The sequence below is a fragment of the Heterodontus francisci genome, chromosome 10 (assembly GCF_036365525.1).
Source record: "Heterodontus francisci isolate sHetFra1 chromosome 10, sHetFra1.hap1, whole genome shotgun sequence".
NCBI classification, from domain to species: Eukaryota; Metazoa; Chordata; class Chondrichthyes; order Heterodontiformes; family Heterodontidae; genus Heterodontus; species Heterodontus francisci.
In genome coordinates, this window is record NC_090380.1 from 15,469,471 (window position 1) to 15,714,857 (window position 245,387).

At 45.0% G+C, this 245,387-nt stretch overlaps 4 protein-coding genes across 9 annotated transcripts; 2 read left to right on the forward strand and 2 right to left on the reverse strand.

Moving 5' to 3' along the window:
- The first annotated feature begins 31,103 nt into the window (after positions 1 to 31,103).
- On the forward strand, positions 31,104 to 73,572 carry LOC137374088 (potassium-transporting ATPase subunit beta-like). Its single transcript, XM_068039844.1, has 7 exons — positions 31,104 to 31,215; positions 46,888 to 47,016; positions 66,247 to 66,351; positions 68,319 to 68,515; positions 69,082 to 69,138; positions 73,221 to 73,316; positions 73,411 to 73,572. Exons 1-7 carry the CDS (start codon positions 31,104 to 31,106, stop codon positions 73,570 to 73,572), a joined length of 858 nt encoding a protein of 285 aa, XP_067895945.1.
- Positions 73,573 to 78,892: 5,320 nt separating this feature from the next.
- On the forward strand, positions 78,893 to 127,930 carry grk1a (G protein-coupled receptor kinase 1 a). The gene is made up of 7 exons (XM_068039845.1): positions 78,893 to 79,597; positions 104,097 to 104,224; positions 110,585 to 110,742; positions 114,581 to 114,664; positions 118,492 to 118,616; positions 121,538 to 121,739; positions 127,635 to 127,930. Exons 1-7 carry the CDS (start codon positions 78,893 to 78,895, stop codon positions 127,928 to 127,930), a joined length of 1,698 nt encoding a protein of 565 aa, XP_067895946.1.
- Positions 127,931 to 135,214: 7,284 nt separating this feature from the next.
- Positions 135,215 to 184,785, reverse strand: LOC137374305 (lysosome-associated membrane glycoprotein 1-like). The gene is made up of 9 exons (XM_068040144.1): positions 184,636 to 184,785; positions 171,581 to 171,699; positions 160,533 to 160,743; positions 154,872 to 155,033; positions 154,562 to 154,764; positions 147,282 to 147,404; positions 146,149 to 146,221; positions 138,612 to 138,782; positions 135,215 to 137,447 (listed from the first exon to the last, which is right to left on the reverse strand). The coding sequence occupies exons 1-9, from the start codon at positions 184,682 to 184,684 to the stop codon at positions 137,308 to 137,310; spliced, it is 1,251 nt and encodes a 416-aa protein (XP_067896245.1). The 5' UTR covers positions 184,685 to 184,785; the 3' UTR covers positions 135,215 to 137,307.
- A 1,916-nt stretch (positions 184,786 to 186,701) lies between these two features.
- Positions 186,702 to 238,426, reverse strand: LOC137374304 (uncharacterized). 6 transcript variants are annotated; one of them, XM_068040139.1, is made up of 13 exons: positions 238,365 to 238,411; positions 235,118 to 235,178; positions 223,069 to 223,358; positions 221,112 to 221,178; positions 219,596 to 219,886; positions 214,648 to 214,668; positions 211,622 to 211,873; positions 208,292 to 208,339; positions 204,300 to 204,371; positions 202,337 to 202,402; positions 198,819 to 199,055; positions 192,342 to 192,758; positions 186,702 to 189,239 (listed from the first exon to the last, which is right to left on the reverse strand). In XM_068040139.1, the coding sequence occupies exons 4-13, from the start codon at positions 221,140 to 221,142 to the stop codon at positions 188,353 to 188,355; spliced, it is 2,322 nt and encodes a 773-aa protein (XP_067896240.1). In that variant the 5' UTR covers positions 221,143 to 221,178; positions 223,069 to 223,358; positions 235,118 to 235,178; positions 238,365 to 238,411; the 3' UTR covers positions 186,702 to 188,352. The 6 variants fall into 6 exon arrangements, with proteins under 6 accessions (XP_067896240.1, XP_067896241.1, XP_067896242.1 ...); XM_068040140.1 differs by lacking the exons at positions 223,069 to 223,358; positions 235,118 to 235,178 and adding an exon at positions 232,986 to 233,099 and having other exon boundaries at positions 238,365 to 238,424; XM_068040141.1 differs by lacking the exon at positions 223,069 to 223,358.
- Between the last annotated feature and the right edge of the window lie 6,961 nt (positions 238,427 to 245,387).

A 245,387-nucleotide genomic window follows, 5' to 3' on the forward strand; every position in this document is an offset into this window, starting at 1 on the left:
CTGGGTGTTGGTGTTGTGTACACCAGGGGTCAGTGCTGGGAGTGGGAGTGGTGTACACCAGGAGTCAGTGCTGGGAGTGTTGTGCACCCGAAGTCTGTGCTGGGAGTGGGAGTGGTGTATACCAGGGGTCAGTGCTGGGAGTGGGTGTGGCGTACACCAGGAGTCAGTGCTGGGAGTGTTGTACACCCGAAGTCTGTGCTGGGAGTGGGAGTGGTGTACACCAGGAGTCAGTGCTGGGAGCGGTGTACACCAGGAGTCAGTGCTGGGGGAGGTGTACACCAGGAGACAGTGCTGAGAGTGGGAGTGGTGTACACCAGGAGACAGTGCTGGGAGTGGGGGTGGTGTACACCAGGAGTCAGTGCTGGGAGTGGTATACACCAGAAGTCACTGCTGGGTGTCGGTGTGGTGTACACCAGGGGTCAGTGCTGGGAGTGGGAGTGGTGTACACCAGGAGTCAGTGCTGGGAGTGGGAGTGGCGTACACCAGGAGTCAGCTTTGGGAATGGTGTACACCACGAATCAGAGCTGGGAGTGGGAGTGGTGTACTCCAGGAGTCAGTGCTGGGATTGGTGTGCACCAGGAGTCAGTGCTGGGAGTGGGAGTGGTGTACGCCAGGAGTCAGTGCTGGGAATGGTGTGCACCAGGAGTCAGTGCTGGGAGTGGTGTACAGCAGGAGTCAGTGCTGGGAGTGGGAGTGGTGTACAGCAGGAGTCACTGCTGGGTGTCGATGTGGTGTACACCAGGAGTCAGTGCTGGGAGTGGTGTCCACCAATGGTCAGTGCTGGGAGTGAGAGTGGTGCACACCAGGAGTCATTGCTGGGAATGGGAGTGGTGTACTCCAGGAGTCAGTGCTGGGATTGGTGTATACCAGGAGTCAATGCTGGGATTGGGAGTGGCGTACTCCAGGAGTCCGTGCTGGGAATGGTGTACACCAGGAGTCAATGCTGGGAGTGGGAGTGGCGTACTCCAGGAGTCAGTGCTGGGAATGGTGTACACCAGGACTCATTGCTGGGAGTGGTGCACTCCAGGAGTCATTGCTGGGAGTGGGAATGGTGTACACTAGGAGTCAGTGCTGGGAGTGGTGTACACCAGGAGTCAGTGCTGGGAGTGGGAGAGGCCTACACCAGGAGTAAGTTCTGGGAGTGGTGTACACCAGATGTTAGTGCTGGGAGGGGGAGTGATGTACACCAGGAGTCAGTGCTGGGAGTGGTGTACGCCAGGAGTCAGTTCTGGGAGTGGTGTACACCAGAAGTCAGTGCTGGGAGTGGGAGTGGTGTACACCAGGAGTCAGTGCTGGGAGTTATGAACACCAGAAGTCAGTGCCAGGAGTGGGAGTGGTGTACACCAGGAGTATGTGCTGGGAGTGGTGTACACCAGAAGTCAGTGCTGGGAGTGGGGGTGGTGTACACTAGGAGTCATTGCTGGGAGTGGTATGCACCAGAAGTCAGTGCTGGGTGTCGGTGTGGTGTACACCAGGGGTCAGTGCTGGGGGTGGGAGTGGTGTACACCAGGAGTCAGTGCTGGGAGTGGGAGTGGTGTACACCAGGGGTCAGTGCTGGGAGTGGTGTACACTAGGAGTCAGTGCTGTGATTGGAGAGGCCTACAGCAGGAGTATGTTCTGGGAGTGGTGTACACCAGAAGTTAGTGCTGGAAGGGGGAGTGGTGTACACCAGGAGTCAGTGCTGGGAGTGGTGTACGCCAGGAGTCAGTGCCAGGAGTGGGATTGGTGTACACCAGGAGTCTGTGCTGGGAGTGGTATACACCAGAAGTCAGTGCTGGAAGTGGGGGTGGTGTACACCAGGAGTCAGTGCTGGGAGTGGTATACACCAGAAGTCAGTGCTGGGTGTTGGTGTTGTGTACACCAGGGGTCAGTGCTGGGAGTGGGAGTGGTGTACACCAGGAGTCAGTGCTGGGAGTGTTGTGCACCCGAAGTCTGTGCTGGGAGTGGGAGTGGTGTATACCAGGGGTCAGTGCTGGGAGTGGGTGTGGCGTACACCAGGAGTCAGTGCTGGGAGTGTTGTACACCCGAAGTCTGTGCTGGGAGTGGGAGTGGTGTACACCAGGAGTCAGTGCTGGGAGCGGTGTACACCAGGAGTCAGTGCTGGGGGAGGTGTACACCAGGAGACAGTGCTGAGAGTGGGAGTGGTGTACACCAGGAGACAGTGCTGGGAGTGGGGGTGGTGTACACCAGGAGTCAGTGCTGGGAGTGGTATACACCAGAAGTCACTGCTGGGTGTCGGTGTGGTGTACACCAGGGGTCAGTGCTGGGAGTGGGAGTGGTGTACACCAGGAGTCAGTGCTGGGAGTGGGAGTGGCGTACACCAGGAGTCAGCTTTGGGAATGGTGTACACCACGAATCAGAGCTGGGAGTGGGAGTGGTGTACTCCAGGAGTCAGTGCTGGGATTGGTGTGCACCAGGAGTCAGTGCTGGGAGTGGGAGTGGTGTACGCCAGGAGTCAGTGCTGGGAATGGTGTGCACCAGGAGTCAGTGCTTGGAGTGGTGTACAGCAGGAGTCAGTGCTGGGAGTGGGAGTGGTGTACAGCAGGAGTCACTGCTGGGTGTCGATGTGGTGTACACCAGGAGTCAGTGCTGGGAGTGGTGTCCACCAATGGTCAGTGCTGGGAGTGAGAGTGGTGCACACCAGGAGTCATTGCTGGGAATGGGAGTGGTGTACTCCAGGAGTCAGTGCTGGGATTGGTGTATACCAGGAGTCAATGCTGGGATTGGGAGTGGCGTACTCCAGGAGTCCGTGCTGGGAATGGTGTACACCAGGAGTCAGTGCTGGGAGTGCGAGTGGTGTACTCCAGGAGTCAGTGCTGGCATTGGTGTATACCAGGAGTCAATGCTGGGAGTGGGAGTGGCGTACTCCAGGAGTCAGTGCTGGGAATGGTGTACACCAGGACTCATTGCTGGGAGTGGTGCACTCCAGGAGTCATTGCTGGGAGTGGGAATGGTGTACACTAGGAGTCAGTGCTGGGAGTGGTGTACACCAGGAGTCAGTGCTGGGAGTGGGAGAGGCCTACACCAGGAGTAAGTTCTGGGAGTGGTGTACACCAGATGTTAGTGCTGGGAGGGGGAGTGATGTACACCAGGAGTCAGTGCTGGGAGTGGTGTACGCCAGGAGTCAGTTCTGGGAGTGGTGTACACCAGAAGTCAGTGCTGGGAGTGGGAGTGGTGTACACCAGAAGTCAGTGCTGGGAGTGGGAGTGGTGTACACCAGGAGTCAGTGCTGGGATTGGAGCTACTTTGGGAGTGATGAACACAGGCTTCAGGGCCTGTGTCCATTTCTGTTCTCATTATAATTCATTGACTTGATCTTTATTTGAGGGGACACACTAAAAGAAAATTGATTTATTTTGTCAAGGGATGTGGGCATCGCTGGCTCGGCCAACAATTATTGCCCATCCCTAATTGCCCTTGAGAAGATGCCTTCTTGAACAGCTGCAGTCCACAGTGGGTAGGTACACCCACAGTGCTGTTAGGAAGCAAGTTGCAGGATTTTGACCCAGCGACTGTGAAGGAACGGCGATATAGTTCCTAGTCAGGATGGTGTGTGGCTTGGAGGGGAACTTGCAGGTGTTGGTGTTCCCATGCATCTACTGCTCTTGTCCCTCTTGTTGGTAGAGGTCTTGGGTTTGGAATGTTCTGTCTCAGGAGCCTTAGTGCATTGCTGCAGTGCATCTTGTCGATGGTACACACTGCTGCCACTGTGCGTCGGTGGTGGAGGGAGTGAATGTTTGTAGATGGGATGCCAATCAAGTGGGCTGCTTTGTCCTGGATGGTGTAGAGCTTCTTGAGTGTTGTTGGAGCTGCACCCATCCAGGCAAGTGGAGAGTATTCCATCACACTCCTGTCTTGTGCCTTGTAGATGGTGGACAGGATTTGGGGAGTCAGGAGGTGAATTACTCACCGCAGGATTCCTAGCCCCTGACCTGCTCTTGTAGCCACGGTATTTATATGGCTACTCCAGTTCAGTCTCTGGTTAATGGTTGCCCCCCCAGGATGTTAGCGGTGTGGGATTTCGCAATGGTTATGCTGTTGTATGTCATGGGATGGTGCTCAAATTCTCTCTTGTTGGAGATGGTCATTGCCTGGCACTTATGTGGTTCCTTTATGGAAAGAAATCTGCTCTGCTTCGCTGGTCTGGCCTACATGTGACTCCAGATGCACAGCAAAGTAGTTGACTCTTAAATGCCCTCTGAATTGGCCTAGCAAGCCACTCAGTTGTATCAAACTGTGACAATATCTAACAAGAGGAATGAAATCGAATGGACCACCCGGCATCAACCTAGGCACTGGAAGCGACAAGGGCAAACCTGCAAAGTCCTCCTTACTAACATCTTGGGGCTTGTGCTAAAGTTGGGAGAGCTGTCACAGACTAGTCAAGCAACAGCCTGACATAGTCATACTCACGGAATCATACCTAACAGACAATGTCCCAGACACCACCATCACCCTCCCAGAGGTGGCGGCACAGTGACCAGACCCATCCTTTGCAACACCGGGGACAGATAGAACCTCAGCACGTATTGACACTTGGTGTTTGCGTACTGGGGATCTACGCACAGCTTGATGCAGCTGCACACGAAGGTGGTCAGGATGAGGGTGACGTTGGGTATATCTTTCCCTTATCAAGAGGTTTGAACGTCGTGTACCTCCGGACCCGGTCCATTTTGCATCTCCAGATAAAGTGGAAATGGTTCGGGTGACCGCCACGGCGCAGGAGTGGGATATGGACCAGACCTGCACCACATACAGGAACAATGTGAGTGCCTCGCACCTGATGATCTGATTCTTACCCACAATGGAGAGAGATCACTGCTCCCACACACTCAATTTATGGTGTACCCTGGCTACTCGCTCCTCCCAGGTTTTGGTGCACGTCCCGGCTCTTCCGAATCATATCCCCAGCACCTTCAGGTAGTCTGACCTGACGGTGAAGGGGACAAAGGATCGGTCAGCCCAGTTCCCAAAGAACATGGCCTCACTCTTGCCGTGGTTGACTTTGGCTCCCAAGGCCAGTTCGAACTGGTCGCAGTCTGCGCACAGACAGCGGATCCGAGCAGAAGACGGCGACGTCATCCATGTACAGGGAGGTATTAACCTGAGTGCCTCCGCTGCCTGGGATTGTCACCCCTCTTATGCTCGCATCCTTCCTAATAGACTCAGCAAAGGGTTCAATACAGCAAACAAACAAGACCGGGGAGAGAGGACAGCCCTGTCTGACTCCAGATTTGATCGGGAAACTTTCCGATTCCCACCCATTGATTGAGACTGCGCTACTGATGTTTGTATAGAGCAGTTTGATCCAATTGCAGATTCCCTCCCCAAACCCCATTTTGGAAAGCACGTCCATCATGTAAGTGTGCGATATCCTGTCAAAAGCCTTGTCCTGGTCCAGGCTGATGAGACAGGTGTCCACCCCCTTGCACGTACTCAGATGATCATATCCCTGAGTAGCGCAAGACTATCAGAGATCTTCCTGCCGGGTACAGTACAGGTCTGATCGGGGTGAATCACCAACTCCAGAGCAGACTTGACCCGACTGGCAATGACTTTGGACAGAATCTTGTAGTCAACATTAAGCTGTGAGATGGGCCGCCAATTTCTGATTTCTGCCCTCTCCCCCTTCCGCTTGTAGATGAGGGTGATGATGCCTTTCCTCATGGATTCTGACATGCATACTCTCGTATACTTCCAGCAGGCCGAATACAAATCAACTGGTAAGCCATCGCTTCTGGGAGCTTTACTCGTCTCGAAGGACCTGATGGTGTTTGTCAGCTTGTTCAGAGTTAGTGGTTTGTCCAGTCTCTCCCGCATGCTGTCATCTAAGACCTCTGTGATAGATGACAGGAAGGACTGGCTGTGGCTCTGCTGTCTGTGGGCTTCACGTCATACAGCCCAGCATAAAAGGATTTGCTGATCCTTAGTATGTCAGACTGCGAAGACGTTACCGAGCCATCTTCTTCCTTCAGGCTGCTGATAACAGAGCTCTCTCTGTGTACCTTTTGTAAGAAGTAACGTGAGCACGTCTCATCCTGCTCGATGGAGCGGACTCTGGACCGGAAGATGATCTTGGAGGCCTCCTTGGCAAAGACCGAGGCCTGCTGGCTCTTCACCTCTTGGAGATCCTCTTTGACCTCGACCCCCATCGACTGCAGCCGGAGCAGATATTGCATACTTTTCTGGAGTCGGGACATTTCCCTCTGTCTCTCTCTCGCCCTCTGAACACGTTTGAAGATAAAGAACCTCTTGATGTTCTCCTTGATCGCTTCCCACCAGTGAACAGAAGGCTCAAAGAGGGGTTTCACGGTTCTCCAACCTTTGTAATCCCTCTTGAGTTCCTCAACGTTCTCTGGGGTTAGCAGTGTAGCATTGAGCTTCCATGTCCCCCTGCCAACCGGCTGGTCATCCTGTAATGGACAGTCAGCCAGTAAGAGGCGGTGGTCAGAGAAGAACACCGGCTTGACATTGGTGGATCTGACCGTGACAGCACGGACACAAACAGGAAGTCAATCCTGGAACGGGCAGACCTGTCCGATCTTGACCAGGTGTATCTACACCGAGCTCCGTCTACAGGTTTACTTAAGACGTCGTGCAGTTTGGCATCTTTTACTTTTTCCATTAGGAATCTGGACGTAGTGTCCAGTTTGCTGTTGTCCCTGCTTGATTCTCCAGCTGAAGTCACCGCCTAGAATGACCGGCCTGGACGTCGCCAGCAGCAGCAGTCAATTGCTGCATTGAACCGGAGCGGAGCATTGTTGTTCATTACATCTGCTGCGAGGAGGCGACCACCCACCACCTCCTTAACAGGGCTAAGCGATTCCACAACCAACGAATCAGACGTAAGCTCTGCTGTCCTGCCACATCCAGTTGTGAATGGTCATGGAGAAGTAAACAACTAACAAGAGGAGGAGGCTCCACAAACATCCCCATCCTCAATGATGGGGGAGCCCAGCACATCAGTACAAAAGAAAAGGTTGAAGCATTTACATCCATCTTCAGCCAGAAGTGCAGAGTGGATGATCCATCTCGGCCTCCTCCTGAGGTCCCAGCCTCACAGATGCCAGTCTTCAGCCTATTCAGTTCACTCCATGTGATATCAAGAAACGACTGAAGGCACTGGATACTGCAAAGGCTATGGGCCCTGACATAATTCTGGCTGTAGTATGAAGACTTATCCTCCAGAACTTGCCGCACCCCTAGCCGAGCTCTTCCAGTACAGCTACAACACTGGCACCGGTAGTGTAGAAAATTGCCCAGGTATGTCCTGTGCACAAAAAGCAGGACAAATCCAACCCAACTAATTACTGCCCCATCAGTCTACTCCTGATCATCAGCAAAGTGATGGAAGGTGTCGTCGACAGTGCTATCAAGCGGCACTTGCTCAGCAATAACCTGCACATTGACACACAGTTTGGGTTCTGCCAGGGCCACTCAGCTCCTGACCTCATTACAGCCTTGGTCCAAACATGGACAAAAGAGCTGGACTCCAGAGGTGAGGTGAGAGTGACTGCCCTTGACATCAAGGCAGCATTTGTCCGAGAATGGCATCAAGGAGCACTAGCAAAACTGGAGTCAACGGGAATCAGGGGGGAAACTCTCTGCTGGTTGGAGTCATACCTAGCACAAAGGAAGATGGCTGTGGTTGTTGGAGGTCAATCATCTGAGCTCCAGGACATCACTGCAGGAAATCCTCAGGGTAGTGTCCTAGGCCCAACCATCTTCAGCTGCTTCATCAATAACTTTTCCTCCATCATAAGGTCAGAAGTGGGGATGTTTGCTGATGACTGCACAATGTTCAGCACCATTCGTGACTCCTCAGATACTGAAACAGTCCATGTCCATATGCAGCAAGATCTGGAGAACATTCAGTCTTGGGCTGATAACTGGCAAGTAACATTTGTGCCACACAAATGCCAGGCAATGACCATCTCCAACAAGAGAGAATCTAACCATCTCCCCTCGACATTCAATGGCTATACCATGGTTGAATACCCCACTATCAACATCCTGGGAGTTACCATTGACCAGAAACTGAACTGGACCAGCCACATAAATGCTGTGGCTACAATAACAGGTCAGAGGCTGGGAATTCTGTGGCAAGTAGCTCCGCAAAGCCTGTCCACCATCTACAAGGCACAAGTCAGGAGTGTGATGGAATACTCTGCACTTGCCTGGATGAGTGCAGCTCCAACAACACTCAAGAAGCACAACACCATCCAAGACAAAGCAACCCGCTTGATTGGCACCCCATCCACAAACTTTCATTTCCTCCACCACTGACGCACAGTGGCAGCAGTGTGTACCATCTACAAGATGCACTGCAGCAATGCACCAAGGCTCCTTCGACAGCACCTTCCAAACCTGCGACCTCTACCAACTAGAAGGAAAAGGGCAGCTGATGCATGGGAACACCACCACCTGCAAGTTCCCCTCCAAGTCACACACCACCCTGACTTGGAACTATATCGCCATTCCTTCACTGTCGCTGGGTCAAAATCCTGGAACTCCCTTCCTAACAGCACTGTGGGTGTACCTGCACACCAAGGGCTGCAGCTCACCACCACCTTCTCGAGGGCAATTAGGGTTGGGAAATAAATGTTGGCCTGGCCAGTGACACCCATATCCCACAAACGAGTGAAAAAACACACCAATAATATTGGAGCCAATGGTCAGGGCCAGGGGATTTTTTTTTTTGGAGGTTTGATGTTCTTGTGTATGTGAAAGTTGTGTCCCAATTCTACAAACATATAAGGTTTAGGCAGCTGTCTCTTGCTCTTTACTTTCTGGCTTGCATTTTTCCTTCCAGCTCCCATCTCTCTTTCATAGGAACATAGGAACAGGAGTAGGCCGTTCAGCCCATCGAGCCAGCCCCATCATTCAATCTGATCATGGCTGATCATCCATTTCAATGCCTTTTTCCCACACTATCCTCATATCTCTTTATGTCAGTTGTATTTAGAAATCTGTCAATCTCAATGACTGAGCTTCCACAGCCCTTTGCAGTAGAGAATTCCAAAGATTCACAACCCTCTGAGTAAAGAAATTTCTCCTTATCTCTGTCCTAAGTGGCTTCCCCCTTATTTTGAAATCATGTCCCTTGGTTCTAAACTTCCCAACCAGGGGAAACATCTTAGCTGCATCTACCCTGTCTATCCCTTTCAGTATTTTGTAAGTTTCAATGAGATCACCTCTCATTCTTCAAAACTCTAGAGAATACAGGCCCAGTTTCCCCAAACTGTCTTAATAGGACAGTTCCACCATCCCAGGAACAAGTCTGGTGAACATTTGTTGCACTCCCTCTATGGCAATAAGGTAAGGGGACCAAAACTGTACACAGTACTCCAGGTGCGGTTTAACCAAGGTTCTATACAATTGAAGCAAGACTTCACTACTCCTGTACTCAAATCCTCTTGTGATAAAGGCTAACATACCATTAGCCTTCTTAATTGCTTGCTGCACCTGCATGTTAGCTTTCAGTGACTTATTGACAAGGACACCCAGGTCCTTTTGTACATCTACCCTTTCTAATCTCTTACCATTTAAGAGAAACTCTGCACATCTATTCCTCCTACCAAAGTGGATAACCTCACATTTTTTCCACATTATCTTCCATCTGCCACGTTCTTGCCCACTCACTAAGTCTGTCCAAATCCCCTTGAAGCCGCTTTGCATCTTCCTCACAACACACATTCCCACCTAGTTTTGTGTCATCCACGAACTTGGAAATACTACATTTGGTCCCCACATCCAAATCATTGATATATATTGTGAACAGCTGGGGCCCAAGCACTGATCCCTGAGGTACCCCACTAGTCACAGTCTGCCAACGCAAGAATGACCCGTTTATTCCGACTCTATGTTTTCTGCCTGTTAACCAATCCTTAATCCATGCCAGTATATTACCTCCTATCCCATGTGCTTTAATTTTGCTAACCAACCTCCTGTGGGGCACTTTATCAAAATCCTTCTAAAAATCCAAGTATACCACGTCCACCGACTCCCCTTTATCAATTGTTAGTAACATCCTCAAAAAATCCGAACAGGTTTGTCAAACATGATTTCCCATTCATAAATCCATGTTGACTATGCCCAATCAAATCATTATTATCCAAGTGTCTATTTATCACATCCTTTAGAATAGATTCTAGCATTTTTCCAACAATTGATGTCAGGCTAACTGGTCTGTAATTCCCTGTTTTCTCTCTCCCTCCCTTCTTAAATAGTGGAGTGACATTTGCTACCTTCCAATTTGCAGGAACCGCTCCAGAATCTATAGAATTTTGGAAGATGATCACCAATGCATCCACTATCTCCATCGCTACCTCTTTCAACATTCTGGGATGTAGAACATCAGGTCCTGTGGACTTAACAACCTTCAGCCCCATTAATTTCTCTAATACAACCTTCTTACTAATACTAATTTCCTTCAATTCCTCATTCCCCTTAATCCCTTGGATCTCTAATTATGGGAGATTTCTTGTATCTTCCTCAGTGAAGACAGACACAAAGTAATCATTTAGCTTCTCTGCCATTTCTCTATTCCCCATTATAAATTCTCCTGACTCTGCCTGTAAAGGACCCACATTCGTCTTAGCCAAATATTTCCTTCTTACGTATCTATAGAAGCTTTTACAGTCCGTTTTTATATTTTTTTGCTGGCTTACATTCATATTCTATTCTCCCTTTCTTTATCAGTTTCTTCGTCCTCCTTTGCTGTATTCTAAAATCCTCCCAATCCTCAGGTTTACTACTATTTCTGGCAACTTTATAGACCTTTTCTTTTAATCTTATACAATCCTTAACTTCCTTTGTTATTCACGGTTGACTGCATTTACTTTTGGGGTTTTTGTGCCTTGAAGGAATGTATAGTTGCTGTAAACTACGTAATAATTCTCTAAAGACTATCCATTGCCTATGTACTGTCATACCTTTTAATGTATTTTCCCAATCCACCTCAGCCAATTTGTGCCTCATATGTTCATAATTTCCTTTGCTCACATTTAACACCCTAGCTTCAGATTGAACTACCTCACTTTCAAACATAATGTAAAATTCTATCATATTATGGTCACTCATCCCTAAAGGTTCTTTTACAACAAGATTATTAATTAGCCCTTTCTCATTACATAATATTAGATCTAAAATAGCCTGTTGTCTAGTCAGTTCCTCAACATACTGCTCTAAAAAACCATCCCTAACATACTCCACAAACTCGTCCTCCACAGCATTCATACTGTTTCTAAAAAATTTTTTGCACTTGCTCTTTCACCTGCAAATTCCACTTTTCCTTACTCCAGTAGTGGTGCTACCAGGCCAGTCTTGGTGATGGACATTGAAGTCCCCCACCCAGAGTACATTCTGTGCCCTTGCTACCCTCAGTGCTTCCTCCAAGTGCTGTTCAACATGGAGGAGTACTGACTCATCAGCTGAGGGAGGGCGGTAGGTGGTAATCAGCAGGAGGTTTCCTTGCCCATTTTTGACCTAATTCCATGAGACTTCATGGGGTCCGGAGTCGATGTTGAGGACTCCCAGGGCAACTCCCTCCCTACTGTATACCACTGTGCCGCCACCTCTGCTGGGGTCTGTCCTGCCGGTGGGACAGGACTTACCCGGGGATGGTGATGGCAGTGTCTGGGACATTGTCTGTAAGGCATGATTCTGTGAGTATGACTATGTCAGGCTGTTGCTTGACTAGTCTGTGGGACAGCTCTCCCAACTTTGGCACAAGCTCCCAGATGTTAGTAAGGAGGACTTTGCAGGATCAACAGGGCTGGGTTTGCCGTTGTCGTTTCCGGTGCCGGGACATCTGCCTAGTTTCATTCCTTTTCTTAGGCTTTGTAGTGGTTAGATACAACTGAGTGGCTTGCTTGGCCATTTCAGAGGGCATGTAAGAGTCAAGCACATTGCTGTGGGTCTGGAGTCACATCTAGGCCAGACCAGGTAAGGACAGCAGATTTCCTTCTCTAAAGGATAGTAGTAACTAGATGAATTTTTACGACCATCGACAATGGTTTCATTTCCATCATTAGACTAGTTTTAAATTCCAGATTTTATTAATTGAATTCAAATTCCACCTTCTGCTGTGGTGGCAATACCCTGGGTCTCTGGGTTACTAGTCCAGTGACAATACTACTACGCCACCTTTCACTACTCCAGGAGGTCCCAAAGTGCTTTACAGCCAATGCATTACTTTTGAAGTATAGTCACTGTTGTAATGTAGGAAACACAGCCAGATTCTACACAGCAAGATCCCACAAACAGCAATGAGATAAATGACCAGTTGTGTTAGTTGAGGGATAAATATTGATCCGGACCTCAAAGAGAACTCCTCAATTCTTCAAAATGATGCCACAGGATCTTTTACATCCACCTGAGAGGGCCTCCGTTTAATGTCTCATCTGAAAGGCGGCAGCTCTGATAGTGCAGTATTCCACTGGAGTGTCTGGAATGTGTCTGTGAAATGAGACTTGAATCCACAAGCTTCTGACTCAAACGCAAGAGTGGAACCAACTGAGTCATGGCTGATATGCACCCCCTTTCTTCATCCTCAATAAACTGTATGGTTTGAATGTAGTTTGGTCCAGTCCTTCATCTGAACTTGGGAACAAAAATCAGGAGAGAATCAAGTGAAGTGTGTTATAGAGAGATACAGCACTGAAACAGGCCCTTTGGCCCACCAAGTCTGTGCCAACCAACAACCACCCATTTATACTAGTCCTACATTAATCCCATATTCTCACCACCTAACTACACTAGGGGCAATTTACAATGGTCAATTTATCTATCAACCTGCAAGTCTTGGTTGTGGGAGGAAACCAGAGCACCCAGCAGAAACCCACGCGGTCACAAGGAGAACAGGCAATACCCAGAACTGAACCCGGGTCGCTGGAGCTGTGAGGCTACGGTGCTAACCACGGTGTTAAAACCTGCACTGACCCCACAGCACTTGCGTAACACCTCTGTTCAACATGGTTACGGTGACCTTTACAGGGTCAGACAAAGAGGAAAGGGTTTGCAGAGCATTGTTCATCCATTAACTGTTTATCACTGGATCACTTTGTATCATGATGTTTTAATGAGCAGGCTGGGGTTTATAAAATCATATGTTGCTGTAATCTATAAAAGTCAACAATGGTTTTAGCTACATAGCTTTGATAATCATATCAAATCTATCCTTTGCCACACGAGATTGGAAGTTTTATTCTATGGTCACATGCATTATTTGCTAACCATTTATTATTAAGTTACTTTAAGGAACAAAAACATTATCTGAAAGTAAGGTGACTTCAGAACCAATGTCAGTTGTTAGGACATTAATGAGATAATTCACTGCAGCCACTCAACTCACTTGAGCCACACAAGAACGGAAATGCTTTTCCTGAAAGAGAACTCAATCCTTCGTAATAGGACTGCGTTGCACAGGAGCTGAATGCCCTTTCCTTTCACCTCCAGATAACTCCCTGCTCTTCTTTGAAATCGTACCAGGAGACCTTTTACGTCCACCCGAGAGGGCAAACAAGACTTCAGTTTAACATCTCATCCAAAAAACGGCACCTCCGACAGTGCAGCACCCCCTCGGTAAGGCACTGGAGCGTTGGCCTGGATTTTGTGGTCAACTATCTGGAGTGGGATTTAGAGGCATAAGCCAGAATTTTACGCCACCCCAGCGAGACGGATGGTGGTGGTGGTGAGGGTGGGGGTGGGGAGTGGCGTAAAATTGAGCGGGAGGCTCCGGGAAGCCTTCCCGGCCTGCTCCCGCCTCCGCCCCACTTTACGTGGGCCAGGGGAAGGGGCAAGAAAAGGGCCGCCCCACCCCACCAATCCAGGCCCTTAAGTGGCCACTTAACGGCCACTTAAGGGCCTTCGCCCACCTCCACGGGTATTTTACCCGTGGCAAGTGGGCATCCGGGAGATGTGAAAGGCCGCCCAGTGATACTTGGTGGCCTCTCAGAGCACCAGGCCGGAGGGGGGGCCCTGACAATCAGGCACAGGGTGCCCTGCTTCCCCAACCAGCCCCAGGACCCGAGACGCCCCCCCTCTTCCCCCAAAACAACCACCCTTGCTTCGCCGGGGCGCGACCGATTTCCCCAGCGAGGGAACCTTGACTTACCTGCACTCCTGGCTCCAAGTCTTCAGCTGGGCTGTAGTACCAGCAGTGGCCACCACTCCCGGTAGCGCTGCTGGGACTAAGAGCTGCTAGCCTTATGATTGGCCGGCAGATCAATGAGGCAGGACTTCCTCCCTCAAGCGGGTGGAAGTCCCGCCTCGGAACAATTAATGCCTGGGGACCCATAAAATGCGGGAGGGTTCCCCAGGCAAGGCAGAAGCGGGTTCACGACCGACTTTTACGTCGGTGACCAGCTCCCGTCCACCCGGGGTAAAATCCAGCCCATAGAGTCATAGAGCTATACAACACAGAAACAGGCCCTTCGGCCCACCGTGTCCTCGCCGGCCATCAAGCACCTATCTATTCTAATCCCATTTTCCAGCAGTTGGCCCATAGCCTGTATGCTATGGCATTTCAAGTGCTCATCTAAATACTTCTTAAATGTTGTGATGGTTCCTGCCTCAACCACCCCTTCAGGCAGTGTGTTTCAGATTCCAACCACCCTCTGGGTGAAAACGTTTTTCTTCAAATCCCCTCTAAACCTCCTGCTCCTTACCTTAAATCTATGCCCCCTGGTTATTGACACCTCTGCTAAGGGAAAAAGTTTCTTCCTATCTACGCCCCTCATTATTTTGTGTACCTCAATCAGGTCGCCCCTCAGCCTTCTCTGCTCTAAGGAGAACAACCCTAGCCTATCCAGTCTCCCTTCATAGCTGAAATGCTCCAGCCCAGGCAAAATCCTGGTGACTCTCCTCTGCACCCTCTCCAGTGCAATCACATCCTTCCAAAGTGTGGTGACCAGAATTGTACACAGTACTCCAGCTGTGGCCTAACTAGCGTTTTATACAGCTCCATCATAACCTCCCTGCTCTTGCCTTTATTAGCCAAGGCATAGAATACAAGTACCCCATATGCCTTCCTAACCGCCTTATCTACCTGTGCTGCTGCCTTCAGTGATCTATGGACAAGTGCACCAAGGTCCCTCTGACTCTCTGTACATCCTAGGGTCCTACCATCCATTGTATATTCCCTTGTCTTGTTAGTCGTTCCAAAATGCATCATCTCACACTTCTCAGGATTAAATTCCATTTGCCACTGCTCAGCCCATCTATATCATCCCGTAATCTAAAGCTTTCCTCTCACTATTTACGACACCAACAATTTTCGTGCCATCTGCAAACTAACTGATCATACCTCCTATATTCACGTCTAAATCATTAATGTACACTACAAACAGCAAGGGTCCCAGCACCGATCCCTTCGGTACACCACTGGTCACAGGCCTCCATTCGTAAAAACAACCCTCGACCATCACCCTCTGCCTCCTGCCACGAAGCCAATTTTGGATCCAATTTGCCAAATTGTCCTGGATCCCATGGGCTCTTACCTTCTTAACCAATCTCCCATGTGGGACCTTATCAAAAGCCTTACTGAAGTCCATGTAGACTACATTAATTGCTTTACCCTCATCTACACACCTAGTCACCTCCTTGAAAAATTCAATCAAGTTTGTTAGAAATGATCTCTCCTGGGAAAGCCATGCTGAATATCCTTGATCAATCCCTGCCTCTCCAAGTGGAGATTAATCCGATCCCTCAGAATTTTTTCCAATAGTTTCCCAACCACTGATGTTAGACTCATTGGCCTGTAATTACCTGGTTTATCTCTGCTACTCTTCTTGAATAATGGTACCACATTCACTGTCCTCCAATCCTCTGGTACCTCTCCTGTGGCTAGAGAGGATTTGAAAATTTGTGTTAGAGCCCCTGCTATCTCCTCCCTTGCCTCACATACATCTCATCTGGGCCTGAGGATTTAACCACTTTTAAGCCCACTAAAACCGCTAATACCTCCTCCCTTTCAATGCTAATATGTTCAAGTATATCACAATCCCCCTCCCTGATCTCTACACCTACATCGTCCTTTTCAATAGTGAACACAGATGAAAAGTAATCATTTAAAACCTCACCTATGTTCTCCGGCTCCACACACAGATTGCCACTTTGGTCCCGAATGGACCCTACTCTTTCCTGGTTATCCTCTTGCCCTTAATATACTTATAAAATGCCTTGGTATTTTCCTTTATCTTGCTCGCCAGTGTTTTTCATGTCCCCTCTTTGCTCTCCTAATTACTTTTTAAAGTACCCCCCCACTACACTTTCTATACTCCTCTCGGGCCTCTGCTGTTTTTCAGCCCATTTGAAGCTGGCTCAGACAGATGGGATGAAATCTTCTCTCTGCACTGGTGCAAAAGGCCCAGTATAAAGTCAGTTTGGCCTGAGTGTCTTGTGGCTAGTACCCACAGAATGAATCTAGCTATCATGCAACAACCTTTTGTACAAATGGGCCATCGCACTGGTACTGAGCAGCTGCAAACTTCATATAGTTACAGTTTTGAGGAAGTTGGGTTGAAGGACAACCCAGGTCACTGACCTGAAACGTTAACTCTGCTTCGCTCTCCACCGATGCTGCCAGACCTGCTGAGTATTTGCAGCATTTCTTGTTTTTATTTCAGATTTCCAGCATCTGCAGTATTTTGCTTTTAATTTACCAAAGGAGATTCACTCTATTTGGGATTGTACTGTGCTACCTCTCGGAGGGTGAGGGTGCTCAGAATATGCTTTGCTTTCATAAGCAGACAAATCACAAAAATATAAGTTTGAAAATATGAATGTAAATAATTTATTAAAAACTAAAATTTGCTGCCACACTTTTGGACTGTCATTATTTTCTGTGGAGCAGTAGTCAAACTTTGAACTCAGATTACATTGTACTTAATCATACATTACACAATAGACTGTACAGTCTATTCCATCTCTCCATGTACAGTCTATTCCATCTCTCTGTACACTATACTACATCCCTCTCTGTACAATTGAATCCTTCAAGACTGAGACAAATAGAGTTTTGTTAAAAAGAATATCAAGGAATATGGTGTAAAGGACAAATTATCCATGATCTAGTTAAATGTTGAGCCTGGTAGAATAGTTCATTCCTGTTCTGCTGTATTTTGTTTTCCTGCTGCCATTTGTTCATAATTATTAAGTGTTTGGCTCTGCCCCAGTACAATGTCTAGCACCAGTGGTCTCCTGTTAGGAATCCTTCAGCTTTGAAGATGACAAAGATCTGCAGAGTTACCAAGTACACTAGGATGCCCAAGGTGTCCTCCATGTCCTCCTGCCAGCTCCCGCCTGAATGCATCAGCCGAGGTGCAGTTGGCTGGCATAAACTGGTGAAGCCTCCTGTTACGATCAGGTAAGCAATATCTAAGGGTCTTTTGCTATCTTTACTTGGTCTTACTGTGACAGGGTTTAATTTTAAACACACTGTGTTTTGAGCTTCCCCTTTGTGAATCCTTGTTCACAGTTTCCAATTTCAGGCAAATAACTGAGAACAAACAGGCTTTCTTTGGTTTAAAGCAGAAAGAGGAAATTTATTAAAACCTTAAAAACTTTAACTTTAATGTGGTTCACGCCTATGGATATACGACGCGCTCACGCTAGCATGCACATGCGATATAATCATGCAGATAGGAATAGAAAAGAACAGAAGAAAAGATAAGTAGAACAGTTTGAGGCATTATCTTGTTACTGTTTCTCAAGTTTGCTGTAGTCCTTGATTGAACATACGGTCTTGCGGATCATTGGGGCCCAGTGTTAGTCTTAAACCTTGTTCATGTAGGAAATCATTCTCTCTTTTAGTTTCATGTGTTTTCACAAGATTCAGTTCCATGGGAAGAGACGAAGGCAGGCAGACAGGAGAAGCTGTAATTCTTGCTTCAGTTCGAGGAGAGGTCTTTACTCCATTAGCACACGGCTTTGTCTCAGTTCAAAACCCTTTGATGGAAGTTCAAATTCAAAACAAACTCCCAGGTTGCCCTGCAGGTTAGTCATGTGACTAGTTCCTTATATGGAACAGTCTCTTCACATCCTTGGTTGGAGTTTCAAATTTCTCTGCAACAGCCAGTTAGCCATGTGACTAAAACTGGTCTGACGACTTCTATGTATTGGGGAAGCAACAGCCGGGTCCCCATTGTTTCAATATTGTCTGTTACCATGGAAATGTCTTTCCAGTCAGGGCTTTTAATGTTCATGTGACGAAATAATGTGTGCCTCAGTCTTGGCAGGTGGGGGTTTGCCTGACACTCCTCTTTCCAAAGGAAAACCCGATAGCGTTACCAGAATTGAATGTTTGATTATGTTGGCTAGTTCTTCAGTTCTTCATTCATAGTATGACACTCTGAAAGAAAGAAAATAATTTGCATTTATAGCATTTTTCACAACCTCCATACATCCCAAAGCGCTTCATTGCCAGTAAGGTGCAGGCACCAATGATTTGTCGGGAAGCACAGCAGCCAATTTGTGCACAGCAGGGCCCCACAAGCACCAAATGTGATAAAAAGACCAGACAATCTGTTTTTAATAGCAGTGCTTGAGCAATAAATATTGCCCAAGACCAATATTCCCTCCAAGATGTGTGCATGTTTGGATACACAGCAACCCAGACCACTCACAAGATGTCCTATTTAAGATAACGCATATGCACGGCCACGCAAAGATATTGAAAGGTACCGCGCATTGAAATGAACAGGCCACACCCAACAAAAAGGCAACATTGCCTCAGACACCAGGAACTCTCCCTTGTTCTTCTTCAAACTGATGGGATCTTTCATGTACATCTGACAGGCCCTCAGTTTGGCATTTCATCCAGAGGACAACATCTCCAACAGTGCAGTGCTGCATCAGTTCTGTACTAGCCTGGATTTGGTGCTGGAGTGGGACTTGAATCCATAACCTGATGACCCAGAGGTGAGTGTGACCCACTGAGCCACAGCTGACACTTAGAAACAAAGAAGCATAGAAAATAGGAGCACGAGTAGGCCATTTGGCCCTTCGAGTCTGCACCGCCATTCAATAGATCATGGCTGATCGTCCAAACTCAGTACCCTGTTCCCACTTTCTCCACATATCCCTTGATTCTTTTAGCCCTCAGAACTATATCTAACTCTTTCTTAAATGTATTTAACGATTTGGCCTCAATTGCTTTCCGTGATAGAGAATTACACAGGTTCACCACTCTCTGGGTGAAGAAATCTCTCCTCATCTCAGTCCTAAATGGCTTACCCCTTATCCTTAGACTGTGATCCCTGGTCCTGGACTCCCCCGCCATCGGGAACATCCTTCCTGCATCTAGTCTGTCCAGTCCTGTTAGAATTTTGTAGGGTTCTATGAGATCCCCTCTCATTCTTCTAAACTCTAGCAAATACAAGCCTAATCGACCCAATCTCTCTTCATACATCAGTCCTGTCATCCCAGGAATCAGTCTGGTGAACCTTCGCTGCACTCCCTCCACAGCAAGAACATCCTTCCTCAGACAAGGAGACCAAAACTGCACACAATACTCCAAATGTGGTCTCACCAAGGCCTTGTATAATTGCAGCAAGACATCCTTGCTGTTGTACTCGAATCCTCTCGCTATGAAGGCCAACATTCCATTTGCCTTTTTTAAATTTTTATTTAGAGATACAGCACTGAAACAGGCCCTTCGGCCAACTGAGTCTGTGCTGACCAACAACCACCCATTTATACTAACCCCACAGTAATCCCATATGCCCTACCACCTACCTACACTAGGGGCAATTTATAACAGCCAATTTACCTATCACCTGCAAGTCTTTGGCGGTGGAAGGAAACCAGAGCACCCGGAGGAAACCCACGCAGACACAGGGAGAACTTGCAAACTCCACACAGACAGTACCCAGAATTGAACCCGGGTCCCTGGAGCTGTGAGGCTGCAGTGCTAACCACTGTGACACTGTGCCTTCTCAACTGCCTGATGCACCTGCATGCTTACTTTCAGCGACCGATGCACAAGGACACCCAGGTCTCGCTGCACTTCCCCCTTTCCCAATCTATCACCGTTCAGACAATAATCTGCCTTTCTGTTTTTGCCACCAAAGTGGATAACCTCACATTTAGCCACATTGTAGTGCAACTGCCACCCACTCACTCAACCTGTCCAAATCACACTGGAGCCTCTTTGCATCCTTCTCACAGCTCACACTCCCACCCAGCTTTGTGTCATCTGCAAACTTGAATATATTACATTTAATTCCCTCATCTAAATCATGAATATATATTGTGAATAGCTGGGGTCCGAGCACTGATCCCTGCGGTACCCCACTAGTCACTGCCTGCCACTCGGAAAAATACTCGTTTATTCCTACTCTTTGTTTCCTGTCTGCCAACCAGTTCTCTATCCATGTCAGTACCTTACCCCCAATCCCATGTGCTTTAATTTTGCACAATAATCTCTTATGTGGGACCTTTTCGAAAGTTTTCTGAAAGTCCAAATACACCACATCCACTGGTTCTGCTTTATCTATTCTACTAGTTACATCCTCAAAAGATTCCAGTAGATTTGACAAGCATGATTTCCCTTTCATAAATCCATGTTGACTTTGTCCGATCATGTCATTGTTTTCCAAGTGCTCTGCTATTACATCTTTTACAATGGACTCTAGCATTTTCCCCACTACTGATGTCAGGCTAACTGGTCTGTAATTCCCTGTTTTCTCTCTATTTCCTTTTTTAAATAGTGAGGTTACATTAGCTACCCTCCAATCCGTTGGAACTGTTCCAGAGTCTATAGAATTTTGAAAAATGACCAGCAATGCATCTACTATTGTTAGGGCCACTTCCTTAAGTACTCTGGGATTATCAGGCCCTGGGGATTTATCGGCCTTCAATCCCATCAATTTCCTTAACACCATTTCCCTACTAATACTGATTTCCTACAGTTCCTCCTTCTCACTAGACCCTATTTTTCCCAACATTTCTGGGAGGTAATTTGTGTCCTCCTTTGTGAAGACAGAACCAAAGTATGTATTTAATTGGTCTGCCATTTCTTTGTTCCCAATTATAAATTCCCCCGTTTTTGACTGTAAGGGACCCACATTTGTCTTCACTAATCTTTTTCTCTTCACACATCTATAGAAGCTTTTACAGTCAGTTTTTAGTTCTCTGCAAGCTTACTCTCATACTCCATTTTCCCCTTCTTAATCAACCCCTTTGTCCTCCTTTGCTGAATTCTAAACTGCTCCCAATCCTCAGGTTTGCTGCTTGTTCTGGCCATTTTATATTTCTTCTCCTTGGATCTAATACTATCCCTAATTTCTTTTGTTAGCCACAGTTGAGCCACCCTTCCTGTTTTATTTTTGCACCAGACAGGAATGAACAATTGTAATTCATCCATGCGCTCTTTAAATGCTAAAAGATGTTTCAGAGTGTAGCTTAGAGTGGAGGATCATACAGCTACAATGTGTGACTCTTTAGTGCATGGGATAGGACATCTGCCTTGGAACACGTGACATCTACAGCCCAGAGGCTGTAATAGCTGTCTTTGCATCTCTTTGCTGCTCTTGTACAGTCTTAAACCTTAATGTCACCTCCTGCTTGGACAGGTTGGTTGTAAACCTTGTCTGAATGGAGTGAGCCATTGATTGAGGCAATACAACTGATGCCAGGGGGTCTCCTCACTCCTCAGTCAGCTGATGCTGGGACATGAAAGCTGAGAGAATGGGCAGGCCTGACCACACGATGGGTGATGTTTTTGTGTCCCTTGATTCAACAGTTCGCACCACACCACAGTGATTTCACATGTGCCAGAAAGAGAGTAGGGCACTTGCTACAGGACCTCAGGCTGAGATTCCTACCAAACCCAGCTCCCTCTCATGGACACACAGCTCAGGCCAGAGCAAGAGGTGGGGGGGGGGGGGGGGGGTTGCATCAAGAAGAAGCATGGAATTGTGCAGTTCAGTACCACTCACTGGAAGGGGAATGACCAAGGTAGCAGGACCTGTTGCAAACTCGCAGCAAATCAGGCAGCATCTGTAAAGGAAGGCCTATCCTTTCACCTGATGAAGGCTAGACCTACAACAGTTTCCTTCTTCCACAGATGCTGCCTGTCTTGCTGAGTGCTTCCAGCATTTCCTATTGTTTCAGATTTCCAATGCCTGCGATATTTTGCAGGTATAGGAACTGGATACAGAGACATGCCACATGTGATGGTTTCAGTTGTGTGGCTGTGCAGAGGACTGGTACAGAGGGTATGGGAGCTGAGTGCTCATGGACTGAACTCCCAAGGCTATGGTTGAATTAAACTCAGTAAATCTGGTCATGTGTGGACTGACACCAGTAAACATGACTGAGAAAATTGAAAGATTGTCGTAAAAACCCATCCGATTTACTAATGTCCTCCAGGGAAGGGAACCTGCAATCCCTATCTGGTATGGCCTACACATGACTCCTGTGCAACACTGTGTGGTTGGCTCAGTATTCCTGGGGTAAGGAGGGATGGGCATTAAATACCCTCCTCCCCAGTGTCACCCACCTCTCAAGACACATTTGTTAAGAAAGGTGGGGGTGCAACTGCTGAGATGGGTGGTTTATTTCAGGACATAGTTTTGCCCATTCATATATTCTGTCTATGCCCCTTGACAACTTACTGCTCCCATCACATCAAATTTAAATGTACATTGCAAATATAACCTGTAATGGCAAGTGTAGTGAAGCACTTCATGTACTGTATTGGAAGAACAGATCTATATTGCACTTTATGTAATGTCAAATTTGAACTATTATGTAATGTACTTTTATACATTTTATGAATATAGTACATTTTTTCAAAAAAAACTTTCTGCTCCCATCCACACAACTTACTGTGCCTTTCAGTATTACCCACAAATTTGGAATGCAATTCTGTATTCCCCCAACCATGGCAAAAAGCTGGAGGCCGCAGTAGAACTCAACTGGGAAACACCACTTGTCGCATCCTGCTCGTCAGAGACTGTTCTTTTTAACCCTACTCTCTATCTTCTACCTCTCACCAATTGCTAAACCATAAATGGGTTTTCACCAACTCCCACCTGACCTGTCTGATTTACCCTTGGTGCTCGACACATCTGCAAATGGGAAAGGTGAGCAGGAAGGCCTCGCCCCATTGTGCCTACATTAATAAGGTTGCCAACCAATCCAATGGGAGCATCAGGTTCTGTCTTAGACCTGAATGGAGGACTCAACAGGACTAAAAGTATATGGAGATGAGGTGGAACTGATCTCCAGTCAATTTAGCATTCATTATGCCCCATCTGTGAGTAATGGGAGGAAAATCATCCCCAAGGTCTCAGTGACTAAGCTCATGTCTGCAGCCACCATTGGAATTAATCCATTTCTCCATTGAGGCATTCAGCAGTGCATGAATTCCCACACCTGATTGGGAGAATGGCAAATCAGAGGCATTGGTTAATTCTAAAGTGTTTCGTTGAAGTTTAAATGCAGTAACCCCTTTCTGGTTGGCTTGTTTTCACAGAGAGCAGGATACCGGACAGTCAGAGGAAGCTCCAGAAAAGCTCCCTTTCTTTTCCTCTGCTTTCTACTGGGCAAAGTGGTGCCATTATCTACACCAGCACTGTGGCTGTAGGTCTCTACAGTGTACCACCCAGAGGTAAGGAAATAGATCTACACACTGAACCACCCAGAGCTGTGGCAATAGCAAAGTGATGGAAGGGATCATTGACAGTGCTATCAAGCGGCACTTGCTTAGCAATACACTGCTCACTGGCGCTCAGTTTAGGATCTGCCAGGAACACTCAGCTCCTGACCTCATTACAGCCTTGGTCCAAACATGGAGAAAGAGCTGAACTCCACAGGTGAGGTGAGAGTGACTGCCCTTAACATCAAGGCAGCACTTGACTGAGTATGGCATCAAGGAGCCCTAGCAAAACAGGAGTCAATGGGAATCAGGGAAAAATCTCCACTGGTTGGAGTCATACCTAGCACAATCATCTCAGTCCCAGGACATCACTGCAGGAGTTCCTCACGGTGGTGTCCAAGGCCCAACCATCTTCAGCTGTTTCATCAATGACCTTCCCTCCATCATAAGGTCAGAAGCGGGGATGTTTGCTGATGATTGCACAATGTTCAGCACCATTCACGACTCCTCAGATAATGAAGCAGCCCGTGTCCATATGCAGCAAGACCTGGACAACATTCAGGCTTGGGCTAATAAGTGGCAAGTAACATTCGTGCCACACAAGTGCCAGGCAATGACCATCTCAAGCAAGAGAGAATCTAACCATCTCCCCTTGACATTCAATGGCATTACCATCACTGAAACCCCACTATCAACATCCTGGGGGTCACCATTGACCCGAAACTGAACTGGACCAGCCACATAAATGCTGTGGCTACAAGAGCAGATCAGAGGCTGGGAATTCTGCAATGAGTAACTCACTTCCTGTCTCCCCAGTGTCTGTCCATCATCTACATCGCACAAGTCAGGAGTGTGATGGAATACTCTCCACTTGCCTGGATGGGTACAGCTTAACATCTGTCTTAGGAAAATGTTAGAAGCTATTTTTAAAGATGTTATAGCAGGGCATTTAGAAGAATTTAAGGTAATCAGGCAGAGTCAACATGATTTAGTGAAAGGGAAATCATGTTTAACCAATTTATTAGAGGGAGTTACATGTGCTGTGGATAAAGGGGAATTGGTGGATGTATTGTACTTAGATTTCCAGAAAGCATTTGATAAGGTGCCACATCAAAGGTTATTGCGGAAAATAAAAGCTCATGGTGTAGGGGATAGCATATTGGCATGGATAGAAGATTGGCTAGCGAACAGGAAACAGAGAGTAGGCATAAATGGGTCCTTTTCTGGTTGGCAAGATGTAATGTGTGTCACAGGGATCAGTGCTGAGGCCTCAACTTTTTACAATTTATATAAATGACTTAGATGAAGAGACCGAAGGGTACGGTTGCTAAATTTGCTGATGACACACAGATAGGTAGGAAAGTAACTTGTGAAGAGGCCATAACGAGACTACAAAAATCTGGCAAATGGAGCCTAATGTGGGAAAGTGTGAAATTGTCCACTTTGGCAGGAAGAAGAAAAAAGAAGCATATATCTAACTGGTGAAAGATTGCAGAGCTCTGAGATGCAGAGCGATCTGGATGTCCTAGTGCAAGAATCGCAAAAGGTTAGTATGCAGGTACAGCATGTAATTAGGAAAGCTAATAGAATGTTATCATTTATCTTGAGGGGAATTGAATACAAAAGTAGGGAGGTTATGCTTCAGTTATACAGGGCATTGGTGAGACCACATCTGGAGTACTGTGTACTGTATTGGTCTCCTTATTTAAGGAAGGATGTAAAGGTATTGGAGGCAGTACAGAGAAGATTTACTAGACTAATACCTGGAATGGGCGGGCTGTCTTACGAGGAAAGATTGGACAGGCTAGGCTTGTATCTGCTGGAATTTGAAGAGTTAGAGGCAACTTGATTGAAACATAAAAGATCCTGAGGGGGTCTTGACAGGGTGGATGTGGAAAGAATGTTTCCTCTTGTGGGAGAATCTAGAACTAGGGGTTGCTGTTTAAAAATAAGGGGTGGCCCAATTAAGACAGAGATGAGGAGAAATTTTTTCTCTCAGAGGGTCGTGAGTCTTTGAAATGCTCTTCCTCAAAAGGCGGTGGAAGCAGAGTGTTTGAATATTTTGAAGGCCGAGGTAGATAGATTCTTGATAAGCAAGGGGGTGAAAGGATATCAGGGGTATGTGGAAATGTGGAGTAATCAGTTCAGACGTGAACTTATTGAATGGAGGAGCAGGCTTGAAGGGCTGAGTGGCCTACTCTTGCTCCTAATTCGTATGTTCGTATATCCAACACTCAAGAAGCTCAGCATCATCCAGGACAAAGCAGTCTGCTTGACTGGCACACCACCCACCACCTTAAACATTCACTCGCTCCACCACTGACGCACAATGGCAGCAGTGTGTACCACCTGCAAGATGCACAGCGGCAACTCACCAAGGCTCCTTAGACAGCACTTTCCAAACCCATAACTTCTACCACCTAGAAGGACAAGGGCAGCAGATGCATGGGAACACCACCACCTGCATGTTCCCCTCCAAACCACACACCATCCCAACTTGGAACTATATCACCGTTCCTTCACTGTCGCTGGGTCAAAATCCTGGAACTCCCTTCCTAACAGCACTGTGGGTGTACCTGCACCCCAAGGACTGCAGCGGTTTAAGAAGGTAGCTCACTACCACCATCTCAAGGGCAATTAGGGATGAGCAATAAATGCTGTCCTGGCCAGTGCCATTCAGATCCCCCGAACAAATAATAATAAAGGTCTACATACTGTTCACCCAGCACTGTGACAATAGGTCTAGACAGTGTCCCACCCAATACTGTGGCAATAGGTCTAGACAGTGTCCCACCCAATACTGTGACAATAGGTCTAGACAGTGTCCCACCCAATACTGCGACAATAGGTCTACACACTGTTCACCCAGCACTGTGACAATAGGTCCAGACAGTGTCCCACCCAATACTGTGACAATAGGTCTAGACAGTGTCCTACTCAATACTGTGACAATAGGTCTAGACAGTGTCCTACTCAATACTGTGACAATAGGTCTAGACAGTGTCCCACCGAATACTGTGACAATAGGTCTAGACAGTGTCCCACCCAATACTGTGGCAATAGGTCGAGACAGTGTCCCACCCAATACTGTGACAATAGGTCTAGACAGTGTCCTACTCAATACTGTGACAATAGGTCTAGACAGTGTCCTACTCAATACTGTGACAATAGGTCTAGACAGTGTCCCACCGAATACTGTGACAATAGGTCTAGACAGTGTCCCACCCAATACTGCGACAATAGGTCTACACACTGTTCACCCAGCACTGTGACAATCGGTCTAGACAGTGTCCCACCCAATACTGTGACAATAGGTCCAGACAGTGTCCCACCCAATACTGTGACAATAGGTCTAGACAGTGTCCCACCGAATACTGTGACAATAGGTCTAGACAGTGTCCCACCCAATACTGTGGCAATAGGTCGAGACAGTGTCCCACCCAATACTGTGACAATAGGTCTAGACAGTGTCCTACTCAATACTGTGACAATAGGTCTAGACAGTGTCCTACTCAATACTGTGACAATAGGTCTAGACAGTGTCCCACCGAATACTGTGACAATAGGTCTAGACAGTGTCCCACCCAATACTGCGACAATAGGTCTACACACTGTTCACCCAGCACTGTGACAATCGGTCTAGACAGTGTCCCACCCAATACTGTGACAATAGGTCCAGACAGTGTCCCACCCAATACTGTGACAATAGGTCTAGACACTGTCCTACTCAATACTGTGACAATAGGTCTAGACAGTGTCCTACTCAATACTGTGACAATAGGTCTAGACAGTGTCCCACCGAATACTGTGACAATAGGTCCAGACAGTGTCCCACCCAATACTGCGACAATAGGTCTACACACTGTTCACCCAGCACTGTGACAATAGGTCCAGACAGTGTCCCACCCAATACTGTGACAATAGGTCTAGACAGTGTCCCACCCAATACTGTGACAATAGGTGCAGACAGTGTCCCACCCAATACTGTGGCAATAGGTCCAGACAGTGTCCCACCCAATACTGTGACAATAGGTCCAGACAGTGTCCCACCGAATACTGTGACAATAGGTCTAGACAGTGTCCTACCCAATACTGTGACAATAGGTCTAGACAGTGTCCCACCCAATACTGTGACAATAGGTCTAGACAGTGTCCCACCGAATACTGTGACAATAGGTCTAGACAGTGTCCCACCCAATACTGTGGCAATAGGTCTCGACAGTGTCCCACCCAATACTGTGACAATAGGTCTAGACAGTGTCCTACTCAATACTGTGACAATAGGTCTTGACAGTGTCCTACTCAATACTGTGGCAATAGGTCAAGACAGTGTCCCACCCAATACTGTGACAATAGGTCTAGACAGTGTCCCACCCAATACTGTGACAATAGGTCGAGACAATGTCCCACCCAATACTGTGACAATAGGTCTAGACAGTGTCCCACCCAATACTGTGACAATAGGTCTAGACAGTGTCCCACCCAATACTGTGACAATAGGTCTAGACAGTGTCCCACCCAATACTGTGACAATAGGTCTAGACAGTGTCCCACCCAATACTGTGACAATAGGTCTAGACAGTGTCGTACCCAATACTGTGGCAATAGGTCGAGACAGTGTCCCACCCAATACTGTGACAATAGGTCTAGACAGTGTCCTACTCAATACTGTGACAATAGGTCTAGACAGTGTCCCACCGAATACTGTGGCAATAGGTCTAGACAGTGTCCCACCCAATACTGTGACAATAGGTCTAGACAGTGTCCCACTGAATACTGTGACAATAGGTCTAGACAGTGTCCTACCCAATACTGTGACAATAGGTCTAGATAGTGTCCCACCCAATACTGTGACAATAGGTCTAGACAGTGTCGCACCCAATACTGTGGCAATAGTTCTAGACAGTGTCCCACCCAATACTGTGACATTAGGTCTAGACAGTGTCCCACCCAATACTGTAACATTAGGTCTAGACAGTGTCCCACTGAATACTGTGACAATAGGTCGAGACAGTGTCCCACCCAATACTGTGACAATAGGTCTAGACAGTGTCCCACTGAATACTGTGACAATAGGTCGAGACAGTGTCCCACCCAATACTGTGACAATAGGTCTAGACAGTGTCCTACTCAATACTGTGACAATAGGTCTAGACAGTATCCCACCGAATACTGTGGCAATAGGTCTCGACAGTGTCCTACCCAATACTGTGACAATAGGTCTAGACAGTGTCCCACCGAATACTGTGGCAATAGGTCTAGACAGTGTCCTACCCAATACTGTGACAATAGGTCTAGACAGTGTCCCACCCAATACTGTGACAATAGGTCTAGACAGTGTCGCACCCAATACTGTGGCAATAGTTCTAGACAGTGTCCCACCCAATACTGTGACATTAGGTCTAGACAGTGTCCCACCCAATACTGTGACAATAGGTCTAGACAGTGTCCCACCCAATACTGTGACAATAGGTCGAGACAGTGTCCCACCCAATACTGTGACAATAGGTCCAGACAGTGTCCCACCCAATACTGTGACAATAGGTCTAGACAGTGTCCCACCCAATACTGTGACAATAGGTCTAGACAGTGTCCCACCCAATACTGTGACATTAGGTCTAGACAGTGTCCCACCCAATACTGTGACAATAGCTCTAGACAGTGTCCCACCCAATACTGTGACAATAGGTCTAGACAGTGTCCCACCCTATACTGTGACAATAGTTCTAGACAGTGTCCCACCCAATACTGTGACAATAGGTCTAGACAGTGTCCCACCCAATACTGTGACATTAGGTCTAGACAGTGTCCCACCCAATACTGTGACAATAGTTCTAGACAGTGTCCCACCCAATACTGTGACAATAGGTCTAGACAGTGTCGTACCCAATACTGTGACAATAGGTCTAGACAGTGTCCCACCCAATACTGTGACAATAGTTCTAGACAGTGTCCCACCCAATACTGTGACAATAGGTCTAGACAGTGTCCCACCCAATACTGTGACAATAGTTCTAGACAGTGTCCCACCCAATACTGTGACAATAGGTCTAGACAGTGTCCCACCCAATACTGTGACATTAGCTCTAGACAGTGTCCCACCCAATACTGTGACATTAGGTCTAGACAGTGTCCCACCCAATACTGTGACAATAGGTCTAGACAGTGTCCTACCCAATACTGTGACAATAGGTCTAGACAGTGTCCCACCTAACACTGTGGCAGTAGGTCTAGACAGTGTCCCACCCAATACTGTGACATTAGGTCTAGACAGTGTCCCACCCAATACTGTGACATTAGGTCTAGACAGTGTCCCACCCAATACTGTGACAATAGGTCTAGACAGTGTCCTACCCAATACTGTGACAATAGGTCTAGACAGTCTCCCACCTAACACTGTGGCAGTAGGTCTAGACAGTGTCCCACCCAATACTGTGACATTAGGTCTAGACAGTGTCCCACCCAATACTGTGACATTAGGTCTAGACAGTGTCCCACCCAATACTGTGACAATAGGTCTAGACAGTGTCCCACCCAATACTGTGACAATAGGTCTAGACAGTGTCCCACCCAATACTGTGACAATAGGTCTAGACAGTGTCCCACCCAATACTGTGACAATAGGTCTAGACAGTGTCCTACCCAATACTGTGACAATAGGTCTAGACAGTGTCCCACCCAATACTGTGACAATAGGTCTAGACAGTGTCCCACCCAATACTGTGACAATAGGTCTAGACAGTGTCCTATCCAATACTGTGACAATAGGTCTAGACAGTGTCCCACCTAACACTGTGGCAGTAGGTCTATGCACTGTTCTGTGCACAGCTGAGGAAATAAGACTATATTGTTCCATCCAGACCTGTGTCATTAGGTTTATACACTGTCCCACCCAGTTCCTTTTGAGGGTGTTTTTGCTTCCAGAAGGGCAACAGAGAGCAATCAGTTGGCTCTCTGCTAACCACAGGCCTGTGACTGGGTCCTATCTGGTGTGAAGTCACAGCTCTGTGTTTGGACTCTCACTGGGTTAGTCAGGTTACATTGAAGGGCTTTGTGTGAGAGTTTGGTGAAGATATGGCTTTAGGCCGAGTACCAACCTGACTGCTGCCTCATGTCGTAAACTGTCAAGTGCCTGTTACCTCCGCAATGTCCTTGATTTGTGAGAATGAAACATAATCAGGCCAGCCAATGATTTTGGTTTACATTAAAATCATCAAGCCTGATAAAGTTATCACCTACTGTATTATGAACTCAACAAGCAGTTGGAAAGTTGCTTCATGTGAGCACAGTTTAGTTATTAATTCATTTGTACTTATCTAAACTGTGCTGATATCTTTGGAATGCTATTAATTCCTGTCCTTAACGCAATTGGTTAAAGGTGTGCGACACCACGTCATCGCTATAAAAGGATTGCTCATTGCCCCCACCCCCACCTTCTTCTCTAATTCTGTAACACACTTGACATTCCCCCATTTGGAACTGTAACACATTGGGAAAAATGGCTACCTTCAATGAAAAGAAGACTTGCAATCAGCGGATGGAAGACTTTAAACGTTTTGTTTGGAATCCAGAAACAAAAGAGCTTATGGGACGAACACTTGGAAACTGGGGTATGTGAGACCGCGGCACAACACATGGGGCCTGATGACAGCTGGCAACAAGGAGTAGCAAATACATCAAGAGTGTGGAGTACAAGACATTGGTTAGCTTACAGTTAGAGTACTGTGGTCACCCCATTATAGAAAGGACATTAAACCTATCGAGAGTGTACAGCCTGGAATCACCAGCATGATGCGAGGGAAGGGCAACTATCATTATCAGCAGAGAATTGAGATACTGTAACTGCTTCTGGGATAGTGAGATTAGTTTGGGAATCATACAGGGAAACGGGGAGAGAGTGGGGCAGTGGGATTAGTTTTGGATTGATACAGGGTTATGGGGAGACAGTGGGGCAGTGGGATGAGTTTTGGATTGATACAGGGCAATGGGGAGACAGTGGGGCAGTGGGATTAGTTTGGGATTGATACAGGGCTATGGGGAGAGAGTGGGGCAGTGGGATTAGTTTGGGATTGATACAGGGCTATGGGGAGAGAGTGGGGCAGTGGGATTAGTTTGGGATTGATACAGGACGATCGGGAGAGAGTCGGGCAGTGGGATTAGTTTTGGATTGATACAGGGCTATGGGGAGAGAGTGGGGCAGTGGGATTAGCTTTGGATTGATACAGGGTTATGGGGAGAGAGTGGGGCAGTGCGATTAGCTTTGGATTGATACAGGGTTATGGGGAGAGAGTGGGGCAGTGCAATTAGTTTTGGGATTGATACAGGGCTATGGGGAAGGAGCAGGGCAGTGGGATAAATTTTGGGATTAATACAGGGCTATCGGGAAGCAGCAGGGCAGTGGGATAAGTTTTGGGATTGACAGAGGGCTATGGGGAAGGAGTGGGGCAGTGGGATTAGTTTTGGGTGTTTAATACAGGGCTATGGGGAAGGAGCGGGGCAGTGGGATTAGTTTTGGGATTGATACAGAGCTATGGAAAGGAGTGTGGCAGTGGGATTAGTTTTGGGATTACTGTGGGGCATGGGGAAGGAGCGGGGCAGTGGGATTAGTTTTGGGATTGATACAGAGCTATGGAAAGGAGTGTGGCAGTGGGATTAGTTTTGGGATTACTGTGGGGCATGGGGAAGGAGCGGGGCAGTGGGATAAGTTTTGGGATTGATAGAGGGCTATGGGGAAGAAGTGGGGCAGTGGGATTAGTTTTGGGTGTTTAATACAGGGCTATGGGGAAGGAGCGGGGCAGTGGGATTAGTTTTGGGATTGATACAGAGCTATGGAAAGGAGTGTGGCAGTGGGATTAGTTTTGGGATTACTGTGGGGCATGGGGAAGGAGCGGGGCAGTGGGATTAGTTTTGGAATTGATACAGGGCTCTGGGGAGAGAGCGGGGCAGTGGGATTAGTTTTGGGATTCATACAGGGCAATGGGGAGAGAGCGGGGCAGTGGGATTAGTTTTGGATTGATACAGGGCTATGGGGAGAGAGCGGGGCAGTGGGATTAGTTTTGGATTGATACAGGGCTATGGGGAGAGAGTGGGGCAGTGGGATTAGTTTTGGGATTCATACAGGGCAATGGGGAGAGAGCGGGGCAGTGGGATTAGTTTTGGGATTCATACAGGGCAATGGGGAGAGAGCGGGGCAGTGGGATTAGTTTTGGGATTCATACAGGGCAATGGGGAGAGAGCGGGGCAGTGGGATTAGTTTTGGGATTCATACAGGGCAATGGGGAGAGAGCGGGGCAGTGGGATTAGTTTTGGGATTGATACAGGGCAATGGGGAGAGAGCGGGGCAGTGGGATTAGTTTTGGATTGATACAGGGCTATGGGGAGAGAGCGGGGCAGTGGGATTAGTTTTGGATTGATACAGGGCTATGGGGAGAGAGCGGGGCAGTGGGATTAGTTTTGGATTGATACAGGGCTATGGGGAGAGAGCAGGGCAGTGGGATTAGTTTTGGATTGATACAGGGCTATGGGGAGAGAGCAGGGCAGTGGGATTAGTTTTGGATTGATACAGGGCTATGGGGAGAGAGTGGGGCAGTGGGATTAGTTTTGGATTGATACAGGGCTATGGGGAGAGAGTGGGGCAGTGGAATTAGTTTTGGATTGATACAGGGCTATGGGGAGAGAGTGGGGCAGTGGGATTAGTTTTGGATTGATACAGGGCTATGGGGTTGCTCTAACAGATTCGGCATATGTACAGTGGACGGAATCATGCTGTAACTGTCAATGATTTAATTAACAATCTATTATAATTGCTGAACGTTCAGCGAAATCCACTTTTGTCTGAAAGCCTTTCAGATAAGGTAGCCTTCCAATTAATTCTGCACAGCAAGAAATTTGACAAAAATTAATTTCAAATCTTTGGTAATAAGTTGTGATTTTTAGTAACAGCATCCAACAGTGTATCTATTAACTGTGCAGATAATTTCTATGAAGATACTGCAAGTAATATAACAAAACATTGTAAGTATGATGAATAAGGGCTAATTCTGTAACCCAAAGTCTTATCGAGCAAGACTGCTCGCCTTATATTTCCAGAGAAATGTTCATTTTCTGCAGCAGTGTAGAACTACCCTTTATCTTTTTTTCTAATCTGATGTAGTTATGGCCCAGAGTTTGCAGTCAGCAGTGATGGAACAGCATTCAGCACTGACCTCCAAGATAGCTGCCCACAAAGACTCTGTGGGACCGACTCCCTCCATTGCAATGTCAATTTGATTCTGGCGCCATCTATAGGTGATTTCTGGTTGTCCAGCAAGCAGGTTGAACAGCCAATCAGATTGAAGAATTCTTAGACAGCAAACCAGAAAATAAAAAGCACAGATTATCGACCATTTTTTAATCATTTTACAGAGAGCAAACTAAAGCTTGGGACATATACATGGGATTATGGTAGAAGCAGAAATATCATGAACAAACTTTAAACAAAATAAAAGTTAACTATTATTATTTTAAAAATCATTTGAATGGCTATCATGAAATGGAGGGAATGATACTCCAGACATCTAAAATTAGTGTTTCAGGGCCAGAGCCGATGTTCGACAGTAACTGTGACTTAGTATGTCTTTAAAAACTCAGTTACACCTCATTCAACAAGGCCTATCCCTTTCAAAAGCAAAATACTAGGGAGGCTGGAAATCTGAAATAGAAACAGAAAATGCTGGAAGTACTCAGCAGGTCTGGCAGCATCTATGGAAACAGAAACAGAGTTAACGTTTCAGGTTTGTGACCTTTCATCAGAACTGGTACAATTTATTTTTATTTAGAGATACAGCACTGAAACAGGCCCTTCAGCGCACCGAGTCTGTGCCGACCAACAACCACCCATTTATACTACCCCTACAGTAATCCCATATGCCCTACCACCTACCTACACTAGGGGCAATTTATAATAGCCAATTTACCTATCACCTGCAAGTCTTTGGCATGTGGGAGGAAACCGGAGCACCCGGAGGAAAACCACGCAGACACAGGGAGAACTTGCAAACTCCACACAGACAGTACCCAGAATTGAACCCGGCTCCCTGGAGCTGTGAGGCTGCGGTGCTAACCACTGCGCCACTGTGCCGCCCAATGTTAGAGATGTAATAGGTATTAAGCAGGTAAAAGGGGGAAGGGTGGGGAAAAGAATAAAAGAGAAGGTCTGTGATTGGGTGGAGGGCAGGAGAGATTAAATGACAGAAGGTTTCATGGTACAAGGCCAAAGGGAGTGGTAATGGGACAAGTAAAGAAACAAAAGATGTGTCTGGAGGAGGTGTGAATGGCACAATGATGAATAGCTGCCATCCGAAAGCAGAGAAAGGGAGACAGGAATAAGAGATAAAAGCCAAAACCAGCAAACAGAAAGGAAACAAAATGGGGGCAAGGTTATGATCTAAAATTGTCAAAATCAATGCTGAGTCCTGAAGGCTGTAAAGTGCCTAATTGAAGGATGAGGTGCTGTTCCTCGAGCTTACGTTGAGCTTTATTGGAACACTGCAGGAAGCTGAAGACAAAAAGATTTCAGAAACATTGTCAATGTTTTTTACAGTGAGAACAATGGGTAAAAAATGAAAGTTCACGTCAAATGACTGACTCTGTACTGAAAAGACTGTGACAGCAAGCCCTGTGGAGGAGCAGGTTATCACAGACAGCAACTCCACCATTTCCACATGTGACAACACATGTGTGGATGGGAGAAGCAGGTGTCACTTTTACACAGTAATGACAATGAATGCAACCACAAATTCCAGGGCATGATACATAGCAGGAATTTTGTACAGTTAGATTTAGAAGAGCAATGAAAACAATGTCTTAGACATCGCAATCACCATCCCCAGGTATGTCCTGTCCCACCAGCAGGACAGACCCAGCAGAGATGGCAGCATAGTGGTATACAGTAGGGAGGGAGTTGCCCTGGCAGTCCTCAACATCGACTCCGGAGGCATCAGGTCAAACATGGGCAAGGAAACGTCCTGCTGATTACCACCTACTTGGCCCCCCCCCCACCACCTCGGCTGTTGAATCAGTACTCCTCCAACAACACTTAGAGTAAGGACTGAGGGTGGCAAAGGTGCAGAACATACTCTGGCTGGGGGGCATCAATATCCATCACCAAGAGTTGCACAGTAGCACCACAACTGGCCGAGTCCTAAAGGGCATAGCTGCTAGACAGAGTCTGTGGCAGGTGTGAGGGAACTAACAAGAGGGAAAACCATACTTGAGCTTGTCCTCACCAACCTGTCTGCCACAGATGCATCTGTCCATGACAGTATTGGTAGGAGTGACCACCACACAGTCCTTGTGGAGACAAAGACCAGTATTCACATTGAGGATACCCTGCATTGTGTTGTGTGGCACTTCTTCTTTGGCCCCCTTGTCTCAAGAGACAATGGGTAAGCGCCTAGAGGTGGTCAGTGGTTTGTGAAGCAGCGCCTGGAGTGGCTATAAAGGCCAATTCTAGAGTGACAGGCTCTTCCACAGGCGCTGCAGATAAAATTAGTTGCTGGGGCTGTCACACAGTTGGCTCTCTCCTTGCGCTTCTGTTTTTTTTCCTGCCAACTGCTAAGTCTCTTCGACTCGCCACACTTTAGCCCCGCCATTATGGCTGCCCGCCAGCTCTGGCGATCACTGGCAACTGACTCCCACGACTTGTGATCAATGTCACAGGACTTCATGTCGTGTTTGCAGATGTCATTAAGGCGGAGACATGGACGGCCGGTGGGTCTGATACCAGTGGCGAGCTCGCTGTACAATGTGTCCTTGGGGATCCTGCCATCTTCCATGCGGCTCACATGGCCAAGCCATCTCAAGCGCCACTGGCTCAGTAGGGTGTATATGCTGGGGATGTTGGCTGTCTCGAGGACTTCTGCGTTGGAGATACGGTCCTGCCACCTGATGCCAAGGATCCTCCGGAGGCAGCGAAGATGGAATGAATTGAGACGTCGCTCTTGGCTGACGTATGTTGTCCAGGCCTCGCTGCCGTAGAGCAAGGTACTGAGGACACAGGCTTGATACACTTGGACCTTTGTGTTCCATGTCAGTGTGCCATTTTCCCATACCCTCTTGGCCAGTCTGGACATAGCAGCAGACACCTTTCCCATGCGCTTGTTGATTTCTGCATCGAGAGACAGGTTACTCGTGATAGTTGAGCCTAGGTAGGTGAACTCTTGAACCACTTCCAGAACGTTGGTGGTGATATTGATAGATGGAGCATTTCTGACATCCTGTCCCATGATGTCCATTTTCTTGAGGCTGATGGGTAGGCCAAATTCATTGCAGGCAGCCGCAGTCCTGTCGATGTGTCCCTGCAGACACTCTTCTGTGTGGGATGTTAATGCAGCATCGTCAGCAAAGAGGAGTTCCCTGATGAGGACTTTCCGTACTTTGATCTTTGCTCTAAGACGGGCAAGGTTGAACAACCTGCCATCTGATCTTGTGTGGAGGAAAGCTCCTTCTTCTGAAGACTTGAACGCATGTGAGAGCAGCATGGAGAAGAAAATCCCAAACAGTGTAGGTGTGAGAACGCAGCCCTGTTTCACGCCATTCAGGATAGGAAGGGGTCTGATGAGGCACCGCTATGCTGAATTGTGCCTTTCATATTGTCATAGAATGAGGTGATGATATTTAGTAGCTTTGGTGGACATCCGATCTTTTCTAGTAGTCTGAAGAGACCACGTCTGCTGACGAGGTCAAAGGCTTTGGTGAGATCAATGAAGGCAACATAGAGGGGCATCTGTTGTTCACGGCATTTCTCATGTAGTTGGCGAGGGGAGAACAGCATGTCAATGGTGGATCTCTCTGCTCGAACGCTACACTGTGCCTCAGGGTAGACACGCTCAGCCAGCTTCTGGAGTCTGTTTAAAACGACTCGAGCGAAGACTTTCCCCACTATGCTGAGCAGGGAGATTCCACAGTATTAGTTTAGTTTAGAGATACAGCACTGAAACAGGCCCTTCGGCCCACCGAGTCTGTGCCAACCATCAACCACCCATTTATACTAATCCTACACTAATTCCATATTCCTAACACATCCCCACCTGTCCCTATATTTCCCTACCACCTACCTATACTAGGGGCAATTTATAATGGCCAATTTACCTATCAACCTGCAAGTCTTTGGCATGTGGGAGGAAACCGGAGCACCCGGAGGAAACCCACGCAGACACGGGGAGAACTTGCAAACTCCACACAGGCAGTACCCAGAATTGAACCCGGGTCGCTGGAGCTGTGAGGCTGCGGTGCTAACCACTGCGCCACTGTGTATTTGTTGCAGTCACTGCAGTCACCCTTGTTCTTATAGAGGGTGATGATATTGGCATCGCGCATGTCCTGGGGTACTGCTCCCTCGTCCCAGCACAGGCAAAGCAGTTCATAGAGTGCTGACAGGATAGCAGGCTTGGCACTCTTGATTATTTCAGGGGTAATGCCGTCCTTTCCATGGGCTTTTTCACTGGCTAGAGAATCAATGGCATCACTGAGTTCCGATTTTGTTGGCTGTTCGTCCAGCTCATCCATGATTGGCAGAGACTGGGCTGCATTGAGGGCTGTCTCAGTGACAACATTTTCCCTGGAGTACAGTTCTAGGTAGTGCTCCACCCAGCGGTCCATTTGCTTGCGTTGGTCAGTGATTGTGTTCCCTGATTTAGATTTGAGGGGGGCAATCTTCTTGATGGTTGGCCCAAAAGCTCTCTTGATGCCATCATACATTCCTCTGATGTTTCCGGTGTCGGAGGCCAGCTGAATATGACTTCATAGGTGTTGCCAGTAGTCATTTGCGCAGCGCCTGGCTGTTCTTTGTGCAGTGCTTCTGGCTGCTTTCAGTGCTACGGATGTTAACTCGCTGGGGGCTTTCTTGTAGTTCAGCAGTGCAATGTGCTTAGCGGCTATGACAGGTTCCAGCTCTTCAAAGTGAGATTGAAACCAGTCTGCATTCTGCTTCACACGTTTGCCAAAGGTGTTCGTCGCTGAGTCATGGATGGTGTCTCTGATGTGGGCCCACTTTGTCTCTGCATCTCCTGCAGGAGTGTTTTGAAGGGCTTTTTCAAGTGAATTTAGAAACTTATGTAACAGCTGCGGATATGAAATTCTGTTAGTGTTGATGCGCGGGTGGCCCTTCTGCTTGGAGTGATGTAGCTTCTTTGGTTTGAGTCTAACTTTGCTGCACACCAGGAAGTGGGCAGTGTCGCAGTCTGCACTGTGGAAGCTGCGTGTGATTTGGACACTGTTTGAAGAGGCTCGTCTTGTGACAATGAGGTCCAACTGATGCCAATGGCATGATCTTGGGTGTCTCCATGAAACCTGGTGACAGGGTTTAGTGTGAAAGAACGAGTTTGTGATGCATAGGTTGTGATAGGTACACAACTCAAGCAGTCTCTGTCCATTCTCATTCATCCTTCCAATGCCATAGCACCCAAGGCAGGAGGGCCATGAGTCATGGTCGGCACCAACCCTGGCATTAAAGTCCCCCAGCAGGAACAAATGTTCAGTATTAGGACTGCTACTAATGATATTATGGAGTTCCTCATAGAATTGCTCTTTAACTTCAGGTGGGGAGCAGAGTGTTGAAGCATAGACGCTGAGTAGCTGTACTGGGCCAGAGGTGGTGAGCAGTCGGATGGACAGTATGCGTTCCAAGCCATTTGAAAGTGGCTCTGTCATGCTGAGCAAGGAGTTTCTGATAGCGAAGCCCACTCCATGCTGTCTTGGTTCTTCAGGATCCCTACCCTGTCAGAAGAAGGTGTAGTCTTGCTCTCTTAGAGATCTGCTCGCAGGGAGGCGTGTCTCCTGAAGTGCTGCAATGTCCACATTGGAGTTTACTGAGCTTATTGTTAATGATGGTGGTCTTCCGAGAGTCGTTTATTTGTGTAAGGTCTTCCGACAGGCCAGGACACAGAGTTCTGACATTCCAGCTTGCAAAACGAAGGGCTGGTACCTTCTTCCTTTTTTTGTCGTGCTGTTTGGTGCTGTGTTACAGTCCACTTGTCGGGCAATGACCCTGAGCTCCAAGCACCCATTGAAGCAGGTGGACTGTGATGGGACAGAACCTTTCTGACCGGGGGGTACCGGTTTGAGGTGGGTAGTAGCTGTCCAATGAGATGTGACGACCTCTCCCACCAGCAAAGGCAACCCGTGGCGCCCGATCTCTAGGCCAATTGAGCTGGACTGAAAACCTGTAACTGCTGCCTTCCGTGTTGTTTTGGTCGCTGTGCGGCGACTATGGAGTGACCTCTCCATGGCACATGCCTGGGCAGAATGTATGGAGCTTGTGAGTTGCCCAAGCGTCAAAAGCCTCCTCTCGGCCTTCCTGGTGGGGTCCAAAGGGGTGCAGAGCACGACGTTTGGCATCGTTATGGCTGCAGGAACTGCCGGAAACATGCCAAAAATGACATATGACCACCTTCGGGGTTCCGCTCTGGATTTTCTGTTAGGGTTTACTCCCTTCGCCTTGGTTTCTCCCGAGATGCCCACAAGGCAGTGGCGTTGTTAGCTCCCATCCCTGAGCAGGGGCCCTAACAAGTAAACTATGCGATTTCATGGAGGGAGAGGGAAGGGGGGGAACGGGGGTGGGGGGGGGGAAGGGGGTGCGAGGGAGGAAGGGGTGTGGGGGGGGGTAGCGGGGAAGGGGGAGGGGTTGCGAGGGGGGAGGGAGTCCGAGGGGGAAGGGGGTGCAGGGGAGGAGGGGGGGGAAGGGGGAAGTGGGTGGATGGTGGTGCGAGGACGGCTTCCTCGATGTCAGCGTCCTCCAGGCTGATGCTACGCTCATGGTCGCCATCCAGAGGTTTAGGGCCCATTCTTTCCACTGGCAATGGCAACCCTCTTGTATCTTACTCAAGTGGCTATTCTCCTCATTGGGACTAGACAGCAAGTGCTGGCAAGCTATTCAACTTTGGAGAGGGAACCACAGCCCATTTGGATCCCACACTCACCGAGCATCCATATATTCATTTCTTTCAGCAATGGGATTTCTGGAGTTTCTTACTGTCCCCAGTCTGTGGGCACTCAACTTATTTTAGCTGCCCCAGCTTGTCCCTGAAATCAGTTAATTCAGGTAATTCACAGGTCCCTGGCAGCTCTGAGTGCTGGGCCTGCCTGCACACCCTCTCCCCAGGTTTCGGATGGACCCTCAGGGCGGCAAGGGACCGGCTTTCCTCGCTAGGTGGCGGATTGTGAGCCAGGATCCCGACACTGGCCGCAGTGCGTTTCCTAAGCCCTAAACCTCTGGATGTGTGGCACTATCACCGTGCTAAATGGGATAGATTTCAAACAGATCTGGCAATGCAAACTGGGCATCCATGAGGTGCTGTGGGCCATCAGCAGCAGCAGAATTGTAATCAACCACAATCTATAACCTCATGGCCTGGCATATCCCCCACTCTACCATTACCGTCAAGCCAGGAGACCAACCCTGGTTCACTGAAGAGTGCAGGAGGGCATGCCAGGAGCAGCACCAGGCATACCTCAAAATGAGGTGCCAACACGGTGAAGCTACAACACAGGACTACTTCTGTGCCAAACTGCTTAAGCAGCATGTGACAGACAAAGCTAAGCGATCCCACAACCAATGGATCAGATCTGAGCTCTGCAGTCCTGCCACATCCAGCTGTGAATGGTGGTGGACAATTAAACAACTAACTGGAGGAGGTGGTTCCACAAATATCCCCATCCTCAATGATGGGGGAGCCCAGCACATCAGTGCGAAAGATAAGGCTGAAGCATTTTCAACAATCTTCACCCACAAGTGCCAAGTTGATGATCCATCACGGCCTCCTGCTGAAGTCCCCAGCATCACAGATGCCAGACTTCAGCCAATTCGATTCACTTCACATAATATCAAGAAGCAACTGAAGGCATTGGATACTGCAAAGGCTATGGGCCCTGACAACATCCCAGCAATTGCACTGAAGACCTGTGCTCCAGAACTTGCTGCGCCCCTAGCCAAACTGTTCCAGTACTGCTACAGCCATGTCATCTACCTGGCAATGTGTAAAATTGCCCAGGTATGACTTGTACACAAAAAGCAGGACAACTCCAACCCAGCCAATTTTTTTTTTAATTCACTCATGGGATGTGGGCGTCGCTGGCCAGGCCAGCATTTATTGCCCATCCCTAATTGCCCTTGAGAAGGTGGTGGTGAGCTGCCTTCTTGAACTGCTGCAGTCCATGTGAGGTAGGTACACCCACAGTGCTGTTGGGAAGGGAGTTCCATGATTTTGACCCAACGACAGTGAAGGAACGGCAATATAGTTCCAAGTCAGGATGGTGTGTGACTTGGAGGGGAACTTGCAGGTGGTGGTGTTCCCATGTATTTGCTGCCCTTGTTCTCCCAGTTGGTAGAGGTTGTGGGTTTGGAAGGTGCTGTCTAAGGAGCCTTGGTGCATTGCTGCAGTGCATGTTGTAGATGGTACACACTGCTGCCACTGTGCGTCAGTGGTGGACGGAGTGAATGTTTGTAGATAGGGTGCCAATCAAGTGGGCTGCTTTGTCCTGGATGGTGTCGAGCTTCTTGAGTGTTGTTGGAGCTGCACCCATCCAGGCAAGTGCAGAGAATTCCATCACACTCCTGACTTGTGCCTTGTAGATGGTGGACAGGCTTTGGGGAGTCAGGAGGTGAGTTACTCGCCTCAGGATTCCTAGCCTCTGACTTGCTCTTGTAGCGACGGTATTTATATGGCAACTCCAGTTCAGTTTTCGGTCAATGGTAGCCCCTAGGATGTTGATAGTTGGGGATTCAGCGATGGTAATGCCGTTGAATGTCAAGGGGAGATGGTTAGATTCTCTTTTGTTGGAGATGGTCATTGCCTGGTACTTGTGTGGTGCGAATGTTACTTGCCACTTATCAGCCCAAGCCTGGATATTGTCCAGGTCTTGCTGCATTTCTACACAGACTGCTTCAGTATCTGAGGAGTTGCGAATGGTGCTGAACATTGTGCAATCATCAGCGAACATCCCCACTTCTGACCTTATGATTGAAGGAAGGTCATTGATGAAACAGCTGAAGATGGTTGGGCCTAGGACACCACCCTGAGGAACTCCTGCAATGATGTCCTGGAGCTCAGATTTAGTTTAGTTTCGTTTAGTTTTAGTTTAGAGATACAGCATTGAAACAGGCCCTTCGGCCCACCGAGTCTGTGCCGACCATCAACCACCCATTTATACTAATCCTACACTAGTTCCATATTCCTTCCACATCCCCACCTGTCCCTATATTACCCTACCACCTACCTATACTAGGGGCAATTGTTAATGGCCAATTTACCTATCAACCTGCAAGTCTTTGGCATGTGGGAGGAAACCAGAGCACCCGGAGGAAACCCACGCAGACACAGGGAGAACTTGCAAACTCCACACAGGCAGTACCCAGAATTGAACCCGGGTTGCTGGAGCTGTGAGGCTGCGGTGCTAACCACTGCGCCACTGTGCCGCCCCACTTGCCTGGATGATTGACCTCCAACAACCACAACCATCTTCCTTTGCGCTCGGTATGACTCCAACCAGCGGAGGGTTTTCCCCCTGATTCCCATTGACCTGAGCTTTGCTAGGGCTCCTTGATGCCAAACTTGGTCAAATGCTGCCTTGATGTCAAGGGCAGTCACTCTCACCTCACCTCTTGAGTTCAGCTCTTTTGACCATGTTTGAACCAAGGCTGTAATGAGGTCAGGAGCTGAGTGGCCCTGGCGGAACCCAAACTGAGCATCACTGAGCAGGTTGTTGCAAAGCAAGTGCCGCTTGATGGCACTGTTGATGACACCTTCCATCACTTTACTGATGATTGAGAGTAGGCTAATGGGGCAGTAGTTGGCCGGGTTGGATTTGTCCTGCTTTTTGTGTACAGGACATACCTGGGCAATTTTCCACATTGCAGGGCAGATGCCAGTGTTGTAGCTGTACTGGAACAGCTTGGCTAGGGGCGCAGCAAGTTCTGGAGCACAGGTCTTCGGTACTATTGCTGGAATATTGTCAGGGCCCATAGCTTTTGCAGTATCCAGTGCCTTCAGTCGTTTCTTGATATCACGTGGAGTGAATCGAATTGGCTGAAGTTTGGCATCTGTGATGCTGGGGACTTCAGGAGGAGGCCGAGATGGATCATCAAGTTGGCACTTCTGGCTGAAGATTGTTGCAAATGCTTCAGCCTTATCTTTCGCACTGATGTGCTGGGCTCCCGCATCATTGAGAATGAGGGTATTTGTGGAGCCACCTCCTCCAGTTAGTTGTTTAATTGTCCACCACCATTCACGGCTGAATGTGGCAGGACTGCAGAGCTTAGATCTGATCCGTTGGTTATGGGATCGCTTAGCTCTGTCTATCGCATGCTGCTTACGCAGTTTATGAGGTTGACACCTCATTTTGAGGTATGCCTGGTGCTGATCCTGGCATGCCCTCCTGCACTCTTCATTGAACCAGGGTTGGTCTCCTGGCTTGATGGTAATGGTAGAGTGGGGGATATGCCGGGTCATGAGGTTACAGATTGTGGTTGAGTACAATTCTGCTGCTGCTGATGGCCCAGAGCACCTCATAGATGCCCAGTTTTGCATTGCTAGATCCGTTCGAAATCTGTCCCATTCAGCACGGTGATCGTGCCACACAACAGGAGGGACAGTATCCTCAATGTGAAGGAGGGACTTCGTCTCCACAAGGACTGTGCAGTGGTTACTCTTACCAATACTGTCATGGACAGAAGCATCCGCAGCAGGCAGATTGGTGAGGACGAGGTAGAGTATGTTCTTCCCTCATGTTGGTTCCCCCACCACCTGCTGCAGACCCAGTCTAGCAGCTATGTCCTTTAGGATTCGGCCAGCTCGGTCAGTAGTGGTGCTACCGAGCCACTCTTGGTGATGGACATTGAAGTCCCCCACCCAGACTACATTTTGTGCCCTTGCCACCCACAGTGCTTCCTCCAAGTGGTGTTCAACATGGAGGAGTACTGAGTCATCAGCTGAGGGAGGGCGGTAGGTGGTAATCAGTAGGAGATTACCTTGTTCATATTTAACCTGATGCCATGAGACTTCATGAGGTCCTGAGTCGATGTTGAGGACTCCCAGGGCAACTCCCTCCCTACTGTATACCACTGTGCCACCACCTCTGCTGGGTCTGTCCTGCCGGTGGGACAGGACATACCCGGGGATGGTGATGGCAGTGTCTGGGACATTGTCTGTTAGGTATGATTCCGTGAGTATGACTATGTCAGGCTGTTGCTTGACTAGTCTGTATGACAGCTCTCCCAACTTTGGCACAAGCCCCCAGATGTTAGTAAGGAGGACTTTGCAGAGTCGACAGGGCTGGATTTGCTGTTGTCGTTTCCGGTGCCTAGGTCGATGCCGGGTGGTCCGTCCGGCTTCATTCCTTTTTATAGACTTCGTAGCGGTCAGGTACAACTGAGTGGCTTGCTAGGCCATTTCAGAGGGCATGTAAGAGTTAACCACATTGCTGTGGGTCTGGAGTCACATGTAGGCCAGACCAGGTAAGGACAGCAGATTTCCTTCCCTGAAGGACATTAGTGAACCAGATGGGTTTTTATAACAATCGACAATGGTTTCATGGCCATCATTAGACTAGTTTTTAATTCCAGATTTTTATTAAGTTCAAATTCCACCTTCTGCTGTGGTGGGATTCGAACCCATGTCCCCAGAGGAATACCCTGGGTCTCTGGGTTACTAGTCCAGTGATAATACCACTACGCCACCGCCTACCCCATCAGCCTACTCTCAACATCAGTAAAGTGATGGAAGGTGTCATTGATAGTGCTATCAAGCGGCACTTGCTTAGCAATAACCTGCTCAGTGACGCTCCGTTTGGGTTCCACCAGGGCCACTCAGCTCCTGACCTCATTACAGCCTTGGTTCAAACATGGACAAAAGAGCTGAACTCCACAGGAGAGGTGAAAGTGACTGCCCTTGACATCAAGGCAGCATTTGACTGAGTATGGCATCAAGGAGCCCTAGCAAAATTGAAGTCAATGGGAATCAGGGGACAAAACTCTCCACTGGTTGGAGTCGTACCTAGCGCAAAGGAAGATGGTTGTGGTTGTTGGAGGTCAATCATCTGAGCTCCAGGACATCACTGCAGGAGTACCTCAGGGTAGTGTCCAAGGCCCAACCATCTTCAGCTGCTTCATCAATGACCTTCCTTCAATCATAAGGTCAGAAATGGGGATGTTCACTGATGATTGCACAATGTTCAACACCATTTGCGACTCCTCAGATACTGAAGCAGTCCGGGCAGAAATGCAGCAAGACCTGGCCAATATCCAGGCTTGGACTGATAAGTGGCAAGTAACATTTGTGCCACATAAGTGCCAGGCAATGACCATCTTAAACAAGAGAGGATTTAACCATCTCCCCTTGACATTCAATGGCATTACCATCGCTGAATCCCCCACTATCAACATCCTGGGGTTCCAATTGACCAGAAACTGATCTGGAGTAGCCATATAAATACTGTGGCCGCAGGAGCAGGTCAGAGGCTAGGAATTCTGCGGCGAGTAACTCACCTCCTGACTCCCCAAAGCCTGTCCACCATCCACAAGGCAGAAGTCAGGAGTGTGATGGAATACTCTCCACCTGCCTGGATGGGTGCAGCTCCAACAACACTCAAAAGGCTTGACACCATCCAGGACAAAGCGGCCCGCTTGATTGGCACCCCATCCACAAATATTCACTCCTTCCACCACTGACGCACAGTGGCAGCAGTGTGTACCATCTATAGGATGCACTGCAGCAATGCACTAAGGCTTACAGCACCTTCCAAACTCACGACCTTTACTTCTGAGAAGGACAAGAGCAGCAGATGCATGGGAACTCCACCACCTGCAAGTTCCCCTCCAAGTCACACACCATCCTGACTTGGAACTATATCACCACCGCTCCTCCACTGTCACTGGATCAAAATCCTGGAACTCCCTTCCTAACAGCACTGTGGGTGTACCTTCACCACATGGGCTGGAATGGTTCAAGAAGGCAGCTCACCACCACCTTCTCAAGGGCAATTAGGGATGGGTAATAAATGCTGTCCTTGCCAGTGGTGCCCACATCCCATGAACGAATAAAAAAAAATAGAATTTCAACTGAATGTTTTTAGAGTTTAAACAAAGGTAGATAAGCAGATGAGGGATAAAGGAATAGAGGGTCAAGCTGATAGAGTTGGATGAGAGAGAATGGGAGTAAGCTCGACAGGAGCTGTCATGGACTGTTTTCACTGAATGGACTGTTTCTGTGCTGCATATTCTATGTAACAATTCATTGCTTCTCTCCCAGTTCTCATCAGCCTGTACTATGCGGCCTTCTACATTGTGATTTGTGCATTGTTCGCTCTGGCCCTGTTTGTGCTGATGTACACGACAGACCCATACACACCAACCTATCAAGACCAACTCAAATCACCAGGTAAGGCCCTAAAATTCATATATGAAATGGCCACTGTATTTTTCTGTATGATTCTCAGCACCATGAAATAGTCAGTGTGTCTCACTCTGTGATTCTCAGCCCTGTGAAACGGTCAATGTGTTTCACTCTGTGATTCGCCTGTTATGACCGAGGCAGGTGTAATGCACTGTTAATTCAGTCCCACTACTCCACAGGTCACTTGTTAGCAAAGTTTCCCACCTACTGGAAAAATAGCCAAATTAATCACTTTATTTATCTCCAGAATAAAACACACCAAACCAGGTTTCTGTAAACAACAAAGTTAACTATTTATTAATAAACCAAGTTTTAAACGATAATGGGATGAATCTATATGTATGAAAAGACTTTATAACTCCTTAATCTCCGTAACCCTCATGCACACACATACATTCAATTACCAATGGTTTACCGGGGAAAATGGTTATTGATTTTATGAGAGTTTCTTAGGGATAATAAAAAATAACTGGGTTGTATCTTCCGGTAGTATTTTCCTGGATCAGTGAGGTGTCCCAGAGCTGAATAGTCAGATGCCACTCGATGTCTCTCCAGGTGAAATTAATGAACAGTCTATGATGGGCAGGTGTTCAAGGTGGTATGTCTGCAGCAGACGTCACACAGATATTTCATTAACAGGTTGTAGCAACAGCGCTGTTTAAATTTTAAAGTAGCAGTCTAACAGTAGAAACTTCCTTGAGAGTTCAGGAACTTCCAAAAAACACAAAAGGCAACAGGACTTACTCTTAAAGTAGAGATTTTTCGGAGACTGGAGACTACCTTCGACAATGGAGCTTCCTCTCAGCCTCTCTCCATAGAACATAGCAATTACAGAACTTGCTCTTCAGACATGAATTCTTGAATGGAGGCAACAGCAACTTTGCCGCACCCAAAACACAGGCTTTCTTTCTCCAAGCAGTGTCACTCCACAGAGTGCAGCCATTTCTCTTTTCTCTGGGTCTTTTCTCTCTCCAGGGGTTTTTTCCTCTCTTCAGGCAGAGCACAGCCCCAACTCAAATGTAAAATGCCTTTTTTTTTTACAAGAGAGACAAGCATTCCTGGTCTGCAAACCCAGGTTTCCAGCAGCAACTCCTTCAAAGTTCTTTTAACTTCATGAAGAAATTAGAATTTTATTTGAAACAGGAATTATTTTTTAAGAGAGAGAATTTTCTGTGCTGTATTCGTGGCCAGTTTCCAGCAGTAACTCTCTCAGCTGCGGACAACCCCCTGGTTTCTTCTTTCACTGTCAAAATGGAACTGAAAGCTTTCTCAATAGGAGTCATAATACTATCGTAAAAATTTCTGGTTGCTTGGATACAAATTGCCCTGCAGCCTGGACTCTTCAAACACTAAACCACTGCAGTTATTGTCCACAGAGTTTTTTCAGTCTTAAAGGCACACAGACCTCCTAGTTAAAAAAAAACAAAAGTGCTTATTGCACTCCAGTCAGTGTGTCTCACTGTGAGCTCATCAGCAATGTGAAATGGTCAGCGTGTCTCACTCTGTGATTCTTCTAATATTCTGTTCACTATTAACTTAGTAAAGAATGTATTTATATAGATATGAGTCTGAGGGTTAGAATAACAGGTGCTTATTTGCACACATCTTTCAACTAAGTCTTCCACTATAACTCTTCGACAAGGTTCTGTACAGATTACATTAAATCACTTCCTGTGATGATGCTCACAATCTCACTACATAATCTGCCCAGTAAGAACCCTATATTCCATTATATTACATCTCCTCCCAAGTCTCTGACTTCTCTTTTCAGATTGATAATTGCTGTGGCATTTTCATAAGTCTGCCATAATGCATTCTTCTTTCTTTCGAAGCAGTTTGAGGTTTTGAGTCTTTCATTCCTCCTTCTGACTCTACTGTGCTTGAGTAGAACTGTTGGATGACGAGTTCTTCATTCAGGTTGTCCTCTGGGTTACTTGATCATTGCAGCATCACTGGTTCATCAAACGTTTGAGATGATTGGTCCTCTTGTAATTGCTCCTTCTTTGATATCACCACCTTCTATTTCTTATCATCCCTTGGTCAGTTTGGACAATGTATGATTGTGGATCTGGTGATTTGTCTATCACTTCTCCATAGCAATTTTAGTCTCTAACCCAAACTGATTCCCCAGGTTGAATGTCTGGCAAGTTTCTGGTTCTGTGATGTCTGTCATAATTGTCTGACTGATTCGACCACTCGCTATCCTCTCTCTCCCTCACTTTCTCCAAGTCTTCTGCATTTACTTGTGGTTTGAGTGTTCTTGGGAGTGTAGGAAGCGAGGTCTTCAACCTTCTTCCCATTAACAATTCACATGGGGCTAAACCATTCTAAAGTGCTGTCGATCGATAACGTCAAAGTGCTAGTAGAAGATCTTCATTCTTTTTCAACAATGCCTTCACAGTCCGTACACCACTCTCTGCTTCACCATTAGCACACGGGTACCTCGGCAAACTAGCGACATGGACAAAGCCACATACGTCTGTAAACTCTCTGAAGCATTCATTTGCAAATGGAAGCCCATTGTCAGACATCACAATATCTGGAATTCCATGTGTAGCAAAAACTTCTCTCAAGCCTGTGATTACAGCTTCTGAACTTTGACCTTGTAGTTGTTTAACTTCAAACCACCTTGAATAATAATCGACAACTATTAGGAACATTTCACTCATGTTTAAAAAGATCTATTCCCAAACGCTCCCATGGTCTGGATGGAAAAGAAGAGTGGCTCTTTCATCTCCTGTTGATTGATAGTATATGTGATACATCTCGATATTATCTCCAATTTTTTTCAATATACCAGGCCACCATACTGAATATCTCGCCCTGGCTCTACACTGCGTAATTCCCAAATATTCTTGGTGTAATCTCTCCAAGATCTCTAATCTCAGTGCTCTAGGGATAACTAATCTGTCATCATAGATCAGTAAATCATCAACTATGCTTAAATGACCCCTCAATTCATGATATTGTCTTTGAACAAGGTGATGTAGTATATACTCCCGCCAACCATTCAAGCTGTAAGCGTCCAATTTGGTAAAAATTGATCTCTTCCCTTGCTTTGCCAAACTCTCATCTACTGATGACATTGGATGTATTTCTCTTTCCACTGCCTTATTCAGTTACATAGGAACATAGGAAGATAGGACTTAGGAGCAGGAATAGGCCTTTCGGCCCTTCGAGCCTGCTGTACCATTCGATAAGATCATGGCTGATCTAGTCGTGGTCTCAACTCCACTTTCCTGTCTTTCCCCCATAACCCTTGACTATCAAACATCTATCTAACTCAGCCTTGAATAAATTCAATGACCCAGACTCCACTGCTTTCTGGGGAGGAGAATTGCACAGACTAATGATCCTTTGAGAAAAAAAAACTCCTTATCTCAGTCTTAAAAGGGAGACCTCATACTTAAACTGTGTCCCCAAGTTCTAGTCCCCCCACAAGAGGAAGCATTCTCCTGGTATCCACGCTCTCAAGTCCCCTCAGGATCTTATATTTTTCAATAAGATCAACTCTCTTTCTCCTAAACTCCAAGGAGTATAGGCCCAACCTGTTCAACCTTTCTTCATAAAATAAGCCTTTCATCCCCGGAATTAGTCGGTCGACTGAACCTTCTATGAACTGCTTCCGATGCAATTATATCCTTTTTCAATAAGGAGACCAAAACTATACACAGGACTCCAGATGTGGTCTCATCAGGGTCCTATGCAGCTGCAGTAAAACATCCTTACATTTATACTCGATTCCCCTTGCAATAAATACCAACATTCCATTTGCTTTCCTAATCACTTGCTGTACCTGCATACTAACCTTTTGTGATTTATGTACCAGGACACCCAGATCCCTCTGTACCAGTGAGTTCTGCAATCTCTCTCCATTTAAATAGTATACAGCTTTTCTATTCTTCCTGCCAAAGTGGAGAAGTTCACATTTTCCCACATTATACTCCATGTGCCAAATGTTTGCCCACTCACAACTTATCTGTATCCTTTTGTAGACTCATTACCTCGTCTTGACAACTTACTTTCCTTCCTATCTTGGTGTCATTGATAAATTTAGCTACCGTACATTCTGTCCCTTCATCCAAGTCATTGATATAGATTGTAAATAGTTGAGGCTCCAGTACTGATCCCGGTGGCATTCCACTAATTATAGTTTGCCAACCCAAAAAAGACCCATTTATCCTTACTGTCTGCTTCCTGTTAGCGAACCAGTTCTCTATCCATGCTAATATGCACCATGTGCTCTTATCTTGTGCATGTGGCACCTTATCAAATGCCTTTTGGAAATTGTGTGAGGTCAACACAAATTCGAATGGACCTATTAGGTTTCTTCACTGGAACCATACCCGAGCACCATCCTGTGGGTTTTGTTACAGCTGAAATGACTCCTTGTTTTTCCATTAATTCAATCACTTTTTTAACTTTCTCTAGGAGTGGGATGTGGAACTTTCCTAGGTGTGTACAAACACACAGGCTCGGTTTCCTTTCTCAGGGTGATTTAGTATGCCATGTTTAACTTCCCCAATCCTCTGAATAATTTGGAAATTCAGTCCCAAAATCTCTGGGGTGCTCTTCTTTACATTTGAACTCTTCTACTCTACGTATTAGCTGTAGGTCTATGCAAGGCTTTCTGCTTAGGAGTGAACAACTTTGATTTTTAGTCACATGTAAAGTCTCAGGAATTTCTTTTTTCCAGTAACTCACTGATGTTTTTAACTCCCCGATTACCTTCAACTCAATGTCTCCAGGTCCATACAGCCTTTTACCTGTTGGTTTGAGTGTTTTCTTTTTCAGCCACAGTTCTATGTCTGATAGAACTGAAACTGCTGCCCTAATATATCCACTTTAAAGTTGGTCTTTTTCCCTTCCACAAGAATTTCTGCCAACTAGCAATTAGGAACATAGGAACAGGAGTAGGCCATTCAGCCCATCGAGCCTGCCCCACTATTCAATACGATCATGGCTGATCATCCACTTCAATGCCTTTTTCCCACACGATTCCTCATATCCCTTTATGTCATTCTCACTGGTTCACTGGATCTCTCCTAAAAAGGGTATTTCCACACTTTGGACATCCTGTACTTCATTAGCTTTTTGCTCTGTTGGGGTTTTACCTTAGTTGTCTGCAGCACTAGTGATTTTTACTGCATCACACTGAATGGAAGCATCCCTTCTTCCTACACAAGAAACACTCCTCTTCTCTGTCTGGGCAGTTTTTTCTGCTAGTGCCTCTCAGGGCCACACCTGCTACAATTGGTTGCTGCTGTTTCTAGATGCCTTTCCCGCCTTTCTGGCCTTTTGCCGCCATTGTTCTCCTTCATTTTTCCAACATATTCAATTGAGTCTGATATTCTCAAGATCAGGCTCTCTCTGGCCCTTGAACCATGGGTCAGTTAAACTTCCTAACCTCCGCTTGTCTGCTCAATTGAACGGCTTTCGATAATGTTAAATCATCCCTCGACTGTAGCTGATCCGAACGGGCATCGTCTAATACCCAGACTACAATCCTGTCCCTAATCAGCTCTTCCTGTAAGCTGCCGTATTTGCAATCCTCCCTGATTATATATAAATGGTGAATAAATGAATCAATACACTCCCCTTTCTGCTGGGTACGCTTATTAAATTTGGAGCGCTCCACGATAACATTTTCTCATCTTTAAAGTAAGTCTCGAGGGCCTTGAAATTTCCTCATATGTAGCCCTCTTTTCAACTATGCCTTGGGTGATGAGGATGTCGTCTGCACACTCCCCCATAGCCGATGCAGAACGGTACCTTTCAAACTTCCGAATCCATTCGGTTCGGTCCAGCTACACTCTTGAAGTTTTCTGGTAGAGGCAAAGATTTTTCCTTTTTTGCTTTCTTCTTTGATTTTTCCGTTGTTACAGTCACTCTTCCCCTGCCACCATATAATATTCTGGTATTTATTGATTTAGGACAGAATATATAAATATGAGTCTGAGGGCTAAAGCAACAGGAGTTAATTAGCAGATGTGTTGCACCTAAGATTGGCGACTACAACTCTTCCACAAGGTTCTGTACAGATTACATTACATCAATTCCTGTGATAATGCTCACAGTCTAATTACAGATACTGCCCAGTAACAACCCTATATTACATTCAAAGTGACTCCTGACAACGCCGATCATGCGCAAAGCGATCACGGATGTCATCAATACGAGTGGACATTTGCCAGCCTGCCAGTATTAATGTGCGCATCACATCACCACGCAATGATGTCATCACCCCTCAATAGCCGTCTCCATTTACCCCGCTCCCTCCCAACATCCTGGCTTCAGTTACGGCTTCACCCTGCTCGATCTCCACCACACCGCTGCCTTCCCTCAGCCACTCACTCCCCCCGCCCCCCACCTCAGCTACTCTCTCTCGCCCCACTGGCCCATCTCCCCCAGTGGCCGCTCGCTCCAGGCCTCCCCGCTTCCCACCTCTCAGCCAGTCGTTCCCATCTTTGATGCTTTCTTCCCACCCCCCACCCCCCCGGTCACATCTCCCCCCCCCCCCACCACCCTCAGCTGCTCCCTCCGGACCTCACCACTGCTCCCCCAACTCCCCTCGGCCGATCATTCCCCACTCCTCACTTCCCAGCTCCCCCCACCCTGCTCTCCAGCCACTCGCTTCCCCCTTTCCCCACCTTCCATCTCCAGGCAGCGCCGTTTCCCTCCCCTCGGCCACTCGCTCCTATGTTGCCCTATCACCCCTCACGGCCCGCCTTACTTCTTCGGGCGGCACAGTGGGGAATGATCGAACATGGGAGCGAGTGGCCGAGAAGAGGGAAGCAGCGTGGCCTGGAGCGAGCAACTGGGGGTGGGGGGAGTGTTGGGAGCGTGGAGCAAGCAGCTGGAGGCGGGAGAGAGTGGCGAGGACAGAGTCAGTGGCGAAGTGAAGGCAGCAAGGAACGAGCGGTGAGAAGACAGGCACAGGAGGGAGGGACTAAGAGAAGCACAATAGCAGGATGGAGCAGGGGACTGTTGGGGCTGGGATAGAGGCAGTAATGACAGCTATTGAGGCGATTTTCGAGTTGAATTTGTTTTTTGTGATAAATTGAGTAGCGTCATCTTGAATCCAGGCAGCTGCCTAGGATGTCACAGACAGTGATGTTTCAGTGGAAGAGGCTGCACTTCCAGAGGTGCTAGTACTGCGCCACCTAGTGGTTGTGTTGTCAGCAAACCCAGCCTATTACATTATACTGCAATTCTCAGCAATGTGAAACGGTCAGTGTGTCTCACTCTGCGATTCTCCGCAATGTGAAACAGTCAGTGTGTCTCACTCTGTGATTCCCCGCGATGTGAAACGGTCAGTGTGTCTCACTCTGCGATTCTCCGCGATGTGAAACGGTCAGTGTGTCTCACTCTGCGATTCTCCGTGATGTGAAACGGTCAGTGTGTCTCACTCTGTGATTCCCCGCGATGTGAAACGGTCAGTGTGTCTCACTCTGCGATTCTCCGCGATGTGAAACGTTCAGTCTGTCTCACTCTGTGATTCTCCGCAGTTCGAATTGGTCAATGTGTCCGCCTTGCCCACTGAAGACATGTCGTATTCATAACTTTACCCATAGACTATATTCAGCGTAGAATCTTCTGGAATTAAATTTTCATTTTCTTTGAACCACAGTGGACATTTATTGCCGCCAAAGATCAGCTGATCGGCCTGTCTATTCAAGAACTGACTGTCTGAAATTACCAAAGAATACCTTCCAGTCTCAGAGGTGTCATCAACGCCCATCCTAAAACCCTCAGGAAACGTACCTGAATTGAATCACAGAATCACACAATTGTTAAGGCACAGAAGGAGGCCATTGGCCCACCGTGTGTGCACCAGTTCTCCGAAAGAGCAATTCACCTAATTCCATTTCCCCGCCTTCATATAGCAGTCTAATTCCCTTTTGAATGCCTCAGTTGAACCTGCCTCCACCACACTGTCAGGTAGTGCATTTGAGACCTTAACCACTCGCTATGTGAAAAAGTTTTTCCTCATATCACTATTGGTTCTTTTACCCTTTACTTTAAATCTGTGCCCTCTCATCCTTGGTCCTTTCACGAGTGGCAACAGTTTCTCTCCATCTACTCTGTCCAGACCCCTCATGATTTTGAATACCTCTATCAAAATCACCTCTCAGCCTTCTCTTCTCAAAGTGTCATGCTAGGCCCCAACCTGCCAAGAATGAGGCACATCAATTTTGTCATGAACATTGATTTTTAACTGTTGCTGGAGCGAAGAAATGACTTGTTAATCAGATCAGCCGTGGCTGGAAAAAAACGTTTACATACTAGCAGACATCGAAGATGAGGAAGTGCATTCCAGGGCCTGCTAAGGAGGATAAAATCCACCAGGGCCAGGAGTAGTTAGACCAGTTGGTCACATGACTACCTGGCTGTTCCAGGGTTTTCTTTTGAACTAGCCACAGAGAGTTTGAACTCAGAGTGTCTGTTTGCTCCTGGACTGAGAAGATCTCTTTCCTGTCTGCTCCCATCTCTCTTTCTCACAAGCCTCTGAATCCACTGAAGACACATGAACCCCAAGAGAGAAAAGTCTCCTACAGCGAACAAGGTTTAAGAATACTAGGCCCCAACGAAAAGCAAGATCTACCTACAATCAAAGACCCTACAGTGAGCTTGAAAAACTGTACCAACAACTCCTCAGATATTGCCTCAAACCTTTCCACTTAATTTTTCTTCTGCTCTTTTCTGTCTTTATTTGCATGTGTGTATCGTGTATGCATGCTAGTGTGGGGCACAGCATGTATTAGTAGGCGTTAACCGAATTAGAGTTGAAGTTTGAGTTTAATAAATTTCAACTTTTCTTCTTTAAACGTAGGCAAACCTGTTTGTGCTGGTTTCTTTGTCTTATAATTGGAAAGCAGTGAACAAGGATTCACCAAGGGGGAGCTCAAAACACAGTGTGTTTAAAATTAAAACGATGTTACAATAAGACCAGGTGAAGGCTGAAAGGGAACCCTAGACCTATTTCTCCACCTGGTCAGAACAGAAATTTGGGTGTTAGTGCACAGAATTTTATCAACAGACAAACGAGAGAAATTGGAAGTGGAAATCCAAATTGTTCCCAATCAAAAAAGAGCAAGATTTCAATACAGGTTTTTTTGTGGTTGTGTGTGATTGAATACTAACATGTCTGCAAGTGAAGCTAGTAGCTCTCCAAGCCAGGGTGAAATAATTTGGGACAAGTTAAAAGCACTGTCTATGGAGGAGTTGTGGAAAATGGCTGAGCAGTGTGGGATCACTGTACGTGGCAAGGCTAGGAAGTGTGAACTCCTAAGGCTAGTGGCCAACCATTTTTCCCTTGAATCTGAAGAAGCAGAAGCAGTGTTAGAAGCAGACTCCGACAGGGTATCGTTAGCAAAGATACAGTTGGAACAGAAGAAAATTGAATTTGAGGAAAGAGAGAGGGAGAAAGAGAGAGTCTTCCAGATGGAATATGAAGAGAAAGAAAGAGAGGAGAGAGACAGCTAGACAGGAGAAGGAATGAGAGGTAGAGGAGAGAGAGAGGTAGAGGAGAGAGAGAGAGAGGTAGAGGGGAGAGAGAGAGAGAGAGAGAGAGAGAGTGAGAGGTAGAGGGGGGAGAGAGAGAGAGAGAGAGAGAGAGAGAGGTAGAGGGGAGAGAGAGAGAGAGAGAGAGAGGTAGAGGGGAGAGAGAGAGAGAGAGAGAGAGAGAGGTAGAGGGGAGAGAGAGAGTGAGAGAGAGAGAGAGAGAGAGAGAGGTAGAGGAGAGAGAGAGAGAGAGAGGTAGAGGAGAGAGAGAGAGGTAGAGGAGAGAGAGAGAGAGAGAGAGAGAGGTAGAGGAGAGAGAGAGAGGTAGAGGAGAGAGAGAGAGAGAGAGAGAGAGAGATAGAGAAGAGAGAGAGATAGAGGAGAGAGAGAGATAGAGGAGAGAGAGAGATAGAGGAGAGAGAGAGAGAGAGATAGAGAAGAGAGAGAGATAGAGGAGAGAGAGATAGAGATAGAGAGAATATTCCAGAAAGAATGCGAAGAGAGCTGAAGCTGCTTGAGTTAACTACAGGGCAACAGAGTAACCCCAGTGAAAGGATGGCCAGTATGGAAGAGCACAATTCAGGGCTGGGTCCAAAATTGTTAAAACTATCTCAACTAATTCCAAGATTCAATGAGGAGGATGTAGAAGATTTTGTGTCCTTTGAGAAACTGGCAAGGCAGCTGAAATGGCCAGCTGAGACCTGGCCTCTTTTACTACAAAGCAAGCTAACTGGAAAAGCCCATGAGGTTTATTCCCTGTTGCCAAATGAGAGTTCATCAAATTATGAACTGACCAATAATGCTACCCTCGGGGCACATGAATTAGTACCCAACGCCTATCGCCAGCAGTTTAGAACCTTCAAGAAGCAAGCTAATCAAACTTATCTGGAGTTTGAAAGAAGTAAGCAGCTGGCTTTTGACCAGTGGCTGAGGGCTCTTAAAGTACAGTTCAGCTGTCTGAATCTCAGAGAACTAATTCTGTTAGAGGAATTTAAAAACTCTCTCCCACTCTCCATAAAGACCCATGTAGAGGAGCAGCTGGTTCACAAAGCCCAGCAAGTGTCCTTTCTGGCTAATGAGTTTGCTTTAATTTATAAGTTGGTCTCCCAGGGAAGAACCTTTCCTAATCACCACCGCAAATCCAAAAATGACAAAGGGTGGGAAGGTGATAGGAGCCCAAGCAGCCCTGGGAGCAAAAGAAAAGCAGGAGAGAGAGGGGGTCCTCCTCTAGCCAAAAAAGAAGGTGCGATGAGCAGGAGCGAGACCCAGAGACATGTGTGCTTCCATTGTAATAAAGCAGGGCATTTAAAAGCTGACTGCTGGAAGCCAAAAGGAAAACCTGTAAGGTTAATCAGGGCACACTGGCTCACTGAAGACAGGAACCTGATGGAAAGCACAGCAGAATAAGCTGTGGCTTTAACTGCAGTAAGACACTTACCTTCCGGGAGATGAGTGGACCTGCAGGAAGAACACAGAGCAGATAAATAGAGCCTGAGGATCGCGGCCTAGATCACTTACCTGCCGGGAGGGCAGTGGAGAGGAGCAGACCTGCGGGAAGAACACGGAGCAAGGAGTGGATAAATAGAGCCCGAGGATCATAACCTACAGCACTTACCTTGCGGGAGAGGAGTGGAGAGGAGTCCAGGCACACCAGAGTTTGAAAACAAAGTGAGCAGTGATGTCACAGAAAAGCTGCAAGGTGATTGTTTGGTGAGTAACTGCTGTTAGGGAATAACTCTAAATAGCTGAGTTAGTACACCTATGTGTAAAGTGCGTGTGTAAATAGCTGAATAATAAGGAACAAGTGAGTAACTTTTTTTTGAGTAAGGTTTATTTTAACTAGTGATCTGTATTGATTTTTAGTAGGATTTATCAGTAGCTTCAAAAGTAAAAGGTAAAGACTTTAGATTGTAGTGGGTAGTGTTTGGAGTAGAACTAGGCCCATAGCCTAATTAATATATTTTAATTAAAGGGAGTAACTAAGTGATCTAAAGATAAGTCACGGCAGGAGAGCTCACACCCGTCATATGCTCCTCCTGCGCTATGTGGGAAATCAGGGATGCTTCCAGTGTCCCTGACTACCATGTGTGCAGGAAGTGTATCCATCTGCAGCTACTGGCTACTGCATTACGGAGCTGGAGCTGCTGGTGGATTCACTGTGCAGCATCCACGATACTGAGATCATTGTGGATAGCATGTTTAGTGAGGTGGTCACACCGCAGGCAAATGCTACAAAGGCAGAAAGGGATTGGGTGACTACCAGGCAGAGTAGAGGAAGGCTGGAGGTGCAGGAGTCCCCTGTGACCATCCCCCTTTCTAACAGATATACCACTTTGGATATTGTTGGGGGAGATGGCACAGGAGAAAGCAGTAAGAGCCAAGTTCATGACACCATAGGTGGCTCTGCTGCACAGGAGGGGAGGAAGAAGGGTGGCAGTGCTATAGTGATAGGGGATTCAATCATAAGGGGAACAGACAGGAGTTTCTGCGGCCGCAAAAGAGACTCCAGGATGGTATGTTGCCTCCCTGGTGCTTGGGTCAAGGATGTCTCTGAGCAGCTGCAGGGCATTCTGAGGGTGAGCAGCCAGTTGTCATGGTACATATCAGTACCAACGATATAGGCAAAAAAAGGGATGAGGCCCTCAAGCTGAATATAAGGAGTTAGGACGTAAATTAAAAAGTAAGACCTCAAAGTAGTAATCTCAGGATTACTACCAGTGCCACGTGCTAGCGAGAACAGGAATAGCAGGATATATCAGATGAATACGTGGCTGGAGAAATGGTGTCGTGGGGAGGGATTCAGATTCCTGGGACATTGGGACCGGTTCTGGGGAAGGTGGGACCAGTACAAGCTGGACGGGTTACATCTGGGCAGGACCGGGACCAAATTCCTTGGGAAAATGTTTGCTAGTGCTGTCGGGGAGGGTTTAAACTACAATGGCGGGGTGATGGGAATCTGAGCAGGAAGACAGAGGAGGGGGAAACAAGGATAGAAATGAAAGACAGAAAGGTAAGAAGCAAAAGTAGAAGGCCGAGAAAACAAGGGCGAGAACCAAATGGGGCCATAGTGCAAAATAAAGCTAAGATGACTAACAATGTTAAAAAGACAAGTCTAAAGGCATTGTGTCTTAATGCCTGGAGCATTCGCAAAAAGGTAGATGAATTAACAGCGTAAATAGATATAAACGGTTATGATATAGTTACGATTACAGAGACATGGCTGCGGGGTGACCAAGGATTGGAACTGAACATTCAGGGGTATTCAATACTTAGGAAGGACAGGCAAAAAGGGAAAGGAGGAGGGGTAGCATTGTTAGTAAAAGAGGAAATCAATACAATAGTGAGGAAGGATATTGGCTCGGAAAATCATGATGTGGAATCTGTGTAGGTGGAGCTAAGAAATGCCAAGGGGCAGAATACGTTGGTGGGGGTCGTCTATAGGCCCCCAAACAGTAGTGGAGATGTAAGGGATGACATTAAACAGGAAAATAAAGATGCATGCAATAAGGGTACAACTGTAATCATGGGTGCCTTTAATCTACATATAGATTGGTCAAACCAAATTAGCAATAATACTGTGGAGGAGGATTTCCTGGAGTGACGGTTTTTTAGACCAATACATTGAGCAACCAACTAGAGAACAGGCTATCTTAGATTGGGTATTGTGCAATAAGAAAGGATTAATCAACAATCTTGTTGTGCGGGGTCCCTTGGGGAGGAGCGACCATAACATGATAGAATTCTTCATGAAGATGGAGAGTGAAGTGGTTGAATCCGAAACTAAGGTCCTGAATTTAAATAAAGGAAACTACGAAGGTATGAGGTGCGAGTTGGTTATGGTAGATTGGGGATCTTTACTAAAAGGGTTGACCGTGGATAGGCAATTGATAATATTTAAAGAAAATGTGCATGAATTACAACAATTCCTGTCTGGTGCAAAAATAAAACTGGAAAGGTGGCTCAACCGTGTCTTACAAAAGAAATTAGGGATAGTATTAGATCCAAAGAGGAGGTATATAAAATTGCCAGAAAAAGCAGCAAGTCTGAGGATTGGGAGCAGTTTAGAATTCAAAGGAGGACAAAGGTTGATTAAGCAGGGGAAAATAGAGTCTGAGAGTAAACTTGCGGGGAACATAAAAACTGACTGTAAAAGCTTCTATAAATATGTGAAGAGAAAAAGATTAGTGAAGACAAATGTAGGTCCCTTACAGTCAGAAATAGGGGAAATTATTATGGGGAACAAAGAAATGACAGAACAATTAAACACATACTTTGGTTCTGTCTTCACAAAGGAGGACACAAATAACCTCCCAGAAATGTTAGGGAACCAAGGGTCTAATGAGAGGGAGGAACTGAAGGAAATCAGTATTAGTAAAAAAGATAGTGCTAGGGAAATTAATGTGGTTAAAGGCTGACAAATCCCCAGTGCCTGATAATCTACATCCCAGAGTACTAAAGGAAGTGGCCCTGGAAATAGTGGATGCATTGGTGGTCATCTTCCAGAATTCTATGGACTCTGGAGCAGTTCCTACAGATTGGAGGGTGGCAAATGTAACCCCACTACTTACAAAATGAGGGAGAGAAAAAACAGGGAATTACAGACCACTTAGCCTTACATCAGTAATGGGGAAAATGCTAGAATCTATTATAAAGGATGTGATAGCAGAACACCTGGAAAACATAAACAGGATTGGAAAAAGTCAGCATGGGTTTATGAAAGGGAAATCATGCTTAACAAATCTACTGGAGTTTTTTGAGGATGTAACTAGTCGAATAGATAAGGGAGAACCAGTGGATGTGGTGTATTTGGATTTTCAGAAGGCTTTTGAAAAGGTCCCACATAAGAGGTTAGTTTGCAAAATTAAAGCACATGGGATTGGGGGTAATATACTGGCATGGATAGAGAATTGGTTGACAGACAGGAAACAGAGAGTAGGAATAAATGGGTCTTCTTCCGGGTGGCAGGCAGTAGCTAGTGGGGTACCACAGGCATCAGTGCTTAGGCCCCAGCTATTCACAATATAGATTAATGACTTGGGTGAGGGAACTAAATGTAACATTTCCAAGTTTGCAGATGACACAAAGCTGGGGGGGTAATGTGAGCTGTGAGGAGGATGCAAAGAGGCTCCAATGTGATTTGGACAAGTTGGGTGAGTGGGCAAATGCATGGCAGATGCAGTATAATGTGGATAAATGTGAGGTTATCCATTTTGGTTGTAAAAACAGAAAGGCAGATTATCTGAATGGTGATAGATTGGGAAAGGGGGAGGTGCAAAGAGACCTGGGTGTCCTTGTACACCAGTCGCTGAAAGCAAGCATTCAGGTGCAGCACGCAGTTAGGAAGGCGAAGGGTATGTTGACCTTCATTCCAAGAGGATTTGAGTACAGGAGCAAGGATGTCTTACTGCAGTTATACAGGACATTGGTGAGAACACATCTGGAGTATTGTGTGCAGTTTTAGTCTCCTTATCGGAGGAAGGATGTTTTTGCCATGGAGGGAGTGCAAAGATTTACTAGGCTGATTCCTGGGATGGCAGGACTGACGTATGAGGAGAGATTGGGTCGACTTGGCCTAAATTCACTAGAGTTTAGAAGAATGAGAGGGGATCTCATAGAAACCTATAAAATTCTAACAGGACTAGACAGGCTAGATGCAGGGAGGATGTTCCCAGTGGCTGGGGAGTCCAGAACCAGGGAACACAGTCTCAGGATATGGGATATCCATTTATAACCGAGATGAGGAGAAATTTCTTCACTCAGAGGGTGGTGAACCTGTGGAATTCTCTACCGTGGAGTGCAGTGGAGGCCAAGTCATTAAATATATTCAAGAAGGAGATAGATATATTTCTTAATGTCAAAGGGATCAAGGGATATGGGGAGAAAGCGGGAACAGAGTACTGAATTAGATGATCAGCCATGATCATTTTTGAATGGCGGAGCAGGCCCAAAGGGCCTACTCTATTTTCTGTGTTTCTATGTATGAGTGAGACCCAGGAAGCTTACAGCTGCAAGTGCAGGAAAAGCTAATCGGATTCCTGAAAGTTATCAGGGTTTTGTGTTTGAAGGGAAAGTAACCCCATACCCCTCGAGAGGGGCAAGCAAGCCCATAGCAATTCTCAGGGACACAGGGGCCACTAGATCCCTTTTACTGGGAAAAGGCCTGACCTTTCCCCCAGAGAGTGCAGTGAACACCAGAATGGTGGTGAATGGTGCTGGAGGGCAGTGTATGTCTGTATCTGTGCACTGGGTGCACCTGGAGTGCAACCTAGTTTCAGGACCGGTGACCGTAGGGATTGTCCCTAGTTTACCTGTGGACGGGGTTGACCTGCTCCTAGGTAATGATCTGGCGGGGGTGAAGATGGTAGCACCACCACCCCCCCCCCCCGCCCCGCAGTAGTGAAAGAAAGACTGCAGAAAGTCAGAGAGACAGACCCCTGTAGTTTCCCTGAATGTGTAGTGGATCAGGCCATGATCAAACCAGCTCCCCCGGAGGAGACTGCATTGGCACTGCAGGCAGATGACCAGGAGGTCTGCCTGTCCTAGAGTTTCTTTGGAAATTTAGGAGACCCAGAGAATGAATTAAATGGATTTTCCCTAGCTGAGGCTCAGCGAGCCGAGCCGACCCAGTATTGCGAGAGTTAGCATAGGCTGCCCAGTCTGAAAGTGAAGCAGAGGGAGTCCCTGATTGCTACTATTTAAAGAATGAGGTACTGATGGGGAAATGGAGTTCTTCTCACAGACCTGAGAGCAAGGAGTGGACAGTAGTTCACCAGTTAGTGGTGCCGCAGAGGTACCGGGGAGAAATATTAAGAAGGGCCCACGAGACTACAGTGGCTGTACATGCCGGTATACGAAAGACCGAAGCCCACATAAGACAGCACTTTGACTGGCCAAAACGCCGAAAAGATGTGGTGGAGTACTGGAGTTGCCCCATGTGCCAGGTTGAGGGGAAACCCCAACCTACAGTGAAGCCTGCACCCCTAAGTCCTGTACCGGTGTTAGGAGGACCCTCCAGCAGAGTGCTGGTGGACTGTAAGGGACCCCTGCCGAGAACAAAAAGGGACAGGCAGGCACAAGGCTGGCAAAAGGTTAGACAGGGAAGAGGATAAAGTGACCAAGAGGGCAGGTTAAAGGATGTCCAGGAGGAATCTCGGAAGAAAACCCCTACTATCCCATCAGCCAACCCCGGAAAATGTGAAAAGTTAGACCCCACATCCTCCTAAATGCAGACACAAGAAGCACCCCACCAGAGTTGTTAACAGCATTTTCTGGAACCTGCAGAGGCAAAGAAAGACCTCTAGGGGGCAGAGAAACTGTGAGGGTGATGCCTCACCTAGTCAAAGTGCTCAGGGGAGTGCAGTAGAGTCTGCACAAATACCTGCAGGCAGGAGTGTCCACTGGGCCAAAGGGGAGATTAGCAAAGAATCCTCTCCCACAGTCATAAAAAAGAAAACCACCCATCCCTCTAAAGTCAAAAGACTTTGCATGACTCATCAATGCACTGAAAGAGAGTTCAGGGTGGACCTGCACACTACTGACTCTCCTCCGAAAAAAAATTCCAGCTTAGGGCTAATTCAATCTAAACTGCCCCCCGCCCCTTTTCAGACCTCAACAAGAACAAAGACCCTAGGCAGCCATGGAAATGGGCAAACGGAAGAGAAACGTCCCCAAAAAAGAACCAGATGCTTATTGGAATGCCAAAAAAGGGGCGATTTTAATACGGATTTGTGAATGAATGAGAGAAATGTGTGGTTTTTTTCTGTCGACCCTTTTTATGAAATGCGCTTTTCTCAAATCGCATTTAATTCTGTTGGGTGTGGAGGTGTCATGCCAGGACCCGCCTGCCAAGACTGAGGCACATCAATTTTGTCATGAACATTGATCTTTAACTGTTGTTGGAGCGAGGAAATTATTTGTTAAACAGATCAGCCATGGCTGGAAGAAAACATTTACATACGAACAGACATCAAAGGTGAGGATGCACATTCCAGGGACTGCTAAGGAGGATGCAATCCACAAGGGCCAGGACTGGTTACACCAGCTGGTCACATGACTTACTGGCTGTTCCAAGGTTTTCTTTTGAATTGACCACAGAGAGTTTGAAGGCAGAAAGACTGTTTGCTCCTGGACTGAGAAGATCTCTCCTGTCTGCTCCCATCTCTTTCTCACAAACCTCTGAATCCACTGAAGACACATGAACCCCAAGAGAGAAAAGTCTCCTACAGCGAACAAGCTTTAAGAATACTGGGCCCCAACAAAAAGCAAGATCTACCTACAATCAAGGAGTATACAGTGAGTTCGAAGAACCGTACCAAAAACTCTTCAGATATTGCCTCAAACCTTTTCACTTCATTTTTCTCCTCTTTTCTGTCTCTATTTGCATATGTGTATCATGTATGCATGCTATCATGGGTCGTGTCATATATCCATAGGCATTAATCAAATTAGAGTTTAAATTTAAGTTTAATAAATTTCAACTTTTCTTCTTTAAACCTAAGAAAGCCTGTTTGTTCTGGTTTCTTTGCCTTATAATTGGAAAGTGGTGAACAAGGATTCACCAGGGGGGAGCTAAAAACACAGTGTGTTTAAAATTACACCCTGTTACTGTAAGACCAGGTGAAGGCTGAGAGGGAACCCTAGACCTCTTTCTCACCTGGTCTTAACACTAAGGAAAACAGTCCTAACTTCTCCAATCTATCTTCATAACCTAAGTTCCCCATCCTTGGAACCATTCTCATGAATCGAGAGTGCTTCTATTTTTATAAATATTTTTTTTTAAGGACTCATATTTAAATAGTGAAAATGGATTCATTTGGAAGCCTGAAGAAATGCTGAACTTTGTTTTTTTTCACTGGGATCATTGAAAGGACACGTGACTGAAAACCCTTACTGGAAGAATCAAGGAGTGCTAAAAACAACCTTTGCTGGAAATCATGTGTTTTAAGCTCAATAAACAACAGAAACCTTGGTGACCTGGGAAGATGTTTACAGAGAAACCACATATCAAGGTTTATGGAGGTCAAGAGGTTGACTTTCTGTTTTGGGGTTTGAATTGTTTTCAGTTCAGTTGGGGTGCAAACTGTTTTGAAGACAGTTGGTTTTACCTTCCAAGGAAAATGAAACCCCAAGCTCATTTTGCCTGCACCCCTCCAGGAGACCATGATAAGTAAAGTGTGTCAGCTCCTCTTTCCTTCTGTCTTTGGAAAAACCCTGCTTTTCAAATGTGACCTGTGGAGAAGTGGAACTAGAAAAGACAGTGTACTCCTCCCACCTCGATCATAAGAATTGATACAATGTTCTACACATCTATATAGTGGTCTATTCATCTATAGTGTTCTGCACATCTACATACTTTTACTGGTCGATGTGATCTACTGTTCTACACATCGATATCGTTTTTTGCATACTCCAGTAGTGTTTTATACATTTGTCTATATCATGATATCTTGTTCTTATAGGTAAAATGATTTGCATTAAGAATGTTTTAGAAAGGTTGCACAGTCAAATACTTAAAATGAGCCAGTGGAAAGAAAGTGGTAGACATTTTTAACCTGATTTTCCCAGTAAAAATGACATTCATTTATGAAATGAATGCTTCACTGTGAAAAGATCCCTCCCTTCCATAGATTCTTTTCTCCCTTCACGGATGGTGCCTTATTAACAGCTGCAGTAAATTTGCATTGTACCCCATTTAATTGTTGTCTGTTTTAGGTGTGACAATACGACCGCAACCAAAAGGTTTGATGATCTCCTTTAATATCTCAAATCCAAAGTCCTGGCAGAGTTATGTCAACGCCCTTGAACATTTTCTTTCAGGTAGGGACAAATGCACAGGAGCTCTTCTGTACTTCGATACAAGACCAGACAAATGCAACATGGGATATAAGCAATTCAAAGCTTGGATTGATGTAGTTTTCGGTTAATTTTAGGGCCTACATGACAAACCAGGCCTATACCTCTTCAGTTTCCCTTCATTGCATTCTGAGAGTAGCTTTAACGCTCAGACCATTACTAACACATTGGCAATCATTCACTCATTCCTGTCCTACCAGAGGACAGATAAAGAACAACCTCACTAATCAATCCTGCTTCCTCCATCCAGCCCGAGTTCTTTTTCTTCGTTCTTCCCCACATCAGACATGCTGCCCCTCCTTCAGCTCCCAACCATCATCCAATCAAGTAGTCTATGTGGAACTTTTTCTTTATCCCTATCCAATTCCAGCTCCTTTTGGATATCTCCCGCTCTGACTGGGACTGGGACAATTTCCTGGTTCATGTCAGGTGCACCTCTGATCAAATTTGGTTTGCAGACAGACTCATTGATATCGTGACAGCTCATTTGCATAATCATTCACAAGCCCCAGTACAAATTCAAATTCAAAGGGGTGACACCAGTAATAGGAGAGGAGAATTGCATGGAAGTGAAATGTAAAGGAATTGGAACAATTAAAGGGAAGAGGTATGATGAAGGTGTGAGGACAAAAATTCAGAAAGCTGCTGGAGAGGTCTAAGAGGCTTCAGAAACCACGACCGCAGCTGGAGAGGGGGTTGGTATGAGCTCTGGCTGCAGCTCCTGGTAGGTACGTTGCAGTCCTCCTGTCTTGTGTTGATTGTACTTGGAGTGGTACCTCATGCAATAACTATCAAATAGGGGAGTGTGTGTTGGGCTGCTCCATCAGATGACAGCAGGCTCAAGCCTGCACCTCGGGCCCTCTGCCTCTTCATTTCCCCCCACCTCTTAGTCCTTTGCCTCTTCGGCCTCGGTAAAGTTTGCTGACGACTTTCAGACCCCCTATTGTGATGGTCTTCTTGACCTGGCCCCATTTCTTTGAATTTAAGTTAGATGCAATCTCCCCTGTCACCACTAGTAGCCACCCCAGAGCCCATCTAGATTTACATCTAGTGGTGCAAATAATTATGCAAATGATGACACAGGAGAATTGGGTACGATTAGTCTATGACCCGTCCTAAACCAGTTTGAACTTTTTGTTGTCCTTTGATGATATCTTGGAGTAAGATTGACAATGACTGAACCAGGACTCATAACTGGAGCAGCTGATGGGAACTCCTCAAAACAGGGTTCAACATTCTCAGGGTTTTACAACCTTCTACAAAAACCAGCCTGGAGAGTTCCCTGTAGAATCAGGAGCAAGAACAGCATCCTGGCAGGTAGCTGGTTGGTTAGGGAATAGGTGAAGCACCTCAACTTTACTGAGGGGCTGTAACATAGAATCATACAGCACAGTAGAAGGCTGTTCAGCCCATTGTGACTGTGCTTGCTGTTAGAAGGAACAGTCCAATTAGTGCCACTCCCCTATTCTTCCCTCATAGCACTGCAAATTTCTCCTTTTTATGTATTTATCCAATTTCCTTTTGAAAGTTTCTATTGAAGCTGCTTTCACTGCCCTTTCAGCTAAATCTACTACCTTAGAATGAATTGTCAGCTCCCAAACCTGGACACTGGCTGGGATGAACTGGAATCTAAGGGAAAATTCCTGGGTATACCACTTCTTACCCTCTAGATTGACCTATCTCCATTGCTCTTCTTTGAAGCTAAATGCCACACTCTCACCATACTTTCTTTGTCGCTAAAACACTCTCAGCTTTCTGTAAAACACTCTCAGATACCAAATAAAACATCCTGACCTCAGTCTGCTTTGGTTTCAAATGGTAGAAGAAGATTTGTTCAATGTGTCACCTACCCTCTGAATGTCTCGTGCATTGTGGAATCTGTTACCACCAAATCTTCTTGTCTAGCCCTGACTCCTCTCTTTCCCTATTAGCATATAACAAGTCTGTCCAGGCTAAAACCAACCACAACTGTACCAAAGGGAACTACACCATGCAGTCAGGATATGGCCCCAATTCAAAGTTTGCTTGCCAGTTCAATCGGGAGATGCTGAAGAACTGCTCTGGGCTGGATGATCCCACTTTTGGATACAAAGCTGGTCAACCCTGCATCCTAATCCGAATGAACAGGGTATGTCTTGTTGGAAATAAAGAATGTGCATTTCTATAACATCTTACAGAACCTCAGGATGTCCCAAAGTGCTTCACACCCAATAACGTACTTTTGAAGTGTAGTCATTGTTGTAATGTAGGAAATGCAGCAGCCAGTTTGGGCACAGAAAGCTTCCACAAACAGTGCTGAGATAAATGAGCAATTTGTTTTGGGTACTGTTGGTAAAGGAATAAGTTTTGGCCAGGACACCAGGAAAAACTCCCCTGTTCTTATTAGAAGTACTGCCATGGGATCTTTTACATCCACCCGAGAGGGCAGACAGAGCCTTGGTTTAATATCTCACGTGAAAGACAGCACCTGACAGTGCAGTACTCCCTCGGTCAGCCTGGATATGGGCTCAGGTCTCTGGAGTGGGAGCTGAACTCACAACTTTCGACACAGAAGGTAGAGTGCTACCAGCTGAGCCACAGCTTAATGGTGTCAAGATTAAGTAGCTGGATCATAAGCAATTTTATATAATCAGTTATAATATGAAGCACATGAACAACAAACTCCGCCTAACCAGTTTATTATTGGAATTTCAGATTATCAATTACTTGCCTGGAGAAGGAACCACCCCAAATGTAACATGTGGTGTTCTGGTGAGTGCCATAGACAGGGAACCTCCCCCTGTCCAGGGTTATGTCTTTGATAAGTAAGTTTATATGGCTGGGAATTTTCTGGGAGCTGCTCCCACTTTACAGCCCAGACTTCACTGTAAGTACAGCAGAAGTCCCACGTACATATGCAGGCGATGTTCCCACCACTTACACCTGCAGAACTTAAAGAAAATTTGGCCCAAGGCTAAAGGGGTTTATCGATAAATGAAAGCATTTTGCTAAACCCACTAGTGCTGACAACAGAAAATCACACTTGCCAGTGTCCAAACTTTATTGCCTAGAATTTCTGTAGCTGTTCTTCCAGTCTCCTCTGTCGGAGTGAACAGTCCCAGCCTGTTCCTGATAGCTGTACCTATTCAGTTCTGTTATCATCTTTGTAAATCTTTCCTGTACCTTTCCAGTGCACCTCTATCCTTCTTATAATATGAAGACCAGGACTGTTCACAGTACTTAAGTGTGGTCTAACCAAGGTTCTGTACACGTTTACCATAACTTCTCTGCTTTTCAATTCTATTCTTCTAGAAATGTACCCCAGTGCTTTATTTAGTTTTTTTATGGCTTTGTTAATCTGCATTGCTACATTGAATGATTTGTGAATCTGTACCCTTAGATCTGTTTGTTTCCCTCCCCCACTCAAATTCTTATTTTCCAAGGAGTCGGTGGCCTCCTTATTCCTCCGACCAAAATGCATCATTTCATACTTGTCTATATTGAAATTCACTTACCATTTACATGCCCTTCTGCAAGTTTATTAATGTCTTGTATCTTGTCACAATCTTCCCCAGCATGAACTATAACCCCCAATTTGGTGTCATCCACAGATTCTGAAATTGTATTTCCGATTCCCCAAGTCCAAATCGCTTATGTAAATAATGAACAACACAATTCCCAGCTCCGATCCTTGTGGAAAACCACGTGCCACCTTTCACCAGTCTGAATAACTACCTTTAACCCCTACTCTCTGCTTTCTGTTTTGTAGCCAGATTCTTTTGGGCCTCCTTATCTCGAGAGACAATGGATACGCGCCTGGAGGTGGTCAGTGGTTTGTGAAGCAGAGCCAGATTGCTCTCCATTCTACTACCTGCCCCCTGATTCCACATATTCTGACCTTAGTCATGAGTCTACCCAAGGCCTTTTGAAGGTTTATGTATATTACGTCCACTGCATTACACTTATCTGCTCTTTCTGTTACTTCTTCAAAGAATTCAATAAGGTTGGTCGAGCATGGCCTTTCCTTTTGGGATCCATTATGACTATTCTTTCTTATGTTTTCAGTTTCTAGATCCTTTTCGATTACATCTTTGAGTAAGAATTCCGTTATCTTTCCCACCACTGATGTTAAGCTAATTGGTCTATAGTTCCCTGGACTTGTTCTATCTCCCCTTTTAAATATAGGAATAGCATTATCTGTCTGCCAGTCCTCTGGCATTATTCCCTTTTTTATTGAATGAAAGCTGTCTGCACACTGTGATTGCCCACATTATAACTGTCTCCATGCAGAGGGTGCACAGTTGGACTAATATGATCATTAGGGAGCGAGCCTGATGTATTTTTGATTCTGTAAAAGTCAAGTTGGCCCTTGTGAGTTTGTCCAACTCGCCCCACATCCCTCCGATATTTTCTCAGAATGTTCCTTGCTCACTTACACTAGTTATACTCATTAAACAACTCATTAAGTACTTGTTGAGGTCTCACAAGAACAAGTGTTATGTTGTGATTAGTGAATTTGCTGCTGTAATTACACAAGGTTAGCATTGCGGAAGTAAAGTCCCCAACTGTTCTAGTGATCTTGGACCTATTATTTAGACATTTGCTACAGCTCAAAGCAATTTTTTTACTCCAAGAACTTGCCTTCAATAATTTCCTTGACCTCATCTATAAAGAGCTTCAGGCTGTAGGCTACAGTCCTACACTGTTTCCTGTCAATTGCCACTTCGGACTCTATCTCCCAGTAATCATGCCACTATAAAAGACTGTAAAAGTTTCTATAGGTATGTGAAGAGAAAAAGATTAGTGAAGACTAATGTAGGTCCCTGACAGTCAGAAACAGGGGAATTTATTATGGGGAACAAAGAAATGGCTGACCAACTAAATGCATACTTTGGTTCTGTCTTCACAAAGGAGGACACAAATATCACACCAGAAATGTTGTGGAACACAGGGTTTCGAGAGAGAGAGGAACTGAAGGAAATCAGTATTAGTAGAGAAATGGTGTTGGGGAAATTGATGGGATCGAAGGCTGATAAATCCCCAGGGCCCGATGGTCTGCATCCCAGAGTACTTAAGGAAGTGGCCCTAGAAATAATGGATGCATTGGTGGTCATCTTCCAAAATTCTATAGACTCTGGAACAGTTCCTACAGATTGGAGGGTAGCTAATGTAACCTCACTATTTAAAAAGGGAGGTAGAGAGAAAGCAGGGAATTATAGACCAGTCAGCCTGACATCGATAGTGGGGAAACTTCTCGAGTTATCAAAGATTTTATAGCAGAGCATTTAGAGAACAGTGGTAGAATCGGACAGAGTCAGCATAGATTTACAAAAGGGAAATCATGCTTGACAAATCTACTAGAATTCTTCAAGGATGTAACTAGTAGAGTTGATGAGGGGGAGCCAGTGGATGTGGTTTATTTGGACTTTCAGAAGGCTTTCGATCAAGTCCCACATATAAGAGATTAGCGTATAAAATTAAAGCACATGGGATTGGGGGTAGTGTATTGCGATGGATAGAAAATTGGTTGGCAGACAGGAAACAAAGAGTAGGGATAAATGGGTCTTTTTCCGAATGGCAGGCAGTGACTAGTGGGGTACCGCAGGGATCGGTGCTAGGACCCCAGCTATTCACAATATATATTAATGATTTAGATGAGGGAACTAAATGTAATATCTCCAAATTTGCAGATGACACAAAACTGGGTGGGTGGTGAGTTGTGAGGACGATGCAAAGAGGCTTCAGGGTGGTTTGGACAAGTTGAGTGATTGGGCTAATGCTTGGCAGATGCAATAGAATGTGGATAAATGTGAGGTTATCCAATTTAGTAGCAAAAACAGGAAGACAGATTATTATCTGAATAGCTACAAACTGAGAGAGGCGACTATGCAACGAGACCTGGGTGTTCTCGTACACCAGTCGCTGAAGGTAAACATGCAGGTGCAACAGGCGGTAAAAAAGGCAAATGGTATGTTGGCCTTCATAGCGAGAGGATTCGAGTACAGAAGCAGGGATGTCTTGCTGCAATTATACAGGGCCTTGGTGAGGCCACACGTAGAATACTGTGTGCAGTTTTGGTCTCCTTATCTAAGGAAGGATGTTCTTGCTATAGACAGAGTGCAGCGAAGGTTTACCAGACTGATTCCTGGGATGGCGGGACTGACATATGAGGAGAGATTAAGTCGGTTAGGATTATATTTGCTGGAGTTCAAAACAGTGAAAGGGGATCTCATAGAAACCTATAAAATTCTAACAGGACTTGACAGGGTAGATTCAGGAAAGATGTTCCCGATGGTGGGGGAGTCCAGAACCAGGGGTCATCGTCTAAGGATACGGGGTAAACCTTTCAGGAATGAGATGAGGAGAAATTTCTTCATCCAGAGAGTGATGAGCCTGTGGAATTCACTACCACAGAAAGCAGTTGAGGCCAGAACATTGTATGTTTTCAAGAAGGAATTAGATATAGCTGTTGGGTCTAAAGGGATCAAAGGATATGGGGGGAAAGCGGGAACAGGTTACTGAGTTGGATGATCAGCCATGATCATAATGAATGGCGGAGCAGGCTCGAAGGGCCGAATGGCCTACTCCTTCTCCTATTTTCTATGTTTCTATGCACTTTATGTGGCCATGTGACCAATTTATAGCTCAGGACCTACTGTTTATATCAAAGAACGCTGGCCCAATTTCTATTGCATACCACAGGGGAAATACCACCCATTTATATACTGTTTGGACACGTTCTAATCAATCCAATATCTCAAATAAGCTTTGTCCCTTTTCAAATCGTAATCAATCTATTTGCAGTGAAAAGCAGAGAATTGAAATCATGTTAATCAAATGTTAATTAACTGCAGCACGCTTATCCAGAAAGCATTGGACATGTGGTATTTTACCCTGAAAATGGCACCTTTGACCTGTCATATTTTCCTTTCTATGGTAAAGAACCACAGGTAAGGAGCCTTATTCTATTTAAGGAAGTTCTATATTTGCCGCTCTCCTGTTCTTTGCCTGCAGACTACTGAAACAATCCCTGTCTTTTTACAGCCAACCTACATCAATCCTTTAGTTGCAGTGAAATTCCTGAGTCTGAAAAGGAACAGAGACTTTGAAATTCAGTGCCAGATTAACGGACCAGGAATCATCAATGACAACCCCTATGAAAAATTCGAAGGAAGGGTGATTTTCAAACTGGATATCAAAAAATGACCACGAGCCTAGGCGGGAGTTTCATGTAACCGTTCATGTGGTTTCTGTATATTTATATCACTGGCTGTGCTACACAGGATTATAGACAAGGTTATAGATGATGTTCTTTAGTGTAGTATGCTTTCATTTCTGTCTATAGTTAAATATTCTTCAACGTTAGCTCTATGCTAAGATATGCAAATATATTACATATATATGAATGTTCACTTGCCAAGTATATATTAAAAGTGATGAGTGGGTCACACGTGTATGAGGCACTGTCATGGATTTTTCAAAGTTGAATGTCACCTAACCCCTTCTTCATCCCCTTGTCATCTTCCTCCTCCTCCCTTCTTCCCTCTCTACTATGTGCCTCCATCCACCTACCTCCACCTCCCTTTTACATCCTCCTCGTTCACCTCTCTCATACTCTTCCATCCCCAATGTACCTCCATCTCTCATTTTCCCATCTCCTTCTCCATCATCCTCCATGTCCCCCAATCCCACCTCCATCACCCTCCCATTGACCTATTCCTCCTCCCCCTTCCTCTGTCTGAGTCCAGTTGTGCCCTGCTCTCTAATCCTGCTCGACCTGAATACTATACTTGGGTTTGACTGTCCATGTGCACTGCCACGGTCTGTTATATCATTTGTAAAAATACAGTCTTGGATCCTAAATATATTACATTATTATGTCTGCTTCATATAATCACTGATACTTATATATCCTATTAAACTGACAATCTATTTTAACAATCACACACTTGCAAAGAATTATCAACTCTATCTCATATCATGTCTATTGCTGTGGGTTTTAAAGTCATTGTTTGTTGAATCAGAGCAATAACCGCACAGTAGTTGGTCATTCGGCATATCTTGCATGTACTGATGGAATCTCCTTAACTGTTTTTGCAAAAACAGCTTGCATTTGGATAGTGTTTTCAATGTAGAAAAACTCTGTTCACATGTCCTTTTCTATTCTTCCTTTTCAAATATATATCCAGGCCCATTTGAAATGATGTTGAATCTGTCTCAGTATCCTGCTGCAGCTTCCAATGACCTTGTATGTGTTTAACAGTGAGGGCAATTACATCACTGGGGAAAGTGAGGAATGACAGAAATCTAACATGCACCATCAAACTGAGGGACAATTAATATCTTAACAGTTCCTTTCCAATATCCCAGCTCCTGTTGATGGCAAACATCAATAACCTATAATCAATACATCCAATAAATGGTCAGTCAGACAATGAACAAAGTCCTTTGCATCTGCCTGTAACTGTTCTCACCTGTTCACCCAACAAAAATGAAAAGCACAGGGGTACAGCTGGACGAACTGACCCATGTGCAGAAAGTTAGTGCAGTGTGCACAGCTGAAGTAATACTGTGTGCAGAGAGGATACAATTTCAGAAATACACCAAAATACTTCTTCACATTGTCCATGTGCATATTCTGCTCCTCATTTTCTCACACTTTAATCATTCTCACACTTCAGTTCATTCTTACATTTTAGTTCATCCTTACACTAATTTATTTTCATAGCAAAGGCCTGACATCCCACCTGTTGTACTGAAGACCTGTGCTCCAGAACTTGCCACACCCCTCATCAAGCTGTTCCAGTACAGCTACAACACTGGCATTGACCCAACAATGTGGAAAATTGCCCAGCTATGTCCTGTTCACAAAAAGCAGGACAAATCTAACCTGGCCAATTACTGCCCTGTCAATCTACTCTCAATCATCAACAAAGTGATGGAAGTTATTGTCAACAGTGCTAACAAGTGGCACTTAGCAACAACCTGCTCATCGATGCACAATTTGGGTTTCACTAGGGCCACTCAGCTCCTGACCACATTACATCCTTGGTCCAAACACAAACAAAAAAGAGCTGAACTCCACAGGTGAGGTGAGAATGACTGCCCTTGACATCAAGGCAGCATTTGACTGAGTATGGCATCAAGGAGCCCTAGCAAAACTGGAGTCAATGGGAATCAGGGGGAAAACTCTCCACTGGCTGGAGTCATAACTGGCACAAAGGAAGATGCTTGCGGTTGTTGGAGGTCACTCGGACATGGGGAAATCAAAGACCACATGCGGTATGGCCCCTCCTAACCAGTCCTTGGAGCTAGTCCTGAAGTCCTAGAGGGCCAACAGTGATGGAAAGGAGATATTGGCAGAATGCAGTAGACCTTTATTGCACATAAAAACAGACTGAAGCAGTGCATCTTTAACAATGCTCTCACTCATGAACCCCAAGTGCAGCTAGTGGCTTCTTTTCAATTTTTTGCGCATGTTCCCCCCAGGTGCTGCCCCCTGCCCTTGCAGCTGAGATGGAGGCAGGCTTCTGACCTTGCTGTCTCATGGCTTGGGATGTCTGGTTGCCTGATGCCTGGAGGGCCTGGCATGTTGAGGGGCTCCTGCACAGGTGAAGGACCATCCTCGGTGGTCGCAGATACTTGAGGTCCTGGTGTCACTGGCAGAGTGTCTGGGGAGCCACTGTCCACAGCAAGAGTGCCCTGAGAGGAGCCCTCAGGTGCAGAAGGCATGCCTCCTCCCTCACAGGGCACGTTTTTAACCTCCCTGCTGATCTGAGTAGTCCGAGGGCCTGGCAGTGAAGCCAGGTGCCTCGTCCGCCTCTCGCCCAGCCATTGATGCACAAGGCTCATGGACTTGGTGATGGTGTGCAGGTCTGTGTACAACTCTGTCATTCGCTGCTATCAGCCTAGCTCTCTATGATGGGGGCACACCAATGCCTGCTGCATGCGGCCACTCAGGAGTGACCTCATAACAGTCACCACTGACAGAAGGCTGCCCGTTGCTGGGGTGCTGCCCTGCCTTTGACAGGATATGCTGCTGCCTGACCCCATTGCTACTGAATAGGTGGACAATCCCTTTCCGCCAACCTGATTCCCAGTCATTGCCACTTGTAAGCCCCTAAGGGAAGTGTGGTGTGGAGTGCTCACCTTGGCTGAACGAGCAAGGTAATTCACTCACTAGCGGCGCTGCAGCCAGGTTTTACAGATGACCCCACTGCTGTTGACCTCCTCTGTGACCTCCGTCCAGTCTTGCTTAATCAGGCAGCTCGGTGTCTCCTCCCATCCCTGGGGAAAAGGACCTCCCGCCTTTCCTGAACAACCTAGAGGAGAGGCTGCGGGGAGGCATCGCTGAACTGACGGGCCACCCGGGATCTTCCAACTATCATGCGGGCAGACACATTTCCTTCCTCAGGCCTTCACTGGGGTATCTGATGGGAGCAGGGCCCTCCAAGGAAGCAGGTTAGTTTGGAAGCAGCAGGCTTACTCCAGGTACCAGCAAGTAGGGATTCTTCAAGGGTGTTCAAAGGCAGCAGTGAGTAGGAGGGCTGCAGTGGCATTGAGAGAACACTGGCAGCATTTAAATATGGCGCCAGCACCTCTTGTGGTGTCACTTGACACCATTCCACCACCTCAGCATCTGCCTCCATTGCCTGACTAGTTGACCCTCTGCCTGCTGGCAGTTAATTGGCCGGCTGCCACACAGTCGCTGTCCTCAGTAGCGGGAACGTCACCCACCTCCGGTCCCGGTGGTGGGTCCTTGGGCCTACTTGCAAAATCCTGGCCACTATTTCATTCCCACACTAATTTGTTCTCAAACTTACTTCAGTCTCACACTAGTTAATTCCTGGACTAGTTCATTCCTACTCCAGTTCAGTCCCACACTTTAGTTTACACCCACTTCAACCAACTGACTTTCTAAATTTTACATTAAAAACATTAAAATAAATATTTATGGTGTTCAGCACTTCGAGCCAGGTAGTCATTGGACCTTAAAATTATTGAAATGGTTTGGCTCTGTACTATTACCCTTCGCTCTGGAAGTGGTTCAAAAGTTCACCTACCTAGGCTCAACTATCACCAGTAACCTGTCTCTAGATGCAGAAATCAACAAGCGCATGGGAAAGGCTTCCACTGCTATGTCCAGACTGGCCAAGAGAGTGTGGGAAAATGGCGCACTGACACGGAACACAAAAGTCCGAGTGTATCAAGCCTGTGTCCTCAGTACCTTGCTCTAGGGCAGCGAGGCCTGGACAACGTATGCCAGCCAAGAGCGACGTCTCAATTCATTCCATCTTTACTGCCTCTGGAGAATACTTGGCATCAGGTGGCAAGACCGTATCTCCAACACAGAAGTCCTCGAGGCGGCCAACATCCCCAGCTTGTACACGCTACTGAGTCAGCGGCGCTTGAGATGGCTTGGCCATGTGAGCCGCATGGAAGATGGCAGGATCCCCAAGGACACATTGTACAGCGAGCTCGCCACTGGTATCAGACCCACCGGCCGTCCATGTCTCCGTTATAAAGACGTCTGCAAACGCGACATGAAATCCTGTGACATTGATCACAAGTCGTGGGAGTCAGTTGCCAGCGTTCGCCAGAGCTGGCGGGCAGCCATAATGTGTGGCGAGTTGAAGAGACTTCGTAGTTGGCAGGAAAAAAGACAGAGGCGAAAGGGGAGAGCCAACTGTGCAACAGCCCCGACAAACAAATTTCTCTGCAGCACCTGTGGAAGAGCCTGTCACTCTAGAATTGGCCTTTATAGCCACTCCAGGCGCTGCTTCACAAACCACTGACCACCTCCAGACGCGTATCCATTGTCTCTCGAGATAAGGAGGCCCAAAAGAAGTAGATCAGGAATGCACTGCAAAAAAGGGTCTCGGATCAATTCAGAAGGAAAATTAATTCATAAAAATAGGCAACACACTGGGCACGGGCAGCTGGTGAGAGAGTGGGATTAGAATGGGTTGGATATTAAAGGGTTATGGCAGGAGAGTGGAATTAGACTGCTTGGGGTATTAAAGGGTACGGGGAGTGAGCAGAAGAGAAGGATTTTTCAGGAAGGGAAACTAAAGATTGAAACAAAGATAACATTAGAGAGTGACACAGATAGAACAAAGATATAAAAGGAAATACACAGAGATGTCAAGACGAAAGGAATTATTTGGTGTGGGTATTACTTATAAGTGGATAATGTCTTTATTTAAGATGTTGACTCAGGATTATTTCAGTTGCTGCTATTCGCCCATTATAATAAAGACGGACAAGCAGTTGGATGAGATTAAGATTAAGGGAGCTGAGAAAGTGTAATATCAGTCACACGTTGACACTATCAGTTCGGTCAGTCATGTCAGTACCACGGATGCTCATCATATTTCCTTGGTTACCTCTATTTGATCGGATGCTGAGCAGACTGTAGTGTTTCAGAGCTTCAGCATCTCAGGTATTTTCCTGCTCTGTGATTTTAGTACCGTCTGTCTCATGTTTTTGCTTTGGCTGAAGTGAATTAGCAACAAAAGATATCAGGATGGATTTGGGGAGTCTGGAGACAGTGGTGGCCAACTCTGCCTATATCTCTGCTCGGGGCAGTTTTGATGGGAACGCCAATCTCCAGATGATCAGAGATAAAAAATATCGAGCCAAACTCAAACTGCCTCACATCACACAGAGTGAAAGTCTTAAGGAACAGATTGATGTGGAGTTTGAAAGCATCTGTGTCAGGCAGCCCATTGGGAAGAGGCTATTCCATCAATACTTAGACACAGTCGCAGCATACAAACCAGCCTACGAGCTCTGGCGGGCCATTGAAGACTACGACACAGCAGAAGATGAAGACCGGCTTCAGAAAGCTCAAAATATTATCAGCAGGCTCTTGAAGTCAGGGGCTGAGCTTTTCTGCAGTTATTTGGAAGAGAAGAGCATCTTGAGGGTCAAGGAAGACTTTGAGAATGTCAGGGAGGACCTATTCAGGGAGTGCAAAGAGGCCACCATGAACTTCTTAAAGGACGGCAGACCCTTTCAGGGTTATAAAGAGAGCATGTATTTCATGAGATTCTTGCAGTGGAAGTGGCTGGAGGCTCAGCCGACTGGAGAGGACTGGTTCCTGGACTTTAGGGTCTTGGGTAAGGGAGGGTTTGGGGAGGTGTCTGCTTGTCAGATGAAGGCGACTGGGAAGTTATATGCCTGCAAAAAGCTGAACAAGAAAAGACTGAAGAAAAGACAAGGAAATAAAGTAAGATTGACTAGATTGAAATTAGAAACTTACTGTAATAAAAGGAGTGAAATTAAATAAATTCAGATCCTTCACAAGATGTGGGTTAGGATAATTGGATAAGGGGTCACTATAACCTGCTGAAAGGATCATCTTAATAACCTTGCTGTGAACCTGACCTGGGACCAGATTAACCAGTACCCAGGTCTTAACAACACCTGCCAGATTCTGATCGCTACGCAGTAGTTAGACCAATCGATCGTTTAAAATAAAATACACAAAGCCCACATTTAATCAGGGGAAATTAGGAAGATTATTGATAAAGTTGATCAATGAAAGTACAAATGATAATTTCAGGGTCATACGTAATTGTTAGAATGACACTTAACCCCAAATTAATATTGTGAAGTAGATGTCCAATAAAAGGGTTGAATGACAAAAACAGTAAAACAAAAATCACTTAAAAAATAAGATAATGTATATGGAAGACAGAACCTGCCCCAGAGTAGACAGAGAGAGTGAGAGACTATTTCCTCTGGTGGGAAGTTCAGAACAAGGGGCCATGACCTTAAAATTAGAGCTAGGTGTTAGGGCTGATGTCAGGAAGCACTTCATCACACGAAGGGTGGTAGAAATCTGGAACTCTCGCCCCCAAGAAGTTATGGAGGCTGGGCTCAATTGAAAATGTCAAAACTGATTTCCGTTAGGCAAGGTTACTAAGGGTTACAGAACCAAGGCAGGTAGATGGAGTTAAGATACAGATTAGCATGACCTAATTGAATGGTGGAATAGGCTCGAGGGGCTGAATGACCTACTTCTGTTCCTGCATTCCTACGTTTGCTCCATTTGAGTATATTTGATCACTGAGCAAAATCCTTCCCGACTCCTTGATGACACTTGGGGGACTATTCGGATTGTCAGCTACCCATCCCGGCAGTGAGGGGGCCCCCATGTGATTTTGAGACGCCAGCCATATGGAAATTTGGCAGCTGAGCTGCAGGATGTCAAATAGACATCCCGCTGCAACTTGAGGCCGATCAGGCTGATGTAGCAGCCGAGCTAAACTACAGTGGGTGGGGGGGGGGGGGGGGGAAGACGGGGTCGTGATTGCATAGGGTGGACTGTTACCCAAAATATTTTTGTGGGCCCCAGAAAGAACACCAGCTCTTACCATAAGTGGGCCTGTTCGGTTGCATCACCATGGAGCTAGCCAGAGTGAGCACTGTGCCAAATGGCAATCAGCATTCTATTAACATCATTGGGCCTAGAATTCCATATTGACAGGGCCCTTTCATCTAAAACAGCCAGCGGTTTGGATGCCCAGCAGTAAACCCCTTTTGAAATGGTGCCATCTGCATCGCTGAACCCATTGTGTGGCCTTTACAATCCCATTAACACCTTGGAATGTTAGGGATTCTTAATATGAATGGCCTTTTCAGTGGGTCTTGTGTGGAAGAATGGGATGCAGAGGCTGCAGTCAGTTTCCCCCGTAAAGGCAGCAGTGACCCACGACCTACACCTTTATGTGGATCAAAAGCAGAAAGTGCTGGAAATACTTAGCAGGTCTGGCAGCATCTGTGGAGAGAGAAGCAGAGTTAACGTCATCAGAACGACCTGTAACGTTAACTCTGTTTCTTTCACCACAGAAGCTGCCTGACCTATGGAGTATTTCCGGCACTTTCTGTTTTCGTTTCAGATTTCCAGTATCCACAGTATTTTGCCTTTATGTGGAAACCTGCTCAATGTCACAGTGGCAACTTCTGAGATTTATCTGTTTGCGTTGTGAACACCATTGCGTGTTTACTTGATCCTTACATCGTTACACATCATATAATGTACTTTTATGGTCCACTGTGTCTCAGTTGGTTGGGATGTTCTGATATGACAGCATATAAATGTGAGTTCCTTCTCTCTATTGAACCTAAATTAATTGTCAAATCACTGCTCGAATCCCAGGAACTCTGTCCTCGATCCTCACGGCCCATTTGTCTATTTTGGTTCAGGTTTGTGCTCATTATATTAGGACTGATAATGTTCAACCAGACTTCTTACAAAATGTAGTCAGAATCAGCAAGTATTATTGATGGGAGTTGTTACTAAATACAAAGGAAAATAATGTACCAAACAAAGGGAAAAAAGTGATTGCATTTATATAGCACCTTTCACACCGTCAGGTCATCCCAAAGCACTTCACCACCAATTAATTACTTTTCAAGTGTAGTCACTGTTGTAATCTAGGAAATATTGCAGCCCATTTGCGCGCAGCAAGCTCCCACAAACAGCGATGTGATAATGACCAGATAACCTGTTTCTGTGATGTAGGTTGAGGGATAAACATTGGCCAGGACACCAGGGAGAACTGCTATGTCCTTTGAAATACCACCATGGGATCCACCTGACAGGGAAAATGGGGCTTCGTTTTAACATTTCATCAAAAACCCAGCACCTCTGACAATAGAGCATTCCTCACTACTGCTTTGGGAGTGTCAGCCTGGATTTGATAACAAAGGTTCTGGCACGGGACTTGAAGCCAGAACTTTCAGACTGAGAGAGGAGAGTGCTACCATTCAGACAAGGCTCAAACAAGCAGCCCACTGCAGTGCCAAATGTAGATTATTAGGCCTAGTAATTGGATAGTGCCAGCCTACCAGTGTGAACTGGGCCCAGAGGATCGATTTTTGTGCTACAGCAGGTAGACCAGAGAACAACCCAATATTGGGCTTGGGGCCTCATTTGCGTGAGATGTAGATTCCTGTTGGGTGTCTCCAGGCAGTTCACTGGCGAATGGAATTTGAATAGGGTGCTGAGAGGGAAGAGTGATCAGGAATGGTCGAGGGGGAGGGAGCAGAGCTGGCAACAGCTTTCAACATTGCAGAGGGCTGGGACGAGCACTGCTGCTTCTCATGGCTCCACGTTCGGGTGAGTATTATCTTTTTGGCAGCAGTCCCTTTAAGGAGCTCTGCTAATCCATAGGCCCAGCTTTGCTGAGCACAGCAGCAGTTCTGGTGTTGGGTGGAGGAGCTAAATCGGGTCAGACCCTCTAGGGTTACACTGGAGTTGCCGGGAATTACAGATTAATATCCCAGCCTCCTGCTGAAAACAGAAGAAATATCACAGGGAAATTGATAAAAAAGTGTATATTTTTGCATTTTCTTTGAAGCTTTTTGCTCCTTAACTATAAAAAAAATTGGAGATGGATGAAAAAAGAATCATCCAATCAGTTAATGATTGCCTTCCAATTGGACGGTGGAGTGTCACAAGGATAGACATGTCGGTCAACCAATGGCGGGAGATTGCGGGGGCGATGCAGTTGGCGGTCAAGTAATGAAACATCCCGAAATATGTCCAACCAGAGTTGGTAATCCTAAACCTGAAATCCATGTTAGGCCCCCCTCTTCATTTGCATAGACAAAGGCCCTAGCTCTTGTTTCAGGCATGGGCCCAGAACCCTCTTTATCTGCCTTCATTATGTCCAGGTCTTTCTGGAGTGGAATGTGCATACACATGCCAACCACCATATTAGAACATTAGCGCCCCTTTTTGTGCCTGCCCAAACAATTAGGCCCAGTGTTGAAAGTTGGTTCAGTAAGCTTGTAGGCCGCTGCTCTTTCCGTAGTGTCGCACCTAACAGGATCCAGAACTCTGAACTCACTCTAAATGCAATCTCTGCGCTGTGCCAATTTTGGCCTTTTGAGCATCCCCAATTTTAATCGTTCCAACTTTGGCAGTAAAGGCCCTAAACTCTGGAACTCCCTCCCTAAACCTCTCCACTCCTTTACCTCTCCTCCTTTAAGACACTTCCTAAAAACCTATCACTTTGGACAAGCTTTTGGCCACCTGCCCTAGCATCACCTTATGTGGTCCCTGTCCAATTTTGTTCAATAATGCTCCTGTGAAGCATCTTAGAATATTTTAGTATATTAAAGGTGCTGTATAAATACAAGTTGTTGACCTGCTGTAATTGGAGCACATCCTTTCACCGAAATCCTAGTCAGAAGGTTATTTGTGTCATGGACAATGTCCCATATGTGAGAAAGAGTCCGCACAAACTCATAAAGCAAAGTTTGAATCCACAATCATACAGCTTATATATCCAGGATTAGGTCCTCAGATTTTAGTTTGTATTTTCCCAGCTCAATAAGGTTACGTCTGAACTGCCATTGGCCCACAGTTGCCATCTCAAGCACCTTACTTCCTGCCTCAAAGGCCAGGCACCCAATCCTATTCATCACTTTAATTACCCTTGATGGTGTTCTCTCCAAGCTCAGATACCCCTCCACTGTTAACACTGCCAGAAATGCCCACAGTACTCCAGCAGGGGCCAGGTGATCTATTACTTGATGCCCGGTTACTCTTGGGGTAAATCTAGGCTGGGCTGATCGCCCGTCTGTTATACAACTGCCCGATTTTCATTCCGTTGAAAGCACCCACTACAATCACAGCACAACCTCTCTGTTCCTCTCTCTCTGTCTCACCCTCTCTGAGTTTCTTTTTGACTCTCTTTGGTTCTCACCTTGTCTCTGTCTCTGCCTATTTGTCTGCCTCCATTTTTCTGTTCCTTTCTGTTTCTTTCTGCCTTTCTTAGTCTCTCACTTTGTCTCTCTCTCTCCCTCTCCATCGTTCTCTCACTCTATTCTGCCTCCCTTTCCATATGTGGTCATATACCACACACTCTCCTCTGGATCTTGTCATATACCACATCCATTTCCTTTGCATCTCATCATATACCTCATCCATTTCCTCTGCGTCTCACTATATATCACACCTACCTCCCCTGGGTTTGATCATATACCACACCAACCTCCTCTGGATCTGGTCATATACCACATGCAGAGGAAATGGATCTCATCATATATCACATCCATCTCCTCTGGGTCTTGTCATATACCAAAATTCACTTCCTTTACTCAGTTTATGTTCCACCCACACCCCACATTCTGGTTCTTTATTATATTCTTCCCTTAAAAGTGACAGGAGTTTGGAAAGTGGTGAATTTTCCTACAGACAACAGGATATTTCTATTTTCCAGCACTCAGGTTTCCTGGATGTGAACCAGGGTATAAACAGCAATTTTAGTCTCAGCACCAATCCTCCAGGACAGAGTTACATCTCATCAGCTCATCTCAGAAAGCTTATGATGGTCACAAAAAACTTAATACTTTAGAAAGCCTAGAGGAGTACAGAAAGTGCAGGGGTGAAGTAAAATAGCAAATTAGGGAAGCAAAGAGAGGACATGAAAAATTATTGGCAGGTAAAATCAAGGAAAACCCAAAGATGTTTTATCAGTACATTAAGAGCATGAGGATAACTAAGGAAAGGGTAGGGCCTATCAGAGATGGACAAGGGAACTTATGCGTGGATGTAGAAGATGTGGGCAGGGTTCTTAATGGGTACTTTGTCTCTGTCTTCACAAAGGAGAGGGATGATGTAGACATTGTAGTTAAAGAGGAGGAGTGTGAAATATTAGCTATGATAAGTATAAAGAGAGGGGAAGTACAAGAGGGTCTGACATCCTTGAAAGTGGATAAATCACCAGGGCTGGATGGATTGTATCCCAGATTGTTAAAGGAAGCCAGGGAGGAAATAGCAGATGCGTTGAGGATCATCTTCAAATCCTCACTGGATACAGGCATGGTAGCAGAGGATTGGAGGTCTGCAAACATTGTATTATTGTTTAAAAAGGGTGCGAAATGATAGACCAAATAATTATAGGCCAGTCAGTCTGACCTCGGTGGTGGGTAAATTATTAGAATCAATTCTGAGAGACAGATAAACTGCCACTCAGAAAGGCAGGGATTAATCAGGGATTGTCAGCATGGATTTGTTAAGGGAAGGTTGTATCTTACTGACTTGATTGAGTTTTTTGAGGAAGTAACAAGGAGGATTGATGAGGGTAGTGCAGTGGATGTGGTCTACATGGATTTTAGTAAGGCATTTGACAAGGTTCCGCATGGAAGACTAGTCAGAAAAATAAAAGCCCATGGGATACAGGGGAATGTAGCAAGTTGGATCCAAAATTGGCTCAGTGACAGGAAACAAAGAGTAATGGTCGATGGATGTTTTTGTGAATGGAAAGCGGTTTCCAGTGGCGTTCCACAGGGCTCAGTGTTGGGTCCCTTGCTGTTTGTGATATATATTAATGATTTGGACTTAAATGTGGAAGGTATGATTGGGAAATTTGCTGATGACACAAAAATTGGCCGTGTAGTTGATAGTGAAGAGGATAGCTGTAGACTCCAGAATGATATCAATGGTTTGGTTGAGTGGGTGGAAAAGTGGTCAATTGAATTCAATCCAGAGAAGTGTGAGGTAATGCATTTGAGGACAGCAAACAAAGCGAGAGAATACACAATAAACAGGAGTATATTGAGAGGTGTAGAAGAAGTGAGAGACCTTGGAGTGCATGTTCACAGGTCCCTGAAGGTGGCAGGACAGGTCGATAAAGTGGTGAAGAAGGCATATAGAATGCTTACCTTTATTGGCAGAGGTATAGAATTCAAAGCAGGGATGTAAGGCCGGAACTGTATAAAACACTGGTTAAGCCACAGCTAGAGTACTGCGTACAGTTCTGGTCACCACATTACAGGAAGGACATTATTGCTCTGGAGAGAGTAGAGGAGATTTCGAAGAATGTTGCCAGGGTTCGAAAGTTGCATATATGAGGAAACATTGGATAGGCTAGGGTTGTTTTCCTTAGAACAGAGGAGGCTGAGGGGTGAATTAATTGAGGTGTACAAAACTATGCGGGGCCGAGATAGAATAGACAGGAAGGACCTGTTTCCCCAAGCGGAGAGGTGGGATTGGATTGGGTAGCTAGTTTTTTTGGCCGGCACAGACACGATGGGCTGAATGACCTCTTTCTGTGCCGTAACTTCTCTATGGCTCCATGTAGGATGAGAGTAAAAAATGGATAAGGTGCAAGAGCAGGAACAGGGAAAGAGAAAAATCTGAACTGGACACAGAGTCTGACAGTGCAGCTGCGAATGGTGCAGGAGGAGTAAGCTGGTGTTGGAGGAAGGAATGATACTCACAGGTAATGGGAGATGGGGGAGATCACTAAGGAAGGGCTGGACTAGTCTTGGGGAATGTATTGGATCAAGTGGAGAATTTCACCACGGGGGAGAATGACGGGAATAGTGATCCTAATGTCATAATGTTTAGATTAGTTATGGAGAAAAACAAGAAGAAATCTAGAATAAAATGATTTAACTGGAGGAGGGCTAATTTCACCAAATTGAAGAGGGATCTGACCTGGGTAATTTGATGTCAAAGACTGGCAGGCAGAAAGTAATGGAGCTGCTACTGCTGCTTGTAGTTACTCCTATCACGAGATCAGTTGTCACAGTATGTCACACTCATCTATGGGCAATGGGCAGCTTTTAATGAGGGGATGGTTCAGGTACAGTCTAGGTACATTCCTACAAGAAGGAAAGGGAGGGCAAACAACATCAGAACTCCCTGGATGATGAAGGGGGTGGAGAAGATGAAGCAGAAAAAGGGGGTGTATGACAAATGTCAGCGATAATACAAGGGAGATTCAGGCTGAATATAAGAAGTACAATGGAGGAACGAAAAAGGAAATAAGAGGGACAAAGAGAACAGTTTGGTGGTTAACATGAAAGGGAATCCAAGGTCTTCTAGAGGTATATTAACAGAAAAGTGGCTGACAAAAGGAGCAGTGGAGCCAATTAGGGAACAGAAGAGAGATCTGTTGGTGGAGGCAGAAGTCATGGCTGAGGTATTAAATGAATACTTTGCATGAGTATTTACCAAGGCAGAGAATTTTCCAAAGCTACGGTAAACAAGGTGGTTTGTCGGGATACTCGATGAGGTATTAGAAAAGCTGGTAGTAGTTTACATAACAAGTCACCCCATCTAGATGAGATGCATCCAAGTTTGCTGAGGGAAGTAAGGGTGGAAATTGCAGAGGTGCTGACCACAATCTTCCAATTCTCGTTAGATACAGGGTGGTGCCAAAGGACTGGAGGAATGCAAATATTACACCCTTGTTCAAAAAAGGGGAGAAAGGTAAACCTGACAATCACACGTCAGGTAGTTTAATGTTCGTGATGGGAAAGCTTTTAGAAACAATAATCTAGGACTAAGTGTCTGCAGCTCGAGGAACTTCGGCTCAGAGTTCATGAGCTGGAGTCTTAGCTTCGGACATTGCGATGCATCAGGGAGGGAGAAACTTGCCTGACACTTTGATCCAGAAGACTGTCGCATCCTATAGGATCAGGTTTTCCGATTTGGTCAGTGGCCAGGGACAGGAGCGCATGTCTACAAGTGAGGCAGGTATGGGGACCCAGTAGGTAGCAATGGAGGAGCCTCAGCCCTTGCAATTGTCCAAAAGGTTCATGGTTCTTGCAGCTTGGGTGGTCAAGAGCAGAGACTTTGGGGTGGATGAGTAAACTGTGGTGCATGGGGCCATTCAAGTGGGGGAAATAAAAAAGAATGTAGTTATAGTAGGGGACAGTATAGTTAGGAGGATAGATACTGTTCTCTGCAGCAGAGAGGGCGAGTCCCGAAGACTGTGTTGTCTGCCCAGTGCCAGGGTTAGGGAAATCTCCTCGAGAGTGGAGAGGAAATTGGAGTGTGAGAAGAAGGACCCAGTTGTCGTAGTCCATGTGGCTATTAACAACATAGTTAAGGTTAAGAAACAGGTTCTGCTGAGGGAGTATGAGCAGATAGGGGCTAAATTAAAAAGCAGCACCACAAAGGTAATAATCTCTGGATTACTACCTGAGCCACAAGCAAATTGGCAGTGGGTAAATAAGGTCAGAGAGTTGAATGTATGTCTCAAAGACTGGTTTGGGAGAGGTGGGTATCGATTCATGGGGCACTGGCACCAGTACAGGGGAAAGAGGGAGTTATTCTGTTGGGATGGCCTGCACCTGAACCACACTGGGACCAGTGTCCTGGTGAGTCATATAACTAGGCTTCTGAGAGGGCTTTAAACTAAATAATGGTGGTGGGGGGTGGGGGGGTGCGGAGAAGGGTTCATGTGAGGGGCGATTTAGAAAGTTAAAGAGAAAGGACAAGGCAATCGTGCAGATTAGTGAGACAGGTAATGGCAACCCAAGTGTGACAGGAAGGGACAGAGCATGCAAGCATAAGCATGCACTAGCAAATAGGGGAAGGAGGGTTCAGGTGAAAGGAGATTTAGAAATCCACAGATAAAAGTTGAGGCAATAGAAAAGTATATCGATGTGGGTGAAAACAAGCTGAGTGGGACAGAGAGTTTAATAGTAATAGTGCAGAGAGTAAGTCCATGCAGGGAATATTGGATAAATAGACAGTAAACAAACAGTGGGAAACATTTAAAGAAACAATTCAAAATGTTCAACTAAAATACATTCCATTGAAAAACAAAAACTCAGCAAGGAAGATCCATCCGTGGCTCACTCAGGAGGTTAAGAAGAGGTCTATAATGTTGCAAAGCATAGTGGTAAGTCTGAGGATTGGGAGCGTTTTAGAAACCAGCAAGGAGACACCAAAAAGTTGTTAAAAAGGGAAAAATAGAATATGAGACTACGCTAGCCAGGAATATAAAAGCAGATTGGAAGAGCTTTTACAAATATATAAAAAGGAAGAGAGTAGCTAAAGTAAATGTTGGTCCCTTAAACAGGAGAAATTATCATAGAGAATGAGGAAATGGCAGAGATATTGAACACATATTTTGTGTCTGTCTTCACAGTGGAAGACACAAGTTACATACCAGAAATAGAGGGTAACCTAGTGGCTAATAAGAGTGAGGAAATTAAGGTACTGGAGAAACTCAAGGGGCTAAAATCCCCAAAAATCCCCAGGACCAGCTGGCCTACATCCTAGGCTTCGAAAAGAGATAGCTGCAGAGATAGTGGATGCACTGGCTATGATTTTCCAAAATTCTCTAGATTCGAGAATGGTCCCAGCAGATTGGAAGTTAGCAAATGTAACACTGCTATTCAAGAAAGGAGGGAGAGAGAAAATAGGGAACTACAGGAACTTCAGCCATTGGGAAAGTGTTGAAATCTATCGTTAATGAAGTACTAACAATGCATTGAGAAAAGCAGATTATGATTTTAGAACAGGGTTTTACAAAAGGGAAATCCTGTTTGATAAATTTATTACAGTTTTTTTGAGGATATAACTAGTAGGGTAGATGAAGTATACATGGATTTCCAAAAGGCATTTGATAAAGTGTCACACAAAAAGTTAATACACAAGATAAGGGCGCATGGAGTTGGGGGTGATATATTAGCATGGGCGAGGATTGGTTAATGTAAAGGAAGCAGAGAGTAGGGCTAAACGGGGCATTTTCAAGTTGGCAGGCTGTGACTATTGGCGTGCCGCAAGGATCGGTGCTGGGACCTCAGCTATTTACAATCTATATTAATAACAGAAAAAGAGACTGAAAGTAATGTATCTAAGTTTGCTGATGATACAAAGCTAGGTGGGAATGCAGGCTGTGAGGAGGACACAAAGAGGGTGCGAAGAGTTATAGACAGATTAAGTGAGTGGGCAGCAAGGTGACAGTTTGGCCCCAGCTGCTACATTATGTCCAATTCTGGGCACCATACTTTAGGAAGGCTGTGAAGTCTTTGGAGAAGATTCAGAAGAGATTTACCAGAATGGTTCCAGGGATAAAGGGACTTCAGTTATGTGGATAGATTGGAGAAGCTGGCTGTTCTGCTTGGAGAAGAATAAAAGGAGATTTGATAGAAGTGTTCAAAATCATGAGGGGTCTGGACAGAGTAGATAGGGAGAAACTGTTCTCATTGGCAGAACGGTCAAGAACCAGAGGACACCGATTTAAAGTGACTGGCAAAAGAATCAAAGGCGACATGAGGAAAAACTTGTTCGGATCTGGAATGCACAGCCTGAGAATGTGGTGGAGGCAGATTAAATCGTGGCTTTTAAAAGGGAATTGTATAATTATCTGGAGAGGAAAAAAATTGCAGGACTATGGGGAAAGGGCGGGATATTGGGACTAGTTGAGATGCTCTTGTAGAGAGCTGGCCTGGACATGATGGACCGAATAGCCTCCTTCTGCACTGTCACCATTTTATGATTCTATTCTATGATTCTATCCCTTTTCCCCTCTTGTGCATATCTGGCTTTCTACTAAATACATTTATACTCATCTACTCATCAACTAGTCCTTGTGGGGATGAGTTCCATCTTCTCACCATTCTCTGAGTAAAGAGGTGTCTCTTAAATTCCCTATTGGATTTATTAATGATTATCTTACATTAATGACCTCCAGTTTGGACTCAGCAACAAGTGGGAACGTTTTCTCTATGCCCACCATGTCAAACCTTTAAAGGCCTCAAACAAGTCACCCCTCAGCCTTCTCTATTATAGAAAAAAGAGCCCCAACCTGTTCAGCCGTTCCTGATAAGTATCTCTTTTCAGTTCTGGTATCATCCTTGTGAAACGTTTTACACCTTCTTCACTGCCTCTATATTCTTTGTATATTATGATGACCGGAATTGTGCACAATACTCCAAGTGTGGTCTAACCAAGGTTTGATAGAAACTGACATAACTTCTCTGTTCTTCAATCATATACCTCTAGAAATGAATCCCAGTGCTTGGTGTGTGCTTTTTATGACTTTATTAATCTAAAATATTACTTCTACTAATTTGTGAATGTGTACCCCTAGATCAGTTTGCTCCTCTTACCCATTCAGGTCTTATTTTCCAAAAGGTATGTGGCCTTCTTATTCTTCCTATCAAAATATATCACCTTACCCCTATCTGTAGTGAATTTCATTTGCCAATTACACACCCATTCTGCACCTTTATTAATGTCATCTTATATTTTGTCGCATTCTTCCTTTGTGTTAACTATACCCCTGAATTTGGTGTTGTCTGCAAATTCTGAAATTGCACTTGCGATTCCTGAGTCCAAATCATTTATGTAGCTGGTGAACAACAGTGTCCCAACACTGATCCTTGTGGAACACCCATTCCCATCATTTGCCAATCTGAGTAATGACCTTTAACCCGTACTCTCTGCTTTCTGTTTTGTAGCCAGCTTGCTATCCATACTTGTCTCCCGACTCCATGTGCTCTGATCGTAGTCATGAGTCTATTATGCAGTATCTTATTGAAGGCTGTTTGGAAATCCAAATATATTATATTTACTACATTACCCTTGTCTACTCTTTCACAAACCATTTCTTAAAACTCTATCCCCTGCCTTCCCCACCCTCACCTCCAACAGCAAGTGCAAGGAGTGCACGGATTGTTTTTGTCACAAAGATTGAAACCATGCATTCAGCTGCCTCTGCTTCTTCCCTTCCTTTCCCTCGAATACTAGGCCAAGTTTCCCTGCTCCCCTCGCCCTGAACCCATGTCCTTCTGTAGATTCTATCCCATCTCCATTGCTCTCTCCGAGCTCATTGTGTCCATTAGACCCACCTCTTGTTTGCTCAATCCTACACCAACCACCAGTTGACAATCAACTTCCCCTTCTCATCCCCATGTTAGCTTTTTTTAAAAATTATTTTGTGGGATGTGGGTGTCGCTGGCAAGGTCAGCATTTGTTGCCCATCCCTAATTGCCCTTGACAACAAAGTGGCTTGCTAGGCGATTTCAGAGGGTAGTTAAGAGTCAACCACATTGCTGGGAGTCTGAAGTCACACCTTTTGAGTCTCCCTGGTAAATATTGAGGCAAAATAACTAGTTAGTGAGTTATTTTCGGCAAAAGGTAAAAACTAATACTAAAAAGGTACTGTGCTAATAAGAAGCGCTGGTTTGAAAGTCTGGATTTAGCATGAAATTTTCAGGCTAACTGATGATTATTCTGATTTGACCGTGCCTGCAGGTGCTGAAACCAACACCTGTAGGTTTAGCACTCAAACACTGATTAGACACAATTTTCCTGGAGCTGTATATATAGCCTGCTCTCACCAACTTCCACTGAAAGCATGGAGTGTACTGGATGGGAGTGGAAAGATGTTGCAGGAACATAGAGAGAGGACATCCAGGTCCTCTGACACAGCACTGGAGGTCCTGTGGAGGAGGAGAAATGTCCTCTACCCGCAGGGGAAAGGAGGCCACAGAGGCAGCTGATGCATGTGGGAGGAGAATGCCAAGGAGGTCACATTAGGAGCTCTCATTAGGAGCTCTGACCCCAGGACATGGCTCCAGTGCTGCAAGATATTGAATGACTTGATGCGAGTGGTCAAGGTAAGATACCATCTCACCAACACACTTCTCAATAACTGCACCAGAGCATCACAACCTGAACACAGTTCATCGATTCAACTTTACACCGATATTCCCTCCTACCACTATTACGTCCTTCATAGACACTACACACACCTCAGACACATCTCACGGGCTCTTCAACTATGTGAGGCATCACACACGCATAACACAGCAGTCAATGCACTCATTCACAATCACCAGTCTTTCTCTTCCAGGACAAGGTCAGCCACGTCTGCATGAGATCAGTTCCCCTGGATAAGGCTGTACTGGCCATGACCAGGAGGGTAGTGGGAGACGCTGTGGCCAAAGGCAGAGCACAACCCGTATCACCCCTAGACATATGTGGCCACTCCGGATTCCTTACATATCCACAACTGTTCCTTCTCCCTCGTCCCCCAAAGCTATCCTCACTCCCAAGCTCCCTATGGTCTCGTCACACACATCCTCCTACAGTGGCCAGACAAGCTGCACCCTAAGCCTTCCACTTTTATCATTGCAGGCTCCCAGGAGCAAGATGCACTTTGCATCCCCTGGAGCTGTTCATCCCCTGGGTGGCACAGTGGCGCAGTGGTTAGCACCGCAGCCTCACAGCTCCAGCGACCCGGGTTCGATTCTGGGTACTGCCTGTGCTGAGTTTGCAAGTTCTCCCTGTGTCTGTGTGGGTTTTCGCCGGGTGCACCAGTTTCCTCCCACCTCCAAAGACTTGCAGGTTGATAGGTAAATTGGCCATTGTACATTGTCCCTAGTGTAGATAGGAGAATGGTGGGGACATGATCGAGAATATGGGGTTAATGTAGGATTAGTATAAATGGGTGGTTGTTGGTCGGCACAGACTCGGTGGGCCGAAGGGCCTGTTTCAGTGCTGTATCTCTAAATAAATAAATAAATAAATGAGAAACAATTACCTCAACCTCCCCCCACCACTGGAGAAAGAGTAGGAGGAGAGCAAGGAAGAAAGCACCGGGTCAATGGATAACACTGTTGCAGGCACCAGCTCAGAGACTGGCAACATGTGTAATGTAGAAGCTGGGTTAGATGAGGGATCCTCGCAGTGGGACACACTGAGCACTATGGCAGCCTGCAGCAGACCACGAGGCGGTCTGAGGCCCTGAGGTAGTGGTGTGGGAATCATGGAGCAGAAAACTACTTATCTTTCTCCAGTATTTCTGGTCCCTTCCCCACTCCACTACTGCCCTTGCCAGTGCCTGTCAGTCAGGTGGCCCAGACTGCTGAAGCCCATGCTGAGATGGTGCAGTCTAAGACAGGGCCATGATGGCCCGCAACAACTCAAGGGCATCCCAGGAAGACAGATGAACCTCCCTCTTCAGATTCTAGCAGCAAGCCACCTTGCCTGTGACTGTCACCTCATAGGAGAACCAGATTATGCAACAGCACTTCTTTAGATTAGATTAGAGATACAGCACTGAAACAGGCCCTTCGGCCCACCGAGTCTGTGCCGAACATCAACCACCCATTTATACTAATCCTACACTAATCCCATATTCCTACCAAACATCCCTACCTGTCCCTATATTTCCCTACCACCTACCTATACTAGTGACAATTTATAATGGCCAATTTACCTATCACCCTGCAAGTCTTTTGGCTTGTGGGAGGAAACCGGAGCACCCGGAGAAAACCCACGCAGACACAGGGAGAACTTGCAAACTCCACACAGGCAGTACCCGGAATCGAACCCGGGTCCCTGGAGCTGTGAGGCTGCGGTGCTAACCACTGCGCCACTGTGCCGCCCTAATAGATGGGCAGTAAGGGAAAGCACCAAGGTGAGTTGTTTAATATTTGTAAGTGCTGTTGGTTGTTTGTTTTTGACATTAGTGAAGAGTGATGATGGTAATTGGGTACTGGTGGAATTGGTGGTCTTTCGTATTCTGATCTTCATGGCAAAGGGCTCGAAAGGATTGAGTGAAGATGATGGACTTCCTGATGGATCCAAAGTCATGGAAAGCAACAGTGTTCTGGAGTCTGATGGTGGAGCAGGTCTCTCAAAAGCTCTCTTCAGTGCAAACCATCTACCTGGAAACCTGAGGTGCTTCCTCTGGTCCCCCTCCTGTTTCTCCTCCTCTTCCTCTTCCTTCTCCTCCTCTTCCTGCTCCTCCCCCGCCTCTTGTGGCTCCTTTTGTACAATTGCTGGTGGTAATGGCTGGTCTCTCATCATAGCTAGATTCTGGCATTTGCAGCAAATCACCATGAAACTGGACACCTTTTTGACTGAGTACTGCAGGGCACCCCCACCCCCCCAAACAGTCAAGACATCTAAACTTCAGCATGAGGACCCCAGCCCTCTGCTCAATGATATTCCTGCCAGCCTAGTGGCTCTCATTGTATGAGTGCTCAGCTGATGTCTGGGTGTTTCTCAGGGTAGTCATGAGCCATGGCATCAGAGGATATCCCTCGTCACGGACTAGCCAGCCATGTACATTGTGTTGAGGCTGAAAGATCTGTGGGATAGATGACTGTCTCATTATAAACACATGGTGGCAGCTTCCTGGTTAGCAGTCATTGACCTGCATGATACATTGCCATTGGTTGCAGACAAGCTGTATATTGAGCAAATGGAATCCCTGCCTATTTCTGAAAATCTCTAGGTTTAAACGAGGGACTCGTATGGCCACGTGTGTACAGTCAATGGCTCCATGGACCATGGGGAATTTCGCAATCCTGTTGAATCTTAGAGCTCTCTGCCTCTGGTCTTCTTAGTAATAGTCATCCCTCAGAGCGTATAGAGCCACAGAGACCTCCTTTATGCAGACATGCACTATGGATTGTGATATGTGACTTATATCACCTCTGTGGCAGTCTAAGTTTCCAGTAGCATAAAAATTAAGCACTACTGTGAGCTTGACTGCCACAGGCAATACAGTCCTGGCTGTGCTGCCAAGTCTGAATCTTCCTTCAATGAGGCTACAGATCTCTATAATCACCTTTTTGGAAAAGCTCAGCCTCTTCATACACTGGCCTTTGGATCATGTGAATATAGGAGTACTTCCGCCTGGAGACCCTGGGTGGTTAGAGCCTCATGCTGATAGCCTTCTTCGCCCTCCTGTCCCTCTTCTCCCTCACTCCTACAGCAGCTGGTGCTGCACTGCCTGGCCTCATCTCCTCTTCCAATTCCTCATGCAGAGCAAGAGCTCCCCTAGCAAGATACCCATGACCCAAGCACTCCCTTTCGCCTGGTGACTCCTATAAAGTGTCCAATAAGGTAGAGCTGCACACCGCTTACTCTTTTTAGACACTGTCCTGAGAGAATTTTTAAGATAAATGTTGATAGAGTGCTGGTGAAGGCTTGATAAAGTCTCCCGATGTATCTCAAAATACCTCTTCAAACACAGTGTAGTGTGTCAATCTGTCAACAAGTGAACAGTGAAAGCTGAGTATGGTTTTAAGTAGCGCTCGCAATCTTCAGTAAATCTTCAGTAACATCTTCCTTACTGCTGTTGACAGCAGAAGATAGGCCATCAACCAACCTTAAGAAAGAAACAGAATCCATATTGTTACGACCTCAGTTGAGACCGTTACCTTTGAAACAAGAGATATGAACTCCCCAGAAAAGGATTACATGACAAGAAGTCGCATTTTAAGATTTTTACTATAACAACTAAACTATAAATCAACATTAAACAGTACTTAATAGGTAGCTAATACATTAAATTACAGGGAAAGGTATCTCCCAATTAACTCAATAACACACTCGAAAACCCCACACATTTATACGTTACACAGTATTCTCACTGAACCATAGAACCATAGAAAAACTGTGACACAGAAGGAGTCCATTCAGACCATCGTGAATGCGCTAGCTGAAAAAACTAGCCTCCCAAACCAATCCCACCTTCCAGCACCTGGTCTGTAGCCTTGCCGGTTACAGCACTTCAGGTGCATGTCCAGGTACCTTTTAAATGAGTTGACGGTTTCTGCCTCCACCACCGATCCGGGCAGTGAATTCCAGACATCACCCACCACCCTCTGGGTGAAAACGTTTTTCCTCATATCCCCTCCAATCCTTTTACCAATCACCTTTAATCTGTGCCCCCTGCTAATTGATCTCTCTGCTAAGGGAAACAGGTCCTTCCTGTCTACTCTATCTAGGCCCTTCATAATTTTGTACACCTCAATTAATTTACCCCTCAGCCTCCTCTGTTCTAACGAAAACAACCCTCGCCTATCCAATCTTTCCTCATAGCTGCAACTTGCAAACCCTGGCAACATTCTTGTAAATCTCCTCTTACAGTTGTACATAACGTTGGTTAGGCCGCATTTGGAGTATTGTGTGCAGTTCTGGTCGCCACACTACAAGAAAAATGTGATTAAGCTAGCGAGGGTGCAGAAAAGATTCACAAGGATGTTGCCTTGTTTGAAGGGCTTGAGTTATAAAGAGAGATTGGGTAAGCTGGGTCTGTTTTCCCTGGAGCAAAGGAGGCTGAGAGGGGACATGATAGAGGTATATAAAATTATGAGAGGCATAGATAGGGTAGATAGCCAGAGTCTGTTTCCCATAGTAGGGGTGACTAAAACTGAATAGATTTAAGGTGAGAGGGAGGAGGTTTAAAGGGGATCAAAGGGGTAAATTTTTCACACAAAGAATAGTGGGAATCTGGAATGAGCTGCCTGAGGTGGTGGAGGCAGGAACAGTCGTGACATTTAAGAGGCATCTGGACAGGTACTTGAATAAGCAACACATAGAGAGATATAGAATTAATGCAGGCAGGTGGGATTAGTATAGATAGTCATTATGGTCGGCATGGACGCGGTGGGCCGAAGGGCCTGTTTCTATGCTGTACGACTCTATGACTCTATGACTCTACTCTCTCCACAGCAATTGTGGTCCTTCCTGTAATGGTGATCAGAACTGTATGCAATACTCCAGCTGTGGCTTAACCAGTGTTTTATACAGTTCCAGCATTACATCCCTGCTTTTGTATTCTATACCTCAGCCAATAAAGGAAAGCATTCCATATGCCTTCTTCACCACTCTATCTGTCCTGCCACCTTCAGGGATCTGTGGACATGCACTCCAAGGTCTCTCACTTCTTCTACCCCTCTCAATATCCTCCCATTTATTGTGTATTCCCTCTCTTTATTTGCCCTCCCCAAATGCATTACCTCACATTTATCTGGATTGAATTCCATTTGCCACTTTTCCACCCACTCAACCAAACCATTGATATCATTCTGGAGTCTACAGCTATCCTCTTCACTATCAACTACATGGCCAATTTTTGTATCATCAGCAAATTTCCCAATCATGCCTCCCACATTTAAGTCCAAATCATTAATATATATCACAAACAGCAAGGGACCCAACACTGAGCCCTGTGGAACGCCACTGGAAACAGCTTTCCATTCACAAAAACATCCATTGACTACTACCCTTTGTTTCCTGTCACTGAGCCTATTTTGGATCAAACCTGCCACATTCCCCTGTATCCCATGGGCTTTCATTTTACTGATTAGTCTGCCATGCGGGACCAAATGCCTTACTAAAATCCATGTAGACCACATCCACTGTACTACCCTCATCAATCCTCCTTGTTACTTCCTCAAAAAACTCAATCAAGTTAGTAAGACATGACCTTCCCTTAACAAATCCATGCTGACAATCCCTGATTAATCCGTGCCTTTCTAAGTGGCAGTTTATCCTGTCTCTCAGAATTGATTCTAATAATTTGCCCACCACGGAGGTCAGACTGACCGACCTATAATTATTTGGCCTATCCCTCACACCCTTTTTAAACGATAATACAATGTTCGCAGACCTCCAATCGTCTGGTACCTCGCCGGTATCCAGTAAGGATTTGAAGATGATCCTCAACGCATCTGCTATTTCCTCCCTGGCTTCCTTTAACAACCTGGCGATCCATCCAGCCCTGGCGATTTATCCACTTTCAAGGACATCATACCCTCTAGTACTTCTTCTCTCATTATGCTCATCGTATTTAATACGGCACCGTGGCGCAGTATTTAGCACCGCAGCCTCACAGCTCCAGTGACCCGGGTTTGGTTCTGGGTACTGCCTGTGTGGAGTTTGCAAGTTCTCCCTGTGACCATGTGGGTTTCCACTGGGTGCTCTGGTTTCCTCCCACATGCCAAAGACTTGTGGGCAAATTGGCCATTGTAAATTGTCCCTAGTGTAGGTAGGTGGCAGGAGAATTGTGGGGATGTAGTAGGAATATGGGATTAATGCAGGATTAGTATAAATGGGTGGTTGATGGTCAGCACAGACTCAGTGGGCCGAAGGGCCTGGTTCAGTGCTGTATGACTCTAATATCTCATACTCCTCCTCTTTTACTACAATGTCTGCATCAGCCCTCTCCTTTGTGAAGACAGAGACAAAAAACTCATTAAGAACCCTGCCCACATCTTCTGCATGCACGTGTAAGTTCCCTTGTATATCTCTGATAGGTCCTACCCTTTCCTTAGTTATCTTCTTGCTCTTAATGTACCGATAAAACATCTTTGGATTTTCCTTGATTTTACCTCCCAATATTTTTTCATGTCCTCTGTTTGATTTTCTAATTTCCTTTTTTTACTTCACCCCTGCACTTTCTTTACTTCTCTAGGCTTTCAAAAATATTAAGTTTTTTGTGATCGTCATAAGCTTTCTTTTTCTACTTTAACATATCCTGTAAGCTTCTAGATAACCAGAGAGCTCTAAATTTGACCCTACCACCCTTTATCTTCATGGGGACATGCCTACACTGTGCCTGTAGAATCTCACTTTTGAATGCCTCCCACTGATTTTCCTTCCAGTCCACTTTTCCCAGATCACCTCTCAGTTTCGTAAAATTTGCCTTCCCCCAAATTAGAACTTTAACCCATTGTCCTTTAGGTGTTACAGTCTTGCACCCTGCTTTCAAAAGGGCCTTTGATCTGGGTTCCTTGTTTTCATGGTAACCAAGACCTCTGGCTTGTCTCTAGGCAGACTTGGAACAAAGTCACATGTCTCCTCCGAATGTCCAAATTAGACAGCCTTAAAGATCAGTTTTTTTAAAACATAACCACACTACAAAGTGCAGCCTTCATAACAATATGGGGTGAGATAAAGAATAAGAAGTGATTGATCATGTTAATAGAAGTATACCACAGACCACAGATGCTGTTTCGGCTCAAGACTCCATCCTGGCCACCTTAGAGGCTCTTTAGCACCTAAAGTATTTGGTGAAATTTCCCCCTCAATATTTTGGTCATTTTGCTGTCTTTACCTGTGAGTTTATCACGTGTATCCCATAGTGACCCTATCCTTATACTGATCTTCCTTTTGTTAATTATGTGACGTGGAATACTTAAATATTTCTTTTTATATTCCTTGATAATTTAATTTCTCTTCGCTTTCCTAATTATTTTCTTGGCATCTTTCTTACCTTTTTAGTATTCCCTTTTGGCATACTTTCATTTATTTTCTCTGTATTCAGTGTATGCCTTTTTCTTTCATTTCAATGTTACCATTGTCCCTTTATTCATCCACGTGGTCTCATCATTGGCTAATTTGGTTTTGTTTTTTGAGGAATATATTTCTCCTGAATTCCATTGATCACCATTTTAAATTACCCAGTGCTATTATATCTCTTTATTTGTCAAAGTTATTTTCCAGTTTAATTTCCCTTGCTCTCATACTCTCAATTCGCTTTCTCCAATGCGTTGCATTGGTCTTTGTCTTACTGATATCCCTCTCAATCATTATCTTAAATCTTATTGTGATTTGATTGCTATTGTCTAGATGTTCTCCTACCATTCCCTCCCTTATCTGTTCTGGTTCACTTCCCAACACTAAATGCAGCAGTGATTCCTCTCTTGTTGGGCTTTTCTTACATACCACATAAGGAAGAAGTCCTGTGTATACTGTAAAAACTCCATTCCCTTTGTCCCTTTCCCTAGCTCTTCTTGCCAGTTTATTTGGGGCTGTTTGAAATCTCCCATAATTATTATTCAATGTCTTTTACTCACTTCATAGATGTGTTCACATATTTCCCCCTCCAGTTCCCTTCCATTATTAATCTATAGTATACTCCAATTAACGTGATCAATCCCTTCTTATCCTTTGTTTCAATCCACATGAACATAGGAACATAGGAAATATGAACAGGAGTAGGCCATTCGGCCCCTCAAACCTGCTCTGCCATTCAACTAGATCATGTCTGATCGTCTACCTCAACGCAATTGACTGCACTATCCCCATATCCCTTGATATCTTTAATATCTAGAAATCTATCGAGCTCTATCTTGAACATACTCAATGACTGAGCCTCCACAGCCCTCTAGGGTAGAGAATTCCACAGATTCCACCCCCCTGCCTCGAGTGAAGAAATTCCTCCTCATCTCAGTCCTAAATGGCCTATCCCTTATTCTGAGACTGTGTCCCCTGGTTCTAAACTCCAGCCAGGGGAAACATCCTTCCTGCATCAACCCTGTCGAGTCCTGGATTCTGTTTCTTTCTCCATGTTGGTTAGGTCCTTCTTTCTGCTGTGGAGGCGAAGTCGAGGTGTCGGAGGGAGCGCACAAACCTCCAAACTACTCATCTTCCTGACCCTTCAAGCACCACCTACCCCTCATCTGGCAAGTCTGCAGATCACGCATTGGACTTATCAGCCATCTCAGAACCCATCAAACCACAATGAAAGCAAGTCATCCTCCATCCTGAGGGATTGCCTAAGAAGAGGCTTCTGTTATGTTATCTCTACTTAGTACAGCTAGCCTTCCCTTCCTTCCTTCCCTATACTTTCTAAATACATTATATCCTGTAATATTTAACTGCCAGTCCCGTTCTTTATGCAATCACATTCAGTTATTAGAACATTACAGCGCAGTACAGGCCCTTCGGCCCTCGATGTTGCGCTGACCTGTGAAACCATCTGACCTACACTATTCCATTTTCATCCATCTTGACTACATCTGGTTCCTCTCTATGGGTTATTTCCTCTAGTTCCCTATTTTGTTTTGGATGCTGTGCACATTGCTGTAAAGGCAATTTAATTTTTTAATCAGTTGTTCCCCTTATTTTTAACAAACATTTTTATACTTCTGTTCTATAACTTCACCTGTTGCCTTATTGTTTATGTTACCTTTGTTTCTTATCTTGGTCTGACCTTTACTAATCCCAATTCTCCTAATTCTTTTCACTTCAGACATGTAATTTCTGCCAGATCCCTCTCTCCATTTTATTAGTTTAAAGTCCTGTCAATAGCTTTGTCTTTCCTTGCTGCTGGGGCACTGGTCCCACTCCAGTTCAGGGGAGGCCTATCCCGGTGGTACAGCTCCTTCCTGTCCCAGTACAGGTGCCTGTGTCCTATGGAATGAAATCCCTCTTTCTTACACCAATCTTTCAACCGCACATTCACCTTCCTAATCTCTATGCCAATTAACAAATGGTTGTAATCTTGAGTTTACCTTTTTTAAAAATTTAATTTCTAACTTCTGAAATTCCCTTAGCAGGACCTTCTCCCTTTACTCCCCTGTCATTGATCCCAACATGGACCATGCCAATTGGATCTTCCTCAGCCCTCCCCACTTTCCAAGTTCCTCTCCAGTTGCTCTGAGATATCCTTAACCTTTGCACCAGGTAGGCAACACATATCCATGGATTCTTTGTTGTGAGGTAGATGGGATGTTGTGATGGTCCTGAATCACTGTATACAGATGGTTGTGGAGGGAGTGGGGGGATATTGGATGATGTATCTCATGATCTCAGAGATTGGTGGAAGTTGATGGTTACCTCATGCCCACTGTGCACAGAATGTACATGGGTTGTTGCCTACTGTACCATGGTTACTGTGTACAGATGGTGAGAAGGATCTTGGATGATGTGTATAGAATGCTCAATGTGAATAAAAGGTAGATGTGATGTACCTCAGTTAATTTGTACAGAAGATAGGGAGATGTTGTGATGTACTACATGGTCACTGGATACAGAACATATGCAGGATATTGGATGATGTAGAAAGTACAGAGGAGATCTAAAAAAGGGGATCAGAGAGACAAAGAGAGTGTATGAGAATAGATTAGAGGAATATAAAAGGAATCCAAAAGTCTTTAACACACACATAAATAGTAAAATGGTCATCAAAGGAAGGATGGGGTCAATTCAGGACCAAAAAGCAGGCAGATGGTATGGCTGAGGTACTAAATGAGTACTTTGCATCTGTCTTCACTAGAGAAGAGAATGCTGCCAATGTAGCAGTAAAGGACGAGGCAGTTGTGATATTGGATAGGATAAAATCGATAAAGAGAAGGTATTTAAGAGGCTGACAATCCCCACAGTAGAAAAATCATCCAGTCTGGAGGGGATGCATTCGAGTACCACATTGTAGACTTTGTTGGCAAAATTAAAAGCCATAGGATTAAAGGGACAGTGGCAGCATGGATACAAAATTGGCTAAGGGATGAAAAGCAAAGGGTAGTGGTGAACAGTTGTTCAGACTGTCTCAATTGAAAAGCACAGTCAGTGTATAGGAGCTGTTCAAAATTATGAAGGGACTGGACAGGGTTTTTAGAAACTTTCTAGAGTTTGAGGGGTTTATTTCACCCACCCATCCCTCTCCTGCAGCAGATTGTGCTGCTTTTCCTGGCCTCATGTCCTCCTGCCATTCTTTGTCTAGACCAAGGGGGATTCCCCCACCCCAACCAGATATCCAAGAACAAACACTTCCTTTCTCCTGCAGATTCCTCTAAGGTGTCCAATAATGTACAGTAGCTTAGTACTCACATTTTAGGTGAAGTCCTCAGAGAATTTCTGGAATACATGTTGCTGGAGTATTGGTGAAGTCTTGACCCAGAAAGGCTCCTAATGTGTTTCAAAGGTCCTCTTCACAGCTCCAGCAGAAAAAAACATGGAATGATCAGTATCCAGTTAAGTAGCACTTGAAGTCCACATTACCGCCATGTTTACTCCCAATCAATTGCTTGCTGTTAGGAGAAGGCATTAGGATAAGTGCTAGCCACTAAAATACCTTGCAGCCTCCTTATTAAATGTTAGTAGGCATTTTAAGCGGCAATCAGCTCCTAAGGGCCTTTCCAAGCACAGGCGTCAACTCCTTTACCAAGATGGCGTCTTGCGCTAAGCACAGGCTAAACCAACACCTCAGCTCAAGAATCCCAACTTGGCCACTTTGGAGGCTCTTTAATGCCTGAAAGAGCTATTGAAAATCACCCTTGAGGGTCTAGAACGTGGGGACATAGGCATAGGATTAAACATAAGAGAATGCAGACAGTAGGAAGTGCTTGTGTTGCTTTGACTGCTCCTCTCCGGTTTCCTGACAAGTGTGGGACCGGAAACCCATGAACTAATCAGGCTGGTCTTCATTTTCCAGGGTGCTATGGTGGAGAAGAGGATCCTTGCCAGGGTGCACACTCGATTCATTGTCTCCCTAGCTTATGCTTTTCAAACCAAAGCGGAGCTGTGCTTGGTGATGACCATCATGAATGGAGGAGATTTGAGGTAACCAGTGGCTCTACAATAAATAGTTCTCAAAAAGATTTTGCAAAGACACTGAGTTTTCATCGCCTTAAATCGGGGCAATTCATTTCTCCAGTCACCACATCAGGTGTTTCATCTGGCTTTTTGACCCAAATTCAATTTCTTCCCCCTCCATCCTGAGTTTCCAAACAAGGTTTGACCTTGCCCTGTCTGCAAAACTGGAGAAAATGCTTCCTTCACATTGAAAATATTTGCACAGGAAGAGAGAGGGAACAACTTTCACATCCTCAGAGTGTCCCAAAGCTTTGCAACCGATTAATGTTCTGTAAACAGAGTACACAGCAAGGTTCCATAAATAGCCAATGCGTTGAATGAGCAGGTAATCTGTTTTGGTGATGTGGGTTGAAGGGTGAACGTTGGCCAGGATACCAGGAGATCTTCATGCTCCTCTTTGAAAAATTATGGGATGGGCTCTCTGCACCTGAGCAGGCAGAGGGACCTCGCTTTAATGTCACATCCAAAAGCGATAATAGTGACTTGCATTTAGTGCTTTCCACACTCCATTGAGCAACATAATCTCTGGGAGAATTCCTGCTCCACCAGTAGAGGTTCAATGGAGACCCTGATTGTGGAACACTTGCTCATAATTGGAAGCTGTTACAAATGAACAGCATTTAAAAAGGAAACAAACAGGGGAGAGGGAAAACACACAACTACCCTACTTACAGGAAAAGATAGAGAAAGATCTGGAGGTGACGAAAGGGCAGAAGTGGTGAATGCAGGAAACAAAAGGAGATACAATGAGAGAAATCAAAGATACACATGACACAAAGGGGGTGAAAGTCAACCTGGGAGGAGTGTTTAACAGGTGGACAATTCACTGCCTCCCATTTTGTGCTCAAATTTCACCTGCAGAGAACCGTTCACAGGTGATCAGTAAATGGACAGGGAAGCATGAGAAAGGGGCAAAGTGGAGCAGGTTCCAGTGGCCCTGGAGTCCAGTGGAAGAACGCAAGGACAGAAATTTGGTATGTGTAAAATGCACAATATGAAATAGACTGCCCATTATACACCCACCGGATTCTCATTTCCACTGACTTTAAATATCGGGCCTCTGATGGGTAACTGATCCAATGTCACCTGTTTTATGTTCCCGCTGAAGCTCATTGTTCCCATGGCAGGTGGAGAGCACAGCAACCTACCAGGGTTCCCACTTCACACACTGACCCATTTCCCCTACATCATCAAGACTTGTGATACAGGAAAACAGAATGTGAAACACTGACAGCAAAACATGAGCAAGAATTGTAACTACAGGGAGTAAGATTCATTGACAGGAGTTGATTGAGAATCCAGAGATTGATGGGAAAACTTGAGCTAATTTGTACAACTAATGGGAAGACTTGAATTTACTGACAGCCCTATGACATCAATATGTCTCCAATAACTTCATTCAATAGTAGCAGAAAGAATAAAGAAGGAAAATGTGGTGGATGTGATTTACGTGGACTATCAAAAAGCCTTGAACATAGTAAGGCATCCCAAGGCACTTCACAGGAGCATTATCAGACACATACTGTGGTGAACTCTGAAAAATACACAGACATAAATAAACTTCCAGTTGCAAATGTAAACGGCAAATTAATTTCCATATCGAAAAGTGTAAGGTAGTGCATTTTGGTTGGAGGAATAAGGAGGCTCCTACTCTTTGAGAATGAAAAGGAGTAGAGCATCACAAACAATTTAAAGATAATGTTGTAGGTTAACAAATCCATAAAAAGTGTTAAGAAAGCACTTGGTTAATTTCTAGAGGAATAGAATTGTTCTGCATATCCTACACAGAAAGGAAGTGCCTGAAATGGCTGGAGAAAAGAGGAAATTAGTGCATAACATCAAAGAGAAAGATACAATACATCAGTCACATCATTAGAGCAGAAGGTAGACAGAGACAATTATTGGAAGGAAAGATCAATGGAAAATGTAAGAAGGGGAAGTAGAGAAGAAAATGGATGACAAATATAACTGACTGGATGCAGTTGACCTATGCAGAATGTGTAAGGAGAGCACAGGATGGACAGTGGTGGAGATTCATGACAGTCAACGTTCTGGGAAGAAGATGATACCAACAAATGAACAGAGAATTGAAAAATAAAGAAGTTGTGTTAAAACAGTATAGAACCTTAGTTAGAAAACACCGATTACTGTGCACAATTCTGGTCTCCATGTTACAAAAAGGATATAGAGGCACTGGAGAAAGTGCAAAAAGGATTTACAAGGATGATATCAGAACTGGGAGATTATAAATATCAGAAAGACTTACCAGGCTGGGGCTCTTTTCTCTAGAAAAGGAAAGACTAAGTGGTGACTGGGTAGAGGTCTTTAAATGAAGGAGTTCAATAGGGTAAATATAGACAAGATATTTCCACTTGTGGGGGAACCAAAACTAGGGGCCATAAAGAAGGAAGGAAATCTGCTGTCTTTACCTGTTTTTTTTAATTCTTTCATGGGATGTGGGCGTCGCAGGCCAGGCCAGCATTTATTGCCCATCCCTAATTGCCCTTGAACTGAGTGGCTTGCTAGGCCATTTCGAGGGCATGTAACAGTCAACCACATTGCTGTGGATCTGGAGTCACATGTAGGCCAGACCAGGTAAGGACAGCATATTTCCTTCCCTAAAAGGACATTAGTGAACCAGATGGGTTTTTACAACAATCGACAATGGTTTCATGGCCATCGTTAGACTAGCTTTAAATTCCAGATTTATTAATTGAATTCAAATTCCACCTTCTGCTGTGGTGGGATTCGAGCCCATGTCCCCAGAGCAATACCTGGGTCTCTGGGTTACTAGTCCAGTGACAATACCAGTACGCCACCGCCTCCCCTGAGGTTTGGCCTGTATGTGTCTCCAGACCCACACCAATGTGGGTGACTCTTAATTGTCCTCTGAAATCACCTAGAAAGCCATTCAGAAACTGCTACAGAAATTTCAAACAAGAATAAAACCAGATAGACCACCTTGCATTGACTTAAGCACCGGAAATGACAATGGCAAACCCTGCTCTGTCGACCCTGCAAAGTCCTCTCATGGTTATCTGGGGACTTGTACCAAAATTGGGAGAGTTGTCCCACAGACTAGTCAAGCAACGACCTGACATAGTCATACTCAGTGCATCATACCTTACAGCCCATGTCTCAGACTCCTCCATCACCATCCCTGGGTATGTCCTGTCCCACCTGCAGGACAGACCAACTAAAGGTGGTGACATAGTGGTATGCAGTCGAGAGGGAGTTACCCTGAGAGTCCTCGACATTGACTCTGGACCACATGAAGTCTCATGGCATCAAGTCAAACATGGGCAAGGATCTCAGGAAGAGGCCAAGATGGATCATCCGCTCGGCATTTCTAGCTGAAGATTGTTGCAAATGCTTCAGCCTTGTCTTTTGCACTGATGTGCTGGGCTCCCCCATCATTGAGGATGGGGATGTTTGTAGAGCTTCTTACTCCCGTTAGTTGTTTAATTGTCCACCACCATTCATGACTGGATGTGGCAGGATGGCACAGCTTTGATATGATCCGTTGGTCATGGGATCACTTAGCCCTGTCTATTGCATGCTGTCTACACTGTTTGGCATGCAAGTAGTCGTATTTTGTAGCTTCACCAGGTTGACACCTCATTTTGAGGTATACCTGGTGCTGCTCCTGGCATGCCCTCCTGCACTCTTCATTGTACCAGGGTTGTTCTCCTGGCTTGATGGTAATGGTAGAGTGGGGGATATGCCGGGCTATGAGGTTACAGATTGTGGTTGAATGCAATTCTGCTGCTGCTGCTGATGGCCCACAGAGCCTCATGGATGCCTAGTTTTGAGTTACTAGATCTGTTCTGAATCTATCCCATTTAGCACGGTGGTAATACCACACAACATGAAGGTGGAGGTCACTCCTATCAATACTGTCATGGACAGATGCAACTGCGACAGATAGATTGGTGAGGACGAGGTCAAGTAGGTTTTTCCCTCTTGTTGGTTCCCTCACCACCTGCCACAGACCCAGTCTGGCAGCTATGTCCTTCAGGAATCGGCCAGCAGTGGTGCTACCGTGTCACCCTTGGCGATGGACATTGAAGTCCCCCACCCAGAGTACATTCAGAGCCTTGCCACCCTCAATGCTTCTTCCAAGTGGTGTTCAGCATGGAGGAGTACTGATTCATCAGCTGAGGGAGGGTGATAGGTGGGATTCCTTGCCCATGTTTGACCTGATGCCATGAGACTTCATGGGGTCCAGAATCAATGTCGAGGGCAACTCCGTCTTGACTTTATACTACTGTTGTGTCACCACCTGCAGGTGGGACAGGACATACCCAGGAATGGTGATGGAGGAGTCTGAGAAATGGGCTGTAATGTATGATGCACTGAGTACGACTATGTCGGGCTGTTGCTTGACTAGTCTGTGGGACAATTCTCCCAATTTTGGAAAGTCTTCAGCCAATCCGATTCATTCCACTTGAGATCAAGAAACAGCTGAGTGTACTGGATACTGCAAAGGCTATGGGGCCCAATAACATCCCAGCTCTCGAACCAAAGACTTGTGCTCTAGAACTAGCCGTGCCCCTAACCAAGCTGTTCCAGCATGGCTACAACACTGGCATTTACACGGCAACGTGGAAAATTACCCTGGTATGTCCTGTGCACAAAAAGCAGGACAAATCCAACCCGGCCAATTACCACCCCATTGGTCTACTTTTGATCATCAGTATAATGACGAAAGGTATCGTCGACAGTGCTATCAAGCGGCACATACACAGCAATAACCTGCTCACTGGCACTCAGTTTGGGTTCCACCAGGTTCACTCGATTCCAGTCCACATCACAGACTCAGTCCAAACATGGACAAAAGAGCTGAATTCCAGATGTGAGTCGAAAGTGACTGTCCTTGACATCAAGGCAGCATTTGATCAAGTGTGGTATCAAGGAGTCCTAGCAAAATTGGAGTCAGTGGGAATCGGGGAAATCTCTCCACTGGTTGGAGTCATACCTAGCACAAAGGAATATGGTTGTGGTTGTTGGAGGTCAATCATCTCAGTCCCAGGACATCACTGTAGGAGTTCCTCAGGGTAGTGTCCTAGGCCCAACCATCTTCAGCTGCTTCACCGATAATCTTCCCTCCATCATAAGGTCAGAAGTGGGGATGTTCACTGATGATTGCACAACGTTCAGCACCATTTGTGACTCCTCAGATACTGAAGCAGCCCATGCCCGCAGGCAGCAAGACCCGGACAACGTTCAGGCTTGGGCTGATATGCGACAAGGAACATTCACACCACACATGTTCCAGGCAATGTCCACCTCCAACAAGAGAGAATTAAACCATCTCCCCTTGACATTCAATGGCATTACCATCGCTGAATCCCCCACCAGCAACATCCTGGGGAGCCATTGACCAGAAGTTTTACTGGACCAGCCATATAAATACCGTTGCTACAAGAGCAGGTCAGAGGCTAGGAATCCTGCAGTGAGTAACTCACCTCCTGACTCCCAAAGCCTGTCCACCATCTACAAGGCACAAGTCAGGAGTGTGATAGAATACTCCCCACTTGTCTGGATGGGTGCAGCTCCAACAACACTCAAGAAGCTCGACACCATCCAGGACAAAGCAGCCCACTTGATTGACACCCCATCTACAAACATTCACTCCCTCCACCACCAATGTGCAGTGGCAGCAGTGTGTACCATCTACAAGATCTACTGCAACAACTCACCAAGGCTCCTTAGACAGCACCTTCCAAACACGCGACCTCGACCACCTAGAAGAGCAAGGGTAGCAGATGCATGGGAACACCACCACCTGCAAGTTCCCCTCCAAGCCACACACCATTATGACTTGGAACTATATCGCCGTTTCATCACTGTTGCTAGGTCAAAATCCTGGAACTCCCTTCCTAACAGCCCTGTGGGTGTACCTACCCCACATGGACTGCAGCGGTTCAAGAAGGCAGCTCACCACCTCCTTCTCAAGGGCAATTAGGGATGGGCAATAAATGCTGGCCTAGCCAATGACACCCACATCCCATGAATATATAAAAGAAGCACAGAATGTGGTTATAATGTAGAATTCGCTACTACAAGGAGTAGTTGCGGCGAATATGGATTTAAGGGGAAGCTAAATAAGCATATGAGGGAGAAAGGAATAGCAGGTTATGTTGATCTGGTGAGCTGAAGAGGGATGAGAGGAGGCTGATGTGAAGCATAAACACCAGTATAGACCAGCTGGGCCGAATGGCCTGTTTCTGTGCTGTAAATTCTATGTAATCCAATGAGTTACTTTTGAATATTCTTATGTCAAACTATTCCCTGTGGTGAGGTTACTTCCCTTCCTCTCTCCAGGTACCACATTTACAATGTTGATGAGAACAATCCAGGTTTCAATGAGGAAAGAGCATGTTTCTATACAGCTCAAATTGTATGTGGCATGGAGCACCTTCACCAATCGAGGATCATCTATCGTGATCTGAAACCAGAGAATGTCCTTCTCGATAATGAGGGTGAGCTGGATGTTAGTTGAATCCGCAGACAATTTCTTGGGGCAAGTTACTGCATCTCTTAAATCAAATCAAAATACTGCAGATGCTGGAAATCTGAAACAAAATCAAAAAGTGCTGGAAATACGCAGCAGGTCAGGCAGCATCCGTGGAGAGAGAAGCAGAGTTTGTTTCAGGTCTGTGACCTTTCATCAGAACAGGCAAACTAGAAAAGAATTCGGTTTTAAGCAAGTGAAGGGGAGTGGAGTGGGGGAAGAGAACAAAGGGGAAGGTGTTTGATAGGGCAGAGGGAGATTAAATAACAAAGCTGTCCTGGGACAAAGGCAAAGCATGTGTTAATGCTTGTGGTGAAAGACAAAGCATTAGACCAAAGAGACTGTTAATAGTGGAATAATGAGCGGTGGTTAAAAAATAAAATATTTTAAAAAGGCCAGTCATTCTCTGAAATGATAGCATTCAATGTTCAATCTGCAATGCCGTAGAGTGCCTAATCGAAAGATCAAGTGCTGCACCTCGAGCTTGTGTTGATTTTCACTGGGAAGCTGCATGACTGGCCTTTTTTTCATCTTTTATTTTTTAACAACCGCTCATTATTCCACTATTAACACTCTCTCTGGACTAATGCTTTGTCTTTCACCACAAGCATTAACACACACTTTGCCCTTGTCCCAGGACAGCTTTGTTATTTAATCTCCCTCTGCCCTATCAAACACCTTCCTCTTTGTTCACTCCCCTCCCCTCCCCTTCCCTTCACTTGCTTAAAACCTAATTCTTTTCTACCCTTTGCCAGTTCTGATAAAAGGTCTGAAACGTTACCTCTGCTTCTCTCTCCACAGGCACTGCCAGACCTGCTGAGCATTTCCAGCACTTTTTGTTTTTGTTACTGCATCTCTCGTTTGATTGGCCCTTGCTGGTGTGGGAAACCATTCCTATTGGAGAGTGTGCTTGAACTTTGACCCCTATTGCAGTAGCATTGAGGGTCACTGTAGATGATTTGAGTGGAGATTCAGCTCTGTGTTTTCCTCCCTGTGGAGGGAGAATCCCTAGCGATGGGGCAGAAGGGGAAGGGGAGTGTAGTATACGGATATCAAAGGGTTAATCTTGAGAGAATGTAAAGATGACCACCCACTAGGATGAGGTAAGAGATCATGTGTGAGAGACTCGAGAATGGTTACAGCATGCCTTTTGAAGGAGACACACAGGCTAATCTGGGGTGTATATAGTTACTATATGACAAACATTAATGTTTGAATAGTACAGTCTAAGAACCTCTCTGGCCAGACTCTATACAGTGGCAGCATAAAGAACCAAGTATATAACAGGGAGGGCAGAAGAGTAGCGGTAAACATTTAGGCTGTTTACTTTCTCTCAACACATTTGTTATATGTTCATGCTGAGTTTACTCCATCCAGTTCTTTGCAGACTCACAAATTGAGTCAAAAACCTCGATTTTCTGAAATTTGTCAACCTGGGGTTAAATTGGTTTAAAAGTCTGGAGTTTTACTTAGCTGTCCCACCGGGAACAAGGACGGGGGGAGTTGCCAAGTCACGGGGGACCCGGAGGTCGGAATTCCCCTGCACGTTGTGAACTCCACAGTGCACATGATGTCATCGTCCGCTTGGAAGCCATCCTGATTGATAGGTTCAGCTTCCAGTCTGACTGGGTTCTGGTGGGTGAAGGCCACAGGCCAAAGTAAGTCTGCACTGGGGTGGGGGCAATCTCTGCGGGGGCAGGGGTGGGGTGATGGATCAGAGCGGGGTCAATCCTGGGGGGAGGGGTGATCAGCGGTCGAGCCCGGGTGGGGAGGCAATCCCAGGGCAACTAGCAATCCCAGTGTCCCTGAGGCTGGGGAATGGAAAACGTGGGATTGGGGGAATTGGAGGCCTGAGGGGGGAGGTCGGAGGCTGGGGGGAGGGAGTGGAATCAGAGGCCTGTGGGTGGTGGGATCAGAGGCATTGAGGGGGGGGGGAGGTCAAAGGCCAGGGGGGAGGGGGTTTGGAAGCCTCAGGGTGTGTGGGAGTGGTGGATCAAATGCCTCATGGGAAGGTCTGTGAGGATGGGGGTGGGGTGTGCTACCTGATTGTGGGGGTTTCCCATGCAGGCACGCTGGATCCAGGAGGTTTCTATAAAGGCATTTCTTTCCTGGATCCGAAAGCAGTCCTCACCTGGGTTTAGCTACCAGATTTTCCAAGTCTTGTGAAACCTGGTCATTGAATAGCAATGAGGCTCACAGCCTCATTATCATATTTAAAGTGCCAACATACCTCCTTGGTCACCTGCCCCTCATTCTAGTTCAGTTAAAACTGGCAATGGAAGGGTTGGAGGCGGGTTTGGGTTGAGAAACGGATTTTTAAGGCTAGCAGAGACCTCGATCTTGGTCTCCCCTTCTCTGCCCCTTGCTCCAGCCTCATCATTCAGACGCAAGGCATGAATCCTGCACCCACTTTCACGCGCCCAAAGATAAGGATGCACACATGTCTACACCGAACCCAAGGGTGCAGCACAGATGTGAGGACACTACATCTCTTCCTCTTGACACTGAAGGCTTTTTGGATGGCCTGACCAAATAAGGATAGCCTTATGGGGCTAGAGGAGATTACAGAGATAGGGAGGGATTTGAAAACAAGGATGAGAGTTTTCAAATCAAACCGTTGCTTAACTGGGGACCAGTGTAGGTCAGTGAGCACAGCGGTGATAGGTGAACGGGAGTTGGTCCAAGTTGAGGCACGGGCAGCAGAGTTTTGAATGACCTCAGGTTTACAGAGGGTATAATGTGAGAAGCTGGTCAGAAGAGCATTGAAACAGTCAAGTCTAGAGGCAACAAAGGCATTGATGAGGGTTTCAGCAGCAGAAGAGATGAGTCGGGTGGAATCAGACCGTCCAGTACAAACTGCATTGAATGGATCACCCATCCAGTCAACCAGTCACCCAACCTGTCACCCACTGAATTGCTCACCCAGTCACCCACTGAGTCGCCCACCCACCCACTGAGTTACCACTGAGTCACACCCAGTCACCCACCCATTAATCCACTGAGTCACCCACTCACTCACCCAGTCACCCATTGACTCACCCACCCTATTGCCCACTGAGTCACCCAGCATCCTGGTACCAGGTGAGAATGAGACAGAAGACAGAAAGTAATTGCTCTCAGTTTGAGAAAGAAACAATCCTGTGTATGAATCTAGTACAACTAGATCCAGACTTCAACTTCACCACCTGCTCAAGGGCAATTAGGGATGGGCAATAAATGCTGGCCTAGCCAGTGATGCCCACATCCCATGAACGAATGAAAAAGAAAGTCCTGTGTATAAAGGGAAGTAGAATAGAGGCTGGCACTGTGGGTCTGAGCAGTCAGCAGTAAGTCAGGTGGACAGGGCTACCTCTAGTTTAATTGATAAAAAGAAAGATTTGCATTTAGGTAGCACCTTTCACGACTTCAGGACATTTCAAAGTGCTTTGCAGCCAATTAATGACTTTTGAACTCTTGTCAGTGTTGTATTGTAGAAATGCAGCAACCAACTTGTGCACAGCAAGCTCCCAGAAAAAGGAATGTGATAAATTACCAGATAATCTGCTTTAGGTATTGGTTGAGGGAAACATATTGACCCTAGGACACTGGAGAGAACTTCCCTGCCATTCTGCCAATAGTATCATGGGACCTTTGATGGAAACAGGGCCATTCTCACGGCCATGTGACAGTAACTTACAGAGAAAGACAGCACAGAGCTGAATCCAACTCCCTAACTGGGCTAAACAGGATGTAGAGGAATATATCTTTCCACAGGAGGGAAAAGCAAACTGCTTCTAACAGTTCTATTGTAACTGATTGTGTTTCAGGCCACGTGAGAATCTCTGATCTTGGACTTGCAGTAGAATTGGCTGATGATCAAACTAAGATCAAAGGTTATGCTGGAACTCCAGGTACATCCCATTATTCCTCCACAGGGAGAGGAGGAAGAGCAGTAGCAGGGAAGAGAGAGAGGGAGAAGGGGAGAGGAAGAGGGAGGGAGGGAGAGAAGAGAAGAGGGAGAAGGAGGGGTGGCAAAGAGGAGGAGAATGAGGAGCAGGAGAGGAGCAGCAGATGGAGAAGGAGGAGAGTGAAAAGGGAGTGAGGAGAAGAAGAGGGACAGGGAGGAGGGGTGGAGCAGGAGAGAGAGGGGGAGAGGGCAGGGCTGAGGGAGGAGCGGAGGAGGAGAGGAAGGGGAGGGGAGGGGAGGGGGAAGAGGAGCGCAAAGAGGAGGAGGAGCAGAGGAGACCGAGGAGGAGGAGGGGAGGACGAGTGTATGCGTTTGTGTGTATATCTGTATCTCTATGAGACTGTGGGCTGACTTTTGCCAGCCCATTGGGGTCAGACTGGGAGGTGGGCAGGCTGGCAATATGACAGGGGAAGGCATCGGGAGGGGAGCCTGATGTCTTCCCACTGCCATGGCATATTACCAACAGTGGGAAGCTTAACAGTGCGTCCAATTGAGCCATATTAGGTCCAATTAGGGACCATTTGCCTCCCCTGTAGGCAATTTGCCTGTATTGGGAGGGCCCGATGCTTCATGGGGAGACCTGACTTGCTGCCATTACACCACGATCCAGCTCCCCAATCATTGGGGCCTGCCTGCTTAGCCCCAGCGCCTGCAAAAGAACGCACTAGTCTTTTAGGTCACCTTGGCATTGAGGTGCCCTCATCCTTGTGCTGCCTCCTCAGCAGTGGCCACCTTTAGCGGTGGCACTGCTCAGTCTGATGAGCTGCTGACCCTCTGATTGGACAGGCAACTCTGGAGAGGGCTGGATGCCATCCTTGATTGGATGATGGCCCCTGGCGGTAGCCTGTTAATTGGCTGCTGCTGGAGTGGGATTGGCTCCTGCTTTCAGCCCAATCGGTGGGACAGGACCCGCAGCAAAAAAATTCAGGTCTGTGAACCTGGTTATGCTCATGGTATACATGTATGTGTACATGTATGCCTGTGCAGTGTCCTCAGTACCTTGCTGTATGGCAGCGAGGCCTGGACAACGTATGTCAGCCAAGAGCGACGTCTCAGTGCATTTCATCTTCGCTGCCTCCGGAGATTCCTTGGCATCAGGTGGCAGGACCGTATCTCCAATGCAGAAGGCCTCGAGGTGGCCAACATCCCCAGCATGTACGCCCTACTGAGCCAGCGGCGCTTGAGATGGCTTGGCCATGTGAGCCGCATGGAAGATGGCAGGATCCCCAAAGACACATTGTACAGTGAGCTCGTCACTGGTATCAGACCCACCGGCCGTCCATGTCTCCGCTTTAAAGACGTCTGCAAACGCGACATGAAGTCCTGTGACATTGATCACAAGTCATGGGAGTCAGTTGCCAGTGATCGCCAGAGTTGACGGACAGCTATAAAGGCAGGGCTAAAGAGAGAGGACTCGAAGAGACTTAGCAGTTGGCAAGAAAAGAGACAGAAGTGCAAGGAGAGAGCCAACTGTGTAACAGCCCCCAACAACCAATTTTATCTGCAGCGCCTGTGGAAGAGTCTGTCACTCTAGTATTCGCCTTTATAGCCACTCCAGGCGCTGCTTCATAAACTACTGACCACCTCCAGGCGCTTACCCATTGTCTCCCGAGACAAGGAGGCCAAAGAAGGATGTCTGTGTATGCATGCATATCTGTGCATGTGCATCTGGGCACATGTGCGCACGTCTATGTATCTGTGCGTGTATCTGTAGGTGTGTGTGTGTGTTGGGGAGTATTTGTGGGTATGTGTGGATGTGTGTGCATTTGTATGGGGACATGTGTGTGGTTGCGTTCGTGATGTGTGTACATGGGTGTGTGTGTGAGTGAATGCGCGTGTAATTGTAGGTGTGTTTGTGTGGCCGTGGAAGTATGTGGGGGTGTATGCGGATGTGTGCATGTGTAATTGTGGGTGTGGGTGTGAGGGGTCATGTGTGTGTGTTTGAGTGTGTGTGTTTGTGTGTGTGAGCGAGTGTGCGTGTGTATGTGTGTGTGAGTGGGTGTATGTGAGTGTGTGTGTGAGTGTGTTTGTGAATGTGTGTATGTGAATGTGTGTTTGTATTATGTGTGTGTATGTGAGTGTGTGTGTTTGTATTGTTAGTGTGTGTAGTGTGTATGTGAGTGTGTTTGTGTGTGTGTGCGCGCGTGTGTGCGTGTGAGTGTGTGGTGTGTGTGTGTGCGTGTGTGTGTGTGTGTGTGTATGTGAGTGTGCGTGTGTGTATGTGTGAGTGAGTGTGTCTGTCTGTGAGTGTATGAGTGTGTGAGTGTGTATCTGTCTGTTTGTGAGTATGTGTGTGTGTGTCTGTGTGTGAGTATGTGCCTGTGTTTGTGTCTGAGTGCGTGAGTGTGTGTGTGTGTATGTGAGTGTGTATGTGTAGTGTGCGTGAGTGTTTGTATGTGTGTGTATGTGTGTCTGTGTGTGTGTGTGTGTGTGAGTGTAGTGTGTGTGTATTGTGTGAGTGAGTGTGTGTGTCAGTGCATGAGTGTGTGTTTGTGTGTGCGTATGTGTGTGCGTGCATGTGAGTGTATGGATGTATGTAAATGCATGAGTGTGTGTGAGTGTCTTTGTGTGTGAGTGTGTGTATGAGTATGAGTGTGTGTATGAGTGTGAGTATGTGTGTGTGAGCGTGTATGTATGTGTGTGAGTGAATGTGTCTGTCTGTATGTATGAGTGTGAATGTGTGAGTGTGTGTATGTGTGTGTGAGTGTCTTTGTGTGTGAGTGTATGAGTATGAGTGTGTATATGTGTGTGAGTGAGTGTGTGTGTCTGTATGTGTGAGTGTGTGTGTATGTGTGTGTGAGTGTGTGTATGTATATGCATGAGAGTGCGTGTGAGTGTGTTTGTGTGTGTGTGTGAGTGAGTGTGGGTGTGTGTGTGTGTGTGTATGTATGTACATGAGTGTGCATGTGAGTGTGTGAATGTGTGTGTGTGAGTGTGTGTGTTTGTATAGTGTGTGTGAGAGTGAGTGAGTGTGGGTTTGTGGCTGTTGTGTGTATGTGAATGTGTGTGCATGTTTGTGAGAGTCTGGGTGTGCATGTGTGTGTGTGTGTGTGTGTGTGAGTGTGAATGTGTGTGTGACAGTGTAGTGTGTGTGTGTGTGTGTGAGGGTGTATGTGTGTAGTGTGTGTGTATGTGAGTGTGTATGTGAGTGTGCATGTGTGTGGTGAGTGTATATGAGTGTGTGCCTGCCTGTGTGCAAGTGTGTGTGTGTGACAGTTTGTGTGTAGTGTGTATGTGTGTGTGTGTGAGTGAGTGTGTCTGTCTGTAAGTGTGTGTGTGTAGTGTGTCTAAGTGTGAGTGTGAGCGTGTGTGTGAGTGTGAGTGTGAGTGTGTGTGTGTGTGGTGAGTGTATATGAGTGTGTGTGTGTGGTGAGTGTATATGAGTGTGTGTGTGTAGTGTGTGTGTGTGTGTGATTGTCGGATTCTGTAAGTATGTGTGTGTGAGTGTGTATGAGTGTGTATGAGTGTGAGTGTGTGAGTGTATGTATGTTTGTGTGTGTGTGGGTTTGTGTGTGTGAGCATGTGTGCGTGAGTGTGTGTGTATATGTGTGTTTGTTTGATTGTGAGCATGTGTGTGAGTGTGGGTTTGTGTGTGAGTGCATGTGAGAGTGAGTGTGAGAGTGAGTGTGTGTGTGTGTGTGGTGGGGGGGGGGGGGGGGGGGTGGTGGCAAGTGGTGTCTGTGACTCCAGAGTTTTCTGTTTTTGTTTAAGTTTCAGTATCTGTAGTGCTTTCTTTTCGATGGGTAAGGATTTAATTTGTTTCAATTTCAGGTTTTATGGCCCCAGAGTTGCTGCAAGGTTTGGAATATAATTATTCTGTGGACTATTTCACACTGGGGGTTACATTGTATGAGATGATCGCAGCCAAGGGTCCGTTCCGATACCGGGGAGAACATGTAAGGAGACATTTTAAGATATTCTTGAATGAATCTGTTGTATCAGGAATACAGTCAGCAAGAAACAAAAGCCCAGATTTGAAACTATTTGTCACATGGGCCAGTGATCCAGTAAATATTATAAATAAATTCTGTGAGTTAGATCACCAGCTGATCCAGGACATGGCACTACTTGGATTTCTATCCAATTATTGTAATTATCAGTTGCAGAGTAAGAAACTTGCACCTGTGAGATTGTGTGGGATACACTCTCCCCCAGGACACAGCGGGATTTCTCCTGCTTTTCCTGCAATAGTACCATGGGATCTTTTACACCCCCTGAGAAGTCAGACAAGGCTTGAGTTTAATGCCTCCTCCAGCAGTACAGCATAACCTCAGTACTACACAGAAAAGGCACAGGACATATTAAAACACACTCTTCTTAATCAATATGGACCTAGCAAAGTCCAATTCAAGTAGCAATGAATGTGGAACTCTAATTCCACAGGTATACCACAGAATACATGCTGGCAAGCAGCTGAATTCAGAATCTGCTCAATTGGGTAGATTTCTAATCATGAGCTAATGATGAGGAGAATCTGCACTGGGACAGCATATCAGAAAGTGAGGTGTGGGTACACGGAGCCCAGCCTCTGTGCAGTCCCAATGGGGTACAATCTATGCCAGGACCTAGCAAATGGAATATTCACTCTGATGTGCGAGGGAGACCCACCCAGTCGTGAATTGCAATATTGAAAAGAACCCTGACTAAACAGAAATCCCATTACACACAAACCCCAATACACAGAAACGTTATTACACACCATCCCCGTTACACACAAACCCCAATACACAGAAACCCCAATACACAGAAACATTATTACACCCAAACCCCAATACACAGAAACCCCAATACATAGAAACATTATTACACACAAACCCTGTCACACACATACCCCAATACACAGAAACCCCAATACACAGAAACATTATTACACCCAAACCCCAATACACAGAAACCCCAATACATAGAAACATTATTACACACAAACCCTGTCACACACATACCCCAATACACAGAAACCCCAATACACAGAAACATTATTACACACAAACCCCAATACACAGAAACATAATTACAAACAAATCCCGTTACACTCAAACCCCAATACACGGAAACATAATTACAAACAAACCCCGTTACACAGAAACCCCAATACACATAAACATTATTACAAACAAATCCCGTTACACATAAACCCCAATGCTCAGAAACATCATTCCACAGAAACCCCTGCGGTGAGTTGGGAGTTAGAGGCAAGCATAAAATCGTGAGGGAAGTTGGCAGTAGTGGTGGGGTGGGGGTGGTGGTGATGCAGGGGGGTGGGGGTGATTCCTGCCACATTCCCGCGTCTGCCAAAATTTAGTCCGGGGTGGGAAGGCCTGTGAATGGCCGTCCGAACCCACTGCCAATTGAGGCCCTTAACTGGGCAATTATCCCCAAATTAAGGGCTTCTTCCCACCACCGCAGTTAGCCCTGTCGCTGCATGGGAAGCATGGCATGAAAAACTCTGGGGGCTGCTTCCCGGCTCTGGAGGCACGGGCCTTCATTAAAAGACATTTAGTGCCTGAACGAGGGACCCGGCATCGGGAAGGGGAGGCCGCTGAGAGCCACCCCAGCCCTTGCATCTGACCCCTCCTCAACCCTCCCCTGTGACCCCTGCCCCTCAAGTCCTCTCCCGCCCTGTCCTACCTGTGGCCTGGGTCCAGTGACGCTCCTCGGCCTTGCTGATTGGCCGGCAGCTCTGAGGGTGGGTCTTATGGTGACAGGGTCCTTGATCCTGTGGAAGACCTGCCACTGTCCACTTAAGTGCCTAATTGGCACTAGATTCGGAGGGTCCTCCAGAGAAGAGGCGACACAGGGATCTCGGTGTCACTTTTCCCCAGCATCAAGATCCCCGCCACCAGGATAAAACCCCCCTCCCCATTACACAGAAACCCCAATGCACAAAAACCTCATTACACAGAAACCCCCTTTTTGATATATATTAATAACCTGGACAGCCATAAACACTGCAGTGGGCAGTAACAGATTTCAGGAGGACATAGACCGGTGAAATGGGCAGTTACATGACAGATGAAATTTAACACAGAGAAGTCTGGAGTGATAAATTTTGTTTGGATGAGTGGAGAGGTAATATAAACTAAATGGTACAATCTTAAAGGGGTTACAGGAACAGAGAGACCTGTGGGTGTACATACAAAATTCTTTGAAGATGGCAGGGTAAGTTGAGATGTCTGTTAAAAGAGTATATGGGATCCTTAGCTTTCTTAATAGAGCCATAGTGTGCAAAAGCAAGGAAGTTGTGTTAAACCTTTGTAAGACCTCAGTTGGAGTGTTGTGTTCAATTCTGGGCACCACGTTGTAGCAAGGATGTCAAGGCTTGGAGAGAGTGCAGAAGAGATTTACTAGAAGGATGCCAGGGTTGAAGGACTTTAGTTATGTGGAGAGTCGGGAGAAGTTGGGATTGTTCTCCTAAGAACAGAGGGTTTTAAGAGGAGATTTGATGTAGGTGTTCAAAATCATGAATGGCTTTGATAAAGTAAATGAGGAGAAACTATTTTCAGTGACAGAAGTTTAAGTAGCCAGAGGACACAGATTTAAGGTAATTGTCAAAAGAACCAGAGGCGTCTTAGGAAACTATTTTTTTACACATCGAGTTGTTGTGATAATAATAATAACCTTCAAAAGAGAATTGGATGAATACTTGAAGGGGAAAAAATTACAGCGCTATGGGGAAAGAGAACAGGACTGGGATTAATTGAATAGCTCTATTACAGGTATGATGGACCAAATGGCCTCTTTCTGGGATTCCACAATTATCTCGGCTTTCTATTTGGATTATTACTATTCTAACCACCTGCATTTTGTCCATCACCAGGTTGAGAACAAGGAGGTGAAACGGCGGATTTTGAATGACCCGGTGACTTACTGTGATAAGTTTAGTGAACAAAGCAAGTTGTTTTGTGAGGCTTTGCTGGAGAAAGATCCTGACAAGCGCCTTGGATTCAGGAATGAATGTTGTGCTGAAATAAAGGATCATCCCTTCTTCAAGAGTATTAACTGGAGAAAACTTCAAGCTGGTAAAGTATAAACATCTTTTTTAATTTGAAAATTTTTGACGGACTGGATTACATTTTTGTAAGAGTGTAATATAGAACTTCCTCTAATAATATTCCAAAATAATGTTCTATCCAATGTATCTCTGGGGGAGAATCTATCCTGTGAATTCCTGAATTTTTCACATTCTTTTCTTACATCGACACCTCTCCTTGTTTGAGTTAACTGAGGTGAGGTGCACCAAGGATCAGATTAGTGTTTTCTTATTGAGAACCCAAGGAGTGAAGAAATAGCAGAGGCTTTGACCATCATTTTCCAACCTTCTCTGGCTACAGGCGTAGTGCCAGAGAACTGGAGGACAGCTAACATAGCACCATTTTGTAAAGAGGGAGAAAGCTATAGACCGAGTAATTACAGATGAGTCAGACTAGCCTCGGGGGTGGGAGAATTATTGGAAAAAGTTCCGAGGGACAGGATAAATCTTCATTTAGAAAGACACAAATTAATCAGCGACTGTCAGCAGGGATTTGTTAAAGGAAGGTCCTGTCTGGCTAACCTCCTTGAATTCTTTGAGAAGTTAACAAGGAGGTGTAATGCTGGTCGTGCATCTGATGTGGTGCAAGGCTTCTGATAAGGTTCCACTTGGCAGACTGGTCATGAAAGTAAAAGCCCATGAGATCCAAGACAAAGTGGCAAGTTTGGTCCAAAATTGGTTCAGAGATGGGAAGCGAAGGATAATGGTCAATGGGTGTTTTGTGACTGGAAGGCTGTTTCCATTGAAGTTCCACAGGGCTCAGTACTAGATCTCTTGCTTTTTGTGGTGTATATCAATAATTTGGACTTGAATGTAGGAGGCATGACTATGAAGTTTACAGATGATTAAAAAATTGGTAGTCTGGTTGATAAGAAGAAAGCTGTAGACTGCAGGAAGATATCAATGGACTAGTCAGGTGGGCGAAACAGTGGCAAATGGAATTCAAGCCAGAGAAGTGTGAGGTAATGCATTTGGAAAAGGCTAACAAGGCAAGGGAATACACAATAAATGGTAGGATACTGAGAAGCATAGAGGAACAGAGGGACCTTGGAGTGCATGTCCACAGATCCCTGAAGGTGGCTGGACAGGCATATAAAAGATGATCAAGAAGGCATACAAGATACTTACCTTTATTAGCCATGCCTAGAATATAAGAGCTGGGAGCTTATGCTGGAACTGCATAAAACACTGGTTAGGCCACAGCTGGAGTACTGCATCCAGTTCTGGTCACTGCACTATAGGAAATATGTGATTGCACTGAAGATGGTACAAAGGAGATTTATGAGGATGTCGCCTGGATTGGAGAATATTAGTTATAAGGAAATATTGGATATGCTTGGGTTGTTTTCTTTGAAACAGAGGAGGCTGAGAGGAGACCTAATTGAAGTGTACAAAGTTCTGAAAGGTCTAGATCGAGTGGATAGGAAGGCCCTATTCCCCTTGGTTGAGAAGTCCATAACCTGGAGGCATAGATTTAGAGTAAGAGATAGGAGGTTTAGAGGTGATTCAAAGGGAAATCTTTTCACCCAGAGGGCGATGGGGATCTGGAACTCACTGCCTGAAAGGGTGGTCGAGGCAGAAAGCTTCATAACATTTGAAAGGATATGAACTTGAAGTGCTGTAACTAACAAGGCTATAGACCAAGAGCTGGAAAGTGGGATTAGGCTGGATGGTTACTTGTCAGCTATCGTGGACACGATGGGCTGAATGGCCTCCTTCTGTACATAAATTTCTATGATTCTATGAAGATCTACGATGTAGGACAGAATGAAGGTAGAGCTATGACTCCATAACAGAGATGACAGGAATGAGTGTGTGTCTGTGAGAGGTGACACTGAGCTTGGGTTTGGAGGTTCTGGGTCAATGCATGAAGCAGTTTGTGTGTGTGTGCTTATAGGAAAGGACATCCCAGGTATGATACTGTGAGTATGACTATGACTATGTCAGGCTCTCTCAATTTTGGCACTAGTTAATAAGGAGAACTTTGCAGGGTCAAATGGGCTGGGTGTGCCTTTGTCGCTTTTGAATCTGATGCCTAGGTTGATGCCGGTTTTATAATTTGTAGCAGTTTGATGTAACTAAGTGGCTTGCTGGGCCAGTTCAGAGGGCAGTTAAGAGTCAGCCACATTGCTGTCTGGAGTCACATGTAGTCCAGACTGGGTAAGGAAGGCAGATTTCCTTCCCTGAAGGATATTAGTGAGACAGATGGCTTTTACAACAATTGATCACTTCATGGTCACCATTACCAAGAATAGCTTTTTATTCTAGATTTATTTAATTAACTGAATTCAAATTCACAAACTGCCATGGTGGGATATGAACTCAAATCTCTCAACTCTTAATTCAGGTCTCTAGATTACTACAGCACAAACAAGAAATGCTGGAAATACTCAGCAGGTCTGGCAGCATCTGTGGAGAGAGAAGCAGAGTTAATGTTTCAGGTCAGTGACCCTTCATCAGAACTGACAAATATTAGAAATGGAAAAGGTTTTAAGCAGGTAAAGTGGGGGTGGAGCAAGAGATAACAAAAGAGGTGTTGATAGGACAAGGTCACAGAGAATAACTTACCAGAAGGTCATGGAGCAAAGGCAAACGGTATGTTAATGATGTGCTGAAAGACAAAACGTTAGTGCAGAGAGGGTGTTAATGGACAGAAAACTGAGCAGCCTGGCCCCAAGCATAACCATGAAAAAAACAGTGGGTAGGCACAGCAGAAACAAACTAAAATAAAATAAACATATAAAAAATAAAAAATAACTAAAAATAAAAATAAAAAGGGGGGCCCGTCATGCTCTGAAATTATTGAACTCAATGTTCAGTCTGGCAGACTGTAGCGTGCCTAATCGGTAAATGAGATGCTGTTCCTCGAGCTTGCGTTGATGTTCACTGGAACACTGCAGCAATCCCAGGACAGAGATATGAGCATGAGAGCAGGGGGGAGTGTTGAAATGGCAAGCAACCGGAAGCTCGGGGTCATGCTTTCGGACTGAACAAAGGTGTTTCGCAAAGTGGTCACCCAGTCTGCATTTGATCTCCCCAATGTAGAGCAGACCACATTGTGAGCAGCGAATACAGTATACTACATTGAAAGAAGTACAAGTAAATCGCTGCTTCACCTGAAAGGAGCGTTTGGGGCCTTGGATTGTGAGGAGAGAGGAGGTAAATGGGCAAGTATTAAATCTCCTGCGATTGCAGGGGAAGGTGTCGTGGGAAGGGGACGAGGTGGTGGGGGTAATGGAGGAGTGGGCCAGGGTGTCACGGAGGGAACAATCCCTTCGGAATGCTGACAGGGGACACTCTCCCCTGCTCTCATGCTCACATCTCTGTCCTGGGATTGCTGCAGTGTTCCAGTGGACATCAACGCAACTCGGGGAACAGCATCTCATTTACCAATTAGGCACGCTACAGCCTGCCGGACTGAACATTGAGTTCAATAATTTCAGAGCATGACGGGCCCCCCTTTTTATTTTTGGTTATTTTTTCTTTTTTATGTGTTCATTTTGTTTTAGTTCATTTAGTTTGTTTCTACTGTGCCTACCCACTGTTTTTTTCATGTTCGTGCTTGGGGCCAGGCTGCTCAGTTTTCTGTCCATTAACACCCTCTCTGTACTAATGCTTTGTCTTTCAGCACACCATTAACATATCATTTGCCTTTGTTCCATGACCTTCTGGTCAGTTATTCTCCATGATCCTGTCCTATCAACACCTTCTCTTTTGTTATCTCTTGCTCCACCCCTGTTTTACTTGCTTAAAACCTTTTACATTTCTAATATCAGCAGTTCTAATGAAGGGTCACTGACCTGAAACGTTAACTCTGCTTCTCTCTCCACAGATGCTGCCAGACCTGCTGAGTATTTATAGCATTTCTTGCTTGTGTTTCAGATTTCCAGCATCTGCAGTATTTTGCTTTTACTCTAGATTATTAGTCGAGTAACATAACCACTGTGCTACCGTACCCGGGAGGGATTCTTTACAATCGTAGCCCAATACTTCAAAGGGGTCCTGGGTACATCTTGACCTTAATTTGCATCTATCACTTAACCCCCTCCTGTCTCAGGCAGCAACATTGCCCGTGTATTTCTTGTTTGCTGGACCTCAGTGGGGATGAGGCATTAATTGCTGCACCCTAAAGTTAATTGCACAAACATACCTTTCCCACTGGGTGGATGGGATGAAATCAGAGCCAGCGTTTTCTGGGAGTGGTCACTCTCTGGGTCTTTGCACATGTGGCCATTACCCATGTGTGAATCTGGACGGTGAGTGCCAGTGGGCTTTGATGGACAGTCTTGCCCTTAACAAACATTCATATATGTGTGTGAACTGTCAGTTGTGGGCGTTAGGTTGGTCCCAGGAGCAGGATCATTATGAATATGTGGCTATTTGTAGCACTCCTACTGAGGTCAGTTCAATGAACACAGACAGGGGCTTGAGCCTTGAACTTTCCTCGTCCATATGGCATAGGAGGGGCTATGTTATCTCTGAGTTGCCAACAGAGCCCTGGACAGCTCTAAATCTTAAGATGTTAAAGCCAGCTCTAGCTGTGCTGGGATGGCTGGGATCATGGTCAAATCCACTGCGCTGTTGCGTGTCAATCTCTGAGAGGGTTAAACTCATTGCAGGGCAGCCTGGAGAAAGTAACAGCTGCAGGAGCATCTGTGAACCTTTGCCCACCTCCTGAGGGACCCAGGGGAGTCAGTCAACTAAATGTGGAAGCATTGAATGAAGGACTGTGAGTCCTCCAAGAACATTTTGAGAGGTCAGTGTCAATGGGTTGCAAAATTGGCAAGGAGAACCTCGGAGGGGCCAGTTAATGTTTGTTTGACACTCTGTCTCCTTGATTGCTGGGAGCTAGAATCCTGCCCCCAGTACCAGTAGAGAAGTTAGTGTGTGAGTCTCAGAGGCAGTTCCCCCTTACAGCATCACACCATGGTGCACTAACAGACTCGTGCTAGTGGTGTCAAACATGCTCTACCATAATTTAATAAAATTTACAGCAAAGCAAAAACAGCAATCTAACAAGATAGTAGAAGTCAGTGTCAGTATCAATTTTATTATTAATCCATTATCTGTGCCACTGATTCCATCAGTTGATTTTTTTTAAAGCAAACTACAAGATAATGACTACATTGGGAGAATGAGACATCAGAAGAAAGCCACCTTGTGGCTAGAACCTGTAACTATTTCTTTAGGGATCAAAGGATATGGGGCGAAAGCCAGAACAGGCTACTGAGTTGGATGATCAGCCATGATCATAATGAATGGCGGAGCAGGCTCGAAGGGCCGAATGGCCTACTCCTGCTCCTATTTTCTATATTTCTAACTACATCATGAGAGTTGACATAGTAAAATTGAATGGGAAATGGTGACAGAGAAAATGGCCAGAAATCACAATTGCAGAAAATAAGGTTTGCAGCTAGGAACTGTTTGTTCCATAAAAGAAGCTTAATAACACACACACACACACATTTTATATATATGTATGTTTGGATAAAGGATAAAAGCAAAAGAAGTCTGAGAAATGTCTCAAAGTAACTCACACAAAATGCTTTTGAAACAGTCACTGTTGTTATATAGACAAACCCAGCAGCCAGTTTTTACCTGGCAAGCTTCCACATAGCCAGTTAAATTGTTTCTCTAGGTAATGTTGGCTGAAGGAGGAGCATTGGGCCAGGACACTGGAGGAACTCCCTGCTCCTCCTCCAGTAGTGATATGGAATCTTTAGTGGGCCCAAAGATGGCACTTGTAACAGTGTAACACTCCCTTAGATCTCCACAGGACTGTCCATCTAAGTACCTTCAAAAGGAAGTGTAGGATAGTCCAAATAGAAAATGATGGGATGTGTTAATGTTGATCACTGTTGACTTTTTGCTCACTCCCTTCTAGGTATACTTCCACCTCCATTTATCCCAGACTCCAGAACAGTGTATGCAAAAGACATTCAAGATGTAGGTGCCTTCTCAACTGTGAAAGGCATTACTTTCGAAGATGCAGACAAGGAGTTTTTTGATGAATTTGCGACTGGTAACATCCCTATCCCATGGCAAGAAGAGATGATCGAGACCGGTATTTTTGAAGAGCTCAATGTGTGGGGGCCTAATGGTGGATTACCAAATGATTTAAGGAGAGAGTCGATTCTGGAGATGCCTCCCTCCAAATCAGGAGTGTGTTTCATTGCTTAAACAAGTAAAGAAATTGTTTAAGGTTCTACATTTTAAGGAATAGCCTGGCTAAGACGTACAAATTGAAGAAAAGGGGGGTAATTTTGAAATCTACATATACTGTTAAAAACCTCAGGTCTGTAATACTGTAGTGAGCCTCAAACATCGCTTGTGACGTTGTAAAACTGTCAGATCGTAGTATTAGTTTAAGCTAACTACAGGACACATGGACCAATCAGGAATTGTTGGAAAAATATTGTAAGCCAATATCCGCAGTCATGGTGGCCGTCAATTCTTCTCAAGGACAATTAGGGATGGGCAATAAATGCTGACCTAACCAGTGACTTCAACATCCCATGAAAGAATAAAAAAATTCCCTCATCCATTAATCCCCCAGCTCTGGCACTTTACTCACACTGCTCAATCCCTGCTTCCTCTCAGGCCTGCTCTAAGTGTTCCAGCTGTGGTTTATACTTCACCCTAATTCCTCCTATTGTGCTATTTTAGGGGTGGGTCCATCCCCTGCAATCACCCCCTTTCCCCCAATTGGTGACATGGTAGATTAGGTGTAGGAGCCCAGCCCAACTCCGTCACGACTGATTGATCAGCTGAATGCTAAATGTTAATGCAGAGAACTGGCAGGGCCAGTAATCAGCAAATAGGGGCATCGGACGGTCCCAACACTAACTGAGGCTGTGAGCTTTCTCCTAACTCATGCAGCTACGCCCTGCTGTGTCCTGCTCACAGGTACCTGCAACAATCCCCAGCCCTAATATGATGGGAGTATCCCTCCTTCCCTGGTTTTGACTCTGAGCCTCTGATCCTGCTTCAGCCTCTGGTCATGTTGCACTTCTTCCCAATGTTCCCTCCAATTTTTTTCTGTTGTGCACAGCAAGTTCATTTCAATGCGTGGTACCTTTAAACTCTTTTGTGCAGCCATGGATGCTCATTACCTTAAACAAGATAACTTGTGAGCAGTGTGCACGGTCCCTCCCAGGTGGCTGTGCATCTGCACACCTGCACACCTTAGAGGGAACAGTGCTTCCTCCCCATGCCAGTCGGGAGCTATTTTCTCTCAAGCTTGCACAGCCCAGCACCCTCCTTTGAGTATAGAAAATTAAGGGGTAATCTAACTGACGTGTTTAAGATGATTAACGGATTTGATAGGGTAGATAGAGAGAAACTATTCCCGCTGGTGGCAGAGTCCAGAACAAAGGGGCATAATCTTAAAATTAGAGTTAAGCTGTTTAAGGGTTATGTGAGGAAGCACTTCATCATACAATACAGGCAATCTGGAACTCTGTCCCAAAAAGCTATTGAAGCTGAGGATCGATTGACAACCCCAAATTCTTACCTCCCAAAGCTTTTATATACCCTGGTGCTCCTCTTGTTGCATGGCATGGAGAGAAAGTGTGTGAGAGGCATAGAGAGAATAAGTGTGAGAGACAGAGAGAAAATGAGAGACAGCAAGTGTGAAAATGTGAGACAGAAAATGTGAGAAATTTAGAGAAAGTGAGAGACAGAAAGTGTGTAAGGCATAGACTGTGAGATAGTAAGTGTGTAAGACAGAAAGTATAAGAGACAAAATGTGGGACATACATAGAACAGTACAGCACAGTACAGGCCCTTCGGCCCACGATGTTGTGCCGACCCTTTAACCTACTCTAAGATCAAACTACCTACATACCCTTCATTCTACAATCATCCATGTACCTATCCAAGAGTCGCTTAAATATAGAACATAGAAAGTGTGTGAGAGAGACAGACAGAAAATGAAGAGTGAATGAAAGACAAGCAGAAAGACCCAGAATTCCATGATTGGCTGCCATAGCTTTGGCAAAGGATTGGCAAAATCCCTAATCACACCATTTCCTCACAAGTTTTGATGGCCAATCAGCAAGCTGCTGTGGAAAGTTGTCAAGAAAGAGATTTGGAAACTGGAAAAGATAGTTACAGGGAGAGTGACAAATTCTATTTATGTCTGTGAGCAATGCCCTGAGAGATCATCTTGTGCAAGTTCAAGAAGAATTGACCATTTTGACAGTTCTAATAATTTTAATTGAATGAAAATTATTACCCACCAACCACTCTGTTGACAAAATGTAACCTGCAAATCCATAGCAACTCTCAATCTTTGGAGTAAAGTTACAACTTTAGATTTCTGATAGAGTCACACTCCAGGAGTGGTTATTGGAAATACAGTCAGGTGTGATGCTTTGACCAGAGATGGAGATGAAAAACTGTATCAAAACTATATCTTAAACATTGAGGGCCTGAAAATCCTGGTGAGTGTCAGTTTGAAGTGGGGGAGGGGTGGTGGGGTGTGAAGGAGGAATGCATTTTGGTGTACATACCAAGATGTGTCCACCTGGGACCTTCATCACTGCCTCCCCCCAGCAATTGCGAGCTCGTGCAGGGTCTTTCATTACCATGACAATACCAGGCACGTAATTTCTTAGGGTGGAAGAGCTAGAGGAGGTGCTGAGTTCTTCTTGGGAACAACTTACAGTTCCCCCTCCCTCTCCAGACCCCTTTTTGTGAGGGGCCACTCTGAAATATGCTCTTTCTCTTTAGGGGTTGAGGCTGCAATCACAGCCTGAATCCTCTCTTGCCCCACACACCTCTCCAACCACCACCCTGATGGGCCCCACTTCCACCACCAAGCACTGGATGTGGGTGTAGCTTTATTCAACTGTTTTTGGTGCCAACACTGGCTCTATACCATGGCCCTCTGAGAGCCAGGAAACTGGGAACTCCCATATAGGGAGGCCCTGCTCACTTCTCCACCCCCACAAGATGTCGGCGGCCTTGTGGGCAACAGAAACAGGCTCTGCCCCCCAGACTGGCCAACATAGAGTAGGGAACTGAAGTCTCTCAGCCCCTGCCTAATTTGCAGCCTTTCCGATGCATTCCCACCAACATGACACGTCGGACACCAGGAGGGCTGTGGTTTAACAGCATCTGATAGGAACAATTGCTTAGATTATCATTCAAATATTCCAAAAACAATCTTTGCAGGTAAATAGCCCGTTAACATTTTAATAGATTTTTTAAACAGTCTGCTTAAATGGAAAAACAATGTTTCAATCAAAAGCCTCAATGTGGATTTAGAGTAGATAAATAAACAAGTTTTCAAAATTTAGGAATTGAGAAAGAATTTTTTACATGCAAAACGTAAGTATTGTTGCACACAATAGTTTCAAGAACTGCTTTGGGCAGACATTGCAAGGCTGTACTACCAACAGGATTAGATACAATATGGATGATTGTGTGCCCGATGACATTCTTTATCTGTATCAATCCTGTAATTTTAGAGGTCTGGGGTTTGGAATTCTGGCTAGCGTTATAGCCCAGTTGTCAATGTTCCCCTCAGTGGCCCTCCCACTTTTGTCTCTGATCTCCAGCAGAGATGGATGATTTCTGTCCTTGTGGGACTACAGTTGGCTGTAGGAGTGAAGGACAGTAGTAATCAGGGCAGCCAAATTACGGAGACCAAATAGTGGTAGCTTGCTACACGATGTAATACAAAATCATTCAATGTGTTAGAGGACAGTGTTGTAGCTGGATAGATTTAATTTAGGATTTATATCAACTCTTTCCCATTTGCGAAGATTACATTTTTTGTTGTACTGGATTAATAAAATGGGGAAGGGGTGGTAATTAAAACCAAATATAATAGTAAGAAGGCATTGGATTCTAGGGCAAATCTTTTGTATTTTGCTGGAAGAATGTGTTAAAGGATTTCAGATTTTCAAATCTTCAATAAAAACTATTGTCTGTGGATTGCTGGCACACAGTGATGTTTCAAATCAGTACAACATGGTAGGCTTTACAAACAGCTGTGAATATGGGGCTTCGCAGGTAAAAATATCAGCCCAGAGATAGCAGTGGTAACAACAGTAAAATTGTCAACATTCGCCATTGTTCTTCAGGAATCGGCACATATGCAAAATAATGCAGAAATCCAGAAGTTGCTGTCAGTGAGTCTACACTCCTCCATAGGGTGTACTGTCGAGGTCCTCAGATTGCAATCAATTGACAAAAACTTTAAAAGTGAGGAGATTCAGTGCTTTTAATTTCCTGCTTTGCTATCAGTGAGAATACTTCAATATGATTGGACAACAGGTAAGCAGCCATACTGCTGCTGCACACCAAGACATTCCCTAGACTTGGCATCAGATTTAAACTGCCGGCAGGAAAGGAGAAAACCATGCCAGAGATCACTAGATTTTGGCAGGCAGCTTTCTTCATAGTCAATGGCGAGTGCTATTACTTCGCCACTGCCCGCAAAATCCAGTCCAAGTTATTAAACACGCCAACTAGAAGCATTGATTACTAAATGCAAGACATAAAAATGGGACGCAACATCTCAATCAAACCATGCAGACAGCATCACTGGGTTTCGCTCCATTAGTTTCCATTTGCCCTGATCCCCAAGTAAGTTTGGGGCCAGACTACTTGCTGTGTCTTAAATACATAATTTAAATGCATCAACCTATATTTGGAAAATCACAGTCGACTTTAAAATGGACATGTCTCAGGGGAACAGCTCATCATCAATTTTCACTAACAGCCTATGGGCACAGACAAAAATAATTAAAAATGCTGCTGTTGGCCTTTACCTCAAGGTTAGTAATTATGTTAAAACTGAAGTCTGCTCTGGTTAGACCCCATCTGGAATTCTGCACTCAGTTCTGGACTTAGCACCTCAGTTAGGATATACCAGAATGACTCCAGCCAGTGCTCCCACATCTTGTAAGGTTAAACTTGTATAGAACCTTTGCTAGACCACACTTTTGAGTACTGTGCATAGTTCGGATATCCATATTATATGAAATATAGAGAGGCACAAAAGGTACTGCAAAACAAAACTTACTGCAATTTTACCAGAAGCATGAGGGGAATTGAGAAATTTATTCACCCAGAGGGTACTGGAGGTGTGGAACCCACTGCCTGGAGGGTGGTAGCAGAAAACCTCTACTTTTAAAGAGCATTTAGACATGCACTTGAAGTGCCGTAACCTACGGAGCTATAGACAGAGAGCTGGAAAGTGAGATTAGCCTGGTTAGCTCTTGGCTGGCAAACATGATGGACCGAATGGCTTCCTTCTGTGCCGTAACTTTCTATGTTTCTATATGTTTAAGAGGAAGCAAGATAAACACAAGGGAGAAAGAAATAGACTATGCTAATGGGGTTAGATGAGAAAGGGTGGGGGGAGGCTCATGTGGAACATGGAACACTGGTGTAGAGCAGTTGGGCCAAATGGGCCCGTTTCTGTGCTGTACTTTCCATGTAATTCTGTACTATATTCTCAAGCAACGATAGATTTCAAGGACAAGGCATTAGGCAAACCAGCTTGGCCACAAAGTGGGCAGGTACAAAGAAAAAGGGCCAATGGAACATTGTATTCCAACCCTAGAGATAAAGGCCAAAAGGGCAGAAGCTGTTTATCAAATATGCCCAGCCCTTTCAACTTTCTTGACAAATCAATAAAGTTGCCCAATACCACTTCAATAAGAGACTCACCAGGTTACAGGAACAGAGCACCTCAAAGCTGACCTACAGCTGACAAAATGGTCAGCAACATTTGCATTAAACAAAAGAAAAAACACATTAAGCAATCAGTATATTCTTGATTATTAGGATGAGGAAACTAAAATCCAGCCAGTAGCTTCAGTCCAGTTGGCATGGAATGTGCATGTGGGAGCCAGGAAGAGAGCCCTATCATTGGGTCCTTGGCTGCTTAACACAATATGCCAGTACGCTAGGCTGGAGAATAAACAAAATGTGCAAGGCCTTCATTAAAGGCACAAATCCCATGCAAAGGGAAATTGATGGAGGGCAGTTTCCCAATGCTCCAGGAACGTACTGACTATTCAACTCACCCATATAATTAACGCTAAGTGAAAAGCAGGCTGCGTGCTTTCAAAGTGAGGACGTATTTCTTCGCTTTGCAATCGACACATTTAAATTTTTTTTTTTTTTTTTAAAGTTTACTGACAGGACCTATGCATCATCCATGCCCTTACACAATCCCACAGCTTTTAAGAGGAAGCTAGATAAACACAAGAGACAATGGAACAGAAGGATATGTTGATAGCGTTAGATGACAAAGGCTAGGAAGAGGGGCATAAATACTGGCATGGACCTGTTGGGCCAAATGCCTGTTTCTGTGCTGTAAATAATATGCACGGATCCACTCCAACATACAGGTGGTCAGTGACACAAAATTTCTCAGGCAAACCAGCTCAGTTACATAGCACTTGTCAAGTGTTATGACAATGAAGGTCACTGTCTCCAATCAGACAGTACATTATCCAATTCAGACATCAAAATAAAGGATTATTTTTTTCTATTCAAGTAGTGCAACACCCCAAAGCCCTTTTCATGTTTAGTTTTAACTTGGGCTGGATTTTTATTGGCTGCTTTGCAAATAACCAGTTTGAAGCTGTCACCCACTCCTGGACTTTAACAGTTATATCGATGAGACTTTTGACTTATACTTGCACTTTTGTATTGATATGCACCATCATATTGCTTTGAAATAAAAGTGGCAGCATCCATGTAGCCCAAGGCTTAGAGAAATACATTACAGAATCTGTGACTGTTCGTGGAACAGCAGAGCTTTGCAGCTATCAGATCAACAGCTCTCTTCATGTATCTGACTTCTAGATCATACAGCTAAAATCAGTTCATCTAACTAAATCCACGTGACATCTCTCCAGTGCTTTCTTTCAAATAGATTCAATCTTGTTTAACCAATTGACTCTTAGCTTTCCACTGCAGATGTGTTTTTGGTACCTTCGGCTATAGTTCAACATTGGGCTGCTCCTAAAACCAAAACCTTTGCTTGTAACAATTCACCCAGCTTGTTCCATTCAGATATGCCCATAATTCAACCTACCTAAAATTCTCCTTCCCTAACTCTTGCATTACTTGTCTCATCGCGGAAAGACAGAACTGAACTCCCTGATAACTTAGGCCCCATCACAAACTTGCAATTTATGTAACAGAATGACATGATTCCAGTATGGAATTTGCTATGCTTGGTGAATCTGTCCATGTGAAGGGGTACATTTAGCAGAATGCAGCATGAGATTATAAAACAACTTGCATTTATATAGCACCTTTAACATAGCAATATGTCCCAAGTTGCTTCATAGGAGCTTTATCAAACAAAATTTGACACCAAGCCACAAAGAAATTTGGGTAGATGACCAAAAGCTCAGCCTCATTAAAATTGGAAACAGAATTCTTTGTCAGAGACCAACCCGACTATGTATTTAATGTAAACCTAGAAACACATTTGGCAGACGGAATAGAAATAATTTTATTGGTGCACAAGTACAAGTCAGGAAAACTTTCATCACCATCAAACTGGATTACAGAAACAAAAAAAAATCAAAAAACAGTAAGTACAAAAAAGGAATGGAACAGACAGAAAACAGGTCAAATCAAGCAAGTCGTAAAAATTGAGCAACTTTCAATGCTGATGAAAACATTTCTTGTGAAATAAAAAGGTCCTAATATGATGCAGGAAATCATACAAGCATAACTTCAAACTTGATGCAGTTACACTGTCAAGAATGTATTGGGAAGGAGGAGGCAAAGACTTGCTACCCATGCAATCTTAGAAATAGGGTTTCTCCATAACAAATGACCAACACCTGGTAAATGATTATGTGAGAGAGTTAAGAATCCCTTTGTTATCCAATTGGGAGAGCTGGCCAAATGCCTTTAATAGAAGGGAAACCAGCACATAGCCCTTTGAGAAACAAATCCTTTATTAGCACGGTTATAGGCAATGCATACACCTTATGTGCCAAGTCTTCAGTTAACAGTCCCACACAAGCTCTTAAGCACAATTGGCAGGCTGAATTTTCTTTATACGGTTAAGACATGCCTGAAAAAGTGCAGTCACAAAAAATGCACAGAGTTTAATTGATTAAAAAAAACTGCAGAGAGAACACAGAGTACAGAGTGCCAGCTCCTAATCATTTGCAGAGCACCCAATAGAGATCACCCAAAAGCTTAGATCAACAGCTTTAAAAATATAACCCAGGAAAGAGTTTTAAATACCATAAACAAGGTTTAAAACAGGTGGCCATCAAGCTAAACCAAGTTATATATGTGGAGAGCACTGGTGAGAATAATGTGTGTTAAATGTGCTAGGGTAATCTTTAATCCAATCAATATTCTTCGAGTTTACAAGTCAAAGTTCAAACATATGCACACGATGCCTACCACTTGAACTAGTTTGAACCTGGATTTGATCAGCATTTAGCTGGTTTTATTCATCAGCAATTATTGAAGTTGTTGCAGGATTAACACTGATTTATACAGAAAAAGCCCCTCACATCTAATGCACTTTGTTTTATATCCATACAATCACTGTGTGAATGGTAACAGCAGCGAAAGGCTAACAAGGCAAGAGCATTGTTGTGCTTTTATATTCCAAAAAAGTCAAAAACTGCAACACAATTTACACCAAGGTTGTTTTTTCTGTGGGAAAAATGCCAAGGCGCAGATGACAAGTCCATTTTGAAAGATATCATTCCAATGATTAAAGAATTCTCAACGCTAATACCTAGCAATGCCCCAGCCATTGGATTTATAATGTTTTTTGGAGGGAGGAGATGGGAGCATAATTTGCAAGTAGCCTAATTTACAGGCACATGTGTCTGTATATATACACCCCAATGGAAAAGTCAAGTCTAATGAGCCAAAAAAAATCACTTCAGCACAACACACCATTATATTTTTGTAAATCAGGAATTAACACTCGGTTACACAAGTGTGAAATGTTATTAATTTACTTACAAACAGTCCTTTTCCTAAGGTGCTCTTGCACTATAGTATCACAACCTCTGCTGAAAAATTGGTCTCTCTTGGTTGGCTGCACTCCATTTTGTGAACAAGACCAGCCTCTTTATCTTACCCATTGTACATCTGCTCTTGGGATAAAGGAACCAGCTGTAGAAACATAAATGTAGAAAGTTGGCACACAGATGCCACTTCCTCACAACCTGAATTAAGTGTGTAAACCCTCCTGGCAACATTGCATTCTCAATCAGCGTAGGTCTTGGGTTCAGTTTGCATTTAACTACCATTTATTCCCTAAATGGGACAATGATATTGTAACATATTTGCAATGATATACCCCATCTCAAAGCCGAGGGGTGGTGAGGGAAGGGCACGTTGGAAAATCTTTCACCATATATGGTTAAAAACATATGTTAGAAGCAAGTTGTCAGGTAGCGGATTCCGTTTGTCAGTAAACTTTTTTCTCTTAACTCCCTTTAACGCAGGTCCATGCCCAAGATTTCCAGACAGAATGTGTGTGCATTTCTTTGAAAAAGAATTAGTTACAGAGGTGGAATAGCTAAATTTATGCGAGGTTAGATGGTTTGATATCCAGCGTGGCTCCTCTTCCTTCCAATCAGATAAGCAATCAACACAATCAGCACCAGGCCAGCAAGAGCTGCACCAACAATGATTGGGATCAACATGTCATCTTTATCCATTTGACATTCTTCAGCTGTTCAAAAAAAAGATTAAAAAATTTATTGCTTAAAACTACCTTCAGAACTTTTAACAATTCAGAATGCATACTTTAAATGGATATGTACCTTTGTTAACGGTACTTAAGACACATGCATTCAGTTCCATGGTCAATGCACCTTTCACTTCTACCGACCAAGCTAACTGAGGCCAATACTGGATATCTTACAATACAATTGAACACCTCTGCTACGAAGATGGTGTCAAATCTTAGTAAGGCAATTTATTCTTTTAACGATACACACGTACCACAGTTCAGAAAGAAAAATGTGTCTTTATCCAACACCCTCCATAGCTAATGAAGTACTTCTAAACTATTGTAATGTAGACAAATACAGCAGTCAATGTGCACATTACATGGCCCCACAAACAGCAGTGAGATAAATGACCAGATAACCTGTTTTAGTAATGTTAGTGGAGGAATAAATATTGAACAGAACAGAGTGCTTAGTTCAATGTCCCACCTGAAAGACAGGAGTAAAACCTAACCTGTCTGCAGGGAAACCAGGTGCACACCTACACCAGTGTCGCTAAAGACATTATATTGTGCCTATACAATTAGATCAGAAGCTAAGCTGAAACTGACCGACTAGCAAGACTCCTATAATCTCACCTTGAAGCAAACACATTCTGTGCCCCAAAGGGATGAGATGATGGTCAGATAGGACTATGGTATGTGGAGGGTGCACATAAGTGAAAGACATACAAGGGTGGTTAATTATTTCTTAGTCTATGCTAAGACACCCCAGACAATACATCAGAACAGTTCATTCAGGAGGAGTGTGCTAGCAGAGGACAGCAAGTGTACTTTATAAAGTATATAACTGAAATGAATGCAGCCGAATTTAATGCTAGCTATTTGTGCACCCTTGAACCCCTCAGGTATTCCCCAACAGTACAAGCATAAGAGCAAACATAACTCTGAAATAACCAATGTCTGTGTAGCATTAGCAGGAAGTCTAGGAGATAGTCAATTAACCACCTTGGCAGGGAACAGACAGGACTCAAGGGATAAAGGGAAAGATACAGAAAGCTGAAGGTATAAGAATACATTAATCTACATATTAATTACAGCACAAAACTGCACATGCCGTTCACAAAGCTATCAAAATATTAACACATTAAAATTGCAATAACCTACCAGTTCCATATTTTGAATCGTTTACCCTGAATGGCTGAACATGGAGCTCAAATGCATTGATGGAGAAGTTTGGGTTCACCTGCAGCATCTGTTCAGAATGGCACATATAAGATTTGCCTAAAGTTGTCTGTAGGTAGGTCAGGCTGGTATTTTCGGCCTTAAACTTCTTTCCTAAATGTAAAAATCAAAGGAAATGGAACAGAAATTCAGGTTGTTGCAATGTCCAGGGAGGCACAGAAACTGAAACAAAAACAATGAATCTCAACCTTTAAGTTGGGACAAGCCAATCACAAATAGGGGAAAAGCTACCTGTCTCATACAGAACCTTGAATCTGATTTGTTCTCAGTGACACTGCATTTATTGTTCATCCCTAATCACCTTGAGGGTATCAGGAGTCAACCACAGTGTGACGCTAAAGTTACATGTAGGCCAGACCTGCCCTGAAAGACATTTGTGAACCAGTTCATTTTAAAAATTGATAATCTGGAAGCTTTCACGGTTATTTTTCTGGTACTATTTGACATTACCAGAGTTTTACTGCATTCAATTTCACAAATGGCCCTGGTGGGACTTAAAAGCACAATTTCTGGATTACTAGTCCAGTACCACATCAGGCTCATTCCCCGAGTTCTCCTCCCACAGTTGACAAGTTATAATTAACAGGAATTAATAAATAATCTCAAATAGAGGTACAGCCTCAATTCAGACAAAAATCAAGAGATTGGGAAGGTTAATACGAGGAAAAAAACTGAATTCAAAACAAATGATTCCTTACGGCAGGTAAATTTATTCATACTGTTATGGCCAGGTGGTGAGGGTTTTTAAAGCATTTTTTCACCGGTTGCGGGCGTCGCTGGTTAGGCCATCATTTATTGCCCATCCCTAATTGTCTTCGAGAAGGTGGTGATGAACTGCCTTCTTGAACGACTGCAGTCCAAGTGGTGTAGGTACACATACAGTGCTGACCCAGTGACAGCAAAGGAACGGTGATATAGTTCCAAGTCTGGATGGTGTGGGGCTTGGAGGGGAACTTGCAGGTGGTGGTGCTCTCATGTACCTGCTGCCCTTGTCCTTCCAGGCGGCAGAGGTCGCAGGTTTGGAAGGTGATGTCAAAGGAGCCTTGCTGAGTTGCTGCAGTGCATCTTGTAGATGATGCACACTGCTGCCACTGTGCGCAGTGGTGGAGGGAGTGAACGTTGAAAGTGGTGGATGGGGTGCCAATCAAGCAGGCTGCTTTGTGCTGGATGGTGTTGAGCTTCTTGAATATTTGCTGTTGGAGCTGCACCCATCCAGTTAAGTGGACAGTAGTCCATGACACTCCTGACTTGTGCCTTGTAGATGGTGGACAGGCTTTGGGGAGACTGGTGGTGAGTTACTCGCCGCAGAATTCCTAGCCTCTGACCTGCTCTTGTAGCCACAGTACTTATATGGCTGGTCCAGTTCAGTTTCTGGTCAATGGTAACCCCCAGGATGTTGATAATGGGGGATTCAGCGATGGTAATGTCATTGAATGTCAAGGAGAGATGGTTGAATTCTCTCTTATAGAGTCAGTGTTATACAGCACAGAAACAGGCCTTTCGGCCCACTGATGCCAGCCATCAAGCACCTATCTATTCTAATCCCATTTTCCAGCACTTGGCCCATAGCCTTGTAGGCTATGGCGTTTCAATGCTCATCTAGATACTTCTTAAATGTTGAGGGTTCTTGCCTCTACCACCCCTTCAGGCAGTGTGTTCCAGATTCCAACCGGAATTTTTCTCAAATCCCCTCTAAACCTCTTGCCCCTTACCTTAAAACTATGGCCCCTGGTTACTGACACCACTGCTAAGGGAAAAAGTTTCTTCCTATCTATACCCCTCCAATTTGTATACCTCAATCAGGTCTCCCTTCAGTCTTCTCTGCTCTAAGGAAAACAAACCTAGCCTGTTCAGTCTCTCTTCATAGCTGAAATGCTCCAGCCCAGGCAACATCTTGTTGGAGATGGTCATTGCCTGGCACTTAAGTGGCAAGTTACATTCACGCCACACATCAACCCAAGCCTGAATGTTGCCCAAGTCTTGTTGCATATGGATATGCATTGCTTCAGTATCTGAGGAGTCGCAAATGGAACTGAACATTGCGCAAACATCCCCACTTCTAACCTTATAATGGAGGGAAGGTCATTGATGAAGCAGCTGAAGCTGGTTGAGCCTAGAACACTACCCTGAGAACTCCTGCAGCGATGTTCTGGGATTGAGATGATTGACCTCGGATAACCACAATCATCTTCCTTTGTGCTAGGTATGTCTCCAACCGGTGGAAAGTTTTCCCCATATTCCCATTGACTCCACTTTTGCTGGGACTCCTTGATGCCATACTCAGTCAAATGCTGCCTTGATGTCAAGGGCAGTCACTCTCACCTCACCTTGAGTTCATTTTCGGACAAAGGCTGTAATGAGGTCAGGGACTAAGTGGCCCTGGAAGAACCCTAACTGAGAGTCAGTGAGCAGGTTATTGCTGAATAAATGCCACTTGATAGCACTTTTGATGAACCCCTCCATCACTTTGCTGGTGATTGAGAGTAGACAGATGGGACAGTAATTGGCCAGGTTGGATTTGTCCTTTGTGTGTACAGGACACACCTGGGCAATTTTCCGCAATTTCAGGTAGATGCCAGTGTAGTAGCTGTACTGGAACAGTTTGGCTAGGGCGCGGTCAGTTTTGGAGCACAAGCCTTCAGTACTATTGCCTGAACATTGTCAGGGCCCATAGCCTTTGCAGTATCCAGTGCCTCAGCCGTTTCTTAGTATCACATGGAGTGAATCAAATTGGCTGAAGACAAGCAGCTGTGATGCTGGGGACCTCAGGTGGAGGTTGAGATGGATCATCCACTCGGCACGTCTGGCTGTTACTGGTTGCAAATGCTTCAGTCTCGTCTTTTGCACTATGTGACTCCATCATCAAGGATGGGGATATTTGTGGAGCCACCTCCTCCTTAGTTGTTTAAATGTCCACCACCATTCACGACGGGATGCGGCAGGACTGCAGAGCTTAGATCTCATCTGTTGGTTGTGCGAATGCTTAGCTCTGTCTATTGCATGCTACTTCCACTATTTGGCGTGCATGTAGTCCTGTGTCGTAGCTTCACCTTGTTGACACCTCATCTTTAGGTATGCCTGGTCTGCTCCGGGCATGCCCTCCTACATTCTTCATCGAACCAGGGTTGATCCCCCAGCTTGATAGTAATGCTAGAGTGGGGGATATGGTGAACCATGAGCTTACAGATTGTGGTTGAATACAATCCTGCTGCTGCCCCATAGCGCCTCATCGATGCCCAATTTTGAGTTGTTAGATCTGTTCAAAATCTGTCCCATTTAGCATGGTGGTAGTGCCACACACCACGATAGAGAGTAGACTCAATGTGAAGATGGGACTTCGTCTCCACAAGAAATGTGCAGTGGCACTCCTAACAATACTGTCATGGACAGATGCATCTGTGACAGGTAGATTGATGAGGACGAGGTTAAGCAGGTTTTTCCCTCTTGTTGGGTCCCTCACCACCTGCCGCAGACCCACTCTAGCAGCTATGTCCTTCGGCCAGCTGTGTCAGTTGTGGTGCTACTGAACCACTCTTGGTGATGAACATTGAAGTCCTCCAGCCAGAGTACACTCTGTGCCCTTGCCACCCTCAGTGCTTCCTCCAAGTAGTGTTCAACACCTCCCTCTACCTCTCTCCCCCCCCCCCCTCCCTCTACCTCTCTTCCCCCCCCCCCCCTCCCTCTACCTCTCTTCCCCCCCCCTCTACCTCTACCTCTCTTCCCCCCCCTCCCCCTCTACCTCTCCCCTCCCCCTCTACCTCTCCCCTCCCCCCCCCTCCCCCTCTACCTCTCCCCTCCCCCCCCCTACCTCTCCCCTCCCCCCCCCTCCCCCTCTACCTCTCCCCCCCCCCCCCTCTACCTCTCCCCTCCCCCCCCCACCTCTACCTCTCCCCCCCCCCCCCACCTCTACCTCTCCCCCCCCCCCCCACCTCTACCTCTCCCCCCCCCCACCTCTACCTCTCCCCCCCCCCCACCTCTACCTCCCCCCCCCCCCACCTCTACCTCTCCCCCCCCCCCACCTCTACCTCTCTCCCCCCCCCCCACCTCTACCTCTCTCCCCCCCCCCCCACCTCTACCTCTCTCCCCCCCCCCCCACCTCTACCTCTCTCCCCCCCCCCCCACCTCTACCTCTCTCCCCCCCCCCCCACCTCTACCTCTCTCCCCCCCCCCCCCCCACCTCTACCTCTCTCCCCCCCCCCCCACCTCTACCTCTCTCCCCCCCCCCCCCACCTCTACCTCTCTCCCCCCCCCCCCCACCTCTACCTCTCTCCCCCCCCCCCCCACCTCTACCTCTCTCCCCCCCCCCCCCACCTCTACCTCTCTCCCCCCCCCCCCACCTCTACCTCTCTCCCCCCCCCCCCACCTCTACCTCTCTCCCCCCCCCCCCACCTCTACCTCTCTCCCCCCCCCCCCACCTCTACCTCTCCCCCCACCTCTACCTCTCTCTCTCCCCCCCTCTACCTCTACCTCTCTCCCCCCCTCTACCTCCCTCTCCCCCCCCCCCCCTCTACCTCTCTCCCCCCCCCCCCCTCTACCCCTCTGCCCCTCCCCCCCTCCCTCTGCCCCTCCCCCCCTCCCTCTGCCCCTCCCCCCCTCCCTCTGCCCCTCCCCCCCTCCCTCTGCCCCTCCCCCCCTCCCTCTGCCCCTCCCCCCCTCTACCTCTCTCTCTCTCGAGCTACCTTTAAAGCCAGAAGTCTCTCACATCTTGCCTTTGCTGGGAGAGGGAGATCTTCCTCCCTGTAGCAATCAATGCCCCAGGATGTGACTACTTCACACCCTGGTTTCAGAAGAAACCATTTAATTCAAAAATGTCTCTTGATGGGTTCAGGATGAATACCTCTTAGCTCTGAATGTATTTTTTTTCCTTGCCAGATAATTTGAATATCTTTTGAAGGTCTTTTGACCTTCGGTGTCCATTTTGAAACACATTGTCCACTTCAAAAAAAAGTCAATTTTTAAAACTCTTCAGGTCGAGTTCTTGTATTTTTCAATCGCTGCACTTTACGTGAGCGCCACAATACGCATAACTGCTCTTACTGTACAGTTTGAGCGCCTTCAATTTAGTGAGCAATGCACCCATTACACAACCTAAGGAGACACTCTATTCTAACTCTTTTCCCTTTCACTACCAAAGCCTTTTATAAATTTAAGATTTTCCATCATATATCTTAGACTTTTCTACTTCTATAATGATGCAACCCAACCTGCAGACAGTATTGTAACTGTGGTTTAATCAATGTTTTATATAAATTTTATAACTTCCTTCACTTGCAGTCTATGCCTCCATTTGTAAAAACCTTTTTAATGGTTTTATTCACCTGTACACTCCTGAACCACACCCATCAACAACTTTCCATTGAGGGTATACTCCCATCCCTCTTCTCCTCACACCAGGCTTCCTATTTCATTAAGTAGACTATATCCTCAAAGTCTATTATAATCCTCCCCAGTTTGTCAGTACCCCCTACCTTTGGGTCAACAATGAATTTTGATACTGTATTCTCTATGGCCAAAAGTGGACTCAGCATTAATCCCTGAGGTACACCACTTCCACCAATCTCCAACTGGAGCAGAACCCATTAATGCAATTATTTCCTGTCTGACAAACAATTTTTATCCACAGAACATTAGGAAAATTACGGCACAGGAGGTGGCCATTCAGCCCATCATGTCTGTGCCTGCTGAAAAAACTAGCCGTCCAATCTAATCCCACCTTCCATCACTTGGTCCATAGCCTTGCAGGTTACAGCACTTCAGGTGCACGTCCAGGTACCTTTTAAAAGAGTTGAGGGTTTCTGCCTCCACCACCGATCCAGGCAGTGAATTCCAGACACCCACCACCCTCAGGGTGAAAAAGCTTTTCCTCATGTCCCCTCTAATCCTTCTACCAATCACCTTAAATCCATACTGCTATTCATTAAGTACAATTTGCCCAAACATCTACAACCTGCTTGTGGCGCACCATACTAACACCTCCTGTTTGTACATCACATCTACCACCGTTTCTTTATCTATAGCCATTCCAAATTAAGTTCTCCAAATCTAGATTAGTTGTGTTCAACAAAGCATTTGCCTGTTATAAATGCTGACATGAAGGTGACATAAAATTATAACAAGTCGCAAAGTTTGTCAGTAAGAAGCACATGCCATAAATTTGAAGTTTTCTGTAAAGCACAAGCTTCCAGTATACAGTAATTTACTTCCTATGTAAATTTTGTAATAGAAAGTACCATCAACATTTTATAAAAGGGAAAGTCATGCCAATATTGTCAGAATTTACAGAGCTAAAAGTAAAAATGCTCCCTCTAACTGAAGTTGCTAATGTCCAAGAATCTTTTAAACAAGACAAAATTATGCATTTCACAACATGAATATCCATTAAATTGTCTTGTGTCTACAACCTCAGTTAAAATTTTAAAAGATTATTAATCAAAAACCTGGGCTTAACATTGCAGAAGGCAGCCTGAGCATGTGCAGTACGGGATGGACCAGTAGCATTCAGCTAGCAAAATACCATACTGTTCTGCTGTTGCTAAAAATCAACTTGGTTGTATTCAAAATTAACCTGAGTCAAATTTTAAAAGTTTTACTCGAGCAAAATGTATACTTTTCTTTCAAAAAAGCAAGAAAAATCAATGATACTACTGAATATACACATTGCACTTTGCTAAACTTCAAAAGGATTACTATGCCAAGAAAATGTCTCATCTTATACTAGTATGGGGTCGTTAGGGTTATGGGTTGAAGGGTTATGGAGAACGGGCAGGAAAGTGGAGTTGAGGCAGAGTTGAGATCAGCCATGACAGTATTGAATGATGGAGCAGGCTCGAGGGGCTGAATTGCCTACTCCTGCTCCTAGTTCTTATGTTAGAAAGATCAGTAGAGTTTTGAAAGCAAGCAAAACCTCAAATTATGAACTGCATTTTCATTACTGACACAGATGAGACCAGGGGAGGGGAAGGACAGAGTACAGCCAGGCCTATGCCCTCCCAATCCCCTCACTGCTGACAGACGCCAGAAATCCAGTAGCGAGCCAAATCAGACATTGTGTCCCCCAGTTTTGCCTAAGCTGAGATCCCCCTCTAGGCCAATGAAACCCTTCCCCATGCTGTGAAACCCCAGCATCCCCGATACACCAGTCACATTACAGAACCCAGCTGCAAGACCTACAAAGAATATTCTCAATAACATTTTGCCATTTCTGAAATTGAGTGAAGTTGCAGCTCTGTTAATTTAAGATGCATCAAATAGAAGTCCAGTAGTAATATAGCATTGGGAAAGATTTATAGGAGGATCAATGCTGAAGTGACAGTTCTTTCTAGGAGATTGAACATTTCAAATCTGTATTGTGTATACCGTACACCTAGGTTGAACTGAATAATAGTTTTTTTTAAACAATGAAATTTCTAACCATAATTTTACTTGCATCAAGGTGCATTTTCTAAAGGTTAAAACTTACCTTGAGTAGGTGGTGAAACAATGCTTGTGGAAACGGAGATCCCCTTCAGATAAAACTTTTTGGTAGTAGTATTCTGAACAAAAAGATATCAGATTTCACATCACAAGCTGAATACCATTATGCAATCACATTTGGGTAACAGACAGTTAGTTCTTCATAAAACTAATGGGCACTATTCCGAAAAGCCATTGCAGAGAACAATAGTAATGTCAGCAATCCTTTACATAGCCGAGCAATGCCTTAAGTAAGAACGTCAGTTTAAATGAATAGCATCAGTACGAAGTCAGTTATAATCCTTCATCCAACAGATTCTTGAAAGTTGGTTTAACAAGATTCTAAATGTCCACAGTTTTGGTAAATATCATCTAAGCTTTATATATTTAAGTCTTAATGGTGCAAGAAGTCTTTAAGGCACTCTAACCCAATTTGCTATTTAATGATTCTTTAAAATTATTGGAGAAGACAGCTTACACTTGAGATCTGCCTTGGTCTCCAAATTCAATGTACCCAAGCACTGAAACCCCCCTTAAGAACTACACAATTGACAAACCAAAAACCGGAACTGCTAGTTTGATTATTGTGACCCTCGTTTACCTCAATGTGTTGTGACTAAGTTTATTCAGATTATTTCAGCTAAGATCCCATGGGTCAGTAGGCAAATATATGACAAACTGATATTGAGTGAGATAGACCAGGAAAGTCTCATATGGGCTCCCAGTCTGAGCTGCGTTAGTAAATCTCATCCAGGGCACAGGAGCGGAACCAAGATTATCTCAGCAACCTCAAGCTGGGCAGAAAGTTCATTTCTGATTGCTATCCAATGATTCTGTATGGAGCTCCAGAATCAGTTGAGGTCAAGGACTGCCTGAGATCTAATGCCCCCAAAATGAAAACACCTGGTAATACTGGCATTTTATGTTCATGCACAAAAAAAGTCAAAGGCAACATAAGTGAATATGGCATCCCTAATAAGTTTTACTCAATGCAAAGCTTTTTATTTTTTACAAGAGGTAGCAGGATAGAACCAAATCAGGAAGGCCTTTCTTCTTAAAAAAAATACACATCACCAAAGTGAAACATTTAAATGGAATTTGTACAACTTATGGATTTAATACTGAGCACTCTTAACTCACCACAACGAACAGAAAATTCAGCTTGGTCCATTTATCTGTCAGTTGAAGAGATGCACGATCACTGCTGCAGTTTCCATCCGAAAATGTTAAGTTGGGTTGGATGTTAAAAACTTTCACTGCAGTCTATTACAAGAAAAAAAATATACTCAATATCAAAAGTACTATTAGCTATTAGGACAAATTGCTTTCACATTACAAGAGCTTAAAGTGAAAGAAAATGTCAGGGGAGGCACTTGTTCAAAAGGAATCTTTTATAAAAAGGTTAGACTTATTTCTGATGCTTTAAAATTTTTTTAGCATTGCCAGTCAGACATTCCTCTCCACGGTTCCAGAACCGTGACAGGGTTCCCCTTGTCCTCACTTTTCATCCCACCAGCCTCCATATCCAAAGGATCATCCTCCGCCATTTTCGCCACCTCCAGCGTGATGCCACTACCAGTCGCATCTTCCCCTCCCTTCCCATCAGCATTCCGAAGGGATCGTTCCCTCCGCGACACCCTGGTCCACTCCTCCATTACCCCCACCACCTCGTCCCCGTCCCAGGGCACCTTCCCCTGCAATCGCAGGAGGTGTAATACCTGCCCATTTACCTCCTCTCTCCTCACTATCCCAGGCCCCAAACAATCCTTTCAGGTGAAGCAGCAATTTACTTGTACTTCTTTCAATGTAGTATACTGTATTCACTGCTCACAGTGTGGTCTCCTCTACATTGGGGAGACCAAGCGCAGACTGGGTGACCGCTTTGCGGAACATCACCGCTCAGTCCGCAAGCAGGACCCTGAGCTTCCGGTTGCTTGCCATTTCAACACTCCCCCCTACTCTCATGCTCATATCTCTGTCCTGGGATTGCTGCAGTGTTCCAGTGAACATCAACGCAAGCTCGAGGAACAGCATCTCATCTACCGATTAGGCACACTACAGCCTGCCGGACTGAACATTGAGTTCAATAATTTCAGAACATGACAGCCCCCCATTTTACTTTCATTTTTAGTTATCTTTTCTTCCTTTTTTTTTTAAACATTCTTTTTTACATTTTTTACAATCTTTCTTTTGCATTTATTTCATTTCATCTTAGTTTGTTCAGTTTGCTTACCCACTGTTTTTTTCAGGTTTTTTTTCAGGTTTGCACTTGCTGCTGTTCAATATTCAGTGTATTCACACCTAATCTGTACTAATGCTTTGTCTTTCAACACACCATTAACATATTGTTTGCCTTTGCTCCATGACCTTTTGGTCAGCTATGTGGCCTGGTCCAATCTGCACCTTCTCCTTTGTTATCTCTTGCCCCACCCCCACCTCACTTGCTTATAATCTGTGACTTTTCTAATATTTGTCAGTTCCGAAGAAGGGTCACTGACCCGAAACGTTAACTCTGCTTCTCTTTCCACAGATGCTGCCAGACCTGCTGAGTGATTCCAGCATTTGCTTTTGATTCCTCTCCACTGAGCTGCTTCAGTGATGTAAATTGCCTTAAAGGTTTCAGCCCAGAGGAGCTCTTGAACAGAGGTAGTGAAATTTCAAAGGAACCAGAACGTGAAGGTATTAGCCTGGGAACAAGAGCTACTTGTCCCTTAAGGGCTGCAAGGGCCAGATTTACATTCTACTTTGCAATAGTGCAAGTGTTTATAGCAAGTTACCAAGCAAGAATTTAACTCTCCCATTTCTTTTCTCCCTGCAATGTCCCCCTCCACCTCCCGCAATATGTAATTCCAACTCGACATCACCACCACCATTTTCAACCCTACAACCACCACCAAGTCATAGATAGAGTCACAATCTCTGAACAGGTGAACGGTGCAATCAACCCCCAATACAAACAAAATCATTTGCTGGAACCTTTTGCCGATGACTCTCAGCCTGAAATCAGATTGCACAAAATCCAGCACTAAACCTCAGCCATCATTAGACTGCTTACTTCCACCATGGCACACCTCAGGCCCTCTATTATTGAAACCATTATCTGAGCTGGTCACCTCAAAACTCAATTACCTCAATACCCTCCTTACTTGCCTCCCATAGCACACTCCATAAACTTCCACTTGTCCAAAATGCTGCAGAACATGCTCTTACTACCCTCAATTGTCTCCCCCAAGTTAAACTTAGAATCCACATCCTCATCTTCATCTTCAAATGCCTCCCTAGTCTCACCTACTTCTGCAATCACAACCAACCTGAAAATCCCCTCTTTGCCGTAGAATCCCACTCTGGCTTCCTGTACATCTCCCCTCAGCCCAGCTTTTTGCAAACCCTCCCTAAACCTCTTCCACACCCCACTGCCACCGCATCTCCCCCTCCCCACCCCCCCACAATTCATGCTCCCCACATTACAAAACTTAAAACCCATCTTTTTGGCCAGTCATGCTTGCTAACCTCTCCCTATGCGGCTGAACATCTGTTCCTCTATCTCCATTCTGAAGCATCTGAAACACTTTTTTTACATTAAGAATGCAATCTAAATACAAGTTACAGTTGGCATGGATAGAAGAGTAAAATAGGAAGTTATCCAAAACACTCTGCATTAATCTGATCACAGGTATAGGTGGCTATGTTGTTAATAACTAGCAGTTAAGAGATGAACCAAAAGATCACTACATTCAAATATCCATACCTTTCACACCATGCAATTTCTATGACATTCCATGAGACTGTTATTTGGTGAGACTGTATAGATGGTGATAGACATGAATGATATCTCAAGCAGAGACTAGAATGTGAAGATGGCAGGACAATTGGAAGACCCCAGTTCCTGCATTTGTAGTGACGTGAAGGAAAGGGCTTGAGCACTACAGTTCACCCTGAAACATGTGGCAGCTCATTCTGCAGCAGAGGCTATATGGACTGTCTTAGTTTCTGTCGAGTGCTCAGACCACTAACAGAAAGAAGAGGGCTGTCTCTGCTAACTTCAACAAGCTTGAAATAAAAAGTTTATAGACAACAATCTTTCAAGGATTCGTTAATCTGACTGGTGTCTGCTTTCCAACCAGTGGGAAATATTATCAAATTAAGAATGTAGTCACACAATGTGTAGCATTTTGATGCCCTCCCAACAGCTCTGTCTTAACTCCATATTGCAGAAAGCAGCCAGAGTTAATCTGCCCTGCCAGCAGCACAAGCGATGCCACTTACTGCAAGTCCATCACAAGACTTGGGGCTGCAATAAGATGAGGGGTTCCAAAGAGGCTCCTGGAGGAACAAACCAAGCAACCACCTCTCAAACTCCAGCCACTCAGGCAGAAGCTAGAACCACAAGGCTAAAATTAAGAGGGCAAGGTGAAGCATGGAGCAAAATAAAATACAGTAGGCACACAGTAGTTTGGAATTACTATGAGTGCATTAAAATTGATGTATAGATAGACATTGCAGCAATCTTTCAGTGTGGCTTTCCATGAGTTGCCATGGATGAGAGCCATGCAAGCTGATATGCAATGGCAAGATAAAAGCATGAAAGCATCTCTGATTGGAAGGATAAACAGGACTTCATGCAGCAGGTAGATGCGGTATTCACAAGAAAGTTTCAGATTAGCACAAATATGTCTTGCAGCTAAAAAGGGTTGTTCATCAAATTACTGCAGTTGCCTGTCTATTTGAATTCCAATGCTGTTCAAGAGTCTTCCTCCTTCAGGGTCTGCAGGAGATGATCTCTTTGTACAGCAAAACTGAACATACAGCATAGCACAATGATCCTGGAAATGCCAGCAAGGCTACATTTCAGAGCTCCTTCAGGCCGACCCACACACCTGAAACATATCGTCAATACTTAAATAGTGCGTTTTTCATAAACTCTGGTTGAAGGCAAAGGGAAAACAACTCCCAGAGCTGTCTATAGAGTTGTTTGTTACACGAGGCACAAGACAAAACCCATTGGAATTTTATATCTGCACAGGCCACCCTTTTTATGCAACATTATGCATCAACAAACCATCAATTGTTACACAGGTCAGAGGGGATTTCTGTGCTATTAATATGTCTCCCACCTCCAAACAGAATTGCAGATTTGTTCAGCCCACAGACTGAAGACTAAAGCACAACAGAAGTCTGATCAGAAAAACTGTCATGGTTCCCACTTCAAAAAAACATTCTAGTGCACTCCCCCTACAATTTAAATAAAAATACAACTGATAAATATTTATTAACATGCACTGGGTACAGCCTGTATTTGTCACAGTTGTAATGGCACTGCAGCTCCCACAGGAATGATACCATGCACAGCTACCCTAATTTGTCAGGTAAAACAACAGAGGAACCTCAGTCTAGTGGCCAAGGAGTAAAATGTTGCCTCTTTTGGCAGCTTGCAGTTGATCCTTAACGAAGGGGATTAGCTGCGATACATGGCAGTCTGCTTTATCAACCGTCTGGCGTTGTGTCACTCTTTGGTGCCCAAACAATAATTTCACCAACAGAGCTTATCCCTACATTGGGAATTGCTGTCACAAGGTCTGGAGTTATACTCCTAAAAGGTAAATTTGTAAATAAGGGCATTAAGTACAAAACCAAACAGATAATCATTAGGCACAAAAACAAGAAATGCTGGATTCACTCAGCAGGTCTGGCAGCATCTGTGGAAAGAGAAGCAGAGTTAACGTTTCGGGTCAGTGACCCTTCTTCGGTCACTGACCCGAAACGTTAACTCTGCTTCCCTTTCCACAGATGCTGCCAGACCTGCTGAGTGAATCCAGCATTTCTTGTTTTTGTTTCAGATTTCCAGCATCCGCAGTATTTTGCTTTTAAGATAATCATTAGGCAATGGGTGGTGTAGTGTGTAGTTTTGAACACTCCATTAAAGTAGCATTACAGTTACAAACAGCATAAAGTGTCAGTTCATTAGGAGATAACTTCTAGCAACTCAGTGAAAATGGTCGCAAAGATCTATTTAAGATCTGGAAAAAGGGCTAGTTATGGTTTGAGCTCTCTCTTAATCCTTCTGTTATAAACAAAAAAGCAAGTTCCAAGTGCAAACTGAATCTTCCATGAACCAAACCCCATGTCCTAACCTAAGTGGGATAGCAGGACATACAATCAGCCCTTGGTTGTAGCATTAACCACGGGAAATCATGTGCAATACTTTGCACGTTCTCCTCTCTGCTCCGAAAAGGTGGATAATGCCACCTTCAAACCATTAAAACAATACCTAGAAAAGACAGAAACTGTCCACAAGAGATTAAAATAGCTTTTTCTGACTGCAGTTATTACAGTCTGATAAAACCCTGGCTTTTCCAAAAAACTGCAATTTTTTTCCCTTCAAGAATTTATTCAATTCCCACCACCCTATCAGGTAATGCATTCCAAATCCCAACCACTCTTAGCGTAAATAAAAAGTTTACTTTCATGTCGCCTCTAGTTAGTGCCACAAAATGCCCTTCAGTAGTACACTGCTCATCAGCCTAGGTTACATGCTCAATTCTGTGGAGTGAGGCTTTTACCCAAAACCACCTCACTCAGATGAGAGCGTACCAATAAGCCATGACCTATACTTTAAAAGCTTTGCTATGAAAACTAATGTTAACAATTCTTATGGTGCATGCAGTATTTATAAATTTCTAACTCAACAGCACAAATTTGGGTCTACAATGGATGAAGACAAATGTAATTAATACTTTTTGATATGAAGTGCATTAATCCAAGCTCTACTGTCAAACAATTAGTTTTAGATATCCGTAGTATAAATGTCTTTCAGTATTTATACAGCAAATCAACTGATGAGCTCAACACGTGAATACAGCTGGCAAAACATTTCAAAAAGACAATATTTTATGCGCACTCCAAAAGGGCTGAACCACAAAGTCATCCATGACTAGAAACTAAATGGTTTCAGTAGCTTTATTCTATAGATTTTTCCCTATATCTGCTCAAAGCTAAACTACATTAAATCAATCTACACAGCAAATTGATTTTATCCAACCAAGTTGCACTCATCTGTAAATGGAACTTCTCCAACTTTGTGTCTGATCAGGTTCTTACTGCAGAGATAAGCTGGGATGAACTAAACATAGTTTGGGGTGAATATCCTGCCTGTTTTGGGGCCAAAACTCAAGGCAACAGATAAGGCCCAAATCATTCCACATGCTGCATGGTCTTGATTGGCTGAATGGTCTCCTTTTGTGCCGTAATGACACTTATGCACACAAGCTATTTAATTATACAGGACATGCACATCTTCAGAGATTTATAAAAACATAACTTGAATATTTAAATAAATTATTTAAATAAATAAAGTAAACATCTCTATGCCCAATGACAGGCAAACCCCCACCTGCCGAATGAGGCACACATTATATCAGCACATGAACATTAAAACTTTAAAAATTGCAATTCTGATTGGAAAGACATTTCCATGGTAACAATGTTGAAACAATGGAGACTCTGCAGTTGCTCTCCAATACATACAGGTGGTCAGACTACTTTCAGTTACATGGCTAGCTGGCTGGGGCAGAGAAATTTGAGCCTCCAACAAGGGATGCGAAGAGACTGTTCCATATAAGGAACTAGTCACATGACTAACCTGCTGAGCACCCTGGCAGCTTTTTGAATTTGAACTCCCAAACAAAAGAATTGCCAGGCAGGACGCCATGTGCTCTCCTGGAACTAAGAACATTTCCCGCCTGCCTGTCTATTTCTCAGGGAACTGAAACCATTGAAGACAAGTGAAACACAAAGAGAGAAAGGTTTGCCATGTGAACAAAGTTTTATGATGATTACTGGCCCCCATCAAAATAAGAATATAACTTCAGTCAAGGACTACAGCAAGCTCGAGTAACAGGAACAAGATATTCCTTCAAACTGTTCTATTTATCTCTTCTACTCTTTTCTGTCCCTATCTTGCTTGTTTATATCACGTGTGCATGCTAGTATATCCGCTGGCGTAAACCGTATTAGGAGTTAAGTTTAAGGTTTAATAAATTTCATCTTTCTGCTTTAAACCAAACAAAGCCTGTTTGTGCTCAGTTATTTGCCTGATAATTGGAATTGTGAACACAGTCACAAAAAGGGGAACTCAAAACACTGTTTAAAATTAAGCCCTGTTACAATAAGACCAGGTGAAGCAAGAGACCCCCTCGACACCTTGCTCACCTGGTCGTAATATCAATCAAAAACCTTTAAGTAGACTGATGTAGTGAACCATGATGTTATGGATCAGGCGCATAATATGTTATGATCAAGCTCACTCACTTCCTGGTTTATGAAGTAATTCTTTTCAAAACAGCACTTTGTTAGAACACAATCCACAAGCAAATACCTCCCATATTACACTTCTTTCAAATGTAAAGAATTAAGTTGACTACCTTATGATCTGGCGTAGTGTATGTAATGTTGAGCTGTAGTCCCATCTCTGCAAGCAGACAGGTCCCATTACCAGAGGTGACATTATATTTTCCTGGAACAGGATCCTGTGTTGGGGGCGTTACAGTAGTTGGGGGTGTTACAGTAGTTGGAGTCAGCGTTGTAGTAGGTACAGTTGGACTCACATCAGCATGGCATATAGTTTCTAAAGAAAAAAGTGCTCTGCATGTGAATACATGAAAAAAATTCAACTGCTTTAAAACATTAATTAGTTGAAAGCTTCTCTCCTGCGTGAAAGCTGAAATTGCTTACCAGTTTTACTGAAATTACCACTTGGTGGAAAAGCTTCCATTCGGACATGGCTCAGAGTTATGCTTACATTTTCCATGTGCACAGTAGAATCACTCATACACCTGTACGTTGTATTCACTTTTGCACTGATGTCTACAGACTTTGAAGACATCACCAAATAAGCTGGAGGAATTTTCAAAACAGCAATTTAAAAAACAATTCTTAACATTTTGTGATTTCTAATAATTCTATCAAACCCCAATAAAAATGACCTTTTTAAAAAAGTCAAATTATTGAACTTCATTCAGTGTACTTCAGTTGAAGTCATTTAGCACCTGTAGCAAGATTTACATAATTTTCTATTATGAGCCTATACAGTCACTTGGTGACAATGCACTGGTCACTGCTTCAGCAGAGCATCTTCCAGTATCTACTCGATTCGTAACCCAACAAACAGAACAACTTACATTAGTACATGACTAAAACTGCCAAAAGAACTTCATCTCAGACCTTGTGAAAATCCATGTAAGCCACATCCACTCCATTTCCTTTGCCAAACCTTATTTCTTCAAGCAATTCTGTAAGGTCGCCAAACTTTTGAGGAATCTGCTGACAGATCTTGATCACCTCCTATTTCTCCCAACATTTAAGTGATTTCACCACATTTTATAGGCTTGTAATTTATCAAATCAAGGCCAATGTGAATATAATTTTCAGTCTTAACCCTCTCCACTTATTCAAGGGGTCATATTTGCTATGCTTCAACAGTTTTCCTTTCCAAAGGAATTTTGGAGAATTAGCCAAAGCTGCTTTTTCTTCCTACATTTCCCTTATGATTATTGATTATATATCAGATCCCAGTGAAATACAGCAAGTCTGAGTAACCTTTTTTAAGCATCATCATTCTTAGAGCAACTATAGTGGTTCTACAAGTTCAGCATCTACCTCTGCTGTGAACAATGTTCTCGATGGTTAATGCACACCTGGCTAATTTCATCCTCAATTTTCTTTCCACTGTTAGTCTATAGTCTCTACCCCGCTTCAGGCGGGATAGAGAGGGAGGTAAAAGGGGTGGAGGAGTTGCATTACTGGTCAAAGAGGATATCACAGCTATGCTGAAGGAGGGCACTATGGAGGACTCGAGCAGTGAGGCAATATGGACAGAACTCAGAAATAGGAAGGGTGCGGTAACAATGTTGGGGCTGTACTATAATAGTGTTTATAAGGTAAGGCTTTTTCGATTTCTCTGGTTTTATTGTGATTGGTAAAAACTTTTCGTTCCTTTTTCATTTAACGAAGTTAAGCTTAAGATTAAAAATGGCAGGAGATCTCAGACCCGTGTCATGCTCCTCTTGCTCAATGTGGGAGCTCAGGGACACGGCTGATGTCCCTGACTCCTTCACGTGCAGGAAGTGTGTCCAACTGCAGCTCTTGTTAGACCGCATGACGGCTCTCGAGCTGCGGATGGACTCACTTTGGAGCATGCGGGATGCTGAGGAGGTCGTGGATAGCACGTTTAGTGAATTGGTCACACCGCAGATTAGGATTGCTGAGGGAGAAAGGGAATGGGTGACCAAAAGGCAGAGAAAGAGCAGGAAGGCAGCGCAGGAGTCCCCTGCGGTCATCTCCCTCCAAAACAAGTATACCGTTTTGGATACTGTTGAGGGAGATGGCTCACCAGGGGAAGGCAGCAGTAGCCAGGTCCATGGCACCGTGGCTGGCTCTGCTGTTCAGAAGGGCGGGAAAAAGAGTGGAAGGGCTATAGTCGTAGGGGATTCGATTGTAAGGGGAGTAGATAGGCGGTTCTGTGGTCGAAAACGAGGCTCCCGAATGGTATGTTGCCTCCCAGGTGCACGGGTCAGGGATGTCTCAGATCGGCTGCAGAACATTCTAAAGGGGGAGGGTGAACAGCCAGTTGTCATTGTGCACATAGGCACTAATGATATAGGTAAAAAACGGGATGAGGTCCTACAAGCAGAGTTTAGGGAGTTAGGAGCCAAGTTAAAAAGTAGGACCTCAGAGGTAGTAATCTCAGGATTACTACCAGTGCCACGTGATCGTCAGAGTAGAAATGAAAGAATAGTCAGGATGAATGCGTGCCTTGAGAGATGGTGCAGGAAGGAGGGGTTCAGATTTTTGGGACATTGGGACCGGTTCTGGGGGAGGTGGGACTATTACAAATTGGACGGTCTACACCTGGGCCGGACTGGAACCAATGTCCTTGGAGGTGCTTTTGCTAACGCTGTTGGGGAGGGTTTAAACTAATGTGGCAGGGGGATGGGAACCAATTGAGGTCAGTTGACAGTAAGGAGGTAGTAACAAAAGCCTGTAAGGAACTAGATAATGAAGTCAGTGTGACTAAGGGGAAGAACAGGCAGGGAGCAGATGATGAATATAAAGGGACTGGTGGTCTGAGGTGCATTTGTTTTAATGCAAGAAGTGTAGTAGGTAAGGCAGATGAACTTAGGGCTTGGATTAGTACCTGGGAGTATGATGTTATTGCTATTACTGAGACTTGGTTGAGGGAAGGGCATGATTGGCAACTAAATATCCCAGGATATCGATGCTTCAGGCGGGATAGAGAGGGAGGTAAAAGGGGTGGAGGAGTTGCATTACTGGTCAAAGAGGATATCACAGCTGTGCTGAAGGAGGGCACTATGGAGGACTCGAGCAGTGAGGCAATATGGACAGAACTCAAATAGGAAGGGTGCGGTAACAATGTTGGGGCTGTACTACAGGCCTCCCAACAGCGAGCGTGAGATAGAGGTACAAATATGTAAACAGATTATGGAAAGATGTAGGAGCAACAGGGTGGTGGTGATAGGAGATTTTAATTTTCCCAACATTGACTGGGATTCGCTTAGTGTTAGAGGTCCAGATGGAGCAGAATTTGTAAGGAGCATCCAGGAAGGTTTTCTAGAGCAGTATGTAAATAGTCCAACTCGGGAAGGGACCATACTGGACCTGGTGTTGGGGAATGAGCCCGGCCAGGTTGTTGAAGTTTCAGTAGGGGACTACTTTGGGAATAGTGATCACAATTCCGTAAGCTTTAAAATATTCATGGACAAAGGCGAGAGTGGTCCTAAAGGAAGAGTGCTAAATTGGGGGAAGGCCAACTATACCAAAATTCGGCAGGAGCTGGGAAATGTAGATTGGGAGCAGCTGTTTGAAGGTAAATCCACATGTGATATGTGGGAGGCTTTTAAAGAGAGGTTGATTAGCGTTCAGGAGACATGTTCCTGTGAAAATGAGGGATAGAAATGGCAAGATTAGGGAACCATGGATGACAGGTGAAATTGAGAGACTAGCTAAGAGGAAAAAGGAAGCATACATAAGGTGTAGGCGGCTGATGAAAGACGAAGCTTTGAAAGAATATCGGGAATGTAGGACCAATCTGAAACGAGGAATTAAGAGGGCTAAAAGGGGTCATGAAATATCTTTAGCAAACAGGGTTAAGGAAAATCCCAAAGCCTTTTATTCATATATAAGGAGAAAGAGGGTAACTAGAGAAAGGATTGGCCCACTAAAGGACAAAGGAGGAATGTTATGCGTGGAGTCAGAGAAAATGGGTGAGATTCTAAACGAGTACTTTGCATCGGTATTCACCGAGGAGAGGGACATGACGGATGTTGAGGTTAGGAACAGATGTTTGATTACTCTAGGTCAAGTCGGCATAAGGAGGGAGGAAGTGTTGGGTATTCTAAAGGGCATTAAGGTGGACAAGTCCCCAGGTCCGATGGGATCTATCCCAGGTTACTGAGGGAAGCGAGAGAGGAAATAGCTGGGGACTTAACAGATATCTTTGCAGCATCCTTAAACACGGGTGAGGTCCCGGAGGACTGGAGAATTGCTAATGTTGTCCCCTTGTTTAAGAAGGGTAGCAGGGATAATCCAGGTAATTATAGACCGGTGAGCCTGACGTCAGTGGTAGGGAAGCTGCTGGAGAAGATACTGAGGGATAGGATCTATTCCCATTTGGAAGAAAATGGGCTCATCAGTGATAGGCAACATGGTTTTGTGCAGGGAAGGTCATGTCTTACCAACTTAATAGAATTCTTTGAGGAAGTGACAAAGTTGATTGATGAGGGAAGGGCTGTCGATGTCATATACATGGACTTCAGTAAGGCGTTTGATAAGGTTCCCCATGGCAGGCTGATGGAGAAAGTGAAGGCGCTTGGGGTCCAAGGTGTACTAGCCAGATGGATAAAGAACTGGCTGGGCAACAGGAGACAGAGAGTAGCAGTAGAGGGGAGTTTCTCAAAATGGAGACGTGTGACCAGTGGTGTTCCACAGGGATCCGTGCTGGGACCACTGTTGTTTGTGATATACATTAATGATTTGGAGGAAAGTATAGGTGGACTGATTAGCAAGTTTGCAGACGACACTAAGATTGGTGGAGTAGCAGATAGTGAAGGGGACTGTCAGAGAATACAGCAGAATATAGATAGATTAGAGAGTTGGGCAGAGAAATGGCAGATGGAGTTCAATCAGGGCAAATGCGAGGTGATGCATTTTGGAAGATCCAATTCAAGAGTGAACTATACAGTAAATGGAAAAGTCCTGGGGAAAATTGATGTACAGAGAGATTTGGGTGTTCAGGTCCACTGTTCCCTGAAGGTGGCAACGCAGGTAAATAGAGTGGTCAAGAAGGCATACGGCATGCTTTCCTTCATCGGACGGGGCATTGAGTACAAGAGTTGGCAGGTCATGTTACAGTTGTATAGGACTTTGGTTCGGCCACATTTGGAATACTGCGTACAGTTCTGGTCGCCACATTATCAAAAGGATGTGGATGCTTTGGAGAGGGTGCAGAGGAGGTTCACCAGGATGTTGCCTGGTATGGAGGGCGCTAGCTATGAAGAGAGGTTGAGTAGATTAGGATTATTTTCATTAGAAAGACGGAGGTTGAGGGGGGACCTGATTGAGGTGTACAAAATCATGAGAGGTATAGACAGGGTGGACAGCAAGAGGCTTTTTCCCAGAGTGGGGGTTTCAATTACTAGAGGACACGAGTTCAAAGTGAAAGGGGAAATGTTTAGGGGGGATATGCGTGGAAAGTTCTTTACGCAGAGGGTGGTGGGCACCTGGAACACGTTGCCAGCGGAGGTGGTAGACGCGGGCACGATGGAGTCTTTTAAGATGTATCTAGACAGATACATGAATGGGCAGGAAGAAAAGAGATATAGAACCTTAGAAAATAGGCGACATGTTTAGAGAGAGGATCTGGATCGGCGCAGGCTTGGAGGGCCGAAGGGCCTGTTCCTGTGCTGTAATTATCTTTGTTCTTTGTAATATACTCAGTAATGCAACCGATGCTTTGCTATTCCTGGGCTTAATCTAAAGAAATTCTACCTCAGCTAGTTCTGTTTAAATCCTGACACTTTAGCTTCAAAATACTTCACAAACACCACTAGCCTTCCTTTTCCATCTCTCCACATCAGGGTATTGCCCACCCTGACCCAACTATAGGCATGTTTCAATCAGACACTGAAATCTGTATTAAACAAGGGGATCAAAACTGCACACGGTACTCCAGGCGCGGTCTAACCAAGATTCTATACAATTGAAGCGAGAATTCAATACTCCTGTACTCCAATCCTCTAGCAATAAAGATTAACATACCATTAACCTTCCTAATTGCTTGCTGCACCTGCATGTTAGCTTCTGACATCTATAACTTACCTGTGGAACTTGCATTTGGAAAAAGTGAATGGTCACTCTCATTGCAAGAAATAGTCAGTACTTCCATTTTATACGATGCGTTGTGCCTTGAGAAGTTCATGCTGAGAGAATGACCATCCCCAAAGGTGACTATCAGTACTGGTACACCCATATTACAATTACTGTGTGGATCTACATGTGCATCCTCTGGGAGGGAGAACAAAACTGTAGCCTGAAACAGAAAAAAAAATTGCTTGACAACTCTCCAAAGGTAAAAATCATTCAGCATACAATTTTGCATAAATTATGGTTTAATTCTCCATCCCAAACTTGTTTGGGCATAAACATACTCATTATTGTTTGTGTTTTCATGAATTTTGCCTTACCTGAAGTCATTTCAACAACTTTCACAGGATTGTATTGCAGTGAATATTAATCTACTATAATTTTTAAACTTACTTCAATTCTTTCAATATATTTCATTTTTAAACCAGGAATAAAGTTACTCAAGATTGACACAGAAACATAAGAGTAGGAGTAGGCCATTCAGCCCATCGAGCCTGCCCCGCCATTCAATATAATTATGGCTGATTATCCACTTCAATGCCTTTTCTCCACACTCTCCCCACACACTTTTAAAACATTGGTATTTAGAAATCTGTCAATTTCTGCTTTAAACATGCTCAATGACTGAGCTTCCACAGCCCTTGGGTAGAGAATTCCAAAGATTCACAACCCTCTGAGTAAAGAAATTTCTCCTCATCTTAGCCCTAAGTGGTTTTCCCCTTATTTTGAAATTGTGTCCCTCTGGTTCTAGACTCCCCAACCAGGGGAAACATCTTAGCTGCATCTACCCTGTCTATCTTGTAGGTTTCAATAAGATCATCTCTCATTCTTTGAAACTCTAGAGAATACAGGCCCAGTTTCCCCAATCATTCTTCATACTACTGTCCCACCATCCCAGGAACATGTCTGGTGAACCTTCATTGCACTTTGTCTATGGCAATAATATCCTTCCTAAGGCAAGGGGACCAAAACTGCACACGGTACTCCAGGTGCGGTCTAACCAAGGTTCTATACAATTGAAGCAAGAATTCAATACTCCTGTACTCAAATCCTCTTGCAATAAAGGCTAACATATCATTAGCCTTCCTAATTGCTTGCTGCACCTGCATGTTAACTATCAGTGACTTATTGACAAGGTCACCCAGGTCCCTTTGTACATCTACACTTTCTAATCTACCATTCAAGAAATACTCTGCACATCTGTTCCGCCTACCAAAGTGGATAACCTCACATCTTTCCACATTATATTCCATCTGCCAGGTTCTTGCCCATTCACTAAGTCTGTCCAAATCCCCTTGAAGCCACTTTGCATCTTCCTCACCACACACATTCCCACCTAGTTTTGCCTCATCTGCAAACTTGGAAATATTACATTTGGTCCCCACATCCAAATCATTGATATACATCGTGAACAGTTGGGGCCCAAGTACTGATCCTTGTGGTACCTCACTAGTCACAGCCTGACAACGCAAGAATGACTCCTTTATTCCTACTCTATGTTTTCTGCCTGTTAACCAATCCTTAATCCATGCCAGTATATTACCTCCTATCCCATGTGCCTTAATTTTGCTAACCAACCTCCTGTGTGGGACTTTATCAAAAGCCTTCTGAAAATCCAAGTATACTACGCCCACCGACTCCCCTTTATCAATTCTGTTAGTAACATCCTCAAAAAACTCCCAACAGGTTTGTCAAACATGATTTCCCATTCATTGATCCATGTTGACTATGCCCAATCAGATCATTATTATCCAAGTGTCCATTTAGAATAGATTCTAACATTTTCCCCAATACTGACGTAAGGCTAACAGGTCTGTAGTTTCCGGTTTTCTCCCTCTCTCCCTGCTTAAATATTGAGGTGACATTTGCTACCTTCCAATCTGCAGGAACCGCTCCAGAATCTACAGAATTTTGGAAGATGATCACCAATGCATCCACTATCTCCATAGCTACCTCTTTCAACACTCTGGGATGTAGAATATCAGGTTCCGAGGACTTAGCAACCTTCAGCCCCATTAATTTCTCCAATACAACCTTCTTACTAATACGGATTTCCTTCAATTCCTCATTCTCCATTGGATCTCTAATTCTGGGAGATTTTTGGTATCTTCCTCAGTGAAGACAGACACAAAATAATCGTTTAGCTTCTCTGCCATTTCTCTACTCCCCATTATAAATTCTCCTGACTCTGCCTGTAAAGGACCCACATTTGTCTTAGCCAAACGTTTCCTTTTACAGTCCGTTTTTATGTTTTTTGCTTGTTTACATTCATATTCTATTCTCCCTTTCTGTATCAGTTTCTTGGTCCTCCTTTGCTGTATTCCAAAATGCTCCCAATCCTCAGGTTTACTACTATTTCTGGCAACTTTATAGGTCTTTCCTTTTAATCTTATACCATCCTCAACTTCCTCTGTTAGTCACGGTTGACTGCATTTTCCTTTGGGGTTTCTGTGCCTTGAAGGAATGTATAGTTCCTGTAAACTACATAATAATTCTTTAAAGACTATCCATTGCCTATGTACTGTCATACATTTTAATGTATTTTCCCAATCCACCTCAGCCAATTTGCCCCTCATAGCTTCCTAATTTCCTTTGTTCAAATTTAACACCCTAGCTTCTGACTGAACTACCTCACTTTCAAACATAATGTAAAATTCTATCATATTACAGTCGAGTGACTGCATGCAGTATTCACAAGGTAGATGATTTAAAGACACAAGTGGTGGTAAATGGGTATGATCCCTAAAGGTTCTTTTACAGCAAGATAAATTAACCCTTTCTCATTACATAATACTAGATCTAAAATAGCCTGTTCTCTAGTAGGTTCAACACACTGCTCTAGAAAACCATCCCTAACACTCCAGAAACTCATCCTCCACAGCATTAGTGCTCATTAGGTTTACCCAGTCTATATGCAGATTAAAGTGACCCATGATTACTGTATTATCCATGCTACATGCTTTTCTAATCTCCTGATTAATACTATGCCCCACACTACCACTACTGTTTTGTGGCCTATAAACAACTCCTCTCAATGTTTGCTTTCCCTTGCTGTTTCTTAACTCCACCCAAACAGATTCCATATTTTGTTCTTCTGCTCTGAGATCCTTCCTTACTAATGTACTGACCCCATCCCTTATCAGCACAACACTACCTCCTTTTCCTTTTTGCCTGTCCTTCCTAAATGTCGAATATCCTTGAACATTCAGTTCCCAATCTTGGTTACCCTGTGGCCACATTTCCGTAAGAGAAATTAAATCATACCCATTTACCACCACTTGTGTCTTTAAATCATCTACCTTGTTGTGAATACTGCATGCATTCACGTAGAGTGCCCTCAACCTTGTCTTCTTGACATTATTCTGCATTCTAAGTCGAATTGATGCTCGCCTTTGTTTCACCTGCCTTCTAATGTCGCTTGCTACTTTTCTACTTCCTGTTACCAGCTTTACTTCATTCCAATTTGAGCTACCCCTCAGGTTCCCATCCCCCAACTCTCCAACTGATCAGATAAAGTGCAGCTGCTAATTCTGCAGCTAATGTGCGATGCAAAAAAAGTTCAATATATAGATGACCAAGATGACACAATCTATAGATTTACAGATTTCATTTTGCAACAGCTAACAAGTCCTTCAGTGGAACACACCAAGACAATCCACATGCTCAGGACATTCCTATTTATTCATTTCTGTGAATTCCTGGGCTATTTTTCATACAGTTCTTCGTTTAAGAATCCAAACCAAACTGATCAACTTTAAAATTAATTGCAACACAAGCAGATTTTGCCTAGCCAACTGGAAAGCAGACAATTGTAACTGCCCTCTCTAAACAGTAAGCATAATCACAAGAACACAAGAAATAGGAGAAGCAGACCATATGGCCCATCGAGCCTGCTCCGCCATTCAATACCATCATGGCTAATCTTGGGTTTCAATTCCACATACCTGCCTGCTCCCCATATCCCTCGATTTCCTGCAACACCAAAAATCAATCCATCTATCCCAGCCTCAAATGTATTCAATGGTGGAACATCCAAAACCCTCTGGGGTAGAGCATTCCGAAGACTCAACCCTTTGAGTGAAATAATTTCTCATCTCAGTCCTGAATGATTGACCCCTTATCCCGAGACTGTGTCCCTGTGTTCTAGATTCCCTGACCAGTGGGAACAATCTCTCAGCTTCTCCCTTATCAAGCCCTTTCAGAATCTTGTATATCTCAATTAGATCGCCTCTCATTCTTCTAAACTCCAGAGAATATGGGCTCAATTTACTCAGCCTATCATAGGACAACCCCCTCATCCCAGGAATCAATTTAGCAAATCTTCGCTGTACTGCCTCCAGTGCAAGTATATCCTTTCTTAAATGCGGAGACCAAAACTGCACACAGTGGCGCAGTGGTTAGCACCGCAGCCTCACAGCTCCAGCGATCCGGGTTCAATTCTGCGTGCGGTGTTTGCACGTTCTCCGTGACTGCGTGGGTTTTCGCCGGGTGCTCCGGTTTCCTCCCACAACCAAAGACTTGCAGGTTGATAGTTAAATTGGCCATTATAAATTGCCCCTAGTATAGGTAGGTGGTAGGGGAATTGAGGGAAGGTGGGGATGTGGTAGGAATATGAGATTAATGTAGGATTAGTATAAATGGGTGGTTGATGGTCGGCACAGACTCGGTGGGCCGAAGGGCCTGTTTCAGTACTGTATCTCTAAATAAAAAAAAAAACAGTATTCCAGGTGCGGTCTCAAAGTCCTGTACAATTTTAGTAAGACTGCTTTATTCCTGTACTCCAATCCCCTTTGCAATAAAGGCCAACATGCCATTTGCCTTCCTAATAGCCCGCTGCACCTGCATATTAACTTTGTGTGTTCCTTGTAAGAGTACCCCCAAGTCTCTCTCAACATCAACACTTACCAGTTTCACACCTTTGTAAAAATAGAAAAGCAGAATATTTTGTAAATCAAAGTGAACAACTTTACACTTCCCTATATCATACTCCATTTGCCATCTTGTTGCCCACTCATTTAACCTGTCTATATCTCTTTACAGCCTCTCTACATCTTTCCCGCAGCTTACCTTTCCACCGAGCTTTGTATCATCAGCAAACTCAGATTGAATTAATCTCTGTCTCTTCATCCAAGTCATTAATATAAAGTGTAAATAGCTGACGCCACAGCACTGATCCTTGCAGCACTCCACTATTCACTGCCTGCCAACTTGAAAATGCCCCATTTATGCCCACTCTCTGCTTCCTGTCTGTTAACCAACCCTCTATCCACGCTAATATATTACCCCCAACACCATGAGCCCTTATCTTGCCTATTAATCTTTTATGTGGCATCTTATCGAATGCCTTTTGAAAAGCCAGGAATACTACATCCACTGGTTGCCCTTTATCTACGCTACTAGTTATATCCTCAAAAAAGTCTAATAAATATGTCAAACAATATCTCCCTTTAGTAAAATCATGCTGACTTGTTCTAATCACACTTTTCCAAGTGTAATGTTAAGACTTCCTTAATAGTTTCCAGCATCTTCCCAACGACTGATGTTAGGCTAACTGGCCTGTAGTTCCGTGTTTCCTCTCTACCTCCTTTCTTGAAAAGTGGCGCAACATTTGCCAACTTCCAATCCGATGGGACCATCCCTGAATCTAAGGAATTCTGGAAAATCATAGCCAGTGCATCCACTATCTCTGCAGCTTTCTCTTTTAGAACCCTAGGATGTAGGCCATCTGGTCCCGTGGACTTGTCAGATTTTAGCCCCTCAAGTTTCTCCAATACTTTTTCTCAACTGTTATCAATATCCTTAATTTCCTCACTTTTTTAGCCCCTAGGTTACTGCCTATTTCTGGTATGGAACTTGTGTCTTCTACTGTGAAGACAGACACAAAATAATTGTTCAATGCCTCTGCCATTTCCTCAATCAACCAGGAAACTGAAATCTAGGTGTAGAAACTGGTCTGACAGTTGAAAGAGGTGATGTCTCATAGGGATGAGAGATTGGGGAGACACTCAGGCTATCACCACACACCACTGAGTATATCGGAAAGCAACCTCCGGTGTCCACACATGCGCAGTTAAATGCAGAATTCAGGAAGTTGCTGTCTGATCTGCCCTGCTTCTCAAGTTTGTGCCAACGTCAAATATCTCAGGTTTTAGTTAATTGATTCCAGAACAATAATGAAAACTTCAATAACATCTCCCTTGAGCTTGCTTTTTTCCCCACAGTAACCAATTTCAGGTTCATCTACCTCTCTTCATAACTAGTTTAAGAAATCTGAGCTATCAGTTTAGTTACCCTCTACTGTATGATCTTCAATACCTGGATATACGTGCTGTGGAGCAACATTTGGAACTGTACATAGGGGTAGTGATACCTGTGTCTTGTCCAGATTCTTCGAGTCATATAGTCATTTACGGCACAGGAGGCCGCCATCTGGCCCATTCAGTCCACATCGGCTCCCCATGGAGCTATGCTGTCAGTCCCACTCCCCCAGCTCGATCCCTGTAGCCCTGCAAATCTATTTCTCTCATGTGGCCATCCAACAACTTCTTCAAGTTAGTGAGTGTCTCCCGTTCCACCACCCTTGTGGACAGCAAGTTCCAGGTCATTACCACCCACTGCATAAAAACTTGCTTCCTCATATTCCCCCTGCAACTCTTGCTGAAACTGTGTCCCCTAGTCCTTGTAGCATTAGTTAATGGGAACAGCTTTTCCTTGTCTAGCTTATCTAAGCCTGTCATAATCTTGTACACTTCTATCAAATCTCACCTCAATCTCCTTTGCCCTAAGGAGAACAAACCCAGCCATGAGAAGCAAGTGGGGGGGGGGGGGGGGGGGGGAAGAAATGTTGGGGATGATTGAGGAACGGTACCTTCGGAATGCTGAAAGGAGAGGGAAGGGGAAGATGTGTTTGGTGATGGCATAGGATGATCTGTTGAATATGGAGGCTGGTGCGGTGGAAGGTTTTCCAACCTAACCATGTAACTAAAATCCCCCATACCTGGAACCATTCTGGTAAATCTGCTCTGCACCCTTTCAAGGACCCTTAGTCTTCCTGAGGTGCGGTGACCAGAACTGGATGCAACTCTCCAGTTGGGGCCGAACCAGAGCTTTATAAAGGTTCAGCATAACTTCCCTGCTTTTGTACTCAATGCCTGTGTTTATGAAGCCCAAGATCCCATATGCTTTTGTAACCACTCTTCTAATATGTCCTGCCACCTTCAAAGATCGATGCACATGCACCCCCAGGTCCCTGTGTTCCTGCACACTCTATAACTGTGCCATTAAGTATATATTGCCTCACTACATTACTTCTACCAAAATGCATCACCTCACATGTCAGTATTAAATTCCATCTGCCACCTGTCTGCCCATTCTGCTAGCCTATCTATGTCCTGTTGCAGGCGGTTCATATCATCTTCACTTTTTACGCACCTCCAAGGTTGGTGTCATAGGCAAATTTTGAGATTCTACTCTGTATTCCAAGATCCAAGTTGTTTATAAAAAGCAAAAAAGCAGTGGTCCCAGCACTGATCCTTGGGGAACACCACTGTCAACCATCCTGCATTCTGAAAAGCAACCACTTACAAAGACTTGCTGTTTTCTGTCCTTAACCAATTTTTAAAAAAAATCCAATTGGACACTGACCCACCTATTTCATGAGGTTCAATTTTGGTAACCAGCCTTTTATGTGGTACCTTACCAAATGCTTTCTTAAAATCCACATAAACATCATCCACCACATTCCCTTCATCAAAAAAATTGTACAAATCCAAGCTCGCTCTCCTTAATTAACTCGAACCTCTCCAAGTGTCTGTTGATATTTTCCGTGATTCTTTTCTTTCTTTTGGGCCTCCTTATCTCGAGAGACAATGGATACGCGCCTGGAGGTGGTCAGTGGTTTGTGAAGCAGCGCCTGGAGTGGCTATAAAGGCCAATTCTGGAGTGACAGGCTCTTCCACAGGTGCTGCAGAGAAATTTGTTTGTCGGGGCTGTTGCACAGTTGGCTCTCCCCTTGCGCCTCTGTCTTTTTTCCTGCCAACTACTAAGTCTCTTCGACTCGCCACAATTTAGCCCTGTCTTTATGGCTGCCCGCCAGCTCTGGCGAATGCTGGCAACTGACTCCCACGACTTGTGATCAATGTCACACGATTTCATGTCGCGTTTGCAGACGTCTTTATAACGGAGACATGGACGGCCAGTGGGTCTGATACCAGTGGCGAGCTCGCTGTACAATGTGTCTTTGGGGATCCTGCCATCTTCCATGCGGCTCACATGGCCAAGCCATCTCAAGCGCCGCTGACTCAGTAGTGTGTATAAGCTGGGGGTGTTGGCCGCTTCAAGGACTTCTGTGTTGGAGATATAGTCCTGCCACCTGATGCCAAGTATTCTCCGAAGGCAGCGAAGATGGAATGAATTGAGACGTCGCTCTTGGCTGGCATACGTTGTCCAGGCCTCGCTGCCGTAGAGCAAGGTACTGAGGACACAGGCCTGATACACTCGGACTTTTGTGTTCCGTGTCAGTGCGCCATTTTCCCACACTCTCTTGGCCAGTCTGGACATAGCAGTGGAAGCCTTTCCCATGCGCTTGTTGATTTCTGCATCTAGAGACAGGTTACTGGTGATAGTTGAGCCTAGGTAGGTGAACTCTTGAACCACTTCCAGAGCGTGGTCGCCAATATTGATGGATGGAGCATTTCTGACATCCTGCCCCATGATGTTCGTTTTCTTGAGGCTGATGGTTAGGCCAAATTCATTGCAGGCAGACGCAAACCTGTCGATGAGACTCTGCAGGCATTCTTCAGTGTGAGATGTTAAAGCAGCATCGTCAGCAAAGAGGAGTTCTCTGATGAGGACTTTCCGTACTTTGGACTTCGCTCTTAGACGGGCAAGGTTGAACAACCTGCCCCCTGATCTTGTGTGGAGGAAAATTCCTTCTTCAGAGGATTTGAACGCATGTGAAAGCAGCAGGGAGAAGAAAATCCCAAAAAGTGTGGGTGCGAGAACACAGCCCTGTTTCACACCACTCAGGATAGGAAAGGGCTCTGATGAGGAGCCACCATGTTGAATTGTGCCTTCCGTGATTATAGTTTCTAAAACCTTCCCCGTCACTGCTGTTAATCTAACTGGCCTGTAGTTGCTAGGACTGTCCTTACACCCTTTCTTGAATAAGGGTGTCGCATTTGTCACTCTCTAATCCTCTTTGAAGGTAACAGGACAGGTTAGTAAAGCAGTTAATAAAGCATATAGGATCCCTAGCTTTATAAGGCACAAAGTACAAAAAGCCAGGAAATTATGCTAAACTTGTATAAAACACTAGTTTGCCCCAGCAGGAGTACTGTGTCCAATTCTGGGCACCACACTTCTGGAAGGATGTGAAGGCTTTGGAGACAGTGCAAAAGAGATTTACTAGAATGATTCCAGGGTTGAAAGATTCCCGTTACATGCACAGATTGGGGAAGCTAGAATTAAGAACACAAGAAATAGGAGCAGGAATAGAGCATATGGCCTGTCGAGCCTGCTCTGCCATTCAATATGATAACGGTCGATCTTGGGCTTCAACTCCACTTTCCTGCTCGCTCCCCATATCCCTTGATTCCCTGAGACACCAATAATTTGTCTAACTCAGCCTTAAATATGTTCAATGATGGCGCATCCACAACCCTCTGGGGTAGAGAATTTCAAAAATTCACAACGCTTTGAGTGAAGAAATTTCTCCTCATCTCAGTCCTAAATGATCGGCCCCTTATCCTGAAACTGGGCCCCCTTGTTCTAGATTCCCCAGCCAGTGGAAACAATGTCTCAGTAGCTACCCTGTTATGCCCCTTCATAATCTTGAATGCGTCAATGAGATCACTTCTCATTCTTCTAAACTCCAGAGAATATAGACCCAATTTACTCAGCCTATCATAGGACAATCCTCTCAACATTGCAGGGGAAAATCTAGTGAACCTTCACTGTACTGCTTCCAGTGCAAGTATATCTTTCCTTAAATATGGAAACTAAAACTGCTCAAAGTGTTCCATGTGTGGTCGCACCAAAGCCTCATATAATTGTAGCAAGGATTGTCCTCCTCAGTGCAGAGAGTGTTAAGAGGAGGTTAGAATCGTGAAGGGTTTAGATAAGACTAAATAAAGACAATGGCTGAATAGTCAACAACCATAGGGCACAGATTTAAGATGATCAGCAAAGCAAAGAACCTGAGGAGACACAATGAAAACTTTTTCTTTTTAAACGCAATGAGTGATTAGGATTTGGAATGCACTGTCGGATAGGGTAGTGGATACAGATTCAATAGTAGGACATTGGATACATATTTGAAGGAGAAAATTTGCAGGGACATGGGGAACGAGAGGGTGGATAGAACTAACTGGATTGCTCTTTGAAAGAACAGACTCAATGAGCCAAATGGCCTCCTTCCATGCTGTACTATTCTTTAATCCTATGATTCCCACCCAGAGGGGTTTATTGCTCTATTTTACCATCTATAAATTGCAAGAGTCAACTTTCCGTACAACAATGCACAAGGTGTTGTTAACCTTCAGTGAGCTATCCACCAATATTCCCAGATCCTGTGTGTTGCTTCCTGTAACCTAGAACTATTTAGTTTCCTCTCCAACCGTTGTTCCTCCATTATTTCCCAGAAGGTGCGAAATAACTGAGAGCTGAGCTCATCACACTTGCCCTAAAGCTAAACACAAAAAAGTTCAGCAAGTCAAAGGGTATTTTTGTTAGTGAACTGCAATCCAAGTACTTGATTAGATTTTAAATATTATCCAGTACTGAAGATTAAGGCTCAATTCAGTGACTTTCGACACACCAAGAATATCCAGTGACATAAAACCATCAAAAATCAAGCTAATTTTCTTTTTCAAACACCTAAATGAGCTTTTGCTACATTTTGTGTAGGCGATTAGAAGAGGTCAATCTTAGTCATCCTTCTGCTTCCTGAGAGTGCGAGAGAAAGAGATAAAGGGTCAAACTATGGAAGCAATGATGATACTTACCCCCTTTTTAGCAGTGGTTTCATAGCTGACTGAAAAGTTAGCTGAGAATTCAGCCAACAAGCATGTTTTATTTCCATCTTTCACCTCAAATCTCTTCGTTAATGCAATCTGTACAAAACCTGCACAAAGAAAATTACACAATTAAAAAAATTGAAAACATTGAAAGACTCACAAGGCAGCGATACCTGCAAATACTCACTCAATAGAAACAGTTACAAACCCAGATCTGCCAAACACCCAATGCTTGAAAGACGACTACTTTACTTTTAAAGGGAGGTGACTCACATTGCACTCTTACCTACTTGCACGAGAGCAGAACCCAGCAACATTTTTTTTATTCATTCATGGGATGTGGGCTTTGCCGGCTAGGCCAGCATTTATTGCCCATCCATAATTGCCCATGAGAAGGTGATGGTGAGCTGCCTTCTTGAACTGCTGCAGTCCATGTGGGGTAGGGACACCCACAGTGCTGTTAGGAAGGGAGTTCCAGGATTCTGACCCAGTGACAGTGAAGGAAAAGCGATATAGCTCCAAGTCAGGATAGTGTGCGACCAGCACACACTACAGTACTTTCTAAGGAGCCTTGGTGTACTGCTGCAGTGCATCTTGTAGATGGTACATACTGCTGCCACTGTGCGTCGGTGGTGGAGGGAGTGAATGTTTATAGATGGGGTGCCAATCAAGTGGGCCGCTTTGTCCTGGATGGTGTCGAGCTTCTTGAGTGTTGTTGGAGCTGCACCCATCCAGGCAAGTAGAGAGTATTCCACCACACTCCTAATTTGTGCCCTGTAGATGGTGGACAGGCTTTGGAGGTAAGCTACTCGCTGCAGGATTCCTAGCCTCTGACCTGCTCTTGTAGCCACGATATTTATATGGCTACTCCAGTTCAGTTTCTGATCAATGGTAGCCCCTAGGATGTTGATAGTGGGGGATTCAGCAATGGTAATGCCGTTGAATGTCAAGGGGAGATGGTTAGATTCTCTTTTGCTGGAGATGGTCATTGCCTGGCACTTGTGTGGCATGAATGTTACCTGCCACTTATCAGCCGAAGCCTGGTTATTGTCCTGGTCTTGCTGCATTTCTACACAGACTGCTTCAGTATCTGAGGAGTCACGAATGGTGCTGAACATTGTGCAGTGAACATCCCCACTTCTGACTTTATGATTGAAGGAAGGTCATTGATGAAGATGATTGAGCCTAGGACACTACCCTGAGGAACTCCTGCAGTGATGTCCTGGAGTTGTGATGATTGACCTCCAACAACCACAACCATCTTCCTTTGCACTAGGTATGACTCCAGCCAGCTGAGAGTTTACCCCCGATTCCCATTGACTTCAGTTTGGCTAGGGCTCCTTGAGGCCATACTCGGTCAAATGCTGTCTTGATGTCAAGGGCAGTCACATTCACTTCACCTCTTGAGTTCAGCTCTTTTGTCCATGTCTGACCCAAGGCTGTAATGAGGTCAGGAGCTGAGTGGCCCTGGTGGAACCCAAACCGAGCATCACCGAGCAGGTTATTGCTAAGCAAGTGCCGCTTTCATTACTGATGATTGAGAGTAGACTGATGGGGCAGTGATTGGCAGGGTTGAACTTGTCCTGCTTTTTGTGCACAGGACATACCTGGGCAATTTTCCACATTGGCAGGTAGATGCCAATGTTGTGGCTGTACTGGAACAGCTTGACTAGGGCGTGGCAAGTTCTGGAGCACAGGTCTTCAGTATAATTTCCAGAATGTTATCAGGGCCCATAGCCTTTGTGGTATCCAGTGCCTTCAGTCGTTTCTTGATATCACATGGAGTGAATCGAATTGGCTGAAGTCTGGCAGCTGTGATGCTGGGGACTCAAGGAGGAGGCTGAGATGGATCATCAACTCGGCACTTCTGGCTGAAGATTGTTGCAAATGCTTCAGCCTTATCTTTTGCACTGACCTTCGGAATGCTGAAAGGAGAGGGGAGGGGAAGATGTATTTGGTGGTGGCATCATGCTTGAGATGGTGTAGGAGGTTGGTGGAGAGGTGAGGACAAGGAGAACCCTATCATGGTTCTGGGAGGGAGGGGAAGGGGAATGAGCAGAAGTGTGGGAACTGGGTGGGGCACGGTCAAGGGGCCTGTCAACCACATTGAGAATCCTCAGATGAGGAAAAATTAAGACGTATCAGTAGCGCTGGTATGGAAGGTTACATCATTGCAACGGAGACTGTGAAACTGGGAGAATGGAATGGAGTGCTTACAGGAAAGAGGGTGAGAGGAAGTGTAATCAGGGCAGCTGTCAGTAGGCTTATAGTCAATCTTTGTTAATAGCCTGGCCCCAGAAATGGAGATAGAGGTCGAGGAAGGGAAGGAAGAGTCAGAGATGTAGGTGGGGAGAGACTGGACAAGGGCAGGAAAAAGTCAAGCTGGGAAGCAATCAGTTCAGTGGGGCACAAACAGTCTGAAATAGGTCTACCAGGGCAGTCCTGTTTGTGGCTCATGGAAAGGAGGTAAAAGCAGGCTGTTTGGCATCAGGGAACTATGAGGTTGGAGGCTGTGCAGCGAAGATCTCCAGAGGAGATAAGATCAGTCACAGTCCTGGAAACAACAGCCTAATGCTTAGTGGTGAGGTCACTGTCCGGCGGAGATAGCAGAAAGAATCAAAGAGTTGGCGTTCGGCCTGTGCTAGGTAGAGGTCAGTTCACCAGACAACAGTTACACCCTTGTTTGATAACAATGTTACAGTTGGTCCTTAGAGAATGGAGTGCAGCAAGTTCAGAGGGAGACAGGTTAGAGCGAGGGGAGGAGAGCAGAGAAACAGGGATGACCGGTGTCACACTGGCAGTTCTCAGTGAAAAGATCGAGAGAGGTTACGAGGCCAGAGGGAAGGGTCCAGGTGGAGCGAGAATACTGGAGACAGGTAATAGGGTCCGCTGTGCAGCAGGAGGACTCCTGGGCTTGGAGGCAAAGGTGACAGAAGAGGAGCTTAACATTGTGCCGAGCTTGAAATTCATTGAGGTGGGCGCATAAGGGGATAAAATATAGCCCACTGCTAAGGACAAATCATTCAGGGTCAAAGAGGTGATGGTCAGAAGGTATCATGAATACATGACAAGAGGTGAAAATTAGAAAGGATGGGGTCAGAGGGAAGTGAAGGGGAAGATCGATCTGGAGGGGCATTGGTGCCCATGAGTTGTTGGAGTTTGCGATCCTTAACACCTGAAAGGAAGAAAAAACGTTTTTTGTTAAGGCGACGGATGAGGCGAAGGACGAAATGAAACTGCGGAGCATGGCAGTTTTGAGATAATCGGTGCTGAAGAATTATTAAGGGCTTTATTTCATAGCAACTAAGTGTACAGGCCATTATGGATTGTTTAGATGATTTAAATAGGTCTTCTGTTACTTCAGAATGTGGGCCATCAGAGGCAGAAGTGTAATCCACCATAATCTGTAACCTCATGGCCTGGCATATCTCTCACTCTATCATTACCATCAAACCAGACAACCAACCCTGGTTTAATGAAGAGTGTAGAAAAGCATGTCAGGAACAGCACCACGCATATCTAAAAGTGAGTGTGATGGAATAATCTTCACTTGCCTGGATGAGTGTAGCTCCAATGACACTCAAGAAGTTCGATAGCATCCAGGTCAAAGCAGCCCCCTTGATCGACACCACATCCACCACCTTAAACATTCATTTCCTCCACCACCAGCACTCCGTGGCTGCACTGTGTACTGTCTACAAGATGCATTACAGCAACTCACCAAGATTTCTTTCACAGGACTTCTCAAACCCACCACCTCTACCACCTAGAAGGACGGGGGCAGCAGGCACTGTCTTGACTTGGAACTATATTGCTGTTCCTTCATTGTTACTGGGTCAAAATCCTGGAACTCCCACCCTAACACTGGTGGATCATGACTTCCTCAAGGGCAACAAATGCTGGCCTTGCCAGCCATGCCCGCATCCTGTGAATGAATGAAAAAATTTCTGACTTTGAACCCACCCCCCCCCCCCCCCCCAAGGACATTTGCAACTCTTTTCAAAACCTCTGTCTTCCCAGTTCAAAATGCCTGTCTCTGCCTGTGTCCTTTTTTATTTATTTATTTTGAGATACAGCACTGAAACAGGCCCTTCGGCCCACCGAGTCTGTGCCGACCAAGAACCACCCATTTATACTAACCCTACAGTAATCCCATGTTCCCTACCATCTACCTACACTAGGGGCAATTTACAGTGGCCAATTTACCCATCAACCTGCAAATCTTTGGCGGTGGGAGGAAACCGGAGCACCCGGCAAAAACCCACGCGGTCATAGGGAGAACTTGCAAACTCCGCACAGGCAGTACCAGAATTGAACCCGGGTCCCTGGAGCTGTGAGGCTGCGGTGCTAACCACTGCGCAGCCCATTTATCCCCATCTTCAGAGAAACAGTATTCAAAACAGCTAATGAAATTGTGGCCTTTACCTCAAACTGCCAGGATTTCAACAGGAAGTTATTCTCCAGCTGTACAGAGCCATGGTCCCACCCCATCTGGAGTACTGGACCACACCTCAGCAATATGCAGTAAAAGCCTTGTTATCCGCCATTTTTCCAACTGTCAAGCTGTATTATCTGAAATTTCGAACATTTCCCAAATCTTTCCTGGGCCGGGTTTTCCCCGAGTGTAGTTAATTGTTCTCAGCATTAGTGATGCTCGTTGGAAAGGGCGGACTCTCACGCATACTACAGGTATACTGGTGCACCATCCCCTAAGGATTAAGGGAAAAATTAAAAATTGGCTTTCCCAATGCCGGGCCCTGGCTACCCTTTGGTCATCCAGCAATAATTTTGGGATGGAAGGTCCAATTTCCATGTGGACAATGGCACGTGATGGGGTTTAATTGAGGCGTGGCAGGCAGTACCAGTGTCTCATGGCAGCACCTCTGCCAGGCTGAAGGACAACAGGAAAAGTGGAAACTGCTTTCTGCCTCTTGAATCTGCAAGGCCGAGGCCGACCTCCGCCGCCTGTCTGTTGATGGTAGTGGTGTTCAAGGGGCACCCAACAGTACCAGAACCAACCCGGTCGGACACCAGAAAGCCAGTTAGGAGACTTCTCAACCTACCGGGTTGCACCATCAAAAAAACCGCAGGTATTAAGGTTGCCATCTGTGGGTGGAAATGCTACCTTGCCTCGGTGACTAGTTCCCCATTCACTATAATAGGATTCTTGGTCCTTGCAGTCAGATGCATTTTGCTCCAGAGTTTTACGCAGAACTCTTGATTAACTGGAATTTTTGATAATAAAGCTTTTACTGTATATTGGCCACAGAGGGGAATGTAGCATAAATCCACCAGAATATCAGGGGTTAGAGAGTAAAATTACAAGGATAGGTTGCATAAAAATGACTTGTACTCCTATAAGTACAGAAGATTGAGGGGTGATTTAATCAATGTGTTGAAAAAATTCAGAAGATGGAACAGGGTATGTACGTAGAAACTAATTCCACCGAAGGGACAATCAAGAATAAGGGGACATATATATCGAAATCAGAGCCAGGCCATTTAGCATGGTAACCAGGAAGCACTTTTGCCAGAAAAAGGTAATCAGAAATTTGGAATCTCTCCAAGAGGCTGTGAATGTCGCGACAGCTGCAGCCTTCAAGATTGAGACTTGCAGCTTTTCGTTAGGTATCAAGGAATATGCAGCCATGGTGGGTAAGTGGTGTTGATGAATAAAATGCCATACCTGGGTAAAATCACTTTCATTTAATGTATTAACCACCTTTCACCCAAGTGTCTTATGTTACAAAAGTGACAGTATACGCTTCGCTTAAGAAAAACTAATTTAGCCAAATCTTCAGTGGAGATATCTATTTATCTTTGCCCCCACGCCCCCCACCCCTGCAGATTGGAAAGTAGCAAATGCAACCCCACAATTTAAGAAGAGGGACAGAGAAAACAAGGAACTACAAACCTGTCAGCCTGACATCAGTAGTAGGGAAAATGCTAGAATTTATTATAAAGGATGTGATAACTGGACACTTAGAAAATAACGGTAAATAATGGTATGATTAGGCAGTGTCAACATGGATTTAGGAAGGGAAATCATGTTTGGCTAACTAATTGGGAGTTTTTCTTTTGAGGATGTAACTCGCAGTATAGATAAGGGAAAATAAGTGGATGTGATGCATTTGGATTTTCAGAAGGCTTTTGCTAAGGTCCTACACAGGAGGTTAAAAAGCAAAATTAGAGCACATAGGATTGGGGGGGAAATATACTAGCATGGATTAAGAATTGGTTAACGCACAGAAAACAGAGCAGGAATAAACGGGTCATTCTCAGGTTGGCAGGCTGTGACTAGTGGAGTACCGCAAGGATCAGTGCTCGAGGCCCAGCTGTTCACAATTTACATCAATGTTGGGACCAAATGTAATATTTCCAAATTTGCTGATGACACAAAAATAAATGGGAATGAGAGTAGTGAGGATGCAGAGAGGCTTCAAGGGGATTTTGACAGGTTAAGTGAGTGGGGAAGAACATGGAAGATGGAATATAATGTGGAAAAATGTGAAGTTATCCACTTTGGTAAGAAAAACAGAAATGCAGCGTATCTCTCAAATGGAGAGAGAGATTGGGAAGTGTTTATGTCCAAAGGGACCTGGGTGTCCTTGTTCATCAGCCACTGAAAGCTAACATGCAGATGTAGTAGCAATTTGGAAGGCAAATGGTATGTTGGCCTTTATTGCAAGAGGATTTGAGTACAGCAGTAAAGAAGTCTTGCTGCAATTGTATAGAGCCTTTGAGAGACCACACCTGGAGGATTGTGTACAGTTTTGGTATCCTTACCCAAGAAAAGACATACTTGCCATAGAAGGAGTGTAATGAAGGTTCACCACACTGATTCCTGGGATGGCAGAATTGTCCTAGGAGGAGAGATTGATGAGACTGGGCCTGTATTCTCTAGAAAAATGAGAGGTGATCTCATTGAAGCATATAAAATTCTAACAGGGCTCAAGAGGGTAGATGCAGGAAGGATGTTTCCCCTGGCTGAGGGATCCAGAACCAGGGGACACAGTCTCAGAATAAGAGGTAGGCCATTCAGGACGGAGATGAGGAAGAATTTCTTCACTCAGAGGGTTCTGAGTCTTTGGAATTCTCTACCCCATAAGGTTGTGAAAGCTCAGTCATTGAACATATTCAAGAAAAAGATCGATAGATTTCAAGATATTAAAGATATCACGGGATACGGGGATACCGCGGGAAAATGGTGTTAAGGTAGATCAGCCATGATCTAATGGAATGGTGGATTAGGCTCCAGAGGCGAATGGCCTACTCCTGCTCCTATTTCCTTTGTTCCTAATTCGCATCTACAAGCTACCCCATCAGTGATGTCATCTGAAAGCACAGCATTATTTTACATAGCCAGGCTGATGGATACCCAGCGCTACTTCACCATCACCTCTCGACTCCGCCATTGTTGTTAAAGCATCAGAATGTTTATCCAACATCCAGTACTGGATGAGGAGAGATTTCCTCCAACTAAATATCAGGAAAACTGAAACTATTATTTTCAGTCCACCGCTCCGAACTCCTTTCCCTAGCTACTGACTCCACCCCTCTCCCTGGCAAGTCTGAGACTAAACCAGTGTTTACAATCTTGGTGTCATATTTGACCCCGAGATGAGCTTCTGACCACATGATCGCACCATCACTAAGACCATCTATTTTCATTTCCACAACATTGCCTGACTTCGTCCTGTTTCAGCTCATCTGCTGCTGAAACCCTCATTCATGCCTTTGTTACCTTCTAGACTTGACTGTTCCAACGCACTCCTGGCTGGTCTCCCACATTCTACTCTCTAAACTTGAGGTCATCCAAAACTGCTGCCCATGTCTTAACTCACACCAAGTCCCATTCACCTATCACGCCTGTTATCGCTGATGTACACTGGCTCCTAGTCAAGCAACATCTTGATTTTAAAATTCTCATTCTTGTTTTCAAATCCCTCCCTGGCCTCACCCATCCCTATCTCTGTAATCTCCTCCAGCCTCACAACCCTCCAAGATCTTTATGATCATCTAATTCTGGCATCTTGGGCATCGCTGATTTTAACTGCTCCACCACTGGCAGCCATGCCTTCGTTGCCTAGGCCCCAAGCTCAAATTCTTCCCTACACCTCTCTGCTTCTCTACCTCACTCTTATCCTTTAAGACACTCCTTAAAACCCATCTTTTGATGAAGCTTTTGGTAATCTGACCTAATTGTAGCTTGGTGTCATATTTTGTTTTATAATGCCCCTGTAAAGTGCATTGGAACGTATTATGTTAAAGATGCTATACAAATATAAGTAGTGCTGTTGAAAGTCAAAAGATCCCCAAATGCAATTATAGTTCTCAGAAGACAACAGCTTATATCCTCAAACGCAATAATAGTTGTCAGAAGCCAACAGCTCAACAGCAAGCAACACATGGAAAGACTCAACAGAAGGCAATATCTTGAAACATACGGTGAATCAAAAGATATAAAGGTGAGAATCAAGACAGAAATGAGAAAGACTGGATTAACCAACTTGCATGGAAGTCATAGAAACTTCCTTGCAGAGACTGTTTTACAAAAGGTAAACAATTTGTACTTATACGGTGCCTTTAACAGAGAACCAAAGGTACTTACAAGAGAGAAATGCTTAAAAGATTGCCAAGTCTGAGGACTTCATTAGTGAAGAGCAGTAAAGCAGAGGTATTTAGTAACAGATCTAAAGAGTAAGTCCAAGGCAGTTGATGGTCATTTTGCTAATGGTCGAGAGGAGACCAGAATCTATAAACTGAAGGCACAGGTTAGGATAGAGGACTGGGCGAGGTTGAACAGATAGGGTGGGGCATGGAGGGATTTGTAAGAGGATGAGGATTTTAAATTTAGTTGTCGAAGCACAGGGTACCAGTGGAAGTGACAGTTAGGTCAGACTTTACAACGCAGGCAGCAGAGTTTTGGATGGACTACAATTCGTGTAGAGCGGAGTTTAGGAGGCTGAGGAAGGAACTGGAAAAGTAAAGCTTGGAATTAACAAAAGCAAAGACGAGTGTTGCAACTACAATGGGGGTAACGTAAGGCAGGCTGTATTACCGAGGTAAAAACAAGTGGTCCTAGTTTGCTCAAGATCAAACAGCAAACATAGGTTCTGCCTAAGCAGCCAGCCAAGCACAGAAAATGGAATCAGCATCCAAGCAAAGTTTTTGCAGATGCTGAGTAAGATGGCTTTAATCTTTCCAATGCTTAATTGGAGGAAGCGCTGGCTCATCCATGACTTGATATCTTTGCCTATGCATAATATCACTGAAAATTTGACAACAGGTTATATAGATATTGCCACCTAAACAATGCCAGAGAACTAATTTCCCCTGGCTAGACATCATCCAACCAGAACTTTTTCTGAGATTCTGGAAAGCAGTAATGGAAGTAACTCATTTCATGAGAAGCTTTTAAGAATTTGAACTCTGCAATTTCCATCCATGTAACGAAAAGCTTCCTACTGAAAAACAGCAAATACACCCATAGAATACCCAATAGGTCAAGCAATCAAAGGAGTAATTCTGCCTTGCATGATTTCAAAATTTGCAGATGACGCAAAACTGGTGGCCTTTTTCTAAATTTAAAACGTGAAGAATTTTCTTTGTGAACACTAGACATTAAAATATAAAAGTGAAATACTGCAGATGCTAGAAATCAGAAATAAAAACAAAAATGTTGGAAATACTCAGCAGGCCAAGCAGCATCTGTGGAGAGAGAAACAAAGTTAATGTTTCAGGTCGATGATCTTTCATCAGAACATTAAAATAGATCTACTTGAGATCTACACAGCTAACTAGACTCTTGGAATGAATGAGCTGTGATAATGACCATTTTAAATTACAAGCATATATTTACAAAACTCGATCAGATGGTATTTTCCTAGCACTACACAGAATCACAAGAGAAAAGGATACCTATCAGTTCCTGAAACTATTGCTCAGGAAAACAATTTTGACTTCTGTGTACACCCAATTAACTGGCATCAAGACTCTCATGAATACTGAACCTTTGGCAGGAGCCAGAAGGTAACGGATGTATGTAGAACTGCATCCCAGCAAGATGTTAACAGTCAGAAGATGAAAGGAAAATTATATACAAGGAATAAAATTGTTAAATTTAGAATACTGATCCACTTGATAGTTAACACTAAGGAAAAATTAGCACCAAAACAGAGACACAGGAAGTTGAGTTCTGTTTGTATTACTACATAGTTTAAAATGAAGACGTGTTACAATGGAAGCATAAACTAAATTTAACCGAATTTTAAGTCAATATTTTTACATCATTTTATCTTAGTGTATTATAGATCTTTGTCTTTTACAGCATCTGTCTCTGCAAGCAGGTATTAAATGCTTCTTATACTTCACAAATTTTAGATCCAAGCCACCCTATCAGAAAGTTAACCCATTTTATCTACTCACTTGTGAACTGGATTGTTACATAATACAATTCCTTAACTTGCAATAATCCAAGAATCCTTTTAAATTTATAATTTCAAACTTGCAAGATCATAAGCACACATTTACAAAAGTCAATTTAGCAAGCTCATCATGATCAATTGCACTTGTGGCCATGAGGCTGACAAAACATCACTCGTGACCTGTGCTTGTGAAATAATTGTATGCTGTTACTTCGAGAAATTTCTCACAGAATTGGTTCAAATTAACAATTCCGCACTGAATGGCAACAAGCTGATTATTAACAAATACTCAGCTTCTCGAATCTACTCCTTAGAGGTGAAGGCCATTGCATCACCAAGAACTATTTTCACAATGCTCTTAGCAGAAAAACAATTAGAATAAACTAGGAAACTGAAGGTAGCCAGGAAAAAGATTAGGAATTAATCCAAAAACAAAGGTTAAAAAGGACAATTAACAGGAAAGAGAAAAAAGCACAAAATAAAGACAGGTAAAATAAGCAGAAGAGCAGCAGAGAGAAATGGGAAGTCATGTGGAAGGGGAAATAAGAAATAGGAGTAGGCCATTCAGCCCCTTGCGAGCCTGATACATCATTCAATAAGATCATGCTGATTTGACTGTGGCCTTAACTGAACTTTACTGACTGCTCCCCAGAATCCTCGACTCCCTTGTAGATTAAAAAAAATCTGTCTAACTCAGCCTTGAATACATTCAATGACACAGCCTCCACTGCCCAAGAAGAAAATTCTCCTCATCTCCATCTTAAATGAAAGACCCTTGATTTTGAAACTGTGCTCCCTAGCTCTAGATTCCCTCATGAGGGGAAACATCCTTTCAGCATCTAACCTGTCAAGACCCCTCAGAACTCTATGGTTCAATAAGATCACCTCTCTTTCTTCTAAACTCCAATAAGCGCAGGCGCAATGTGCTCAACCGCTCCTCAAAAGACAAACGCCACAGCCCAGAAATCAGCGCAGTGAACTTTCTCTGAACTGCTTCCAGTTCACGTATATCCCTCCTTATACAAGACTAATACTGTACACAGTACTCTAGGAAAGTAAGAGAACAAGGCACAGGAGGCAAAATACACAAGGCAACTAGGTAGTCGATGCACACGAAGATAAATGTCGACAGCCAGAAAGCACATGCCACCATCCCCCACACCGGCTCAAATGACAACAGGAGCAAAGACCTCGCCACCCCAGCCCAGAGATCACACCAGTCACGGGGCTCCCCCTCCCCAGGTCACGCCAGGAGCAAGACCCCCTCCTTCCCCCCTGGATCAGGCCAGGCACAGGTCTTCCGCCCCCACGCCTCCCCCGGGTCAGGCCAGGCGCGGGTCTGCCCCCCCTCTCCCCCGGGTGAGGCCAGGCGTGAGTCCGCCCTCTCCTCCCCGGGTCACGCCAGGCGCGGGTCCCCCTCCCTCCCCGGGGCACGCCAGGCAAGAGGCCCCCCTCCCTCCCCGGGGCACGCCAGGCAAGAGGCCCCCCTCCCTCCCCGGGGCACGCCAGGCGCGGGTCCCCCCTCCCTCCCCGGGTCACGCCAGGCGCAGATCCCCACCTCCCTCCCCGGGTCACTCCTCCCTCCCCCGGTCACACCAGACGCAGTTCCCCCCTCACTCTCCGGGTCACGCCAGGTGCGGGTCCCCCCTCACTCTCCGGGTCACGCCAGGAGCGGGTTCCCCCTCACTCCCCGGGTCACTCGCCCCTCCCCAGGTCACGCCAGGAGCGGGTCCCCCTTCCCTGCCCAGGTCACGCCAGGCGCGGGTCCCCCCTCTCTCTCTGGGTCACTCGTCCCTCCCCAGGTCACGCCAGGAGCGGGTCCCCCTTCCCTGCCCAGGTCACGCCAGGCGCGGGTCCCCCCTCTCTCTCCGGGTCACTCCTCCCTCCCCCGGTCACGCCAGGCGCGGGTCCCCCCTCACTCTCCGGGTCACGCCAGGCGCGGGTCCCCCCTCACTCTCCGGGTCACGCCAGGCGCGGGTCCCCCCTCTCTCCCCGGGTCACTCGCCCCTCCCCAGGTCACGCCAGGAGCGGGTCCCCCTTCCCTGCCCAGGTCACGCCAGGAGCGGGTCCCCCCTCTCTCCCCGGGTCACTCGCCCCTGCCCAGGTCACGCCAGGAGCGGGTCCCCCCTCTCTCCCCGGGTCACTCGCCCCTGCCCAGGTCACGCCAGGAGCGGGTCCCCCCTCTCTCCCCGGGTCACTCGCCCCCCCTCACTCTCCGGGTCACGCCAGGCGCCGCCTCTGCCTCTCCGGGTCACGTCAGGTGTGGTGATGCCCCTCCCTCCCCATTATGAAAGGAGGATCAGTGCGCTCCTGTTCTCGATCATTCCAGGCCTCACATGACAGCCGCCCACGTGACCTCTCCACCCCCAGTAACCGCCAGACCGCGGCCACCGCACCGTACGAATTGACACCCCTCCCCCCAACGAAACCCCCCTCGACAACTAACTGACCCCCGCAAAAAAACACGCACTGCGGCCTGCCGACTCAAGCACGACCCCGCGTCAACCGCACGGCCCAGGCATTGTGCAGGGCCGTAGGCCGTTCGAGTTGGCTGAAAGACTGTTCGCCCGGCCAAAGGGAGAGACCAAGGCCCAGCTAGAGGCGTAGGCTTCTTACCCAGCAGGAACAGAGGGGTGAAGAGACGGTGGGAGACGGCTCGACTCATGGCGACAGATAGAGTGAAGGTGGTCCGGTCCGGATCAGGCAGACAGATCGAAAGCAGCTGGAACCTCTCGATGCTCTCATGTGACTGATTACATCACAGGGGCGGGGCCTCGACTGTCAATCACCGAGTCAGCAAAACATCAAGAGCTTGATTTCGCTCCAGTGCTTTGCACACGCTTAGTTTCCAAAGCGCTTTGCAGCCAAAGAATATATTTATCATTGTAACGTCGGAAACGCAACAACTAATTTGCACACTGCAAAATCGCTCAAACAGCAATGTGATAAATGAAATGGGGAGAGGAAATGATCTATTGGTTGAGACATAAAGGTTGGTCAAGGGACAGGGGAAAACTCTGTTCTTCGAAATAGTGCCATGGGATCTTTTATGTTTAATGTCACATCTAAGAGATGGCATCTCTGACAACATAGCATTCCAAATTTTTGGAATGCGACTTGAACACATGTCCTCTGACTACAACGCAAGAGTGATAACTTTGAGCTACAGCTGATACATGGGGGCAAACAGATAGAACAACTAACGGGTTCAGTGAGAAACTGTAATCAGGCAAGCTATTGTTTTCCGTTGCCTGAGTTTGATCCAATCGTGACATCTTATTTGACTGGAGCTGTGCTTCTAACCCCATATCCTCTCCACCATTAAGCTGCATCTCTGTAACAACCCTCATCTACACCTATGTCTCAACTCATCTGCTGCTGCAATCCACATCTATGCCTTTGGTACCTACAGACTTGACTATTCCAATGCCCTCTGGCTGGCTTCCCACTTTGCGCCCTTTCTAAACTTGAGCTCATCCAAAACAATCTGCCTGTATCCTATCACACACCAAGTGCTATTCACCCATTACCCTCGTGCTCAGTGACCTACATTGGTTCCTGGTCTGCCAATGACTCAATTTTAAAGTTCTCAGCCATGTGTTTAAATTCCTCCAAGGCCTTGCCCCTCCCCATTTATGTAACCTTCTTCAGCCCGACAACCTTTTGAGATCTCTGCACTCCTCCAATTCTGGCCTCTTGCGGATCTCTGCTTTTTATCACTCCACCATTGATGGCTGACAATTCAACTATCTACGACCTAAGCTCTGAAATTCCCTCCTTAAACCTCTCTGCCTCGCCTCATTTATGATGCTATTTAAACCCTATCTATTTGATCAAGCTTTTGGACACCTGTCCTAATATCTCCTTACGTGGCTTGGTGTCAAATTTTATTTGCTAATGTTCCTGTGAAGTGCCAACAGGACTAAATGGGGAAGTGAAAAAGAAAGGCCTACATCTATATATTGCTTTTCACAACCACCGGATGTCGTAAAGTGCTTTACAGCCAATGAAGTACTTTTGAAGTGTAGTCACTGTTGTAAGGTAGGAAATGCAGCAGCCAATTTGCGCACAGCAAGCTCCCACAAAGGAGCTTAGTTATTTAATCTCTCCTGCCCTATCACACACCTTCCCTTTTGTTCTCTTCCCCACCAACACCCCCCACTCCCCCTTCACTGGCTTAAAACCTAATTCTTTTCTAACCTTTGCCAGTTCTGATGAAAGGTCATAGACCTGAAACATTAACTCTGTTTCTCTCTCCACAGATGCTACCTGACCTGCTGAGTATTTCCAGCACTTTATATTTTTATTTCAAATTTCCAGCATCTGCAGTATTTTGCTTTTATATTGATCTGTTTTAGTGGTTGGTTGAGGGATAAATTTTTGTCAAGAAACATGGGAGAAATCCGCTTTTCTGTTTCAAAATAGTGCCGTGGGATCTTTTGCACTCACCTGAGATGGTAGATAGGACATCAGTTTAATACCTCATCTGAAAGGTGGCACCTCTGACAGTACTGCATTCCCTGCACTGGAGTGTCAGCCAGGATTATGTGCTCCAGTCTCTGGAGTGAGGCTTGAACCCACAACCTCCTGACTCAGGAGTAGAGTGCTAGCAACCAAGCCATGACTGCCACTTGCAGTGCAGCTAGCCTTGTAACAATGTACCAGCAGGAATCTTTCAGCATAATTGATTATTTATTTCCCTAGAAAATATATTTGAACATCCAATTGCATTAGCTGTTGCCATAATATATAGAGCACAGTAAAAATTACAATAAATACATGTGCACAATTTGACCATTTCTAGGAATAGACTAGATCTGATATAATCTTTGATGTTGAACAACTCAATGCAAACACTGTGTTTTTGACAGAGGGTCTGCAACTGTGCACTCTAATTGGCAGATTAGAAGTAAAACAGGTTCACAGTTGTGTGCAAGGCAGATGAGAGAATAGAGAGAGAGGGGGACACACAGAACAAAGCAGAAATGGGGAGAGAGAAGGCAAAGCAGAAAAGAGAGAGGGCAAGCCAGAAAAAAAAATGGACAAACTTAAAAAGGCAACAAAATAGACCAAAAAAAGGAGGGACAGAAATAGAGGGATCAAGCCAGAAAAAGGGACACGGGAGAGAGAGATAGAGCGATTGATAGAATGAAAAAGGTTGACAGAGAGGCAGACTCTGGAGAGACAGTAGCCATAGAAGAGAAAGGGAGAACCTTGCGGAGAGGATAAGACCAGATAGGAAGGAGAAGGGACAAGAGAGTAGGGCAGGAGAGAGAAACAGGAACAGAGGAAAGAAGGAGAAGAAAGAGACATATAGGAAAAGGGAAAGTGAAACTGAGCATGACACATTCACAGATGGGACAGATGAGAGAAAAACACAGAAGGGAAAGAGAATCACATAAAAGAGAAAGAGTTGAGAGAAATATACAGGGCAGAATGAGGTGAGTGACAGAAGGAAATGAGCAGAGACAAATAATTAGAATAGAGAGAGACTGAAGGAACAGAGTCACACAAGGAAAGGAGCCAATCGGGATTACAAAAAAAGTGGAAGGCGAAAAAGACACCAAAGAGGAGGAGAGATGGTGAGAAGGAGAAAAGATACAGACATAGAAGGGATGATGAAGAAAAGAGATGTAGATAAACAGAGTAGAGATACACAGAAGAAATGGAGGAGAAAGACAGTTATTCCCCAGAGTCCCCCTGTACCCATACCCTTCGTTACAGGGTGTGAGAGGCTGAGAATATTTTTCTTGGTTCTAAAGTTTTCCGATCTATTGGCACAACGTTGAGGGTGTGGCCACCTCTGGAAACCCTGACAGTGAAAAGTGATGAATTCCCAGAGTAAAATCTCTTTTTTTTCCCTGGATGGTCCCACTTTAGCTGTTGCAGTCACCAAGCTCATAGAAAGTGGCCAAGCTGTAATATGTTTCACCTATAAATGAAGTGAAAACATTCTGAAATTAATCACTTTTTCTATAAGCTTCTAAAGTTTTGTAGATGAGTATCCCTCCCCTGACACACCTCCCCTCTGTCCTTGGCTACATGTGCTATGCCCAGGTGGGGTTGGGTTGCGGGATGAGGCTGGGAGCTGTTTGGAACTAGCTTGAAGAATTTTACATTTTTCACCTGCAGCTCAAGCCATTTGTGCAATGCAACCAGTTGCCAAAGTTTTAGTTCAATAGCCAAATGTCTGCCTCCAAATAACTGGCAGGAATTTGGAACAAGGTCACAACGAGAGGCTGCCATCAGAGAACATCCCAACCTCGGTGAAAAGCCATTTCACAATCCAAAATCCTGCAGCCAGAAAGGAAGGGTTTCATGGCAGATCACAGATCAGCAAATATCGGCATTTCTTTCTGCTTTTGCGGTGATTGTGTCATCTTTGTAAAGGAACCTGATTTCACATTCTGCACTCCATGAATTGATGAGGAAGCAGCAGCTTCCCATTTCTACAGTCCCACCAGAACTCTGCACAATCCTCTCTACAATTTCCTTCAAAACTCCGTCAGGCTTTTCCCGCAGCCAAGTTGTGCCAGCCTGGTTGGCAACCACCATGCCAGCTTTCTCAGCCTCCTGGCGTAAACTGCCGGATAGATTGGACAGCTTGTACAAGAGCGGCTGGTTACAGTGAAGATACTGACCATCTCTGTAGCCTCTGCAATGAAGCTGGACCAAAAAGGAAGCACGGTCGGAGGTGGAAAACTGGAACACCTGCTCAATCCCTCCATCGATAGCCACGGGATCACGCACACTCCGCACACTATACAACCCTGCATTGCACTGATACATGTGAACCTCTTCAAAAACAAACTGGAAACACTGCGTGTCATTAGTCTTCAAATATTCGGCTAAGGAAATGAAAGTGTCATAATGAAGGCTCAGAAACAGAGGCTTATTGCATGAGAAGGGATCAAACTCAACCAGCGACAGGAGCCGAGCCCTCACACCAGAGTCAAAGCAACTGCACCCAAAGTCGTCAGTTGCCAAAACCCTTCTGATTTCCTTTGCAATGTCCTGTTTGTCCAAGTCTCTTCTACATTTTGATGTCAACTCAGTGGAGTGATAGTTCTGGACCCGTTGAAGAATGTCAGCAGTTTTCAGACAGAGCTGTGTAAATTCTGCAGCCAGCAGCTCCTGGTTTCCAAAGTTTGTTCCTTCTTCATTCACTGACAGTAAAGATTTGGGTTGAATCACTTTCAGAATTATCCTTGCTGGAAGCCCTAGGAAAAACAGATATGGACTGAAATCTCAGACAACAAAATATAAGACTGTTATCACAATTAATAACTTGTTCACTAATCTGGCAATGAATGGTAAGGGTTTCCATCTGGGTGAGGACAACAGACTGGTGTTGGATTCCTGCCCACTGTCTGCCATCTATATGCTGCTTGTGGATGAAAAGAAATATCAACTTTCATTTATATAGCACCTTTAACATCGTAAAAATCCCAAGGAGCTTCACAGGAACGTTATCAAATGAAATTTAACACTGAGCCACAAAAGACAAAACATGTAATCACAGAGATAAGTCAAGTCTTAAAGGAGGAAAGAGACCTGGACAGGTGCAGGGAAGGGAGTTCCAAAGCTTAGGACATAGTGAAAAACTGGAGCTAGAGAAGGTTACAGAAATATGCAGGGATGAGGACATGGAGGGGCTTTAAAACAAGGATGAGAATTTTTAAATCAAGGTGCTGCTAGACCGGGAGCCAATGTAGGTCAGTGAGCACAGAGGAATGGGTGAACTAGATACGGACAACAGAGTTTTGGATGAGCTCAAGTTTATGGAATGTGTAAGGTGGGAAGCTGGCCAGGAGAGTATTAGAATAGTCAATTTTGGAGGGAACTAAGGCATGATTGAGGGCATCAGCAGCAGATACACTGAGGCAGGGGCTGACACAGGCAACATTGCAGAGGTGGGAGCAGGCAGTCTTGGTGATGGAGAGGATATGGGGTCAGAAGTTCAGCTCAAGGTCAATTAGAATGCCACAGTTGAGAACAGTCTGGTTCAGCCTCAGACAGTTGCCAGGCAGAAAGATGCAGTCTTGCAGTTCCGATGAAAGGTCACTGATTAACTGCTTCTCTCTCCACAGATGCTGCCAGATCTGCTGAGTATTTCCAGCACTTTTTGTTTTTATTTCAGATTTTCAGCATCTGCAGTATTTTGCTTTTATTATAGAAAGACGCAGTTGATGGTTAGGGAATGGATTTGTGCTGGGGAGTGAAGACAATGGCTTTGGTCTTCCTAATATTTAATGGGAGGAAACTAATGCTTATCCAGTATTTGATGTCGGACAAGTAGTTTGACAATCGAGAGACAGTGGAAGGGTCGAATGAGGTGGTGATGAGATAAGCCTGGGTGTCATTAGCTTATTTGTAGAATCTGACATTGTTTTTTGGATGATGTCAATGAGAGGCAGCATGTAAATGAGAAATAGGAGGGGCGAAGGATAGATCCTTGGGGGACACCAGAGGTAACAGTGCAAGAGTGGGACGAGAAACCATTGCTGGTGATTCTCTGGTCAAAACTGGATTGATAAGATTGAGACCGGATGAGAGTAGTCCCACCCAGCTGGACAATAGAGGAGCCTCGAGGCATTGGAGGAAGATGATGTGGTCAACCGTGTCAAAGGCTGCAGACAGTATCAGGCTGGAAATGGAGAGAGACAGTATATCTTACAACTCATCTCAAGCTACTTCCTGCTGTTATTATTTCATATTGCTTTAGTAAAGTAGGCCATCTGTAGGGTTACAGCCTGCTTCTATTACATTTAATAGACAGCATTCTAATGCCTGCTTTTCAGCCTTCCCAGCACTGGTGATGATGTGCTGAGTCATCCACACTGCTATTTTGTTTTGCTGTTTTCTAAGACTGTTAAGTTTAAAAATTTTTATTTATTTTATTTTAATGACATGATATTTACTCATCCTCCACCACACTCCAACATTTACTGCTCCTGTTTGCCCAACTCTATCCTCACTGCCACTCCCAGCTCTACCTGCATTTTTATTTGCTTTAATTCAGCTCCTACTCTAGGGAATTCCCCCTGCTGCTGAGCCCACTGAGAAGATCCACCACTTCTCCACTTTCCCCACCACCTGACTCCTGAGCCCCAATCCCTCACCCGCTGAGACCCATCAGCTGGCCCAAGTGCATCAGCACACATACCCTGCCCTTCTCACCTACTCCTGACCCCCACTGCCCTCCCTGCCACACGCCTGAATCTAAATCTACCACTCCCAATCTTCCATCTTAATTCTACTTGCAAATTACAATCCCCATATCCCTCCATCCCGACATGGGTGGAGTCAGGATGGGGACAGAAAGGGCAGCTGAAAGCAGAATATCTCCTCTGTAGATCTTTGAAAGAATGTAATAAAGACGTGCATTCACACAGTGCTTTTCACCACATTAGGACATCCCAAAATGCTTTACAGCCCATCAAGTATAGGTTGGACGTCCAAAATCTGGCTGTCTGAAAACCAGACATTTTTGAAAATATACTTAGTGGTTCTTTTCTTTTCCCAACCTAATGAAGCCTCTGGCTTGTCTAATTCTCTTGAAGGTTTCAGATAGATTGTGATTTGGGAAAAAGTGGCTGATAAATGACTTCAAAACAGTGACTAAACCAATGTGGAATGAATTGTCTGTTAATTTCAAAATAGCTGTCAATCAAACACTGATTTAAACATTTCAAACACAAACATGGCTTGGCCCCTCCCTCGGACACCTGGCTTCAGACAAACTAACTGATTGTTGCAATGACATATCAAGTCGATACATGATTTCTGAGTGTGAATCAGGCTTCTAACTTTTAAAGTAGCATGCCAGAACTGATACTAAGCAAAATTTTGGACACGTTACTTCATTTGATTGCACAGTCCATCCCAAAATCCAGGAAAATCTGGCACTGTCTCAGTCTTGAGGGTACCAGATTTTGGACGTCCAACCTGTACTTTTAAAGTGTAGTCACTGATGTCATGTAGAAAACACGACAGGCAATTTGCACATAGCAAGATCCCAGAAACAGCAATGAGATAGTAATTAGATGTTTTTTTCTGTAATGTTGAGGGATAAATATTGGCTAGGAGACCGGGACGAACATCCCTGCTGTTCTTTGAAATAATACCAGGGGATTTTTTACATCCATCTGAACTGGCAAACAGGCTCTCAGAGTGCTACTGCTGAGCTACAGTTGATTCAATGATTTTCGATTGTTAAAGAGAATGGAATATAGACTCTGTTTTGATAAGAGAACCATTAACAGGAGCATCACACATTTCAAAAGCTTCGTAAGGAAGCATGCAAGGAACATGCTCATTACCTTTAAAGCTGGTAACTCGCCTGACTGCTCGTGGGCGACAGTGATAAACACCTCTTCGTAGAGGAACTGCGTCAAATTCCATCGTGTCCAAGTGAGGGAAAAGGTCTCTGACAAGCTGGGCAATAAATGGGACACTCCTGCGGATGTTTTCAGCTGTTCCCTCAGTCCATAGCTCCGTCAATTCCCTAAGAATTGTAATATCCACACGGCTGTTCCTTTCCAGCCTCTGGAGACATCCAGTAATATCCAGGTTTGATACCTCAGAAGCATCTTCTTCAGCTTCAGCCAGGCAGTCCCTCAGAATGAAAAGACAGCTGTTATTGAACTGCTGTGTGAATTCGTCCCTGGGATGACTATCAGCCAGGCCACTTTGAAGAAGTTTTAACAACAATTTTGCTCGCCGTGACAGCAACAAACCTGAGGAAGGGAAGAAAGAAGAGCAGAGTCCTTCACCCCGAACAAACTTGCCAGCATCTATGATACATGGATACACAGTTGGTTCAATGGAATAAAACTCATGCTGTGCTGTGCTGCTGCCTGGTGCCTGCTGGAAACAGCCATCATGACATTATAAGCACCCAGCTGAAGGTAATGGATGGAAAGTCACAGGTTCTGAGGCTGCCATTGTGTGATCTGTGCACCTGGTGGTATTGTGGGAGGTTTAACACGTTGTACTTTCTGGTGTTACCTTGAATTCAGAATCACAGAATAATACAGTGCAGAAGAGGCCCTTCGGCTCATCGAGTCTGCACCGATGCATTAAAGACACCTGACCTGTCTACCTAATCCCATTTGCCAGCACTTGGCCCATAGCCTTGAATGTTATGACGTGCCAAGTGCTCATCCAGGTACTTTTTAAAGGATGTGAGGCAACCCGCCTCTACCACCCTCCCAGGCAGGGCATTCCAGACCGTCACCACCCTCGGGGTAAAAAAGTTCTTCCTCAAATCCCCCTTAAACCTCCTGCCCCTCACCTTAAACTTGTGACCCCTCATAACTGACCCATCAACTAAGGGGAACAGCTGCTCCCTATCCACCCTGTCCATGCCCCTCATAATCTTGTACACCTCGATCAGGTCACCCCTCAGTCTTCTCTGCTCCAGCGAAAACAACCCAAGCCTATCCAACCTCTCTTCATAGCTTAAATGTTTCATCCCAGGCAACATCCTGGTGAATCGCCTCTGCACCCCCTCCAATGCACTCACATCCTTCCTATAATGTGGCGACCAGAATTGCACACAGTACTCCAGCTGTGGCCTTACCAAAGTTCTGTACAACTCCAACATGACCTCCCTGCTTTTGTAATCTATGCCTCGATTGATAAAGGCAAGTGTTCCATATGCCTTTTTTACCACCCTATTAACCTGCCCTTTTGCCTTGAATTGAGATTACAAAATTCCCAAACGGTGCAGTTTCCTTCAGTACATTAAGCATCCAACTATGGCTGAGGGATCCCATTTCTATGATATATGTTCAGTTTGATCAACCATCTCACCTAGTAATTTCAACTTGACTTTGGAATCATTGAGGCATATAAGAGTAGGAGGGAATTTTGCAGGTCTTTTATTGGGTAAATTCAGTGCTCCCAACAGGCTATTAATGGGCCCTCAACAAGATAGCAAGCACAAACAGGTGGGAACAGAGTTAACGTTTCAGGTCAATGACCTTTTGTCAGAACTGGAAAAAGTTAGAGATGTAACAGGCTTTAAGCAAGTACAGAAGCAGGGAAAGGGCGGAGGGGAGGAAAGAACAAAAGGGAAGGCCTATGATGGGGTGGAAGGCAGGAGAGATTAAATGCAAAAAGGAATGATGGTGCAAGGCAAGAGGAGATGGGTCTAGAGGAGGTTTAAATGGGAAATAACAGAATCATCACCAACAACTGCCATCTGTAAAAATAGGGGCAGAGGTTACGGTCTGAAATTGTTGAACGCTATGTCGACTCTGGAAGGCTGTAAAGTGCCAAATTGAAAAATGAGGTGCTGTTCCTTGAGCTTCCATTGAGATTCATTGAAATGCTGCAGGAGTCCGAGGACAGACAGGTCAGAGTATGAGTTGTGGGGTGGGGGGTAGAATTAAAATGACAGGCATCCGGAAGCTCAGGAGCGTGCTTGCAGACTGAACAGAGGTATTCTGCAAAGCAATCACCCAATCTCCTTTTGGTCTCCCCAATATGCAGGAGACCCCTGCAATACAGTATACTAAACTAGAAGTAGTACATGTAAATCACTCTTTCACCTGGACGGAGTATTTGGAACCCTGGAAAATGAGAAGGGAAGAGGTGAAAGGGCTTCTCACCTCCCTTCTCATTGGAGTCAACACTGCACCATCATCTCTGTAGTCGTTTAATCTCTCCTGCCTTCCATCCTATCACAGTCCTTCCCTTTTGTCATTTCCCCTTTCCCCTGCCTCTGTGCTTACTTAAAACCTGTTATATCTCAAACTTTTTCCAGTTCTGATGGAAAAGTTATCAACCAGAAACGGTAACTGTTGCACTCTCTACATACGCTGCCTGACTTGTGTTTCCAGTATTTCCAGCATTCTCTGTTTTTATTTTAGATTTCCATCCTCTGTGGTATTTTGCCTCTGTAGAAATAGTAGAGATATTGGTCACAATCTTTCAATCCTCATTGGATACAGGAATAGTGGCAGAGGACTGGAGAGTTTCTAATGTTATTCCACTTTTCAAGAAAGGACAGAGGGATAAACCAGGAAACAACAGGCCAATCAGCCTAACATAGGTGAAAGGGAAGTTATTAGAATCCATAATCAGGGACAAAACAAACTTCAATAAAAGCAAAATACTGCGGATGCTGGAAATCTGAAATAAAAAATTCAGAAGAAGGGTCACTGACCCGAAACGTTAATTCTGCTTCTCTTTCCACAGATGCTGCCAGACCTGCTGAGTGGTTCCAGCACTTTTTGTTTTTATTACAAAACAAACTTCCACTGGAAAGGCATGAGTTAATTAAGGACAGCCAGCATGGACTTGTTAAAGGCAAATTATGCCTGACTGACTTGTTTGAATTCTTTGATGAGTTAACAGAAAAGATTTATCAAGGTAATGCAGTAGATGTATATATTTTCTTTCAGAAGGGATTTGACAAAGTGCCGCACAGGAGGCTTGTATGGAAGATGGAGGCCCATTCAGGAAAGTGGCAGCATGGATACAAAATTTGCTCATTTACGGGAAGCAGAAGGTGGAGGTGAATGGATGTTTCTCAGACTGGGAGATGGTTGTGGGTTTTCCCAAAGGTCAGATTTGGGTCCATTACTCCTTGCAATTTTTATAAACAATCTAGACCTGGATGTAGGAGGCAGAATTATAAAGTTTGCAGATGATACGAAACTTGGCAAAGCAGTCGATAGTGCTGAGGATAGGTATAGGATTCAGAATGACTAGACAGGATGGTGAAATGGGCAGAAGCACAGAGGTTGGGAGGTTAGTGTGGATAAGTTTGAAGAGATGTACTTTGGGAGGACTAATATAGAAAGACAGTGTACTAAATTTTTTTTAAATTTAATTCTTTCACCGGATTGAGTGTCACTGGCCAGGCCTGCATTTGTTGCCCATCCCTAAATACCCTTGAGAAGCTGGTGGTGAGCTGCCTTCTTGGACCTCTGCAGTCCATCTGATGTAGGTACACCCACAGTGCTGTTAGGAAGTGAGTACCAGGTTTTTGACTCAGCGACAGCAATAGAACAACGGTATAGTTCCAAGTCAGGATGGTGTGTGACTTGGAGTGGAACTTGCAGGTGATGGTGTTCCCATGCAGTAGGCATCTGTTGCCCTTGTCCTTCTAGGTGGTAGAGGTCACAGGTTTGGAAGGTGCTGTCAAAAGAGCCTTGCAAGTTACTGCAGTGCATCTTGTACATGGTACACACTGTTGCCACTGTGCGCCGGTGGTGGAGGGAGTTAATTTTTAAGGTGGTGATGGGGTGCCGATCAAGTGGATTGCATTGTCCTGGATGGTGTCGAGCTTCATGAGCTGCACTCATACAGGCAAGTGGAGAGCATTCCACCACACTCCTGACTTGTGCCTTGTAGATGGTGGACAGGCTTTGGGGAGACAGGAGACGAGTCACTCGCCACAGAATTCCTAGCATCTGACTTGCTCTTGTGACCAGTATTTTTGGTCCAGTTCAGTTTTGGGTCAATGGTAACCCCCAGGATGTTGATAGTGGGGGATTCAGCAATGGTACTGCCATTGAACATCAAGAGGAGATGGTTAGATTCTCTCTTGTGGGAGATGGTCATTGCCTGGCACTTGTGTGGTGCAAATGTAACTTGCCACTTATCAGCCTAAGCCTGGATATTGTCCAGGTCTTGCTGCACATGGACAAGGAGTGCTTCAGTATCTGAGGAGTTGCGAATGGTGCTGAACATTGTGCAATCATTAGCAAACATCCCCACTTCTGACCTGTTGGGCCAAGGACACTACCCTAAGGAACTCCTGCAGCGATGTCTTGGGACTTAGATGTTTGGCCTCCAACAATCACAACCATCTTTATTTGCGCTAGGTATGACTCCAGCCAGAGAGTTTTCCCTCTGATTTCAAATTTGCTAGGGCTCCTTGATGCCATATTCAGTCAAAAGTTGCTTTGATGTCAAAGGCAGTCACTCTTGCCTTATCTCTGAAAGTCAGCGCTTTTGTCCATGTTTGGAGCAAGGCTGTAATGAGGTCAGGAGCTGAGTTGCCGTGGCGGAACCCAAACTGAGCGTCAGTGAGCAGGTTATTGCTGTATAAGTTCTGCTTGATAGCACTGTCGACGACACCTTCCATCATTTGTTCATGATTGAGAGTAGACTGATAGGGCGGTATTTGGCTCATTGGATTTGTCCTGCTTTTTGTGGACAGGGCATACATGGGCAATTTTCCACATTGTCAGGTGGATGCCGGTGCTGTAGCTGTACAGGACAGCTTGGCTAAGGGTGTGGCTAGTTCTGAAGCAGAAGTCTTCATTGTTACTGCCGGATGTTGTTTGAGTCCATAGCCTTTGCTCTATCCAGTACCTTCAGCCATTTCTTGATATCACATGGAGTGAATCAAATTGGCTGAAGACTGTCATCTGTGATGTTGGGGACCTCAGGAAGCGTCTGAGATGGAAGATCCACTCGGCACTTCTGGCTGAAGATGGTTGCAAATACTCCGTCATAATTGAGGATGGAATGTTTGTGCAGCGTCTTTCTCCTGTTAGTTGTTTAATTGTCCAACATCATTCACGACTGGATGTGGCAAGACTGCAGAGCTTAGATCTGATCTGTTGGTTATGGGATCGCTTAGCTCTGTCCATTGCACTACGTTCAAAGTGTAAATGAGCAAACAGACTTTGGTGTCCACATACACAAGTTCTTAAAAATGACACAGCAAGTTGAGAAGGTGTTTAGAAAAGTATATAGGTTACTTCACAGAATTGTTACAGTGCAGAAGGAGGCCATTCGGCCCATCGTGTCCACACCGGTTCTCCGAAAGAGCAATTCACTCAGTTCCATTCCCTTCCTTCTCCCTGTACCCCTGCACTTTCTTCCTTTTCATAAACAGTCTCATTCCCTTTTGAATGCTTCAATTGAACCTGCCTCCACCACACTCTCAAGCAGTGCATTCCAGACATTAAACCACTTGCTGCGTGAAAAAGTTTTCCTCATGTCACTTTTGCTTCTTTTACCAAATACTTTAAATCTGTGGCCTCTCGTTCTCGATCCTTTCACGAGTGGGAACAGGTTCTCCCTATCTACTCTGTCCAGACCCCTCATGATTTTAAATACCTCTGTCAAATCACCTCTCAGCCTTCTCTTCTCCAAGGAAAACAGTCCTAATTTCTCCAGTCTATCTTCATAACTGAAGTTCCCCATCCCTGGAAACATTCTCATGAATCTTTTCTGTACTCTCTCCAATGCCCTCACGTCTTTCCTAACATTCAAGTATTAGCTTTTCTCAGTGATAAGACTCTCATCTCTGAGTCAGAAGGGTTCAAGCGCCCCTCCAGAGACTTGAGCTCATTATTTAGGTTGGCGCTCATGTGCAGTACTGAGGGAGTGCTGTACTGTCAGATGTGCTGTCTTTCGGAAGAGATGCTAATCTGCTGTGACAGGTGGACTTCATGTCAGTATTTGAAATCAAGGAGAGGAGGGCTCCTGGTGTCCTGGCCAAAATTTACCCCTTAACCAACATTACTAAAACAGATTATCTGGTCATTATCTCATTGCTGTTTATGGGAGCTAGCGGTGCACAAATTGGCTGCCACATTTCCTACATTACTACAGTGACTACACTTCAAAAGCACTTCATTGGTGTGAAACATTTTGGGATGTCCTGAGATTGCATAAGACAATATATAATTGCAACTATGTCTTTTATTTTCAGTAATGCTTACTGTGTGGTAGTGACATTTAACACGGACAGCAAATTTGAGTTACACACAAATGTTGTAAAATATTGTCTTTTCAAAATCTACAGGATTATGAATACTTGGTCTTACGATATCCGTTAGCAGAAGCCATCTTTTTCCTGAGTCTCTCCTTATCGTTGATTTTTTCCATGAAGATGTGGATCACTGCAGCAAGCTGGTGAAAATCTTCTGCACTTTCAAGGTCCAAGAGGCAGTCCTGGACAACCTTCCGTGGTAGTCCCAGCAACACACCAAATTCACAAACATTTAACGACATGCCTCTGCCAGTTTCCAACTGAAGTAATGTTACTGCCTCTCTGACGAGCTCTGAATGAAGGAAAGATCAATACTTAGCGTCAGAATAAGGGTGAATGAGCTGGGCTCTGGGATTGAACCTAACCCTAACAAAAGAAGGTTCCCCCTTACTGGTGGCTGTCAGGATCCGATGTGATAAGGTCATAGTGTGAAGGTGGCATGGGCTTGTGGCATCCTAATTCTGGTCTTACTGGCACTGAGTTTGCAATCTCACTCACACAGATCACAGGAGGTATAAAATGCAAAGGGGTTACATCTGAGGCTGGGGCTTGGAAACACCAGACCAGTAAATGTTGGCTACTGATATATGATCCCAACATATAAAGGTTCCATTTCCAGCACCGAGATTCCTCAACTTCAGGAGCTCAGAATTGAGAGAAAGAAATGTCCTCAGAAAAATAAGATGAAGAAAACTGAAATAAACTGCTATAAAAGATCATTCGATTGATTAATGGCTGAATGAGTGAAAATGGACAAATAAACCATTATAGACTGTCATTATATGGGTAAATAAACCAATACAGAGCCTCGTTATATAGGTCAATGAATTAGTATAGACCATCAGTACATGGATAAATAAACCAATATAGAGCATTATTATATGGGTCAATAAATCATAAATGAGTACAAAAAAAAAATCAAGGCTGACAGTCCAGTGCATTACTTAGGAGTGCTGCACTGTATGAAGTGCTGTCTTTCGAATGAGACATTAAACCGAGGTCCCGTCTGCCCTCTTAGGTGAACGTAAAAGATCCCATGGCACTATTTCAAAGATGATTGGGGAGTTATTCCCAGTGACCCAGTTATTCCTCAATCAACACCACAAAAACAAATTATCACGTTGCTGTTTGTGGGAGCTTGCTGTGTACACATTGTTTGCTGTGTTTCCTACATTACAACAGTAACTACACTTCAAAAGTACTTCGTTAGCTGTAAAGCACTTTGGGGCATCCTGTGATCGTGAAAGGCTTTATATAAATGCAAGTTTTTTTTTTATTATGGACCATCATTATATGAGTTAATAAATCAAAATAGATGCCATAATATGGGTAAATAAACCACTATTATATGGATATTGAACCATTATAGAGCATCCTTATATGGGTAAATGAACCCGAGTTCATAACCCATTACAGAGATCAATATTTCTAAGTTGCATGAAGTCTGAACATGTTGAGTATGTTCATTTCAATCTAACATTATACAAATAGAAGTGGGGAAAACATCGTGATTTGTATTTTATGGTAAAGATGCTGATAGGGATTTGTTTTGACAAAAGCAGTCTTACTTGTGCATCTGTAAAAGCAGAGGCCATTTCATTTCAGAAAAGACAAGATTTTGCCTTGGAGTTACAATTGCTATGGTGCCTGGCAGTTAATTTGAACTTTCCATAGCACTTTGATGTAATTTGATCTCTGAAATCTAATTTTTCTTCACTTATATTCGGTACGCAAAATCTAGGGAAAATTGTACATATTGGAAATATGGGGAAAGTGGTAGAGGGATAGGAGTAGCCTTAGTGGTTAAGGGCCAAGTCACTTCAATGATGAGAGAGGATATAATGCGAGGTAAGCAGGCAATGGAAATTTTATGGGTAGAAATAAAAAATTGAAAAAGATTTAAAAACTGTAGTGGGAGTTGGGTATAGGTTCCCGGGTAGCAGCTATGAAGTGATAGATTGAATAAATGCAGAGATTAGACAAGCATGGAGCAAACGCAGATTGATTTTAATGGGAGATTTTAACTTTCGTATAGATTGGGAGAAGCAGACCAGCTCATGTCAGAAAGGTAGTGAGCTTTTTTATTGTGTCGGGATAGTTTTCTGCAACAATCTGACCTAGACCAAAAATGGGGCATCCCATATTAGATTTAGTAATGAATAATGAGCTAGATTTAACAGTCTAATGGTGTGTGAACATTTAGCTAATAGCAGTCATATTATGATTGAATTCAATGTAGCGTTTGAAAGGGAGAAAGGTGAAACAGTTACTAAAAGTCGAGATTTAGTTAAGGCTGACTTCAATGCGATGAGACAGAGACTGTCCACAGTAAACCGGGCAAATCTGTTAATGGGCAAAATGACAGATGATCAGTGGGAGGTGTTGAAAAAAGAATTTAATATCATACAAAACCAGTTTATATCCCTAAAGGACAAGAGCTCTACTTGCCAAAAGAAACAGCCGTGGACAAGTAAACGATAACATAAAACTGAAAGAAAAAGCATACAAAAATGCAAAAAATAGCACAGATTCTGACAATTGGGAAGGATACAAACATCAGCAAAGGCCAACAAAACAGATAGTAAAAGCTACAACCTTCTGACGCAATAACAAAAGAAACTTGCAAGGGATATCAAAATCCAAAACAAAAAACTTTTACAAATATATTAGGTAATGAGGGTAGTCAGGAGCAATGTGGACCCCTTGACAAATGAGAACAGTGATATTGCCAATGACAAAAAGGAAATGGTGGACATGTTGAATAATTACTCAGACGTTACTGACTGAGACACAGTTGACACCCCGTGATCTGAGTTAACTGTCTGTGGTTTTGAGGGATTGCTGCATTTTGTGACCGTGTGGAGCAACATCGGCAAGTATGAAACCACAGGAAGGAATTATGTCAGAGCCATGGTTACTTTTAGTGAGATCTGAGGATGAATAATTGAAAGAGGAATGTTAGCTTAGATCAGTGGAAAATCTGTCACCTCAGCCAGAAGCTATGGGTTTCAGCCTCACTCCAGGACTAATGTTACAATACAGAATCAGTCCACTAGGCTCAACCATTCCATGCCAGCATTTATTCTCCATATGGCCAAATAGGACAAGTACAACTCAAAATGCACGGAAGGGCTGCTGAAGCAAGGCAACACCTTTTAAATTCCATTGTAAATGCCTAACTCCATGGTGCTTCTCTCTCCCTGGAATGCAAGGATGTTCCCAACACAGTGGCGCAGTGGTTAGCACCGCAGCCTCACAGCCCAGTCTAAGGCTGCCTGGCATATGGATAAATCTTTTGAGCTGGGAGCCAGAATAGTGTGGTGCTATAGGGAAGGAGAACTGCATTGTCCTCAAGTCCTTCAACCCTGCCTCTCATTGTGGTCTCCATGTCGCCTTCCCTACTGGAACAGTTGGTGAGTAGACCCCAGAGCATTAATGACACTGGTGAAGCCCCCATTAATAGCAAGAGGATCAGAGCAGCTGTATAGCCACCCACTCCAGCAACCTGCCCTTCTCTACCCGCCCCCACCTACAACAATTTGTGCGAACATGTACACCCTGCCATGTACAAACCTTTCTCTATTTGTTGCAGCTGAATTTCTTGGTCAAATCCGCACTTCAGCTTCAGATCTTGCAATACTGAAAGACATGAAATGAAAAATAAATTCCAGAGTGAGAGGCAGGCTGACAGTGTCTGTGGTTATAGCTTGCATTGCTGATGCTATTTGACACAAATCTGCACATCGAATGATAGAAAATGACAGTTAACCAATTTCAGTCCTTTATCTGAGTCATGGGAACCTCCGCCGAGTGCAGATTCGATAACCCACATGGGATAATCATGCTGAGAAGGACACACAGAAAGATAGGCTCAGCAATACACCCAGAAAGTAAACTTAAAGTAACCTATTGCCCCTAATTTCCCTACCTACTCATGTGGAACATAGAACATAGAGAAACAAAGCACTTGCATTCATAAAACACCTAATCATAACCTCGGGATGTCCCAAGGCACTGCACAACAGCTTACTTTCTCTAAGTGCAGTCAATGTTATTTTGGAGGAAACATGGCATCCAATTTACACACAAACACCGAATGAATCAATGAACAGGCAACCTATGGTGGGTGGTGTTGATGGAGGAAGGAATGTTCTCCAGGAATGTTCTTCCTGGGTTCTTTTACATTGCTCTGGACATGGAGGCAGCACCTGCCTCACCCATTCTGTCCTTCTAGTTCTTCCAATGCTGAACATTCCCTCCTTCCCCTTCATTGGTTGAGCCTTCATTCCTCGATCCTCCTCTCTGGAATTCTCTCCCTAAAACCCTCTTCTGTTTTACTTCTCCCTTCAAATGCCATCTGAAAACTTACCACTAAGCTATCACCTCCTGCTTGGGCCTAATATTGAACTGCAAAATGCTGCTGGGAATTTTCTAGTTGAAAAACCACCACAGGAATGCAAGTTGTTGTTGAATTTTTACAAAATTTGCATATATTGCTGTGATAAACTGGAATGTGATGGGAATTCATAAGAGAGACTTCAAACCCCATTCCCATCTCCACATTCCAACACTTCCTACCTCTGCCCCTTTCCCATTCCACTGCTGAAGCCCTCCTCTTCTCCCTCATCACCCCCAGACTGGCATCTTACAATAGCATTTTGACAAGGATCCATCCTACAGAAAGATTTAATTCACCCATGATTCCAATGCCAGATCATGCCCCATTCTCCCATCACCTCTTTGTCAGCTATGGACTCAGTGGTAGGACTCTTGCCTCTGAGTCAGAATGTCACAGGTTGAAGTCCCACTCCAAGGAGTTGAGCCCATAATCAAGGCTGACACTCCAGTGCAGTAATGAGGGAGTGCTGCGATGTTGGAGGTGCCATCTTTTGGCTGAGGCATTAAACGACGGCCCCTGCTACTCTATTAGGCACTGTTTCAAAGAAAAGCAGCTGCATTTTCCACAGAGTCCTGGCCAATATTTATCCTTCAACAAAACCTTAAAACAAATTATCTGGTCATTATTATATTGCTGTTTATGGGAACTTGCTGTACTCAAATTGGCTACTACATTTTCTCCATTACAACAGGACTACATTTCAGACAACACTCAATTGGCTGTAAAGCACTTTGGAATATCCTGAAGGTGCTACAGAAATACAAGTCATTCTTGCCAACCTCCATAGGCTTCCCAACTCCCAAAAAATTTAATCCAAAATCCATACCCTTATTTATTAATCTCCCAATGCCCTCTAGCCTGACATACTTGGATGGCTCTGCTCATCTGACTTTGGCATCCTTTGCAGTCTCCACCCAACCCCTTTTACTCCATTCCTCCTTTGGCAACAGAACCTTTGGTTGTCTCTGTTATGTACAGACTCTAGCTTCTCCAGCTCTTTCAAAACCCACCTCATTGAAGGAGCCCTCAGTCAGCACTCCTAACGCTTCCCCACCAATGTTACAGCACCAAAAATGTTGGGAGAAAGTGTGCCCATGACTATGAAGCAGGAAATCATTGCAGAACGACTTTACTCACTGGAAGATACTGGCTGTGTTTCCTCTTGTGGAGCAGGAATGTGAGATGACAATGAGGGTGGATGTCCTGTACCTGCAAGGAAAGGAATAAGAGCTGCTGGCTACACAAACACAAACAGTGCATCAGAACAATTACAACACAAAGGTCTGTCTGTCTTTACCAAACACTAACTCTCCTTCATGGAAAGCTTCATCCACAGGGAATGTTTTCTTTGGAATTCTGCATACATGCCAGACAATGGACTTTGAAGTACAGGATGAAGTGACTTCTCATTGAAGAGCAATTCTACGCATTGGATCCCATAATATACCTCCTTTTTGGTGGTGGTCGTCTGTTATTTTATCCCCCAGGAGCTGTGTCATTTCCCAAAGAGGTACAGCAATCCCTGGATGTGAAGGCGTTTGTACCGAAGAGGGTGACAGGTATTGAGTTTAGCTGGTCGAGGGGTGATCTAATTGAGATGTGCTGAAATGATTCAATAGGGTAAATACACAGAAATTATTTTCTTTGGTAGGGGAGTCCAGAACAAGGAGGCACAATCTCCATATTAGCTAGGCGTGAAATCAGGAAGCCTTTTCTCCACAAAAAGAATGGTGGAAATTCCTCTCTTCCCCCTCCCCCTCACACCACCTTGGGGATAATTCCTCCTCCCCCACTTCCCACTTGGGGCATTACCCCCCTCCCCCCGCCAATCAGGGAAACACTCTGCCCCCACCCCGGGAGACTCCCTCTCTCCCCTTGCCCTCTTCCCCCCCACAACAGTCCCTCTCTCCCCTACACACCCCACCCCACTGGACACTCCCATATCCCCTCGGGGCCACTCTCTCTCTTTCTATCCAGCCCTGCCACCCACCCTGGGACACTTTCTCTTTCACCACTACCCACCCTATCCCCCCCAACCCAGCCCCAGTATACCCCCTCTCTCCCTCCCTGCACCCCCGCACAACACTTTATCTCTCCCCTCCACACCCCCACCCCTGAGACACTCCCTCACCCACTCGAGGATGCTTCCGCCCTCTCTACCCAGTCCCACCACCCATGCTAGGACCTTCTCTCTCTCTGCCTCTTTCCTCCTTCAGGATGCTCTCACTCTGCCCGCACTGTCCACCTCAGGACACACTTTTCTCCCCCTTCCCAGGACACTCCTTCTCTCCCCACAATGTACTATACTGGTCAGTGTGTTGTTAGAATTAAATGAGGATAGTAGACTTTGGGTCAAAGTAACAGGAGTTTATTTACAGGAGCCTTATCTCTAAGGCAACTACATTAACACTGAGCAACATGAGGTGCAGACTCGTGACATCACATCCTGTGATGATGGTTAAGGTCTATATACATCATCTACCCAGCAACAGCTTATGTACATTATACTACATCTCCCCCAAATCTCTGACTTTATTAATCAGGTCTGTAATGCTGTGGGGTTCTCGCAAATCTGTCATAGCATGTTCTTCGTTCACTTGTGTGGGGTATTGGCTCTCCCAGTTCTTCTTCCTCACTTTCCTGTGGGTGAGTGAAACTATTGGATGACTGTATGTTCTTTGTTTTCACTGTCGTCTGGGTGATCTGTTGTTGGTTGCATCTCCAGTTCAATAGCTCTTTCTAGTAGCTGATTCTCTTGATTTATAATCATCGCTTCTGAATGGTATTATCCCTTTGCGAGATGGAGGAGAACCATAACTGTCCCTTTCGCGTGAGGGAGGTCCTCTCGAGCCACTTCCTCTTCCTCCCATTTCTCCACCTCGTGTTGGCCTCGACAGAAAGGGCCTTTTAGGTGGTGGTACATTCCTCTTAAGGTAGCACTGTTCTTTCTCCTGAATCCACTCACCTTACCCACCTTTTTGAGGGGGGTCTCTCATTCCTCCAAGAATCCTCCTAGGAGGACCACGGCGTCTTGGGGGTGGAGGTGGTCCACGCCATCTACTGTTTTCAAATACGGGACTAGTAGCTTGCTCTATTTTAATGGGTTTTCCATCCAAAGGCTTCCCATTCATATACCGGGCTGCATCCCTCACTTCTCCTGGACATTGGAAGGTAACAAAAGCAAACCCGCTCGTCTTATTTGTATCACGATCTTTCATCAGCAGGACTTCGACTATTTTTCCATATTTATCAAACACTGCTTCAAGTGCCTTTCATTTGTTTCAGTATTCAGACCACCAATGAAGAGGTTTCCAGGATGATCTGCTTCCACCCTGCGTAACATCTGTAAAGCTAGGCAAGCTTTCTTACTGAGTACCCAACGGGCTTGATTCCTAATAACATATAGGGTTTCTGGAATGGTTTTGTTTCTGTGAGTTAAGGTTGTCTGTATTTCTCCTACAACCTTCAACTGAATCCCTCCTGGCCCGTATAATTTCTTGTTGGTTTTCCTAAACCTTTCCTTCTCAGCCAAGGTGTTTGGTCAGACAGGATAGAAACCGCTGCTCCTGTATCTAACTTCAAATTGGTTTTTATTTTTCTCCACTAAGATTTCTGGGTAGCAGAAATCTTTGTTTTTCTCTTGCACTTCTCCAAGTAAGGGAGTTTTGATTGTTTGTCCCTTCTTTATTTCCTCTATCTCTTTACCACTCTGCAGCATTTGTTTCCTGCTGTGACAGACCTGCTGAAAGTGCCCCCTTTTCTTGCACCTGGAACTTTCAGCTTCCCGGGTTGGGCAAATTTCCTTCCAGTGCCACTCTCGGCCACACCTACTGCAATTGAATGTTGCTGCCTGTAGATGTCTTTCCTGCCACTCGGGCTTTCTGGTGCCATTACTGTCTGTCTTCTCTACAGACCCAACTGAATCCAGAATTTTCAAGGCTGGACTCACTCGATCCTCCAAACTAATAGTTGATTAAACTTTCGTACTTCTGCCTGCCTGCTCAATGAAATGGCTTTTTTCAAAGGCAAATCCTCTTCCGACTGAAGCTGCTCTGACAGCGCTTTGTGTATGACCCTGACTACTATTCTATCCCGAATCAGTTCCTCTCTCAGACTCCCGTAGTTGCAATCCTTAGGTACTTTATACAGATCATTAATGAATGAATCGATACTTGCACCATCTTTTTGGGCATGTTTGTTGAGTTTCGCTCTTTCCACAATTACATTTTGAACTGAAAGTATCCCTCCAAAGCTTTATTTACTTCACATACGGGATTTCTTTTTCATTGATCCCCAGGGCAGTCAGAATGTCGTCAGCACCTACTCCCATGGCGTAAAGCAAAACACTGACCTGTTCTTTGTCCGGTCGTGCAGCTAAACCCGACGAGCAACGGTACTTGTCAAATCATCAAATCCATCTCGGACAGGCTTCAGCCTGGTTGAGCCCCACCGCTCGCTTGAAGCTCTCTGGTAAGGGTATCGACTTTTCCATGTTTTTCCTCGATGTTTTTGATCTCCTCTGTTTTCTATGCTACAAAAGTAGTTTTTACCACTGCCACCGTATACTATATTGTCAGCGTGCTGTTAGTATTAAATGAGGAAAGTAGACTTTGGGTCAAAGTAACAGGAGTTTATTTACAGGGTCTTATCTTTAAGGTATCTACATGAACACTGAGCTACACGAGGTTCAAACTCGTGACATCCCATCCTGCGAAGATGCTTAAGGTCTACATACATAATCTACCCATCAACAGCTTATGTATACACACCACGCCCTCTCAAGGACATTTCCTCTCTCTCCCCCACCCCCTCGAGGACACTTGCTCTCTTTCAACACCTGCCCCCCAACTCTTCGAGGTCACTCTCCCACCCCCAAAGACAACCCCTTTCTCGCCACCCCCATATTAGAACAGTCCATTTATCTGAGCTCAGCAGGAGCTTGTATCATGGATTAACAGTTATATATATATACCAATAGCTCACTGTGAGGCAAACACTGGTACAGTGAGTATCACAATGACCTGCAGTTTACTATCAACACTGCATTGTGCGACAAACACTGTGACTCACATTCTATAAATAACTAACTCTGTTGTTGTCAGAGGTTTTTATAGGACTAGGTCCCCTACCTTGCTGTGGCTGAATAGGAAACCCTGGCACATTCTCATAAAGAGCAGCTGTAAATAGAGAGAGAGGTAAAATTATTCACAAACTTCCAAGATTGAGTCCAAAGCCACACTGATTCAACATGATGTGCTTAACGACATCATCCACCTCAGGGATAGGCAGAACATTCAGTGACATCACACATCTCAGGAATAGGCAGAACGTTCAGTGACATCATCCACCTCAAGGAGAGGACAAATGTTCAAATGTTCAGTGACATCATCCACTTCAGCAATAGGACGAACACTCACTCATATCATCCACCTCAGCGATAGGATGAACTGTCAATGACATCAGACACCTCAGGGATAGGCCAAACGTTCAGTGACAGCAACCACCTCAGGGATAGGCCGAACGTTCAGTGACATCATCCACCTCAGGGATAGGCCAAACGTTCAGTGACATCATCCACCTCAGGGATAGGGTGAACATTCAGTGACATCATCCACCTCAGGGATAGGGTGAACATTCAGTGACATCAGACACCTCAGGGATAGGACGAACATTCAATGACATCAGAAACCTCTGGGATAGGCCAAACGTTCAGTGACATCATCCGCTTCAGCGATAGGATGAACATTCACTGACATCATCCACCTCAGGGATAGGACGAACATTCAGTGACATCATCTACCTCAGAGATAGGCTGAATGTTCAATGACAACTTGCATTTATATAATGCCTTTAACGTAATAAAGCATTCCAAGGCGCTTTATAAGAGCAGTATAAAGCAATTTTGACACCGAGCCACATAAGGAGATATTAGGACAGATGACCAAAAGCTTGGTCAAAGAAGTAGGTTTTAAGGAGTGTCTTAAAGGAGGAAAGAGAGGTAGAGAGGCAGAGAAATTTAACAAGGGAGTTCCGGACCTGAAGTTCCTGGCAGTTGAAGGCACAGTCAACAGTGTAGCAATTAAAATCAGGAATGCTCAAGATGCCAGAATTGGCAGAGTGCAGAGATCTCGGGGGGCTATAAGACCGGAGGAGACCAGACACATAGGGAGGGGTGAACCCACGGAGGGATTTGAAGACAAGGAGGAGAATTTTAAAATCGAGTTATTTGTTGATCTGGAGCCAATGTAGGTATGTGAGCACAAGGCAGATGGGTGAACGGGACTCGGTATGAGTATGGACATAGGCAGCAGAGTTTTGGATGATCTCAAGTTTGCTGAGGGTCGAATGTGGGAGGCCAGTCAAGGAGTGTGATAAAATAGTCAAGTCTAGAGGTAACAAAGGCATAGATGAGGGTTTCAGCAACAGATAAGCAGAAGCAAGGGCAGAGTTGGGAAAATGTTGTGGAGGTAGAAATAGGGGTCTTAGTGATGTCATGGATATATAGTAGGAAGCTTATCTTGGAGTTCAATATAACACCAAGGTTGCAAATAGACTGGTTCAGCCTCAGACAGTTGCCAGGGAAAGGGACAGAGTTATTGGCAAGGGAATGGAGTTGTGATGGTCCAAGGACAATGGCTTCAGTCTTCCCAATATTTAGTCGGAGGAAATTCCTGTTTAACCAGTACTGGATGTCGGACAAGCAGTCTGACAATTTTGAGACAGCAGAGGGATTAAGAGAGATGGAGGTGAGGTACAGCTGGGTATCATTAGCGTACATGTGAAAATAATAGTGTTTTCAAATGATGTCGCCGAGGGGCAGCATGCAGATGAGAAATAGGAGGGGGTCCAAGGATTGATCTTGAGGACACCAGCGGGAGCAAATAGAAAACCATTGATCGTGATTCTTTAGCTGGTACTGGATAGATAAGAATATAACAAGGTGAGTGCATTGGCCCAAAGTTGGATGGCAGTGAGGAAAGAGGTCATACACTTCAAGAGCAGTCAGAAAGGCTTGTGGAATGGGCGGACATGTGGCAGATGAAATTTAAAGCAAAGAGCAAAGTGATACATTTTGGTTGGAAGAAAGAGAAGAGGCCATATAAAATAAACAATGTTAAAAGAGGTGCAGGAACTAACAACTTGGGGGTATATCTGCACAAATCATTGAAGGTGGCAGGGTAGATTGAAAAAGTAGTTAAAAGTATGGGATCCTATGCTTTATATATAGAGACATAGAGTACAAAAGCAAGGAAGTTATGATTAACTTCTCAAAAAAAACTTGTTTGATCACAACTGGAGCATTATCTCCAATTGTGGGCATTGCACTTTATGAAGGGTGTGAAAGCCTTAAAGAGGGTACAGAAAAGATTTACGAGAATGATTCCAGGGATGAGGGACTCCAGTTACGAGGGTAGACTGGAGAAGCTGAGGTTGTTCTTGTTGTGTATTGTTGTTGTATTTAGAAGCATTACAGGGACCTTCTGGAGACAGTCTCAGACTCAGGATAAGGTCAACTACCAACTGTTTATTATTTACATAATACGATATACACTCTCATCAAGCCTCCTAAGCCAGCATCCTTCGTGCTGCTCTCTCTTCTCTCCAGTCAAACCTCATGTTACTGTGACATCATCACTCTTACAGTGGCAGGGGTTGCTCTCACTGTCTTTACATCCTTATACTACAGTTCTCCTTAGAGAAGAGAAGGTTGAAAGGAGATTTGACAGAAGTGTTCAAAATCATGAGCGGTCTAGACAGAATAAATAGAGAGAAACTGTTCCCATTGGCAAAAGGATCTAGAACCAGAGGACACAGATTTAAGATTTTGGCAAAAGAACCAAAGGTGACTTAAGGAAAAACCTATTAACGCAGGGAGGTTAGGATCTGGAATGCACTGTGGGAAGGGTGTTGGAGGCAGATTCAATCACGGCTTTCAAAAGGGGATTAAATAAACACTCGAAGGGGAAAAAAACTTTGCAGGGCTGCAGGGAAAAGGTGGCGGAGTGGGACTAGCTGAGTTGCTCTTGCAGAGAGCTAGCACAGACTCGACAGGCTGAATGGCCTTCTTCTAAGCTGTAACCATTCTACGATTCGATGCTGGTGGAGAGGCATCAGAGCAGAATTTCGTTCAGTGACATCACCCACCTCAAGGACCATGTGACTGTTGACGGTGACAGTGAAGTGGCCTGCAGCCACTTCCTGGTTGATGATCCTGCTGACAATGCCCAAAAGTCTAAGAACACGCAGCTAACACCTTAACAGCAGCAGCATTTTGTTTTGGTTTGGGTCATTTTCAAAAACTCAAAAATACTTCATGATGCACATTTAACATTCAAGATCTTTAACAATTGTATCTGCACTGTGACCATTTTATGCAGCATTTTAACTTGGCTCTTAAGTCTTCCGCCTGTGACCCCAGACTAACTTGCACTAAATCAAACAATGAAGCATGCCCTCACCATCAATTTCTTCTGCCAGGATTGTGTCTTCTTCATGTAGCGCTTCATAGAATTTCTGACAGGAACGCTCTCCTTTCTGTAGGCAGATATTAATCAATCGCTGGGCTTGACAGTAAAGTGTAGTCTCCCTCTGCACAACGTCTAGCTCGTACTGTGAAATCATTTCATTGGAGAATAACCTCATGGCAATGGGAGTAACCAGGTGCCCAAGCCGTTGACACACAACATTTGCCTGTTTTTGTAGTTTCTGTTCTAAAGGGATACAAAATTTACCCAAGTTACAGTCTTATTCACATCTACAAGTGATTCCTTACATCGCCAATATAAAAACAACAGCATGTCCCTTAAACAAGCTGTCATCACATCACTACTGCTGGTCCCCCTGCAGAGAAGGACACTATTGATATAATCCTCCCACGCATTGGGCTATCTACAGGAGATGCAAATCTTCAATTGATTCCAAACATCAGTAATAAAATGGATGTTCCATGGTGCCCTGCGGTGGCGGAACACCTCGATCACATCATGTGACCCACATGTTCCCTCGCCAGAGCACACACTGGACTGCAAAAGAGAGGCAGGGTGACTCTTCCTGTGGGTTCTACCCACTCTAGAGCCTGTGGATAGTTATGACAAGGCTCAACATATTCCAATGCTTTCCTGGTCAGCTTTCCATCCTGCACCCTCTGTGATCTTGAGCTCATCTGATAGCATACTTGCCTCTGAGTCAGAAGGCCATGCGTTCAAGGCCCACTCCAGAGACTTGAGCACAAAATTCAGGCTAACACTCCAGTGCACAACTGAGGGAATGCTGCATTGTTGCAGGTGTCGTTTTTCATATGAAACGTTAAAAGGTTGGGGGGGTGGTGGCTGCTGGCTATCCTCTCAAGTGGATGTAAAAGATCTCATGGCACTATTTCGAAGAATGGCAGAGGAGTTATCCACAGTGTCCTGGCCAATATTTATCCCTAAACTGCGCTAAAAAGATATGATCTGGTCATTATCTCATTGTTGTTTGTGGGAGCTTGTGGTTGCCGTGTTTCCTACATTACAATAGTGATTACACTTCAAATAGTACTTCATTGGCTATAAAGCACTTTGGGATGTGTTAAGTCCCAAAGAGTTAGATAAATGCATGTCTTTCTTTTCATCCAAAACTCTGCTGCCATATCCTGACTCACACCAAGTCCCATTTGTCCATCATCCCTGTACTTGCTGACCTGCATGAGTTTCTGGTCCAACAATGTCTTGACTTTGCTTTCAAATTGTTTTCAAATCCCTCCATGGCCTCGCCCCTCCCTTTCTCTGTAACCTTCTCCAGCCCTCCAACCTTCTGAGATCTCTGTTCGCCTCCAATTCTCGCCACTTGTGCCTCCCTTGGCAGTCATGCTGTCTAGGCCCTAAGCTCTGAAATTTCCTCCCTAAACATCTCTGCCTCTGTCTCCTCCTTTAAGATGCTCCTTAAAACCTAACACTTTAATCAAGCTTTTGATCACCTATCCTAATGTCTCCATATGTGACTTAGTGTCAAATTTTGTCTGATACTTGTAATGCCCCATGGGACATTTTATAAAATCATAGAATCTTCCAGCACAGGAGACCATTCAGCCTGTCATACCTGCTCTTTGAAAGAGCTGTCCAATTGAGTCCTGCTCCCCAGTTTTCTTGCCATAACCCTCTTCAAGTACATGTCCAATTGCCTTTTGAAATTTCTTTTGGAATCTGATTTCATGCAATGTTCTCATTAAACTGTGCGATCTGAAAGTTCCTGCATATACCAGGCACAAGTCGGCCCCTTTGTTACCGCGCATGCATGGTTGTGCAAAAATATTTAATAAGGCTACGCATTTAAACAAATTGTCTGCGCATTCAAAAAAAAAGAGGGGACGTTGATTCCACCAACCTATCAGGTAATCTATTCCAGATCTTAACAACCCTCGAAATGAAAAAGAAATCTCCTCATTTATCACTGTTCTTTTACCAGTTATTTTAAAGTTATGGCCTCTGGTTATGACCCACAAGCCAAAGGCAACAGTTTCTCCCTAATGCTCTGTCAAAGTCCCTCATAACTTCAAACACCTCTATTAAATTTCCCCTTAACCTTCTCTGCACAATCCTAGCTTCTCCAATTTCTCCATAAACCCTGATATAATCTGGTAAACCTCCCTACAAGGCCTTGACTTTTTTTCCTAAAGTGTGGTGCCCAGAATTATATACAACACTCCAACCAAGGCCTAATCAGTGCTTCGTAAAGGTTTAACATGACTTCCTTATTTTTGTATTCAATAACCCATTTACAAAGCCAAGTATCCTATAAGCTTTTGCAACTGCCGAATGAACTTTCCCTTTAAAGATTTGTAAAATGCTTTAAAGGCTCAATATAAATGCAAGTTGTTGATGGTGTAGTCAGACTCTATCAGCTGTATCACGGAAATATTCCATCTCTTTCATTAAAATATCTTCCATAAACAGCTTGTATTTATATTGCACCGTTAACATTATAAAGCATCCTGAGGCATTTCACAGGAATGTTATCAAAGAACAATTGACACCAAGCTACATAAGGAGATATTGGGGCAGATGACCAAAAGCTTGCTCTAAGAGGTCGGTTTTAAGGACATCTTAAAGAAGGTACAGAGGTGGAGACATTTAATGAGGGACTTCCAGAGCTTATGGCCTTGCTAAATTAAGACATGGCCACCAATGGTGCAGTAACTAAAACTGGGGATGTGCAAGAGGCCAGAATTGCAGGAGGACAGATATCTAGGGGTGTTGTAGGACTGGGGAAGGTTACAGAGATAGGGAAGGACATGTGGAATCTGATGTGGTTTCGGATGATATCACCAAGGGGAAGCATGTTAAAATGTCCAGTCGGGGTTGGGGGGGGGTGCCGCGGGGGAGGTGTGAGGGGGAATAGTGCAGAGCAGCACAAGATCAGAAGAGGCAGCTGCAGACATGAGAGTTAAATTCACAGCTCAACATTACAACAACCCAGAATCTACAGTTTGAGCGATGTGCTGACATACCTGTTGGTCCACGTTTGATATCTGTAAATATAGAAAACACATTGTCAGATCAGCTTGTAATAAACTCTCAGTTGCAATTTACTTTCTGAAATCCATGACCAGATAGCCTGACTGTGTAGGCTTCACAAGTTGCTAGGTGTTAGGAAAAGCAAAAGAGCAGGGCTGAAATTCTAATCGGCTACAGGTTTCACTTTACAGCACAAACGTATGTGTCATCGTCATGGACATTTAATATTGATAAAGGGAATGCCGACTTTTGTTTCAGCATAACCTTAAAAGGGTTTCAATAGTATGTCTATAAGAAGCCCACCTTACCTGCGGTTCCAACAGAGGAACCAAGTTAATTTCAATCTGCACCATGTTTCACAGAGTAAGAAGTGAGCTTCTGTTTTAAAGTTTATGTATACGGAGAAAGTGATTGGTGTCTTTATTATTATCTTATGTATTGAGGAGGATTGTGTGAAATGTATGATTACCTTTCTCATATAGTACTGTTTACTTACTTCTTTTACTGAAATATAAGCATCTGTTGATTTGGAGTTGGATTCTCCCTCTGATACAGGATGCTTTCAGTCTGCTTTTTCAAGATTGGATAATGACATGGTGGAATGTGACACATTCCAGCAGCTGATGGACAGAGTAAGCAAACTCTGCTGCGACTCCTGGATCTCACTCGCATTTAGCTAGGTATTGGTTGGGTTTCGGCATACTCTGTATAATAGGGGACAGGAAGTCCGCTAATGGAATCAGCCAGTGAAGTTGACCCAATATGTGACATTGATGCAACAGCGCAGGATCTGAATATCACACAGAACCAAATTTAACAGGAGTTACCTGTGTGTGATGGGGTGGGAGAAAGCTCGACAAAGTTGCAATAAAGGAACAAAGAATGACAACAGGAAGCATATGCAGATGCAAGATTTTTAAAGATAAATAAATATATAAAACAAAAAAACCTCAGAGTAGAGGAATAAAGTAATTGCAACAATTCAAATGATCAAAAGTTGAACTCAAACATTTTATAAACATATTAAGTGAACACTTTGTATCTGTCTTCACAAAGGAATATGAAGAATACACTAAAATAGGAGAAGGAAGTTATGGAGTGGATCGTAATAGAGATGTACTAGAAAGTTTAACATTACTGAAAGTTGGCAAGTCACCTGGTCCAGATGGAATGCATCCTAGGTTGTTGAAGGATGCAAAGGTGGAAATAGCAGAGGCATTGGTCACAATCTTTCAATCCTCATTGGATACAGCAGTAGCATCGAGGTCTGGTAGGTTGCTAATGTCATACCACTATTCAAGAAAGGGGAGAGAGATAAACCAGGTAACTACAGGCCAGTTAGCCTAATGTCAGTGGACCCTATAATGTAGTAGTGGGCAAGTTATTGGAATCTATTATCAGGGACAAAATAAACTCTCAGTTGGAAAGCCATGGGTTATTCAGGACAGCCAGCATGGATATGTTCCAGGTAAATTGTGTCTGACTGACTTGATGAAATTTTTTGACGAGATAACAGAGAACCATAGAACCACGGAAAAAGTACAGCACAGAAGGGGACCATTCAGCCCATTGTGTCTGCACCAGCCGAATAAACTATCTGCCCAAACTAATCCCAAATACCAGCACCTGGTCCATAACCCTGCAAATTACAGCACCTCAGGTATATGTCCAGGTACCTTTTAAAAGAATTGAGGGTCTCTGTCTCCACCACCATTCCAGGCAGTGAATTCCAGACACCCACCAGCCTTTGGGTGAAAAAGCCTCCCCTCATGTCCGCTCTAATCCTTCTACCAATCACCTTAAATCTGTGCCCCCTGGTAACTGACCTCCCCGCCAGGGGAAACAGGTCCTTCCTGTCTACTCTATCTAGGCCCTTCATAATTTTGTACACCTCAATCAAGTTACCCCTCAGCCTCCTCAGTTCTAGGGAAAACAACCCTAACCTATCCAATCTTTCCTCATAGCTGCAACTTTCAAGCTCTGGCAACATTCTTGTAAATCTCCTCTGTACTCTGTCCAGAGCAATTATGTCCTTTCTGTAATGTGGTGACCAGAACAGCACGCAATACTCCAGCTGTAGCCTAACCAACACTCTATACAGTTCCAGCATTACATCCCTGCTTTTGTATTCTATATCTCGGCCAATAAAGGAAAGCAATCCATATGCCTTCTTCACCACTCTATCCATCTGTCCTGTCACCTTTAGGGATCTGTGGATATGCACTTCAAGATCTCTCACTTCTTCTACTCATCTCAATATCCTCTCGTTTATTATGTATTCCCTTGCTTTATTTGCCCTCCCCAAATGCAATATCTCACACTTCTCTGGATTGAATTCCATTTGCCACTTTTCCGCCCACTCAACCAAAACTTTGATATTGTTCTGGAGTCCACGGCTTTCCTCCTCACTACTAACTACACGGCTAATTTTTGTGTCATCAGCAAATTTCCCAATCATGCCACCCAACACTGAGCCCTGTGGAACCCCAGTGGAAACCGCTTTCCATTCACAAAAACGTCTGTCGACTACTACCCTTTGTTTCCTGTCACTGAGCCAATTTTGGATCCAACCTGCCACCTTCCCCTGTATCCCATGGGCTTTCATTTTACTGACCAGTCTGCCATGCGGGACCTTGTCAAATGCCTTACTAAAATCCATGTAAACCACATCCACTGCACTACCCTCATCTATCCTCCTTGTCATTTCCTCAAAAACTCAATCAAGTTAGTAAGACATGACCTTCCCCTAACAAATCCATGCTGACTATCCCTGATTAATCCATGTCTTTCTAAGTGACAGTTTATCATGTCCCTCAGAATAGATTCTAACAATTTACCCACCACCGAGGTCAGACTGATTGGCCTATAATTACCTGGCTTATTCCTCACACCCTTTTTAAACAGTAGTACAACATTTGCAGACCTCCAAACATCTGGTACCTCACCGGTATCGAGTGAGGATTTGAAGATGATCCTCAGAGCATCCGCTATTTCCTCCCTGGCTTCCTTTAACGACCTGGGATGCAATCCATCCAGTCCTGGCGATTTATCCACTTTCAGGGATGTCAGACACTCATGCACTTCCTCTCTCATTATGCTTATTGTATCTAATATTTCACATTCATCCTCTTTAACTACAATGTTTGCATCAACCTTTGTGAAGACAGAGACAGAAAAACTCATTAAGAACCCTGCCCACATGCATAAGTACCCCTGTACATCTCTGATAGGCCCGATCCTTTCCCTAGTTATCCTCTTGCTCTTAATGTACTGATAAAACATCTTCGGGTTTTCCTTGATTTTACCAGCCAATAATTTTTCACGTCCTCTCTTTACTTTTCTAATTTCCTTTTTTACTTCACCCTGCACTTTCTGTACTCGTCTGGGCTTTCTAAAGTATTAAGATATTTGTGATAGTCATAAGCTTTCTTTTTTTGCTTTAACTTACCCTGTAAACATTTAGATAACCAGGGGACTCTAGATTTGGCCATACCACCCTTAATCTTTGTGGGGACATGTCTACACTATGCCCGTAGTATCTCACTCTTGAATGCCTCCCACTGGTTTGCCACTGATTTTCCTTCAAGTAGCTGTATCCAGTCTACTTTCACCAGGTCACCTCTCAGTTTCGTAAGATTGCCTTCCCCCTTTGCTTCTGTTTTATCTTTGTCCTTTTCTATGATTATGAGAAGGTTGATCAAGGTAATGCAGTAGATGTTGTATATATGGACTTTCAGAAGGCATTTGACCAAGTGCCACACAGGAGGCTTGTTAAGAAGATGGAACCCATGGAACTAAGGGAAAAGTGATGGAATTGGCTCAGTGATGGGAAGCAGAGGATGGTGGTGGATGGATGTTTTTCAGACTGGAAGATGGTTTATCGTGATTTTTCCCAAGCGTCAGTTTTGGGTCCATTACTCTTTGCAATTATTATAAATGAACTAGAATCTGCGTGTAGGGAGCAGCATTATAAAGTTTGCAGATGACACAAAAGTTGACAAAGTAGTTAGTAGTCCTAAGGACAGTTATAGGCTTCAGAATGACGCTTCAGAATGACAATAAACAGGATGGTGAAATAGATAGAAGCATGGCAGATGGAGTTCAGTGATGTGAAGTGATGCACTTTGGGAGGACCAATATGGAAAGACAGTCTACTATAAATCATGCTAAAACGTTATAAATTGCGGGTTAGGCCTCAGCTGGAGTATTGTGGACAATTCTGGGAATCACACTTCAGGAAAGATGTAAAGGCCTCAGAATGGGTTACAGAGGCAGTTTACCATTTATGAGGGGCTTCAGTTATGAGGAGAGGTTTGAAAAGTTAGGACAGTTCTCTTTGTAACAGAGAAGGTTAAGAGGTGACCTATTAGAGGTTTTCAAGATGAGGAGGGGTTCTGATATATTAGATAGAGATAAACTATTCCCTCTGGCGAGTGGGTCAATGACACAAAACTTTAACTGTTTCTCTCTCTGCAGATACGGCCGCATCTGCTGAGTATTTCCATCATTTTCTGTTTATACTTACGGCCCCTAGCATTGGACTCTGCCTTAAGTGGAAATATCTGCTCTGCATCTACCCTATTGAGTCCTTTCATAATTTTAAAGACCTCTATCAGATTACATCTCAGTCTTCTCTTTTCTAGACAAAACTGCCCCAACCTGATATTTGTACCCTCTCAGTTCTGATATCATCCTTGTAAATCATTTTTAATCTTCTCCAGTGCCTCTCTACCCTTCTGATATCATGGAGACCAGACTGTTCACAGTGCTATAAGTATGGTCTAACCAAGATGCTATACAAGTTTAACATAACTTCTCTGCTTTTCAATTCTATTTCCTCTAGAAATGAATCCGTGTTTGGTTTGCTTGTTTACCGAATCATTTAACACATTTGACATTTTAATTTACTGTAGCCCTGTTTAATCAGGTCACAAAACTGACCAGTGTGGCTTGCCAGCCAGTCTTTCAGGCAGGGGTAGTGGTGTTTACATCTCCTCAGGCACTCTACAAACTGCCACACATCGTTCTCATTCATCTGAAGCTGCACAATCTCCAGCAGTTTGCGTGCTTTCTGTGGTGGGATCTTCTCAGTTCGGATTTCGTAGTAATTTTCATGGGTCAGAAGTTGTGAAGCAATCATTTGATCGAGTAATGGGTCAATATTGTATATTGCAGAGACCAAGACATCATGTGAGCTCTGGATGTAACTCTTCACGAAGTCACCATCCTTCCCTGTAGCCAAAGGGCAAAGAAAAAAAGTGCTGTTTGGCAGAAGTAACACCTTGCTCATTCTTTTCAACTTCGGTCTTCACACACCGTCCTCCCAATCATGGAGAATGCTGACCTTTTAAGGGACAGTCTCTCTAAAAAAAATCCCCCTCCCTCCACTGCCTTAATCTGAGACACTGCCCAGAGACAACAGTGCAAGACCCAAGAGCACTGAGATATCAGTGGAAAAACAAAGTGTCACCTCAGTTAATGGCAGCTGCAGCAGGAGCACTAACACAGCGACAGGTCAGGAGGATGAACCCAGGGGCCCACGTGGGCCTTCTTAGGCCCAGTGTTCCACTGAACATCACCCCACTCTTGGGCAAAGAGTGACTATCTGCCCTAGCACAGGCCCTCCCTGATGTAGGGTTGCCAGGATTCTAGGATTCTTCTGGACTCTCCAAGGATTGAAGATTAACCACCAAGACACTGCTGGGAGCAATCTGGGAGAAAAAAGTCATAGGGACATTTCAAAAAGAAATTCTTTCAAGATTTGTATTTATAAATTATAAACATGTTGGAGATGGGGATAAGAAGGCTGTTTGACTGATAGTCAAGAATCATCCAATTGGGTAATGAAGAATCTGTTCACTTTCCAGTTGGCACAGGAAGGCAGGGGGCCATGAGGATGAACATGTTGGATGACCAATGGGGGGAGCATGGAGGCTGCCGTCGTGTGATGGCACTTCCAGGAATACATCCAGTCAGATTTGGCAACCCGAGCACTGCACCTCTGATTTTCTGGTGTCCCATTCAATGGACTGCAAGAACAAGACCACCACCCTCCCCCCCCGCACCCCAAGTACAGGCAGTGTAAATACACGAGGCGGGAATGTGGCCCTTTTCAAGCCTGCTTTTTTTGGAACAGTAGATTACTGAACGATTATGAGAGATGTTTAAAATTCTGAAGGGATGATACAGAGCAGACAGAAACAGGCTGTTCCCAGGGATTGAGGAATCTGGAATGAAGGAACATAAATATAAGATTAAATGTAGCAGATTTAGGAAAAATGGTCAAATGATCCCAAAATTTGATAACATTAAATACCAAGGGCCATAGAAATACAAAATGTGAACAGACATGGTAAATAAAAATAAGAACATGAGGAATAAACTGTTACTCAGTTATATGTGTCCCGTAAAGCTTTCTGAAGAATAAGCCATTTTAAAATAAAATGCACCAATTTACCTCCAAGCCGAATCCCTTCAAATTGTGCCATTATTCAGGACAACTGAATTATTCAGGTTTAATCTTTCTGTAAAGATAAAAGTGAAGTGTTAAAACTATGGAAATAAGAGGAAAGTACACAGATTGAGACTCTCTCTGGAGGTAGAGCCAGCTGGATCTTAGATTGAAGATAAAGATGTAGAATCAGTTTGGGTGGAGCTAAGAAACAGCAAGGGGTAGCAAACATTGGTGGGAGTTGTTTAAAGGCCACCAAACTGTAGTGGTCATGTTGGGCACGGTATAAATCAGAAAATTAGAGCTGCATGTCACATGGGCAATATAGTAATAATAGAATCATAGAAAGTTGAAGGCACAGAAAGAGGCCACTTGGCCCATCGTGTCTGTGCCAGCCGAAAAACGATCCACCCATTCTAATCCCACCTTCCAGCATTTGGTCCGTAGCCCTGCAGATTACAGCACTTGAGGTGCATATCCAGATTCCTTTTGAATGAGTTGAGGGTTTCTGCCTCAACTACCCTTTCAGGCAGTGAGTTCCAGACCCTCACCACCCTCTGGGCGAAAAAGTTTTTCCTCATCTCCTCTCTAATGTTTCTACCAATCACTTTAAATCTATGCCCCCTCATCACTGACCCCTCTGCTAAGGTGAATAGGTCCTTCGCCTCCACTCTATCCAGGCCCCCAAAATTTTGTACATTTCAATCAAGATCTCCCATCAGCCTTCTCTGTTCCAAGGAGAACGACCCCAGCCTATCCAATCTTTCCTCATAGCTGCATTTTCCAGTCCTGGCAACGTCCTCATAAATCTCCTCTGTACCCTCTCTAGTGCAATTTACATCCTTTCTGTAATGAGGTGACCAGATCTGCACACGGTACTCAACTTGTGGCCTAACCAATGATTTATACAGTTCCAGCATAACCTCCCCTGTTCTTATATTCTATACCTCAGCTAATAAAGGAAAGGATTCCATATGCCTTCTTAACCACCTTTTCGACCTATCCTGCTACCTTCAGGAATCTGTGGACATCCACGCCAAGGTCCCTCACTTCCTCTACACTTCTCAGCATTTTCCCATTAATTGTGTATTCCTTTGCCTTGTTTGACCTCCCCAAATGCATCACCTCACACTTCTCTGGGTTGAATTCCATTTGCCCCTTTTCTGCCCATCTGACCAGACCATCAATATCTTCCTGCAGCCTCCAGCTATCCTCCTCGCTATTTACCACATGGCCAGTCTTTGTGTTGTCTGCAAACTTCTTGATCATGTGCCCTACATTTACATGCAAATTGTTAATATATACCACAAAATAACGGGGAACTTCAATTTACATATAGATTGAGTAAACCTAATCAGCACTAATGCTGTGGAGGATGAATACCTGGGGCATGTACAAAATGGGTTTCTGGAGCAGTATGGTGAAGAACCAACTCGGGATCGGGCTATTTTAGATTGAGTATTATATAGTGAGAAAGGGCTAATTAATAACCTTGCTGTAAAGCAGCATTAGGAAATAGTGACCACAATATGATAGAATTTTACATTGGCCGGAATTTTACACCCCCTCAAACATGCAGGCTTGTTGCGCGTGGGCCATAAATTTGAGTGGGAGGCGGGGCCGAGGGGGGCCGTTCCAACCCCCTCCCACCCCTGTTGCCAATTTGCCCGGGGTGGTGGTGTTGAGAAATGGCCTAACCTCCCCCAGGCCAATCAAGGCCCTTAAGTGCCCAAGTAACTGGCACTTAAGGGTCGCTGCCCGCTGCCACGGTATGATGAAAGCAGGCGGCCTTCTTGTGGGCTGGGGGTGGACCCTCCTGATTGGGCACCCTGTGCTCCACGGAGGGCCACCCCCGAAGCCCCAACCGCTCCCAACACACAACATTCTCCCCGCCCCCGAAACCGACCCCACTTGCCTCGTCGGGACTCGACCGATTGTCCCCGACGAGGCCTTAAAAACTTACCTTTTTCTCGGGGTTGTCCTTAATTTTCTTCCAATGGCTGGGTGCAGTCCCAGCAGTGGCCACAGCTCCCAGTGGCGCTGCTGGGACCAAAAGCTGCCAGCCCGCTGATTGGCTGGCAGCTTCATTAGGCGAGACTTCCTGCCTCAAGGAGGTGGAAGTCCCGCCCAAGACCAATTAAGTGCCTGGGGAGTGTAAAATCCGGTCTGGCTCCCCAGGCCCATTGGAGGCGGGCTCGCCACCAACTTTTCAGCTGGGAGCAATTTAGAATCCAAGAAAGGAGGACCAAGAAACTGAAAGAAAAAGAAAAGCGATTATGAATGCAAGCTAGCTAGAAACATAAAGGCGGACTGTAAAAGCTTCTTTCGGTATGTGAAAAGGAACAGATTAGCAAGGACAAATGTTGGTCCATTGCAGGTGGAGACAGAATGAGGAAATGGCGGAGAGACTAAACAATTACTTTGTGTCTGTATTCATGGAGGAAGACACAGAAAATCAGCCAGAAATACCAGGGAACCAAGGGACTTGTAAAAATGAGGAACTGAAAGAAATTAGTATCAATAAAGAGGTTGTACTCGAAAAATTAACTGGATTAAAAGTTGATAAATCCCCTGGACGAGATGAGCTACACGCCAGAGTATTGAAGGAGGTGGCTATAGAGATAGTGGATGTATTGGTGGTTATCTTTCAAAATGCTATCGCTTCTGGAAGAGTTCCTGCAGACTGGAAAGTAGCAGATGTAACTCCACTATTTGAGGGAACGAGAGAGAAAACGGAGAACTACAGACCTGTTAGTTTGATGTCACTGGTAGGGAACATGTTGGAATCTATTATAAAGGATGAGACAACTGGACACTTGGAAAATAATGATATGATTGGGGAGAGTCAACATGGATCATGTTTGACAAACCTGTTGTTTTTTGAGGATGTTACTTATAGCATAGATTTAAGGTAGTTATGGAAAAGGACAAAGTGGAACAGAAATAAAGGTACTGAATTGGGGGAAGGCCGATTTCAATAATAATAAAGCAGAATCTGGCCCAAGGGGACTGGGAGCAGCAACTTGTCGGAGAGTCTACATCACATCAATGGGAGTCATTCAAAGAGGAAATTTTGAGAGTTCAGAGCCAAAATGTACCCGTTAAGGTGAAGGGTACGACCAACAGATCCAGGGAACCCTGGATGTCAAGGGATATAGAGGATTGGATCAGGAAAAAAAAAGGAGGCTTACGGCAGATCCCAAGCGCTGAAAACAACGGAGGCACTAGAGGAGTATAGAAAGTGTAGGGTGGCACTTAAAAAAGTAATTAGGAGAGCGAAGAGGGGACATGAAAAAACACTGGCAGGCAAGATAAAGGAAAATCCCAAGGTGTTTTATATTAAGAGTAAGAAGATAACCAGGGAAAGAATATGGCCCATTAGGGACCAACGTGGCAATCTTTGTGTGGAGCAGGAGGACATAGGTGAGATTTTAAATGATTACTTTTCATCGGTGTTCACTATGGAGAAGGACGATGTAGGTGTAGAGATCAGGGAGGGGGATTGTGATATAATTGAACGCATTAACATTGAAAGGGAGGAAATATTAGCTGTTTTAGCGGGCTTAAAAGTGGATAAATCCTCAGGCCCAGATGAAATGTATCCCAGGCTGTTATGTGAGGCAAGGGAGGAGATAGCAGGGGCTTTGACACAAATTTTCAAATCCTCTCTGGCCACAGGAGAGGTACCAGAGGACTGGAAGACAGTGAATGTAGTACCATTATTCAAGAAGGGTAGTAGGGATAAACCAGGTAATTACAGGCTGGTGAGTCTAACATCAGTGGTTGGGAAAATACTAGAAAAAATTCTGAGGGACAGGATTAATCTCCACTTGGAGAGGCAGGAATTAATCAGGGACAGTCAGCGTGGCTTTGTCAAGGGGAGATCATGTCTAACTAACTTGATTGAATTTTTCGAGGAGGTGACTAGATGTGTCGATGAGGGTAAAGCATTAGATGTAATATATATGGATTTTAGTAAGGCTTTTGATAAGGGCCCGCATGGGAGATTGGTTAAGAAGGTAAGAGCCCATGGGACCCAGGGCAATTTGGCAAATTGGATCCAAAATTAGCTTCGTGGCAGGAGGCAGAGGGTGATGGTCGAGGGCTGTTTTTGCAATTGGAAGCCTGTGACCAGTGGTGTACCACAGGGATCGGTGCTGGGACCCATGCTGTTTGTAGAGTACATTAATGATTTAGACGTGAATATAGGAGGTATGATCAGTAAGTTTGCAGATGACACGAAAATTGGTGGTGTTGAAAATAGTGAGGAGGAAATCCTTAGATTACAGGGAGATATAGATGGGCTGGTAAGATGGGCAGAGCAGTGGCAAATGGAATTTAATCCTGAAAAGTGTGAGGTAATGCATTTTGGGAGGACTAACAAGGCAAGGGAATATACAATGGATGGTAGGACCATGGGAAGTACAGAAAGTCAGAAGGACCTTGGTGTACTTGTTCATGGATCACTGAAGGCAGCAGATAAGGTGGTTAGGAAGGCATATGGGATACTTGCCTTTATTAGCCGAGGTATAGAATATAAGAGCAGGGAGGTTATTATGGAGCTGTATAAAACGCTAGTTAGGCCACAGCTGGAGTAGTGTACAGTTCTGGTCACCACACTATAGGAAGGATGTGACTGCACGGGAGAGGGTGCAGAGGAGATTCACCAGGATGTTGCCTGGGCTGGAGCATTTCAGCTATGAAGAGAGACTGAAAAGGCTAGAGTTGTTTTCCCTGGAGCTGAGTAGGCTGGGGGGGGGTGGGGGGGGACATGATTGAGGTGTACAAGATTATGAGGGGCATTGAGAGATTAGATAGGAAGAAACTTTTTCCCTTAGCGGGGGGGTCAAGAACCAGGGGCATAGATTTAGGGTAAGGGGCAGGAGGTTTAGGGGAGATTTGAGAAAACATTTTTTCACCCAGAGGATGGTTGGAATCTGGAACGCACTGCCTGATGTGGTGGTGGAGGCAGGAACCCTCACAACATTTAAGAAGTATTTAGATGAGCACTTGAAACGCCATAACATACAAGACTACAGGCCAAGTGCAGGAATATGGGATTAGAATAGTTGGGTGCTGTATGGCCGGCACAGACACGATGGGCCGAAGGGCCTGTTTATGTGCTGTATAATTCTATGACTCTAAAGGAGAACCAGTGGATGTGGTGTATTTGGATTATCAGAAGGATTTTGATAAGGTCCCACACAGGAGGTTAGTAAACAAAATTAGAGCACATGGGATGGGGGTTAATATATTGCTATGGATTGAGAATTGGTTAACAGACAGAAAGCCGACTGTAGGAATAAATGGGTTATTCTCAGGAATGGCAGGCTGTTACTAGTGGGGTACCGCAAGGATCAATGCTTGGGCCACTGCTGTTCACATTCTATATAAATGATTTGGATGTGGGGACTAAATGGGATATTTCAAAATCTGCTGATGACACAAAACTAGATGGGGATGTAAGTTGTGAGGAGGATGCAAGGAGGCTTCAAGGGGATTTGGACAGGCTAGGTAAATGGGCAAGAACATGGCAGCTGGAATATAATGTGAATAAGTGTGAAGTGATCCACTTTGATAGAAAAAAAACAAAAGACAAAGTTTTTCTTAAATGGTGAGAGGTTGGGATGTGTTGATGTCCAAAGGGATCTGGGTGTCAAAGAACAAAGAACAGTACAGTACAGCACAGGAACAGGCCATTCGACCCTCCAAGCCTGCGCCGATCTTGATGCCTGTCTAAACTAAAACCTTCTGCACTTCCGGGGACTGTATCCCTCTATTCCCATCCTATTCATGTATTTGTCAAGATGCCTCTTAAAGGTTGCTATCGTACCTGCTTCCACCACCTACCCCGGCAGCAAGTTCCAGGCACTCACCACCCTCTGTGTAAAGAACTTGCCTCGCACATCCCCTCTGAACTTTGCTCCTCGCACCTTAAACTTATTTCCCCTAGTAACTGACTCTTCCACCCTGGGAAAAAGTTTCTGGCTATCCACTCTGTCCATGCCACTCACAACTTTGTAAACCTCTATCATGTTGCCCCTCCACCTCCGTCGTTCCAGTGAAAACAATCCGAGTTTATCCAACCTCTCCTTATAACTAATGCCCTCCAGACCAGGCAACATCCTGGTAAACCTCTTCTGTACCCTCTCAAAGCCTCCACGTCCTTCTGGTAGTCTGGCGACCAGAATTGCACGCAATATTCCAAGTGTGGCCTAACTAAGGTTCTGTACAGCTGCAGCATGACTTGCCAATTTTTATACTCTATGCCCCGACCGTTGAAGGCAAGCATGCTGTATGCCTTCTTGACTACCTTATCCACCTGCGTTGCCACTTTCAGTGATCTGTGGACCTGTACGTCAAGATCTCTCTGCCTGTCAATACTCCTAAGGGTTCTGCCATTTACTGTATACTTCCCACCTGTATTAGACCTTCTAAAATGCATTACCTCACATTTGTCCGGATTAAACTCCATCTGCCATTTCTCTGCCCAAGGTTCCAACCGATCTATATCCTGCTGTATCCTCAGACAATCCTCATCACTATCCGCAACTCCACCAACCTTTGTGTCGTCCGCAAACTTACTAATCAGACCAGCTACATTTTCCTCCAAATCATTTATATATACTACAAACAGTAAAGGTCCCAGCACTGATCCCTGCAGAACACCACTAGTCACAGCCCTCCATTCAGAAAAGCACCCTTCCACTGCTACCCTCTGCCTTCTATGACCAAGCCAGTCTGTATCCATCTTGCCAGCTCACCTCTGATCCCGTGTGACTTCACCTTTTGTACCAGTCTGCCATGAGGGAACTCGTCAAAGGCTTTACTGAAGTCCATAGAAACAACATCCACTGCCCTTCCTTCATCAATCATCTTCGTCACTTCCTCAAAAAACTCAATCAAGTTAGTGAGACACGACCTCCCCTTCACAAAACCATGCTGCCTCTTGCTAATAAGTTCGTTTGTTTCCAAATGGGAGTAAATCCTGTCTCGAAGAATCCTCTCTAATAATTTCCCGACCACTGACGTAAGGCTCACTGGCCTATAATTTCCTGGATTATCCCTGCTACCCTTCTTAAACAAAGGAACAACATTGGCTATTCTCCAGTCCTCTGGGACCTCACCTGTAGCCAATGAGGATACAAAGATTTCTGTCAAGGCCCCAGCAATTTCTTCCCTTGCCTCCCTCAGTATTCTGGGGTAGATCCCATCAGGCCCTGGGGACTTATCTACCTTAATGCTTTGCAAGATGCCCACCACCTCCACCTTTTTGATAACGACATGACCCAGACTATCTACACTCCCTTCCCTAGACTCATCATCCACCAAGTCCTTTTCTTTGGTGAATACTGATGCAAAGTACTCATTTAGTACCTCGCCCATTTCCTCTGGCTCCACGCATAGATTCCCTCCTCTGTCCTTGAGTGGGCCAACCCTTTCCCTGGTTACCCTCTTGCTCTTTATAAACGTATAAAAAGCCTGGGGATTCTCCTTAATCCTGTTTGCCAATGACTTTTCATAACCCCTTTTAGCCCTCCTGACTCCTTGCTTTAGTTCCTTCCTACTTTCTTTATATTCCTCAAGGGCTTCGTCTGTTCCCAGCCTTCTAGCCCTTACGAATGCTTCCTTTTCCTTTTTGACTCGGTTCACAATATCCCTCGTTATCCAAGGTTCCCGAAACTCGCCAAACTTATCCTTCAAACTTGTCCTTGTTCATGAGTCACTAAAAGCTAGTATGCAGGTGCAGCAAGCAATTATGAAGGCAAATGGTTTGTTGGCCTTCATCACAAGGGGATTTGAGTACAGGAGTAAAGATCTCTTGCTGCAATTGTATAAAGCCTTGGTGAGGTAACAACTGGAGTATTGTGTCCAGTTTTGGTCTCCTTATCTAAGGAAGCATATACTTGCCATAGAGGTAGAGCAACAGACGTTCACCAGACTAATCCCTGGGATGTAGGATTGTCTTCTGAGGAGAGATTGTAGAAACTGCGCCTGTATTCTCTCGAGTTTTGAAGAATGAGAGGTGATCTCATTGAAACTTACAAAATTCTTACAGGGCATGATGGGGTGGATGTGGAGAGGTTGGTTCCTCTGGCTGGTGTGTCTAGAACCAGGGGACACAGTCTCAGAATAAGGGGCAGGCCATTTAAAACAGAGATGAGGAGAAATTTCTTTACTCAGAAGGTGGTGAATCTGTGGAATTCTCTACCCCAGAGGGTTGTGGAAGCTCATTCATTGAACATGTTCAAGACAGAAATTGATAGATTTATGGATACTAATGAGATCAAGGGATTTGGGGATATTGGGGAAAAATGGCGTAGAGGTAGATAAGCCGCTATGATCTGTTTGAATAGCAGAGCAGACGCAACAGGCTGAATGGCCTACTCCAGCTCCTATTTCCTATGATCCTATGCCACTGAGGGCTATCACTTTTTTGCTTGAGGTCATACCCTAGCTCAGTTGAATGAGAAAAATATGACTCATCTATAAAGCGTTTTTCACAGCGTCCCAATGTGCTAGTACCCAATTAAGTACTTTTGAAGTGTCATCATTGTTGTAATATAGGAAACAGGCTGCCAATTTGTGCACAGCAAGCTCCCACAAGCAGCAATGTGATAATGACCAGATCATCTGTTTTAGTGATGTTTATTGAGGGATAATTACCCTGCTCTTCTTCCAAATAGTGCTATGGGATCTTTCACATCCACTTGAGTGTGCCTGGGTTTAATGTCTCATCTGAAAGATGGTACCTCTGACAGTGCAGCAGTCCCTCAGTACTGCACTGGAGTGTCAGCCTGGATTTTTCAGCTCAAGTCTCTAGACTGGGACTTGACTCAGAAACGAAAGTGCTACTGACTGAGCTGGTAAGAAGAATGAGGAGAGGCAATAAAAAAAAAGGGTACAATTCTAAAAGGGGTGCAGAACAGAGACATCTGTAGTTACATATGCACAAATTGTTGATGGTGGGCAGGTTGAGTAAGTGGCTAAAAGGTATCTGGGATCCTGGGCTTTATAAATTGAGGCATAGAATGCAAAAGCAAGGAAGTTATTGATGAAACTTTATAAAAAGGTTGGTTCAGCCTCAACTGGAGTATTGTGTACAATTCTGGGGACCACACTTTAGGAAGGCTTCAGAGAGGCTGCAGAAAAGATTGACGAGAACGGTTCCAGGGATGAGGGACTTCAGTTATGTGGATTGGAGAAGGTGGGGTTGTTCTCCTTAGAGAAGATTAAGAGGAGATTTGATAGAAGTGTTCAAAATCCTGAGGGCTCCAGACAGAGTAGATAGAGAGAAACTGTTCCCATTGGCACAAGGGTCAAGAACCAGAGGACACCAATTTAAGGTGATTGGCAAAAGAACCAAAGGCAACGTGAGGAAGAACTTTTTTCATGCAGCACGTGGTTAGGATCTGCCTGAGAGGGTGGTGGAGGCAGATGCAATTGTGGCTTTCAAAAGCAGCTGAAAAGAAAAAAAATTGCAGGGCTGCAGTGGAAGGGCTAGTGAGTGGGACTAGCTGAATTGCTCTTGCAAAGAGCCTGCATGGTCACGACAGACTGAAGGGCCTCCTTCTGTGCTGCAACCATTCTATGATTCTATGAGAAGGGCATGTCAGGAGCAGCAACAGATGCACCAGAAATTGAGGTGCCAAGATGGTGAAGCTATAACACCAGACTCTTCTTTGTCTTCTTTGGCCTCCTTATCTCGAGAGACTTTGGGTAAGCGCCTGGAGGTGGTCAGTGGTTTGTGGAGCAGCGCCTGGAGTGGCTATAAAGGCCAATTCTAGAGTGACAGACTCTTCCACAGATGCTGCAGATAAAATTGGTTGGCAGGGCTGTTACACAGTTGGCTCTCCCCTTGCGCTTCTGTCTTTTTTCCTGCCAACTGCTAAGTCTTTTCGACTCGCCACACTTTAGCCCCGCCTTTATGGCTGCCTGCCAGCTCTGGCGAACGCTGGCAACTGACTCCCACGACTTGTGATCAATGTCACAGGACTTCATGTCGCGTTTGCAGACGTCTTTAAAGCGGAGACATGGACGGCCGGTGGGTCTGATACCAGTGGCGAGCTCGCTGTACAATGTGTCTTTGGGGATCCTGCCATCTTTCATGTGGCTCACATGGCCAAGCCATCTCAAGCGCCACTGGCTCAGTAGTGTGTACAAGCTGGGGATGTTGGCCATCTCGAGGACTTCTGTGTTGGAGATACGGTCCTGCCACCTGATGCCAAGGATTCTCCGGAGGCAGCGAAGATGGAATGAATTGAGACGTCGCTCTTGGCTGACATACATTGTCCAGGCCTCGCTTCCATAGAGCAAGGTACTGAGGACACAGGCTTGATACACTCGGACTTTTGTGTTCCGTGTCAGTGCGCCATTTTCCCACATTCTCTTGGCCAGTCTGGACATAGCAGTGGAAGCCTTTCCCATGCGTTTGTTGATTTCTGCATCGAGAGACAGGTTACTGGTGATAGTTGAGCCTAGGTAGGTGAACTCTTGAACCACTTCCAGAGTGTGGTCGCCAATATTGATGGATGGAGCATTTCTGACGTCCTGTCCCATGATGTTCATTTTCTTGAGGCTGATGGTTAGGCCAAATTCGTTGCAGGCAGCCACAAACCTGTCGATGAGACTCTGCAGACACTCTTCAGTGTGAGATGTTAAAGCAGCATCGTCAGCAAAGAGGAGTTCCCTGATGAGGACTTTCCGTACTTTGGACTTCGCTCTTAGACGGGACCAGACTACATACACACTAAACAGAGGAAGCAGCATGCTACAGAAGGCGCTAATCAATCCCACAACCAACTTATCACATCAAAACTATTGCAGTACAGCTACAACAGTGGTATCTACCCAAAGTGAAAATTTGCCCAGGGACGTTCTGGCCACAAAATGCAGGACATATCTAATCTGGTTAATTAGTGCCTCATTGGCCTGGTCTCAATCATTAGCAAAGTGATGGAAGGTGTCGTCGACAGTGCTATCAAGCAGCACTTACTTAGCAATAACCTTTTTGTTGTATATTGTTGCTAGCATTTTAGACACTAGGATGAACTTGGTTTACAGAGATCTCCAAGTCGTTGTAAATCTAAACAGCAGCTCTTTTATTGCATTTACATGGACTATATACACTTTCCATAAGCCTATCTAGCTACTCACAATGCTTCTTGATTCTCCCAAGCTTATTACCCATGTGATCCCTTACATCATCATCACAGTGGGAGGTGTTACTCTCACTGTCCCAATGATTAACTCTTTCAGACTCTTATACTACACTGTTCACCAATGCTCAGTTTGGCTTCTGCCAGGATCACTCAGCTCTAGACCTTGTTACTGCCAAAAGGGGAAATGGTTGACCAAAAAAGGGCAAAAATGACTAAGAAGTTGGGAAATGGCTAACCAAACGATGAAAAATGCTGGGCAGTGACCATTTCCAACATAAGAGAGTCTATCTAGCTCCTCTTGACATTCAATGGCATTACCATCTTCGAATTCCCCACCATCATCATGGGGTCACAATTGACCAGAAACCTAACTGGACCAGCCACAAAAATACTATGGCTAAAACAGCAAGTCAGAGACAGGGAATTCTGCAACAAGTCATTCACTTCCTGACTCCCCAAAGTCCTTCCATCATCTACAAGGCACAATTCAGAAGTGTGATGGAACACTCTCTGCTTGCCTGGATGAGTGCAGCTCCAACAACACTCAAGAAGTTGGTCAACATCCAGGACAAAGCAGCCCGCTTGATTGGCACCCCATTCACCACCTTAAAAGTGCACTCTCTTTACCACCAGCGCACAGTGGCAGTAGTGTGTACCATCTACAAGTTCATTCAAACATAGTAAAAACAGTACTCTGATGTAATGGAACATCATTGACCTGAAACGTTAATTCTGTTTCTCTCTCCCCAGATGCTGTCAGGCCAGCTGAATATTTCTGGCATTTTCTGATTTTATTTCAGATTTCCGGCATCCTCAGCATTTTGCTCTTGTCCTAAAATGTAGTAGATACAAAGAAAAACCAAAAAGATTAACGGAATGTTAACCTTTTAATCTAGAGGGCTAGAATATAAAGGGGAGGAAGATATTCTCTTCTTTGGCCTCCTTCTCTCGAGAGACAATGGGTAAGCGCCTGGAGGTGGTCAGTCGTTTGTGGAGCAGCGCCTGGAGTGGCTATAAAGGCCAATTCTAGAGTGACAGACTCTTCCACAGGTGCTGCAGATAAAATTTGTTGTTGGGGCTGTTACACAGTTGGCTCTCGCCTTGCGCTTCTGTCTTTTTTCCTGCCAACTGCTAAGTCTCTTCAACTCGCCACACTTTAGCCCCGCCTTTATGGCTGTCCGCTAGCTCTGGCGATCTCTGGCCAGCTCTACAGCTATACAAAGCCCTGGTTAGACCATATCTGAAATACTGTGCACAGTTCTGGACACTGCACCATAGAAAGGATATATTTGCCTTGGAAAGAGTGAAGTGTCGATTCATCGGAATGTTACCAGGACTCCAAAGTTTGGATTGTGAGGAGACATTACATAAACCAGGTCTCTTTTCAACCCTCCACTGTTTCTAATTCATCAGTACTGCTTGAGCAGACAATTCCACTAACTAAACATTGGGAAGACCGAAGCCATTGTCTTTGGTCCAGCCACAAATTCCGTTCCCTAGCCACTGACTCCATCCCTCTCGATGCAAGAAGTCAGACACTGAACCAAACCGTTACAACCTCGGTGTTGTCATTGAGATGAATTCCAAATATATACCTGTGCCATCACCATGACCAGGGACAGCCACCGACATGATGCACCACGGAAACTGGACAAAATTATTGACTCAGCCATGGATATAGGGGCAATTAATATGTATATAAAGTGTATAGCCAATCTAATTCCATCAGAACAACACTCAAGAAGCCCAACACCATCCAGGACAAAGCAGCCTGCTTGATTGGCACCCCATCCACAAACATTCACTCCCTCCACGACCGTCACATAGCGGCAGCAGTGTGTATCATCTACAAGATGCACTGCAGTCCATGTGGCGGTCCAAAATCCACCAAGACTCCATAGACAGCAACTTCCAAACCCGCGACCTCTACCACCTAGAAGGACAAGGACAGCCAATGCGTGGGAACACCACCACCTGCAAATTCCCCTCCAAGCCACACACCATCCTGACTTGGAACTGTATCGCCATTCCTTCACTGTAGCTGGGTCAAAATTCTGGAACTCCCTTCCTAAAAGCATTGTTGGTGTACCTACCCCACATGGACTGCAGCGGTTCAAGAAGGCAGCTCACCACCACCTTCTCAAGGGCAATTAGGGATGGGCAATAAATGCTGGCCTGGCCAGTGATGCCCACATCCCACGATCGAATTAAAAAAAACACAGTCCAATTTAAAACACATTTTATAAATAAAGTAGCTAAGCATACAAACATCAATGGAGAGCAGCATAACTGTATTAGCTAGCTAGCAAGCAAAATAATGTGCAATGCCAATGCGAATTACTTTTGTTGACAGAATAGGATTAGCTACACCATGTCACGGGGTGGTAGATGGACCTTATCAGATGACCTCTGTGGATTCACACAGTCTCAGGAGTGCAAATTCATCCAATAAACCATGAATCTCAAGAAGAGGATTCTTATTGTGGTTATTGAGGTGAGGCAGTAGAAAAATCAGCAATTTCTCACACTGCTATTGTCACAAGACAATTTAACCCATGATGGTCAATGTTTGTGCAACTTCTCCACCTGCTTGTAATATGTGTCTGAAGACAGGGCAGCCAACAAAAGGGCAGTGATCTCCAAATCAGCAGAATTTTTATAGGATGGAGCAGATAGTACTTCAGAAGAGTCATGTAAAACAGAAAAGCAGAATGGGGTAGGAAGGGACAGAGAGATAATAGGAGGTAGCTAAGACTAGTTTATTCATCTTGACAGGCTGTTAAACTAGGTCTTGGATTCTACAATACAGGAACAACAGCATCTCTCATGGACAAAATGTCATTTACTCACCAAAGCTGCTAGTCATAAAATTAGATAAACACACTGACAAATAAAGACCGCCCTTCAGTTCCTGCAACAAAACAATTCTCTTAAGTTCACTTATGTTGATATCTCAATTTATCATGTCGATTCCGATTCAGCTCTGACAAGATAATTAACAAAAAGCTTTTCTGCAAAAAGTTGTACAGTTGTTACTGTACAAAATGTTTAGTCACTATCTATAAGATCGTACTTAGACTGACCAATTTATGTCCAAGCGAAATCTCTTAACTGTTAGCAAAGATGTACTTTTAATGTAATGTAATTATATGATACAGCCAACTTTCAAATGACATTGGCCACTCAGGTTATCTGCCCTCAAATGATGCACTTTGCAGTTACTGATCTTTGACGTACTTGTAAAACTTGTCCTTTAATCCAATTCACAGCAAAAATAATCAATCAGTTAATGACTGTTTCTAACATGGTCATTAAAACATAATAAATTTTTGCTATGTCTTCCCTGATAGTTTTAAAACTGCAAATGCAGCATGGATTTTGTTAAGGAATAGTAGACAGTTCATCATAGATTAAGGTTTATTAAAGCTATCTGTTACATTGTATTTACTATTAGACATGGGTCAGCAGCATCCTGCTTTTGCCAATATCACTCAACCCCATTACACTGTACTCTTGTGTTCATGAGGAACTTACAGTGCTGATTTCTGCAGATTCCTTGAATTTTCTTGCCTGTTTTCCCCTCAACATAAGTTCTGGAACAATGTGATTGCAAATGGATAGCAGTGGAATTGTGACATTTACATAGAAGTAAAAGTCGAGCAACTTTCAACATGTCACTGAGCTTGTGTCCCAAGTGAAAGTAATGCATACCACAGCATAGAAATTGAGACTTTCCTTAAGTGACTTTTGCCATTTTAAAATGAGTTTACATAACACAAGCCTTTAACCTTGTGTGGTGATTTTAAAACACAAGGTTAAAGGCTTGGAGCAGAGGTGTCCAACCTTTTCACCTGGGGGGCCACATTACAATTTTTGTCTTACATAGGGGGCCAGTGAGACAATTTCAGAAAGATAAAGGCATTAAAAATTTATCTATTAATCAAACCAACAACAAATATGCTTTTTTGTGAAAATGCTTCAAATGAGAAGACTAATTTATTGACTTACTTTCTCAACACTATGTTAGACACAGATTTAGTGAGACACCTGCATTTTTTTTTTTGCTTACACAAGTAGTCAATGTCTGCCCGCACACTTGTTGAAGTGATGCGGAGTATTCTGGATAGATGTCCATCTGTCAGAAATGATCTTGATCACTCTCTCCCTCCTCTCTCTTTCTCTGTCTGACTCTCTCCCCCTCCGTCTGTCCCCCCATTCTGTGTCACCCCCATTGTGTCATCCCCCTCTCTGTATTGTTCCCTCCCCTCTTTGCGTCGTTCACCACTCCCCCCTCCGTGTCCCCCTCTCTGTCACTTCCCCCCCCCCCGTCACCCTTTTTCTCTCTTTCCCCTCTGTCTGTCCCCCCGCGCTTTGTCCTCCTGCTCTCTCCCTCTGTCCCCCTCTCTGTTTTTCTGTCTACCCTCTCTTTCTCTCTCTCTGTCCTCCCTCCCTCTCTCTGTCTCCCTCTGTCCCTCCCTCTCTCCCCACACTCTCTCCCTGTCCCCTCTCTCTCCCCCTCCCTTCTCTCTCTGTACCGTTTCCCTCCCCCCCACCAAATGCCCCGACAGTTGCTGAGAGCGGGAACAGTGATTTCCAAACTTTGGACAGATTCAGGGTTTTTCCAGTGGGCCAAAACCTACCCGAATCTGTCGGAAGTTTGGAAACCGCTGTTCATGCTCACAGCACCTGTCAGCTGTGAAACTGACACTTGCAATTTTTTTTAAAAATCCAGTCTGGTCAGAAAGAAGAAGCCAATGGGAAATTACTAGTCACGGACCTCAAAATCTTTTACAGACATGTTGCTGACTCCTGACCAAGACTGCCTACTTCTACCTCCATAACATTGCCTGTCTACAGCCCTGCCTCATCTCACCAGCTGCTGAAACTCTCACTCATGTCTTTGTTACCTTTAGACTTCCAATGCTCTCCTGGTCCAGCTCCTATCTTTCACCCTCCATAACCCTGAGCTCATTTAAATCTCTGCTGCACATATCCTAATTCTCAAGTCCTGTTCACCTATCAAACCTGTACTCGCTGCCTAACATTGGATTCCAGTCCAGCAATTGCTTAATTTTAAAATACTCATCATTCTTTTCAAATTCATCCATGGTCTTGCCCCTCCCTATCTCTGTATCACCTCCAGCCCTACCTTTCAAAATCTCCGTACAACTCCAATTCTGGTCAATTGAACATCCTCGATTTTAATCGCTCCACCATTGACATCTGCGTCAGCTGACTGGACCCTAAGCTCGGAAATTCCCTCACTAAACCTCTCTGTCTCTCTGCCCCTCTCTTCTCCTTTAACACTTCTTAAACCTACCTCTTTAACTGAGCTTTTGGTCATCTGTCCTAATATCTCACGTGGACCCGTTGTCAACATTTTTTGATAAAACATCCCAAGATGCTTGATAGGAGTTCTATTACATTAAAGGTGCTATATAAATGCAAGTTATTGTTGTTGTATTATGTGGAATATAGAGGTTTAAGGGGTGAATTGATTGAGATTTTTGGGATTTTAAAGCGATTGAAAGGTAGATAGAGAGAAACACTTTCCCACTACTGGGAAAGTCTAGGGCAAAGGGACATAAGCTTAAAATCAAAACCAGGCCATTCAGGAATCAAGTTAGGAAACACCTCTTCATGCAAAGGTTGGTAGGATTGTGGAATTCTCTCCCACAGAAAGGAGCAGATGCTCAATTAATAATTTAAAATCTGAAATTGACAGATTTTTGCAAGCCAAGGGTATTAAGGCGTAAAGAGCCAAGGCGGGTAAATGAAGTTAGGATTCATATCAGCAATGATCTAATTGAATGGCAAGACAGGCTCAGGGGACTGAATAGCCTATTCCTGTTCCTATGTTTCATCGGTATGGGCGTAGGGTGAGCAAATCGGTGTCTAAATGCAACCTGTGATCCCACAGGACACTCAAGACAGCTGAAATGGATTTGTCCTGAACAAAACAACCCCACTTTGAAGGGATGACTCTCAACACTCATAGTTACCTCTTTAAGTGATTTACTCTCACATAAGGGGCAGTGACACTCTCTCACAGCTATCTCTTATTTTAAAACATGCTTTCTGAGATTGCAAGCCTTACCTTCCTAAAATGTCACTGAACATGCCAGACAGAAAGGGAACAGCTGTTGCTCAACTTCCTTGTCAGTGAGTTTGAGTCGAGGTGGACAACCAAAATCACATCCACAAAAAAACTGAGACATTCGAACATCTGCTGTGACGAAGATTGTCAGACTGTTAAGCAGCCTGCAAATCTTTCCACTACTTCACATATTCTCCCTGGGAGGGCATGAAAGTAACCAGTCACTGCACACAAATCCAATCAGCTTTTTTGGCATTGGTCACCCACACTGACCAAAAACCCTGGATGCAGTGGTCTGGTTCCGTATTATACTAGCTGTGCAAACCACACTCCCATTCCCACCCCCCCTGTAACCATCTCCACTCCCGCATGTAACCCGCTCTTGTCCCCACCTGTGTAATTGCAGCAACGTGTCCTGAAACCAACAAGGGAGCATGCTGTATTAGATTTAGTAATGACCCACATTTAGTTAACAGACCAACGTTGGGTGAACATTTATCTAACAGCAATCACAATACGATCGTGTTCAAAGTTGTGTTTGAGAGGAAGAAATGCGGAACAACTGAAGATTCTAGATTTCAGCAAGGCTTATTTCATGGGATGAGACAAAACTGTCCACAGTAAAGTGGGCAAATTTGTTAATGGGTAAAATGACAATAGATCACTACGAGTCGTTCAAAAAATAATTGAATGTCATACAGAACCAGCTTATACCCCTAAGGAATAAGAGATTTACTTGCTCAAACAAGTCATGGATTACTAAAAAAGTAGGAGACAACATAAAACCAAAAGAAAAAACATAAAAAATTGCAAAAAATGGCACAGATCCTGATGAATGCGAGAGATACAAAGAACAGCAAATCAAATTCAGCACAAAAAATGTTTACAATTAGGAAAAAGAGGGTGGTCAGGAAAAGTGTGGACTCATTGAAAAATGATAATGGTGATGCTCTCAATGAATATAAGGAATTAGCAGACACGCTAAATAATTTAATGCCAGTATTTACAGTAGAGGAAGAGGTCAGCGTACATAAGAAAGTAGGAGCAGGAGTAAGCCATAAAGTCCCACGAACAATAAAGTCCCATGGCTGATCTGATCTTGGCCTCAACTCCACTTTCCTGCCTGCTCACCATAACCCTTGACTCCCCTATTGTTCAAGAATCTGTCTATCTCAGCCTTGAATGTATTCAATGACTCAGCCTCCACAGCTATCTGAGGTAGAGAATTCCAAAGATTCATGACCGTCTGACAGAAGAAATTCCTCTCATTTCCATCTTAAATGGGAGACTGCTTATTCTGAAACAATGTCCCTTAGTTCTAGACTCCCCCATAGGGGAGACATCCTCTCAGCATCGACCCTGTCAAGCCCCCTCAGAATCTTATGTTTCAATAAAATCACCTCTCATTCTCCTAAACTCCAATGAGTACAGACCCAACCTGCTTAACCTTTTCTCATAAGACACCCTTTCATCGCAGAAATTAACCTAATGAGCCTTCTCTGAACTGCCTCCAATGCAAGTATATTCTTCTTTAAATAACGAGTCCAAAACTGTACGCAGTACTCTAGGTGCAGTCTCTCGAATGCCCTGTACAGTTGTAGCAAGACTTCCCTACTTTTATACTCTATCCCCCTTGCAATAAAGCCATTTGCCTTCTTAATTACTTGCTGGACTTGCATGCCAACTGTTTGTGTTTCATGTACGAGGACACCCAGATATCTCTGTACTGTAGCACTGTAGTCTCTCTCCATTTAAATACTTTGCTTTTCTATTCTTCCTACCAAAGTGGATAACCTCACATTTTCCCACATTATACTCCATTTGCCAATGTTTTGCCCACTCACTTAACCTATCTATATCCCTTTGCAGATTCTTTATGTCCTCCTCACAACTTGCATTCCCACCTATCTTTGTATTGTTCGCAAATTTGGCTATAAACACTCAATTCCTTCATCCAAGTGATTAATATAGATTGTAAATAGTTGAGTCTCCAGCACTGATCCTTGTGGCACCCCACCAGTTAGTTTGCCAAACTGAAAATGATCCATTTGTCCCAACACTGTTTCCTGTTAGTTAGCCAATCCTCTACCCATGCTAATATATTACTCCCAACACCATGAGCTCTTATCTTATGCAGTAACCTTTTAAATGGCACCTTATCAAATGCCTTTTGGAAATCCAAATACACAACATCTACTGGTTCCCCTTTGTCCACCCTGCTTGTTACCTCCTCAAAGAACTCTAATAAATTTGCCAAACATGATTTCCCTTTCATAAAACCATGGTGACTCTACCTGATTGTATTGTGATTTTCTAAACGTCCTGCTACTACTTCCTTCATAATGGATTCCAGCATTTTTCTAAAGGCTGATATTAGTCTAACTTGCATATAGTTTCCTGCTTTCTGTCTCTCTCCTTTCCTGAATTGGGGCCTGATATTAGCAGTTCTCCAATCTGCTGGGCCTTTCCAGAATCTAGGGAATTTTGGAAGATTACAGCCAATTCATCCACTATCTCTGCAGCCACTTCTTTTAAAACCCAAGGATGCAGGCCATCAGGTCCAGCCTTTAGTCTCATTAGTTTGTCTAGCACTTTTACTCGAGTGACTGTTTTAAGTTAATCCCTCCCTTTTGCCCCCTAATTTTATTTTACTATTATTGGGGTGCTTTTAGTGTTTTCTACTGCGAAGACACCACAAAATATTTGTTCAAGGTCTCTGCCATTTCCTTGTTTCCCATTATTAATTCCCTAGTTTCATCCTCAAAGCATGCCACACATCTCAAGAAAACTAATACTGAATCAGGAACAGGGACACACCAAGATTAACATAGGCAAAACAATAGTAATGAAAAAATTAATAGCACTAACAAGCAACAAATCCCCAGGACCAGATGGTTTCCATCCAGTTTTAAAGGCAGTTTTAAAAGGAGACTGTTTATCCGACATCCAGTACTGGATGAGCAGAAACTTCTTCCAATTATATACTGGGAGGACTGAAGCCATCGTTTTCAGTTCCCACACCAACTCCATTCCTTAGCTACCAACTCCATCCCTCTCCCTGGCACCACTCTGAAATGAAGCCAGTCTGTTCGCAACTTTGGTGTCACATTTGACCTCAAGATGAGCTTCCGACCTCATATTCGTGCCATCATCAGACTGTCTATTTTCACCTCTGTAACATTGCCTGACATCACCCTGTTTCGGCCTGTCTGCTGCTGAAACCCTCATTCGTGCCTTCATTAACTCTGGACTTGAATATTCAAATGCATTTTGCATTTAAATGCAGTCCTGGCTGGTCTCCCACATTCTACCCTTTGTAAACTTGAGGTCATCCAAAACTCTGCTTCCCGTGTCTTAACGCGCACCATGTTCTGTTCCCCTATCACCCCTGTGCTTGCTGACCTGCATTGGTTCCTGGTCAAGCAACATCTTGATTTTAAAATTCTCATCCTTCAAGTCCCTCCCTGGCCTTGCCCCTCCCTATCTTGTCATCTTCTTCAGCCCTACAACCCTCCGAGATAACTGCGATCCTCTAATTCTGACCTCTTGTGCATCTCCAATTTTAATCGCTCCACCATTGGTGGCCACACCTTCAGCTGCCGAGGCCCCAAGCTCTGAAATACTCTACCTACACCTACCACACTTTTCTCATCTGAACTAATATCTTATTCTGTGGCTCGGTGTCATATTTTGTTCTATAATGCTGCTGTGAAGCTCCTTGGGATGTTTTATTATGTTAAAGGCGGTGTATAAATAGGTTGTTGAAGTAAGTGAGAACATTGCAGATGCCCTAACTATAATATTCCAAAGTTTTCATGATTTGTGAAGTTTTTGTTTGGATTGGAAAGTTGTGTGTGCCACTCCGCTATTTAAAGTGAGAGAGGGGAACCCAGGAATATAGACCAGTTCGTCCAACATCTGTTGGCAGGAAATTACTGGATTCTATAATTAAGGATAGGGGGGTGCTGAATACCTTGGAAATTTTCACCTGATGACCAAGAGCCAGCCTGGACTTGTTAAAGGGTAGGTCATACCTGATGAACCTGATTGAATTTTTTGAAGAGGTGACTGAATAGAGGACAGGGGAACGTCTATGGATATTATTAATGTGGACTTCCAAAGGCATTTCATAAAGTCCCTCATAAGAGGCTGTTAGTTAATGTTGAAGCTCATGGAATTGAAAGCACATTATTGACTTGGTTAAGAAATTGGCTAAGCAGCAGGATACCGTCAAGGTTAATGGGCAGGTACTTGAATTGGAAAGATGTGACTGGTAGCTTCCCACAAAGTTTTGCATTGGGGCCTCAACTAGCCACCGTATTTATCGATGACTTAGATGATGGGATGAAAAGCCACATATCCAGGTTCGTTGATGACACAAAGGCCAGAGTTTTACCTGCTGAAATTGGGCATCCTCTGAGGCGGCTGAACCGAAAAATGGCGGGTGATGACGTCGGGTCAGGTCCTCGACGTCATTGCACCCAATCCCCATCTTATGCAGGTCGGATGGTGGGAGAGATCAAGGCGCCGCTCACTGTCCGATTTACATCAATTAAGGGTCAATTGATATACTTGACAATCCAATTGCCAGCCATTTTATGTCAGGCAAATAGGTCGAAGGGGGAAGTCAGGAACCTGGCAGCTTTAAAAGAGCAGTAACCAGTGCGTCTATGAAGGGGTTGGAGGTACTGGATTTTTCATTCAGCTCTGGTAGATTATGGGGTTGCTTGCAAGGTCGGGGCTGGTATTGCTGGCTCTCCAGGGTTCACCTGAGTGAGTAAAACTCCTGGTCGGGCCACTCCGCCAGTCAGGCTGAGAGAGCCAGAGGCTTCAGCGCCATCGCTGGGTTCCCCATGGTCCATGGCGTGATTGACTGTTTACATGTGACCATTAGAGCACCTGCAGGCCAACCAGGGGCCTTCAGTAATCAAAAGGGGCTTCACTCAATGAATGTGTAACTATTCTGTGATCACCGTTAAGAGTATATTGCAGGTGTGTGCTTGTTATCCAGGAAGTAGTCATGACGTATTAATTCTCCTGAACTCCCAGGTGCCAGCATTATTCAGTCCTCTTGAATGCCTGCAAGGATGGATACTTGGCGACAGGGGTTACCCGCTGAAGACATGGCTGATGACACCTGAAAGAAACCCATGGAATGAAGCAGAAGAATGGTACAATGTGAGCCATATGACCACCAGAATCACCACTGATCCAACCAAAGGCCTTCTAAAGATGAGATTTAGGTGCCTGAACCGCTCAGGTGGTGCCCTTCAGTATTCACCAGCAAGGGTATCTTGCATTGTTGTCGTCTGCTGTGCCTTACCTAACCTGGCACAGCAGAGGGAGGAGGCCCTAGATGATGAGGACATTGTTCAGCAGGAGGCAGCCTCAGATGAGGAGGGTGAAAGTGTTGAGGAGGAGGAGGAGGGGGCACAGCCACCTGAACTTCGGGGGAAGGAGTTGGAAGTTTGCAGGAGTTGAGCGCAAGGGAGGCTTGAATATTCAGGCGTTTCTCCTGATCGGAGGCTCATGACCCAGTGATTGACATGCCAAACTGAATTCAGGCATTCACATCAGCTGGAAGCACTAAAGCACTCACCTGCAAGTGGAAATCTCAGCTGCAACGGTCCACCTTTCCCTCAAACAAATGTGTCACCTTCCCCAAGTCTCCATCTCATGCAGAACAAAAAGATGGCCGAAAACATCATCATTGACTTGAGACAGATAAAAATGCCAAGTGAGAAATTTTATAAGTTTTGTGTGAAGTCGAACAACAAATAAATAATTCTAAATCGCACCAGCGACCCTAAGTGCAGTTAATGTGAGTTCTTGAAACGTTTGCGAGTGCTCACACGTGTTAATGACCCCTCGCCGCCAGTCACGGCAGAGGCAGGTGGCTGTTCAGAATCCCCTGTAGCTTGGGATGACCATGGCGAGCATCCTCTGACAGCCCGAGGCCGTGAGGGCCCAGACATGTTGAGGTGACTCTGAGCAGTCTCAGCATCACCTTCTGACACCCTTGGATTCTGAGGTACTAATGTCACTGGTGGAGGGGACAAGGAGCTGCAGGGTGCATCAAGAGTGCCCTGAGAGGAGACCCCAGATGCATTCTGATCATCTTGTGCCCTCATGAGGCTCAACTGGGCCTCCCTGCTGACTTCAGAGAGATGAACAGCTGTTGGATGTCGCAGGAGCCTCGTTGACAGTTCGCTGAGGCACTGCTGCATACAGCTCACTTTCTCGGTGAGGGTTTGCAGGGCCTGCAGGATCGGGCCATCCACTGCAGCCGCCAATCTGTTAGTGGAGGAAGCCAGTTGCGCAGATGACGGGGACTGTGGGGTACTCATGGCCTGGAGAGAGATCTCCAAAGTCTGAGCCAGAGCATGCATCGTCTCTGGTAACTCCACCAGATCTCCACGCACCTCACGCTGCACCTGCAGCATCTTCTGCCGAATGGATGTTAGCAGAGGCTCATCATCAGCATGGGGCTCAGCAGTGGCCTGGCCTCCCACAGTGGAAGAGGTTTCAACTGGTAATGCCTCTGGCAGCTAGTCCGGCACGTGTGCGGTGCTGGCACCAGGTTGTGGCCACAAATCTGAGGAGGCTAACAGCCCAATTGAGGTGACTGTATCTGAGCTGGTGCTTGGTGTGGGGAAAGGATGTGACGCTACACCCTCTGAGGTCCCCTCCTCAGAGGTGGACGGATGTACCCCGGAGACGTTGCCTGGCCAAGCAAGCAGCAATGCCTCCTCCTCCAAACTCGTGAGAACTACGATATTGGCGACACCACCACTGGTCTGGGCCCTCTCTCGGGCATTCTGTGCCGTCCCCCTCTGGAAATACATGGCAATCTGTTCAGTTCCTTGACTTGAAGGAGCACCCGCTTATCCCTTGTGCTGCATGCTGCCTCTGGGACCACTGTAATTCAAGTGTACGGTTGGCACACTTCTGGACCATTGCGTGTCTCAGAAGTGCCCAGCATATGGCCCACAACAGGCTGCAGCCATTCACTCCAAACGGATG

Bases quoted from the DNA above. Each gene is read 5' to 3' on its own strand.
- LOC137374088 (XM_068039844.1), top strand. From the start codon at position 31,104: ATGGCTACCTTCAATGAAAAGAAGACTTGCAATCAGCGGATGGAAGAC. The intron at 31,216-46,887 runs GTATGTGAGACC...CTTCTCTCCCAG, and splicing joins ACGAACACTTGGAAACTGGG to TTCTCATCAGCCTGTACTAT. The intron at 73,317-73,410 runs GTAAGGAGCCTT...GTCTTTTTACAG, and splicing joins TCTATGGTAAAGAACCACAG to CCAACCTACATCAATCCTTT.
- grk1a (XM_068039845.1), top strand. From the start codon at position 78,893: ATGGATTTGGGGAGTCTGGAGACAGTGGTGGCCAACTCTGCCTATATC. The intron at 104,225-110,584 runs GTAACCAGTGGC...TCCTCTCTCCAG, and splicing joins ATGAATGGAGGAGATTTGAG to GTACCACATTTACAATGTTG. The intron at 110,743-114,580 runs GTGAGCTGGATG...ATTGTGTTTCAG, and splicing joins TGTCCTTCTCGATAATGAGG to GCCACGTGAGAATCTCTGAT.
- LOC137374305 (XM_068040144.1), bottom strand. From the start codon at position 184,684: ATGAGTCGAGCCGTCTCCCACCGTCTCTTCACCCCTCTGTTCCTGCTG. The intron at 155,034-160,532 runs GTAAGTTATAGA...AAATTCCTCCAG, and splicing joins TCCAAATGCAAGTTCCACAG to CTTATTTGGTGATGTCTTCA. The intron at 137,448-138,611 runs GTAGGTTATTGC...TTTTTTGAACAG, and splicing joins CGATTCAAAATATGGAACTG to CTGAAGAATGTCAAATGGAT.
- LOC137374304 (XM_068040138.1), bottom strand. From the start codon at position 221,142: ATGGCACAATTTGAAGGGATTCGGCTTGGAG. The intron at 208,340-211,621 runs GTGAGGGCATGC...CTCTATTTACAG, and splicing joins CCTGGCAGAAGAAATTGATG to CTGCTCTTTATGAGAATGTG. The intron at 189,240-192,341 runs GTAATGAGCATG...TGTTTTTCCTAG, and splicing joins GCGAGTTACCAGCTTTAAAG to GGCTTCCAGCAAGGATAATT.